The sequence below is a fragment of the Bubalus kerabau genome, chromosome 2 (genome assembly GCF_029407905.1).
Source record: "Bubalus kerabau isolate K-KA32 ecotype Philippines breed swamp buffalo chromosome 2, PCC_UOA_SB_1v2, whole genome shotgun sequence".
In the NCBI taxonomy this organism is placed as follows: domain Eukaryota; kingdom Metazoa; phylum Chordata; class Mammalia; order Artiodactyla; family Bovidae; genus Bubalus; species Bubalus kerabau.
Window position 1 is genome coordinate 146322887 of NC_073625.1, and position 288358 is coordinate 146611244.

Sequence of the window (288358 nt, forward strand, 5' to 3'; positions counted from 1 at the left end):
CTCTAAAGCTTGGCTATCCTTGACAATTTGAAAAATCCCATACATATGTAATGGGATGTTATATCCACTGTCTGCCTGGGCATGAGGAAAGTAGATGTTCCATTTCAAAGTAAGGCTAAATTTCAGGACTTGTAAAAAGGAGATGATAGAAAATCTGTTTTATAATCCGGATTTGATTATCAACTTCTGCCTGTTAAAAACTTTGGGGAACCAAGAGTGGAGTGGATATTGAAAGAGTACTTTTGATAAGTTTCTGCTCTGTCATGTGTCCCAGCTCCCTTCAGAAGAGAAAAGCTTGGTACCCACCATCAAAATATAATTCCAGAAATTAAGAACATGATGGTCTATAAATATATTAATAGAATTTACATGTTTATTTAATTCATAAAGGAAGGAACCACCAGGATGGTTAAATTGGTTCAAAAACCTAATGCAAATGATGTGAAAATTGTAGACCGGAAAAAACCTACCAGTTAATATATTACTTCACAGAATCAGAACTTTATGACTAGTAAACGATAATCACACAAAGGAACATTTTCCTAGAGGATAAGATAACCTTTGAGTGGGCTTTTAGAGTGTATCTGAAATAACATGTAGTTATTCCTTTAAATGATTTCCAAGCTTCAGACAGTGTCTATTAACTGTCCCTGATCATCATTTCAAGCCTGGTAAGATGTACATCAGTGGGTCCGTGCAGTTGGGGACACAGTGGGCTGGTTTTGTATTCCATCTGAGGAGTCAGAAATACAATTGCTAGGCCGGCAGGTTGCTGGTGTTTGAGGCAAAGAGAGATGACCATGCTGGCTGTCCTGCATTCTCACAGTGTGGCAGGGAAAGTATGAAAGAGCATTTTCTGTAGGTCTGACATGGAACATGTAAAAATGTAAGAGAAAGTAGGTCATTTAAAATTTTATCCAGGAGAACCACTGAGACCCTGCAGAGAGAAAGAAGAATGATCAGTTGATGCTTAGGGGTTCAGGAGGCAAAGGTCTAAGAATGCATGGCGTGCATCCAGAGCAAGGCAGGTAAGAGGTCCTCAGTGGAATGATATACTTTCAACACCTGTGAGGTTCACACCAGGCAAGGCAGGACATTTTCGTTTTAACCCTTACCCTTTCCTGTGATCCTAATGTAGGCAATCAGTTAGACTAAAACATGGATGGATGATGCAGAATGGAAACCCAAGCTTTTCTTAAAGGTTCTGTGACTTCAGGCTTTCCTGCATTCAGGAGGTCCAACCACTGTGAAAAAGAAAAGCCTTAGTGCTAAGTCACATGTGGAGTTTTGACAATTATGTGGGGTTGAACCTTTTTATTACTCATCTAAGAGTTTCCTCAGCGATCAATGTAAAGAAATAGAGGAAAACAACAGATTGGGAAAGACTAGAGATCTCTTCATGAAAATTAGAGATACCAAGGGAATATTTCAGGCAAAGATGGGCTCGATAAAGGACAGAAATGGTATGGACCTAACAGAAGCAGAAGATATTAAGAAGAGGTGGCAAGAATACACAGAAGAACTGTACAAAAAAGATCTTCACGACCAAGATAATCAGGATGGTGTGATCACTCACCTAGAGCCAGACATCCTGGAATGTGAAGTCAAGTGGGCCTTAGAAAGCATCACTACGAACAAAGCTTGTGGAGGTGTTGGAATTCCAGTTGAGCTATTTCAAATCCTGAAAGATGACGTTGTGAAAGCGCTGCACTCAATATGCCAGCAAATTTGGAAAACTCAGCTGTGGCCACAGGACTGGAAAAGGTCAGTTTTCCTTCCAATCCCAAAGAAAGGCAATGCCAAAGAATGCTCAAACTACACACAATTGCACTCATCTCACACACTAGTAAAGTAATGCTCAAAATTCTCCAAGCCAAGCTTCAGCAATACGTGAACCGCGAACTTCCAGATGTTCAAGCTGGTTTTAGAAAAGGCAGAGGAACCAGAGATCAAACATCCTCTGGATCATGGAAAAAGCAAGAGAGTTCCAGAAAAACATCTATTTCTGCTTTATTGACTATGCCAAAGCCTTTGACTGTGTGGATCCCAAGAAACTGTGGAAAATTCTGAAAGAGATGGGAATACCAGACCACCTGACCTGCCTCTTAAGAAACCTATATGCAGGTCAGGAAGCAACAGTTAGAACTGGACATGGAACAACAGACTGGTTCCAAATAGGAAAAGGAGTATGTCAAGGCTGTATATTGTCACCCTGCTTATTTAACTTCTATGCAGAGTACATCCTGAGAAACGCTAGGCTGGAAGAAGCACAAGCTGGAATCAAGATTGTCGGGAGATATATCAATAACCTCAGATATGCAGATGACACCACCCTTATGGCAGAAAGTGAAGAGGAACTCAAAAGCCTCTTGATGAAAGTGAAAGAGGAGAGTGAAAAAGTTGGCTTAAAGCTCAACATTCAGAATACGAAGATCATGGCATCTGGTCCCATCACTTCATGGGAAATAGATGGGGAAACAGTGGAAACAGTGTCAGACTATTTTTTGGGGCTCCAAAATCACTGCAGATGGTGACTGCAACCATGAAATTAAAAGACGCTTACTCCTTGGATGAAAAGTTATGACCAACCTAGATAGCATATTGAAAAGCAGAGACATTCCTTTGCCAACAAAGGTCTGTCTAGTCAAGGCTATGGTTTTTCCTGTGGTCATGTATGGATGTGAGAGTTGGACTGTGAAGAAAGCTGAGCACTGAAGAATTGATGCTGTTGAACTGTGGTGTTGGAGAAGACTCTTGAGAGTCCCTTGGACTGCAAGGAGATCCAACCAGTCCATCCTTAAGGAGATCAGCCCTGGGATTTCTTTGGAAGGAATGATGCTAAAGTTGAAACTCCAGTACTTTGGCCACATCATGCGAAGTGTTGATTCACTGGAAAAGATTCCGATGCTGGGAGGGATTGGGGGCAGGAGGAGAAGGGGACGACAGAGGATGAGATGGCTGGATGGCATCACCAACTCGATGGACATGAGTGTGAGTGATCTCCGGGAGTTGTTGATGGACAGGGAGGCCTGGCGTGCTGCGATTCATGGGGTCGCAAAGAGTCGGACACGACTGAGTGACTGAAGTGAACTGAAGAGCTTTTATTACCTGTGAGGGACTAGGAAGTCCTGAGAACCACCACAGCTTTCTCCAGATAGTGCCAACCCAGTGCAAAATAAGGTTACTTGATGAGTTGGGCTTGCTTAACGAAAGTTAAGTGTTTGTGTGGTTTGTGTGTGTGTGTGTGTGTGTGTGTGTGAGAGAGAGAGAGAGAGAATGAATGTGTCTTTTTGAGCACGACCTTGCAGTTATTTTTTGAAATCAGTTAAGTCTGTGCTGTCAATTTCTTCACAGTTAATTTTTATCTTTTTAAATTGACTATTTCCAGTTCAGAAAACTTGCATTCAGATCTTGTCTTCAGATTAGCACAATAAAGCATGGATTTGCCAAAATCCTCAGGAATACCATTCCCTCCCTTGATATAGACGTGGCAACCTATTTGCAGAATAGTGTGTCAGTTTTGCTGGTATGTCAGTTAAATGTACTCTGCTTCAGCAGAAAAGATTCTCTCTCTAGAGGTGTTACTCCTTTTACATGTTCAGTTTGTCACGAATCATGTTTTGAAAGACAAGCACATCCTTTTTTTCACTTTACTATGTAACTTGGCATGGGATTGTTTTTTGGCTCTGTTTTGTTTTGCATAAGTGTGCATGAACTAAGATATTTTCCTAAATATAAGTATGATAATGTCCATCTAAAGTTTTTGAAAAGTGCCAGGATAATTTATATGATATTTTTATGAGTTTAATTTTCTATTGCTCCAGTCAATATGTTGCAAAAACTCATTTTTGAAGTAAAATCAGTGCTGTACAGAAGTGATTAGCGTTTTTACACAACAGACTGCTCTACATTGAGTTGGAATTGAAGTTTGTTTACTGCCCTCTCTGTCTGGAATGCTTCTTGCCTTGGCTGCCGCATGTCTTCCTCTATTATTCAGAGACTTCTCTGATAATCTAATCTAATTTGAACTCTTAATTATTTCCTATTTCTTGATACTTATTCTTAAAAGCCCCTGACCACTAATTATATGTTTATTTATTGTCAAATAAAATATACATTTGACAACAGGAGGGGCTATGTTTTCTTCACAGCAGTATTTTCAGAACATGGAACAATGTTTTCAGGACCTGGAACTCAAGAAATATTTGTTGAATAAATAAATGAATGAATGGATGAATGAATGAAGAGAAGAATGCTGTAAATAACTTCCTGGCAATTCAAAGAGCACAGCTGCCTGAAAAATACAGTCCTGCACAAGAAACTTCTAGTAGTATTACACATTCACTTGAAATTTGTCATTGCACTAGATTTAAAGGAAGGACTTGGTGAATTTATACCATGAGCACTAAGATAACAACCATAGCTGCAAAATCACCACTATTTTTCAACCATTTAGTATTTACTGTGGTTTAGTGCTAAAAACTTAACATACATTGTTTCATTTAATCTTTCATGTTACATGATATGTGGGCTAAACCAATGATTACCTTATGTAACCAGTTAAACTGGGCCTTACAACTCACTCAAGGTCCCACAGCAGTTGAGTTATGGCAGGACCAGGACTCAAACTCAGCTCTGCCCTTATTTCTAAGTCCAGTCATAGCCGCATGGCTATCATTGTCCTTTCTCATCTATGCTGGTTATAATCTTATACAGTTGAATCTACCAGGTGAAAACATTTGATGTGTTCTTAAATAGGTATTGACAGGCACATTAATGTGGAAAGCAGTGGTGCAAGAGTTAGTATCTCAGGTATTGCTTAGCAGTTGAGATTATTAGTCCAGTAATAAGATTCAGTGTGGAATCTTAGCTTAGACATTTTTTAGACTGACTGCAGAACAAACCCCTGATGGTTCAGACAAAAGAGTTTGCCTGCAATGCAGGAGACCTGGGTTCAATCCCTGGATTGGGAAGATCCCCGGAGGAGGGCATGGCAACTCACTCCAGTATTCTTGTCAGGAGAATCCCCATAGACAGAGGAGCCTGGGGAGTTAAATCGTCCATGGGGTCGCAAAGAGTCGGACATGACTGAGAGACTACGCCCAGCTCAGCAGAACAAACCAGACATCCTATTTGCAGCGTAAGTAAAAACAGAGATTAAAAACTACAGCATAGGAAGCCAAAAATAAGTTCACCACAGGTGACTCTCTGGAAGGGAAAAGTTGAGAAGTGTGAGTTGATTGTGAGAGAAATGTCTCTCTCAACTCTTACACCCCCGCCCCCCATGTGTCGTATATTTGATATAAGGAAAAGAGAGTTTTAGGCTTGTCAAAGACTCAGATTCTAGTTCTGACTTTGCCTATTGTGACCTTTGGTAAGCCACTGAACAGTATGTATGTGAGAGTTCTGAACTGCTTGGGTTAATTCTTCGTGGGTCTGCCATTTGCTAGCTCTGTAATTTTGTGTTGTTATTCAAACTTTGTAGAATATAGCAGGGGCTCAGTAAGTGTTAGCCAACTGTTACCCACTCGGGCACAAAGCTTCCAGCACTCGCCCTTTCCCTTTTCTCTTTCTCTTCCGCTCTCTCCTTCTTCCTCCTGTTCTAAAGGGCTCCCTTGCTCCCTCTGCGGGCCGACGGCCACAGTACCAAGCCTTCTGGTTGCTATGGGTACCGAGGTAACGCGGTAACCAAGGAGACCAAGGCGGAAGCTCTGGGCTGCTGGCTGCGGCTTGCTAAGGTGACGCCGACGTCTGGGGGCTCCAGGTGGGTCGGCTGGTTGCGGTGGCGGCGGGCGGTGGGCTTCGCAGTCGGCTTAGCGGGCAGCGCGCTGGGTGTGGGTGGTGCAGGAGCGGGTGGGACAGCAGGAAAGGAGACTGGACTGCGGGGGAAGCTGGGGGTGCAGGTCCAGGAGGTGTTAGTTGAACACCTGCCGTGTGTCTTACACTGGGCCAGGCACGCGGGCTGCAGGAAGTGGCTTGACTTCCGGAGTTGAGCGTCTTTTCTCCAAACAAAAGACTTTACAGGCAGTGATGCTCTTGGATTCATGAACGAGGGTGAACCCCAGATAGTGAAACGTGGAGCTTCTTCACGTCACTTGTACCCTTTCTATAACGCAGACTTCTGGAATGAAGTCTTTTGAATCTTGAAAAATTTGGTGCCCTGACAAATCATTTTCACGCCTCTTTTGTAACCTTCCTTCTTCCCGGGCAGCCACATGCAGGCACTTCATTCTTAGAAGTCAACTCTTCCCAAGTAAAGATCTTGGTGAGGGGTGCCAGATTCCTGAGAAATCTGAAGCTGTGGAAGTTTTTTCTTTCTTGTCAGCGTTAGAGGAGCTCAGATATATACGTTCACTTACACATGTTTATATATGCAGAGATAGCAAGGCATTAAAAAAGTATAAAGTTAGCTACCCAGGATTAGAACTATGCTAATTGTATGTTTATGGAAGATGAAACACACACACACACACACACACACACACACACACACACACACACTCCTACCTCTGCTTCCCTCTAGCACCTTGCCTAGAGTCTGCGAGAGGTCTGTCCTGACTTCCCATAGTATTGCCAGTTGTGTCATAAATTAATTATTTGAAAGAATCTCGGTCATTTCCTTCAAATCACTTAATACTTCCCACAATTACTTGCTTTTACATTTTTTCCTACCTCCATCAGAGTGTAAGTTTAATCAGGGTTAGTACTATCCTTGCCTGGTTCACTTTGTTCCTCAGTGCTTTACCTGGTATATGACACATGGAAAAAAGAAAACAAAATGATCTGTTGAAGTAGAAAAGAGGGTGTGTTTGTTTTAATTTTTTTTTCCACTGGGTAGATTATTCATTGAATTTAAAGCAGTGGGAAAAAATCAAATACTAAAAACTAGCACATTATTGGAGAAGGCAATGGCACCCCACTCCAGTACTCTTGCCTGGAGATCCCACGGACGGGGGAGCCTGGTAGGCTGCAGTTCATGGGGTCGCTAGGAGTTGGACACGACTGAACGACTTCATTTTCACTTTCATACATTGGAGAAGGAAATGGCAACCCACTCCAGTGTTCTTGCCTGGAGAATCCCAGGGACAGGGGAGCCTGGTGGGCTGCCGTCTATGGGGTCGAACAGAGTCGGACAGTGACTGAAGCGACTTAGCAGCAGCAGCAGCAGCAGCAGTACTTTATTACTGATAGTACACTGTGTGTGGGCACTGTACTAATTGCTGGGGATTCAAAGTTCAATGGTAGGTCTGCCTTCAAATATTTGGGATACCTGGGGAAATAACCTTTATATAAACAAAGCAGCAAATAAATAAATAACACATGACAGCATATAGTAGCAAATGATGTAATACACATTATTACACATGTTCTTACAGGAGAGAATCTCACTTCTAATGGAAGAAACCTTCATGATAGAGGTGGCCTTTGAACTGGGCACTGACAAAATAAAAGCTAGTAGCTGAAAAAGTGGAAAATAAGGCATAAGGCTTAGGAAGATTGGAGTGCATAATGCAGGATCTTAACTACTAAGCAGAGTAGCTAGGTATTTTTTCCCTGTGTTTAGGGAGAACTATTTAGAGACTAAATACATGGGAGTAATTTGTCATGCACTAGGGTTTCAGTGGTGTCTAAATAAATTGCTGTAAAATTTAGAAAATAGTTTTCATCAAACAGTTCTTTTTATGACAGGTTAAGTGTACAACAGTGGGAAAAATCTGAATGATATAGATTAGTTATTTTAAGTTGTAGATTTTAAATCCAAAGAGGATCTAACAGGACTGAGAATAAAATCATAATTTCTGGTTTGTCACCAATATTTGATGGGTGCCTTAATTTTTCCAGGCCTGAAAGATATTCACAAGAGAACACCTTGGATAACAGTGGCATGTATAAGAATGGATGGGAGAAATAGACTATCAATATATAAAAGGACTTAAGTTTCTAAAAGGTATGGTTTATAAATTTAGAACTTATTATATGTAATCACATAAAGTATTAGTTGATATAGAGGTAATAATAATTATATATTACTTTATTATTATGCCTTTCAAATGACTTTTTAAGCTCCAGAAGAGTTTAAGTCTGACCCAGAGGCTCATTATGTTAAAAATAGACTTGAAATCAGAGCAGCTATGAATAAAGCAGAGCCTTGCTGCTCCCCTCACTTACTTCTCAAGGTAGTTTCTAAGACTACCCCTTTCCCTGAACCCTGAACTCTCTGAAGCCCTTTAGGAGCTCACAGCTTTATACCCACGAATCAAAGACCTTTTGTTTGATATTCTGCAAATTAGGGAGGAGGAGGCCCACAGCATCTTACAATGGATAAACAAAAAGGCTCAGACCCCTCTCACACAAAGGTCTTTTGAGTGTAAACTCAGTATCTTTTAATATTATCATTTTTATTTTATTTAAGAAATATATTAACATGTAGTTCATTTACTGTGTTGTGTTGGTTTTCAGGTGTACAGCAAAATAATTTATATATATATATATGCTCTTTTTTAGATTCTTTCCATTACAGGTTATTACAAGATATTGAGTATAGTTCTCTGTGCTATGCAGTAGGTCCTTGTTGGTAATTTATTTTGTATATAGTAGTCTGTATATTTTATCCTTTCTTCTACCCTTTCCCTTTTGGTAACCATAAGTTTGTTTTCTATGTTTGTGGGTCTCTTTCTGTTTTGTAAGTAAGTTCATTTGTATAATTTTTTTAGATTCCACATATAAGTGATATCATATGATATTTGTCTTTTTTTTTCCCCTGGTGGCTCAGACAGTAAAAATTCTGCCTGCAAAGCAAGAGATCCAGATTCGTTCCCTGGGTCAGGAAGATTACCCCAGAGAAGGGAATTGCTACCCACTCCAGTATTCTTGCCTGAAGAATTCTATGGACAGAGGAGCCTGGTGGGCTACAGTCCATGGGGTCGCAGAGTTACACAATACTGAGCAACTAACACTTTCAGTACTTCATTTAGTATTATAACCTCTAGGTCCATTTCATTCCTTTTTTATGGGTAGTAACATACCATTGTCATTTTCACAGGACTACTTTTCAGTTTTAGTTAGAAATTATTTTAAAAGGATATCTTACCCCTTGATGTAAAGCTGAACTTTTTCAGTTTTTTGTAAATGAAACTGCACATAGAAGGTAAAAAGTGGGTGACCTGGGTGCCATTTAGTGCTGTGAGGGAGTGCTTAATTATTTTAATTGGCTTAAATATTGAATGCAGCCATTATATTAATCCCTGGTTTACTTTCAGGGCCCATGGTAGGAAAAAATGACATGTACTTATTTAGTAGGCCACTCACAAGCACAAGATGTTATGCTATGGATCGTGTGTTTATAGTCCTTTCTTTAGCTTTTAAAAAAGATATTAGTTGGAGATCAGCCCTAGGATTTCTTTGGAAGGAATGATGCTAAAGCTGAAACTCCTCATGTACTCCTCAAGTACTTTGGCCATCTCATGCGAAGAGTTGACTCATTGGAAAAGACTCTGATGCTGGGAGGGATTGGGGGCAGGAGGAGGGGATGACAGAAGATGAGATGGCTGGATGGCATCACTGACTCGATGGACATGAGTCTGAGTGAACTCTGGGAGTTGGTGATGGACAGGGAGGCCTGGTGTGCTGCGATGCATGGGGTCTCAAAGAGTCGGACACGACTGAGCGACTGAACTGAACTGAATATTATATTTTAATATTAAAATATATTGCATATGTAATACATATGTATTTAAAATAAGGATCATATCAGATAAAATATTATCATTTTTTATATATTTAAGCAGTTTTAATTCAATTCATTTTCATTTAACATTTCTTGCTTGGGTCTTTAATTTCTTAGTACTATGGTAAACATTTTAATCTATTCAAAACAGCTTGCTTATTAGACCCCTTTGAAAGTGAAAGTGAAAGTCACTCAGTCGTGTCAGACTCTCTGTGACCCCATGGACTATACAGTCCATGGAATTCCCCAGGCCAGAATACTGGAGTGGGTAGCCTTTCCCTTCTCCAGGGGATCTTCCCAAACCAGGGATCGAACCCGGGTCTCCGACATTGCAGCCAGATTCTTTACCAGCTGAGCCACAAGAGAAGCCCCTTAGACCCCTTTTAGTGTGTACTAAAGTAAGGAAAAATCCTTATTTATTGACTTTTAAATCTTCAGGTCTAAGATTATCTGGATGGTTAGAAGAATCAACTAACCTTAGAAAAGATAAGTTTTCCATTACATGAAAACAGTGGTTTCCCAAATAGCCCATTCTGCCAATAGTGTGATGTAAATTGTCTTAGCTGAGGGCAACTTTTGAATACTTTGAGTTTCCATTAGTAAATTTCTTGTTTCTATTTTGTGGTGGCAGGCCTAGATCTTTGGATTGCTTTCCCAAAGTGGGAACTTATGAAAAAGGATCATTTAGAACATCATAGGCTGGAGGGTTCCCTTTTCTCCACATCCTCTCCAGAATACATTGTTTGTAGATTATTTTGATGATGCCCATTCTGACTGGTGTAGGTGATACCTTCACCATTGTAGCTTTGATTTGCAGCGCTGCACTCAATATGCCACCAAATTTGGAAAACTCAGCAGTGGCCACAGGACTGGAAAAGGTCAGTTTTCATTCCAATCCCAAAGAAAGGCAATGCCAAAGAATGCTCAAACTACCGCACAATTGCACTCATCTCACATGCTAGTAAAGTAATACTCAAAAATTTCCAAGCCAGGCTTCAACAGTATGTGAACCGTGAACTTCCAGATGTTCAAGCTGGTTTTAGAAAAGGCAGAGGAACCAGAGATCAAATTGCCAACATCTGCAACATAGAAAAAGCAAGAGAGTTCCAGAAAAACATCTATTTCTGCTTTATTGACTATGCCAAAGCTTTTGACTGTGTGGATCCCAATAAACTGTGGAAAATTCTGAAGCAGATGGGAATACCAGACCACCTGACCTGCCTCTTGAGAAACCTATATGCAGGTCAGGAAGCAACAGTTAGAACTGGACATGGAACAACAGACTGGTTCCAAATAGGAAAAGGAGTACGTCAAGGCTGTATATTGTCACCCTGCTTATTTAACTTCTATGCAGAGTACATCATGAGAAAAGCTGGGCTGGAAGAAGCACAAACTGGAATCAAGATTGCCGGGAGAAATATCAATAACCTCAGATATGCAGATGACACCATCCTTATGGCAGAAAGTGAAGAGGAACTCAAAAGCTTCTTGATGAAAATGAAAGAGGAGAGTGAAAAAGTTGGCTTAAAGCTCAACATTCAGAAAACGAAGATCATGGCATCTGATCCCATCACTTCATGGGAAATAGATGGGGAAACAGTGGAAACAGTGTCAGACTTTATTTTTGGGGGCTCCAAAATCACTACAGTTGGTGACTGCAGCCATGAAATTAAAGGACGCTTACTCCTTGAAAGGAAAGTTATGACCAACCTAGATAGTATATTGAAAAGCAGAGATATTACTTTGCCAACAAAGGTTCATCTAGTCAAGGCTATGGTTTTTCCAGTGGTCATATATGGATGTGAGAGTTGGACTGTGAAAAAAGCTGAGTGCTGAAGAATTGATGCTTTTGAACTGTGGTGTTGGAGAAGACTCTTGAGAGTCCCTTGGACTGCAAGGAGATCCAGCCAGTCCATCCTAAAAGAGATTAGTCCTGGGTGTTCTTTGGAAGGACTGATGCTGAAGCTGAAACTCCAATACTTTGGCCACCTTGTGCAAAGAGTTGATTCATTGGAAAAGACTCTGATGCTGGGAGGGATTGGGGGCAGGAGGAGAAGGGGATGACAGAGGATGAGATGGCTGGATGGCATCACTGACTTGATGGACATGAGTTTGAGTGATCTCTGGGAGTTGGTGATGGAGAGGGAGGCCTGGCGTGCTGCGATTTATGGGGTCACAAAGAGTCAGACACAACTGAGGGACTGAACTGAACTGAACTGAATAATGAGCAATATTAATCATCTTTTCATGTGTTTTTTGGTCATCTGTCTATTGGTGGGGATCCAAACTGATGCAGTCATTATGGAAAACAGTATGGAGATTCCATAAAAAACTAGGAATATATCTACCATGAGCCAGGAATCCCTCTACTGGGCATATACCCTGAAAAAACCACAATTCTAAAAGACACATGTACCCCAGTGTTCACTGGAGCAGTATTTACAATAGTCAGCACATAGAAGCAGCCTAGATGTCTAAGGGAGATGAATGGATAAAGAAGTTATGATGCTTTTATACAATGGAATGTTAGCCTTAGAAAGGAAAGAGTTTGAGGCAATTGTAGTGAGGTAGATGAACTTAGAGCCTCTTATACAGAGTGAAGTCAGAAAAACAAGTATCATATGATAACACATATATATGGAATCTAGAAAAATGGTACTGATGAACCTAGCAGAGAACAGACTTGTGGACACAACAGGGAAGGTGAGGGTGGGATGAACTAAGAAAGTAGTGTTGAGATATATACACTATCATGTGTGAAATAGTGCTGCTGCTGCCGCCGAGTCACTTCAGTCGTGTCCGACTCTGTGCGACCCCATAGACGACAGCCCACCAGGCTCCCCCGTCCCCGGGATTCTCCAGGCAAGAACACTGGAGTGGGTTGCTATTTCCTTCTCCAATGCATGAAAGTGAAAAGTGAAAGTGAAGTCGCTCAGTCATGTCCGACCCTCAGAGACCCCATGGACTGCAGCCTTTCCGGCTCCTCCATCCATGGGATTTTCCAGGCAAGAGTACTGGAGTGGGGTGCCATTGCTTTCTCTGGTGAAATAGTGGGAAGTTGCTAAATAGCACAGGGAGCCCAGCCTGGTGCTCTGTGATGACCTAGAGGGGTAGAATGGGGAGAGGGGATGGAGGCTCGGGAGGGAAGGGACATATATATATAATTATGACTAATTTGCATTGTTGGATGACCCAAATCAACACAACACTATAAATTGACTTTTCACCAATTAAAAAATAAATAAAATGAGAAACAAAAAAACAAAATACATGAGCCATTCTGGGTCATATTGTGTATATGTATCTGGGGGAGAACAAAGTTGAGGACAGAAAAATGATGCAGTCTAGTAAGTCAGGTAACAAGAAAACCTTCCAAGCAACTATTGAACTTTTGCTATTCAGTTACAAGAAAAAAAATTGATCAAAGGACATATGGAATTATGAGGTTTGCTTAATAGTTTATGTGTATTTCCCTGGTTCCATTAGGAGACTCAAGTTTTGTGTTTTGCTATTCTTCCTACTCGCGTTGTTATATCCTTGTTGTCCCAAGAAAGGTGACTAATTCTCTGTTGGTTTTAGGAAAGGAAATAGGCAGAACAGCATGACTCACAATTTTAATTTTCCTTTTTTCTTCATTCAAGAAATTGACTCATGTGTGTGACTTGATAAAACCTTTAATTGAGAAGAAGCCTTACTAATTGCATTCAGTGAAGCAAAATGCCCACTGAATAAGACTATTTATTGGTTAAGTAACATTATCAGCAGAGCTGTAAATCTGAATTATCTCACCCTAATGAAATTTACAGATTTTTCTTTCATTCATTTCAGTCTTCATGTATCCATTCAGCTTTATGCATAATGTACATACACATATAAAATTGTATTGTATATATCAATGCATAAATGAAACTAAGTCAATTTAAGTTATTGTAATTAATCAGACATTAATTTGGGGCATTCTTTTTTTTAATGATAATGATTACATTATGTAACTTTTCATGGAAAACTTACTGACAGTAGACTGAGGATCTGGCAGTTGGATTTCTGATAAAAATCAAAAAGGGATATACAGACTATGTTACTCTATGTTCTAGAATTTTTTAAAAGGTATCTTTTGTAGCCTCTGTTTGATAGAAATGAGACAAAAGTTTTACCTACAAAGAAAGGATAGGAGCAAACCAAATTTGGTTTTTCATTCCTGTGATTTCTTAGTTCTCTTTGACACTGATTTCAGCTTTGAAAGACAGGATTGGGTGGTGGAGAAATGAGTCTGAGTTTGTGTCTCTCCTAGTACTTTCTCCTTTCAGAATGTCCCACGGTATTGTCTTTATTTGTGTGATATTTCCCTTTGATTGTGAGTTCTTTGAGGGAAGAAACCATGTCTTATTTACCATTGTGACTTCAGGACTCGCAATATGCATCAGAAAGGAGCAGCTGAATAACTGTTGATTGAAGACACAAATAAACCTAGCCTTATTATATAGCCATTATGTTACTTACAATGTAAAATTATTTTGTATAATTCCATTTTTGAATTCTCTTCAAAGAATAAATTCCTTCAGAATTTTTCCAAAGTAGTAAAAATCTACCCTTCTAGGCTCGATTTGATTTCTGAAGGCAAGTAACTTGAAACTAGATTTGAGTGAACAGAACAGTTGCTCCTGCCGGACAGTATCATTTTTAGTTTTGAATGAGGAATAGCAAAGTAGATTTGTGTGTTTGTGGACTCAGCAGACAGTCTCAAAAGAGACATTCCAAAAATGTTTTATCAGTGGTTGCATCATTGAAATTATAAAATAATCCCCCAGAGATTTGATTCATTCGATGTGTGGACAATAGATTTACACTTAATTATTCCTATTTTGTTATACTTGATAGTGTATTTACTCAGGGTTGGGAAGATCCCCTGGAGAAGGGAAAGGCAACCCACTCCAGTATTCTGGCTTGGGAAATTCCATGGACTGTATAGTCCATGGGTCGCAAAGAGTCGGACGTGACTGAGTGACTTTCACTTCACTCACTCTTATTCTGATGTCGTCTCTCCTGAGTCTTTGAGCAAAGCTTCCAGATTTATTTCCTGTTCTTCCTTATAAAATTTTCATACTGAATTAAGTAAGTCAGACAAAGAAGGAGAAATATCATATAACATCCTTTATACGTGGAATCTAAAAAGAAATGATACAAATGAACTTACTTACGAAACGGAAAGAGACCTACAGACTTGGAGAACTAACTTATGGTTTCAGCGCTGGGGAATGGATGGGAGAAAGGGATAGTTGGGAAGTTTGAGATGGATATATATACACTGCTGTGTTTAAAATTGATAACCAACAAGGATCTACTGTATAGCACATGGAGCTCTGTTCCATGTTGTGTGGTGGCCTGGGTGGGATGGGAGTTTTGGGGGAGAATGATACACGTATATATGCGGCTGGGTTCCTTCGCTGTTCACCTGAGAGTGTCACAACATTGTTTGTTAATCGGCTATTGAAGGAAGTGAAGGAAGTGAAGTCGCTCAGTCGTGTCCGACTCTTTGCGACCCTGTGTACTGTAGCCTACCAGGCTTCTACGTCCATGGGATTCTCCAGGCAAGACTACTGGAGTGGGTTGCCATTTCCTTCTCCAGAGGATCTTCCCGACCCAGGATTGAACCCAGGTCTCCCGCATTGGATGCAGATGCTTTACTTCAGTACAAAATAGAAAGTTAAAAAAAAAAAGTTTTATAAGGAACTCTCATTAGCTACATTCTGTATTCTGCATTCCAAATGCTTTAACTAGTCACTTAAGTCACCCATATTGGGCCTTAGCCTACGTTTCCAAATTTACACCTACTTTCCCCTCTCCATTCAAGAGCTGCTTTCCCCCGGCAGTGAGGAAAGTTCATCCAATCCACATGTTCATATATTAGCCTCCTTTCACATTAAAGCCCCAGGTTAAATGCTAGCCAGCTTGAATTCTCTTCTTTGGCTCCCTTCTTATATCTGTAAATTTTATAGCCTTTGTAATTCCTACCTTGTTTTATGGTGTTTATATATAGATCTTTTGTGCCCTGTTTGACTCTACACTATGTGAGCCAGAAAGCAGATCTTCTCCTTGAGTCCTTCATATCTCTCAGTTTAGTGCTGTGTGTATAATAGAGCCTTAATTAATATTTGTAGGGGTTATGAGCACATATATAAAATGGTATCAGATAGTTTGAGTCTTTATACTATGGACTCTATGATATTGCCTCTTATATTTAAAAGTGTCTGAACTTTGAAAGTTTTTATTCATATAAAAATCTAATAATTGTGCATATGCTGTGCTTAGTTGCTCAGTTGTGTCCAACTCTTTTGCGACCCCATGGACTGCAGCCCGCCAGGTGCCTCTGTCCTTGGGGATTCTCCAGGCAAGAATACTGGAGTGGATTGCCATGCCCTCTTCCAGGGGATCTTCCCAACCCAGGGATCGAACCCAGGTCTCCCGCATTGTGGGCGGATTCTTTACCAACTGAGCCACCAACTGAGCGATTCAGTGATTCAGCGTTACAGAGTAAATGATTCTAGAACCTTGAATAACTTGGATACTCAGGAAATAGGGTGTTCTGAATAACTTAATTTTCTGGTTAACTTGGAGTTAGGCAAAAAATCTTTTTTTGTTTCATTTCTTGTTGAAAAATTCTTTCTCAATATGCTAGTTTCTGATGGTAGCAAAGTATTGTTACAGTTTTTTGATAAATGAGATTATTAGGCTGCCTTAGGGTAATTACTGCATACCTTAATTCTTATTTTACATTATTATATATATATATATAAAGTTTTTGAGCTTGAATTGTGTTTTAAGGTTCTTTTCACTATATTTAGCTCTGGATTTTATTTTTGGCTGGGAACAAATATCTGATATATATATTTGTAATCTTAATCATAGAAAGAGTCAGAATATGTGCTTTTTTTGTTTTAATGATTTTAGTCTTCACTTTCAGTTGAATGTTTCCATAGTCTTGTGCTATGTAATTATTGGTAAAATTTTTGTTCCATCAGATATGTTATAGCTATAGCTATATTAGTATGTAGTTATTTGTATAACTTATATATAGCATATATAATAATTTCTTGTTGCTTAGCCTTTGATTTGACATCTTCTCTCAAAATTATTTCTGGTTTAAAATTTTTCCTGAATTATATGTAGTTTCAAATTTTTAATGTAATCATTTTACCTCTGAAGTAATTTGTTCCTTTTTCAGAAGTTTTCACAAATCACAATAATTTTTAAGTAATACTAAGAAATCATGAACACCAAAGATTTTGTGGTTCTTCCATGGGGAAAACCTGGAAATTCTGTAAAGCTAAAATATAAGTAAGTGCATATATGTTTATTACTTAAGTAGAAGAAGTTGCTAAAGTTTCTATGTATTATAATTTAAATACTTTTCACGTGAAGCTGTTAGAGTTGAAGTAAAATTTTGTGAATTCTCATCTCCATTTTCTTCACATTGCTGTATTTTTATAAGAGAGTAGGTTTGAAAGATTATAAATCTATCATGGTTTAAAATGAGAACTAAAAATATTTATGGCACAAGAATCTATGAGAATTGGGACCATCAACTATTGAAGCAATTTAACAGAAAGTTACTAATTTTACTAACACTTATTCAAAATTATAAAAGAATCACCCTGAAGAACTGAAAGCAATTGAAATTGAGAGAGACTGTCAAGGTGAGAAACCTTTAAACGGGGAAAAGAAATCACTAACTAAGCTGAGTTCCCTGCACTCTACAGCAACTTCCCTCCCATTAGCTATTTTACACATGGTTCAGTTCAGTTCAGTTCAATCGCTCAGTCGTGTCTGACTCTTTGCGACCCCATGAATCGAAGCACGCCAGGCCTCCCTGTCCATCACTAACTCCTGGAGTTCACTCAAACTCATGTCCATCAAGTCAGTGATGCCATCCAGCCATCTCATCCTCTGTCGTCCCCTTCTCCTCCTGCCCCCAATCCCTTCCAGATTCAGAGTCTTTTCCAATGAGTCAACTCTTCGCATGAGGTGGCCAAAGTACTGGAGTTTCAGCTTTAGCATCAGTCCTTCCAAAGAACACCCAGGGCTGATCTCTTTTAGAATGGACTGGTTGGATTTCCTTGCAGTCCAAGGGACTCTCAAGAGTCTTCTCCAACACCACAGTTCAAAAGCATCAATTTTTCAGCACTCAGCTTTCTTTACAGTCCAACTCTCACATCCATACATGACCACTGGAAAAACCATAGCCTTGACTAGACGGACCTTTGTTGGCAAAGTAATATTTCTGCTTTTGAATATGGTATCTAGGTTGGTCATAACTTTCCTTCCAAGGAGTAAGCGTCTTTTAATTTCATGGCTGCAGTCACCATCTGTAGTGATTTTGGAGCCCCCAAAAATAAAGTCTGACACTGTTTCCACTGTTTCCCCATCTATTTCCCATGAAGTGATGGGACCAGATGCCATGATCTTCGTTTTCTGAATGTTGAGCTTTAAGCCAACTTTTTCACTCTCCTCTTTCACTTTCATCAAGAGGCTTTTGAGTTCCTCTTCACTTTCTGCCATAAGGGTGGTGTCATCTGCATATCTGAGGTTATTGATATTTCTCCCGGCAGTCTTGATTCCAGTTTGTGCTTCTTCCAGCCCAGCGTTTCTCATGATGTACTCTGCATAGAAGTTAAATAAGCAGGGTGACAATATACAGCCTTGATGTACTCCTTTTCCTATTTGGAACCAGTCTGCTGTTCCATGTCCAGTTCTAACTGTTGCTTCCTTACCTGGATATAGGTTTCTCAAGAGGCAGATCAGGTAACGTAATGTATCTATTTCAGTGCTACTCTCTCAGTGAGTATACCTATGGCTGATTCATGTTGATGTATGGCAGAAACCAACATAACATTGTAAAGCAATTATCCTCTCATTAAAAAGAAATAAATTTTAAAAAATTATAAAAAAATATATCAATGCCTACCCTTGCACTTTTCAATGTTAAAGGACATTACCTTGAGTCAGTTCTCCTAGGAAGGGTACCTTCTGTCCTAGATTGCCTGGAAGATGCATTCAGCCTGAACCAAGCCATTCTGGGTATTGTGGGAATTTCAGGACTTGTAGGGGTACCAAAAGGTTCAATGCACTCTTTCCCTTTGAGGTCATCTAGAATCACTGGAAATTTCCAAGGCCTTTGTCTCAAATATTATTCAGAACCAGCCAGCATGGGCTAGGGGCAGAGTATTGATTTTTTAATTTTAGTTTCTGAGTTCCTTGATCCAGATCAATAGTACTGTGGTTACTTAGTGTCTTTAGAGCTTTCCTAACTGTCACTTCACCTTTGAGATATTGTGTGTAAAAGCGTTGTGTCAACTGGAAGATGTTATATGGCATTATCATTATTAGGTTTATTAGCTTTTGGTAGGGAATGGAGCTATCTAATTGCTAGTATTACCAATTTTCCTTTTTTTAATGCAAAAGAAATGGACCGTGCATTTTGGTGAGGTGTTTTAAGTCTGTGTGTATTTACCTTTAAACATTCATTCAGCGTTTGTTAAGTACACATATTCTACACACTGTGCTAAGGAATGATGGATACAAAAGAAGGAAGTCCCAGTCTTTGCCCTCAGGTAGCTTGTGGAGGATGCGAATATATAAAATTGTATCTACAGAGTCATATGAAACATGGTGTGATATTAAAGCACAGACAGTTATGAGAATATAGCCCAAACTGCTAGGGCAGAGGTGAGGAGGTCTTCAAGGTTTGTCTGAAAGATGCAGTTACTTGGGCGGTTACTGGGTGAAATGTGTGCAAAGGCACGCAGACACGTAGTCTGGGGACTTTCAGGCATAGCCAGTTCGCTAAGATTTATAGAACAAAATTGGAGAGAATTGCAAGTCGCCTAGTTAATAAATTAATTTGTATGCCACACTAAGGAGTTTAGGATTTGTCTTGGAGATGAGGGGGAGTCACTGTTCCCTGGCCTGTATGTCTCCTTGATTCACCCATGATTCACAACCTATAGAGACTAGGCTTGGATCCCCCATTCTAAGGTCATTGCTCTGGAGTTTCTTTTCTTGCCCTTTCCTTGTTCCAAGTTTTTTTTTTTTTTTTTATGTTTGACATTGTCTTCACAGGTGTCTTAATATTGTCTGACATGTTAGAGTTCTCCAACTCCTGTCTCTGTTTCCTAGCCTCCACACAGTTTTAGTGGGTTGTTTCTGCCTCTCAGATTTGCATGTTGACATGGTCTCTGTAGGATCAACTTCAGCTGCCCTTCTGGGTCTGCTGTCTCCAGGAGGAATCTTCTATCTTGTTCCAGATCCACAGAAGCCCACAGAATCAATTTGACCACTTGGTCAGGAGGCTAGTTCCTTTTTTACCACAGTGAGAATTTCCAAAACATTAAAATTTTGTAAGCAAATAAGTGACACAGTCACATTTGTGCTTTTTGAACTCTTTGTCTGGAGGCCATGTGGAAAGTGTTGTAAGCCACTGAGACTTTGGGCCAATAATTCTGAACTGTGCCCACAGCCCACCCCAGAGTGACCTCGTTCAGGAAACAGCTCCTAGGGTTAGCTCAGGTTTCTTCCTTTTCCCTTCCCTGATCAGTCTTTAAGTCCAGTTAATTTTGTTTCCTTATAGTTCTCGAATGTTGCCATTTTTGTCCCCACTGTCTCCATCTAGTCAGACCAGCACAATATTAATAGTCTCCTAACTGGCTTCCTTACTCAGCTTTGCACCCTCTAATTAATATTCCATGTGAAGAAGGCTGAGCGCCAAAGACTTGATGCTTCTGAACTGTGGTGTTGGAGAAGACTCTTGAGAGCCCCTTGGACTCCAAGGAGATCCAACCAGTCCATTCTGAAGGAGATCAGCCCTGGGATTTCTTTGGAAGGAATGATGCTAAAGCTGAAACTCCAGTACTTTGGCCACCTCATGCAAAGGGTTGACTCATTGGAAAAGACTCTGATGCTGGGAGGGATTGGGGGCAGGAGAGGAAGGGGACAACAGAGGATGAGATGGCTGGATGGCATCACTGACTCGATGGACGTGAGTCTGAGTGAACTCTGGGAGTTGGTGATGGACAGGGAGGCCTGGCGTGCTGCAGTTCATGGGGTCACAAAGAGACGGACACGACTTTGCGACTGAACTGAACTGAACTTTCCATTTATCTCCCTGGACTTGGGGTCATATCTTTGACTCACTTACTCTTTGGTGACTGATCACTACCTCTGAATTATTTCCCTTTCTTATCTTCTTTATTTTTATTTTGGTTCCTTGCCATAGCACACATACCCAAGTAGCCCACATTGCTTAATTATAATAAAGCACCAATGAAATAATGAAGAGATTTAAACTCATGACAGATAATGAAAGCTAGAGAACTAGGTTGCTTTACTTTTACAAAACAGAGAGAGTGAGTGACTAATGCTGACAAGAGAACAGAGTTGTAAGACAAAGGAAATCAAGCTGTCAAAAGCTTAATGAGACTCAGACATTATTACAGAATCTTTTGTACAGGAATCTGTTAGGGGGGCTCTGCTCTATCCTCAGAAAGTTTTCTTTTTGTTGCTTTCCTTTGTGGAAACAATCAGTGGTGCTTGCCTCAGTTTCCATTTATCCCTTTGATGGCTCCTCAACCAAAACTCTTAACAGGTCCTTTTTTCCTAATAGGCTCCAAGCAAACTCTTCTCTCTTTCTTTCTTTCGTATTGTACATGCATGGCATAAAGGTAGAAATTTATTGAAGTTTTCCAAGATGATTTATTTAGCAAAAATATGTATTCTGCCTATACAGAATAGTTATTTTAAACACTGTGATTCAAACTACTTGAATCCTTTGAAGGCAGTATGAAAATTAGAAAATGATTTTGAGTTTATTTTCTATTTGTGTGTCATGGATATTTGTGCATATATAAAGACATAGCTCATGCATAAAGTGAATATTATTTGGAACTTCTAGCAATGTATTATGAAAAACAAAAGTCCAAGATTTGAAGTTGTACCTTGCTTGAGGAGAATATTAATTGATGGCAAATGCTAGCTTTAGAAACTGTATTTCAAAGACAAAAAAGGAAGTAGTTAAAATATGCTATCACATATTTATTACTCCTAATTTTAATTACATTTTTTATTAAGGACAAATAGGACTATAAAATTATTTTGCCTTTTTTCTTTTTTTTGGAAGGGTTTGTTTGTTTACCTCAAATGAAATTTTACATTTAAATCATCTGCACTTAAATCTTGTTCAGAAATGCTCAAGAACTGAGAATGGAGAAAGTACAACTAGAGTTGGAGAACCAAGAGATGGAAAAAAAACTACAAGAGTTCCAATCAACAAGGAACAAAGAAAAGGAAGAACGAGGGTAGGTGACACTTTTAAAGAATTTTAGAGAAATAAACTGATTTCCTTATTATAAGCTGAGGTCCTTATGTCAAGAACTGTTTTATGTTTATGTCAAGAACTTCCAATTCTTCCCTGGTGACTCAGACAGTAAAAAATCTACCTGTAATGCAGAAAAGCCGGTTTCAATCCCTGGGTCAGGAAGATCCCCTGGAGAAGGGAATGGCAACCGACTCCAATATTCTTGCCTGGAGAATTTCTTGGAGAGGAGCCTGGCAAGCTCCAGTCCCTGGGGCAGCAAAGAGTCAAACATGACTGAGCGACTAACAAGTTCACTTTTTTTTCCTTCCAAAGATGATCTGTTCTGAATGAATCCTTTTAGGTTTTACTGATGAACAAGCAATATTAAATTGCCCCTCATTTTTCTAATTTTGTTCCCTTCCTCTAAACCTTATTTGGTCTTGCACGCATGTCTGCTAAGTCGCTTCAGTTGTGTCCGACTCTTTGCGACTCTGGATTATAGCTCGTCAGGCTCCTCTGTCCATAGGATTCTCCAGGCAAGAATGCTGGAGTGGGTTGCCATGCCCTCCTCCAGGGACCTTCCCGACCAAGGGATCAAACCCACGTCTTTCATGTCTCCTGCATTGACAGGCGATTTCTTTACCACTACTGCTGCCTAGGAAGCCCACACTTTCTTATTTCTCTTCTTACAGTACTCTTCTTAACCATTTATAGTTTGGAATGTTGGGGCTTCCCAGGTGGCTCAAAGAATCTGTCTGCCAATGCAGGAGACATAAAAGACGTAGGTTTGATCCCTGGATTGGGAAGATCCCCTGAAGTAGGAAATGGCAACCTGCTCAAGTATTCTTTCTTGGAAAATTCCATGGACAGAGTAGCCTGGTGGGCAGGCTACAGTCCATGGGGTCACAAACAGTTGGAAACAACTGAGTGACTGAGCACCCACATATTGAGAACAGCAGTGCAAAGTTTCTCTTTGCTTGCAAGCCAGAAAGAAAAACACCAATACAGTATACTAACACATATATATGGAATTTAGAAAGATGGTAACAATAACCCTGTATATGAGACAGCAAAAGAGACACTGATGTATAGAACAGTCTTATGGACTCTGTGGGAGAGGGAGAGGGTGGGAAGATTTGGGAGAATGGCATTGAAACATGTATACTATCATGTATGAAACGAGTCACCAGTCCAGGTTTGATGCACGATGCTGGATGCTTGGGGCTGGTGCAATGGGACGACCCAGAGGGATGGTATGGGGAGGGAAGAGGGAGGAGGGTTCAGGATGGGGAGCACGTGTATGCCTGTGGCGGATTCATTTCGATGTTTGGCAAAACCAATACAATATTGTAAAGTTTAAAAATAAAATAAAATTTAAAAAAATAATTAAAAAAAGAAAAAAAAAAGAAATATTCTGAAACACTAAAAAAAAAAAAAAAAAGTGCCATCAACAGGTGATTGCTGGTTTATGAGCAGCATATTTTTATTTATTAAAAGACTTTTGGGATAGGGATTTACATCCACACAGATAAGAGTTTTCAGACCCTCAAGTATGTTTGAAATATTGTTAGCAAATATGCTTTAGCTGAAATTTTATTAATGAGAACTTTCTAATAATTATGCTTGCATACCTGTACTAACTTTATGGAGAATTTTGCTTTGTTGTAAAAAATAATAAATATAATTAAAATCAAGTATAACTGATAGTTATATAATGAAAGTGATCTCTTCTTCTCTCCAGGCTGACTCCCAGCCCATTTTGCAGTACCACTTTTAACAATTAAAATGTTTGTCCCCACAAATGTCTTGTACAAGCCTGTATATGTGTGTGTGTGTGTATGTGTATGTATGTGTGTAGGTTTGTATTTGACATGTCTTTTACATTTTTACAAGTGAGGTCATCTATATAAATATGTGAATGGATTCACATTCTACTTTTCTCCTTGCTATTTTTGCCACTCTTGCCACATCAGCACACGGTGATCTCATTGTTTTAATGAGTGCATAATATTTCTTTGTGTGGATATAATAGCACTTATTTTTCAGATCTTTATTAAGTTTTTAGTATTTAGTGATTATATATGCTGTCATGAATATGCTTCCACATATATTTTTGCCTAAACATGTAAGAGTATCTATGGGACAAGTTCCTACACTTGTAATTTTAGATCAGAGTATATGGCAGCTTACCTTTTGGTAGATACTGGAGAACTTTTCTTTCCAATAGACTGCAAAAGTGTCTAACTTTTTTCCTGTAGAGAATGAGGGTGCATTCATGTACTTTTGGTGTTACTAAAAGTCTGGTAGCCAGACTCTGTGTATTCAGTTTGCTTTGTTTAGTACTCAGGTGATGATCATCAAATATCTGTGAAGTACCTTCTGAACCATTAAAGAAAATTCAAAAGTTTATTATAGTTTCAGTAGTATTTATCTTTAGAGACTAAGTCTTTGAAAAAATGTTTATGACAGAGCTAAGTCACTTGAATTGTGTCTGATTTTTTGCAACCCTATGGACTGTAGCACCCACTAAGCTCCTCTGTCCATGGGGATTCTCCAGGCAAGAATACTGGAGTGGGTTGCCATGCCCTCCTCCAGGGGATCTTTCCAACCCAGGGATCAAACCAACGCCTCTTATGTCTCTTGCATTGGCAGGCAGGTTCTTGACCACTAGTGCCACCTGGAAGCCTTCATGACACATACACACATCTAATAAGCAAAGCATTGGCTTTTTTTTTTTTAAGAAAAACTAATTTTATATTGGAGAGCATTGGTTTAATCAAAGATGTTTCAATGAGGTACATCATCCCAGGTGACAAAGTTTATTGTGTGTCTTGGTGTTCTTATCCTAATGATCCAGTGGCCAGTTCTCTCTTTTTTATTGTTGTTTTGGGGGTTTTGTTTTCTTTTTATTGTTTTGTAAACTTCACTGCTTTGGACTTAGTTTGGGCTCCTCAGCGGACTATGAATATATCTGTGAAATGGAGTTCCTGAAATTAGCCCCCAAGAGTGGTTTCCATTAGTGGAGGAACCTTTTCTAGATGTTTTCAAAAATGTTCTAAAGCTTGACTGGGTTTTCAGAATACTAAAATGCTTTTCTAAGGTCACATAGATAGTAAATGTCGTAGTCCGAATGAGAACCTGCCACTCACTGGTCAGGAAGATGGAAGTTTGGTTTTCCAGTCTTGGTTTTATTTATTATCTTTGTGATCTTGGGCAACATTTTTCTCATTATTGTTTAAAATGGGACTTGGGCTACCTGCTCTGTTGACTTCAGAGGATTTTGTGAGGCTCAAATGAAAGTGCTTTGAAACTATAAAATGAAACCTTTTGCCTTCTTAGCAATCTCTGTTACCTTTCACTGTGGGAACTAATTTGAAGTCTTAATAAGGCATTCATCACGTAGTCGATCTGCTGAATTTGGGTCATATTGCTTTGTTTCGTTTTTCTCTTTACATTTGTGAATACTTAGCTTTTAAAACTACATGGCAATCTGTAAAATTTCTTATAAATCAGTAAAACTATCTTTAGTCACTGTAAATGTCTTTAAAAATGAAATTCTTCATCTGTGTTTGGACATTTCACTTTTATTCATTTCTTTTCAAATCTTCCAAATATAGTAGAGTTATATTTTTAGAATTATGTAATTTTAGAATTACGGAGGGTATTGTGGCATTATTGATATTTCATTTTCATTTTGTGGTGGTCTGTTACATGTTAACAACTGAATTTCCATTTCCTGAAACAGGGAAAATATATTTGTTTTCATTAAAAGGAGAAATGTATTTAGTAATTACATTTTGTCTTCCGTTGATATATATTGAAGGTCAAGTGGATACCATTGGAAATCTGGACAAGTGGGCAAATTGGGTAATCAATCATACACAATGTCACAAAATAAAGGAAATGTTATTAAGGTAAGAAAACACTATTTGATTCTCAAGCAGTTTGCTAAGAATATATAAATTATTTTTTAAGATCTTGCCTTCCCTTCCATACTTAAGAACCTACAATTCTTATTTTTAAAAGCTTTACATATTATTGGATTTTGATTAAATTTTATGGGTTAATATGCAACTTTCACTGTTTAGATATGTTTTTGGTTTTCATCTGCACATTGAATTTTAAAAATTCACCTTCAGTTGAATTTTTCTAAATTCGGTTTCTCCTTTCGGTTCAGTTCTGGTTTTCAAGTATGGGAAGCAGAACTACATAGTTCTGTATTAAAGTTAAAGTGAGGATATTTGATATAACAAATGACAGACTTTTTCTGCCTTTTTATTGTATCACATTTATTTAATATGTTCATGTTCTGCTTGAATAATAATTATTCTTAAGTTGTTGATTCCATGTGTGAAGATACCCAAGGGAAAACTGCTTTAAAATTTCCCAGCTATAGAATTTCTTTATCTTTACTGTGTATTGTAAAATATAACATTATATTTAAGGTTAAAAGAATAGGAGTATCCTTATGTAGTGAAAACTGTTTTGCTTCTGTATTCTTTAGTACAAGATCCGTGACTTTGTAAGTTTTAACTTATATAGCTTTTTCCTTTTTATATACCTATCATTAAACTTTCATTGGACCAGTTGGCATCTACAAATATCTTATTCGGCACTTTTAGCCTTTTTGGCTTTGAAAAAGCATTTTATTCTTTACTGTCTTTCTCTTACTGAGATATGTGACTTTAATTTTTGAATTAAAAGTTTTATAATCCACTTTGCATTTTTCATTATCTTTCTGAGACATTGTTCCAGGCTTTAGATGTTGTTGTAAATATATTAAAAGTGCTGACTCTTTGTGATTATTGATTTATTTATTCAATAGCATTTATAAGTTCCTTCTTTGTCTCATAGTGAATTGTCCTTGTTCTCAAGGAGATCCTTATGTAATGTAGAAGACAAGGCACATATGAAAATATCTACAGGAAAAGTCACTATGTAATTTTTGCCATTTAGTGTATGAATCCTTTGTGCTTGGGAAATGATAGTTTACCTCTGAAATATTTGAGAGTGTGCTAGATATATTTGTTAGGAAAATTGATGAATAAGTCATAATGCCAGTTCCCATAAACCTCATAATTGAGTAGGAGGGTGAAAGCCTGGGGTAGGGTGGGGAGGCACAGAAGGTGGGAGATAAAGGAAGATTGGACAGGATAGGAGGAGGACTGAAAACCAGACTCTGAGTCTTGACTTTTTTCACTGGGTGAATGGAATTCCCTAAGAGTTTTGAAGGGAAGTTTAAGGTAATGATGTGTATTGGCTGATCTTCTCAACATCCAGTGCATTTGGAGTTTGTAAGTAGAGTAGAGAGCAAGTGATATTCACATTCTTTTGATCATGTACCATATCAATAAAGAATTCATTTTGAGCATGAACTTTCTATTCACAATTTTTTATTTGCTTATAGATATAATTTATTTATATGCATACTAATTTACTAATATGTCATGTGCATTGTAAAACAAAATATGGAAATTAATCAAGGATGATATAAATATGAAGAGATGTTTCTTTTTCTGTCTTTGGTCTTCTCCTGAGCTCCCTCAGGCATGCATGTATGCTACTTTTGCCACTGGTACAGAAACAGAGAGACTACTTACAAGACTATTAAAAGGTCAGATGAGAAGAGTTTGAATTAGAATGTAGTGAAAGAAATATAAAGGAAACATGGAACCAAACATGGTGAGAAAGGAAAGGAGAAGTAAAATATGTAAGTGATATTCCAGAATGAATTGCCTAGGAGATAGAACAAATAATGGAGCTGGAGAAAAATTTCTGGTGTTTAGATTTAGGCTTCTTCCTTCCTTTCCTCTTTTTCTTTTCCCAGACCTATTGAGGTATGGTTGGCTAATAAAATTATATTTAAAGAGTACAACACGATGGTTTAATATACATATACATTGTGAATGGATTAGCCCCATTGAGTTAATTAACATATCCACATTTGCTTTATTTTTTATAAGCACATTTAAGTTCTACTTGTAAAAATTTCAAAGACTTAGAGTTTTGTTTACACTCTAATGTGCTGGCTGAAGCTGAGAGAGTAAATATGCCGCCTAAGAATTTATAAAAAAGGAGAAGAAAGGTGTGAAGGATAAAGGGCAGGTATGAAGGATAAAGCTCAGAAAATATGGAGGCAAAGAAAACTTTAATATTTGCTCACTACCTGTTTTTTACCAACCAACAGTGCTTTTCCTGTTTTATCTCTTTGAGTGCTTGTATCACTCTTAAGAGACAGTTGCTCTTTTTCACAGTTCCACAGATGAAGTCGTTTAACACCAAAAAAGTTGAATGACTTGCTCATGTCAAAGGTCAAGGCCAAGATTTGGAATGCAGGTTTTCAGGCGGCTAGTTTGGCACCCCACTCCAGTACTCTTGCCTGGAAAATCCCATGGACGGAGGAGCCTGGTAGGCTGCAGTCCATGGGGTCACTAGGAGTTGGACATGACTGAGCGACTTCACTTTGACTTCTCACTTTCATGCATTGGAGGAGGAAATGGCAACCCACTCCAGTGTTCTTGCTTGGAGAATCCCATGGACAGAGGAGCCTGGTGGGCTGCCGTCTATGGGGTCGCACAGAGTCAGACACGACTGAAGCAACTGAGCAGCAGCAGCAGCAGCTCTAAGATAATTTGCCAGCCCTCTAGCGAAAGGAGCCTGAGAGGAGAAAGCATGGGAGAAATAGAGTCAAAGTAATGTAATTTCATAGGAGTAAAAGTCAAAGAGAACATCTTTAGAAAAAAATGGAGAAGTCAACTTTGACTGATGTATTTGTAAAGAAAAAAGTTGAGTATAGTTTTATTCCGATGTTTTTCAGCTGGGGGCAATTTTGTCCCCCAGGAGACACTTGGCAATGTCTGGACATATATTTTGCTATCACCACTGAGAGGGATATTTTTGGCTAATGTGTAGTGGCTACAAGTCAGGGGTACTGCTGAACATTAGACAATGAGCTGGGCAGCCCTCATAACAGAGAATTATTTGGCCTAAAATAGTGGTACCAAGGTCACAGAATCCAGTGCTAGACAATTAAGATTAAAGTCCTGACTCATGTAATTAGTTTTGTGATTTTAGACAAAAATTTAATCTTTTTAGACAAAAATCTAACCTGTAACCTTTCTTGGTCTTATGTTACCATGTTTGTAAACATGTGTAACAGTACTTGCTGACTACTTCACAGAATTTTGAGCAGTGCATGAGATAATATGTGTGAAACCAATTGTAACATGAACTGAAAATCATGTTAAAATGGTTATTTATGGAGAATGAGAATTTTTAAAAACAATACATTTGATTTGATGGTTGGGTTGTCATCAGATGTAAGACTTTATTTCAAGTTGTTGAAAAAGAAAGACAGGTGGCAATGAGTAAGGGCTAACATTTCAGTGAACATGAGAGCAGAGGGTGACCTGTCAAGGGTTTAAGAGGCTCAAGGAAATACTTTATTATGTGGGAGATGATGGAGCCAGTTTGTAGCTGAGGGATAGGTTGACTAGTGGAGGAAACACTGAAGATTAAATGAGAGAGGTGCCAGTTGCTTGGGGCTTTGAAAAGATGGCTCCTTGAGGAGGGCTTGACCGAAGGAAAGAAGGCATATTTCCTTGAGACAGGAAAGATGGAAAACAGGTGACAGTAATGGTACATTTTTTAGAGGTTGCTTTTGACAGGCAGTCAGAGAAGGCAATGGCACCCCGCTCCAGTACTCTTGCCTGGAAAATCCCATGGATGGAGGAGCCTGGTGGGCTACATTCCATGGGGTCACTAAGAGTCAGGCACGACTTCACTTTCACTTTCACTTTTCACTTTCATGCGTTGGAGAGGGAAATGGCAACCCACTCCAGTGTTCTTGCCTGGACAATCCCAGGGACGGCGGAGCCTGGTGGGCTGCCGTCTATGGGGTCGCACAGGGTCAGACACGACTGAAATGACCTTAGCAGCAGCAGCAGCAGTTTGACAGGCAGTGAGGCAGGAAGCTTCGGAAAAAGTCTTTTATAGGAAAACCTCAACCTTCTTAGTAAATTTGAAGGCAAGATCAACTGTTCATATTAAGGAAGGGAAATGGGGTTGAATTTGAGTTATTGGGAATGGAGAAGATCTGGAGTTGCCACTGTGGGAATTACGTTTGAGGTTTAGTAACAAATGAGCAAATGGGTTGCTGAAGGGCCATAGGAGCCCAGTAGGCTTGTTCAGCCTGGATTTGTAGAGGACCCAGTAACTAATGGGGCTGCCCTGGTGGCTAACATAGTAAAGAATCTGCCACCTGTGTGGGAGATCCAGGTTCAATCCCTGGGTCAGGACGATCCCCTGGAGAAGTGAATGGCAACCCACTCCAGTATTCTTGCCTAGAGAATTCCATGGACAGAGGAACCTGACAGGCTAAGGTCTAAGGGGTCACAAAGAGTCAGATACAACTGAGCAACTCACACTTTCAGTTGCTATTATTTCATCACAGTGATAGGAAATTATGGGATGTTTAAAAGGGAGGAGGTAAGGAGATTGTGGTTAGCGCTCAAAGAAACTCTGGGATTTTGAAGGTGTGGCCATTCAGCTTGCTGCTTAGGTCCAAGGTTTGGTCATAATGGTCAGGGGGCTGAAGAGGCACTTTAGAAATGCATAGCAGTCAGCGTGTAGGAGGGTTTTCAGCATCAGAATGTCAGGTGAACACAGACATTGAGTCTCCAAGACCATCACCTTAGAGAAGTGATGGAGAGAAATACTGAGCAGACTGCTGAGGTTCAGGTGGAAGAGGATTCTGGGTACTGGTGAAGACAGTGAGTGGATGGTGGGAACTTTAGTAGAGGCAACTTGGCTGAACGATGAGAGCAGAACAGTGTTCTGGAAGCAGCACTGAGGAGCAAACAGGTAGAACATTTTCCTTCTCTCTGGGTGAGTGCAAGGGAATAGAAATGTAGCTAGTCCCTCTGGAGAGTCCTGTGGAGAAGGTTGTGTGTGAGAAAGGTGGGTCCAGTTACTGTGACCCATTGGAAGAGATATGTTAAGGAAAGGTTTAAGGCATAATACAGTTAAATGACTATTTAATAAGGGTTTCATGGAAGGGTGGGGCATCCTGGATGGAAGGAAAAGTAGTGGAGAATGGCAAAGGTTAAGTAGCTAATTGGATTAAGAATGAGACTTTTGGAAAAAGTGGCTTGTGGAAGGTGCGTGGGCCCAGCATGGCAGTTTTAGGACATTAGTGGCAGTTTGCAGGCATTTGTGAATGCTAGGGAGGCCGATGAAGACAGCATAGTCTGACCCCAATGGCCCAGAGGATATGTCTGAGCTGCTCAGCTGTCCTGGCCCCTGATGGGACCCCTTTAGCATCTCCTGGTGAAGGCATAAGTTGGCTAATGAGGTATATAGCTTCAGTATATTGAATTCCTGATGTTTTATGTATACACACATATATATCCTGGATGTATACATAAAACATCAGGAATTCAGGATATATCCATATATATATATATGGATATATGTATATGTGTGTGTATGTGTTCTCAGTCATGTGAGCATTGAGTCCTGTGAGCATATAGTACATGGGGATCATTGTTTGTGACCCCCATGGACTGTAGTCCACCAGGCTCCTCTCTCCATGGAATTTTCCAAGCAAGAATTCTGAAGTGGGTTGCCATTTGCTACTCCAGGGGATCTTCCTGACCCGGGGACTAACCCATGTCTCTTGTACCTCCTGCAATTGGCAGGCAGATTTCCACTTTGCTACCTGGTAAGCTTTTGGAGTAGGGTTGGACCAGGGATACATACCCACACACGCATGAACAACATGTGTTTATGTGTGTGTGTGTGTGTGTGTGTGTATCCCTGGTCCAACCCTACTCCACCCTCATCTTTTTCCCCGATAGATAAAAATCAGACTTAGGAGGAAATTCTCTTTACCTAAAAATAGCAAGCTAGCAGTTTGTTTATTGAAATATTGTATGCAGTTTGATTCATTTGAAGGAAATATGGCTGTATTCACAGAGCTGAAAAATATTCACAATAACAAGAACAAGTTACAATATGTCCCTAATAATGGGTTCATTCAGTTTTAGTATGTCCATTCTGCCCAGGTAGCCTATAACCACATGTTTCAGTATATCATTAAGGTAATAATATTGCAGAATTTGGTTATGAAAAATGGGATTAAATTATCTGTAACTTGTATAACACTGCCAGTTTACAACTAAAAGTGTTATTCACATTAAAAATGATTATTTCAATTCTATTTTCTAGTCTGCTGTGTTTGGTACATAGCATCTGAGCAGCTCTTTAAAGAATGTGAGAAAACAAATGCTCTTTTGAAGCAAAACCACTGGATTTACTGAGAATAATTAGGCCTAAATTTTCAAAGATAACTGCAGTGGTACAAGCTGTAGACATAGAGGCAACCATTGTTCTCATATTCTCATGTGCGAATTGGGCAATTGAGCATGGAAATTGAAAATTGAAAATAAGGCATGAATCGACAGTGTGTGTGTAAGTGTGCACCATGCTCTGTGAATGTCTTTGTACTTCAGGTGTTGGTTTTAATAAGACCGAAACAGGTACTTGCAATCGGCAAGTCTGTTTCATTTCTTAAAATCTGAAGATCCAAGGATTTTAGGCAATTATTTATTTGAAATACCTAGCCATAATTCTTATGTACTCAATTTTTTCGGCTACACCTTGGGAAAGTCTGGGATAACAAATAATATATTTGAAAAAGGCTATGTCTATGATGCTTAAATGCATAGTTTTCTAAATTGGGCAAATACAGATAATAATGTTAGCTTTTTACAGTTTTGTGAGCAGAATAGCTCAGTCAGAATTCAGTTTAGATTCAGTCTACACAAATATTAGACTTTGTGTGTTTCAGAAAGATCAGAGATGGAAAAGGCATACTGAGCCTTTATAATATTTAAAAGCTAGTGCTTTCCTAAAATCATTTCATAGATATGTGTAACTTTTGTTTAAAGATAATTTATGACTTTTTTTCTGAAAATTGGCTTATATATGTTTCAAAAATATATTTTCCTTTTGTGAATTTTCTCTTGATTTAATATATATTTGCAGTAAAGATGATCTATTATATTATTCTTTGAAAATGTTTGTTTTGTTCAAGATGCAGCAAAATGTTATGGCTTTATAGTATTTTTGTTAGTCACTTAAGCTTTGAATTATACCTGAAAAATAGTATCTATTTTGTTAATACAGTTTTCTGCTGGAAAAGTGAAATTAAAATTACTGAAGGAGCAGCTTCAAGGTAAACAGTTTACACTGTGTTATTAGGTATTATAGATATAATTATTTTTTAACCTTTGACTTACATAGAAAGTTGAAGTTCTAAGACTATTCATGCAGTATAATGACTCTAAACCTCAAAATGTTGACTCTTTATCTGTGATATTCAAAATATATTTTATCTGTGTTTTGGGGAAGGACACTTATTTTATATCAAAAATCAACTTATGATATGACTATAATAATAGTATTTTTGAAAGATGAGGACTTACATAGCATTGCTCCTTAAACTTTATTAATATAATATCTTAAACAGGAAGAAAATCCTAGCAGTATAAAATTATAAACTGAAATTTTACTCTAGGAAATTAAAAGAACATTGAAAATTGCTTTTTAAAGGAATTTAAAAATAGTAAAAACAAATTTTGAATTTATGGTAATTCTAAAAGAAATGAGATTTCTAATATAGAGGATAAACATTTAATTTGAATAATTAAGATAATTTGATAGAATATGTTCTAGAAATACATATAACATTTATTGTAAAAGTTGTTCTGTATTGGCTTCAGTTTCATCCAGAAATGGGACAGAACGCTATAGGAATTCTATCCAAAGCACAGTTTTTAGCATTCTGTAATTTTATGTGTCTAGTTTGATTGAGCTTACAGCAGAATGTGTATGGGTGGCTGTTTGTGGCCCCTGGTCACAGAGGGTGGGAGGGAGACTGTGGGCACGCCAGTCTACTGGGGAAATTAAACTTGGCTACATGCCATTCTTATTGGGCACCTGATATGTATACACTATTTGAGAATATAGAAATGTGCATAATTTCCTTACTTTATCAATCAGAAAACTGAACATTGTATTTTAATGTGATTGGTCTTTGTTTATTTTTCCTTTCAGGACCAGTGAAACAACCACTAAATTATAAAATGGCAAATTCTTCTGAAAGTGACAAACCCAAGATAAAAGGGAAGGCTTGCGGGCAGTGTGAGAACAAAGCTGCTCTGCTAGTACGTACACTGGGATAAAATCTTGGAGCAGAACTCTCACATGGGCTCATACACTTGTCCCGGCTTAAGCGGCTTTGGTAGCCACGCACTTTTCCTTCATGACCCTTGCTAAGAGTGAATTGTGCAGGCTGCTGGGAAAGGCCAGTGCTAAATGATGCGCTGAATCTCAGCTTCTCATTCCTGTTTAAGAACATGACCTAATTCTTGTCTCTCTCCCTTGATCATGCCTATCAGCACACAAATATGCTGCATTATTTTCCAAACCAAAGAAGAAATTCTTCTTTGATCCCCAGATCTGCTCTTGCATCCCTTTCAGTAACACTTCTGAAGAGTTGTCTGCACTTACTATCATTGTATTCTCTCCTCCCATTCTTTTTTTTTTTTTAAATTGAGTTATAATTTACCTACTGTGAAATGGGCAGATCATAAATGTGTATGTCCCCATCAAGAAAATATAATACCTCAGAAGGTTCCTTTGTACCTTTGCCAATTAATTCCCTTTACAAAACCAACTACAATTTTGATTTTTAGCAGCATACCTTTAGTGGTGCTAAACTTATTCTTGGAATTTATATAAATGGAATGATATGGTATATTTTTTCTGTGTAAGGCTTTGTTAGGTTTTTTTGTATTCTTGACGCCTGAGTTTTGGAGTGCCACAGGGCTTAGTCCACAACCTCTTTTGTAGTCTATTTATGTGGTTCTTTAGTCATTCAGTCATGTCTGACTCTTTAGCAACCTAGTCCATGGGACTTTGCAAGCTAGAATATTACAGTGGGTTGCCATTTCCTTCTCCAGGGGATCTTCCTGACTCAGAGATCGAACTTGTGTCTCCTGCATGACAGCCAGATTCTTTACTACTGAGCCAGCAGGGAAGCCAGTCTATTTGTACTTACTGTTTGAATAGTTTCATCTACTCTCTTGGCTTTAAAGACCATCTCTATTTTGATGGTTCCCAAACTTATTAACACATTTCTAATTAATATTTCCCCCCCCTGAACTTTCAACTCAGATACTTGGATGGCCAACAAAAATCACTAATTTAACATGTTCAAAATTCAACTCTTCAGATCTCCCCAACAAATTTTTTCCTTACCAAGGTCTCATATCAATTAAGGTCAATTCAAACTACAGCCTTTTATAAAACAGAAACAGCTGAGTTGTACTGTCTAGTTCTGTGAAGCTGCTTCATTCATCAATGCAACATTTATCACTCTTTCAGTTCAGTTCAGTCTCAGTCGTGTCCTACTCTTTGCGACCCCTTGAATCGCTGCACGCCAGGCCTCCCTGTCCATCACCAACTCCCGGAGTTCACTTAGACTCACGTCCATCAAGTCAGTGATGCCATCCAGCCATCTCATCCTCTGTCATCCCCTTCTCCTCCTGCCCCCAGTCCCTCCCAGCATCAGAGTCTTTTCCAATGAGTCAACTCTTCGCATGAGGTGGCCAAAGTACTGGAGTAGTGTATGTTTATTTTCTGTTTACCTACGATGTAAACTTCATGAGCGCATGGACTTTAGTTTTCTTCACTGCTCCACCACCTAGAATTATGCCTGCAATTTATTAGGTACTCAGCCCATACTTGTTGAATGTGTTTGTTCCTTTAGGGCTTCCCCAATGGCTCAAAGGGTAAAGAATATGCTTGTAATTCAGAAGACATAGGAGACGTGGGTTCAGTCCCTGGTTGGAAAGATCCCCGGAGGAGGAAATGGCAATACATTCCAGTATTTTTGCCTGAAAAATTCCATGGACAGAGGAGCCTGGCAGGCTCCACAAAGAGCCATGGGCCCACAAAGAGTTGGACACGTTGAGTGACTAAGCACAACACACAAGCATACACATTTCTTTAAAACGTTTCTATTATTGAAAACATTGTTATCATTGAAGCTAACTGAAAGAAAGATATCCAATATCTTTTGCAATTAAAATATCACACACACTTTGGAAGCAGTTTTTTCTCCAAAGAATGTAATGTTATAACTAATATTTGTGGGTTACTATAACTAATATTTATTATATTTTCAGAGAATTTAGCTGTAATCACTTCTGATTTAAGATTGTATTACTGGCCTTATTTCATGGTAATTTTAACTGAACTCAGAATTCTTTCTAGTAAAGAGCTAATAATACTAAATGTAAAACCCTGGCTCTTGGTATAATGCTGTTACAATTATATAATACTTCTTTTCTTCTTACTGATGTAATGGTGGACAACAATATGAGGAATTTTAGAAAGTTATACCTACCCTGAAATGTTTAGAAAATATAAGCAAGTGCTAATATTCCTGAAGCTTGAGATATGAAAACTAAAAGGGACTTAAGGGCAGAACTGAATTGTTTGAATCCACTGTTCATGATCTGAAAATCATTTGGCATAGGAGCTATGAGTCAATATTTCTTATGACTCCTTTTCTATGTTGAACAGTGTATAAATACCATGGAATTTGAAAAAAAAAGGCACATGTAGATAAGACTTGACTTGGAAATAAAAAATCTGTTTTTCCAGGGAGAAGGAAAAGCAAGCAAAGGACATTCCAGACAGTATAAATGGCACCTGCTTTGGCTGGAAAGCAGAGAGTGACAGTATACAGTGATTACAAAACTGATCTGCCTGAAAACTGTTGTAAATAGAAGCCAGGATTTAGGCTCTAACTTAAGAAAGGATATTGTTTGATTTTAAATGAAAATAACATCCCACCATGCTTTTTAAAGCACAATGCTATTTTTTTAAAAAAATTTCAAGCTTGGCAAATGTAATGAGCTCTGTAGTGTTGAATTCTAAGGTTACCTTGTGTTCTTAGCTTCCATCATTCTAGATGGTCATGCTGATTAGATAATCAGAGTCAACCTCTCTATATCTTATGGCATGACCTTCATCAGGGAAGATTGTATAGGGATAGGAGGTAGGGATTAAGAGCTTGCCTTTTGGAGGTTGGCATTTCAACTTTACCTGTTGTTAGCTCTGTGACCTTTAGCAAATGACTTAATTCTTTTATATTTCTGTTTTCTCATTTGTAAAATGGGATAAAACGGATAACAGTAGTCTAGACCTCAGAGTTATTGAAGATAATGGTTGATGCATGTGAAGTATTTAGCATTGTGCCTAGCACATTAAGAGAAGGTAGTAAATTGTATGCCTTTTTTTGGGCACATTTTATATATGTTGTCTTCATATATATTGGTAGTAAAAATAAGCTCCTCAATTTGCAGATTTCTTATTTTGAAAATAAATTCCAGAGGCTTTTGGCTGTTTCTTTATGGCAAAAGGGAAATGGATAGTTGAAGATTACTTATTTGGCAAATGTGGATAATTTAATTAAACTTGGATTCTGAAGTCATAGCATAACTGACCCAGCCTTGATCAAATTAAAAAGTGATATGCTAGAACTGCACTTGGGTATTCCATCATTGACGAATCATCTGTGGTGGAATGAAGTCCTTATCTGTGTTTTTGCCAGCTATACAAACTGCCTAAAAAGATTTTCCAGTTGTTGGTCATTTTCCCCCATTTTTAAATCCATTGTGGATTTAAATTCATTATTTTAAATCCATTAAATCCATTTTTTAAAATCCAAATATGCTTGTATAACAAAATATATAAGCTTGCTATGTGACTCCAGCTTTGATCTTCCAGTACAATATCCCTTTGGTTACTTTCATTAAAAATCTATTGTTCGCAAATATTTGGCCTAGAATTTTATGCTCAAGGCTTCCCTTGTGGCTCAGATGGTAAAGAGTCTGCCTGAAATGTAGGAGACCCAGGTTTGATCCCTGAGTTCAGAAGATCCCTGGAGAAGGAAATGGCAACCCACTCCAGTACTCTTTCCTGGAAAATCCCACGGATGGAGGAGCCTGGCAGACTATAGTCCATGGGGTCGCAAAGAGTTGGACATGACTGAGCAACTTCACTTTCACTATATGCTTAGACTGACATTCAGTCATCTATTGTAAAAATGGTGCCCAATATTTATAAGACATTCATTAAAATAACAGCTGGTATGTTGTAGAATATATTTTGAAACCATTAATACAATACTACTTCCATATGTGTATGTGAAATTACGGCTTTTAATTTGGTACTTAAAAATTATGGATTTAGTTGTATCTTCATTTACTTGAGACTATAGCTCTTGAAACAAGAATTGACAGGCTATAACCATTTCCTGTACTGGGATAGTACTTATTTTTCTTCCACTAAAATTATAAATCCAATTTTGTGTAGCTATAATCACACTGTTGTACCGTGGTGACGTGGTTCCCAAAGATGTCAATGCTGCCATTGCCACCATCAAGACCAAGCGTAGCATCCAGTTTGTGGACTGGTGCCCCACTGGCTTCAAGGTTGGCATTAACTACCAGCCTCCCACTGTGGTACCTGGTGGAGACCTGGCCAAAGTACAGCGAGCTGTGTGCATGCTGAGCAACACCACAGCCATTGCTGAGGCCTGGGCTCGCCTGGACCACAAGTTTGACCTGATGTATGCCAAGCGTGCCTTTGTTCACTGGTACATGGGTGAGGGCATGGAGGAAGGAGAGTTTTCTGAGGCCCGTGAGGACATGGCTGCCCTTGAGAAGGATTATGAGGAGGTTGGTGTGGATTCTGTGGAAGGAGAGGGAGAGGAAGAAGGAGAGGAATACTAATTAACATTCCTTTGAGCCTTGCAGCATGTCATACTCAACTTCAGCATAGACCATGCCATCATTTGACATATTGGATTTATTTTATTGCAGATTTTATCAAGGTTTCCCATAAATGATTAGTACTGCAATCAATGGTCAATGATTAATCATTAGTAATGTGGGTATGGGTAAGAGTTTAAGTTTTGAGTCAGACCCTGGGGTTGAAATCCTGGCTCCATTAGCTGTATGATTGGACAAATTCTCAATCATTATGTTCCTTTGTTGCCTCATCTTCACAATGGAGGTACAATGGTCATGCCAACCTTATGGGGTTCTTGTTAGAATTAAATGAGATGGAACACATGAAGCCCTTAGAACAATGAGTTAGTGCTCCCTGAATGCTGTGAATATTGTTATTTGATTCGACTCTTCCTTTTTAGTTTGATTTTAGTTACATAAAATTACTCTTTTAACATTTTTTGAGTAGTTTTCCTAACCATTTCATGTTTAATAAACATGGCTACATTATTGTAGATAACTGCATCATCATATGGGAATTTGCAATACAATTAAAAAAAATTAATGGACTCCTTTTGAGTTTTATTTTATTTATTTTTCATTGAGGTATAGTTGATTTACAATGTTGTGTTAGTTTCAGGTACACAGCAAAGTGATTTAGTTAAATATATATATATATATATATATATATATATATATATATATACACACACACTTAGTTATATATATTTTTCAGATTCTTTCCCTTTATAGGTTATTAAAAATACTGAGTATAATTTTCTGTCTATACAATAGGTCCTTCTTGGTTATCTATTTTATATATGGCAGTGTGTATCTGTTGGAGAAGGCAATGGCACCCCACTCCAGTACTCTTGCCTGGAAAATCCCATGGATGGAGGAGCCTGGTAGGCTGCAGTCCATGAGGTCGCTAGGAGTCAGACACAACTGAGCAATTTCACTTTCACTTTTCACTTTCATGCATTGGAGAAGGAAATGGCAACCCACTCTAGTGTTCTTGCCTGGAGAATCCCAGGGACAGGGGAGCCTGGTGGGCTGCCATCTATGGGGTCACGCAGAGTTGGACACGACTGAAGTGACTTAGTAGCAGTAGCAGTAGCAGCAGTGTGTATCTGTTAGTACCAAGCTCCTAATTTAACCTCACACCTTCTAAGTTCAGTCTACTTTTTTTCATCCATACACTCCAACCCCTTTTTACTCACTATGTGGTCTGCATCCAACAGCTGGTGGACATCACCTGGGAGCTTGTTAGAATGCAGGATCTCAATCCCGTTCAGACTTCCCAAACCAGAGTGTGTACTGTAGCTAATTCCCAGGAAATTCACATACATGGTGCAGTTTGAGAAGCGCCACTGCTGAATTGCACATCAGGCTACCACTGAACCGAACGAGGCAGAAGACCCTGATCTGTCACTCCCCAGTCTGCTCCAGCTGCTTTATGCTTATTGTACCCTAATACAATGAGAGAAGAAGGAGGGGAGAAGATTGGTGGGCATCCTAAAGGGGGAGGAAATGAAAGAAAGCTGAAGGCAGTGTGAGCTTCTTGACACAGGCTTCCTGACTATCTCCAAGTCTCGTGCTGTCAGTTATTCTCAACCTAGGCCAAACTCAAGGAAATGAGGGCTATTAGCCATTTGCACTATTTTTTTTATCATACTGTAAGAGGTGTTGGGGTGCCTGTACATCTACACAGTAGTAATTACTCTTGCAGTAAAAATTTCATTTTCTTTCTTCACTTTCACCCTTGCTCAGCACCATCGTAAGTAGAAGTATATCACATTTTCCAACTTCTCCACAAATTGAAAAAATTACATTTTAACAGCATATAGCATTTGCTAGGCAAATACACATTTGTGCATAATCATTTCGTCAGGCATAAGCATTGCTGACATGTTTTTTCTTATACTTTTTTTTTCCTTTGAGGAATCTTCTAAGTATGCTTTTAAAAATCACATTTTGAGAATCACCAGTGAAGCAGTGCCATTCAAAGAAGTCTGTGGGGATTTTTGGAGACGAATTATATATGCATCCTTTGAAACAAATTATGTCATGTAAATCCATACAGAAAGATAAAAGAACTCATAATGAAGTAGTTTTGACTCAGAGATAACACTTAATTTTTACCAGGTTAAGAAATTTGATCTGAGGTTGCTGGGTTTTAAAAATTGTACATATGTACATGCAACTAGCACTGAAGCCTACTTGCAGCTGTTATATTTATTTTGTCATGAGAATAGTTAAAGTTTTCAAGCTAATTTTTCTCAGTTACATCTTAACTGGCACAAATGTTGTCCTATTTCCTTGGGATTCTCAATTTCTTGGTGTGTAACTGGAGAAATAAAGATGAGAGCAATGAGTTCTTCACACATATGTTTTCTCAAAGTCATATTTTATGAGACTGTATGATTTTTCAATATCTTTTAAGGTATGCCTTGAATGTGGAGAAGATTATTGTTCAGGATGCTTTGCTAAAATCCACCAGAAGGGGGCACTAAAACTTCATAGAACAACTCTTTTGCAGGTATGACATCTTAAAATGCTCTACTTGTAGTGTGTTTATAAAATGTTTCACCAGGAAGACATTTAAGACCTGTTTAATTATCTAGAATTTAGGATGATTTGCATTAATTTCTAAAATTCTATTATGTACAGTCTTTACATGTAACTTAAAATTACTTGACAACGGTAATCTGGATTTTATTTTGCTGTTTAAACTGTTCTTTAATATAGCTCCTGAAACACTTAGCTTGATTAGAATTTTTGCATTAGGCATTCTAACTGTGAACTTGACATTTAAAACTTAGACAATATTTTTTTCTATTGTGGTTTCAAATGAACACATGATTTAAGTATTATTTCTATCTAGTTTTTAAATAGAAATCTCTTGCTTTCTTCTCATGTTTATTTAAAAAAAATAGTCTTTTATTTGTCTTCCCTCATTGTTGTTTAAGTAAGCTTATTTCTCATGTTTCTACTTTTCCTCCTACACATCACCAGCATTTATTATCCTCATGTAATTTTTTTTTTAAATACTTAAACTCAAACCCTGTCAGATGGCTTTAAGTTTCTAGTGCTTAAACAATAAATATGGCTAAATATAGACTTAACATTTTATGCCAGATACATTTGATGATGCCCTGGTTTGTCATAGATTTCACTTATAGTAAAGAGTTAGTGCTAGGCAGTGACCCTACACAGATCAGTACCACTAGGATCCTGCTCCTAAGGACCTGGAGGTAAGAGTGAGAACCCAGGACCTTGGGGTTAAGGGATTTAATATTATCTTGTGTATTTTATGATTGTCTATATTTGGAAAGATCACTGGTAGACTTCAATCATTACGTGTTGTTCAACATATATAAATATCAGTAGCTCTCACAGAGGCTGAAGACCTGAGTCATAACGGGCACAAAGCATAACACTGACCTTCCTTTTATCAGTATTTATCAAAGTCAGTTACTTATTTACTTTTGAGTTTAGAGCCTTCTGGCAGAAGTGATGGAGGGAAAACAAAAAGCCACTGTCTATTCCCCTGCCTCAGGAAGTATCGTACAACTGGACAGTTATAGGAAATTAAAATGAATGTACATAAAAGTGAGTGTAATAGTTAATAGATAAATCGTAAGAATTTAACTAAAGGCACTCCACTGTGAGGGTAAGGAGTATAATCACCCCACTGTGAATTCACATTAGAATTTTCCATTCAGCGATTTATTCAGCATATTTTCCTAATTGTCGGTCAGCAAATGTAGGCACTGTGCTAGCTGTACGGAGTATCAGTTCGCTTCAGTTCAGTCCTCAGTGTCCAGCTCTTTGTGACCCTATGGACTGAAACCCACCAGGCTCCTCTCTGTCCATGGGATTTTTCAGGCAAGAATACTGGACTGAGTTGCATTTTTCTCCTCCAGGGAATCTTCCTGACCCAGGAATCAAACCCCCATCTTGTCTCTTGTGTCTCCTGCATTGGGAGGCAGATTCTTTACCCCTAGTGCCACCCGGGAAGCCCTTCTTACCTTTAATCAATTGTCCCATTGACTATCTGTCATTTTCTTACTATTTCTGTGCACTGTTTAGTCCTTTGATTTTTTTTCCCCATCATTCTTCCCTGTGCATTAAGGTAATGTTTTTGATGCTGTTATATGTTGACCTGATGGTCATTGTTAAGCAGTGAGTATATATCTCTTTCTGCTTGGTGGTTTAGTCATATTAATCAGCCATAGTATTTTTAGTTCTTTACCATCTTTGGTGAAAGTCATGAGACTCTTTTTGGTCATCTGTAATTCACATGCTATTGTACATCAACTGTATCTTAATTTAAAAATATACATATTGTGGAAACAAAGAAAAAGAAGTAATGAGATTTTTTTCATTGACTGTTGAATTCATACTTAATCTGAGAATATATCGGAATATTAAGCAATACTATATAAAAAGCAAGCATTCTAGGCTAATGGCTGCTGTACTTTATATTATTTAACCTATGTTGGCATTTAAGAATGACCTGTTTTGAGTGTTGTAAACCATTTCAACCCCAGCCTACAGATCAGTGAGTCTTTACAAAGTTCACAGTCAGTAGTAACCATTTTGTTCTGGCCTATCTTGTTTCATTTAAGAGATAAATCCCTAAAAAATATCGAAGGCAAACTATTACCATTTCCATGTTGAATAAAATAATTTCAAAGGGTCTGTCTTTTGATTTATGATTGATTTATACTTAGAAGTGATTTAGTTAATAGTTAATTAACTATTAACTAAATAGTGAAATAGTTAATTATCTGCAAAATAATGTGTAAATGCATAGAGTTACTGAGGATGAAAATTCTACTTCTATATTTAGAATAAATTTTCAACAATAAAGGTTGAAATTAAAGATTTTCTCCACTGGGAAAGCCTCACATTGGTGAAAAATAAGGTCTTAATATATCAGGAATTTGTATTTCCTTTTAACAACAAAAGATCAAGCAGAAGAGATTTGGCAAAACTAATACAATTATGTAAAGTTTAAAAATAAAATAAAATTAAAAAAAAAAAGAAGAGAACAGGGTTAATTAGAAATAAAGGAAAATAGGGGGCAAAACAGATGAAAGGCATTCCATTTTGAAGTATGACATGCACAGAGGGAGGCTGGATTGAGTAAATCATTACTATACTCTGGTATGTATATTTTAAAAATTGGAATGGAGATTTTCTTAACTGGAGGAGAAACCTTGGGAAGAGAGTTGGTTAGTAATGAGACAAGAGATAATTGAAGTAGAATTTCCATGTTTTCTAGTATGAAGCATTTATGTTCATCCTTTTTATCTACAAGATAAGGTATGCCTATATAAATATGGATTATAAGTGGGAATATTTGTTTGTTTGAACATACTTACAGGAGAATAATTACCAGGCAGAACCTCAGTTATCATCAGAATACTATATGTTTTCTGACTTAGTGGTGGTAGAGTGTTTTCTTCGTTTGACAATGACCAGTACCAGCTTTTAGATTCACACTATCATTATTTGTTAATGTTTAGAATAATACAGTATTTTTCGACCATAGCTAGTCATTTAGATAATAACATGGTTACTTGATGATCTTAAGGTACCAATTTTAAATGCTATGTGCAGACATACTGTAGATGCTGTGTTGTGACACCCAGATCCTCCTCTTTAGAACTGAGAAACTCACTTCCCTAACCTCCTGGAATGCTGTCTACAGGTAGATCATAGCAGAGTTTCTTCCCATGAATTGCCTTTGCCTAAAGAGAACTGCTGAGCTTCTCTTGTGGCTCAACTTGTAAAGAATCCACCTTCGATGAGGGAGACCTGGGTTTGATCCCTGGGTTGGGAAGATCCTCTGGAGAAGGGAAAGGCTACCCACTCCAGTGTTCTGGCCTGAAGAATTCCATAGACTATATAGTCCTTGGGGTCTCTAAGAGTTGGACACGACTGAGCGACTTTCACACAAAGAGAACCGCCACCTCCAAGTTTACACTCCATTTCTGGAGGCAGCCCATCCTCTGGTCAAATATCTGGTCTAGGTTAGGGCACAAATTCTCAGAAACCCATTGCCTCAATTGAGGACAACTCAGATGGACTATTACAGCTCCTCTTTGGGGGTTGACAAGTGCATATAATTCAGCTTTCCTCTTTGCCCAGTTCTGCTGTCTTCACTCTCCCACAGCCCACAGGTATTATTCTCAGAGCACACCCCAGTAGAAGTCAGGCAGGCAAATCACAGAATTTGTTTCTTGGTGAACTGGAAATGTGACAGTATGTAATATAGAGTAAGATTATAGATGTTTGTTGGCCAATTTTAGAATGTATTGAAATTTTTGAAGGGCAATATATCACATCTCCTTCACTTTCCAGATTCTAAACCAATTGAGAAATAGGTATTAGAGTCAGAACATATAAATCAAAATATCAGTTCTATTATTGATACAATCAGAATTAGTGGTTTGTAGCACAGGTGTTGGGATAAATTCAGCTTACTGATGCTTCCTGAAATTTAACTTTTTGTCCCTTTTCCCAGCCCTCATATTTTAGACATTTCCCTTTGGAAGGGCAGGCTCAGTCTCTAAGTTCTACTCTTTGTGACTCCATGGACTGTAGCCCACCTGGCTCTTGTGTCCATGGGACTCTTCAGGCAACTTACTGGAGTGGGTTGCCATTTCCTCCTCCAGGGGATCTTCTCCACCCAGGGATGGAACCTAGTCTCTATTGGCAGGCGGATTCTTTACCACTGTGACACCAGGGAAGGTGGCACCGCAGGATTCACCCAGAAAAAGCCCTTAGTGGAGATCTAGATTGGAAAACATCTTTCTCAGGGCAGGCAGCCCTTGGAGAAACCAGGATAGGCAGAGGTGAGCATGCTCTCTTTTTCTTCCCAAAGTCTCACAGACAAGAATAGAAATAGAAGGATGGGGAGTACATGTTCCCTCAAATTAAAGTCCAGGTAATGTCAATATCTTAACATTATATAGCAATATATACATTTGTTATTTATGACTATAGTTAGCACTATACAAAAGAAAAAATAAAATATTGAGAACATGTATATATAAACAACTATTGGCTCAGTTTTTCTTTTCTTTCTTAAATATGAATAATTCCATATAATTCTGAACTGTCAAAGGATTTTTTAAACTGTTTTCTTATTGAACATTTTCTCCTCTATATCTTCTGTTAAATTTCAGATCTTCTAAGGAGAGGAACTATTTCTGTCTTGTTCATCATTATATTCTTAGTGCTTAACATCATAGCTGGCATGTAAAAATCACATTTTTGAATGAATGAAAGAAAACATGAATAAATTCTGACAGATACAATCAAGCTCATGAAATAATTTAAGACTACATTTTAAGTGGCACAGTTTCTTTTTCTCTGAATTTTGAAAACCAAAAATTGCATAATTAATTACATGGTACGTTAGTAAGTTATGTTGGTGAAGGGTTAAGAAAAGCCTTTCCTCTTGTGTCTGAGATTTGACCTTTAGTTACCTTTCTAGCTCTTCTCCCCACCCCACCCCCCGGGAAACAGATAAAATTCTTAATATCAACTATGTTTCTAGATCATATATTCATAGAATGACTCTGGGTTGGCAGATTGCCTCTAACATGAGGGCTGTAGTTATTAATACCTGGGGTAAGCCATAGCTTTCCCAGTGCAGTGTGGGGAGCTATGTAACCAAAGCCCCTGTGGGGCTTCAGAACCGTCAGAATGGGAGGTCTGTCCCTCACCTCTCTGAGTGGTACTTCTGTGTGAGTTATTGCAAGACTCTCACCAAAAAATAACAGCTGATGCCATCTCATGGGCAAACTGTTGTTCCTGTCCTTAACCTTCTGAGCAGACTGTTGCCAAGAGTGGTTTGATGACAACCTGGTGAGTCTGAAAGTTTAATTTACTCAGGTAGACTCCAGGAAGGATGGTCAATTAAGTCTTTGATTAACTGAAATTTCAGAAAACGGAATGATGTTATACCCAAAAGATAAATAAAGGACACATATATAGACATCACTGACAAGAATTTTTTTAAAAAGTTTTTATTAAGATGTAACTTACATACTCTACAACTCCATGTGAAGTTTGCAATTCAATGGATTTTAGTATATTCATGGATGTGTGGTCTTTGATGACTAGCTGCTTTTTAGGTTCTATCTATGTTGTGGCATGTATTAGTGCTTCCCTTATTTATGGCCAAATAACATTCCATTGTATGGATATACCACATTTTGTTTATCCATTCGTCATTTGATGGACATGTAGCTATTTCTACCTTTTGGCCATTGTGAATAATGCTGCTGTGAATATTTATGTACAGGTTTTTGTGGGGATATGTTTTAATTTCTCATTGCTATATCTCTAGTATGGAATTTCTGGGTTGTAAGATAACTCTAATCTTTAATTGAGGAATGGCCAGAGAGTGACTGCTCCATTTCATACTCCTATCAACAGAGTATGGAGATTCTGATTTCTCTATGCCCTAGCCAACACTTACATCTGACTTTTTGATTCTAGTAGCCTAATGGGCATGAAGTAGTATCTCACTGTGATTTTCATTTGCATTTCCCCCAATCAATTATGTTGAACATCTTTTCATGTGCGATGGCACCCCACTCCAGTACTCTTGCCTGGAAAACCCCATGGACGGAGGAACCTGGTAGGTTGTAGTCCATGGGGTCGCGAAGAGTCGGATGCGGCTAAGCGACTTCACTTTCACTTTTCCCTTTCATGCATTGGAGAAGGAAATGGCAACCCACTCCAGTGTTCTTCCCTGGAGAATCCCAGGGATGGGGGAGCCTGGTGGGCGGCCGTCTATGGGGTCGCACATGGTCGGACACGACTGAAGCGATAGCAGCAGCAGCAGCAGCATGGCCATTTTATATCTTCCTTGGAGAAATGTTGATAAGGATTTTGTGAAGACAGTTTCAGAATTCAGGGCGTGTTTTAAATATGGGTACATTTTAATACCCTCTACCTCAGTGAAGTTGTATCTGTGATGATGATATTTTTAGATGCCATACTAAGAAAAGCAAGGGAAAGGGAAGAGACTAAATTTGAAAGGGGTGTGAAAAGTGAGAGTAAGACTTCTGCTATCACCAGTGAAGAATTGGAAGAACATGAGTGGTTTAGAGAGTATATTACAGAATAAAGTGACAGAGTAACAGATGCAGTGGAGAACAAAGAAGCAGTGCAAGGGTTTAATGCAGTGATGGCCCAAAGCCATCTCAAAGGGAAATGAGGGTGTTTCTATAATATTTAGGCTAAAAGAATCTGTAAGATAAAACTCATATATGCAAGCTCAGGAACTTACAAAAATATTGGAAGGATCAGATTAAATGACAACAAATATGAAAGTATCCTGTTCATAGGAGGTACTCCATACATTCGGTTTTATTAGTCAGGATATAGTATTTAAAGAAATTTAATGTTAATTGTTAGACCATCCAAATTTAGAACCTAGGAAACAAGGTATATTAATGCTAATGAGTCAAAAGAGGGATAGTTTGAGGGACATTTTCAAAAGTATTGGAGTAATATATATCTTGGAAGACTTTTGTGGGAATACAGTGAGGTAAAATTTTAGAGAAATACAGACTTCCTCCATATCCAAACAGAGAATAATTAATCTCAATAATTAGAGGGGGCAGTAAAGATCATTAATCTGAGAACCCATGACTTACCAATAGAATATGACAAAGGTGGAGGGGTTTTGCAAACATAATTATGGTTCCAGATAAGTTGATGTTGAGTTAGAAAAAGAGAGCTGATTTTGGATGGACCTGACTTGGTCAGATGAAAGCCCTTAAAAGGGAAACTAAGGCCCTTCCTAAGTCAGAGAGATCCTCTTGTTGGCCTTGAAGAGTAACTTGCCCTGGACTGAGAGGGTCTGGGAGAGGCCTCTCCTAGTGACAAAGTATGAGCAGCCTCTAGGAGCTGACTGTAGCCAGCCAGAAAATGGAACTTCAGTTCTGTAGCCTCAGGAACTGAATTCTGCCAACAACCTTGTAAGCTCAGAAGAGAACCCTAGACTCAGGAAGGAACGTGTCCTGGCCCACACCTTGACTGTTCTCTTCTGAGACCCTGAGCAGAGCATCCAGTTAAGCTGGACTTAGACTCTGACCCATGGAACCCATGAGATAATAAATGTGTGTTGTTTTTAAAAAATCATTAGTCTAATCATATGTCTGAACCTTTAGCCAATCACAATGATGCTGATTATTTGAGGAATCTTTATAATTTGCAAGTACTACTTACATTGTCTTAGGTTTTTCATGGAGTCTGATAAATTTTACAATAATTTTTTTTTTACTCTTTTTATGTTCATTTGTATTTATGAGATAAAAATCATCAGTTGTGAGGTAACAGTATTACTATGTATAATAAAATAAGTGGGCAATTATTGATTGTTATTTATTGGTGAGTTTATTCTGATATGCCTAAGTGTGTTAGTTGCTCAGTCATGTCTGACTCCTTGTGACCCCATGGACTGTAGTATGCCTAAAAATCTGTTTTTCAAAGTATTGCATATTAAATCACTTTTTCTTCATGTATCTCAAATATGCATAATTGCTGAAAGCAGCTAACTCATCTGGATGCATTGTACATGTAATATTAGTTGAAAACAATAGTACTTGCTAAGATAATTAATATAGTACATAATTATATGGCATTGAAACTGCAAATAGAAAGCAGATTGCAGGTGTGACTTTCCTACTTTGTTTTCTTGTTGCTATTCTGGCTCTTTTAAGATTGCTCTCTAAATAGAATTTTTAATGTTGCAATAAAATTTGAAAGGCTGAGATCACATTTTGTTATTTTTTTTAAGTGTCAAGTGATTTAAAATTTTTGAAAATATATTATTTTTTGTGCTATTACATTTATATGCTATATTGTCTTATTTTTAAATAGTTTAATTGCATTTAGTATTTTATTTCATTATTCTCAATTATTTTTAAATAGTTTAATTGCATTTAGTATTTTATTTCATTATTCTCACACTTTATTATAGTACTAAATATTGAGTCCAGATTACTTTTATTTGACATTTACTGTCTATTGAATAGTAAATTGCATTTATAATCAGAGGCATGTATCCAGGTGCTTGCTTATTTTTTATTATGTCTTTATGTGTCAAGGAGGAATAATAATACATAAATCTTTGATTAATAAAACCTATAGTTTCCATTAGACCTTTAGAGGAAAGGAAAATCTAAGGGTTCTTTAAGTTCTACTTAAAGTTATACTGAAAGAGTGCTAGAATAAGCAATAAACTTCAGTCACATGAATGTCACACTTTCAGGATTTGATTCCTATCTAGCTTGCACTAAGTAGTTCTTTATACCACTGACATTTTTGTACTACTCATGCAGATTCCATATCTGTTTTTAGAAATATGATGAGCAGTGGATTTGAAACATGATTCTGTTGTGAGTCCCTCTGCTGCAGTTTTCTTTCATCCTGCAAATAATTTAGTTTTCTCCTACATATATTTCTACATATATTTATATGGGGACTTTTATTCAAACTCTGTTCTTCTTTCTGGTGTCTGCTAAATGGAAATTCCTTTCCTTGTTTCTTTACCTTTTAGCTGGCCTGCAGTTGACCTTTTTCTCTCTTTCTTTTGATCCTAACAGTAGATGAAAACTTTGCTCAAGCCATTTATTTAGGTATCTTTTATTTCAAGTTTCATAGAAAATTCAGTATTGACCCTATGGCAAAGCCTATTTTTAGGAGAAGGCTCTTGAGAGTCCCTTGGACTGCAAGGAGATCCAACCAGTCCATTCTGAAGGAGATCAGCCCTGGGATTTCTTTGGAAGGAATGATGCTAAAGCTGAAACTCCAGTACTTTGGCCACCTCATACGAAGAGTTGACTCATTGGAAAAGACTCTGATGCTGGGAGGGATTGGGGGCAGGAGGAGAAGGGGACGACAGAGGATGAGATGGCTGGATGGCATCACTGACTTGATGGATGTGAGTCCGAGTGAACTCCGGGAGTTGGTGATGGAGAGGGAGGCCTGGTGTGCTGCGATTCATGGGGTCGCAAAGAGTAGGACACGACTGAGCGACTGATCTGAACTAAACTGAAGACTACCTGTAAAGATGGATTCATTAAAAGTAAAATAACAGTTTTCCCTAAGAAAAGAGTATATATTTTAATAATGTGAAAAAACTGGGAGATAAATTTCATCTTAATCTTGGAAAAACAGCAACAGGGTCTTTGTTCCCTGCCCAGGAATTGAATCTGGGTAACCTGAATGAACACTCGGAATCTTGGCCACTAGACCACGAAGGGCTAGAGGCTAGAAGCAAAGTTCCCCTGGCTCTTCTTGCCCTGTTTGAAAAATGAATTTCTCAAGGAGGCAAAAACTGTAAAAATAGGCACAAAGTTTATTACTAGAGACACAGCACAACATGGGGGGACCTCACAGAGAAAGACTGTTTATTTAGGACAGAAGCAAGGCAGAAATATACCTCAGGAGAGAAAGGGTGTGGGCATCTTTCCTAATGAGGAGGAGTGTAGTAAAGAAGCAGTTAAATCACTGATACAGGGCAGTTCTTCTGGGTCTTTGCTTACCTTTGGCCAGTTATCTGGATTCTCTTCTCACATCCGACCTGCTCTAGGACATGCCCCAACATGAAAAAGTGGAAGTGAAAATTTAATCACTCAGTTGTGTCTGACTCTTTGTGATCCCATGGACTGTAACCTACCAGGCTCCTCTGTCCCACAGGATTCTCCAGGCACGAATACTGGAGTGGGTTGCCATTCCCTTCTCCAGGGATCTTACCAACTCAGGGATCAAACCTGGGTCTCCTGCATTGCAGGAAGATTCTTAAGACACTCCCCAACATGAGTGCGTGTCTTTTTGCCAACATGGATTCCAGCATAGAGGGTAGTGGAGGTTTGACAGCACCTATTATGGGTTGGTGCCTCCACCCTTTTGACCCCCAAGGAACCTTTCTGCACAGATGCAGTCCAGGAGGTCTCTTTGACCTCAGGAGTGGTTGTCTTATCTCTTTACTTCAGTAGCACTCAGCTCCTGTCAGTAACTTGGTCCTTAAAGTGTCTAGCAAAATCAAAGCTCCAATTTTCCTCTGCTTGACAAACAGCAGCTGTCCAGCCCAGGGGCCCATTTACCATCTACCTCAAACTTTTTCATTCCTGTTTAATGGTTAGGATGTTCATAATTATGCATTTTTTATAAATAATTTTTACTTTGCAAAGATATTTTTACTAGGTGGAAATTTAATGGGCTTGTTGCATCTTATTATTGATACATGATAATTTGAGAAAATTTATCTGCTTGATGTGGTTAGTAGTCCTTCTTTTTTACATAGCTCCTGACTCAGAGAGGTTTAGTCTGGTTTGATAGTGTTGATTTTAGATAACAGAATCCTTATACTATCATCATGCACTGTATTTAATGTAATATATAAATATAAATATGCTAGCCACATTAATCTGTGGAGGAGATTTCTTTGGGTAAATATACCTTGAGCAAATATTTTGATGATTTTTAATAAAAAGTATATTTTACTCTAAAGCATAATTCTTCAGTGTACATGTATTACTGCCATAATACAATATATGGTTTCTAAAAACTTGCCATTCTGGATAATCCCCTACCTAACAGGGCTCCACATATAATTAGAGTTAGGGAAAGGCCATTCAAATTCTATGAGACTTTGTAATCAAAGCCCTAACAAAAACAGTAAACTCTCCATATAAAACCATTGATGCATGGACCTTGAGGACTTTTGCTTCTTTTTCTGTGATACAGGTCCTGGTAGCAATTCACATCTAATGTCATCATTTTGCTTAAATGGAAACTCTGAATCAAACTGCTGTCTCCTTTATTAATCCATTATTTAAAATCAGAGAGAGTATCTTTATAACATCTTTACCTGATCAATTGTGTCTGACTCTTTGCTAAGCCATGGACTGTAGCCTGCATGGAATTCTCCAGGCAAGAATACCAGAGTAGGTTGCCATTCCTTCTTCAGCGAATCTTCCCGACCCAGGGATCAAACCCAGGTCTTCCTGCATTGCGGGCAGATTCTTTAATGTCTGAAAATGAAAGTGAAATGAAAGTCACTCAGTCTTGTCTGACTCTTTGCGACCCCATGGTCCATACAGTCCATGGAATTCTCCAGGCCGGAATACTAGAGTGGGGAGCCTTTCCCTTCTCCAGGGGATCTTCCCAACCCAACGATCGAACCCAGGTCTCCCGACTGCAGGTGGATTCTTTGCCAGTTGAGCCACAAGGGAAGCTCATTTCAGAAGATACTGTCTGAAAGTATCTTTATAACTTCTTTATCTGCACTCACATTCTTTCCAGATAGCTTAACTTAGTGGAATGCATGGTCATTAAAGTCATTAAAATAGTCTGTATTCCCACTGTGGGGGGAGGTATTTTTATAGATTTTCAGCTTTTTCCTAGGGTCTTTATATATTGTTTAGATTTTGGCTTTAATTGTGAGACAGCTTGCCCCTGATTACTTCAAAACAGTAATGTTGCTGGAAAGGAAAACTTAAGAATCAATACAACTCCACAGTTATATTGACATCATTCCCCTATTTACCAATTGCATATGAGGTAATTCACATCAAAGAAACCAGAACAAACTGTACTTTTGAAAAATATTCTCGATGTGGGAGAAACGTGTTTTCTCAAAAAGTAAGGCCAATAAAACCTATATGCATACACATATTCCCTTAAAAAATTCCATTAGTGCTTAATTGGATCTTCCTGAAGTGATTTTTATAATTAAAAGCTATCTGAATTCCAACTGTGTTCAACAATCCTTGTAACCAGTGAATCCATAATGTTTTATTGGGTTCTGTGCATTTGGAACACATGTTTTCCCCCTGTGTTTCTGCATATGTGTATACTTCTGTCTCTACCTCTATTATTTGCCTCTATTGCGCTGTACTCAGTTGCTCATCCGTGTCTGACTTTTCTGACCCCCTGAACTGTAGCCTGCCAGACTTTTCTGTCCATGGAATTTTCCAGGCAAGAATACTGGAGTGGGTTGCCATTTCCTTCTCCAGGGGATCTTCCCGATCCAGGGATCGAACCTGCCTCTCTTGCATCTCCTGCATTGGCAGGCAGATTCTTTACCTCTGCGCCACCTAGAATACAAATGACATGACATCTCTTCTGCAACTATTAGAGTTTTCATTTTTAATACAAGGCTGTGGTTGCGGTAAATCTCTTCTAAAATTGTGGAACTGGAAAATCAATGAAAGTTAGCACCATGAAAAGAGAAATTTGAACATTTTTTTTCAAACTTAGAAAGTAACATAGATCTAAACCATGTGTGAAATTCATTGACCTGGAACTTCTGGATCATATAAAGAGGCCTGGCTATGTCAACATGATCATTAATATTTATTGCTGGTGAGCCAGTGTTGGGGATGATGCTGGTAGAGTTCTGAAGCACTGACACTACATAAAGTATATCATTTTTCTAACTAAACTAAAACTTTTACTCTTGTACCTTAACTTCTATAAGGTGCCATCCATTCTAAAATGCTATAAAATATCAGCCCTCTTTACTTTGATTAATGATACATTGTCAGAGTGATGAATTCTTCTAGAGTGTAATTTGAAAGATAATATCATTCTCGGGATAAAAAAAAAGTTCAAGTAAGAATTTAGAACAGTTACCAGATGAAATCCTTACCATCATGGAGTGTAGCGAAGGATGTGGGGGAATCTGGAAATGCTGGCAGTAAATCACATTCTTTGGCTTTAGTTTAAGCTTCCATCTTACAGTGAGATATATGATTTACTATGTGTCCTGAAGGCTGTTTTAATTTGATTTTTTAAACATTTTTAGTATGTGGAGAAGTTGCACAGATAAATTTATTCAATTTCAGTCTCCTCTGCCTCCTGTTTCTACCTATTAGTACTACTGTAGGTAAATTTTCATATTTAAAAGATGGAAATGCAATTATCTTTGAGTTTTAAAATTTGAAAAGATCTTAATAGATATCTGATAGCATTATGACACTTGATATTATAGTTATCTATTTTAAATATTTTATAATATTAACCTTTACATTCTTGTTCATTGGTTACTTATTACATAAAATGATAGTTGTCATATTGTTAAATGGAAGATAATGTGTTTTGTGTTGCAAATCTAGATATATCCTTGTAAGCAGAGACAAAAGGCTGCAGGATATATGTGTGTTCTCAGTTGCTCAGTTGTGTCCGACTCTTTGAGGCCCTATGGGTTGTAGCCCGCCAGGTTCCTCTGACCATGGGTTTCTCCAGCCAAAAATACTGGAGTGGGTTGTCATTTCCTTCTCTAGCAGATCTTCTCAACCCAGGGATCAAACCCAGATCTCCTACATTGCAGGTGGATTCTTTACCACTGAGGCACTCAGTGATGCTCTCAGTGATTGCAAAAACCCAAAACACCTCCCATGTTTCCAAATCTCCTTGCCTCAGTTGGGAAGCACTGGTCTTTGTATTAGTTAGGTCTCTTTACACCAGCTTGGGCAGAAAAGAATTTTTTCTTGTTGCTAATGACCTCACAGATGTCTTATTATGTGGGAGTAGGGGTGATGTAGCTGAGTCATGATAAGAACCAAAGCTGATATTTTAAATTGCTGAACGCTCAGGCAAACTCCTTCTTCCACCTTTATTATTTTTTCTTGTGTGTCTTCTCTAACTTTTTCTTGTAATTAGCAAATTACAAAGATACATAATTGAGGATCAGTGACAGGGAGAACAATGTTGCTTTCTTGATTTTTAGATCTAAATCTTGATGAGCTCAACCTGGTGCTCATTTCTTGTCCAATGAACGATGGCCCAGAGGGCAGAAATATGTTGAGTAATTGTAACCTCCTTGCTGGGACTGGTGATGATGAGCACTGCTATGGATCAGGAAGAAATTGTGATAGAAGGGGACATGACAAGAGATTGAGCATTCACCCTAATGCAAATCTCTGATGTAGTCAGCCTAGTGAAAAAAGAAGCTTCCTGTCTGTTGATTTCTTTTTTAGTCCAAATTCCTTTTATTGAAATTTAATTTAAGTGCTATGAAATTCACATTGTAATGCACAGTTTAATGATTTTTAAAGTAAATTTACAGGTCCGTGTAATAATCACCACAATTGAGTTTTAGAAAATTTCCATCACACCAAAAATTTCCTGGTCTTTTTTTTGCAACCAACTCTTGCTACCACTTCTTGTCCCTGGCAACCACTGGTCTGTTTTTTGTTGCTTTAGATTTGTCTTTACTAGAAATTTCATAGAAATGGAATCATTCCTATTCAGTCTTTTGTGTCTGATTTCTTTCACTTAGCATAAGATTTCTGAGGTTCTTTTGCAGGGTAACATGTTCATTGTAATGGTTTATTGCATTCTGACTCTGAATGATATTCCATTGTATGGATGTATCATATTTTCTTACTGCCGTCATCAATTGAGGGGCATAGATATTTTAAAGACTTTTGGCTGTTAGAATAATGATGCTAGGGATATTTGTGTACAGGTCTTTGCACAGACTTATATTTTTATTGCTCTTGTATAGATACCTAGGAGTGGAATAGTTGAGTTCCAAGGTTAGTATTTGTTGACTTTTCAAGAAACTACCAAAAGAACAGAATACAGGTATTTCCTTCTCTGTTTTCTAAAAGTGTTTTTTATTGGATTGGTTTAATTTCTTAACTGTTGGATAGAATTTGCAGGGCAAGCAACCTGAGTCTGGGATTTTTTAAATGGGAAAATTTAAATTGCTAATTCAATTTCTTTACCATATTATTCTATTTTTTTTCCTTGAGTCAGTTTTGGTAATTTATTTCTTTCATTGAATTTGTCCATTCAATGTAAGTTGTCCATTTGTTGGCCTAAATATTTCAAATTCTACTATAATCTGGAAATTAGTGTAGGTCTATAGGAATGTTTCTTATATCATTATAGATTTGTTAATTGATATTTCACTCTGCCCCCCACCCCACCCCTTGGTCAGTTTAATAAAGGTTTACAAATTTTTATAAATTTATATTCAACATTGATGTTGGAGAAGATAAATTTATCTCCAACTGTGGTGTTGGAGAAGACCCTTGGACTGCAAGGAGATCCAACCAGTCAATCCTAAAGGAATTCAGTCCCGAATATTCATTGGAAGGACTGATGCTGAAGCTGAAGCTTCAGTACTTTGGTCATCTGATGTGAAGAACTGACTCATTGGAAAAGACCCTGATGCTAGAAAAGATTGAAGGCAGGAGGAGAAGGGGATGACAGAGGATGAAATGATTGGATGGTATCACCAACTTTATGGACATGAGTTTGAGCAATCTCTGAGAATTGGCGGTGGACAGGAAAGCCTGGCATGCTGCAGTCTATGGGATTGCAAAGAGTTGGACACGACTGAGTGACTGAATTGAACTGATAAAATTTTAAGTCTTTCCAATTTTAGTTGCATTGATTTTTTGCAATTGTTCTTATTTCATCGATTCTGCTCTGATCCTTATTTTCTGAATTCTACCTCCTTTTGGACTTTTTTCTTTTCTTTTTCAACCTTCTTGAAGTGAAGCTTAGATTGTTGATTTTAGATCTTTCTTGCTTTCCCAGAAAGCTATAACTTTCACTCTAAGCACTGCTTTTCCTGCATACCATACATTCTGATATGTTGTGCTTTTATTTCTAGTCAATTTTCTAGTTTTCCTTGTGATTTATTTTTCATCCAGAGTTTATTTAGAAATAGGTTGTTCAGCTTCTAAATATTTTATGATTTCCCCAAGTTATTTATTCCTGATTTATATTTGTTTATTGAGATCAGTGAACATACTTTCTATTTCAATTCTTAATGAATTATTAATACTTATTTTATGTGGAGCATATGTCTGTCTTGGAAAATGTGTCACATGATCTTGAAAAGAATTTGTGATCTGATGTTGTAAGGTTGAGGGTTCTTTAAATGTCACTTAGGTCCAGTTACTTGAGATTATTAAAGTTTCTAAGTACTGATTCTCTGCCTAGCTGTTTCATAAATTTATGAAAAGGAGGTATTGAAATTTCTAATGAAACAGCTCGGCAGAAAATCAGAAAGTCCGTAGTGTTAATTACAGTGTTAATAATGTTGCTATATATGATTTTATGCTTTCAAAAGAAAGACAATAAAGGACAAAAAAATTAATACATCTTTTCCATTTACTCATATATTTATGCTTCTGGGTTGCTGTCTTTCTTCTGGTAGATTTAATATCTTTCAGTCTTAAAACCTTTCTTTAGTATTTCTTGTCAGGCCGATATGCTAGAAATGAATGATCCTTTTACTTTATCTATTGAGAAATGTCTTTATTTTTGCCTTCATTTTTAAATGATAGTTTTCTGAATGTAAAATTATCTTTGGCAGTTTTTCCTTTCAGGACTTCATATCATTCTACTACCTTCTGGGTCTCCATTTTTTCAGATATGAAATCAGCTTGTTATTCATATTGATGCACCCTTATATGTATTGAGTCCCTTTTCTCTTGTTCCTTTCAAGTTTTTCTGTTTGTCCTTGGCTTTCATAATTTGATTATGGTATGTCTTGGTGTAGATCTCTTTATGTTTGGCTTTCTTGAAGCTTGTTGAGCTTTGTAGATTTTTGCAGTAATAGTTTTTCATCAAATAAGAGAAGTTTGGGGCCCTCATTTCTTCTTATTTTTTAATGCTCATTTCTTTTCCTCTGATACTTCCACTAAATGTATGTTGGATGCTTGATGCTGTCCCATAAGTCTCCAAAGCTGTGTTTATTTTCTTTTCAATTTAGGTGATTGATCTTGGTTGGTCTTCAATTTAATTGAATTTTTCATTTCAAATCTATTGTTAGTTTATATTGGTCATACTCAAGAATTTTCTTTTTGTGTGTGATTTCCATTTTTAAATCAGCCCTTGTATAGCTCTCATTTCCAGGTTTATCCCATGTAATGTTTACCTGGTCCACTCCTCATCCCAACTGGGACCAAAACCTCAGGTTGGTGGATCCATAGGTTTTCCTCATTCATTTATAACCAAATGTTCTAGTTCACTGATAATGCCAATGTAACTTTAAGACTCTCTCCTCCACTGGAATCAGGTACACTCCCTGTTCGCAAGGCCAGTCTTGACTTAGGAATTGAGAAACCTGGGAAGGAACATTTAAGATAGGAGCAAACCCACGCAAGTAAGCCTTATACTTCAGAAAATTCAGAGTAGTTTTTTAATTTTTTTAAATAAATATCAGTTTGTTCACTTTTGGTTGATTTCAAGAGTTCTGAAATAGTTTTTTTAAACAAATTTATCCAGTTTAGTATTTGTTTTATGGTTGTAGAATTATGTACTGACCTCTTCTTTGTTCCATAGCCAGAGATCTATTGAATTTGGCAGGAATTCTATTCTCTGGATATTTAAATTATATTTCTTATTTACAGAAAAATAGTTTGCTATTGTAATCTATAAAAAGACAGCAGTCATTTGAATGTCCTGTTTTATGCCATCCTTTCTGCTAAGTGTTTTTCATATAAGATATGTATTCATAACAGCTATCCTAGGTAGAGACTGTCTTCATTTTACAGGTGCAAACATTTAGGCTTAGAGAGGTAAATAATTTGCCCTTTTCTGGTGTTATTAAAAGTGCCATTGATTTTACCTGTATTGACTTTGACTCAGGTCGCTTGGGTATAGAAATGAATGTTCAAATGGAATTTTCAGTCATTTTTATCTCAGTAAGTCAGTTAAATTAGACTCAACCACCATTTCTCAAGTACTTGTCAGCATCAAATGATGTCCTAGTTGCAAAGCATGAAGGACAGGGCAGCAGAGATATTACATGGCCCCCTCTCTCAAGGAATCAAGGGATTCATCATCACAAAAGAGAAGATAGATATTTTCAAATAACTGTAACACAATTGACTGATAAGTGTTCTGACACAGTGATTCTCAAACCTAATGTATGTTCAAATTACAGATTAAACTGTAGATTTTGATTCAGTGAGTCTGAGTAGGGCCTGAGATCTCATATTTTTAGCAGGTTTTCAGATGATAGTGATACTGCTGATATATAGATCACACAGTAAACAGCAAAACTCTAGCATAGATGTAAGCTGGGAGTTATTAGAGCACACAGAATTCATGGGTTTTTTAAAAAATTTGCTGTGGTTAGTTGAGGAAGAAAACTTCATCTCCGAATGATAAATAGTTTGCTCTTGGAGTGATGTCAGCATCATGGTAGCAAAAATCCACAACAAAGTATTAGCAAACCAAATATAATGCATTAAAAGGATCATGTAAAATGATGAGCTGGGATTTATTCCAGGCTTGCAAAAATGATTCAACATTTTCAAATCAACCAACATGATACAACACAGTAACAAAATGAAGGATAAAAATCAAATAATCATCTCAGTAGACACAGATAAAGCACCCAACAATATTCAGCATCCATTTATGTTAAAAAAAATTTAATAAAAAGGTGAAGTGGGAAATGGGTACCCACTCCAGTGTTCTTGCCTGGGAAAATCCCATGGACAGAGGAACCTGGCAAGCTATAGTCCACAGAGTCTCAAAGAGTGGGACGTGACTTAGTGACTAAACAACAACAAGTAATATACCTCAACATAATAAAGGCCATATATGACACATCCACAGCTAACACCATATTCAATGTTGTTGTTCGATCACTCAGTTGTGTCCAACTCTTTGCGACCCCATGGACTGTGGCATGCCAAGCTTCCCTGTCCTTCACCATCTCCCGGAGCTTCCTCGAACTCATGTCCATTGAGTCAGTGATGCCATCCAGCCATCTCATCCTCTGTTTTTCCCTTCTCCTTTTGCCGTCAATCTTTTCCAGCATCAGGGTCTTTTGCAGTGAGTTGGCTCTTAACATCAGGGGGGTGTGTGTGTGTGTGTGTGTGTTAAATTGCTTCAGTCATGCCAGACTCTTTGTGACTCTATGGACTGTAAGCCTACCTATGGGGCTCCTCTGTCCATGGGATTCTTCAGGGAAGAATACTGGACTGGGTTGCCTTGCCCTCCTCCAGGGGATCTCCCTGACCCAAGGATTGAACTCGGGTCTCTTAACGTCTCCTGAATTGGCAGGCAGGTTCTTTACCACTACTGCCACCTGTAAAGCCCTTTTCACATCAGGTAGCCAAAGTATTGGAGCTTCAGCAGCAGTCCTTCCAATGATATTTAGTGTTGATTTCCTTTAGGATTTACTGGTTTGATTTACTTGATGCCAAGGGACTCTCAAGAGTCTTCTCCAACACCACGTTTTGAAAGCATCAATTCTTTGGCGCTCAGCCGAAGAATTTCATACTCAATGATAAAAACCTAAAAGCGACCCCTCTAAGATCAGAAACAAGACAAGGATGGCCACTCTTACTACTCTTATTTAATACAGTATTGGAAGTCCTAGTCAGAGCAATTAGGTAAGAAGAAGAAATAAAATACATCTAAATTGGAAAGAAAGACATTAAGCTGTCACTATTTGAGGATGTCATGATTTTATTGAGAGGAAACCCTAAAGACCTCACTGAAAAGCTCTTAGAATAGTAAATAGGAAACATGCAGTAAATTTGCTATCAGTATAAAAAAGTTGTGTTTCTATACACTAACAACAAAATTTAAGAGAGAAATTAAGGAAACAATTCATTTACCATTGCAAAAACAGCAAGAAATACCTGTTGCTGTGAAGTTGCTCAGTCGTGTCCGACTCTTTGTGACCCCAGGGACTGTAGCCTGCCAGACTCCTCTTTCCGTTGGATTTTCCATGCAAGAATACTGGAGTGGGTTGCCATTTCCTTCTCCAGTTTAACCAAGGAAATGAAAAACCTGTGCATGAAAATTATGAAGATCTTGTTGAAAAAAATTGAAGACACACACACAAAAAAGGAAAGGTATTCTGCACTCATTGGAAGAATTAACATTGTTAAAAATAACATACATATGATATATTTTTCACATATCTAGGAACTTTGAAGTATTATGGTGAATTTCCAAACTTAATGATTCTGTTAAATTTTTCACCTCTTTAGGAGATAGATAGTTTAGGTTTGTTCTATAATTCTGCTTTTATAGAATATTTTTAACTTTGTTGCTAAAAATCTTGTGATTTTTTCCAAAGTCCACATTACCTTTCAACTCCCCTCTCCCCTGCAATATGTAGGTGAAATGAGTGAAAGGAGTATGTCTATTCCTCTCTTCATTATGCTTGTACTTGGTCAAACATGGAAATAAATAAGTACAATAAAGTAAAAACAAAAACTCAATCTCACACCTCCCACTCCATCCCACCCCTCTAGTTTGTCACAGAGCACCGGTTTGAGCTCCCTGAGTCAATTATCCAAATAAATTAATTAAAACACACACACACACACACACACACACACATTGAGTTCTAACCACTGGGATGCTAGGGGATTCATCAGTTTTTGTAAATAAAATTTTATTGTAACACAGCCACAAGATAAAAAAAAAAGTCCAAACTTTAACCTAATCTCCACACAAGTGATTGTATATATGTATATTATATATGAAAATTGTTAAGAGAGTAAATTCTAGGAGTTTTCATCACAAAGAAATTTTTTTCCTATTTCTTTAATTTTATATCTACATGACATGATGGATGTTCACCAAACTTATTGTGGTAATCGTTTCATGATGTGTGTAGTTTTGTTTAATGGAAGGAACAATGTTCCTATCTATTATTAAAGATACAATTTAATAATTTAAGTTTCAGGAAACCAAAAATAAAGCACGTTTTCTGTGTAAGGTGGTCTCCCCTGATAGCTCAGCTGATAAGGAATCTGCCTATAATGCAGGAGACCCTGGTTCATTTCCTGGGTCGAGAAGATCTGCTGGAGAAGGGATAGACTACCCATTCCAGTATTCTTAGGCTTCTCTGGTGGCTCAGCTGGTAAAGAATCCGTCTGCAATGTGGGAGACCTGGGTTGGGAAGATCTCTGGGCTGGGAAGATCCCTGGGTTGGGAAGATCCCCTGGAGAAGGGAAGGGCCCCATGTACAGTCCATGGGGTTGGAAAGAGTAGGACACAACTAAGCAACTTTCACTTTCACTTTTTTCTGTGTAAGGTAAGACATTGTGGGAAAGAAAATTCACATTGGCATTCTGTTTATATTGAATTAACAGAATTTTAAGATGTTTAGATATAGGGTTCCAATGTTTCAGCTATTCATGACTTTTACTTTATCTTTTAGCAGTAAATTTAACTGAAAAATAAAATTATTTTTTGGCCATTTCGTGATCTCTTAATATGTTACCTAAAAATGTTATAAGGATTGTTGAATTATTGTTAGCAAGATTCATTTTAAGACAGGAATAATCTTTGTTCTGTTACTTAAATATATATGCTCAAATGATAATTGTGTCTTGATAATTTTATATAAAATTAATACTATTGCTTTCTGATATTTTTCAAAATATAAGGTATAAACTATAAGTTTTAACCACCTTTGAAATAAATAATATTTTGTTGTAGGGAATTTAAAATTAGGTTAAGTTGGATTACTTTGCTTAAAAAGATATTTGTTAGAGTACAGGTATTTCTGGAAAAATGAAACATCGCCATTGGCTTAATTTCCTTTTTCTTTTTCTTGATAAATCAGTTTTATTCAGGTTTAATTTATGAACCACAAAATGCACCCATTACTTCTGTGTTCGCATTGTTTAAAAATTGTAACATACAAACAATATAAAATGTTACCATCTTAACCATTTTTAAGTGTACAGTTCAGCAGTGATCAGTATGTTCATATCATTATGTAAAATGCACTCTTTTGAAGTATGGAGTTTAATTAGTTCTATGTTTGTCAATACACTTGTGTAACCTCCAGTATAAATTAATACACAGTCTTTCTATCACTCCCCCCAAATTTTCCTTTGTGACTGTTTATGATCTTCACTAACTGCAAACCAAGTAATAGCATCAAGAAGGCAACAGGTCCTGGCAGGGATTTGGTGTAAATGGAACCCTTGTACACTGCTAGTGGAAATGTAGATTGGTTCAACCACTATGGAAAATAATATGAGTTTTTCTCAAAATATTAAAAATAGATCTACCGTTCAATTAGACAGTTCTACCCCTGAATATATACCCAAAGAAAATTAAAAGAGGGTTTTTAAGAAGTAGGTACAAGCCTATGTGGCATCACTCACAATAAGGAAACAACCTAAATGCCAGTCAATGGGTGAATGGATAAAAATGTTGTGATTTATAGACACAATGAAGTATCATGCAGCCATGAGAAAGGGGGATTATCCTTTGGCCACTGTGACAACATGGATGGACCTTGAACAGTTTACGCTGATATATGTCAGACAGAGACAGAAAAATACTGTATGATATCCTCTATATGTAGAATCACAAAAGTCAAACTCATAAAAAACAGTGAGTAAGGTACTGTTTACGAGGGTATAGTGGAGTGGGAGGATGAGTAGTGTTGTTTAAGGATACAAGCTCATAACAAGTGGTGAATAAGCCATGGAGATCTAATGCACAGTATAGTCAATATAGACAACAATTGTGTATTATAAATATGAATTTCTTTTAAAAAATGAGGACTGCCTAAGTCTATAAAGGCTTTTTGATAATCCTTGGGAAAATTTAGAGCTGATGTCATAGGTCTGTATATGGCCAGTAATATGTGTGCATAGGTCATATTAGTCATTTTTTATAGATAAATTTATTAATTCAGTGTGAAATAACACTGGTTAATTTGATGTTCACTGATTTATTCCAAAGCCAGATTGCAATGAATCTTAATAGATTTACAAAAGGTCATAACTGGAAAGTGTCAATGTAGTCTTAGCTATTTAAATAGGTAACTAGATGAAAATTTTAGAATAGGGATATTTCCATGGGAGAGTGTAAAATAACCATTTCTGATCTCTGCTGAGGTTTGCTTCTGTTTTGAGAACATTTGTTTAAGAAGCAAAACCTATTCCTTGTGTACCTAATACCAGGTTTTCAGCAAGTCTCTGAAGGGTTTGCATCTTCCCTCGAGAGTTTATCTGATTCAAGCTCAGATGGGATCCAGACTCCTGCAGTGTCCTTGGGCAAATCAGGGTTATTGCAGCTAGAAAGCCCTTCAGAAAATAGGACCTTCCTGGGATTTGCCTGTTTTATTCTTCCAGCCATGTGAAGGCATTTGACAAGGTCTTTGAATTCTTTTTTCCCCCCTTATTATTTATTTTAATTCTGTAGCTCTCTCTGTCCCCTACAACACCTTATTTTTATGTTATTTTGCTATATTACTATTTGCCAGGCACTGTAGTAACTGTACAGAGACTTAAGAAGACATGATGTTTTTTCTTCTGTGAAGTTTTATGGTATAGATAGACATCAAAAAATGATTCAAAATCAATAGTTGTGTGGGGTTGTAAAGATCTCAGAATAAGAAGAGGATACAAAGAATGGACACCTCATGCAGCTAGGGGAGGAAGGAAAAGAAGGGTTCCTGAAGCTGTGGGAGTAACTTGGGGTGAATCTAGAAGGGAAGGTAGGGGTCTGCCAGGCAAAGGAGGAAATAAAGGAGGGAGGGCCTTCCTGGTATCTTATGAGCAAAGGCATGACAAAAAGAACTTGGAATTTAATAGGGCACTTCCTGATGTGCACTTTGAGTAGTTAATACTTGCTAAAGATGTTTTATCACCAAGAAAATACTCATTACTGCTTATTCAGACTCCCTCTACATCAACTATATTTAGTTCTTTAGCCATGATGTGCACAAAATAGCTCTTCTATCTATTTGGGGTCGATATAGTGGAAAGGCTATGAGTTATTAGAATTATACACACCTGGGGTCACTTCCCAGCTCTGCCACCCACTCACCATGTAACCACAATCAAGTTATTTAAACCCTCAAAACTTTATCACTAAAACAATGATAAAAATAGTTAACACTTTAGAGTTGACTTGAGGATTAAAAGATATGTTTTTAAGATACTTAAGATAATGTGAGCTCAAACTAGGCATTCAGTAGATGGCAACTAGTCACTATTATATGGCTGATATAAATGGCAATTTATATTTTTAAATATTGAACAAAATGCATTTAATTTTGCTAGTCATAGAATAATGAAAACATGATTTAATATATATAAATTACTTAGGCTGACATTGGGCTTTTTATTCCTATCTTTTTTTTTTTATAGGCAAAATCCCAATTATTATCCAATGTATTGGATGCTGCCCATCAGTTTATAAAGGAAGTTAATCCAGATGAACCCAAATGGGAGAATTGTTCTACAAAAGAGATTAGTAAAAGCCAGCAGAAAACCAAGTCTCCTGTTCTGCAGGGGAGCAGCTCTCAGGTAAATGGAGAAAAATACAGTAGACATTTTCTGTCGTACATGATCATGGAGACTGTCATTCACATACTAGAGGTTTAGAGTTTTAAAGATGATTTGATCACATTATTGTTTAGTATGAATTTGTTTTCTTATTAATCAAAAACATTTTTACTGTAAAAATCCTTTTGAGGAGATTGCTTTGATTTCACTGGCTGCTGGTTTTTTGAGGAATGATCTTTTGACTATATTGCTTTCCAGGCATTTTCACCACATCTGGAAATGAATATTTGAGAGAAACATAAGAAAATAACACAATGCAATATGGCAATTTTATTTTAATCAGAATCTCAGGGAGACTAAAAGTACAAAACCTTTCCAAGTGTTTTAAGTGACAGGCAATTTCACAGTTATTTAAAATCAGATTTATAACAAATTTTATGGTTATTCAAATTGATTACTGATCCTAGATAAGCTTATATCTACTCATGTCGGTATTTTAATAATAGACTTGTATTCATTCTTTGGCAGGAAACAAATTTCCTCAAATTCTGATCCTTGTAATAATCCTCATTCTTTTAGATGTCACTCACCTTTTCACATGGGCTTTCCTGATAGCTCAGATGGTAAGGAATCTGCCTGCAATGCAGGAGACCCAGGGTTCAATCCCTGGGTCAGGAAGATACCAGGGGAAGGTAATGGCAACCCACTCCAGTATTCTTGCCTGAAAAATTCCACGGACAGAGAAGCCTGGCAGCCTAGAGTCCATGGGAACACAGAGTCAGACATGACTGAGCGAATAACACTTTCACTTTCACCTTTTCAGTGTAGTTCAGAAATAGTGACTTGGCAGAACTCACACACACACAGCTTGTTACTTTATGACAGAGTCAGGCTTGAACTTCAGTCTGTTGAGTTTTAAACCCTTGCTCAGAGAACATAAAAGAAAACTATCTTTATTAGTAGGATCCCTTTACAGCAGAGAAACTATGCTTGAGTTGTCTAGAAAGAGTAGCATTCTGGTGGGGATTTTGCTAGTAGACCTGCCAAGAGTGCTTGTGAAGAATCATTGAATGAGTTGCAGCCTTATGATTAGAATAATAATATGCTGAGGACCAACCATGTGCCAAACACGGTTCTATGTATTTTATGTGTATTATCTCTTTTTTATCCTTTTTTAATTGTTTCTTTTTTTCAAATGAGAAAATAATGTCAAAATATAGTTTTTTAAATTGCCCAAGATATCATTGATTGTGGAACTTCAGTTTCAACTCAGACCTTATAACTCCAAATTACCTGTTTTTAATCACTACCCAGAGGCTGAGATTTTAAGGGTTTTGCCTTCATGCTTGTCATTTTATCTAACTTCTCCTACCAATAAAAATAGTAATAAATCAATATCCTCACATTTATTAAATATTATATGCTAGGCATTGAGCTTAATCCTTTAGTTTCTTTATCTTATTCAATAATGACAATAACCCTATAAGTTTTGCATTATTATTATCTCATTTAACAGATGAGAAAGTCAGAGAGGATTTAAGTTACTAGCTGTACTAGAAAGCTATAGGGCTTACTCCTTGGCCTGAGCTTTTAATCCCTAAATTAAATGCTGCCTCTTGTTCCCATCAGTAACTGTGTCTGCTCTATAGACCCGCCACCTCTGGTCTTAACCTAGAAACTATTAATTCAGTGGTTTCATCCAGGAGTGCACAGTAGAATCAACTGGAGAAACATTGGGGAAACACCTGTGACTGAGTTCAGCATCTCTGTTGGTGGTCCAGTCATGTGCTTTTAACACCTGCTCATCCTGTTGAGTGCTCCTGGTTGGGCATTATTGCTGCTGTCAACCTGTATACAGTGCACACATTAAGAAGTACCCCTGTCATATGCTTGGTACTCCTCTGTGCTGAAGAGCAGAGTTTTTCCAACTGCAATAAACATCACAAGTACTGTGTGAGCTTTTTGAAAATGTGTACTCCTGGCTTGCCACTCAAATTTGGATTTTTTTACATTTAGGTTAGGGCCCAGGAATCTGATTTTTTATTTATTTACTTTTTAGGACTAAATGTTTTAATTTTTTTTTAAACTTTAAAGTTTTTATTTTGTATTTGAGATATAGGCAGTTAATAATGTTGTGGTAGTTTCTGGTGAACAGTGAAGGGACTCAGCCATCCATATACACATATCCATTCTCCCCCAAACTCCCCTGGCATCCAGGCTGGCACATAACATTGAGCAGAGTTCCATGTGCTATAAAAAAAGGTCCTTGCTGGTTAACCATCTTGAATATAAGTGTATTCATGACCTTACTAAAGTCCCTAAGTATCCCTTCCCCCTGCCCCGGGCAACCATAAGTTCATTTCCTAAGTCTATGAGTCTCTTTCTGTTTTGTAAGTAAGTTCATTTGTATCACTTCTTTTTAGATTCCACATATGAGGGATGTCATATGATATTTCTCCTTCTCTGTCTGACTTATTTCACTCAGTATGACACTCTCTAAGTCCATCCATGTTGTTGCAAATGGCATTATTTCACTCTTTGTAATGGCTAATAAGGAATCTGATTTTTAATCAGCCTACCCAGCAACTTGAATGCCTGGAAGAATCAAAATAGTGGATTCAAGCCAGTGGATATCCTTGGAAGGGAGTGCAGTTCATGAAAGCTTTCATTTTAGACTGAAACCTGAGCTTGAAGTACTGACTCTGGTTTTCTTACAGTTTATAGTTTTGGAACATTGGGTGATTTACTTAGCTTCCCTTTCCTTTTCTGGAAAGTGGGGATATTAAAGCATATTTTGCAGGGGTATATTTGGCCTAGAGGGGCCACATATGACAGCTGAAACATTTAAGAGTGAATATACCATCCTCTGGCTTTTTCCTATCCTGTCACTGCTGTGTGGAAACCAAGTATTCCATAGGCATAGCTGTAAAATGCAAATGTCTTATGTCTCTTATTCACTGCTTGAAAGGGAGCTGCCCTGGAGAGCTTCTGTAATCACTGGAACACTCAATTCATTTTGCATAAAGCACTGAGTTTTTAGTGCTTCTTCATGAGTGTAGTGCGCACACACACACACTGCTTACTACTGAATACGTGTAAATACCTTCTCACATACTTCTAAGACTCAGTATTTCCAAGCTAAATTCATCACCTCTTCTCCCAACCTGTAGATAATTACTGTTGGTGACAGCTCTCTTCAAGCTTTTCAAACTGGCAAGAACAGTTGTTTTCTATAATCATTTATCTTCTTCCTTTGTACTTCCAATCAGTTACCATATCTTAAAACCATCTGAAAACCCTTGAGTATTTGGTTACTTCTATTCTTACTGCTCTTCCAGATAGTAAAATTAACGATTTCTTAAAGAGCAAAAGGTTTATAAAGTGAAAAGGGCATTTAGTTCTCTCCCCTTCTGGAAGTTAATAATAATTTCAATTTTGTAGGTATGCATTAACAGAAATACTAATATGTTGTATGCTGCTATGCAAACAGACTTTTTACTCTTAACAATATACTATTGTTATTCATATAAGTATATCCCACAGCCTTCTCATTCTATATGAAAGTGAAAGTTGCTCAGTCCTGTCCGACTCTTTGTGAGACATTTTGCAAAGCCCTGGATTGTGGCTTTCCAGGCTCTTCTGTTCATGGAATTCTCCAGGCAAGAATATTGGAGTAGGTAGCCATTCCCTTCTCCAGGAAATCTTTCCAACCCAGGGATTGAACCCAGGTCTCCTACATTGCAGGCAGATTCTTTACTGTCTGAGCCACCATGGAAGCCCAAGAATACTGGAGTGAGTAGCCTATCCCTTCTTGAGGGGATCTTCCCAACCCAGGAATAGAACCGGGGTCTCCTGCATTGCAGGTGGATTCTTTACCAGCTGAAATACTCCATTTATTATATATGAAATAACTTTTTAAGCTATGTTTTCTGTTCCTCAGTATTTACACTATTTCAATCTTTTGCAAGTATGAAATATAGTATAAAGAATAATTTTGAAAAATACTGTTTTGTATATGTATGTGTGTGTGTGATAAAATCCTAAAATTCCTAGGTGAAGAGGGTTATGTGTTTGTAATGCTGATATTGACAAATGGATGTGGATTTTAATTGGTTTCCTTGCATTTGAACTCACTATTCTCCAATTTCTTTCTCTCCCACACTACTGTGTGGGATTCTACAGTAGCTTTGCATTTCCAGTATACTTAAGTGTAATTTTCTCTGGATGGTGGGGGGATCCTTCACAATCTGCCTCTGTTCATCTTTCTACCCTTAATATTTTCTCAAATCTCACTTTTTGCTCTGTGAATTTCCCTGGTGGCCGAGATGGTAAAGAATCTGCCTGCAATGCAGGGGACCCAAGTTCAATCCATGGGTTGGGAGCATCCCCTGGAGAAGGGAATGGCTACCCACTCTAATAGTCTACCCACTCTATCATTCTTTTGCTCTAGAATACTGCCCTTGCCACTTTTTGCCCATGGGATTCTTGTTTCTCTGAGTTAAATTTTTGTTCTTTGCTTCCGTTTCTATTGTGGATTTAGTAACCTGTGTTTCATGGCAATGACTAGCATAGTGTTTGTAGGTTCCAGACGGTTTTTGTTTATGTTGAATTTTATATATGCACATATTTAACAATCTTCTCTCAATTGTTCTCTAACAATGTGCCTATTTATTTTGCAATTAAGTGCTGAACATAGTGGATTATACTGTTGTATCTAGAAGGTACACACGGAGCTTTAGCCATATGATCAGTGTAGGTAATCCACACTTTATAATTCAGAACTGTTGCGGAACTTATTTTGCTTTAGTTCTCCAATTTTGCTGTTTTCTCTGATTCACTGGATAACTGCCAAGCCGTACCTTCATTTTCTTTTGTGTATTCACAGTAAATCTATATTTTGTACTGCATTCTCCTTTCTCTCCAGCATTATACTGAAAAGCAGGCAATGTTTCATATACATTAATTGATATGTCCATTCATTCAACTGACTTTTAATGAGCACCTGCTTTGTGCCAGTTACTGCTCTTGGCCCTGAAGAAACAGTCAACGTTCTTGATCCCATTACATTCTAATGGGGAGAGATCAGCAGTAAACACACATGTAGAGTAAATTCACATGGATGTAAATTACTGGGAGAAAAATAAAACAGATAAGGGATCTGAAAGTGGGGGAAATGACTTTGTTTTTATGTCATCAGTAAGGTCATTGCTTATTCTCTGAGCAGGTGACATTTGAGCCAAGACTGAATGAAATGAGTGGAATGACTGTATAAAAATATGGAGAAGGATCATTTCAGGCATTAGCTACAGCTAGTACGAGGCCCTCGAGTGGATATGCTTGATGGGTTCATAGAATTGCAAGAAGAGAAGTTTGGCTGGAACATGGTGAATGAAGGGGAGAACTGGAGGAAGTGGAGTGAAAGGCAGGGGAAGACAAGCTTGTGTACAACCTTCTAAGTCCTGGTAGGAACTGAGGGTTTCACAGTCTTGGAGGGTTTGGAGCAGAGGAACCATCTCAGATTTACATGGTAATGAAACTGCTCTTTCTGCTGTGGGGAGGTTGCAGGGAGCAGGAGATTGGAGAAGTAGGGTTAAATACAAGGCTGTCACTGCTTTCCAGAGAAAACCCTCATGAATAACATAGTGACAAATCCTCAGTCCTGTAGGCTTTAGCTTTAATATTTTCCAAAGATACCATATATAACTGTCTGTAGAGTTTTAAAGAAATCAGAAAAGCACATAAATAAGTACAAATAAAAAAACATTTGAAGTAAAAAAAAAATGTGTGATTTCACAATGCTCAATAATCAGTGTTACCTGTATTTTAAGATACAGAACATTTGGTAAAGCACACTTAGATATACTTTTAATTGGTTTAGGTAGAAGATCCAACAACAAAAAAAGAAGAATGTGCGAATCCAAGAGACAAGCCCTTGTGTGAAGTGCCTTTCAATGAAGAAGCTTCTGCCCAATCCTTTCAGAAAGTTTTAAGTCAGTGGAGAACTGGACATCATGATGACAATGAGACACAGAGCTTACATGCAGCAAAATCAGGTACAGTTTTTTTTTTAAATAAAGTGAATGCTGTGATGTATGTTGGAGAGTGTTTTGCCTATGTTCTCCTCTAGGAGTTTTATAGTTTCTGGTCTTACGTTGAGATCTTTAATCCATTTTGAGTTTATTTTTGTGTATGGTGTTAGAAAGTGTTCTAGTTTCATTCTTTTACAAGTGGTTGACCAGTTTTCCCAGCACCACTTGTTAAAGAGATTGTCTTTAATCCATTGTATATTCTTGCCTCCTTTGTCAAAGATAAGGTGTCCATAGGTGCGTGGATTTATCTCTGGGCTTTCTATTTTGTTCCATTGATCTATATTTCTGTCTTTGTGCCAGTACCATACTATCTTGATGACTGTGGCTTTGTAGTAGAGCCTAAAGTCAGGCAGGTTGATTCCTCCAGTTCCATTCTTCTTTCTCAAGATTGTTTTGGCTATTCAAGGTTTTTTGTATTTCCGTACAAATTGTGAAATTATTTGTTCTAGCTCTGTGAAGAATACCGTTGGTAGCTTAATAGGGATTGCATTGAATCTATAAATTGCTTTGGGTAGTATACTCATTTTCACTATATTGATTCTTCCAATCATGAACATGGTATATTTCTCCATCTATTAGTGTCCTCTTTGATTTCTTTCACCAGTGTTTTATAGTTTTCTATATATAGGTCTTTAGTTTCTTTAGGTAGATATATTCCTAAGTATTTTATTCTTTTCGTTGCAATGGTGAATGAATTGTTTCCTTAATTTCTCTTTCTATTTTCTCATTATTAATGTATAGGAATGCAAGGGATTTCGGTGTGTTGATTTTGTATCCTGCAACTTTACTATATTCATTGATTAGCTCTAGTAATACATCACAGCAGGATTATCTATGACCCACCTCCCAGAATATTGGAAATAAAAGCAAAAATAAACAAATACGACCTAATTAAACTTAAAAGCTTCTGCACAGCAAAGGAAACTCTAAGCAAGGTGAAAAGACAGCCTTCAGAATGGGAGAAAATAATAGCAAATGAAGCAACTGAGAAACAACTAATCTCAAAAATATACAAGCAACTCCTGCAGCTCAATTCCAGAAAAATAAACGACCCAATCAAAAAATGAGCCAAAGAACTAAATAGACATTTCTCCAAAGAAGACATACAGATGGCTAACAAACACATGAAAAGATGCTCAACATCACTCATTATCAGAGAAATGCAAATCAAAACCACTATGAGGTACCATTTCATGCCAGTCAGAATGGCTGCGATCCAAAAGTCTACAAGCAATAAATGCTGGAGAGGGTGTGGAGAAAAGGGAACCCTCTTACACTGTTGGTGGGAATGCAAACTAGTACAGCCACTATGGAGAACAGTGCAGAGATTCCTTAAAAAACTGGAAATAGAACTGCCTTATGACCCAGCAATCCCACTGCTGGGCATACACACCGAGGAAACCAGAATTGAAAGAGACACATGTAACCCAATGCTCATTGCAGCACTGTTTATAATAGCCAGGACATGGAAGCAACCTAGATGTCCATCAGCAGATGAATGGATAAGAAAGCAGTGGTACATATACACAATGGAGTATTCCTCAGCCATTAAAAAGAATACATTTGAATCAGTTCTAATGAGGTGGATGAAACTGGAGCCTATTATACAGAGTGAAGTAAGCCAGAAAGAAAAACACCAATACAGTATACTAACGCATATATATGGAATTTAGAAAGATGGTAACAATAACCCTGTATACGAAACAGCAAAAGAGACACTGATGCACAGAACAGTCTTGTGGACTTTGTGGGAGAGGGAGAGGGTGGGATGATTTGGGACAATGGCATTGAAACATGAATAATATCATATATGAAACGAGTCGCCAGTCCAGGTTCGATGAACGATACTGGATGCTTGGGGCTGGTGCGCTGGGATGACTCAGAAGGATGGTACGGGGAGGGAGGAGGGAGGGAGGGTTCAGGATGGGGAACATGTATATACCTGTGGCGGATTCATGTTGATATATGGCAAAACCAATACAATATTGTAAAGTTAAAAAAAAAATCACATCTGCAAAAAAAAAAAAAATAAAGTGAATGCTTTAAAATAAAACTGATTTTATGTCCATTCTCTGTGAATATAAATGCAGTGTTCAGAAGCTATTAACATTTGGATAATAGTTTGATATAACTCTTCAAATAGTCACACAGTAGTCACTGTGTGACCATTGGTTTAGTGGTTTAATATTTATAGAACCCTGAGTGGGCTTCTTTGCCTTTTCATAAGTGTTTTTGACTTATGGCAGAAATCCAAGAACAAAAGAGCCTCTTGATGAAAGTGAAGGAGGGGAGTGAAAAAGTTGGCTTAAAACTCAAAAAACTAAAACATTCAGAAAACTATGATCATGGCATCTGGTCCCATCACTTCATGGCAAATAGGGGAACAATGGAAACAGTGGCAGACTTTATTTTTCTGGGCTCCAAAATCACTGCAGATGTTGACTGCAGCCATGAAATTAAAAGACGCTTGCTTCTTGGGAAAAAAAGCTATGACCAACTTAGACAGCAAATTAAAAAGCAGAGACATTACTTTGCCAACAAAGTTCTGTCTAATCAAAGCTTTGGTCTTTCCAGTAGTCATGTATGGATGTGAGAGTTGGACTATAAAGAAAGCTGAGCGCCAAAGAATTGATGTTTTTGAACTGTGGAGTTGGAGAAGACTCTTGAGAGTCACTTGGACTGCAGGGAGATCCAATCAGTCAATCCCAAAGGAAATTAGTCCTGAATATTCATTGGAAGGACTGATGCTGAAGCTGAAACTCCAATACTTTGGCCACCTGATGCGAAGAACTGACTCACTGGAAAAGACCCTGATGCTGGGAAAGATTGAAGGCAGGAGGAGAAGGGGATGACAGAGGATGAGATGGTTGGATGGCATCACAGACTAGATGGACATGAGTTTGAGGAAGCTCTGGGAGTTGGTGATGGGCAGGGAGGCCTGGTGTGCTGCAGTTCATGGGTTCTCCAAGAGTCGGACATGACTGAGTGACTGAACGGAACTGAATTGAATGGGCCTTAGGGATATATTTGCCTTTGTTTCCTGCATAAATTCAGACTATCAAACGAATAGAGAATTGGAATCTTTCAGCTCCTCCTGTTGTAGCAGAAAGTTTTTGTTAGAACAACTGTTCCTTTATTGAACTGTAATTACAACATATAAAACAAGAGGATCTATGAGACAGTAAAGTAAATAATTTTTTTTTATATGTGTCTTGAGAAATATATTTCAAGGACTGCTGTGAAGTTCAGGGGGATAATTAATTTTTCTTGTTTTTCTTTCCTTTTGAAGAAATATTTCTTGTTTTTATTTTTCCTTGGTGATTTTTACAACCATATTCTAGACATTGAAGACCTGGATGACTGAAGTGTGCAGAGTCTTTGCTTTGTTTCCCAGGTTCTTTTGAGGGAAATCATACTTTTAGAAGTATTTAATTTATTAATTTTATTACTCAGAATCTTTTTGAGCTTTCCAACTGCTTTTCATTAAAGACAAAATGCTAGATAATAAATTTAAATCATGTAGCTTAGTTGAAAGTGTTCAATTTTGTGGTTTCTATTTTCATTCTTTTTTCCAATGAGGGAACTCTCCTGTTTACTGCTCTTTTGAAACATAGTTTAATTCCTAATGTCAAATATCATGCACCTTCTTCACAATTAGAATTTGATTTTCTTCTTAATAATGTTCTTTCTTTCAAATATATTCCCTATATTTGTTCATGATACATCAATTTTGTTAATATTTCCAAGATTTTGTTTGAATACCCTGTTTTAGTATGTACCTCGTATTATTCTCAATGACTCTTATTTTATGTGCCCTTTTTTTGTGTTTTCACATTTTTATTTATTTTTTTACTCTTCTACTTTGAAAGGGACTAAGTCTTCTATAGAAATACCTTTATGATTGGTGCACTCTGAAGACATAGTATTTAAAAATGATAGAAGAACTGATGTGTTGTAGCTTTCCTCTATAGGCTAAAGATTGTGGACGGAGATACTTAGATGGAATTGACTGCCTAGTTTCAAAGGAATCATAGCAACCTGGAATGGTAGAGGCCAGAAGTTGGTATATAATTATCAAAGTTTTAGTGAAAAAATTACCAAAATAAGGGATAAGGAAGACTAGTAATTGATTGTTTCAGTTCACAGAGATCTGTGATACTAATTGGGGTACATAAGAATGAAAAAATCTTGTATACTCTCCTGTTTTTTTCTGAGTAGAAAATTTCTATCTGATGCAGAGACCCATCTTAAGCTACTGTATTGGGAATTCAGAGTTTTTATAAAGTTCCCAGCCCTAAGCCAGGCCACAGATCTGAGGCCCCTTGAGATAGTTGCTGGGTCCTTTTGCAAAGTTTTGTAGTGTAGCCACAGGGTATACTATGCATCTTCCTCTATAACTTCACTACAGAATTTACAGCTATTTACCAGGAAAGTAAAAGTGTGAAAGTGAAAGTGTTAGTTGCTCAGTTATGTTTGAATCTTTGGACTGTAGCCTGCCAGGCTCCTCTATCCATGGAGTTCTCCAGGCAAGAATACTGGAATGGGTAGCCATTACCTTCCTCAGGGGATCTTCCTGACCCAGGGATTGAACCCTGGTCTCCTGCATTGCAGGCAGATTCTTTACTGTCTGAGCCACCAGGGACATCACCAGAATAAACATGCAGTGAGGAAAGACAATGCCCAAACTTCCCTGGGTCTGAACTGACGGTTATCTCTGGAGACCCTTAGTACCATCATAATCCACCAGTCATTGTTAGAGATTTATAGAAGTAGAGTGATAGATGGAGTCTTGTCTTTATTGTGTCTTGTCTATGGGCCAGTGGGACCATTATGTGGTTATTTTCCCAGTTTTGATTATATAATGGAAATGGATATACTTAGTAACATTAATAATGCCTATATTGATGGTCTGACCTGTGGCATGGCGATTGTTATGGTTGTAACATAAGTAGAAGACCCTAGAACTGTCTTCCTTCTTTGTCAGTGTGCATGCTAAAATACCATGCTGGAAGCAAAACCAGGGTTTGCAGTTTCTGGGAACTGCAAAGATTAATGGCAACATCAAAGACTTGAAAGATGCAGGAATACTGCTTTTTATTATGATGGTTTAGTCGCCAAGTTGTGTCTGACTCTTGGCGACCCCATGGACTGTAGCCTGCCAGGCTTCTCTGTCCAGAAGAATTTCCAGGCAAGGATACTGGAGTGGGTTGCCACATCCTTCTCCAGGGGATTTTCCCACCCAGGGATTGAACCTGGGTCTCTTGCATTGTAGGCAGATTGTTTACCAGCTGAGCTACCAGGGAAGCACATTTCCATTTAACTTGTGTATTTGGTACAAAAGCCAATGATCTTAGAAAATGACTGCAAGTTAGAGTAAACTTGATCAGATGATGATGATACAGGTCATAGTTGCTTTACTGGATGTAGCATCTTTACTGGAGAAAACCAACACATTCTCTATGGTTGGAGGAGAGACAACTACTAACCTAACCCAGGGGCTAATTTTTTTATAGTTTTCTATATCTATCACTTTAAATATTTTAAGCTTTGAGGTCCACTCATAAGGGTCATACAACTCTGCCATTGTAACATGAAAGACAATATATTAAGAAATGAGTGTGACTGTTTTCGAATAGAATCTTGTCTTTGAATGTAAATTTGAATTTTATGTAATTTTCATGTGTTGCAATATATTATCTTTGCTTTGATTTTTTCCAACCATTAAAATATGTAGAAACTACTCTTACCTTGAAAGCCATACAGAAATGGTGGGCCACATGTGGTGCAAAGGTTATAGTTTGCTGCTCCAATATCAAATATTATTCTTTTCTATTTATATCAATGAATATAATCAGAAATAGTTTAATATCATATGGCAGATATCATGGTATACATTCACAATCTTGCTCCAGACCTCCATTAACTCTCCAGCTTTCTAGCATTATATAGTCCCAAAGAACCTTGATTGTCTTGCTATTGCACAGAAGATAATGCTTGATTATTAGATTGATGTCATGATGCTAAGTGGATTTGGTGAACAGAGAGTATCTGTTACAGAATGATTATATTGGACCCTTTCCATCATGGGCAGTAATTTGTTCTCACAGAAAGAAGCTACGTATTTCAGAAAAAGATTTGCCTTCTCTTCCTTTAGTGTGTCTGCCAGCAGAAGCTTTATTTGTCACCATGGTATCTCACACAATGAGTGTCAGAGAGCAAGACACTCATTTTTTTATGAAAGAGGTATAGAAATAGGCTCATACCCATGAAATTCACTCGTCTTACCATGTGCAGCACTATCCAGCAGGCTTTATAGTTTTATAGAACGGCCTGTATGGGTTCAGTATGGGTTCCAGTTGAGAAACATCATCTTGTGAGTTTGGGGTGCTTTTCCTTCAGGGTACTGTATATTACATGAAACTCCAGCAGAACCTCCATTAAACAGGAAGCTGAGACTACCCCTTGCCATTGGGGGCTCATCACACTGAATTAATAGTCAGCAAGTGTCACTGTACTGACCATGTTGTTTCAGCACAAGCATGAAGGAACGCTTGGATTGTTATCATACAGTCAAGAAAAGATAGACTTTATTTGCAAACAAATTAGCAGCAAACAATAGTTTTCCTGTGTTCAGTAATAATGTTCATTGGAAAAAAATATGGTAGCCCAGTGAAAAGAAGGGTATGGTCTTGAATCTTTGGCAATGAAGATTTGAGACAGTCTACCAGCTAAAAGGTATCAGCAGATAGTAAGGTGAACATCGAATAGGTGGTGAAAGAAGGAAGCTATGGTAATCAAATGAAGGTAGGATTCAGTTGTTATTGTTTAGTTGCTAAGTCATGTCTGCCTCTTTTATGACCCCATGGATTGTAGCCTGCCAGGCTACTCTGTCCATGGGATTTCCCAGACAAGAACACTGGAGCGAGTGCCATGTCCTTCTTCATGGGATCTTCCCAACACAGGGATTGAACCTGAGTCTCCTGCATTGCAGGTTGATTCTTTACAACTGAGCCAAAACCAGCTACAAAATGAAGAATGATGGCAGCTATGTTTTATGTTGAGTAATTCTTTTTTCCCCCTGTTTTTCCTCCATACTAATATGACACATACTGCTGGTATCTAACATTTAAATTTAGTTGGAATTATCACTACATTGAAATCTGGTGGCTCAGCTGGTAAAGAATCCGCCTGCAATGTGGTAGACCTGGGTTCAATCCCTGCATTGTGAAGATCCCCTGCACAAGGGAACAGCTACCCACTTCAGTATTCTTCCATGGAGAAGTCCATGAACTGTATAGTCCATGGGCTCATAAAGAGTCAGACATGACTTAAGCGGCTTTCACGATGATACCCAGTGAAAACTTTGTATTTTCTATGTGCTTCATACTATAGAACTTTGTGTTTTCTATGTGCTTCAGACACGACTCAGGTTTTTTGTTGTTTTGTTTGCTTTTTTTGCTGGTGGTAAAGAATCCACCTACTGATGCTGGAGACACAAGAGACACAGGTTCTATTCCTGGAGTAAGAGGTGGCAACCCACTCCAGTATTCTTGATTGAAAAATACCACGGACAGAGGAGGCTGGTGGGCTACAGTCCATGGGGTCTTAAAGAGTCAGACATGACTGGGCACACTACTGCTACTGCTTGCTTTTTGCAGAGAAATGCACATACAAATGGAGGTTTAGATGCAAACTAAGTAGACTGTCTCTCTGGATTCATTTTCTCTTATTTTTACCTGATTCTATGCCTCTTAAATTGAAGAAAGTAGGGAAAACCACTAGACCATTCAGGTATGACCTAAATCAAATCCCTTATGATTTATACAGTGGAAGTGAGAAATAAATTTAAGGGACTAGATCTGATAGAGTGCCTGATGAACTATGGACTGAGGTTCGTGACATAGTACAGGAGACAGGGATCAAGACCATCCCCATGGAAAAGAAATGCAAAAAAGCAAAATGGCTGTCTGGGGAGACCTAACAAATAGCTGTGAAAAGAAGAGAAGCAAAAAGCAAAGGAGAATAGGAAAGATAAAAACATCTGAATGCAGAGTTCCAAAGAATAGCAAGAAGAGATAAGAAAGCCTTCCTCAGCAATCAATGCAAAGAAATAGAGGAAAACAACAGAATGGGAAAGACTAGAGATCTCTTCAAGAAAATTAGAGATACCAAGGGAACATTTCATGCAAAGATGGGCTTGATAAAGGACAGAAATGGTATGGACCTAACAGCAGCAGAAGATACTAAGAAGAGGTGGCAAGAATACACAGAAGAACTGTACAAAAAAGATCTTCATGACCCAGATAATCACGATGGCATGATCACTCATCTAGAGCCAGACATCCTGGAATGTGAAGTCAAGTGGGCCTTAGAAAGCATCACTATGAACAAAGCTAGTGGAGGTGATGGAATTCCAGTTGAGCTATTTCAAATCCTGAAAGATGATGCTGTGAAAGTGCTGCACTCAGTATGCCAGCAAATTTGGAAAACTCAGCAGTGGCCACAGGACTGGAAAAGGCCAGTTTTCCTTCCAATTCCAAAGAAAGGCAATGCCAAAGAATGCTCAAACTGCCACACAATTGCACTCATCTCACACGCTAGTAAAGTAATGTTCAAAATTCTCCAAGCCAGGCTTCAGCAATACATAAACCGTGAACTTCCAAATGTTCAAGCTGGTTTTAGAAAAGGCAGAGGAACCAGAGATCAAATTGCCAACATCTGCTGGATCATCGAAAAAGCAAGAGAGTTCCAGAAAAATGTCTATTTCTGCTTTATTGACTATGCCAAAGCCTTTGACTGTGTGGATCACAACAAACTGTGGAAAATTCTGAAAGAGATGGGAATACCAGACCACCTGACCTGCCTCTTGAGAAACCTATATGCAGGTCAGGAAGCAACAGTTAGAACTGGACATGGAACAACAGACTGGTTCCAAATAGGGAAAGGAGTACGTCAAGGCTGTATATTGTCACCGTGCTTATTTAACTTATATGCAGAGTACATCATGAGAAATGCTGGGCTGGAAGAAGCACAAGCTAGAATCAAGATTGCCAGGAGAAATATCAATAACCTCAGATATGCAGATGACACCACCCTTATGGCAGAAAGTGAAGAGGAACTCAAAAGCCTCTTGATGAAAGTGAAAAAGGAGACTGAAAAAGTTGACTTAAAGCTCAACATTCAGAAAGCTAAGGTCATGGCATCTGGTCCCATCATTTCATGGGAAATAGATGGGGAAACAGTGGAAACAGTATCAGACTTTATTTTTTGGGGCTCCAAAATCACTGTAGATGGTGACTGCAGCCATGAAATTAAAAGACGCTTACTGCTTGGAAGGAAAGTTATGACCAACCTAGATAGCATATTCAAAAACAGAGGCATTACTTTGCCAACAAAAGTCCGTCTAGTCAAGGCTATGGTTTTTCCAGTGGTCATGTATGGATGTGAGAGTTGGACTGTGAAGAAAGCTGAGCACCGAAGAATTGATGCTTTTGAATTGTGGTGTTGGAGAAGACTCTTGAGAGTCCCTTGAACTACAAGGAGATCCAACCAGTCCATCTGGGAAGAGATCAGCCCTGGGATTTCTTTGGAAGGAATGATGCTGAAGCTGAAACTCCAGTACTTTGGCCACCTCATGTGAAGAGTTGACTCATTGGAAAAGACTCTGATGCTAGGAGGTATTGGGGGCAGGAGGAGAAGGGGACGACAGAGGATGAGATGGCTGGATAGCATCACTGACTCGGACGTGAGTCTGAGTGAACTCCGGGAGTTGGTGATGGACAGGGAGGCCTGGCGTGCTACGATTCATGGGGTTGCAAAGAGTTGGACACGACTTTGCAACTGAACTGATCTGAACTGAACTGATGCCTCTATAGGCTGACTCTAGAGACTGCATCACATAGCTTCCTTGTTCTCTGGCTTCTAGTTGGGTTTGGCTAATTGGAGACACTAGTAAAACATTGAAGGTGAGAAGAAAAGGGTGAGGTATCACTCTCCCTCTATTTGTTGATGTACTCAGATTTTGCAGTCACTGCATTGTCCGCCTATGTTATTAGCAACACTCAGATTACTTTTTGTTCACAATTATTGCCTTCCATAACTACTTACAACGCTTTGTCCTCTCAAGCCTAAAGTTGGTAACAGCTTTCCACTATTTTTGGTCTCTGAGTGCTTCAACATTGCTTGTTTCCTCAGCTCTACTCCCTGATTATAAGTTAGTTCCTTCATTTGGCCTTCTTCAAATTAACCCTTTGAGTTTTCTCTTTCCTGTTAGGACTTTGACTTATACTAATGATCAAAAACAGGATTTCTAAGAAGCCAAGGTTCAAGTTGAGGTCTAGAAAATGAGTTGAAACGTAGAGACAGATTAACATGTGCAAAGCACTCCATGATGGAGAGTTCCATATTGTGTTAATGGAACTGAAGGGAGATGTGTGTGGCTGGATCTTAGAGAACAAGGGAAACTGTTGTAGCACAATTAGTTAGAGGGGAATCACAGTGTGGTTGTTGTGGAGAAATCATCAAGATGAGAACTTCTGTTGATAAAATATGTGATTATTTTGCCTCAAAGTATTATAAATATTACTGTTTTTGTGTATGTATATGTTTATAAATATTTCCCTTTTTCTAAGATAGTAGGTAAAAAGAATATTTATAAAATTTATATAGTTTATGGAGAAAAACAATGCAGTAAGAACCTCTTCTCACCCTCTTCCCTCCCTCTAAGTGATTATCACTAGCTTGGATTTTGTATTTTCTCATTCCCTTAATTTCCTGTGGTTTATTGTATGTATGCTTCTCTAAACAATATATTATTAAACTAGCATGTATTTAGCATGGTGGCAGAAAGTGAAGAGGAACTAAAGAGCCTCTTGATAAAAGTGAAAGAGGAGAGTGAAAAAGTTGGCTTAAAGCTCAACATTCAGAAAACTAAGATCATGACATCCGGTCCCATCACTTCATGGCAAATAGATGGGAAACAGTGGAAACAGTGTCAGACTTTATTTTTTGGGGCTCCCAAATCACTGTAGATGGTGACTGCAGCCATGAAATTAAAAAATTAACTACTCCTTGGAAGGAAAGTTATGACCAACCTAGATAGCATATTCAAAAGCAGAGACATTACTTTGTCAACAAAGGTCCATCTAGTCAAGGCTGTGGTTTTTCTGGTGGTCATGTATGGATATGAGAGTTGGACTGTGAAGAAAGCTGAGCACTGAAGAATTGATGCTTTTGAACTGTGGTGTTGGAGAAGACTCTTGAGAGTTCCTTGGACTGCAAGGAGATCCAACCAGTCCATCCTGAAGGAGATCAGTCCTGGGTGTTCATTGGAAGGACTGATGCTGAAGCTGAAACTCCAGTACTTTGGTCACCTGATGCGAAGAGTTGACTCATTGGAAAAGACTCTGATGCTGGGAGGGATTGGGGGCAGGAGGAGAAGGGGATGACAGAGGATGAGATGGTTGGATGGCATCACTGACTCGATGGACATGAGTCTGAGTGAACTCCGGGAGTTGGTGATGGACAGGGAGGCCTGGCGTGCTGTGATTCATGGGGTTGCAAAGAGTCGGACACGACTGAGTGACTGAACAGAATTGAACTGATGGGCTTCCCTAGTGACTCAGCAGGAAGGAATCTGCTTGCAGTGCAGGAGACAAAGGAGACATGGGTTCAGTTCCTGGGTCTGGAAGATACTGATGAGGAGGAAATGGCAACCCACTCCAGTATTCTTGCCTGAAATATTCCATGGACAGAGGAGCCTGGTTGGGCTACAGTACAAAGGGATGCAAAGAGCCAGACACGGCTGAGTGACTGAGCACACACACAAACACTGTGTAAATGGAAAGCTAGTATATTATTCTTTTACAACTGGTTTAATATTTTCAAGATTATTTACTGAGATTTACCCATAAAGATGTGCATAGCTGTATTTCATTCATGTCACTGCTTAACAGTTCTCTGCTTATACCACTGTTTACCTGTTTAAACATTGACGATTGTCTGGGTTGATTCCCATTTGGTAGAGGAAAGAGGTTGAAGTATTTACTCTCCTTCTTCTTCATGTGCTGAGATTTTTGCAGTGACTGTATTCTCTGCTTATGTTACAAAGCAACAGTCAGATGACCTTTCATCTACAGCCATTGCTTTCAATGATTCTTACAAAGTTTTCCTACATTGTTCTCTCAAGTCTAGGGTTGGTAACAGCTTTTCATAATTTTTACTTTCTGAATGCTTCAATATCACTTGTTCCCTTAACCCTACCCAGCAAACACTGCTGTTAAGAATATTCTTGCCCAGGTCTCCTAGCTCTCATATGCACACTTTTCTGGGTTCTATTCCTAGGAGTAAAATAGCTGGGTTATGGGTTATCCGTGTCTTCACCTCTACTAGGTAAACTTGAATTATTTACCAATGTATTAGTACTCCCTCTTGCAGTGTATAAATAGTCTGGCTGCTTCCCATTATCACCAACACAAATTGGCAGCTTAAATAAAAATTGCTGGCCTGATACAGATGAAATTGTATATATAATTTGTGTACCTCACTACACATGACATTGTGTTTTCCTATGTATCTTGGCCATTAGCTTTGAATTTTCAAGTTTCCTAGTTATTTGTGTTATTGATTATGTTTTAGTGAACTCCAAAATCTCATTTCCTTCAGTGTGAAAGGCAAGTACTTACAATGACCTAGAAGGTTCACTAATATTACGGCTTCCCTGATGACTCAGTGGGTACAGAATCTGTCTGCAGTGCAGAAAACCCAGGTTTGATCCTTGAGTTGGGAAGATCCCCTGGAGAAGGGAATGGCTACCCACTCAAGTATTCTTGCCCAAAGAATTCCATGGACAGAGAAGTCTAGCAGGCTACAGTCCAAAGGATCGCAAAGAGTTGGACACAACCGAACGAATAAACACACACACAACTGGCCTGTTGGTTGTTCCTTAAACACTTTGGGCAAATTTGTATCTTAAGGCTTTTAAAAGCGTTGTCTATTAAGCAAAGTACCTATCATTCCTTCAGTATAAACAATGGAACATCTTACACTAAAGGTAGCCAGGGAACCATTAAACAAGGGAGCAAACCAAAACCTAAGCTATAGAGCTTGCATGGCATTGCTCAGGGAGGCATGCCTCATAAATCCATGTGTTCTAGATTTGTTTTCTATAAACAACTTCAAACAAAGATTATCCTGCTTAATGCATTACATAGCTAAAGACTCTTTCTAGAAAATATCATTAATCCATTTGCCAGAAGGTCTGCTGCTACTGCTAAGTCACTTCAGTAGTGTCCGACTCCGTGCGACCCCATAGACGGCAGCCCACCAGGCTCCCCCGTCCCTGAGATTCTCCAGGCAAGAACACTGGAGTGGGTTGCCATTTCCTTCTCCAATGCATGAAAGTAAAAAGTGCCAGAAGGTTTAGTTAGCATATTCACAATCAAGTTAACCCAGGCCACCTGTCATCTTATTTCCTGGGAATGTGCCATTGTTGATGGGAGGAGAGTGGGGCACAGGCCAGCTGCTTCATCTCCTTCCTCCTCATCACCCTCCTAAACTTGGGGATTATTGGTCAAGTCAGTGGCTTGACTTGGCCAGAAAAAAAAAAAAAAAAAGTCCTCATTGTTTTACTTTCAGCTTTCCTGTTGGGATTTTTTTTTTCCCCCTCACGAAAAGGAGGACTTACAGTGGAGGGCTTTTCTTTCTCCTATGACTTGGTCTCCTTGACTCCTGCTCTTTTAGTTCATGTATCCTAGTGGTGGTTCTCAGTTGTTCAGTCGTGTCTGACTATTTGCATGCCAGGCTTCCCTGTCTTTCACTATCTCCTGGAGTTTGCTCACATTCATGTCCATTGAATCGGTGATGCCATCCAATCATCTTATCCTCTGTCATCCCCTTCTCCTCCTGCCTTCAATGTTTCCCAGCATCAGGGTCTTTTCCAATGAGTCATCTGTTCGTATAAGGTGGCCTAAGTATTGGAGCTTTAGCTTCAGCATCAATCCTTCCAATGAATATTCAGGACTGATCTTTAGCATTGACTGGTTTGATCTTGCAGTCCAAGGGACTCTCGCGTCTTTTCCAACACCACAGTTCAAAAGCATCAATTCTTTGGTGCTCAGCCTTCTTTATCAGACAGGGCTGAGTGACTTTCACTTTTCAGTGACTTCCACTTTCTCAGCCTTTATGGTCCAACTCTCACATCTGTACATAACTACAGGAAAAAGCATAGCATTGACTATACAGAGCTTTGTTGGCAAAGTACACCTTCTAATTGCTTTATTCAGCACTCTTCTATACTGTGGAAAGAACAGGAGTAAATGACACATTCTTTTGGTTTATTTTCATTGTTGGCATTTGGCCACTTCTAAAAGCTATTTATTAAAACCTGCAGTATGCACTTGGGATTATTCTCTAGTTTCAGTCTATAAAAAAATAATTGTTTCCCTCTTTACTGCTTCTCTATTTTCTCCAAGATTTTTCCTGCTATTATGGTCAGTTTGGAGAAGGGTCTAATATTTAGGAGGGTGGAGAGATGAGAAAATCTGGATTTACACTGCTCTTGTTTTTTTTTTTTCCCAGAAATCTCCACCAGTTTTAAATATGTCTGAATGGTGCTTTTAATTTAGTAGTACTTCAGAAACATCTTAAGCATCTGGAAGTAAATTGCCATGTAGATATAAATTCATGAGGACAGTTGTCTCCTCCAGGTGCCATTCTGAGTTATTTATTTTCTATTTCCCATAATGTGTAAATATTATTGTCAGTGGCTGTAATACATGCCTTTCTGTGTGTATGCCTTTATAGAATATATAATGAATCTATGTTTTTTTGTCTTTGTTGTGTAAAATAATTAGCTGCTTTAAAAACATTCTGAATCATAAGATTTCTTTCCCAAGAAATGATTGAATAAAACTATAAAAATATAATACATCACCAATATTTGGCATTTTTACAGCTTTTAAGCCTAAAACTTTTGATTGTATAGACAAATATCAAGGCACCTTTGCCTCAAAAATGATGAGCTCTGTATCTTGAGAGATATGGTAATTTGTATCCTAGGTTATATTAATTATGCATATTATGTTTTTTTTTTTTTTAAGATTCGTTGGAAGAATGTGAAGTACAAACTAATCTGAAAATTTGGACAGAACCACTTACTATTGAATTTAAGGAAGATAGTCTATCCTACATGGAAAAATTATGGCTTAAAAAACATAGAAGGTATTTTCTAATTTTTTTTTGCATTATCAATAAGAAATGTAAAAGCTATTTCTGTTTCTTTCTTGTGTGACATGCTTTTTTTTGTAGCAGTGTTATTTATGTACTTCACATCTGTGTAAATAATTTTAAAGCAATATTAAGTCCCTGTGAAGCTTCTACCATACTGATAAGAATTTTAATTCAATTTATGTACATAATGCATGATTGATTTAGGGTCTGTCTAAATGAAAATATGTATGTGGGGAAAAAAAGGCACAACTACAGTACATAATTTTTTAAAAATAGCAAAAATAATGCAATAAATGAAAGCTTACTTTTAAAGGTGGTTTTTGAGGCTATACTCTTCAGAAACTTTGAAGGTACTTTTAAGTTAACCAGACTTTTAATTTTATAGTTTTATTAATAGTATTCAAATGTATTTTATTCAAAAACTGTATCATTAACTGCACCATTTCATAAATTGTTCAAAAGTTAAACTATTAAATATCAAACCAAAACGATTGGGTACATGTTGGAGTTGTTCATAATTTTACCATGATATAAGAACCATAGCGGGAGGTACCTTTAAAGGCCAGGAGCTTGGTTTGCCCTGTAGCAGTGAGACTCACACTTGCCTGTGAGTCAGCTAGAGACTATGGCAAAATATAGATTCTTCTTCAGTAGGTATGGGCCAAGCCTGAGATCTTGCATTTCGGAATTTCTAATAGCTCCAATGTGATATTATGGATAATGCTAGTCTCTGAACCACATTTTGGCATGTGAGGTGTTAGAAAACATGTCTAGAATATACCAGAAGAGTGGTTTTCAAACTCTTGTTTCACTTCCAGTAATGCAAAACCATCTCCTGAGATGGCTCACTCCATCTTTGGAACATTCTGCCTGCTATAGTATCTCCTAGTGAACTGTCACTTTTTTTCTGATTAGTTGCTAAACTTGGGCCCAATTCTACCAGTTAAACAAGTTCAGTTCAGTTCAATTCAGTCGCTCATTCGTATCCAACTCTTTGTGACCCCATGAATTGTAGCACGCCAGGCCTCCCTGTCCATCACCAACTCCCAGAGTTCACTCAAACTCACGTCCATTGAGTTGGTGATGCCATCCAGCCATTTCATCCTCTGTTGTCCCCTTCTCCTCCTGCCCCCAATCCCTCCCAGCATCAGAGTCTTTTCCAATAAGTCAACTCTTCACATGAGGTGGCCAAAGTACTGGAGTTTCAGCTTTAGCATCAGTCCTTCCAAAGAAATCCCAGGGCTGATCTCTTCAGAATGGACTGGTTGGATCTCCTTGCAGTCCAAGGGACTCTCAAGAGTCTTCTCCAACACCGCAGTTCACAAGCATCAATTCTTCAGTGCTCAGCTTTCTTCGAAGTCCAACTCTCACATCCATACATGACCACAGGAAAAACCATAGCCTTGACCTTTGTTGGCAAAGTAATGTCTCTGCTTTTGAATATGCTATCTTGGTTGGTCATAACTTTTCTTCCAAGGAGTAAGCGTCTTTTAATTTCATGGCTGCAATTACCATCTGCCATGATTTTGGAGCCCCCAAAAATAAAGTCTGACACTGTTTCTGCTGTTTCCCCATCTATTTCCAATGAAGTGATGGGACCAGATGCCATGATCTTTGTTTTCTGAATGTTGAGCTTTAAGCCAACTTTTTCACTTTCCTGTTTCATTTTCATCAATAGGCTTTTGAGTTCCTCTTCACTTTCTGCCATAAGGGTGGTGTCATCTGCATATCTGAGGTTATTGATATTTCTCCCCGCACTCTTGATTCCAGCTTGTGCTTTTTCCAGCCCAGCGTTTCTCATGATGTACTCCGCATAGAAGTTAAATAAGCAGGGTGACAATATACAGTACAGACCAAATTGACTTTCTCCTCTTCATGATATCCTTTCCTATTTTAAAATCATATTTAAAATTCACATCATATTTCAAATCATATTTAAATTCATATTTTAAAAATCAGTCTTCATGCCTTTTTTGAAGCTTTTATTTAACAGATTACCATATCCCTTCAACTGTTTTTCATGGATGTATTCCTTTTCTTTCAATTTTCTTATTTTGAAATAAGGCATGCAGTTAAGAGTTACAAAGCAGTATGAAGAATTTCTACATATCATTCATTCAGCATTCCCTAATGGCAACATCTTATATAATCATAGCATATATCAACACCAAAATATTAACACTGGTACAATATGAATGACTAAACTACACACTTTATTTGAATTTCAGCAGTTTTTCACTAACATCCTTATTCTGTTTCAGGAGTCAATTTAGGGTCTCACAGTGCGGTTTTGTCCTATCTCCTTCTCCACTGCAACTCCTTGCTCTTTCCTTGTCTTGCATGACATGGACATGAGTACTTGCCAGGTGTTTCATAGAATATACTCAGTGTGGGTCTAGCTCCTGTTTTTTTATGATAAGATTGAGGTTATACATTTTGAGGAAGAATGCCACAGATAGGAGGTGCCTTTCTTAGTGCATGATATCACATGCTTGTACTGTCGGTAGATCTCATCACCAGGTTGTTAACCTTGAACACATAGTTGATGTGGTGCTCACCAATATTCTCTGCTATAAAATCACTCTTGCCTTAATAATGAATGTCGTGGTCTGTTTGTGCTATTAGAATACCATAGACTGGGTGGTTTATAAAGATGTTTGTTTTTCACAGTTCTTAAGGCTGGGAAGTCCAAGATCAAAGTGCCAGCAGACTTGGTGACTGGGTTGTCTTCTCACTGTGTCCTCAAAGGGCAGAAGGGGTGAGAGGTATCTCTTGGGTTTCTTTTATAAGGGCACTAATCCCATTCATGAGGAGTCTACTGTCTTGAAGAAATCGCCTCCCAAATGCTCACCACCTAGTACCATCACCTTGGAGGTTAGAGTTTCAATGTACAAATTTTGTGGGGACACAGACATTCAGAACAGAGCTTTATGCTCTTGGCCTTCCACAGTTTATGACCTTCCCATTTAAAGAATATTTTCATTCTGTCCCAATAGACTCCAACGTCTTAAGTCGTCCCACTGTCACCTCAAACTTCTAGTCTTAATTCTAAAATCTTATCTAAATATCATCTAAATCAGATGTGGGTGAGATTCAATGCATGATTCATTCTGAGACAGATTTCTCTCTAACTGTGAATCTGTGTAATCAAATATGTTCTGTGCTTCTGAGATACAAAGGTGGGACAAGCATAGGATAGATATTCCTATTCCAAAAGGGAGAAATTGGGAATGAAAAAGGAACGAGTCCTGAGCACGTCTGAAACCTAACAAGACAATGCTGTTAGACCCTCACTCTTGAGAATTTTCCTATGTCAGTGCTCTGCTGTGCAGGCCCACTGGGTGGAGAGCCCTCTTCTGGACGCACTGAGGCAGTGGTGCTGCCTTGAGCCTTGTGTGGCAAGGGCTGGCCCCCAAGGTTCTGGGTGGCTCTACCTGTTTTGCCATCCCCATGACTTTGGGTGGCCCCATTCCTCTGATGACTCTGAGATGGGTCACATGGTTGTGATTCCCCTGACCTGGAATTATGACTGTTCTAGTCTGGGATCATAAGGGCAGCCTTACCCTCAGGGTTTACTAGACATTACTGTATTGGAGATTCTGTGTTATGGGAAGGATTTTTTATTATTTAGTTGCTAAGTTGTGTCTAATTCTGTTGTGACCCCATGGACTGTAGCCCACCAGGCTCCCCTGTTTATGGGATTTCCCAGGCAAGAACGCTGGAGTGAGTTGCTATTTCCTTCTCCAGGGGATTTTCCTGACCCAGGGATTGGATCGAGCCCACATCTCCTGCATTGGTAGTTGAATTATCTGCTGGTGAGCCACCTGGGAAACCCAATGGGAGGGATAGCCTTGATAATTTCTGAAATAGCTTCAGGACCACTCTTCCATTTTCTTGGGTAATAGCTCAAGTCTTCTGTTTAGATGAATGAGTGATCTCCGTTAGATGATCCTTTGGACATATACTGGTACTTTCTGTTATACGTTTTAAAATTAATATTTTCATTTCCTTCAAATAAATATCCAGAAGTGGAATAAGTAAATCATATGGTAGTTCTATTCTGTTTTCCATAGCAGGTGCACCATTTTTCATTCCCACCAACAGGGTATAAGTTTCTTATTTCTCCTTATCTTCTCCAGCATTTGTTGTTTTCTAGTCTTTTTTTTTAAATTTTATTTTATTTTTAAACTTTACATAATTGTATTAGTTTTGCCAAATATCAAAATGAATCCGCCACAGGTATACATTCTTAATGACAATAGCCATTCTAGCAGGTGATATCTCATTGAGGTGGTGTCTCATTGTGGTTTCAATTTGTGTTTCCCTGATGATCAGTGATGTTGAGCAACTTTTCATATATCTGTTGGCCATCAGTGTGTCTTGTTTGGAAAAATGTCTATTCAGATTCTCTGCCTATTTTAAATTGGGTTGTTTGGGGTTTTTTTGGTTATTGAGTTGTATGAGTCATTTGTGTACTTTCAATGTCAATTCCTTATTAAATATATGATTTACAAATATCTTTTTTCATTTGATAGGTTGTCTTTTCATTTTCATTTTGTCAATGTTTCCTTTGCTGTGCAGAAATTTTTAGCTTGATGAAGTCCCACTGGTGTAGTTTTCCTTTTTTTCTAGTGGATCTTTTAAATGCTAGGAAAGTTTCATAAAAGGGATTATGCAATTTGTATTTACAGTATTTTAAGGATGGATATTATCAATTAGTTGGTATTTCTACTCCAATCCCCCTATTTTAATTATATCTGCTTCTCAGGTCTAGCTGATCATCAGAAGTATGGGGGCAAGTGAAAATGCTGATTTCTCTACCCAACCTCAGACAAATCAGTGTTTTTAAGGATCGTCTGAGGCAAACCTAAAAATCAATGTTTTTAAGGATTGTCTGAGGCTTTGCATTAAAAAAAAGATTTTCTCTGGTGATTCTGAGGCTAACAGGCCTGTAGTGATTCACAGAATAAATTTAGAACACTCATTTCAAGAATGATTTGGTCAGGTTAGTTTCCCCAATGAACTGGTCAATGCTGGGTATATATTTGTTTAAATTTTAAAAAAAGGAAAATCTGGTGAGGTAATCCTATTTTAAAGCATATGTCGTCTTTTATTTATGTGGCATGATCTTTTAACAAAGCAATGGTGCTAGGGTCTTAATATCCAGAATGCAGACTTAGTTTGTTCACTAGCTAGTTGTTTGTTCATGGGCAAATCACTGTAATTCTCTTGGTCCACATTTTCTCACCTGCAAAACACTAAGTTTGAAATAGATCTAAGGGGCCCCTTCAGCTCCAATACTCTATTATCTGGACTCTACAAGGCTTTGGTTCAGAGTTTTGCCCCTAAAGTTTGATGTTTTAACTTCATGAAGGAGTATATAGATTTGAGTACATGTATGTGTATCAATAATTGAATTTTTATAAAGTATTTTCACATCAAACTGGAAAGAGTTTTCCAGTGGCCAGATGCCAGTTTGTCTTTGACCTTTACTCTCTAATATTTTCCATCATTTAATTAAATTGTGGATGTAACATGACATGCTCTTCAAAGCTGGATAATATATAAATATTTTGGAGTGTACTGACATATACATTGCATATATTGGGAAAACTCACAGTCACAATTTGCCAGGAGATCATTAAATTTTTGGTGTCTTTACAAATTGTGAGAGAGGCAATATAGCAAAATGATTAAGAACATGGGCTTGGGGAGGCAGACTGCTTGGATTCAAATTCTCTTTGCTGCATTTACTCACTGAATTACTTTGAACACGTTGGTTAACTTCTTTGTGCTTCAGTTTTCTCACCAAATTAAGATAATAATAATGCCTATTTAGTATTCCTATTAAGATTCAGTACCTCAAATGGTTTAGAACATAGCTTGGAACATTTATTTAAAAAATATTGATGTTACCTGTGGATATTATTAAGAAAGCCCTGACTTTTATATGTGGAACTCCACAAGCATTATATAATCTAGAAGGGATGTGCAGCTACTTACTTTCTCAGTTAAAATGTGACTCCCTTCCCCACTGCTTTGGAATATCTTTTGGGATCAAATGCCCAAGACCTCTAAAGATTCCCATGCTTCATTGCCTTGTATGTGAGACAGGCCACATCAGACCTCATTGTTAATTAGGTGAAAGATGCTTCAGCCACAGCACCTCATGTTCATAGAGTGGAAACCTGTTTTATCACCCTGTCGGCTTGGTGGACGTTTAGAAAAATATCTTCAGTTCCCTTAGAACTTTTCAACATATTTCCAAAGCTGTGAGATGCAACACACCTTTGTAAATTAGCTTTTTTAACAGCGTGATGTTTCATGGACTCCATGTGTTTTTTGCAAGAACATTGGATTGTATCATAACTTTGATTTTCATCCTAAACAGAAAAACAGTAGGATATGCAATTAAAAATCTTGTGTGATGTTAATTTGATTTACAAAATTGTTTTAGTAGATTATGTTATGCAGTTGTACATTTCTTCTGTAAATTAGAGGTATAGCTATGATTTTCCTTATTAATTTTGTAGACTCATTTGTTTGTGAAATAAATTAAGATCTCATCCAAAGAAATTTTAGATAATGTACTTTAGGCTTTTAATTGCTTCTTGTTTTGTAGAACTCCACTGGAGCAACTTCAAAACATGCTACCAGACACCTTCATACCTCAGTGTAAAACCACGAGTGAGGCACAATGTTCTCAGAATGAAAATGATGAAGATAGTGATGGTAAGTTCAGCCTTGATTAGATATTTTTGAATTTACTATTTCAACTTATATACACTGAGCATTAATCAGCATCTTCTTTTGGTTTCCTTTACTGTATCATTCTCACTACACTGTACACTATTTCTAGATCAGAATGACACACACTCTCCTTCCTATTCTCTAGATGTAGCTTCTTTTATTTTAAATAGCTTCATTTAAAAATTGAATGCTAAATAATTTACTTGAGCTGGGAAAATTGAGAGTATTTATACCTTTGAGTGGCTGCACAGAAGAACATTCTTCCATTGTTGTCTGTGTTATTTGAAGATGAATTATCAGGTAAGGTATACTCTGGATGATATTATTTTTAATCTTATTTTCTAGTTGAGGATATCAAGATACAACCCCCAGCTCTTTTTCTGCCAATAGAAGAATTAAACATAGAGAGACCTGAACCATCTCTAAAAATAGTCGAACTGGATGATGTAAGTGCATAATGACCACTCATATTACTTAACAGAGAGGAAACTCATAACACATAAATAATATGTACTTACCAACTACATATTATTGTCAGCAAGATAATCTTTCATAATTAAGCATAGTTTAATAGTATAAATTTACAAGTGTTTTAACTTAAATATGCTGGTAGGAATACAACAGACTATTATTTTAATGTAGACAGTAAATTTGTGAGCTAAATTGATATTGTGTCATAGTATGGGAGATAAGAAGATATTTCAATCTTTTAACTTGTAGAGATGGTGTTTAGTGTTTATTTTATTGAGTGGCCAAAAGGTTCGTTCCCAGATGAACTTTTTGACCAACCCAGTATTTAGTTTTCTACGTTATCATGCTTTTAAACAAAGATTATTCTCATTATATGATATTTATTTAATAAAATTTTTATGCATTTAGTTTGTTGAATGTCATTTAATAATTTTTATTTAAAGGGAAAAGAGTTTTAAGATTTAATGGATTTAGTATAATAATAACTTGAATATAAGCCTCTGGAAAATACCAAGTAAAATTAGCTGGAGCCAGAGTAAGTCAGAGCTACAGCTCCCAGATGAATGCATTTCTGACTTTCTCATCCTCTCGTAACTGAATATACCCACTGTCCTCAATATTGCTCTTTCTATGGTTGTCATAGTGAAGGAATACAATAGAGGAAGTACTTTTTGACATACTACTTTCTTCTTTAGGTTAATAGCTTCTGCAGTGTGCATGTGTGTGTGTGTGTATGCATAGCAACATATTTATTTCTGCTTTGGATAAATGGAAGTTTCTGAACAAATTAACACATACATGCATGTATATTTGTGGCTGCTCTTCATTAAATTGTTGCGGCATAGAGTAAGCTTATGACATGCTGGTCAGAAAACTGAAAACATCTACTTGGCACTGAGGGCTTCCCTGGTGGCTCAGTGGTAAAGAATCTGTCTGCAATGCAGGAGGCCTGTGTTTGATCCCTGGTTGGAAAGATTCCCTGGAGAAGGAAATGGCAACCCACTCCAGTATTCTTGCCTGGGAAATCCCATGGACAGAGGACCTTGAACTCCATGAGGTGGCAAAGAGTTGGACACAACTGAATGACTAACATTCACACTTCACTTGGCACTTTGTAGTTACAAAATAAAATCTAAGTTGTTATGTTTGGCTCTGGGTGTGATAGTGGTGATAAGATGAACTATACAGCAAAAGCCCTCAGCAATTATCTGTTGAATTTGTTTAGTTCTCTTGGAATTCATGTTCTATGGCCTATAGTCAGCGAGTTTATGACATTTTTTGTGAAAAGAAAAATTCTCTAAATGCTGTGAATAAGTTAGCTGGTTAATGTATCATAAATTAGCTAAACATACTAATATTATACAACATCCGTTTAAGAAGACCTATGAAGTGGAATTTGAAGAACCAGGAAATGCCGTGCCTTATAAAGTTGAGTTAGCAGATGCAGACAGTTCACAAAGGTAAGATATTTCTAATTCACTTTTGATGCTTGTTAAACACTCACAAAAAAATTAACTATCTTTTGAGAAGTTCACAACATAAAAAGCATATGAATTTAATGTTAGAATATATTTTACTTAAGCCATCTTTAAATTTGGGTACAGTATTACTGGGCTTTCCTGGTGGCTCAGTGGTAAAGAATCTGCCTGCAGTGCAGGAGATGCAGGAGACGCAGGTTCAAGCCCTGGGTCGGGAAGATCTCCTGCAGAAGGAAATGGCAACCCACTCCACTATTGTTGCTTGGGAAATTCCATGGACAGAAGAGCCTGGAGGGCTGTAGTTCATGGGGTTGCAGAGAGTCAGACGTGACTGAGCATAGCACACAATATTACTAATATTTATCAGCATTCAATAATTAGAAAATTATCTATAATCATATGTTTATGCTTTACCTAACATCTGGATTATTTAATAGATGCTTCAGAATTTAGGAATTGTCATTATTTGAAGTGACTGACCAAGTCTTATATATTTCATATAAACTTTCTTACTTTCTGCAAAGATACTCTTTGGATTTTGCTTACTTCAGTTTGTTATGAACCCTAAATAAAAATGTATACTAATGATTAGGTTGAGAGACAAAAAAAAGCCTCCAAACTATAGATTACTTCTTAGGTAGATTTTACTGTGTGATAAATAAATGAATTATAATGATTCAGGTTGTAACTTTAAAAAAAATTTTGTCATTTTGAATGAAAAACAACATCTTGCTGTATCTACTAGTAATATATAAATTATTCCAAGTCCTCTCTGCTGTTGAAACCTTGGCTAGGATTTCAGGTGTTTTGACTGCAAAGTATTAAGTTGGGTAAACAGCAGAATGAAGCTTCTATTAGGTAGCCCCTACACCGATTCTTTGTTTATATGTTCAGATCACCTTAGGCCCCTGTCAGTATTTTGGAACAGCAGTGGGCCTAAGTGATGCCCTTGGACCTGAAAGTATTCTGGCCTGGAGAATTTCATGGACAGAGGAGCCTGGCAGGCTACAGTCCATGGGGTCGCAAAGAGTTGAACAGGACTGAGCAACTTTCACTTTCACTTTGGACACATAGACCCAGATATCTAGCAGCAAATGTGCTTTTGGCAGGAGACAACCAGATTCTGGTCAGTAGGTAAGAGGTTTATACTTATACGCACTACTGTAAACCAAGGAAGTACAGCATGTCTACTCTCTAATTTGATTCTTTTATATATTTTATCACAAGCCTTTCCCTTGACCTCCATGTTAGACAAGGCAGAGAGTTACTGATTATGGTTTGGCAGTAGTTTTGCATATTAGGTTTGGAGGTGCCCATAGAGCTTCTTTTCTAGAAAAGTCATAAAGGGTCATATGTGACACAAAAGAACCTTTTTGGTCAAGCATAATCCATGAGTTTTTATGGTGGTACTATGTAGAGCTTGCAGCTTCCCTGGTGGGCGCAGCAGTAATGAATCAGACTGCAATGCAGGAGATCACCTGCTAAATAGGAAATGCAGCTTCCTTCTCTGGGTGGGGTAGATCCCCTCGTGAAGGAAATGGCAACCCACTCCAGTATTCTCACCTGGAAAATCCAATGGACAGAGGAGCCTGGCAGTTACATTCCATGGGGTCACAAAGAGTCAGACACGGATTAGTGACTAACCCACCCACTACCATGTAGAGCTTACATAATATCAAGTATTATTAAATTTAACTCATAGAAAGTGTTATTCAATTTTAACTATGCTTATATATGGTAATCATCATTAAAACTGAGATATAAATACCACATAAAGCTTTTGAACCCATATAGTCATGATGAACAAATAAAAAGTTTATTTAAGCAATAAAATCTTATTTTCATCAGCTTGATGAGATTGAAAGATATCTCTTCATTTTTAGAAGAAAGACCATAAGAAATTAAACTTTAGACTATTTTTCACTTTAGACTATTTTTTAAAAAAGAAACTTTCAATGAAAAATTTGCAATTAAATCAGGTTTGTTCCAGTTGCCTATTTCTTTTAAATTCATAATACTGTTAAGATACTTGCTGTTTCAGAATGCGTCTACAGTATGTTGAAACAAGTATTAAATTAATGTGGATAACCCTATTTCCTTAAGGTTTTACTATATTTTACTATATTTAGTTTTACTATATTTTAAGGTTTTACTATATTTTACTATATTTAGTTTAATAAGTTTTACTATATTTAGTTTAATAAGCTGAGTTTTAAAATTTATTTATAGTTTATTTTTATTTATTTATAATTTAATTTATTAATTTATAATAATAAGTAAGTTACTATATTTATTTCAATAAGCTGAGTATTTTAACATTTTTATGTATAATTTCTTTCAACTATATTCTCTTGTTTGTCCCTAAACATTAAAGTCACACATTTCGTGATTATCAGAATGCTTTTCTGTATGAAAATGACATCCATCAACATCATGTATTTACCAACAGAAAATCTGACCTCTTCCACCTTCATCTGAGTAACAACTCTTTTTTTTGTAAAGATAACTCAAAAGGTAACTTTTTTTCATTTTTGCTTAATATTATTAACAGTGAATATTAGTAATTTAATATAATCAATAGGTATTGCAGGTTATATAAAGCTTTGCCTATTTTGCTGTTCTTGTTAAACCCAGAAAATTTGATACTCAGAACATTGGTTGAAAATATGTAATTTTCTATCAAATATTCTTTTTAGTTAATGGATAATGGTATTTGTATTCAGAGAAAAAAACAGCTAATATAAAACTACTCTGAAAGTTATACCTGAGCTATCATTTAAAAGTTTACATGGTTGGGCTCTTAGGGACAGAAGTCTGATTGGCATGCTTTACTTTGTTCTCCCTTGCACTATTTCTTTTCCTAAAATATTTAAGTTGTAAAGTTTCACATAAGTGATAAAACCAAACCAATACAAATCATCTCTTTATATAGCTACATTGTTATTACTAGTTGTACCCTGGGGATCTATAGATTATAATACTGTGTACTAATGTCTGGTTTTAATTTCCAGATGCTGAGATCATTTTAAAGACAGTCATAGCAAAGTATCCTGGCCCGGGAGTCAGATTTTGTTTTCATTTCTGCCTTAAATCATTGTGTGACCTTGAACATATCACTTCCTTTCTTAAGTCTCATTTACCAAAACTAAAATATAGGAATTAGATGATTTCTAATCTGCTTTTATCTATTTAGGATTTTATTTTATCCACTTAGATTTTCAGAAAAACCAATAAATATTACTTATGTGAAGAATTTGAGAGACCAGAGATCATTACTTAAAGTAACTCACAGTAAAACTGATGATTACCTTTTCATTGGGTAGCAGATGGTAGAGAACAGTGATTTAAGGTAATCCTGCTGATTTTAACATATTTGGCTACTAAGCTTCTAAATCATATGACCATGAACTATTTCCATATGGGAATTTAGGCCTTTGCAGGGCTCCAAGTCTAGGCCATAAGCTATTTTTAACCTTCCTGAAGCATGGTGTTACAACTGTGTTTGGGAAAATGATAAATACAAATGCCCATTATGTGTTACTTTAAAGATTCTTGATTTATTTAAATAGACTTTATTTTTTAAAGCTGTTTCAGGTTCATAGGAAAATTTAGCAGGAAGTACAGAGTCTCCATTTACTCTCAGCCTCCACAAATTCATAGCTTCTTCCACTACCAGCATCTCAAACCAGAGTAGTACATTTGTTATGTATCATTTTTACTGAGAGTCTTTTTACTGAGAGTGGTTACGTTAAGATTCTCTCTTGGTGGTGTACATTCTGTGGGTTTGGACAAATGTATAATGACTTGTAACCAACATTATGGAATAATACAAAGTTTATAAAAACTATGTGTAAAATTTGTATAAACTTTGCCATAAAAATCCTCTGTGCTCTGCCTTTTCACACAACACTCCTTCCTAATCCTTGGCAACTACAGATGTCTTTACTCTCCAGTTTTGCCTTTTCCAGATGGTTATAGCTGAAATCATACAAGTCTTTTCAGATTGACTTCTTTTACTTAATAAAATGCATTTAAAGGTATCCTCATGTATTTTTGTGGCTTGATGACTCACTTATTTTTATTGCTGAAATGGCAACCCACTCCAGCGTTCTTGCCTGGAGAATCCCAGGGACGGGGGAGCCTGGTGGGCTGCCATCTATGGGGTCGCACAGAGTCGGACACGACTGAAGCGACTTAGCAGCAGTAGCAGCAGGATTCCATTGTCTGGATGTACCACGACTTATTTATATGTTAACTTATTAAAGGACATCTTGGTTGTGTTCAAGTTTTGGTGATTGTGAATAAAGCTGCTACAAAAATCCATATGTGAGTTTTTGTTTAGACATAAGTTTTTAACTGATTCAGGTAAATAACAAGGAGCACAGTTGTTGGATCATGTGGTAAGAAATATATTTAATTTTGTAGGAGACCACCAAACTGTCTTTCAAATTGACTTTACCACTTTTAATTAATGAGTCTTACTGTTCTTCACATTCAGTCTCAATGTTCTTCACCATTCAGTATTTGAAATGGTCAGAGTTTTGGATTTTTGTGATCCTAATAATTATATGGTTCTTTTCAGTCTGTCTACCCTCTGATGGAGAAGGATAAGAGGCATATGGAAGCTTCCTGATGGGAGAGACTGACTGAGGGGGAAACGGTCTTGCTCTGATGGGCAGGGCCATGCTCAGTTCAGTTGGTCAGTCATGTCTAACTCTTTGTGACCCCATGGACTGCAGCACTCCAGGCCTCCCTGTCCATCAACAACTCCTGGAGTTTAGTCAAACTCATGTCAATTGAGTCGGTAATGCCATCCAACCTCTCAGCCTCTGTAGTTCCCTTCTCCTCCTGCCTTTATATCTTTCCCAGCATCAGGGTCTCTTCAAATGAGTCAGTTCTTCACATCAGGTGGCAAAAGTATTGAAGTTTCAGCTTCAGCATCTGTACTTCCAATGAATATTCAGGACTGATTTCCTTTAGGATGGACTGGTTGGATCTCCTTGCAGTCCAAGGGACTCTCAAGAGTCTTCTCCAACACCACAGTTCAAAGGCATCAATTCTTCAGTGCTCAGCTTTCTTTATACTTCAACTATCACATCCACACAGGACTACTGGGAAAACCATGCCTTTGACTAGATAGATCTTTGTTGGCAAAGTAATGTCTCTGCTTTTTAATATGCTGTCTAGGTTGGTCATAACTTTTCTTCCAAGGAGTAAGTGTCTTTTAATGTTTTGGGAGCCCCCCCCAAATAAAGTCTGTCACTGTTTCCACTGTTTCCCTATCTATTTGCCATGAAGTGATGGGCCCAGATGCCATGATCTTAGTTTTCTGAATGTTGAGCTTTAAGCCAACTTTTTCACTCTCCTCTTTCATTTTCATCAAGAGGCTCTTTAGTTCTTTTTCACTTTCTGCCATAAGGAGGATGTCATCAGCATATCTGAGGTTATTGACATTTCTCCTGGCAATCTTGATTCCAGATTGTGCTTCATCTAGCCCAGCATTTCTCATGATGTACTCTGCATAGAAGTTAAATACGCAGGGTGACAATATACAGCCTTGACCTACTCCTTTCCCTATTTGGAACCAGTCTGTTGTTCCATGTCCAGTTCTAACTGTTGCTTCCTGATTTGCATACAGATTTCTCAAGAGGCAGGTCAGATACTCTGGTATTCCCATCTCTTTCATAATTTTCCAGTTTGTTGTGATCCACACAGTCAAAGGCTTTGGCATAGTCAATAAAGCAGAAATAGATATTTTTCTGGAACTCTCTTGCTTTTTTGATGATCCAACAGATGTTGGCAATTTGATCTCTGGTTCCTCTGCCTTTTCTAAATCCAGCTTGAACATCTGGAAGTTCATGGTTCATGTGTGGTTGAAGCCTGGCTTGGGGAATTTTGAGCATTACTTTACTGGCATGTGAGATGAGTGCAATTGTGCAGTAGTTTGAGCATTCTTTGACATTGCCTTTCTTTGGGATTAGAATGAAAACTGACCCTGTGGCCACTGCTGAGTTTTCCAAATTTGCTGGCATATTGAGTGCAGCACTTTCACAGCATCATCTTTCAGGATTTGCAATAGCTCAACTGGAATTCCATCATCTTCACTAGCTTTGTTCATAGTGGTGCTTCCTAAGGCCCACTTGGCTTCACATTACAGGATGTCTGGCTCTAGGTGAGTAAGATGATATCACCCTTATGTCAGAAAGTGAAGAAGAACTAAAGAGCCTCTTGATGAAAGTGAAAGAGGAGAGTGAAAAAGTTGGCTTAAAACTCAACATTCAGAAAACGAAGATCATGGCATCTGGTTCCATCACTTCATGGCAAATAGATGGGGAAACAGTGAAAATAGTGACAGACTTTATTTTTTTGGACTCCAAAATCACTGCAGATGGGGACTGCAGCCGTGAAATTAAAAGACACTCCTTGGAAGAAAAGTCATGACCAAACTAGGCAGCATATTAAAAAGCAGAGACATTACTTTGCCAACAATGGTCCATCTAGTCAAAGCTATATTTTTCCAGTAGTCATGTATGGATGTGAGAGTTGGACTATAAAGAAAGCTGAGCACTGAAGAATTGTTGCTTTTGAACTGTGGTGTTAGAGAAGACTCTTGAGAGTCCTTTGGACTCCAAGGAGGTCCAACTAGTCCATCCTAAAGGAAATCAGTCCTGAATATTCATTGGAAGTACAGATGCTGAAGCTGAAACTTCAATACTTTTGCTACCTGATGCTAAGAACTGACTCATTTGAAAAGACCCTGAGGCTGGAAAAGATTGAAGGGAGAAGGGGATGACAGAGGATGAGATGGTTAGATGGCATCACCAACCTATTGGACATGAGTTTGAGTAAACTCTGGGAGTTGTTGATGGACAGGGAGGTCTGGCATACTACAGTCCATGGGGTCACAAAGAGTCGGACATGACTGAGACACTGAACAGAACTTAACTGAATAACTGTGTAGTGGTATCTCATTTTAATTTGAAATTCTCTAGTGACATATATTGTTGAACATCTTTTCATATGCTTATTTGCCAAATATGTTATCTGTGTTGAGTTATCTTTTAAGAGTTTTGGCCCATTTTTTAATCGGGTTGTCTATTCTGTTACTTTGAAATTTTAGAGTTCTTTTGCATATTTTAGATTGCAGTATTTTATGTATGTGTTTTGCAAAAATTTTCTCCAAGTATGTGGATTATCTCCTCACTCTCATAGCAGTATCTTTCATAGAACAGAAAATTTTCATTTAATGAAATTGAGCTTATCAATTATTTCTTTCATGCATCCTGTCTTTTGTGTTGTATCTTAAAATGTCATTAGAATAGCCAAGATCATCTGAATTTTCCCCTATCACCTAGGAGTTTTATAGTTTTGCGTTCTACATTAGTTTTATTATTTCTTTGTGTTAACTTTTTTCAAGAGAATGATCTGTGTCCGGATTTATTCTGGGGCATGTGCATATTCACATGTTCCAACACCACTTGTTGGAAAGACTATCTTTTCTCCATTGTATTGCCTTTACTCTTTTGTTAAAGATCAGTTGATTATATTTATGTGGATCTATTTATGGATTCTCCTTTTCGTTCCACTAATCTGTTTTTATACTTTTGCTCATATCACTTTGTCTTGATTACTGTGTTGTTTATTTGCTAAGTCGTGTCTGACTCTTTTTTAACCCCATGGTCTGTAGCCTGCCAGGCTCCTCTGTCCATGGGATTTCCCAGGCAAGAATACTTTAGTGGGTTGCCATTTCCTTTCTGGAGTATCATCCTGATCCAGATATCAAAACTGCATCTCCTGCATTGGCAGGCAGATTCTTTACCACTGAGTCACTAGTGAAGCCCCTTGCTTAGTATAACTGTATGATAATTTTCTCAGTTGTGTAGTGTCAGTCCTTTGACTTTGTTCTTTTCCTATATTTTGTTGCCTGTTCTGGGTCTTTTGCCTCTGCATATAAACTTTAAAACCAATTTGTCAATATATACAAAATAGCTTGTTGCGACTTTGATTGGGATTATATTGAATCGGTAGATGAAATTGGGAAGAAGTGACATCTTGACAAATTGAGTCTTCTTATCTATGAATGTGAACTAGTGTGAAAAAAAACACTTATTTAATTTTTTTTATTTCTTTCATCCAGTTTATTTTTTTCATCCAGTTTTCCTTATATAGGTCTTGTTTGTATTTTTTTTTTAGATTTATACCTGAGTATTTCAATTTCATGTGCTAATGTAAATGGTACTGTGTTATTAATTTTTAATTTCACTTGTTCATGTTAGTGTGTAGGAAAGCAAATGACTTTTGTAAGCTCAACTTGTATCTTCAACCTTGCAATAAGCACTTATTAATTCCAGGAGTTTTTTTTGTTGTTGTCAGTTCTTTTGGATTTTGTACCTAGACATTCTTGTAATCTATGAACAAAATCAGATTTATTTCTTCCTTTTTGGTCTGCATACCTTTTATTTCCTTTTCTTATCTTATTGAATTAGCTATAACTTCCAGTACAGTGTTGAAAAGGAGTGGTAAGAATGGAGATCTTTGTTTTGTTCCTGATATTTGAGATAAAGTTTTTAGTTTCTTATTATTAAGTATTTTGTTAACTGTAGTTTTTTGTAGGTAGTCTTTATTAAGTTGAGAAAGTTTCCCTTTATTTCTAGTTTGCTGAGGATTTTTATCATGAATGAGTGTTGGATTTTGTTGAATGCTTTTTCTGCATCTGTTGATATGATCCTCTGATTTTTCTGCTTTAGCCTCTTGATATGACAGGTTAGAATAATTGATTTTTGAATGTTGAACCCAGACAACTATTTTTTATGACTTAACAGGGCTTCTAACGAATAGACTAAATTAAATCATATCTGTACTTTCTGCATCACATAGTATGCATTATTAAAATGTTGTGTTCTCACTTTTCCAGCAGCAATAAATCCCTATAATGGAATTTTACAATCTAGCAAAAATACTGTAGAGGTTAGTTGTAGACATTTACACTTAGGAAATGACATCTCCTTCCACACACACAAAAAGAAAAAAACCTAGATTCATATAATTTATTTTCAAGCTTATTAGGAAAGTACAGCATTTTCATAAAAGTTTTATTACATTGAATAGGTTTCATAAAGGTTTTCTATAAAATATTTTTCTGACATACAACTTATTACATTTCTCACAGTACTTATGCAATTTAGAGGTGATAATTGAAAATGGAAGTTCTAAATAGTATGTGCAATTGCTGAGTTATATAAACATTTGATTGCAGCAATGGGCTGTAAGACAGAGTTTATTTCATGGAAGACTATTTTAGTTTATAGCTTCTACTATTTTACACAGTCTATTTATACAGATAAGATATGCATATTGGAAAGAGAATATGGACTAATCAGAGGAAGCTATATTTAGTTTGGATGAATATGTGTATGTGGTAATGAAAACAATATGGTGTAAATTTTTTTTTTTTAAGAATTTTATTCTTAAGAAAATCTAGACTCAAGTTTCATAATCCTAGTTTCACATTATAATCACCTGGAGAGCTTGGTGGGGGAGGGGGGAAACAAACAAACAAACAAAATGCTTGATTCCCACACTCAGTGTTTGATTTAACTGGTTTGGGGTCAGGCCCATACACTGACAGTTTTAAAGAGTAACTTCAGACGACTCCATTGTGCATCCAGGTTGAAAACCAGTGATCTACCCCAAGTGATTTATTTAAAGCAGACATAATGAGGTGGGTGACTAATATAATCTAGCTCATCTTGTAGCTTTCCAGAGGCAGGTGTCTCAGCACAAACGTTGTCTGTGCCCCTAACTGCTGCAGTTCTTTCATCTGGCAGACTTCCCATGGCCCTCTCCTCATCACTAGTTATGCTAAGCAAAAGAGGTAAAATGTGGAAAGTAAGGTTTTCTCTGCATTGTTTCTCCTAAATTATTGATATAAAACTTGAGTGGGAGAGAGGGTAGAAAAGTAGAAACTGAACCTCAGGCTGAAATGGAAACGTGTCAATTTCAAGATTGCATCATAAAGTAAAACCTTGTCTCCCTCCGTTAGTCTAAATCATTTAAGTCTGAATATATAGGTAAATTAGGATTGTCATTTATGAACATAAGCTATATAAAAGTCTTTAAAACTGAGGACTCAGTAAAGAAAATTGATTTTAAAAATAGTGTTTAATGATAAATATTTATACCACAGAAGTTTTGGTGAACAGTTTAATCCATTTATTTATTTATAATTATTTACTTAACTTTTGTAAATATGTGTTTTCAACAGCAGGAACTTCACACACAGATTTTGATATCTTTGTGGATCCTGACACATACTCTCCTGCTATTGAAAAATTAGAGGAAAACATTTTTTTTGAGAGAAATTTGAAAGAGGAAAGCATAGATATAGAAAGTAATAAAAAGCATGAAGATTCCCACATACCTCTTGAGAGCAAGGATTCTTTGCCAAGTACAGATTTAGAAAAACCCTGCATTAAGGAGAAATTATCTGAAGAGGACAAGAAATCCTTGGAATTCAGCAACCTGCATGAGAGGCCAAACTTTGAAGATTCTAAAACTACAGAGTCACCACTGGTAAATATCTATTATCTTTATTGTATTAAAATTTTATAATTATCATCATAAAAAATTTATATTGACACAGAATATTCTTAAATGTTACTTCCTATTGAATTTAAAATGTACAACCTTATAGTTGAAGAGTAACTCGTATGGGAAAGAATGTAAATGATTTACAGAAGAAATTCTAATATGGTAAATGCCATTATAACAAATGACTTTCTATGACAAATAATTTAAGGCCCACCTCATGCACCATAGTATGAGTGCTGTTACTTTCCTAAATGAAATTCATTATTATGAATAATTTAGTATAATAAATCCTCTCTAGCTTTCTACTCTATAGTCACTGGTTAAAATGAAAAAAAAAATTGCAGTTTTGTAGATAAAACTAGTTTTGTGGCTTAATGTAAACATAACATTTAAAAGGTAATTCTTCAGGAATATAGCTAATAAAGAAATAGGATATAGTTTTGTTTCTTCTTAGAGGAAAAAGATAAAGTAGTTTATTATTGCATTACTGCCAAATTTAAAAACTATATTTGAATCTCTGTTCTATGTACTAAAATCTTAAGTGATTATAATTATTAATAATAAGTTATTTAAAATTTGGACAAATTCAATGTTAAATTCTTTGGAAATTGGGCAAGTCAAATATTTTAACAAGATTTTAAAGTCATTTGCAATGAATTGCCATGGTACTTAAACTGAAGATAGGACCAAAGAGTTACAGAATGAGTATTAAGCTGCTGCTACTTCTGCTCAGGGGATTGAATTTCTGTACCTACTTAGTGATAGGTCTTGTTCCTTCTCAAAGTGAGAAATTAGAACTGAGACCTCTGCAGAAACCTTAGATCCCTAAAAATCTGCTCTGTCTCTGAAGGAATACACAAGGAGACATACTCACAGGTGCAGGATGAAAGGAAACTACTTTCCGCAGGGCATCAGGCCTAAGTCAGTAAATACCTTATCTGAAAAAATGGAAACCTTAGGCTTTCATCTAGTTTCAGTTTAGAGTTTGACTATACATTTCTTGGAATCTGAAAGTTCCAAGTAAGAAATGTTGGAATCTGCAACACTAATGTTGACCTGTGTCTACTGATGCCCTGATATATCTGACAAAAGTAAACCTCAGCCCCTGGTAGAAAGACATTCCCACAATGTAGCCCATAATAAATTCCCCCAAATCAACCTCCACTTCAGCTGAACTTCTCCCCTTTCCAACAAAGAAAACAATTGATCATGGAATGAATTTCAGCAAATAGAACAAACAAGAACTCTGATTTTCCAGTTTCCAAAGGGCATCATGCCTAGAGCTAAGTGATACACACACTGTGTGCTGTGTTATCCAGAGGAATTTTGGATACACTCAGATGTAATTATAGTAAATAACTTACATTGTAATAGTGTATGTCAACTTCAACACAATAATACAATTAATTCATTGAAGGCAAAAGGAGAAGGGAGGTGGCAGAGGATAAGATGGTTAGATGACATCCCTGACTCAATGGACAGGAATTTGAGCAGATATCAGGAGATGGTGAAGGACAGGGAAGCCTGCCATGCTGTAGTCCATGGGGTCACAAAGAGTCAAACACTACTTAGTGACTGAACAACAACAGCAATTAATGTTACATATAAAGACTAACATATATACTGTAGTATAGATACCTGAAGCAAGTCTTTTAAATTACTACTATTGTGTGATAGTTATATTATCTGTTGTACATATCTATATAAAACATTTCATTATTAAAATGGAAATGTTAAAAAACTACTAATAATTTTGAAATCTTATACTACTGTTGTAAAAAGAAAAGTGGTAAATGATTGCATCATAGAGCACACTGCTTTACACTTAGTTGTAGAATCTACTTTCCTTTCATCCCAAATGACTATGCATGAACTTTTTACTTTCCTCCTGCCCTAGGAGAAACAATTCCCTGAGCAGAAACTGTTTAGAAATCTGCTGTGATCCTGTAGAAAATTCATTAGTGAGCAGTAGGGGCAGATGTTAGCAGTGGCATCCCTTCAGAGTTTGAGACAGTACATTTAGCACTTCAGTCTCCAGAAATTGAGTTCTTCATAAAAGTATGGAATTGTAGTTAGTTGTAGAGCAGCAGCAGTGAGGTGGAGGCACTTGCAAGGAAGAGTATGAACTAGTCAGGACCTCTTGGTTTTAAATGTGGAACCATCAGTTGTTAACTAGATGAGATTGGGCAAACAAACAAATTCACTCTCATTGTTCTCTGTTAACCTAAGCTTTAAAAAAAATTTCCATATTTTCAAATGCCTGATCCAGATATGAGCTCCATCAGAACGGCTTCTGTGGATTGGCGATCAGTGTCTGGGAGAGCCAGTGAAGATGTCATGAGTAGGGACTTGGACTTGCCTTTGAAGGAAGTGCTCTATTGGTCCCTAGCTTCAATTTGTAATGGTTTATCATTTGTATGACTTATCCATTTGAATGGAGTTATAATAATTTTAATTGTGTGATTAGCACCTTGAAACAGACTGCGTTTGGGCATTATTTAGATACATGAAGGAACTGTTAAATACTGATGGCAACTCTAATGGCATTTTAAGCCTATCTAGAGCTCTCACTGGGCTTCCCCAGTTGCTTAGTGGTGGAGTCCACCTGCAATACAGGAGATGCAGGAACACAGGTTCAATGCCTGGGTCCGGAAGATCCTCTGGAGGAGGCCGTGGCAACCCACTCCAATATTCTTGCTGGGAAAATCCCATGGACAGAGGAGCCTGGAAGGCTACAGTCTGTGGGATTGCAAAGCATAGGACACAACTTAGTAACAGCACAGCACAGCAGCACAGCCTTCTCACTGGTACATCTCTAATGTTTTCTACCAGATTCGTGTACTTGATAGGCTTCCCTGGTGGCTCAGAGGGTAAAGCATCTGCCTGCAATGCGGGAGACGGGGGTTCGATCCCTGGGTCGGGAAGATCCCCTGGAGAAGGAAATGGCACCCCACTCCAGTACTCTTGCCTGGAAAATCCCATAGACTGAGAAGCCTGGTAGGCTACAGTCCATGGTGTCGCAAAGAGTCGGACACAACTGAGCGACTTCACTTCATGTACTTTATAAATCTCATTTGTATTCTTCCCTAGGATGAAAGCATATCAAAATAAGAGTTCACACAGTAGTAGGGGAAGCCTAGGCTTTAAATCAGCGACATCTATATATAGAATCTAGGTCTGCTAGTTTTTTAGCTGTATAAAGTTCACAAATTACTTAGCTCACTCTTGACTCAGTTTCCCCTTGTATATTTTCTTCACAGTGAATGTTTTGTTAACTTGGATTTTCTCTGTGACCAAGATCAGATCAGATTTGTTTCCATCCAGTATTTTGCTTTCATCTTTGAATTTATTTTACATATAGTCAAAGACACTAATCAAAAGCGTAACATATGAGAAGGAGTCTATTTTCCAGAGTAATTTATGTGCAAAGACACTGAGGGAAGAAAATAAGGAAAGAAAAGATAAAACTTAATTTTTCTTTTAAATGAACTTCAATCCTCCTTAGATTTAATGGCAACTTTCAGATCATTACCGTATTTGTGGTTTATACATTTTTCCAAGCTTACTTTGTATAAATGTTGTGTAACAGTTTATGTCTCCACAACTAGAACCTAAACTTTATGTGGGCAAAATCCATGCTAAAAACATAGTGGGTGCTCAATGAATGAATTGCTACTTTGTGTGGATAAGATAAAATAAACTTAATTTTGTTGAATATTTTGTTTCCTAGTTGTTACAAGAAATAGCCCTCAGGAGTAAGCCCATAACTGAACAATATCAAGGACTTGAAAGATTCTTTGTTTTTGATAAAAATGAAAGACTCAACTTACTTCCTTCTCATAGCTTAGAATTCAGCTCCTCCAATACTAGGATTACAATTGCAGGTAAATTCAGACATAAAATCAGATGGCCTGTGGACCAAGCTAACAACTTTCTGACATATTTTAAAAAACAGTCTGTCAACATCTTAGGTAATACTGAGTAATTCCGTTTACCAAATGAAATGGTTTTCTTCTTTTCTAGCTGGAATTATTGACCCTATGAGAGTTACCAAATATTAATATTTATATTTAAGGCAACTGTCAGAAAACATGGCTATAATGAGACTAAGAGAGATTATTTTTAGATATTAGAAGTGTGACCCTTAATCAACTAATAGTACATCTTCAAATCACTTGATTAACTGTTAAGTGTTACAATTCTTAGATGCCATCTTAAAAGCAAATCTTAAAATCTTAGGATTGTGGAAATGCACAGACATAGCCATCATGATTTCCTTTAAAACTCAGGTCTGGGTATCACGTGCAGTCTTAGATTTCTTATGTATTCAAATATATTTTTTCACATGCATACTATTATATTTTATGTTATATTGCATGTATATTTTTAAAAATATTTATTTCCGTTCACACTTGTACGTGTGTATTTGTGCAACCTCCTTGCTGTTTATAATTCACTCCTTTTATTGTATAATTATGAGATTTTTATCTTTCATAATATACACCTCACTGTCATAAATGTTTTCTCTTTAGCTAAATATTATCCAGTAAGACAATATATAATGAATCAACAACATGAATGTCTCCTCTTTTTCAACTTTATGTAATTTTTGCCATTTTACAATTTTAGGAGACAGAGAATGGATCCCAGAGCATAGTGTAGGTGCATATGCTGATAACACAGTTGCCTTAGGTGTTCTGAAGTTTGCCCAGAAACCGTCAGCAAGGAGAACACAGCAAAAGACTGGTAAGATTGACTGTAAGGCTGCTGTGCCATATTGTAGCTCAGTATGTTTATTAGTTTATCTCTTAGTACTTTACTAGGCACCCGAAGATTCATTTTGTCAGTTATTTAATTTAAATTTATTCATTTAAACTGTCCTGGACTTTTCTTCCAAAGCCAAAAAACCAAGAATAGTCATTACTCCTCTCAAAAACATAAATTTTACTGTCTTAGCTATTTTCTGCCACAATGTACTAGAGAATGATATTTTTAAAATGTAGCTCAGGATAAGGCATATATGTTTTGAACAACCCTTATAAAATACACACCGAGTTTCATTACACTTTCAAGAAACAGTATATTTATACTAGATTTTGTTTCCTCCTCTACTTGATTCAAATTATGATCGCACTGGGACGACCCAGAGGGATGGTATGGGGAGGGAGGAGGGAGGAGGGTTCAGGATGGGGAACACATGTATACTTGTGGCGGATTCATTTTGATATTTGGCAAAACTAATACAATTATGTAAAATTTAAAAATAAAATGAAATTAAAAAAAAAATTATGATCACGCAAAGCCATGAGATTGCTGTTTGCTGCTGTGGTTAAGACACTGCTGGTTTAAATCTAATGCTTAATGTGTTGGCCCTGAAATCTTGATTTCAGTCTATTAATTCTATTTTCTAGCCAAAATAATTTTGAGATTTTCTATACGATAACTTTTGACATATTGAATGCTCATTGCAGTATTTTTCTAGTAAGTGCACGCAGAGAATTTTGACATCATTAAAATCAGTAGTGTTACTGGTTATTGTTATCTGAAAGTACCTGATAAAGTAGGTTTGCTTTGTGCTCAATTTCATATGAAGTTGCAGTTGATGACTAATGAATTAAGACAATTCAACATGCATGGTGAGTATGACGACACTGTGCTGGGTCCTGGGGAAAAGAGTTGCCTGAGTCATGTTCCTTGATCTTGGGAGCTCATGATTCAGGAGAAACATTTGACAGAGGGGACTGTTTGACTTCATCTGAAGGCCAACTTCAAGCCAGAAATTTAATTACGTATGATTTGTCCATATATGTAAGATTTATATTTCTCTCTTGCCTTAAATCCTATGATTAAAACAACTTGGCCAGCTTAGATTCTTTCCATATGCGTTTATGTTGAGAAACTGTCAGATTTTAATAGGCTTTTTTTTTTTTTAGTGGAAAATCCATTCATGTATGATAAATGTTTTTTGGCTCTATAATTAGATATATCAAAGGCTGGGGCAGCTTTGAAAATTCTGGCTGCTTCCTTCTGAGGCAGTCAAAGGAACTTTTTAAAGTCACCATAGATAAAAACAAATTCTCATGTATGCCATGAGAATTTGTTACTTGGGCAAATCTTTATAAGTAAGTAGCCAAATGCCTTGAAGTATCCATTTGCCGTGATCTGTTGAAGTCAATAATTTGCTATAAAAAACATTAGAAGGAGCACCTGCTTGAGGCATGGTGATATAACATAAGCCACCTTCCCAGAAGCCTGAGAGCTTAGAGTCCAGTTCAGAGGCTCTCAATGTCAGCGTGAGTGTAATCGCCTGGGAAACTGTTGTGGCATTCCTAGATCTTACCGTTAGAAATTTGGGGTCGTTAAGCTGAGATAAGGTTCAGGGATTTGCATTTATTTTATCAATGATTCCACTTCATGCCAACGTATAGTCCAAAAATCATACTTTGAGAAAACTGCTGTATAGATATGTTGACTATGTTGACTGACATAGTCAGTCACTATGTCGCATCTGACTCTTTGCCACCCCATGATCTGTAGCACGCCAGGCTCCCCTGTCCTTCACTTTCTCCCAGAGTTTGCTCAAACTCATGTCCAACCATCTCATCCTCTGTTGCCCTCTTCTCCTCTTGCCTTCAATCCTTTCCAGCATCAGAGCCTTTTCCAATGAGTCTGCTCTTTGCATTGGGTGGCTAAAGCATTGAAGCTTCAGCTTCAGTCCTTCCAATGAATATTCAGAACTGATTTCCTTTGGGATTGACTGGTTGGATCTCCTTGCAGTCCAAGGGACTCTCGAGTCTTCGAGAGAGTTCAAAGACTTCAAACTCGAAGAATTCGAAAGCATCAATTCTTTGACACTCAGCCTTCTTTTTGGTCCAACTCTCACATCTATACATGACTACTGGAAAAGCCATAGTCTTGTAAATACATAAATTATACCATATGTAATAAAAGGTCTATAAAAACATGAATAACATGCTTCTGGAGACTGATAGGTAGCTAATAATAGTACATATGATCAGTTATAATAGAGGTTGATGCATGTGCAGTTTTTAGGAATGGAAGTGGTAAAATAATTGCTTTGCCATTGAAACCTATCTATATGCATGATTTTAGATGGTAGGTGAGATTTCAGCCAAATCTTAAAGAATTGTTAAGACTTCCCAGTTAGAGGTAGAAGGAGATAACTACAGAGATAGTGACCTGAAATAAAAATGAAAATTTCCTGACTATGCCACAAGTTACAGAAATCTTATATTCTGAGTTGGTGCCAGTATATAAATGAATTACTCTTTCTGTAAGACTTTAAATTTGTGAATGTAAAAACATGGTAGCTATGAAATACATGTGTGTTTTGCAGCAAGTCCATTGATTCTGTCCACCCACTGCCAAACCTATGTTTCCCCACCCCAGCTTCCTCTCTCTGTAATCTGAGGAAATTATAGATTAACCCTGATCACAGTTATACTATAAATATAACAAAATAAATTGTCCTTGGCATTAGTTCAAGAATAATATGCTATAATTACTAATAAGACCAGCAAAATATTGGGATGATAATGTAAAATAGTGGTTTGGATTATATTAATGGGTATAAGAATGTCAATAAAGATATAAAAAATATTAATCACTCACTGAATAGACTTTAATACAATAGTAATTATTACTGTTCTAAATAAAACATTAGAATTGGATGAAATATAAGCAGAGTAACCTGCTTTTTGCAGAGTGTTTCAATAATAAATAACATTCTGACCAGAGGACTTAATATATTTTCCCCTGGATAAAGGTCACAAAATATATTTGTCTTATAATATTCTTGCTCCACTGTGTAAATTACTGAGAATTCATACATTAGAAAATGTATTTTCTAAGTGCTCCTGAAACATTTATGGAAATATTATTTACATTGCCAGTGATGGCGTAAGTTATTTCCAAAAGGTTACTTCCAAAAGATTATGTTTATAATCTACAAACTTGGTTTATAAAAAAGAAAAAAATATAGGATGATCCCTTAAGTCATGACATTTTTCATTTGTGCCTGTCTTAACCATGTCTCTAATCTTAACCCTAACAATAATATTAATAATCTTATACAGAAACATTAAAGGAAATGACATATTCATCTAAATGAACAAAATAAATAAAACCAAGGACCAAACTGAAGCCTCTCTGTCTTTCTATGGTTTATGTGCATTAAATTACACTTTTGAGTAAGAAAAATAGTCTCTCTCTTTGCTGTAGATGGGTTTGATAAAGGACAGAAATGGTATGGACCTAACAGCAGCAGAAGATATTAAGAAGAGGTGGCAAGAATACACAGAAGAACTGTACAAAAAAGATCTTCACAACCCAGATAATCACAATGGTGTGATCACTCACCTAGAGCCAGACATCCTGGAATGTGAAGTCAAGTGGGCATTAGAAAGCACCACTACGAACAAAGCTAGTGGAGGTGATGGAATTCCAATTGAGCTATTTCAAATCCTGAAAGATGATGCTGTGAAAGTGCTGCACTCAATATGCCAGCAAATCTGGAAAACTCAGCAGTGGCCACAGGACTGGAAAAGGTCAGTTTTCATTCCAATCCCAAAGAAAGGCAATGCCAAAGAATGCTCTAACTACCGCACAATTGCACTCATCTCACACGCTAGTAAAGTAATGTTCAAAATTCTCCAAGCCAGGCTTCAGCAATACGTGAACCGTGAACTTCCTGATGTTCAAGCTGGATTTAGAAAAGGCAGAGGAACCAGAGATCAAATTGCCAACATCCACTGGATCATGGAAAAGCAAGAGAGTTCCAGAAAAACATCTATTTCTACTTTATTGACTATGCCAAAGCCTTTGACTGTGTGGATCACAATAAACTGTGGAAAATTCTGAAAGAGATGGGAATACCAGATCACCTGACCTGCCTCTTGAGAAATTTGTATGCAGGTCAGGAAGCAACAGAACTGGACATGAAACAACAGACTGGTTCCAAATAGGACAAGGAGTACGTCAAGGCTGTATATTGTCACCCTGCTTATTTAACTTCTATGCAGAGTACATCATGAGAAATGCTGGGCTGGAAGAAACACAAGCTGGAATCAAGATTGCCAGGAGAAATATCAATAACCTCAGATATGCAGATGACACCACCCTTATGGCAGAAAGTGAAGAGGAACTCAAAAGCCTCTTGATGAAAGTGAAAGTGGAGAGTGAAAAAGTTGGCTGAAAGCTCAACATTCAGAAGACGAAGATCATGGCATCCGGTCCCATCACTTCATGGGAGATAGATGGGGAAACAGTTGGAACAGTGTCAGACTTTATTTTTTTGGGCTCCAAAATCACTGCAGATGGTGATTGCAGCCATGAAATTAAAAGATGCTTACTCCTTGGAAGGAAAGTTATGACCAACCTAGATAGCATATTCAAAAGCAGAGACATTACTTTGCCAACAAAGGTCCATCTAGTTAAGGCTATGGTTTTTCCTGTGGTCATGTATGGATGTGAGTTGGACTTTGAAGAAGGCTGAGCGCTGAAGAATTGATGCTTTTGAACTGTGGTGTTGGAGAAGACTCTTGAGAGTCCCTTGGACTGCAAGGAGATCCAACCAGTCCATCCTAAAAGAGATCAGTCCTGGGTGTTCTTTGGAAGGAATGATGCTAAACCTGAAACTCCAGTACTTTGGCCACCTCATGTGAAGAGTTGACTCATTGGAAAAGACTCTTGATGTTGGGAGGGATTGGGGGCAGGAGGAGAAGGGGATGATAGAGGATGAGATGGCTGGATGGCATCACTGACTCGTTGGATGTGAGTCTGGGTGAAGTCTGGGAGTTGGTGATGGACAGGGAAGCCTGGCATGCTGCGATTCATGGGGTCGCAAAGAGTAGGACACGACTGAGCGACTGAACTGAACTGAACTGAAGCATATCTGACCCACAGCTGTGTACTTTTTTTTTCTCAGTTGGGATCTTAACCTCTAATACGGTGGCAGCCAGATGTTGTTATAAGAGTTCAGCAAATGTTCGTAATCTCCTGAATTTTCTGAAGGGCATATATATATTATGTTAAAATTTTTTCATCTCATATTTCTCTGTGTTGGCAGAAGTCCAGTTCTTCTTAATAACATCTTTCATTTATTTTAACGAGATCTAAATTCCTTTAAATTGTGATTGAGATGTGGCACAGTAAGATAGAAGGTGTGGTTTTCTCCATAGATCTAGAAGTTTCTATTTTTTTAGCTGAATTACTGTATTACTGTTTATAGCTTAATTATATACTCTCTCTCCTGTACTTCTACCATTACTGTTTCTACTGCTGGTTCACTTATAAAAATGGCAGATTTGTTATTCTTGATGGCTTTAAATAAAATATTGATTCCTTACAAGTAAAATAATTCCGACTTCTAGTCATTAAAATAAATCTTAGGGATATTTACTTTTTTAAAAATACATAGGCACATTTTTTTAGTTGTTTTTCTTTACAATTATCTCTGAGTGCAAATAGATGCAAAAAGGTTAGACTCTTAATTTATTTACAATTTCATTCCAACAAAAATTGTTTTCAAACTTGATTTCTGAGACATGTATTAAAATTGGTACCCTTTGGGACTTACCTTAGTCAGATTTAATTGCTTAAATAATTACATACTGCATTAGGATTCTTCTTAGGGTACTAGCTACCTTCAAAGTAGATCTTAAAAAAAAAAGACAAACTCAGTAATCATTGACTGTTTATTACATAACAATTGCCTGTAGCCACTCTTCTGAATTTTACATTTTTCTAGAAGTCAATAGAGTGGGCATAATGTTGTATGACATATATTCAGTCAAATAATAATTTTAATGATAATGGCCATAGCACTTCTTTAAAGAATCCAACATTTTACACAAAGGCAATTTGTATTAAGGGAATACAAGATTATCTTATAAATTATTTATATTTAATATACATGTATTTATCTAAATCAAAACAATGATTCACTATATTAAAAATACACCTGTGCTATGAATATATAAATTTGTGCCTTTAATATTCCCCTCAGTTCAGTTCAGTTGCTCAGTCATGTCCGACTCCTTGCGACCCCATGAATTGCAGCACGCCAGGCCTCCCTGTCCATCACCAACTCCAGGAGTTCACTCAAATTCATGTCCATCGAGTCGGTGATGCCATCCAGCCATCTCATCCCCTGTCATCCCCTTTTCCTCCTGCCCCCAATCCCTCCCAGCATCAGAGTCTTTTCCAATGAGTCAACTCTTCGCATGAGGTGGCCAAAGTATTGGAGTTTCAGCTTTAGCATCATTCCTTCCAAAGAACACCCAGGACTGATCTCTCTTAGGATGGACTGGTTGGATCTCCTTGCAGTCCAAGGGACTCTCAAGAGTCTTCTCCAACACCACAGTTCAAAAGCATCAATTCTTTGGCGCTCAGCTTTCTTCACAGTCATTCCCTTGGCCTTTATTAAAGAATCTTGTGAGCAATACCAAATGATATATATAGTTATGTTTTGCTAGTATAAATTTTGAAGGGAGTTTTTTTTATCCTACTATGAAAGAACCACACATATTGAAGAAACCAACTAAGTCAGCCTTTGAAATAGATCAAGACAAAATGGTGACTGCCCTGGTGGAACAAAGTACTAACCTGACTCAGATCTCTGCTTCTGGAATTTTTCCACTGAAGTGCCCTATAAAGCAGCTGAGAGTGAACTCATATTTAGGAAAATTAGAAATGTACTCTCAATTTTCTTTAAATCCTTTGTTTTTCCAAGAGATTTTGCATACTGGTCTCTTTTGTTTCCATATCTGCTTTAATAGATGAATGTACACACCATCAAATAAAATGGGATCGTTAGGAAGTGGTACCATGTTTATCCTGTGGGGTTTTTTCTCTTACAAGGCGCAGTGCAATATTGTCCTAGAATTTAAGAAACATAGCACAGTGGTTGGCCATGGAGTAGATGATAAGATTGGCATGTTGAATTGTTCTAGAATTGACTGGGCTTACAGATTTTTGTTTTACTTAATATTGAAATTAGCTTACCTTTCTGTGAATGTAGACAAAATGAGGGAAGAATAACCCAAAGTGTTCTTTATAACACAAAGAAGGTAATTTAGGATTCACAAATGGAGGTAAAGCAAAATACATGATAATCTAAAGTTCATTTTCTCATAAATTCTGTTGCATGAATTTAACTGAGTTCAGGAGGCTAATATTCTGTATCTTTTAAAACATTCATTCAGAATTTTAAAAATGGTTGATTAATCTATTTTTTATTTTAGGCCAGATATCACAGAGACCTTCAACAGCAAATTTACCACTTTCCAACTCTGTGAAAAGACGTTCCAGCTGCTTTTCTTCTTCTCATCCCCGGTCTAGAAGTGCAGTTGCTCAGTCATTCTCTAAAGCTGCTTCTGAAATTTCAGAAATTGAATATATTGACGATACTGACTATGATGAGCCTTCCTTAGATGACACTGATGATCAGCAGACCTTAGACAGTTTGGAAAAAGAATTAAATGAGCTGAGAAATCTTGCAGGTAATGCTATTTTTTTTTTTCACCATAAACAGTATTAACTTTGCCTTATACCTGATTCTCCATGTCATGCTCCAAGCAAACAAACTTTTCCCTTTTCCTCTTTAAACCATCAACCTTTGTGTTTGTTTTCTTCACTATCCTCTGATGTCACTCTGAAAATGTTATAGAACTTGTGTGTGCCCAGCCATATCAGAGATTATCCCCTTAGCTCATATAATTCACAGTTAAGTGGTCTTAAGGTCCTTCATGTGGACAGAAAAAAAATTTTTTTTCTCCTTCCTACAAGCTCACTGAGTGACTAATCTCTTATAAGAGCCACTGCCCAATATTGTTGGAGACAAGAGCTATTCCATCTGATCTTTTGAAGCAGTATTTCTCAAGTTTCAGTGTGTACATAAATCCCCCAGGGGTGTTGTTATAATGCAGGTGTATGTCTGGGGTGGGATGCAAGATTCTGCATTTTTACTAAGACGTCCCAATTTTGAGCTTTCTAGAAATTTTGATTGTGGCATTCTTGTCTATTTTATCTTTAGAGTTCATTGGCAAGTTAGATTAATTTAGCAATTTTTTCCCTCTGCACTTAGGAGGCATTTCTCCATTGTCTTCCGTCCCTGGATAATGTGCTAGTTAGTACTTTGGCACAGTTTCTCCATTTAACTTTTGTTCGGTTGAATTTAATTGTCAATTTTTTTTCCCACTTGGTAGAGCTTGTGGTAGCTCTATTAACTGAATCCTGTTATGTTGGAGAATGCCTGCTACCTTTGTATTTGAATGTCAAATTTGACTGTGGGTATTCTCCTTGTGTCTGGGCTTCCCAGGTGGCTCAGTGGTAAAGAATCTGCCTACCAATCAAGAGATATGGGTTTGATCCTTGGGTCAGGAAGATCCCTTGGAGAAGGAAATGGCAACCCATTCCAGTTTCTTGCCTGGGAAATCCCAAGGACAGAGGAGCCTGACAGGCTACAGTCCATGGGGTCACAAAAGAGTTGGACATGACTTAGCGATTAAACAACAATAAAATCTCCTTGGGTCATTTTTCTCTTAAACCTTGTACGCACTGATTCATCCTTTCCTGGATCTGAATTCTGCTGTAAAGTAGTTCGAGGTTTCTCATTTTTACTTCACTCTCTTTTGCATGTGACATGCTTCTTTCTTGATTGGATGTTTGGAGAATTTTTTTTCTTAATATTTGAAATTATTGGGCCAGGATTGTATTTCAGTATCAGTAATTCAGCATTTCTTAAAGCATAGAAGTTCCTCTTTGTTTTCAGAGAAATTTTCTTCTGTCATATATTTGAGTTGCTATTCTGTTCCATTTGGCTTTTTGCTGCTGAGAAACCTGTTTTGTTTATGTCGGATCTCTTTACGATGTTTACTTATGTTTCTTCAACTGTTTTAAGCTGCTTTTATTTTGCTTTTTATTTACTGTGATTATCTCAAGTTTGTCTCTTATATCAGCATTTCAATTTTTAGCTGGTTATAGGCCATTCTTTATGGATTGACCCAATAAATTATCTCTTTACAGGCATTTTTTTTTTTTTTGGCAATTTTTACTTTGATATAATTTAAACTTAGAGAACTGCAAGAATGCAAGAATAGTACAAGGAACTTCCATATACATTTCACCCATTTCATGACCTGTTTGTCTTACCTCATTTGAATGTATGTACACACACACACACAAATACAACTCTTTTTCTGAACCATTTGAGAGAATGTTACAAGAATCATGCCCCTTTTCCAAAAATATATTTTAGTGTATTTCCTACAAGCAACAGCTTTTTCTTGTGTAACCATAGTACAGTGATCAAAATCAAGAAATTAAACATTCATACATTGTAATTCTCTAACCTTCAGTACATATCTAAGTTTTTTAAATTGTCTCAGTGATGTTCCTTATAGCATGTTTTTTTCTGGTGCAAGGTCCAATCCAGGAACAAGTTTGCTTTTCCTTTTTGACGTCTGACATGTTGCTGTTTGATCTTTTAGGTTAGCTTTATTCTTTTTAAAAATGTCATTCTTATTATTTATTCTGTAACCAAAGGACTTATGAGGGAATTTTCGTAGGGTCTTGATCTGTTATCTACCAGCTTGCTCTTTCACGTAATTGTTTTTTGTGTGCAGTGGATTCTTGGATTCCAGTTTGTTTGCTGTCATTTCCTCACGTCTTACTTGTTCACATGTGTTGTGAGTGGCTTTGCTCATATCTTCTGTCTTTTCTGATACAGTGAGACTGCATTCCTCTAAAATCTACTCTCTCCTCTCTGCTTGTGCTAGATGTGTCAGTCTTCTCTATGGAGCTACTGTTTGTGAGTTGGCTGTTGACTCTTTTCTGTATCCCGCTGGCTCAAAGGCACAGGGAGAATAGATGAAGGATTGAAGAGTTCAGCTTCCTTTATTGGAGGATCTGGGCTCTCTTGTCTTTTTCTGGATTTTATTGAATGCCAAACTTCACTGGACCTGATTTGAAGTGTGTTTTGTCTCTGTTGGGACACCTGCGGGTGTGTGATTTTCTTGCCTCCACTAAGATATTATGGTGGATGTTCAGGGCTTAAAAATATTTTCAACATTTTCTCCTTGCTTTCCCCTTACCCACTGCTTTTCCCAATTTCTTGTGGTACTGGTAAGACTTGTGAGCACTTTAGATGCCTCTACTTTTCCTGTCACTAGTTTGTGTGCACACTGAGTGGGAAGGAGAAAGGGTGTGGACAGCGTAGGCCCCCAACTGTACCTTAATGAATCTTCTGTTTATTCCTTTGGTTGTCCCTTGTCAAGGTTTATGTGAATTTGTATCTCTTCCTTTGGTTCCATTTATGATTTTATTTTATTTTTAATTTTTCTCCCTTTCCTATTCACTTCATTAGGGATTGGGGAAGAAGAAATTGTGATTCATCTTTACCTAGTACTCACTTGCCTGACTCTGCTTTACTAAAAATCAAATATAAATATGCTTGGAGGTAATTCTCATGTCAAAAGTCATTTCTAGGGACTTCCCTGGAGGTTCAGTGGTTAAAACTTTGCCTTCCAATGCAGAGGGTAGAGGGTTCAATCCTGGCTGGGGAGCTAAGATCCAACATGCCTAGTGGCCAAAAAACAAAACAAAACCAGAAGTGATATTGTAACGAATCTAATAAAGGCTTTAAAAAAATGCGTCACATAAAAATACCTTTAAAAAATTAATTCTAAAATGAAGCATATCAGATCTGAACTAGATCAAAAGGATAGTAATACAATTTTTAATCAGAAGATGAAGGTTGTCTTATTTGGTAAATTGGTCAATTTCATTATTTACAAATGAAATACTTTACAAACATACTTGTTTGTCTCTAACCTCTCAGCTTTTTTATTTCGTTTATCAGGTTTTCCTTATGTGCTTCACCTTTCCCCTGTCACTCATTTCCTCATACACCCACACCAGTATTTTCACCAAAACACATACCTTTTCATACATTAAAAGCAAGTACACACTACAGAGCCTGTGAACTACCAGAGCTTTTTGATGGGTCAGGAGCAGAATGTAATCACTTCCACACAGTCCCCTGAGGAATGGCTCTCTTTCTATTTGGGAAGATTGGCCTTGGATGAATGCACAGCTTTGGAGACATTCACCTGGAGCTGAGGAAAGAAGAGGACTGCACATCAGCTAAATTGTCCCAACAGTCAGGGAGGTGACAGCTGCGGTGGTGCAATCAGGCTTTATTCTAGAAAATTCATTGATTCTGCACAGACTTTTATATTCTGTTCAGCATCAACGGGTAGAAAAATTCCACCTACATGTCACTACTCATGGTGAGTTCTGAAACAACTCTCAAGGAAGTCTGGTCTCACACAGATACAGCTATACAACTGTACTCATACAAATGTAAATGGGTGTGCATTCCCATGAAAGCTGCCTTTTTTGTAAGCAACAAACGTTATGACTAATTTTATGTCAGCTCTAGGATACCTCCACTTCCTCCAAGGTCTAGGAAAAGAGCCCTGCCAAAGAGTCTGGAGAAGAGGACAGGAAATAATTACATTGAGTAGTGTTTCTCCTTTGACTCCAATTGCTGAAGCTGACAATAGAGTCATTTCGTAAGGAAACAGGCCAATGGGAGCTGAGGATATGTGTGTGTGTGTATGCAGGCTGAATCAGGAAACAAAGAGCAGCAAAGCAGGGTGGTTGAGAGCCAGGCTCTAGGACCAGGGATTTGGCTATGAAATGTGGAGCTACGAATTCCCAGCTTTGTGACAACAGACAAATTATTATACTTTCTTAATCTCTCTCTGTATCAGTTTCCATGTATGAAAGACGAGTATGAGAATAGGCCCTATCATAAATTGTTCAGTGATTGGATTTGAGTATATATTAAATACTATATTTATAAAAATTTTGCACACACACACACATCTGCACTTTAACATTGAAGTGCTTAGCACATAGTCTGTGCTGAAAACACTGTTAAATTATATAAGAAACCAGTGGGCAGTGCTTTTGACATACAGTAAGCTAAGGTGCTCTTGGCAAGTCCAATTTTTAGTCAAAAGCTGCTCTTAGCAAGTCCAACTTTTAGTCAAAAGCATATAAAATCTATTTCTATTCTAGAACCATGTTTTCTTCTGATCCACTTTGAGAATTATAGTTAGCTCTAGTTCATGCTGTATAATTATTCCTCCACAAGTACCTTTGTAAATAACACTAAATTCTACTTATGCTCTAGTATCTCAGTCATGTCCGACCCTTTGTGACCCTTTGGACTGTGGTCTGCCAGGCTCCTCTGTCCATGGTATTCTCCAGGCAAGAATACTGGAGTGGTTGCCATTTCCTCTTCCAGGGGACCTTTCAGACCCAGGTATCAAACCTGTGTCTCCTGTGTCTTCTGCATTGCAAGTGGATTCTTTACCATTGAGCCATTACCAAGGCATTTTTGTCAGTTTTTGGATATTGTTATAGCCTGAATGGAGAAGACAATGGCAACCCACTCCAGTACTCTTGCCTGGAGAATCCCATGGACGGAGGACCCTGGTGGGCTACAGTCCATGGGGTCGTGAAGAGTCAGACACGACTGAGCGACTTCACTTTCACTTTTTATTTTCATGCACTGGAGAAGGAAATGGCAACCCACTCCAGTATTCTTGCCTAGAGAATTCCAGGGATGGAGGAGCCTGGTGGGCTGCCGTCTATGGGGTCACACAGAGTTGGACACGACTGAAGCGACTTCACAGCAGCAGCAGCATAGCCTGAATAATTTGGATATATCAGAAGATTTGCATTATGAGAAAATATCAGTAATCAAATGCAATAAAGCATTCACTTCTTCAGTGATTAAAAATTATTGTTTGGGGCCTTCTCTGGTGGTTCAGTGGCTAAGGCTGTGTTCCCAGTGCAGGGGGCACAGCTTAAGTCCTTGCTCAGGGAACTGAAATCCCACATGCCACACGATGTGGCCAAAAAGAAAAGCCTTATTTGTTTTAAACTCATTCTTACTTGTTTGAGTTTTTGTGGTCCTTAAATTCCTTTGGCAATCCTATGCTTGTACGAGTCTGCAGGTACTCAGCTGAGTAATTAAAGACAGAAAACTTTTCCTTAAATAAGAAAGAATAAAAATCTACCTGATACTAGTACAAACTACAGTATGAAGTAAAATAGTGAGGCAGTGGTTTCCTGAGTAATTAGAAGGTTGACCATCAAGCAAGATATTAAACTGTAAAATGGCTAGTCAGAATTATAGTCAGCTAATTAACTAGATAACCCTTGTAAAGACAGTCAGGTGAAATTGAATTAGAATGGCAATTTTTTTGCTTTAGAGTATCTTGGAATTTTAGGGGAAAAAATTGGGTGACATAAAAAAGTGAAAGTCAACATATTAAAAACATTCTGATGTGGGAATATGAAGCCATTCAATGAGTCGTAATAATCATTGTTTGTTCTTACATTAACTGTTGCTCCATTTGATCTTCATAGCTATCCTGTTGGTAGATGGGTGAGGAAGTGGTGCTTTTGGTCTCCCCTGTGTGGCTACAGTAACTGAGACTCTGGATGGTGCAGTGACTGCCTCCCCTGGGTGCCCAGAGGCACCCACGCACAAACCCAGTCAGGTCTGCCCCACGTTCCTTTGTCTGACCCCCAGACCTGTGTGCCACTTAAATAATTTGACATTCTTCCTTCAGATCACTACTGTGATCACTTGAGAGGCAGAAGGTGTTGGGCAGAGTGAAGGCAAAGGAAAGAAGGGTTGAAGGATAAATGAGGCAAGACAGTGGAGGAGGGGAAACAGGCTGGCGGGTTGGGCATGGGCTCACAGGTTACAGGGGGAGGCTCCTGATGGTCGTATCTCCCGAATATTGGGATGTCTTTTGTATGTGTATCTAATCCTTTAGAAGTGGTGCTTGTTTTTGTTGTTGTTGGTGAATTATTTACTGGGAAATTGTCTGTGTACTTTGTTTCTGTTCCTTGAAAGGGATTAACCTGTCATTTGGTCCTTCCTTTCCTCTTTACTTCATTTCTTTATTCATGTGTATTTATTTCCCTGTAGAATAAAGTTTTATGTATGTGTTTTAAGTGACCTGAGTTTTAGAAATACACTGTGGAACTTTGTATATAGTCAATTTTCCCTCTTTGCCATTCTTTATTATTGCATTTAAGAGATTCTTTAGTGATCAAAGAACATACACATACCCCGTTTATTCCAGGGATAGGAAAGATTTAACCTCAATCCACTCTCAACAATCAGCTGGTTTGACAGTTATAAAGTAAAATCTCCAATGGAAATATCAATGCAATCTTCCCTGGTCCCATATGAGAAAAATCAGAACACTTGGGTTTTTGTATGGTTAACCTTTTAGATTTTAACACTAACCTGCAGTAGGGTTTTTGTTAAAGTTTTATTTTTTTCTGCCTTGAAAGTCAAATGATGTCACCTCTGTTCCTGTTAACTGCAATTAAATAACTCCTCCTATTAATTCTGAAATAAAATTTGAGACTGAATAATTATACAAAAATAGTCCCATTCTGTTTGTATAATTTGAATTAGCTCAGTATTCATTCAGTTAGGACTTGAAAGACTAATAGAGACTTGAAAGACTAACCTCTCCTGGTGGGATTCCTTAGATCTAAGCATCAGTATTGGGTTAGCACTGTGGTTCTGCCAGTTCCAAATCCTGAGCTGACTACTTTCCCACGGGTAACATTCTTTTTCGTGTGGTATGTAAAGGGACCTTGTATACCTGTTTTCATTCACCTTGTTGGGGAAAAAAAACACCTCCTTGTGGAGAAGATAATAGCCTAATGCTAAATAATTAGATTCTGGAACATAGTGATTTATGAATGTGGTGAGCTGAAAGAGCTTAGGTTGAGTTCCAGTTCTTCTACTTGTAGTTGTGTGAACAAGTTATCAGTCCCTAGTGGGCCCTCGATTTCCTAATCTCCAATAAGTGGGATGGGACAAAAATTTTCACTAAGGAATCTTTTGTTTTTCTCAAAAGTAATCTTATAAAGAATTCCCAAACATAAACGAGACCAATGAAAGCTGTCTTGCTTGCTTTGGGGTGGTGGGAGCAGAAGCCTCAACCCTCAGCCTGCCGGATTTCTCTACGTATTGTCATTGTGAATGTTCTGGACTTTGAAGGACACTTACAGTTGTAAATGTATGGATGTCTATCTTCAGTTCAGTCACTCAGTCATGTCCGACTCTTTGCGACCCCTTGGACTGCAGCACGCCAGACCTCCCTGTCCATCGCCAACTCCCAGAGCTCACTCAAACTCATGTCCATTGAGTTGGTGATGCCATCCAACCATCTTATCCTATGTGGTCTCCTTCTCTTTCTGCCTTCAATCTTTCCCAGCATCAGGGTCTTTTCAAATGAGTTCTTCGCTTCAGGTGGCCAAAGTATTGGAGCTTCAGCTTCAGCATCAATCCTTCCAGGACTGACTTCCTTTAGGATGGACTGGTTGGATCTCCTTGCAGTCTAAGGGACTCTCAAGAGTCTTCTCCAACACCACAGTTCAAAAGCAGCAATTCTTCAGTGCTCAGCTTTCTTTATAGTCCAACTCTCACATCCATACATGACTACTGGAAAAACCACAGCTTTGACTAGATGGACCATTGTTAGCAAAGTAATGTCTCTGCTTTTTAATATGCTGTCTAGGTTGGTCATAACTTTTCTTCCAAGGAGTAAGCGTCTTTTTATTTCATGGCTGCAGTCATGTGATTTTGGAGCCCAAGAAAATAAAGTCTGTCACTGTTCCGACTGTTTCCCTATCTATTTGCCATAAAGTGATGGGACCAGATGCCATGATCTTAGTTATCTTGCAGGAGGGATATTCTAAGTTCATTTTTGTAGGGGAATCTCTGCTTGCTCACAAACTTCACGTTAATACTAACCACCCCCAATTATCTTCAGTCAGGGATTTAATACATGCAGTCTGGTGTTTGGTCCTTCTGATCCTGTCACTTTCATTAAAGTGAAGGGAGGAATGTGTGCTAAGTCACTTCAATCGTGTCTGACTCTGAGACCCTGTGGACCGTAGCTGGCCAGGCTCTTCTGTCCAAAGGTTTCTCTAGGCAAGAGTACTGGAGTGGGTTGCCATGCCCTCCTCTAGGAGATCTTCCCCACCTTGGGATTGAACTCCCCTCTCTTACATCTCCTGCATTGGCAGGTGGGTTCTTTCCCACTCGCACTACCTGGGTAACCCCAGGAATAACAGCCAGTAATTTTAATAGTTTTAAAAGTCACCATATCTTGGGGCTGGTACACTGGGACGACCCAGAGTGATGGTACAGGAAGGGAGGACGGAGGAGGGTTCAGGATGGGGAACACGTGTATACCTGTGGCGGATTCATGTTGATATATTGCAAAACCAATACAATATTGTAAAGTTAAAAAAGAAAAAAAAAAGAAAAAAAAAAAGTCACCATAGCATAACCTCATGTAGAAGTTAGATGTCTCTGACAACATTATGTCTAATGTAGTCATCATATTTACTTCTATACTTGATATTTTGGTAGTTCATGTAAGGAAGGTATTGCTTACACATTTGCTTATTGAACTTGCACTATTTGTCCTTACTCAGGCTGAATTGGGAGAAGGCAATGGCACCCCACTCCAGTACTCTTGCCTGGAAAATCCCATGGTCGGAGGAGCCTGGTAGGCTGCGGTCCATGGGGTCACTAAGAGTTGGACACGATTGAGTGCCTTCACTTTCACTTTTCACTTTCATGCATTGGAGAAGGAAATGGCAACCCACTCCAGTGTTCTCACCTGGAGAATCCTAGGGACGGAGGTGCCTGGTGGGCTGCTGTCTATGGGGTCGTACAGATTCAGACACGACTGAAGCGACTTAGCAGCAGCAGCAGAAGGCTGAATCACAGGCCAACTTCAGGAAAAAGAAGATTTAAGGCTTTTCCCCTTTCACATACACATGGTTATTATCTACCCAAATAAAGCAAGGCAGTCTAAAAGAAAGAGTAGCTTTTCCAAAACTAACCTTTGCCTCAGACTGCATGGGGGCAAACCTTTTATTTCTTAGAAGACAAAAAGATATAATAAAGTGTTCAATATTCAGGCAAGTTGAGGAGTTGCACAATATTGTGAGTTTAAAAAAAGATTGCTTGTATTTCCTTGGAACTTTGTAAATTTTCAGAGCATTTGTCACTTAAGTATAGTATATGTTAAAAATCAATGTGGCTAGGCAAAAGAAGTCAGACTGCTGTTTAGTTGCTAAGTCGTGTCCAACTCCTTTGAGACCACATGTACTGTAGCCCACCAGGCTCCTCTGTCCATGGAATTTTCCAGGCAAGAATACTGGAGTGTGTTGTCATTTCCTACTCCAGGGATTGAACCCCAGTCTCTTGCGTCTCCTGCATTGCAGGCAGATTCTTTACCACTGAGCCACCTGGGAAGCCCCTATCCTTGTACTGCTTGAAGTTTACTGAGTAAACTTTCAGCACCATATGCTCTGTATTTGTTTCTTGAATTTACGTGTTGACAATGCATGAAATAAAATATTTCAGATCCTTCAGAAAAACTTTACAGCCTAACCTCAGAAGAGTTACCAGCCTTCAACAACCATTTGCTGAATATAAGTCAGACTACCCTAGATTTCCTTAAGACCTCATGTGCGAGGGGTCTCTGTGGATTTGAGGAACAAAGGTAGGTTAAATATGGTGCTTATATGTACAAAGAGTGCATCGTAAAATTTTTGACAACCCCCAACTAGTTACCTTTACTACATAAATAAAGATTGTCCTCATGTGTGTACTTATATGGTTATTCTTTATAAAATGTTTAAGTGCTTTGCTAACCTAATATCAGGATTTAGTGAAAGGCTTATGAAGTTGTTGCTTTAATGTGAAGAGATAATTCTCTGCTGCACAATGTGTGTCAGGAAAATGAAAAGACGTTTGGAATTTAATAATCCTTCACTATTTCTTCTTATATTGAAAAACAGTTGCCTTACTTGCCTTCATTAACTTACTGAATTTCAATATTTTACATTCATAGACTCTTACTCAATGTGAATAAAGTTTTTAGAATAGAATATTGAGAAGTCTCCTTCTTGAAATCAAGTCTAGATTGTTAATGATATCATTTTAATCTATATGACTTCATTCTTCCCTTACACAGGATAAGAGCATTTAGAGATGGTGATCAGTTTATAAGGAACATTGGTAAAACTAATAAATCTTCAGAAAAGTAGTCTATCATGTCAAGGTGTTATGGTCATATTAGAATTCCCTGAAAAAGGAAGAGTGATTCTTCTAAACAGACTGAGAAAAAAGTAAAATAAAATCCCCTTGAATTGTAAATTCTTTTGACTTGTTGAAGTCTACTATTGTAGTAAAAAGGAATCAAGAGTTCATATTCTGTCTTTCTAAAGGAGAAAATCATTTATCTGTGGTCCAAGGATTTTTCCATTTCTAACACCACTTACATTTCTTTTTTTAAAGGGATCAGAATAAAGTTGCTATTTTTTTCCCTAAAAATAAACCAAAGTTACTAAACCAACTTCATAAAAAGAAGGACGTTTAAGACTAAATATAAGGGGATTATATTAATAGAATAAAGCACAGTTATTTAAAATTAAAAATTTCATGAAAAAGTTATTACCTTTGTCCTTCTTTTCTCTATTTACACCAGTGAAAGGTTTTTTTTACTTTTGTTTTTAATCACATTTAAGATCTGAACTGGACCACAGACAAGAGTTTACAAAATGCTGGTTTAGCCTGTTTGGGGCATAAACTCCAAAGATGAGTTCTATCCATCACAGGGTGAAATATTTTATATTATTTAATAGTGTACCTGGGCTGAAATTTTTAATAACTTGGACCAAAATATATGAACTATGCGGACTCCTCTCTGTGCCCCCATACTACTACTTACCCCAAGCCTCAGACGGCAACACGCTAGAGTTTCCATGAGTTCCTTTTCACCATAAGATGCAACAAAGTAAAAGAACTACATAGTTGCTGTCATTAATTTTGGCTTTGGCATATCTAGACTGGCTATCCACATGGTCCTAAGTGATTTATCTGGCAGCTTATTCATTGGGATTCAATATAATGATAAATGTTCTTAACAAGAACCTGGGGGCTCTACAAGTTTCTGAAGTATTCTTCTGAGGTATCATCAATGAAAGATGCAACCAGAGACCATGAAATCTTCTCTCCTTGGTTCCACCGTGGCTTTATCTCTTGAGAGAGGAAGAATGATGAGAATCACAGAGGCTTGCTTTATTGGGCACATTGAGAATTATGGTCTCAGTCTGAAACAGCACCAACCCCCTGCCCAATGTCTGCCTGCCTCCAATTACTTCAGTGTGTGTAGTATTGATCAGAAGATAAATGAAGAGTTGAAACCTGGTTCTGTATATTGTGTATTGACCTTTTAATGTATTTCCAGCTCTTCTGAAAAGGATACTGGAATCCAGTCTTTGCTGACAGTTTCTGAAAGCAGTACGGACGAGGAGGAAGAAGATTTTCTTGACAAGCAACATGTCATTACACTCCCCTGGTCAAAGAGTACCTAGTGGTCATTCATTACTTTTTCCATTTTGTACCCAGAGTAAAGCAAACCTGATAAAAGTTATCAAGTGATTACCTGTCCGGGTGATAGAGATTTTTGATTATTGTCTCTGATATTTCAAGGTTTACAGACTAATAAAAATTAGTGAAATTATAAGTTTAAGGGCTTTTTCTTCCAAATTGCAGATTACATTAGTAACATTCAATGAAATTTTTAAAATAAGTTGTAACTGTGTCTCTAAGAACTTATCAGAAGGTAGTACTGTTGCATGTAGGGGGACCCCTTCCAGGGACCGAAACTGGGCTCTTGTCTAACACTCGGAAATGAATTGTCCGAGGAGACACATGTGCTGACAAAGCAAGAGATTTTATTGGGAAAGGGCACCCAGATGGAGAGTAGTAGGGTAAGGGAACCCAAGAGAACTGATCTGCCACGTGACTTGCAGTCTCAGGTTTTATGGTGATGGGATTAGTTTCTGGGTGGTCTTTGGCCAATCATTCTAATTCAGAGTCTTTCCTGGTCACATGCATTGCTCAGCCAAGATGGATGCTAACGAGAGGGATTCTGGAAAGTGGATGGACACGTGGTGTCTCCTTTCAACCTTTCCCGAACCCTTCCAGTTGGTGGTGGCTTATTAGTTCTGTATTCCTTATCAGAATCTCCTGTCATAGAACAACTCATGCAAATAGTTACTATGGTGCCTGGTCAGGGTGGGCGGTTTCAATCCGGGTGCTTCCCCTAAGAGTACATGATTATCTTTTTAAAATTAATTTATTTTTATTGAAGTATAGTTGATGTACAATATTATATAAGCTAGTACATGCTTCGGAGAAGGCGATGGCACCCCACTCCAGTACTCTTGCCTGGAAAATCCCATGGACGGAGGAGCCTGGTAGGCTGCAGTCCATGGGGTCACGAAGAGTTGGACACGACTGAGCGACTTCCCTTTCACTTTTTACTTTCATGCCTTGGAGAAGGAAATGGCAACCCACTCCAGTGTTCTTGCCTGGAGAATCCCAGGGATGGGGGAGCCTGGTGGGCTGCCATCTATGGGGTCGCACAGAGTCGAACACGACTGAAGCGACTTAGCAGCAGCAGCAGTAGCAGTACATGCTTATCTTTAAAATAATGTTTAATTGTTAAATTATATTTTAAATAATTGTGTCACCAATGTACATTTGATGGCCTAGTTATACTTGGCAGTATCACTGAGACTGGAATCCATTTTTTACTTTGATTAGCTTTTTTCTTCTTCTTGGGGTTTTTGACATTTACAGGTGTTTTGGTAGCATCAAAAGTTGTTGCTAGAAGAGAAAAAGAGGACCTGAAATAAAATGAACATGATATTTGCCATTTTCTGTTATGTTAAATAGTGGAAATATCCCTTAATTATCTAATTTTGGGATGGCCAGTGTGATGGTTCATTTTATGTAGCAACTTGGCCAGGCTAAAGTACTCAGATATTGGTTACACTTTATTTTAGATATTTCTATAAAGGTATTTTTCAGGTGAGATTAACATTTAAATCAACAGACTTTGAGTAAAGCAGATTACTGTCCATAGTAGACTGAGGTCCTCTAAGGAAGAGAGAATTCTGTTTCAGACTACTTTCAGGTGAAGCTAAAACATCAACCCTTCCCTGGTCCCAAGCCTGTAGATTTTGAATTTGGTAGCCATCACAACTGGTTCTGTTCCTATGGAGAAGTACAAACTGTGTTTCTCTGACTAGTACAAACACAGTCAGTATGGAGGATTGTTGTGGTAGGTTAAAAAAAAACCCCAAAACTACATTTCAAAGTGTTTTGCTAGTCCTGAGTGGTAGTGGACCCTGGGGTTGGTTTGTATTCAACGTTTCACATAATTTTATAATGCAAGAGCTTCAAAAGGGACAGAAGATGAAAGGAGAATAGTTTTGTGGATGTCACTTTGCAATGTCTTTGGACAATTTCTCCTTAAGGCATTTGTTGACTTACCAGAGAAACATCCCTTCAGCTTGGCATAAGCCTTATGTCATCACCACAGCATAGACGTATCTCAGGATTCAAACTCTTTTTAATCTGGGTAGTATTCTAAGATTCTAAATTCTGAGATTCTGGGTAGACCCCATATAGACTGATGGTTGCTTAGTGTAAATCTATCTTTAATACTTTTTTCATGGCATCAATAAATTGTACTGGCATTCGCACACACCATCTACTTACAGGGTAGAAAAGGACGATACAGAGATCTATCAGCATTTCTATGTCTTTTAGCATACAAATGCCACTTATAAAAAGTGACTTACATAAGTGGACACGAAGTAACCAGGAAAGCCAATCATACTATCAGAATATAATTTTTCAAAAGAAATAACTTTAAGAATGTGAGTCCTCAGCATTGCTATTTTTCTCTTAGCACTTCTTCCATCACAATCCCAGAGAGAGACAACAGCAAGTCAGACTTGAATCTTTTATCATTTGTGTCAAAAGCCCTTGTGGTGTCTTACCCTGAGGCTGATTTTTAGTATCTGTAGTTTAGTATCTGTAGAGGATTTCCTCTTCACCTGTTCAGATAGGAAGAGCTGCTATTTTTCTTTTCAGTGTGTCTGCTCAGGTTTAAAGTTTCTTGGCTTTTCCTCTCCTCCTTTGCTCTAAGACATCTTCCTTTCCCTTTTAATGAAAAAGAAAATTGTTTCTCTGGGTGCAATTTGTAAAACTCTATTTTTTTTTTTTTTTTCTCGGACAAAATGGCAGGAGATGTTATCCTATTCTCATTAGGAAAGTAGGCCCACTACTTTTCCTTCTGTGCATTCAGTCATGGCTTGAATCTTTTATTAACTAGCTCAGAAGGAGATTTTATAATATTCTATTACTTTTTATAATGTAAGAATTTTGAAGTAAAAATTAAGATGATAATTAGTTGTCATTGGTGCGTTTCTGGCCAGAATTTGAAATAAGGAATGAACCATTGATTTTGTCATTTGACTTTCAATATAACATTGAAATTAAAAATGAGGGTCCTCTGGGGCTGAGCAGACCCCATACTGCCTTTATTTGCTTCCCATAACCACACATTTAGAAAAGTTCCTAATTCATTCGTCATTAGTCTAATGAGGAAATAAAAAACTAAATAAGATTAGAACCGTTGCCTGAAGCAACTTCAGTGTGTTCTCTCATCTGGGAGATCAAGCTTAAAATCATTGTTAAAGGCATGAGCCTAGTTCTCACTGTGGAATTGAGAGAGTTACAGACATTCTAGAAGAATCACAACCATATTCCCAATTCTGGAATTAGTACAGTGTGCCTTTAGAAACTCCTGGACAAGTGATAACATGATTTTACATGCATATTGGGATTTAGCAATTTATATTCAGACTTGCCTCTGGTGTACAGCCAGAGTAAATCCTGTAATTTTACAATTCTGGCAATACACATGATGGAAACAAAATTAAATTATAGTTTATAATTTAATATGTCTTTTGATACTTGTTGAAGTCATCCATATTTGGTGCACTCTGAATGTGTCACACAATGCAGGCCAGTGGCACACCCCACGCTTAAGACCACTTCATTCTGTCTTATACAGGAGGGGCAAGAAAATTTTTTCTTGAACAGATGAAATACACAATGGCTCCATCTCTATAATAAGGCACTGAAATATTTTAAATAATGCCTTGATTCAGAAAAACCAGTCCTCTTTGTCCCTATGATTCAGTTGTTGGAAAGATCTTGAGCAATGCTTATCTCATCTTGACTTTGGGCACATGCCATTTTCTCAACTCCAAGGTCTCAAAATGTACCTTCTCAAGAGACTCTTAACTTCTATCTAAATTAATTCCTATTATTCATTTTATTCCTTCTCATAGTGTCCTACTTTTTCCTCTGTAGCACTGATAATTTTTAATCTGTTTGTGTGTCTTTTTAATGTATATCTCTCAACTAGATGATACAGTTCAACAGAGCATGGAGTGTACCTATTTTGTTCACCACTCTAAGTTTAGCCCCTATCTTATGCCTGGCTGAGATTGAGTGGTCATTAGTAATGAATGAATGAATTAAAGAAAAAATGTGCAGGGTCCAATTGATAAGCTGCCTCAATCCCTAACTTTTCCCAAGGAAAGACAGCATAGTGTATATAGTGGGAGAAACACAGCTTATCAGGTTACACTGTTTACTAGCTGGCAGATCACTTGGTTGAATGTGATCCTTTTCTGAATTGGAGAAAAAGATACTGACTGGCTTGGCTTAGCTCAAAAGATGGTGTGAGTATAAAATGTATTGAGTGCAGAAACCCTTTGGGAACTAGAAAGTGCTGTGCCATGCTAATTATCATAATTTCTCATGTGTTTACCCTACGGTCATTGAATATACAGACAAATTAACGGGTGGATTAATTAGTGAATTTAGGACCAAGTTGACATAAATGATCTATGAAAATCACTCAGTATCAAAAATGAAGACTGCATGAGTGAGTTGGACAATTAGATTGAATATTGTATAAAGCTGGCATTGAAATCTAAATATCTAAATTTAATTAAAAATATTTCGGAAACATTATTTTCTGTTTATAGATTTCTTCTATCATGTGTAAATTCAGAGTTTTTAAATATTAAAATTGCACTGGTACTTATAAACACTGTGCATCATACTTCCAGAAAGGAGAAATTTTGAAAACACACTATTTATACCTCCCCAAATTTGTTTTTATAGAGCATTCTGTTTCATCATAATTTTCATCCATGGTTATTTATTACTAGCCACATTTGCATGAAAACAGTCTTTATTTCCTCAGAGTTCATCTGTGCCTGTAGTTTATCCCCCACCTAAAGTCATAATTCTTTGTTAGTGACACCCTGATTGTTTGCTGGGTAAATGATTATGATGTTGCAAACAGGATTATGGCTTTAGCTGGGGAATAACCAGCAGGCATAGACGAACTTTAAGGAAATAAAGATCCTCCTCTTTTAATGCAAATGTCTTTCATAGTTAAGGAAAAGGAGAGAATGTTCTTAATGTTCTCCATGAGGTGACAGTTATGTTTAAAATGAAAAGATTTAATTGATTGATGGGATTATCTTCTGTTTCTTTTTTTCTTTTCAGATACATATACAGTACAATAACATTTATGGAAATGTAGGTGTGAAAGGGCTCTTTTTATGCCCTTATTTCTGCCAGAAGGAAGCAATAGGTGAATCGTTTTCTATTCAGAAACAAATACACATTATTCTACATATAAATGCTTAGCAAAGTTTCTAGGAGGGAAATGTATTTCATCCCTATTTATTATTAACTGAACCGTATATATTCTAAATAACTCTGAAAGAGATGTTTTAAGGTAAGTTTTGATATAATTTCACGTTATTTAGGTAATCGTCATACTTTTATCGGATAAGGTTTTGTCCTTGTTTATTCAAATGACCGGAGTTCTTTGACAGCTTCTATACTAAAAAAATGAAAACTGCAAGTGGAAGCATGAGACAAACAGATACACATTTTAGTTTTCAAAAGTAATCATCACATCTTTCTCCTCTGACCTCTGTGCCATAGCTCTGGAAGAATATCTTGTAAGGTAGACTACTGAATCTGTTAGGATTTTGTTTAACTTTATACTACAGGAAACATCAAAGAACAGTGGAATAACATGGTGTTTACTTCCTTGTATGTAAAGTCTGGGATTAGGCAGTCAATAGTTGACTGGGTTGTTTCTATCCTCAAGGTCCTCTCATCCTAGGAGATGCAATTTTTAGCCATCACCAGCTGAGTTTGAGGCAACTAGAAGTAGGGCAGTGGGAGAGCAAAATAGGCGCTTCCTCAATGAGGCAGCTTCCTTGAAACTAGTCTCTCTGGAAATCTCACACAATACTTCTGCTTATATCTCATTGGCCAGAACTTAGCCATATCTAGATGCAAGGGAGCTTAGAAATGTAGCTGCTTAAGTGGTTGTGTTGCTGCTCAGAATAAAACTGGGGTCGTGTCACTGGGGAAGATGGGGAGAGCAGATACTGAGGCAACTGGCCTCTCTGTCACAGAATGCTATTCTCATCCTTGATCCACAGCTTCACGCTCTCAGAATATATGGATTTTGACATTAATGTGATTTGAAAATACATGATAGAAACCAACCTTTTGAGATTTAAATCACTCAAATTTAAGAGACACAGACTTAAATCATTCAATTTCTTATAGAAACCATACTTCTTTTTTTAGTCTGAAAGACATAGTGGAGTTACACAAACAGACACGTCATCATTATTCAGCTTCAAGTTTTCACCTTAGGACTTCTTGAAACACATTCTACATCTCTTTAAAGTTCAGTCCTTGGGCTGGTGCCCAAATCCAATCTGCTTTGGCAAAGACTCAGTGCACTCTGTTAAAAATACTGTGATAGGAAATATTTGTCTCAAATGAATGTTCCAATAGTAGGCTATTTTGAAACCTATGATGGAAATTTTCATAAGAATACACAGAGAACAAATATAAAATAATTTCTTCTTATAGGACTGTTGAATATTTGTACAGTAGAGCCAGAGATTACAGATGCTCTCAGAGATAAAGCCTCAAGGTTATGTTCCCATAGGGCATTGCTGAAATCCTTTAGAATACATATAAAATGAGAGATTAATTGCTTTCAAACTGAGTTCTGGGGACTCTTAGTGTTTCTTGATCTGGTTGGGGAATATAAGTGGGATTGAGTTGCCCAACAAAAGCATCTGTAGTTGGATATTTTTTATATGAAGGGGTTCTTTGTAAGACTAAAGAAAGAATTCTGTGAGAAAATTTAGAGATCATTGGTCTAGTGTCTGGGAAGATCTCTGAAGACCCTTTCAGGCTGGTATTCTGGGATTTATGTTGTCACGGAATATTAGATGTTAAGACCCATGACTGGATTTATATGTCTTTGGTTTAAGACTAGACTCTAGAGAACTATGGAGGGAAGACAGTTTCTCCTGCTCAATTTACTGGAAGGTATGCAAACATTGGAGAAGGAAATGGCAACCCACTCCAATATTCTTGCCTGGAGAATTCCATGGACAAGAGGACCTGGCAGACTCCAGTCTGTGGGGTCGCCAAAGAGTTGGACACAACTTAGTGACTAAACAACAATCCAAACATTATCCACCCTTAGTCAGCTGCCTGTATTGCTAACTGACTTCTAGTTAAAATTTTTTTCTTCATACACAAAAGCCCACTCAAAATACTGAAAGTAAAATGGGCTTATTTAATAAGAAGTGGAATTGTGTGGAAATCCAAGAACAGGAACTGTAGAGGAGTTGACCTCACAGGGACTTAGACTTGAACTTGAGACAGTTTTCTTTCCACATAGTTGTGGACACTCATGGGTCCCTGATTTGAGGCGGGAGGTGGGGGGGGGTGGGGAGGGTGGTGGGGGGGTGGTGGGGGGGTGGTGGGAGGGGGGCAGTGGGAGGGGTGTGCTCATTATCTTTGTTTCTCCCTACTGATTGGCTTCTTACTTTCATTTGTCCTTTCTGCTTATGCCCAAGGATTTACTTTATTAATTACAGACCTCTCACTCTTCTCACAGCCTCCCTCAGCCCTATTCAGACAGCTAACACTTTCAGTCTTTTGAGTTGGATTTTCAGTTCTAAATCTAGAGAGAGAAGCTAGATTGGTCTGGTTTATATTTTCAAACCAGGTAATGTGATAGCCTAAGGAGGGCCCTGGGCTGGGTCAGGCTCAAATAATTATTTCCAGACCTTGGAGAGGGAGTGGAGAAAGGGAAGGGCAACTTGTTATAAAACAAGGCCTCTGCACTCAACAGGCCCAGGGCAATGGTTTAAGGCTGTTTTGAAAAGGGAAGTGAGTCTGGTATGCCACAGACCTCCCTGAAAGGCCCTCAGGGAAGGAACGCAAAGTCAAAGAGAGGAGGTTTGTAGGACACTTGTAAAAATATTGGAGTGGGTGTGAGGAGAGGGACGGTAAAGGGGGGAAAGGGGGGGCTGGTGGCAGGTCAGGACCCTGATGTATGGGAACAGTGCAGGTGGTACCTGGTCTCAGACAGCAGCAACCTGCCGTTCAGGGGCTCTTCCTAGACCTCCTCCAGGGCATGTTCCCAAACATGACCAGAGTATAAATATTACTCTATTCTCAAAGAACCATTGCTGAAAATGAGTAACCTGAACCTTTGGTCTAAGTTTTTTTCCCTGATGTCCTCATCACAACACTTTTTCGTTTCCAGGACTGATCTACTTGACATCTATGAAGTGAAATTTCACACCGAATCCTCCTTGGGGCACAGTATTCTCTGGAGGCCCCAGTGGACTCTCAGCAGCAATGTTACAAATGTGGCAGGTACCTCTCCTTGGCTTGCCTGCCATCCAGAGCCAGATGAGTCTGACAGCCTGTCTCACACAGAGTCCCCTTTATTGGTTTTTGAAATAGTCCCATTTTGTTCTTTATAGAGGAGGAATGAAACCTCAACCAGATGCTTGTGATTGAAATAAGGGATAATGATGATAGAACTTTTACTAAGGTTATGTCTCCTCCTGTTATCAGATAAATACCAAGGTGAAAATGAGCCGTTTAGCCACAAACAAACATTGCACTAGGGGTAAATGGTTTATTTTCCAAGTTTGAAACAATCATACTTTGACAGCATCACTCTCAAGATTTTAGGTTTATTATAACATCATTAAAAACACATTTATTTGGTATTAGTGAAACCTAGTTCATTGCACTGTTACATAAAAGATAGATTTGACATTAAGCTAGTTAAAAGGTCTCAATTTAATTTTTCATATTTCTAAAAATATTTTCTGACTCACTGAGACTTCTTTAAATGAATAAAATTTTATTTTTCTATAAATAAGATTGATAGATTATAATTGTACCAAATGGTCAATTTTTTTTGTGTATGGTATCTTCTGTTCTAGAAATAGAAATGCGTCAGTTTCTCAACTAGATTTAGAGAAATTATTCAGCTTGATTCTACAACACCAGTGAAGGTAAATGGCACTTCAGGAGAAGTGTTTTTGCATTTTCTTAATGGAATCCCAACTGTACAAAATTTAAATTGAGCTTAAGCTATTCCCCCCTCCCCCCCCCGAAATGAATACCCATTTCAATACTCACCACAGATTTAGTAGGAGATTTGTTAATAAAGGGGCTTCCCTGATAGCTCAGTTGGTAAAGAAACCAACTGCAATGCAGGAGACCCCGTTCAATTCCTGTGTCAGGAAGATCTGCTGGAGAAGGGATAGGCTACCCACTCCAGTATTCTTGGGCTTCCCTGTGGCTCAGCTGGTAAGAAATCTGCCCGCAATTCGGGAGACCTGAGTTGATCCCTGGGTTGGGAAGATACCCTGGAGAAGGGAAAGGCTACCCACTCCAGTATTTTGGCTTGTGAGATTGCAAAGAGTCGGATGACTCCGCGACTTTCACTTTGTTAATAATGGAGATAGAATTCCTATCTCTTGTTCAATTCAAAAAGTTCCTTTTAGAGAGGGGACAGTATATTGTTATGACTTCCATTGAAAAAGAGACTTCTTTGAACCCATATCCTCATGAGCCATTCCCCTCATAATCACTTTTGCTCCCTCTATAGTAAAATTTCTCAAAAGCGGTATCAATGCCTCACCTCCTGCGTTCTCTTTGACCTATGAAATTAGGCTTTTGTTCTCGCCACCTAATCATAATGTTCTTGTCAATAACAACCTTCATTTCTCTCAGAGCTCGCCTTAGCCTCTCAGCATCATTTGATGTGGTTGACTCCTCCATCCTCTTTGAAACTGTTCTTTACATTATCATTGGGGACACCACAGTCTCATGAGTTTTTTTTTTAATCTTAGTGACTGTACCTTTATAGTGTTGTCTGAAATTCCTTTTACTTTTCTCAGCATCTGAATATCATGGATATTCCCTGAAATATCAGGGAAAAATCTGTGGCCTCCTAGATCTATATTTTTTAAAAGTGATCCTTTCCATTCTGAAATACATAATTTCACCTTAAAAATCATCCCTTAACTCCGAATTAGGATATTGGCAGGTCCAAAAGAGAACTGTTGATTTTTCGCGGCAAACTGGCTCCCTCTTCACTCTTATTTTTCAGTGACAGCACTGTTCACCTCATTGCTCAAGCTAAAGGCGCCAGGAGTCACCTTTGAATCTTCCTTCTCTTTTCAGGCGTTAACCCATTCTACAGTAACTTCTGTTAATTCTGTCTTGAAACATGCCCTCAAAATTTCCCATCCAACTACCTCCTCCATCACTCCCACCCAATCCACTCCTCTCGCACTGGACCCAATAGCTTGACTTCATAAAACAGCCAGCATTATCTTTCAAAAATGAAAATTAGATCACATTGTCTCCTCAGCTCAAGCCCCTCCTTGCACTACAGTTAGAACTAAAGTCAAAGATTCACAATGTCCACCAAAGCTTCATAAGATCAGGCACATGCCTCACTCTACAGCCTCATGGCCTACCCTTCCTTGAGCTCCCTGTGCTCTGAGCTGTTATTTGAACTCAAGAAGGTTCTAGCTTTAGGACCACTATACTTACTCTTCCATCTGTGACACCGACCCCCCACCTCCCCTAGATCCTTGCAAAGTTTCCCCTTTCAGTTCAGATCTCATCTCAATTATCAGTCAGAGTAGTTAGTTTCTGCTGCTGCTGCTTAGTCCCTCAGTCTTGTCTGACTCTCTATGGCCCCATGGACTGTAGCCCACTAGGCTTCTCCATCCATGGAGTTTTCCAGGCAAGAATACTGGAGTGGGTTGTCATTTCCTACTCTAGAGGATCTTCCCAACCCAGAAACTGAACCTGTATTTCATATCTCCTGGATTGGCAGGTGATTTCTTTACCACTAGTGCCTCCTGGGAAGCCCAGAGAAATTTCACTGGTTTCTTTATATAAAGGAGCCACATATGTCTTCACTCTACCCTCTTATATACTAAACATTTTTCCTACTATTTTACAGAAAGCATTGATTCACCTTTTTATCGACATTCTCAGAATGTAAGTTCCCTGAAAGCTGTCTCATTCATAACTGTGTCACCAGTGTGTGTCTGGCACAGAGAACATTAATTGGTTAATATCATCATTAGTGAATACTGATTGAATTAAAGATTTTTTTTTCTTGGCAAAGATCTGTAGATAGGTGTTGAGAAGAAATTTTCTATGGCAACTTTCTAACATACATTGAGCATCATAATGTAAACATTTTCATTGCCTTACAACAAGGATACCTGGTAAGTACTACCAATATTCCCTATTTTGCATATGAAAAAATAGACTCTCAGGATGATTAAATAATGTGCCCTAGGCTACTGAGCTAGTAAGTGAGGATGTTGGATTGGAAATATAGGTCTTCCCATTCTTGGAGTCTATACTTGCCAATGTGTACAATACTTCCTTTCTACTTTTTTTCCACTTTGCTGCTGCTAAGTCACTTCAGTCGTGTCCCACTCTGTGCAATCCCATAGACAGCTTTTTCCACTTTAGTGAACTTTAAAAAGAGAGTTTACTGTTGATTTATGGAACAGACCTTAATTTCAGGTGCTGGGATTGGATTTTTTCATAGTAAAATATTTGAATGTAGCTTTGTTATAGTTTAATTCTTTAAAATGTGTGTTCTTGAAAAACAACAACAACAACAAAATCTCTTCAATTGCCTTCAATAGATCTTGGCTGAATAAAATATCAACAGCAAAATTTAGATGTTTGGAAATATTTATACTCTTGGGATCACAGCGGTCATTTTTCTCCTAAAGGTTGTGTATGTAGTTTTGTCAGTGGTAAAAGGTGGTTGGCAGGGGAGCTAAAGCTAGTGTCTGGCTTTTTTTGTCCTTGGCTGTAGGCTCAGGTACCACTTGCATCATCAGATTTCCTAGTATTCCTGACCACAAAACAATTCTGTGAGGCACCTCATTTATATCAGTAGTCAGTATTAGCCCCTTAATAAACATTTTTGACAATCCATTATGTGCTAGGCCCTGAAGTAGGCTCTGGGGCTAAATGAATAAAGTATGAATCCTGCCTCAAGGAATTTGTGGTCTGATCCAGAGGATAGACACATGAATAATTGCACTAATGAATGTAGATTGACCTCACCTCTCTGAGATTTGTGTTAAGGACGTCTTCACAGATGAAGTGATCTTCAATTTGGGTCTTGAGAATGATTTAGATGTTGTCATCTCAGCCAAGACAGTTGGGTGGAGGTTGAAAACTTTCTTGGTAAAATTTATGCGACAGAAATATTCCTCCTAGAGAGGGCATCAGTTGCCTTTTGGGGTTTCTCATTAATAAGTTCAGTAATTATCATTTAGTTATGTATTCAGATAATTTATAGCTTGAAGATGGAAGATTCTGCATTTCCATGTACTAAGTTTATCTTAAGTTTTGACATCAGGTGTCAGTATATTCTCTAAGCCCTAGGGATTTGATATTCTGCCCTAAAGGAACAGGAAACAATAGAATCTATTTTCCAATTTATACATTAAGTACTGATGACAGTATGGAAAAAGAACAAGGGGGATCTCCACTTATACACAGGGACAAGATGAAGGCAGTCATACATGGCAGCATGGCTAGAATATGTCACATAGCAGAACAGCAAGGCACTGAATTGTCTTCTTGAATTACCAGAAAAACAGATATCACCAGGGAACTCTAGCAATCCTGAGCTGTATTCCTTTTTTTTTTTTTTTTTAATTTTATGGAGGATGGGAAGCAGCATCTGTACTATTTGTTGTGATATTTATTCCCTGCACTGTCATATACAACTTAGATTCAACACAGATGAAAATATTTTATGTCGATATGTTTGCAACTCTGCTCCATGGAGCACTGGTAGTTCTAAGAAGACCTCTCAGGGTGGAGGACGTATGGGCAGGGTTGCAACCCTTACCTGAGTTTCAGTGCAAATACTCGACTTCTGTCTTTTCCCTATCACTAACAAAGTATAAGATTTTTCTCCACTGAAGATTTCTCATCTAAAATACTTAAACAACACTGTTCTAAGTGCTCTCTGATGAGAAAGGAGCCCTTATGACTGCTGTTCTAATTGAGTGGAATAGTACCCTGTACATGCTTAGAGTAGCATAATGCACAAATCCCTAAGATGGACTGCTGAGCACCTTGTTTTGGAAAAACTCACTTTGACTCAGAAGCTGAGTCATTGTTCTAATGATGTACTTTTATCAATTGAAGAAGCACTTTAACTCTGTAGCCTCTGGTTCTATTGAAAGGAGTTTAAGCAATAACCTCTTAATGTGTAAAGTGACTCTACAGCCTATTTTTATTCACTTCTAGTTGTAAGAAGCTGAAGAAATAAGAGAGATTTTTAAAAGTCTTTTCATTTAAGTGATATCCAAAATCAGAGGGGTTTTTTTTCTTTTCTACTTTTAGAGTCTTTGAAAGCGTTTTGGAAATACACCTGGAGATATTGGAAGGGTCCAGGACCTAGACCAAAATCATATTTCCTCTGTGGGACAGGCACTGGAGCTCAGGGAAGGTACCTTATCCATCTATAGGCAAAAAGAATGAGCCAGTCTTACACAGACACATGGGAAATAAAAGGGAGAACAAATAGCTGAGCTCCTGCCGACCCCTGGTATTTAGGACAGTAAATGGAGTAAGATAAAGGCAGAATGACAGCAAGAGAAGATCCAGGATGTTGAACAGATCATCAGAACACAGAGCTCAGCAGCAATGGGATACATGGAGGCTTGATCAGGGAATTAGATGGAGTGCATTTCTTACCTTGAGGTCTCTGGAATATGGTAGAAGCCATCCCTGAAGAAGCTCCAGGGAGTCTGTGAATCCTATGAAATTGTAAACTTGCATATGTTTGTACTCTGGAAAGAGTCCATGGTGTTCTTCAGAGTTTTAAAGTAATCTATAGTGTCCTCTTTGATTTCTTTCACCAGTGTTTTATAGTTTTCTATATATAGGTCTTTAGTTTCTTTAGGTAGATATATTCCTAAGTATTTTATTATTTTCATTGCAATGGTGAATGGAATTGTTTCCTTAATTTCTCTTTCTATTTTCTCATTATTAGTGTATAGGAATGCAAGGGATTTCTGTGTGTTGATTTTATATCCTGCAACTTTACTATATTCATTGATTAGCTCTAGGAATTTTCTGGTGGAGTCTTCAGAATGGCTGCGATCCAAAAGTCTACAAGTAATAAATGCTGGAGAGGGTGTGGAGAAAAGGGAACCCTCTTACACTGTTGGTGGGAATGCAAACTAGTACAGCCACTATGGAAAACAGTGTGGAGATTCCTTAAAAAACTGGAAATAGAACTGCCATAAGATCCAGCAATCCCATTGCTGGGCATACACACCGAGGAAACTAGAATTGAGAGAGACACGTGTACCCCAATGTTCATTGCAGTACTGTTTATAATAGCCAGGACATGGAAGCCACCTAGATGTCCATCAGCAGATGAATGGATAAGAAAGCAGTGGTACATATACACAATGGAGTATTACTCAGCCATTAAAGAGAATACATTTGAATCAGTTCTAATGAGGTGGATGAAACTGGAGCTTATTACACAGAGTGAAGTAAGCCAGAAAGAAAAACACCAATACAGTATACTAACGCAAATATATCAAACTTAGAAGATGGTAACGATAACCCTGTATGCGAGAGAGCAAAAGAGACACAGGTGTATAGAACTGTCTTTTGGACTCTGTGGGAGAGGGAGTAGGGGGATGATTTGGGAGAATGGCATTAAAACATGTATACTATCATATAAGAAACGAATTGCCAGTCCAGGTTTGATGCACGATACAGGAAGCTTGGGGCTGTTGCACTGGGATGACCCAGAGGGATGGTATAGGGACGGAGGTGTGAGGGGGGTTCAGGATTGGGAACACGTGTACACCCGTGGTGGATTCATGTTGATGTATGGCAAAACCAATACAATATTGTAAAGTAAAAAAAATGGAAAAAAATAAAATAAAGTAATTTATATATGAAAAAGTTTCACAATTTCTGGATGGTCCCCAAGGGTAGATTGGATTAAGGTAAAGGTAGACTTTGATGATGAGGTGTCTGAATAACAATCTGCTTCTCAAAGAAGGATGGAGAAGGACTTATAATGTGTGTAGAAGTCAGCCTACCAAAAAGGTTAGCTGGCCCCTGCTTTGAGAGAGATAGAGGAAATTAGGTGAAGTATAACTGTCTTTCCTGAAGGTTCTCCCTCTAGCCAGAGTTAGGGAAATTAACAAAGAGTACCACTCCCAGCTCATCAGGGGAGATCTGAACTGTTCCTCCTTTCCAGTATGTAGCATCTACAGTAACACAGGACTTAAGTTCTCTCCTGTGGTCATCAAATGCTTATTTAGTGCCTACAATATATTTGACCCTGTGTAGGCATATAATGGATTTTAGCTCTCGTGAAACTTATATTCTAGTAGAATAGATAAGATAATAAGTAATTATATAGATTGTTGTTAGAGATATAAAAGAAATAAGCAGAGTGCTGAGACTGTTAATTTGGACAGACTGAGTTAAGCAGACTGACTGCTGCTGCTGCTGCTGCTGCTGCTGCTGCTAAGTCACTTCAGTCGTGTCTGACTCTGTGCGACCCCATAGATGGCAGCCAACCAGGCTCCCCGTCCCTGGGATTCTCCAGGCAAGAACACTGGAGTGGGTCGCCATTTCCTTCTCCAATGCATGAAAGTGAAAAGTGAAAGTGAAGTTGCTCAGTCGAGTCCGACTCTTCGCGACCCCATGGACTGCAGCCCACCAGGCTCCTCCATCCATGGGATTTTCCAGGCAGGAGTACTGGAGTGGGGTGCCATTGCCTTCTCTGCAGCAATAGCAAACAAACATCCAAAATGAGTGGCTAGTTCACTGAAGCTTTACACTGTCATTTGAAGAGCAGGCTGATGATATTGCTTCCATCTGGGACATTATCAGTTAATATAGCATAGGGAAAGAGAATGAGGTAACCAGACCCTGCTTCTTTAAACTTTTAATCAGAAGTGAAACGTCACCTCCATACATATTTCTTTGGTTGAAGAAAGATAAAGAGTGAATCATCATTCATCATCATCTGGTCACTCAGTCATGTCGGACTCTTTGCAGTCCTCCAGGCTTCTCTGTCCATGGGATTTCCTAGGCAAGAATCCTAGAGTGGGTTGCCATTTCCTTCTTCAGGGGATCTTCCCAACCCAGGAATTGAACCTGGGTCTCTCATACTGCAGGCAGATTCTTTACCATCTGAGCCACTAGGGAAGCCCCCTATAATTATATATTTATGTATTTGATCTATTATATGTTTAATCTATACTATAAAATTTCTCAAATATATATTTTTGGTTGGGGTTAAAACTATCTAGCTACCTACTGTGATTTTTAACTTTTATAGACTATGAAATTAGACTGATTTGAAATTCACACCATTTTGTGGCTTGATATCATTCTGTGGTTTGATATTACTCAGAAGTGATGCCCATCATATCTGCAGAACAGCAAGGCCTTTAAGTATGCCAGTTGATACAAAATATATTGAATTAAACAAACATAAATTAATTTGCTTATGAGAAATCTGAAAATAATATAGTGAATGTCTTCAATTGATTTGCATTGGAATGTGATAGTTGGTTAATTCAGAGGCTTACTGGGTGACCAATCTAGCCCTGAGGTGGAGATAATGGACTGCTAATTGCATGCATTTGAGTCTGTTAATTTCCTGTTTCCCACCCGCTTTGTTCCCTCCCGTTGGCATGTCTGCCAAAGCAGATCAACCTGAGTTGCTGGATAAGGGTAAAGAGCTTAAGGCATTAAAATCTCCAGCCATTTCCCTCTCATATACTGCTAAATTTTTTTTTTTTTAGTTCTTCATAAAAGAAACATTGGAACAATTAGCTATCATAGCAAAATCTTTCTCTTTTAATGCCACATAGTTTACATGGAGCCCTTAGTAATGAGGACATACAAATTGGATCATGGGAATAACTAAGAACACATTTAGCAAGAAAAACAGAAGTTATGAAGTCTCAAGGGCTGTAAATACTTGAACTTGGACCAAGAAAAACATAAAATAATGATTTAAAGGCAGACATCTTGCCTGAATTTTCAAGTTGACCAATAGGTTATAAGGGGCATTTGATCATTAATCATACTTCTGACAGAGGAGAAAGTGTTAATAGAAAGTTAAGAGCAAGGATTGACCTGAAAGATCAACTTAACCCAAACCAACGATTTTATAATGGAAACTTGAAGACCAGAAAGATTAAGTAACTTGCCCAAAGTCATAGAACAAGTTAGAATCAGAGCTGGAACTAAATTTTAACTCTGGATTCTTATACAAAATCTCTTTCAGAATTTATGATTTCCTAGCATATTTCTCCCAGGAAAAATCCATTTGGTTTTTACTCCTTTACTGAAAAAAACTTTTTTATTGAGGACCTACTGTGTTTGGAAGTATGAATCAATATGCTCCTGACTTCAAGAGGCTTACATACAAGGAAGGTTGGGAGGATAGTATAGAGTAATGGTGAACTCAAGCAGAATGCCAGGTATGAGTGTGGAGTGAGAAGTCTAAGAGGAAGGCCATATTAGGGGTGGAGAGTTAGTCTAACGATAAGTAGATGATTGTTAGGTTAAGGAAAAAGAAGGTGGGACCTACTCTGGATGACAAGCACCTTCGTGTAAGATTTCAAAAGGTGTCCTCTTTGAGAAGTTACAGCCCAGTGGGCACATAGCTTGAATAATGGATAGAGGACTGGGTTTCAGCCCCAATTACTCCCTGTGCCTAACTTCTTATGTCAGGCACAGTCACCACAGCATAAGCTGAAGGATGTTCCATGCCCAGAGATCATACTAGGAAAAACTATATGACCTTTCATCTGTAAGGGCATTATTAATTTAAAAGAAATGGAACAAATCCTACTCCTTTCTCCTAGTCTTTCTCTTCCTAACTCTAACTCTCTGATCTGTCTAAATGCCAGAGAATGATATTTTGTATTGCTTATAATATACCTTAATTTACATAAATTAATATTCTGGGCTGTAAAAGTGTACTTATTACAAGTTTTGAATCTTGGCTCTACCAATTACTTATTAGCTATGTGAAATAGGGCAAGTTCAGTTCAGTTCAGTCTCTCAGTCATGTTCGAAATTTTGTGAACTCATGGACTGCAGCACGCCAGGCTTCCCTGTCCATCACCACTTCTAGAGCTTGCTCAAACTCATGTCTGTTGAGTCAGTGATACCATCCAACCATCTCATCCTCTGTCATCCCCTTCTCCTCCCACCTTCAATCTTTCCCAGGATCAGGGTCTTTTCCAATGAGTCAGTTCTTCCAATCAGGTGGCCAAACTATTGGAGCAAGTTATTTTTGTCCCATAAAATGCAGACAAAGCATGCAGTAAGATTCTTCTGCAATTTTTGTGAGTGTGTAAAGAATAATAATATCTAGTGTGTGCATTTTCAGTCATGTCCGACTCTTTGTGATCCCCTCAGACTGTAGCCCACCAGGCTTTTCTGTCCATGGAATTTTCTAGGCAAGAATACTGGAGTGGGTTGCCATTTTCTTTTCCAGGGGATCTTCCCAACCCAGGGATGGAACCCACATCTCCTACATCTCCTGCATTGGCAAGTGGATTCTTTACTACTGAGTCACCTGGGAATCCCAATAATATCCAGAGTGCTCCTCAAAGTGCTTGGTATAGAGGATGTGTGCTAAGACACTTCAATTGTGTGTGACTTTTTGTGACTCTATGGACTGTAGCCCACCAGGGTCTTCTTTCCGTGGAATTTTCCAGGCAGGAATACTGGAGTCAATTACCATGCCTTCCTCCACAGGATCTTCCTGACCCAGGGATCCAACCCACATTTCTTAGGTCTCTTGCATTTGGACAGGTGGATTCTTTATTACTAGCACCACCTGGCATATAGTAAATTGTGCATAATGTTAAGTATTAACATCACATTTGATTGATATAATGATTCTATAAAGTCAGCAGAAGTACATGAATATTGCATTTAACACATGATCCACATATCACTCAAGCTCTCACACCCAGTTAATATCTTTATGAGATCGATCATGGGTTATAGAAGCTCAGCACCCTTCTAACAAGTTGTTTGTGGTCCTCATGGCTTGCACTGTCATGGTTGCCTTGGCTCCTCCCTCTGCTCTTGAAGAGGGCTCCCTCTCACTGAGTCACCCCTTTTTCCTCTGCATCCATTACTATTTACCATCAACTATCAGTATAATGTAACTATATTACTTTTTAGTGTAATAGAACTTCCTCTGAAATTCGAAAAATTTGGTGAATGATCAAATTGGACCTTATACTACTGCACAATTGTACTCATCTCACATGCTAGCAAAGTAATGCTCAAAATTCTCCAAGCTAGGCTTCAGCAATACGTGAACCATGAACTTCCAGATGTTCAAGCTGGATTTAGAAAAGGCAGAGGAACCAGAGATCAAATTGCCAGCATCTGCTGGATCATCAAAAAAGCAAGAGAGTTCCAGAAAAACATCTATTTCTGCTTTATTGACTATGCCAAAGCCTTTGTGTGGATCACAATAAACTGTGGAAAATTATGAAAGAGATGGGAATACCAGACCACATGACCTGCCTCTTGAGAAACCTGTATGCAGTTCAGGAAGCAACAGTTAGAACTGGATATGGAACAACAGACTGGTTCAAAATAGGGAAAGGAGTATGTCAAGGCTGTATATTGTCACCCTGCTTATTTAACTTATATGCATAGAACATCATGAGAAACGCTGGGCTGGAGGAAGCACAAGCGGGAATCAAGATTGCCGGGAGAAATATCAATAACCTGAGATATCAGATGACACCACCCTTATGGCAGAAAGTGAAGAAGACTAAAGAGCCTCTTGATGAAAGTGAAAGAGGAGAGTGAGAAAGTTGGTTTAAAGCTCAACATTCAGAAAACTAAGATCATGGCATCTGATCCCACAACTTCATGGCAAATAGACGGGGAAACAGTGGAAACAGTGTCAGACTTTGTTTTTCTGGGTTCCAAAATCATTGCAGATGGTGATTGCAGCCATGAAATTAAAAGAAACTTACTCCTTGGAAGGAAAGCTATGACCAACCTTTTTAATATGCTATTAAAACGCATATTAAAAAGCAGAGACATTACTTTGCCAACACAGGTCCATCTAGTCAAAGCTATGGTTTTTCCAGTGGTCATGTATGGATGTGAGAGTTGGAGTGTAAAGAAAGCTGAGCACCAAAGAATTGATGCTTTTGAAGTTTGGTGTTGGAGAAGACTCTTGAGAGTCCCTTGGACTGCAAGGAGATCCAACCAGTCCATCCTAAAGGAGATCAGTCCTGGGTGTTCACTGTAAGGACTGATGTTGAAGCTGAAACCCCCATACTTTTGCCACCTGATGCGAAGAACCGACTCATTGGAAAAGACCCTGATGTTGGGAAAGATTGAAAGCAGAAGGAGAAGAGGATGACAGAGGATGACATGGTTGGATGGCATCACTGACTCAATGGACATGAGTTTGGGTAAACTCTGGGAGTTGGTGATGGGCCTAGTGTGCTGCAGTCCGTGGGGTCGCAAAGTGTTTGACATGACTGAGCTACTGAACTGAACTGACTAAACAGCCCTTCTCCCTCTGCATCCCCTACTATTTACCATCAACTATCAGTATACTATAACTATATTACTCTTTAGTATGATAGAACTTCCTCTGAAATTCAAAAACTTTGATAAGTGATCAACTTGGACCTTTAAGCTAACAGCTTAAAATTTATATTAACCCCTTCTCCTGCCTCACTGCAGAAATTTCCAGCGCTGTGACATCATATATTATGTCCCAGACTCTTACTCTTGCCATCTTGCTGTCATATCTCTTTTCTTTCCTTCTATTTCCTCCTTGATTTTTATTCCTCTTTGCACTCTCCCTTCAAAATTAAGAATGAAATTTTCATTTTCTCATGTGAAGAAACAACTAAGACTTATTTATTTATTTTGGTCTTGGCTCCTATTCTCAGGACCTTATCTCTATCCCAAGTATCTTATCATAGACCTTTTCTAAATAAAGACAATTCTCTTTCTGGACCTAGACCAGCTGTTAAGAAAATTGATTTTTTCTTTTGTGCTACCACCACACGAGGAGACTGAAGCACAAAAAATTATGTGGATTGATGAAAGTTACCTGTATGCCATTTAGCAGAAGAAGGACTTGAGCTGAATTGCTTTGACTTAAATCCAGTACATTTTCTGTTGTCTTCTTATTTAAGAAATATCTGTGAGATACTTCAGTGTCTTGTCTTTTGACATATTTATTGAGTATGTGTTCAGTTGAAGGCAGTATGCTAGGTATTAAAAGTTTTAAAGATGAATAAGATTTAGTCTGTGCTCTCAAAGTACTTAAAAATTTACTGTGGGCAACAGAATTCTTTACAGGTTACAAAGAAAATGGCCTTGCATTAACTAGACTAGTTTTGCTCTTTCCAAAATTACTTCTTGGGTGACTAAGACTTTTGCTGAAGCAATAGTTTATAGTTTTAAAAAAAGAAAAGGAAAAGAAATAAAAGAAAAAAAAGATAATCATATATATAGACAGATTAGTGCAGAAGTTCTTTGGCTTACCATTATAATACTTTCTTAAGCAGATGCTCTGATATTTCATGACTAATAATTTGATTCCTTTCTTTTTAAATTACCATGTATTGTTTTAAAGTTTAGAAGAATGTAAGGTGAAAATAAAATTAACCTCATTTACCCTACTCATTAATTTCTGTTAATTTTGGTCATATTTCCATTTAGTTTTTGTCATAACATATACCTATACATATAGCCAGAGGAGAGTCTTTTTGCATATAATTGGTGTAATAGACTAAATTATGTCCCTTCAAAATTCACATGCTGAAGTCACAAACCCCAGTATCTCAGTATGTGACCTTATTTGGAGACAAAGTCTTTAAAGAGGTGATTAAGGTAAAATGAGGCTCTTAGGATGGGGCCCTATGACTGTGTCCTTAAAAGCAGAAGAAGACACAGGAGCAAGCATAGGTAGAAGAAAGCCCATGTTGGGAGGTAGCCATCTGAGAGCCCAGGAGAGTGGCCTCAGGAGAAACCAAGTGCCAATATCTTTATCTTGGACTTCTAGTCTCTAAAGCAGTGAGAAAATTAATTTCTGTTGTTTTTCATGGCAGCCCTCACAGATGAATTCAATTGGTATCATGTCTTTTCCACAACTAATATTAGATCATGGGTGTTTTGCCATGTCAATAGAAATTCATGATGAGCTAATATGCCACTGAAGGGAAACATCATAATATAGTTAACTGTTCCCTATTGTTGGATAGTCAGCTTTTGTTCCTGTTTGCTAAGGAACTCTCAAAGTTCAGAATTAATGAAACTACGGGTCCCTTAAGGTGATCCAAATGGGACATTATTTGGGTGATTTTCTGTCAGTTTATTTAAACTAAGAATGGCAAAATAGGCATTCCACTTTCTACTACAAACAATGTTGTTTGATTATAGAGCCACCTCATTATTGCTGAAACAGTTCAAGGCCTGTCATGTGAACCTCCATACTCAGGGTTTTAATGACTCTTAAGACTTGATATGAAATGAAATTTTGCAGAATCAGTTTTTGTATTTTCTTTTTAAACCCTTCATTTCTAAGCTTTTATTGTGATTTGAATTTCCTCAAAATGATAAAGAGGATTACCAACAGCTTACATTTTCAGATTTTATCTTTGGATTTTTTAATCTAACAGCTTTGCTTTCAAATAGAATTTCGTAGACTGTTACTTGATCATATTGATTAGTTTAGCTTACTGCTGCTGCTGCTGCTGCTAAGTTGCTTCAGTCGTGTCCAACTCTGTGCAACCCCATAGACGGCAGCCCACCAGGCCCCGCCGTCCCTGGGATTCTCTAGGCAAGAACACTGGAGTGGGTTGCCATTTCCTCCTCTAATGCATGAAAGTGAAAAGTGAAAGTGAAGTTGCTCAGTCGTGTCCGACTCTTCGCGACCCCATGGACTGCAGCCCACCAGGCTCCTCCATCCAGGGGATTTTCCAGGCAAGAGTACTGGAGTGGGGTGCCATTGCCTTCTCCTGTTCAGCTTACTAAGTTGTTTTAAAACCAAACCACAGAGATATTACATCCTAATAAAGGTTGCATATCTCCAATAGCTGCTTCTCAGCTATTTACCCCACATCCTGAAAATACTTCTCACAAATCAGAATCGAAGAGAACAATTGCCCATTCTCTGCCCTGTTGCAGTATTTCATGCGGATAAGCCTTTCCTGAAAAGTTTGAAACGTCATAGCATGATAGGAAGACCACTAGACTGTTAGTCACAGTTGTGCATTAAGTTCAACCCTGCTTCTCTCACTAAGAAGCTGTGTGGCCTTGTATATCTCTAGGGACATCCTTAAAGCACATACTGATTACCTGGATGGTAAAGGTAGTGCTTACAGTAGGCTCGGTCTCTCCCCTCCCATCACAACTGTTAGTGACCAAATGCGACTGAGGAAGCACAGGTGCTTCACAAATCACAAATGTTAGTTATCCTTATTTCCTCGTATGTTGATGACCTACATTGACCTTTACAAAGAGAGAATACAGTGTTCGTGTGTGCATACTAAGTCCTTTCTTACAAAGAGAGAATACGGTGTGCGTGCATGCCTACTAAGTCATGTCCACTCTATGCGACCCTAGGGATTGTAGCCCACCATGCTCCTCTGTCCATGGGGACTCTCCAGGCAAGAATACTGGAGTGGGTTGCCATGCCCTTCTCCAGGGGATCATCCCAACGAAGGAATCAAACCTGCTTCTCTTCTGACTCCTCTACTGGCAGGGAGTTCTTTACCGTTAGCACCACCTGGGAAGCCCAGCACAATGTGCTTGATGTTTAAAATTGGAGGCCTTCCTAAAATAAAGAGAACAAAACCTTTCCTTGTTAAGGACTGTAAGCATTTTTCATGCTATCAGGGAACAACTGTCTGGAAGTTCATGTTCCTATCTGGAGAGTTGCATATTTTTCCTGTTTTGATGAGTTTTTTTTTTTTTTTTTTTAATTATAAACTATTTGAAATGCAGAGACACAACAAGCAACAGATTGCATTTCTTAGAGTTTGACTCACACTGTTATTTTTAGTTATTTAAACTTATTTTTAGACAATTTTGTTGGTGGTCAGTATGAAAACTTAGCTATACCCTTTATTTTAGTGCAATTTTTGCCTCAGGAGCTCCTGACTCATTTATATTGGTAATCTAAAATAAATTATCAATCAGTATAGGTTTAGTACATCATGAGAAACGCTGGACTGGAAGAAACACAAACTGGAATCAAGATTGCCGGGAGAAATATCAATAACCTCAGATATGCAGATGACACCACCCTTATGGCAGAAAGTGAAGAGGAACTCAAAAGCCTCTTGATGAAAGTGAAAGTAGAGAGTGAAAAAGTAGGCTTAAAGCTCAACATTCAGAAAACGAAGATCATGGCATCCGGTCCCACCACTTCATGGGAAATAGATGGGGAAAAGGTGGAAACAGTGTCAGACTTTATTTTTCTGGGCTCCAAAATCACTGCAGATGGTGACTGCAGCCAAGAAATTAAAAGACGCTTACTCCTTGGAAGGAAAGTTATGACCAACCTAGATAGCATATTCAAAAGCAGAGACATTACTTTGCCAACAAAGGTTCGTCTAGTCAAGGCTGTGGTTTTTCCTGTGGTCATGTATGGATGTGAGAGTTGGACTGTGAAGAAGGCTGAGTGCCGAAGAATTGATGCTTTTGAACTGTGGTGTTGGAGAAGACTCTTGAGAGTCCCTTGGACTGCAAGGAGATCCAACCAGTCCATTCTGAAGGAGATCAGCCCTGGGATTTCTTTGGAAGGAATGATGCTAAAGCTGAAACTCCAATACTTTGGCCACCTCATGCGAAGAGTTGACTCATTGGAAAAGACTCTGATGCTGGGAGGGATTGGGGGCAGGAGGAGAAGGGGACGACAGAGGATGAGATAGCTGGATGGCATCACTGACTCGATGGACGTGAGTCTGAGTGAACTCCGGGAGTTGGTGATGGACAGGGAGGCCTGGCATGCTGCGATTCATGGGGTCGCAAAGAGTCGGACATGACTGAGCAAATGATCTGATCTGATCTGATCTGATCTGATAGGTTTGTTCCTGTTTAGAACTGAGGATGTCCAGTCTTCATTTAATGTCACTAATTGGAAACCATTTGTAATGGAGTACTTACAAATTATTTCAGAATGAAAATATTTTTTGACTTTTCAACTGTTTAATGAGAAATAAGTAACATTTTTTACTCATGAGAAGATTTTTTTTCTTTTTAGTATTTGTCAAAGGAAGAAAAAGGGACTTGTATTAATGAAAAATGTTCCTGGCAATAAAATTCTCTATTGAGACCACTGAGTAGATCTAAAAATAACTTCTGCTTTGGAAATACACAATGGTGTTCCCATTTCAATCTACTTTTACCAAACCCAACCCTATTCTACCATAGTGACCTTGAATGGATATGAGAACCAAATATAAATTTAGATTGTGTTTGAGTTATTGCACAGTAGGGTCTAAATTGTACACTGTGATTCTTGTGGAGGTTTTTAAAAAATTAAACCATTCTTGGCCTGCTAAATCAGCACCCTTTGGTATGAACTATAGACATTCAGAACATGGGACTCCTGATAGACAGTAAAGTTAGAAACCACTGAATTAGGTAACTCATCCTTAAATGGGCTAATGATGCCTTCCTTTGGTCAAGTTCTTCTTTCTACCTAGAACATATCATCCTTTCCATCTTCTAAGGCCCAATTCAAAAGCCACCTTTCCATGAAATCAGACCTGAACCTTCCAGAATGGGAGGAATACCAATGAGTTCATATTCCTTCCACTTTGTTCATACATCTTTGGTGGTACATATTCTGTCTTGCAGCAGTTACAGGAGAGGTGTCTTTCTCATCACTCTAACTAATGTAGGTTCTCTGGGGCAGGGAGCACACCTTACTTCTCTTCTTCTAGCATCTGACTGAAGGTCCATACTCATTTTTCACGTTATCCTTATATATTGTGAATAATTCAATAAATATTCATTAAGACAAATTCATCAATACTTCAGACTTCAGGAGAAATTGGGGCAAAAGAGGAAGAAGGTTACTTATGCAATTATTTAGATAAAGTAGATTATAATTAAAGTAAAATTGAGTTTTTTTCAAAAGGACTGTGGAAATGAGGTGATAATGAAGATCCTGAGTAGCCTCTAGGAATAATTTTTCCAGATAAAAATTAGAGCAGCCAATTAAATTTTAATTTCAAGTAGGCAGGTGATTTTTAGTATGAGTATTCTCCTTGTAATATTTTGGGCAATACTCATTGTTCATCTGAAAGTCAAATTTAACTGGGCCTTCCCAAGTGGTGCTAGTGGTAAAGAACCCACCTGCCAATGCAGAAGATGTAAGATGTTTGGGTTTGACCCCTGAATTGGGAAGATCCCTCAACTGGGAAGATCACTTGGAGGAGGGCATGGCAGCCCACACCAGTATTCATGCCTGGAGAATCCCATGGACAGAGGAGCCTGGCAGGCTACAGTCCATTGGGTTGCAGAGTTGGACATGACTGAAGTGACTTAGCACACATGCACTGAGTTAAATTGTGAGTCCCCAAAATGTGTGCCACCCGGAACCTGTGAGTGTGATCTTGTTTGTAAATAGGGTCTTTGCATTGTAATCAAGTTAAGATGAAGTTCTATTGGATGATGGTGGACCTTAAATTCAATCACAAGTGTTTTTATAAGGAAACACAGACATACAGACACAGAGGGAAGAAGGCCAAGTGTAGATGGAGGCAGAGATGGGAATGATGATATTTCTACAAGCTAAGTAACACTGAAGAGTACTGGCAACCACTAGGAGCTGAAGAGTCAAGAAAGGATCCTTCCCCTGCAGAGCCTGCAGAGAGCGCCTGGCCCTGCTGACATGGTGATTATAAACTTCTAGTCTCCTAACTGGGAAACAATAAATTTTTGTTGTTTGAAGGTGCCCAGTTTGCGGCACTTTGTTATGACTCTTGAGAAAATGAATACACTGTGTGTCCAGCATTTTTATTTGCCAAATCTGGTAACCCTGTGGAGGATCTCTTCAGCCTCCTAAGAATATTCATTAATCATATTACCAGGTACCTCACAATAGCAGGGTGTGTTGTGACTATAGCCCTATATTCACAAAACATCCCTCATAGGCCATAGTTTCAGTGGAAATTTGATTATTGGAAAAGATGAATTTTTGAAGGATTCTAACACTAAACAAAAATCCACTGGTTTTGTCCATAATTATGTGCATATAACAAAATCTTTTAGAAATTTTACTGTTAGCACTCCTCAACTCACTGTATGATGAATAGAGTATGAGAGGCATGATGAAAGAATATGTTTCTACGTGTGATTCCCTAGGTCAAAGGGCACAGCAGAGGGCGTTAGTGGCCCACCTTTCAATCTCTTTGCCTACCCAGAAAGTCATCTGCAAACAATTCCCATACAGCCTGATGGTTTCCTGAGTTCTTCTGCCTCAAAATATTCTCTGAATGCTATAGTTAGCCTACTTGGCAACATAAGGCCAGATGCAAGGAAGTTCATGCCCACGAAGTGAACTTCTATCAGTAAAACGTGAGAGTTGATGGGTAAATCTTCCAGCTTCATCAGTTCTCAGTGGTACAACCATGAAACCTGTCTTATAGTCTCTCAAATGGTCCCCAATGTATTTGCAGCCAAGTTGCCCACAGAGGTAAACTGCTTATCAGCTCACACTTCATTGGCTTCCCCTGTTTCCCTGTCCTACTTCTCTCGAAATTACATACTAATTTGTGTCTAAAACTTTACTTCTGTTTTGTTTTGTTTTTTTGGTTGGTTGTTTTCTTTCTCTTTCTGCTTTTAGAAAACTTCAAATAAAAACTAAGTGACTGCTCATTTTAAAAGTTTTATGTTTAAAAATAGATACTGTTAAATTGCATTCCAGAAAGATTAAATCTGCATGCACTCCTACTATATGGCCTTTACTTTCATTTAAAAAAAAACAAAACAAATTAAAGGCTTGCCCAAACTTCTCAATCCTGTGTGACAAAGATAACCCTTGGCTGCCTGACAAGTGTGGGGTTCTTTTGCAGGTACATTATGCCATTAATGAGTCCAGAAGCTAAATTTTAATGAATTGCTCAAAAAGCCTAAGTCAAAAACTGGTTAGCTTTTGCCCAGTGGTTTTTAAAGCTTTGTGTCTCCATTCTGATCTGATAAGTATTTCCTCTATCATTTGGCTGGAAACCTGACACAATTTTAAATGGGACCTTTTAGACAAGACCCTTTCCATTTAATCTTTCAACTCTTAAAACATAACCTCACTATTTTATGGCTTCCATTTTAAGCTTTTCTCTTTAGAAATAGTCACAAGATCTATGCTAACAAAATTTTAATTGACCTTTAAAAGAGCTATGCCACCTTCAAATATAAATAGGTGAAAGTACTGTTAATTTTCTTGTCATAACCATACTAATACATTTCAAGGGTGTTATAAATAAATAACTTTTACATTTTAATTTTAGATACTCATGTGCTGCGATGATAAAATAGGAAAGGAAAAGGAGGTTTCCTTTTAACCTAAAGGTTATTATTAACCTAAAGGTTAACTTTAGGTTAATAATCCCCTTATATGAACTCTACCCACTTTTATTGCCATATGTAAAAAATACAGCAAACAAAAAGAGGACAGTATAGGAATGATTCTAAGAAATTATTTCAGTAAGTGGAGATAGACAATCCACACATTCCTATTCAAATAACTAAGATGTCTAGAAAAGGGTTATTATATTTCTTTCTCTCTTGGGTCTTGGATAATTCTCAAACAAAATGATAGAAAAATAAATGTCAATCTTCTAGAAGAGATCCTTCAAATGACTCTTTTTTTTTTTATCAAGCAATGAATCCTGGAAATAATTCCTTCAAGGTTGATTAATGAGATTTTTCTAAAATAGCCCATAGGTACCTATACACACTGAGCTACAAGACTGGTGTCATGAACACAGACATTTACCTTGGTCCAGCTCCAGCAGTTCTGGAGAATGAGAAAAGATTAAGTGTTAGTCTCAGTTATGCCCGACTCTTTGCGACCCCATGGACTGTAGCCCACCAGGCTCCTCTGTCCATGAGATTTTCCAGGCAAGAATACTGGATTGGATTGCCATTTCCTTCTCCAGGAGAATGAGAAAAGATTAACTCTCATAAAAAAGACAATGACAAGGAGTAAAGAGATAAACATCTAAATGTTTATGTTTGTGTTTTTGTGTGATATGCACAACTGCCTTTATTTATATATATGCTATAAAGCCAGTTCAGTCTAGATAAAGATGATTGAGGAAAACATTGAGATATCATTGGACTAGTTATTCCGTTGGACCAATTAGGGTAACTGAACAAAGAATGATATGTTGCGAGATGGAGAGATGATCATTTTTATTGTTTATTTCATCCAACAGTGTACCTTGCCTTTGTAGACTGCTTTAGATAAATGAGCCTTGATGGTGATAGCTTAGGTAAGATTTCTTATGTTAAAAATGTCTTTATTTTAATTGTGGTAAAAGCAGTTCTATTAGAAATAATGTGTAGAAAACCATAGCATGTTTATAAGAATCAAGAATTATTTTTGTTTGTTTTAAGATATCAGATTTGTGGTTACCAGAAGTGGGGATGGGGGAATTGGATGAAGGTGGTCAAAGACGGGAACTTCCAGTTATAATATTAGTACATACTGGAGATAGAATGTACAACATGATGACTACAGTTAACATTCAGTTCGGTTCAGTCACTCAGTCCTATCTGACTCTTTGCAACTGCATGAACTGCAGCACGTCAGGCCTCCCTATCCATCACCAACTCCCGGAGTCCACCCAAACCCATTACCATTGAGTCAATGATGCTGTCCAACCATCTCATCCTCTGTCATCCCCTTCTCTTCCTGCCCTCAATCTTTCCCAGTATCAGGGTCTTTTCCAATGAGTCAGCCCTTCGCATCAGGTGGCCAAAGTATTGGAGTTTCAGCTTCAACATCAGTCCTTCCAATGAACACCCAAGACTGATCTCCCTTAGGATGCACTGGTTGGATCTCCTTGCAGTCCAAGGGACGCTCATGAGTCTTCTCCAACACCACAGTTCAAAAGCATCAATTCTTTGGCACTCAGCTTTCTTCACAGTCCAACTCTCACATCCATACATGACCACTGGAAAAACCATAGCCTTGACTAGAAGGACATTTGTTGGCAAAGTAATGTCTCTGCTTTTGAATATGCTATCTAGGTTAGTCATAACTTTCCTTCCAAGGAGTAAGCGTCTTTTAATTTCATGGCTGAAATCACCATCTGCAGTGATTTTGGAGCCCAGAAAAATAAAGTCTGACACTGTTTCCACTGTTTTCCCATCTATTTGCCAGGAAGTGATGGGACAAGATGCCATGATCTTCATTTTCTGAATGTTGAACTTTGAGCCAACTTTTTCACTCTCCTCTTTCACTTTCATCAGGAGGTTCTTTAGTTCTTATTCACTTTCTGCCATAAGGGTGGTGTCATCTGCATATCTGAGGTTATTGATATTTCTCCTGGCAATCTTGATTCTAGCTTGTGCTTCCTCCAGCCCAGCATTTCTCATGATGTACTCTGCATAAAAGTTACATAAGCAGGGTGACAATATACAGCCTTGACGTACTCCTTTTCCTATTTGGAACCAGTCTGTTGTTCCATGTCCAGTTCTAACTGTTGCTTCCTGACTTGCATACAGGTTCTCAAGAGGCAGGCCAGGTGGTCTGGTATTCCCATCTCTTTCAGAATTTTCCACAGTTTATTGTGATTCACACAGTCAAAGGCTTTGTCATAGTCAATAAAGCAGAAATAGATGTTTTTCTGGAATTTTCTTGCTTTTTCCATGATCCATTGGATGTTGGCAATTTGATCTCTGGTTCCTCTACCTTTTCTAAAACCAGCTTGAACATCAGGAAGTTCACAGTTCACATATTGCTGAAGCCTGGCTTGGAGAATTTTAAGCATTACTTTACTAACGTGTGAGATGAGTGCAGTTGTGCAGTAGTTTGAGCATTCTTTGGCATTGCCTTTCTTTGGGATTGGAATGAAAACTGACCTTCTCCAGTCCTGTGGCCACTGCTGAGTTTTCCATATTTGCTTGCATATTGAGTGCAACACTTTCACAGCATCATCTTTTCAGGATTTGAAATAGCTCAACTGGAATTCCATCACCTCCACTAGTTTTGTTTATAGTGATACTTCCTCAGGCCCACTTGACTTCACATTCCAGGACGTCTGGCTCTAGGTGAGTGATCACACCATTATGATTATCTGAGTCATGAAGATCTTTTTCGTGCAGTTCTTCTGTGAATTCTTGCCAGCTCTTCTTAATATCTTCTGCTTCTGTTAGGTCCCCACCATTTCTGTCCTTTATTGAGCCCATCTTTGCATGAAATGTTCCCTTTTAACATTAGATGTTAATGTAGTTAACATTACTGTATGATATATTTGAAAGTTGCTAAGCGAGTAGGTCCTAAAATTCCTCATCAAAAGGAAAATCTTTCTTTTTTTTAATCTACATAAGATGATGGATGTTAACTAAACTTATTGTGTTAATCATTTTATGGTATATATATCAGTCATTATGCTGTCCTTAAATGAGCTTGCAAAAAGTTGGACATGACTGAGCAACTAATGGGGTTAGGGTAAATGTAGAGTGCTATATGTCAATTATTAATGCATCTCAATAAAAGCCAAAAGAAAAAATTCAAGTAAAAATGAGGTGAAAACTAAATTTAAAGAAAGGTGGAAAACAAATTTAAGCTAGCTAGAATGTTTCTAAAATGAAAAAATGTAATTAATCATAATTAAATATATTAATATTTCCCTATCCATATATTTAAAAATTAACCATTTCATAGATATGGCTGAGATAAACTAGAAAATAGCAGTTCATATAAAAACAGCAAAAGCTCAAGTGATATTACTTGACTCCCCTGTTTAACATGTGACTGTGGAAGAAAACAATGCCATAAAAAAGGAGATTTTTGGAGAGGTCTAAGGTGGCAGCAAAAGAAGATCCTGTACTCACTTCCTTCCACAGACACACTGAATCTACACGTATACACAGAGTAGTTTTTCCTAAAGGAGACCTGAGGACTGATTGAACAGCTTCTGAACATAGAGGGACTCCAAAGAAATGTGCAGGAAAGATGGAGACGTGGTATCCACAGGAAGCCCACCCCTGACATAGTGTCCTGCAGTAAGTAGAAAGAGAATCACTGAGGAGTCTAAGTGCAAACTTGCCTGCTCTGGGACACAGTGAAAAAACATCAGTTGTTAGGGCACCTAGACTAAATGGAAAGGAAATTCAATTAACAAAATGCTTGGGCAACTCCTGGGACTCTCTCCAAGGTTGGAGGCACTAGGCAAGCACCATTGTTTGTGTACCCTTAGGATGGACTCCATCCTGTGCCCAACCCAGGTCCTGCCAGCCGGCCAAACTGACATAGGTGTAGCAGTCCTTGGACTTCCTCTGGTCACACACACTCTAGCTCAAGTCATCTGGTACACGCAGTCTACACAAGGGATGCTTACAAGTAAGGGCACACCTTTAAGCCTGGGAGAGGTAGCTGTTTCACCCAATTCATAGAAACTATTCAGAAAGTGTAACAAAATGAAAAAATAAAAGAATGCGTTCCAAACAAAAGAACAAAATAAAACTCCAAGAAAAAAAATCCAAATGAAATAGAGATAAGTAATTTACTTAATAAGGAGCTCATAGCAATGGTCAGAAAGAGGCTCAGCAAACTTGGCAGAAGAACGAATGAACTCCATTTCTTCAGCAGAGTTAGAAACTGTAAGAAAGAGCCAATTAGAGCTGAAGAGTACAATAATGACATGATGGAGGTCATTGAGAAGAATGTATAGCAGCCATAGTAACTTTAACGACAAGTGGGCGGGAAATGATTGAAAAGGGGCTTTTGTGGTTTCAGACATATCACAGGCTTTCTGGTGTACATGTATCCTTTTTTACTGATTGCATACACTGTGGAAATCCAAACGATTTAGAGAGAGTGAAACTCCTGAACTTCAATGTTAAGTGAAGTCTTGGGTTTATGTGATGCCAGATGGTGTACACTCCTGTGACAACTCTTGATTAGTTTATATTGGAAACCGCTGCTTTAAATTCTTTGGAATGTAGAGATAGCTTGAGGCTTTCTGTAGGCCATTATAAACATCAGAATTGATGCATTTTAAGGATGCCATTGCAGCTTCAATTTTTACAGCACACATGACTATTTTTTCTCTAAGAAACGCCCAAAATATTATTGTCACAGCAGATGGTGTGACTCTACAATGTAAGAATTACTACGTATACCAGGAAGAAAATTAGTTTTATTAAATTTCAGTCTGATTAATACTGATGGTGATTAAATGTATACTTTCAACAGGGCCAGGCAACTTGAATTTCTATGTAAAATATTACTTGGCAAAAGATTAGTTTGGCCTGTGTTTTGTTTTCACATTATTAAGAACATTCATGATTATTTTGAGGATTCTTCATATTATTTTATGCTAGATAAGAAGGAAGGCTCTCAGTTTATAATTACTCAAAAGCAGATTGACTAACACCAATCTCTTGTTGCCAAGTTCTGTATCAATTTGAATGATTAACCTAAGAGTTAATAATGAATTTGCAATCAGTGACATGGATCAACTGTATTCCTAATAGAATTCTTTTCTCATTGGGAAAATTGTGCTATATTAGGAGAAATAAATACTAGGGGGAAACGAGTTGTCAAATTGTTCTGAAGCTTAGGAAAATATTCTCTAGTTCCTCCCAAGATTACACAATTTCAGGCAGAATCAATGACAAAAGAGGAAAACCATCTACCTAAGAATCATTGGCCTCACATAACAATCACTATCTGGGACTTTAATGGTAAATTTTGGGATCTGGTACTGCGTATCCTTGTGAGATAGATTAGAAATAGGTGCAAACTGTTTGTCACAAAAACTTTCCATTGAGTGATTGACTACATTTCCCCTTAGAATATGGCAGAAATGGTGGTGTGCTAGTTCTAGGTCAAGACTTTATGAAGACTGGACATTTCTGTTTCTTAATCTTAGAATTTCACTCTTTAGACACTCCTTAGGCTCTGAACCCCACCCTGAGAACTCAGCTTATGGAAAGAAGCTCTGGTTAATAGGCCAGGTGAGCTGTGAGTTGATGACCATGGGATGAGCCATCTCAACAGTCCAGTCTAAGCAAGCTTTCCTAGGACTAGAAACCAGCTCACGCTGCCTGGCATAGAAGAATCACTCAGTTAAGCAGAGTTAACCCACAGAAATGTGAAAGATAAAATGGTTATTGTTCTAAGCCATGAAAAAAGAAAAAAAAGGAAGCTATACAATTTAAAAAGCTGAGAGAATCACGACTGTCACCAATCCAGTAAAAGAACATATTTAGTCACTACTTGGTAATCTCCAAAATTTATTTTTTTACACTGTTTGGCATATACTATAATTGCCTCTTCATCTAACAGTGCTTTTTTAAAAATAAGGTTTTCAATATTGAGAAGTAAATTTATTATAGCTTAGTTAATCAAAATGTGTTTATTATCACTTTCACATCTCATTATTGGTAGTCCTACATTCGTAACTTCTATAATTGCTTGCACTAGGGTTTCTTGTCCAGGAAAAACCCTCAGGGAACTTCAGGCCTTCACTTTTCCCTAGAATGACCTCTGATTCTACAATTGGCCCAGCTCAACTAGTTCCTTGGAGCTGATAACTCTCTGTACACCATCACCGCCCCATCTTGGGTCATCCTTTAGGGGGAACGCTGCCATGGGACAAACAGCATCTAATTTCATGTTCTATTCTTTGGGGCCAAAGTTTGAATATAGTTACTTAAAAGGTCACAGGGGCAGGTTGTTGCTGGGGACTGTTACCTTTAAGGATTTGTCACTTTTGAGCCACCATATTTATCTTGGCAGCCACTGTTTTCAGGACAATTCTGGGAGCTGTCTGATACTTAAAGTCTCTTACTCTGCTTTCAAGCTGAGCCAAGCCTTCATGAAGACCTGTAGCTAATCCAGAAAGCCCCAGTAGACTCTTTGCATTGGGATGTTCTGAAGTTCACTTCAAAGGCTGACCAGCTCACGGGCATTTTCCTTTCAGTGTTCTGCACACCCACCCCCAGATCTTTATAGTGTGAATTTCAGTGAATATTTCTGTTTCAGAGAAGTGATAACAACTGACAAGTTGATAATCTCACAGCTGCACAAAACCTGTAGCAATAAAACCATGTACACTATTTGCAGTTTTTAAAATAAACTATATGATTTACCTCATTCTATCTTCAGAATCCTGTGAGAAGGTTATTACTAACTCCAATTTATTGATAATGAAACTGTGGTTTCAATTGGTCAGAATTGCTTAAATTTCAAATGATACAACTGTAATTAAAAGAAAAATGTTTATGGTTCCAAAGACAATGAAATTTTTCCCTGTACTATCTAGACATCATGCATACTATCCCAGAAATTTGTACATGAAATGGCAAGGTAAATGAGTAAGAATATTCATTGTATACATTTTATGGTAAAAAATAGTAGACTAGAAAATTAAACATCTATCAATAAGGTTTTTTAATTAAATTAAAGCACATGCTCATGAGATTCTATAATATTATCAAAATGTAAGGTGGGTCTCTATGGACCTAATCAGATATTTAGTGAAAAAGGCAATTACAGATTATTGTGCAAAATAAGGAAATATCTGCTAATGGTATACATCTGCTATAATGGACACATGTCATTATACATTTGTCTAAATTCTTAGCATATACTAGAATGAAATCTAATGTAAATCATGGACTCTGGGGTACAAGGGAACTCTCTGTACCTTCTACAATTTTTCTGTGAACCTAAAACTGCTCTAAAATATAAAGTCTTTGCTTAAAAGTATTTTAAATATCTATATATATCTTCATATATTTATATCTTTATATATATGTATAAAATGGATAATATGCTGGAAAGATTTGTACCTGTTTGTTGGTATTTCTCTGGGATATAGAGGGGGATTTGGTATGACATTTGCTTATTCAGTTCAGTTCAATCGCTCAGTCGTGTCCGACTCTTTGCGACCCCATGAATTGCAGCACACCAGGCCTCCCTGTCCATCACCAACTCCCAGATTCACTCAAACTCACGTTGTCTATTAGTGTATATTAAAACTGTGGTCAAATAATAGTTGATTTTTATGTTTTTTTTTAATGTTTTATTGTTTTGAAACTTTTGAAGAGTATGGCCCATTCCTCCTGGGCTTGTTGACATCTTTCAATTTGGAAAGTTGAACTAGGGTGAGCATAAAGAAGTCTCTAGGTGTCAACATGGAGAGAATTTTTTTTAAAGTGGCTGCATTGTGTTCAGATCACAAGAATCTGTTTTCTCTTCTAAAGCCTGAAGCCTTTCTCTGACTTCCAGTCTTCTGGAATAATGTAATCAGAGACTGTACGGGACAGGAATTTTGCCATGGCACAAATTGACATCTTAATTGGATTCACAACATGACATTGGCCTATCAGATTATGAGATGTGGAGGGGTTAGTCACTCAGTCGAGTCTGACTCTTTGTGATACTATGGACTGTAGCCTGCCAGGCTTCTCTGTTCATGGGATTCTCCAGGCAAGAATACAGGAGTGGGTTGCCGTGCCCTTCTCCAGGGGATCTTTCGGAACAAGAAATTGAACCCAGGCCTCCACATTGCAGGCAGATTCTTTATTGTATGAATCACAAGAGTATCCTAGATCAAACTTAATTCTAAGAAACAGACATTTAAAATATCTTATAATCTCCCCAATTGTAATATTCCAAGTTTGCTCCCATTCTTCAACACATCTCTCAATCCAAAAATGTAACAAACACCATCATAAGATTGAGAGAATCACATTTGTCCAGCAGATCCTTAATTTGTCCCTTCAAATTTCAAGGGGTTCCTCAACAACTTTTTTGGGGGTCTTTTGTCAAAAATCAGCTGCCCTGACCTTATATGCCGGATAGGAAGAAGCACACTCACGTCACCCTTTCCAGTACTGCCTTGTCTAACTTGGAGACACTAATGTGGGCCGTGGCAGTGAAGGCACCAAGTCCTAACCACTGGCCTGCCAGAGAATTCCCAAGAATCACTCTTGTTTATACAGGGATTCTAACGCAAACAGCCAGACAGTAAATGAGTAAAGGAAAGCCTTCCTGTAGATGAAAGGGTAAAGCCATCAGGTCTTCCATCAGCTGAAGGATGAGGAAATATTTTGTATTCTTAATATCTCATTGTAAATAGTAGATGTATGTCTGACTCTCAGTATCATAATAATGAACATTTAAAATTACTTTATGGATCTTTTTTTCTTGTGCTGATCACATTTATAACATTTATTCATCCTTTAAGATTTTGACGTACTCACACTGCCATGTGTAAAACAGATAGCTAGTGGGAACCTACTGCGTAGCACAGGGAGCTCAACCTAGTGCTCTGTGGTGACCTAGATGCATGGGATGAGGAGGCGGGGGGAGGTCCTAGAGGGAGGGATATAGGTATCCATACAGCTGATTCACTTCATGGAGCAGCAGAGACGAACACAACATTATAAAGCAACTATACTTCAATTAAAACAAAACAAAAGGGTTTAGTTTAGGCATCACAGTTAACCAAAGAGGTTAGTGGTGCTCTTAATAACAATTTCCTTGTACATAATTCCCTTTCAGGACGTTCACACTGTTTTACTCCTTCTCTCTCTCCATGCTGTCTTCTCCAATGACTTATGAAATCTTTTAAAAATACATATTTTATAATATTTACCTGTTTATTTCTAGCTCTCAGATGGATCAGAAGCATTAGATACTCAATAAGTGTTTTGATAAATGAACAAACTAAATCTTCCTCAATACCACCGTACTTTCTTGTGTCAAAAAGCTTTTTGCTCTCTTCCCACATGTTTTTCCTCCAAATAACTGATTTTAAGGTAGGTAGTTTCACTTATCCCAAAGAGTTTAACCATACTGTCTTTAACCTCATGCATATTTTTTTTTCTTTACTATAATCCCAAATTCTCTTCTTTATATTTGAGGTAATATATGGAACATATGTCATTCTGGAGATCCCTGGGATTCTCTCATGCTAGTTTTCTATTTTGAGACAATCTACCAGTTATTATAATATTGAAATATATTATTGATATTAACTGTTTTTTTAATAAGTTCCTGTTTTGTTATTCAATGCAAGAAATGGAAATCATAAATCATTTGCAAATTTTCATAAATACTGGTAAGTGAAATACTAGGCAGTTTTATGCAGAATTCCAATATTCATTTGTATCCTTTGCCACCTCAGATGGTAATATCATTTAGTATATATTTTTCAATATTAGTCTGCTGCAGACTTAGTGTTTGTTGGGCTCATTTCAATTTATTATTCAAATGCAAATTGGAACTGCCGAATTTTACATGACTTATAGCTAATATTCCAAATAATGTTTGCTTTCATTTTACTAAGCAGCAGCACAAGGGGATTTAGTGTGACAATGGAACGCAAAGCTTCATCATTCACAGTCAAAGAGAGATGTTTGATTCTGGCATCTCTGAAAACCTTCACTGCCAGTCACCAATTATCATTTTCCAACTTGTCAGGATTATTCCAGCTTTGCTCTGATGCATACACCATTCTCCTGCATTTAGCAGAATTGGCTCTGAGTACTCCAGATGGGCCACCCAATATCCAGGAACTATTCATTCTTCTGGGTTTGGGGTGGGAGAAGGTGTTTTCATGTAGTATAATCCTCACATGGGACCAGCAATCTGAATGAAATTTTGCTACTCCTTTTCAAAGACAGCTTTCTCACTCTTGCCATGATTCTGCCATAAATGTACTTTTTTTACATTTGCCATCTCACTTGGCAAACAAAAGTGTCTTTCTGAATAAGAGTGGTATCGTATATAGTATTGTGACAAGAAAGGGGCAGTTACAAAACAAAACTGCATTTTTTGTCTGGTAGAAAACCTCCCCTACTTTAGCTCCTTTTCACTTCTACAAAATAAACAATCAAAACCCCAAAAGACCAATACCTTGAGAGAGGTAACTTTTTGCTGAACAGAAATGTAGTATTCTAGTTAGAAGATAATACTTCATCCTCATGCTACAATAAAAAATACATTTTAAGTTTAAGTAGGTAAATATTTCAAAGGTGGTGGGGGGTGGGGGGATGTGGCATCCCAATTCCTGTAATAAAAAGAAAACTCAAATCAGCAACATATGATAAGCTAGAGGAAGTTTTGTGACTATGGCAACTTTGTCAATGGGACTTTACTCCTCTATCTGTATCAGTGATATATTTGAAGGTAGGTACCCTTTTTGATTCTTCAGTTCCAAATTGTTTGATTCATTTTATTGATATTGTTGGCTGAGAAAGCCTTTTGTATGTATTTCACTGTTAGAATGAAAATTTACCGGGATCAGTAATTTAGATTACGTCTATGCTTCTGCTTGTAACTATTCCTCTGCAGCAGAGGAAAGTAGCAATATAGTTGTAGCTATGTAATAGAAACATGGCATTCAAGGCAAGAGGACTCAAGAAGAGAGAACAAGGGCCACATAACTTTCCCAGGTGGCTCAGTTGTAAAGAATCCACCTACTAAAGCAGGAGATGCAAGAGAGGAAGGTTCAATCCCTGAATTGGGAAGATTCCTTGGAGTAGGAAATGGCAAGCCACTGCAGTATTCTTGCCTGGAAAATTCCATGGACAGAGGAGTCTGGCAGGCTACAGTGCATGGGGTCGCAAAAGTCAAGACATGACTGAGCTCACACACGTACAACTTTAAGTGTTAGGGATAATCTCAGAAAGACTTCTCCCAGGCCTGCCTGCAAGATGATTGGTTCTTGTTTATAACTTTATTTCCTTCCTTTCAACAAATATTTTTTGAGCATCCAGTATATGACAGCGTTATGCAGGTAACTGATGACCCCTATCTTCATTTTATTTAGTAGAATTTCCCAGTGTAATTTGGCAAGAATCCAGAAGTGAACATTTAGGGAAAGACTACTGATTCATGGCAAAACTGCTATGCTTATATATTAAAAATGTATATGAACAAAAGACATGGATAGATTATACCTCAAATAGATAAAAATTTGAAACAACTTTTGAAATAATGTAATCAGTAGTACACAAGAAAAATGAAAATTAAAGCAAAATACTCCATTTCATATATATTAAGTTAAAAATGCTATATATAAATAGATGCTATATAAAAGTTTTATGTAATATGTAATGTTATCTATACATAGAAAACATTTATATATACCAATTAGTATGAGCAATTCTAAAATTGTTCCAGTTTCCATTGTGAAGGAGAAAATAAGTAAAAATCTTTTTATGAGAAACGAGCAACATTCATGAAGAAAAATTAAGGGCACATTGATATAATTCCATGCACTGAAATTTACCCTGTGTGGAAAAATCAAAAGAAAAGTTGGTTATGTGCATCAAGATGTTCAATGGATTTTTGCTTATAATACTAAAAAAAAATTTAATGCAGCCCAAATGTCTACTACTAAGGGAAGGTTAAGTCAATTATATTTTAACTAGATAGAACAATGTACAGATGGAAAATGATGATTGCAAATATGTTTGACTTGAAAAATGCTTATTTCTATGTAGGAAAAGCAGAATAAATGTTGAATTCAGTTAAAGAATTCTAGTATACATAGATGATACATGGAAAAATGAAAGAATGTGACACCCTGGGATGGCAATATTTTGGATGATCTTAAAGAATGTTCTGATTGTAATTTTAATGTTTTTACAGACTTCATAATGGGATCAAACTTTATGATCACAACCAATATTGAGTATTCAAGGAAAATTAGTGTGGCTTCTTTTGTTTGCTCCATTTTCTTTACTGAACATAAAGTTTACATATAACAAAATCTACCCTTACAGAAAACAGCTCAGAAAATTAAAAAAAAAAAAAATGAGTTGTGTAACCACAATCACAGTGAAGATAGGAAATAAAGTACAGAAAAAATTCTATACCCCCAAATTCTATCCTGTCCCGAGAATCAACCCCTGCTCCCATGCTGAGCTTTGGTTTGTTATTTCCCATAGTTTTGCTTCTAAAAGGATGAAATGTAGGTAGAATTATAGAATCTGTAGTTTTTTTGAGTCTGGCTTATTTTACTCAGCATAACACATAAGTGACTTTAAAATGGTATTGTGTGTATTGGTAGCTTTTCCTTCTTGCTGCTTATTGATTTCTCATTGTATAAATGTACCACTGTAATTTTATCCATTCCTTAGGGGAGGGACATTTGAGTTGGATGTAATTTAAGGGCAATCACACATAAAGTTGCTATATAAACATGTATTTATAGGTTTCCTTTCTGTATTCTAATTATTTTGACATATTATTAAATTCACATGTATTTATAAGAAATAATACAGATAAATCTTGAGTTGCTAATAATGACATTTGCAAAACTATAATATAACAGTACGACCAGTATATTAACAATGACTTGGGGTCCTATTGAAAACTTCTGTTTTAATAGGTAATTAACCTGTTGTGTTTAGCATATAAGTCCTGGCCTGTTGCCATTAAAAGCATCATTAAAAGTGCTTATTTCACATCTTTATATCTTTTTTGGTGAAATTTCTATTCGAATCTTTTACCCATTTTGTTTTTTATTATTGACTTTTAAGAGTTCTTAATCTATTTTGGATATAAGCCCTTTATCAGTTTTTATCAGTGGTTTACAAATATTTTCTCTGGTTTATGGCTTGTCTTTTTATTTGTTTAATCTTGTCTCGAAAACCAAACATTTTAAAGTTAGAGGAAGTTAAATTTATCAATCTATTCTTTAATGAGTCATTCTATAATCAATTTTTATCTAATTTTCATATAAGGTAAGTTGCTTTTGAATTGTGGTGCTAGAGAAGACTTTTAACACTTTCTTGGACTACAAGAAGATCAAACTAGTTAATCCTAAAGGAATTCAACCCTGAATATTCATTGGAAGTACTGATGCTGAAGCTCCAATATTTGGATTTCCTGAGACGAAGAGCAGACTCATTATAACAGACTCTGATGCTGGGAAAGATTAAGGGCAGAAGGAGAAGGTGGTGACAGAGGATGAGATGGTTAGATAGCTTCACTGACTCAATGGACATGAATTTAAGTGAGCTCCAGGGATAATGGAGGACAGGGAAGCCTAGTGTGCTGCAGTAATGGGGTCACAAAGAGTCGGACACAACTTAGCAACTTAATTACAACAACAAAGTTGCTTAAAATGAAGACTCTTCATTGTTTCACTTATGGGTACGCAATTTTTCCAGTTCCATTTATTGAAAAAAATGATTCTTTCTCCATTGAATTTTCTTGCATGTTTACTGATAATTGAACATATATGTATAAATCTATTTCTATTTCTGAAATCTCCTGTTCCATTGGTCTATAGGCTTATCTTTATTTTTAAACTTTTTATTTTGTACTGGGGTACAGCCAATTAACAAACAATGTTGTAATAATTTCAGGTGAAAAGTGAAAGGACTCGGCCATACATATACATGTGTCTATTCTCCCCCAGACTCCCCTCCCATCCAGGCTGCCACACAACACTGAGCAGTTTCATGTGCTATACAGTCCTTCTTGGTTATCCATTTTAAATATAGCAGTGTGTACATACCCAAACTCCCTAATTATCCCTTCCCCATTCTTGTTTCCAGCAACCATAGGTCATTCTCAAAGTCTGTGAGTCTGTTTCTATTTTGTAAGTAAGTTTATTTGTATCATTTCTTTTTAGATTCCACATAGGAGAGATGTCATATGATATTTATCCTCTGTCTGACTTCACTCAGTATGACTCTCTGTAGGTCCATCCATGTTGTTGCAAATAGCATTATTTCATTTTTTATGGCTGAGTAATATTTCACTGTATAAATGTACCCCATCTTTTTTTTAATCATAGGTTTACCTTTATTCCAAAACTATCCAAAACTAACCAAAACTATCCTGGAAGTTGTTACACATTTTTCAATAATTGAAATGTCAAACTTTGTTTTGTTTGTTTGTTTTAAATCATCTTGTCAGTTTCTAAAAAAAAAAAAAAAAGCCTATTGAGATATGAGATATCTAATGGTATTGTCCAAGGACACAGCCCTAGTGTTATAAGATTATTTTTTTGTTCCCTTTCCCAACTGTAGTGGTTCTTAACAGTACTTTAAAGGCAACATGCTTTACTATCCTAAACCCAGGTGTCTAAGTCTTTTCCATAGGAGAGATAGATGAGTCTGTTCTTTTTCTACAACACTCTCTAACACCTTCACCTGGAAGGAGGTTTGCTCAGGTCTTTATCATTCCTACATAGTCTTTCTTGTGAGCAAATTTTGTCTTTGAAGAATCTTCATGAGCTGATGTGAATTCACCTTGTATCTGTGGCTTCAGGGATTCTGTATTCTCATTCCTGTCCATAATTGGCCTTTAGCTATTTTACCTGAATTCTTTTTACCATTCTCATTGGCAACAGACAGATTCTCCCCTGGGTAAACAAGTGCTCTATCCCCCCAAATTCTACCCTGCCCCTGAGAATCAATCACTGCTCCCATGCTCAGATTTTAATTTTATTATTCTTGGAGGCAACTTTTCTCCTTGGATTTCAGGTCAGTGTTTTGTTCTGAGACCTCAGCTCTCTGATGGGTTCAAGAAAATTGTATATTTGTTGATTATCTGGTATTTTTGTTTATTTTTGTTATAATAGAGGAAGCAATACTCTTTAGCTTTCTGTATTTTAAGCACAAGTTGTAAATCTCTTTGATTTGTTCAAATAGGAAAAGGAGTATGTCAAGGCTGTGTTTGTCACCCTGCTTATTTAACTTATATGCAGAGTACATCATGAGAAATGCTGGGCTGGAAGAAGCACAAGCTGGAATCAAGATTGCCGGGAGAAATATCAATAACCTCAGATATGCAGATGACACCACCCTTATGGCAGAAAGTGAAGAGGAACACAAAAGCCTCTTGATGAAAGTGAAAGAAGAGAGTGAAAAAGTTGGCTTAAAGCTCAACATTCAGAAAACGAAGATCATGGCATCTGGTCCCATCACTGCATGGGAAATAGATGGGGAAACAGTGTCAGACTTTATTTTTTTGGGCTCCAAAATGCAGATGGTGACTACAGCCATGAAATTAAGAGACACTTACTCCTTGGAAGAAAAGTTATGACCAACCTAGATAGCATATTCAAAAGCAGAGACATTACTTTGCCAACAAAGGTCCGTCTAGTCAAGGCTATGGTTTTTCCAGTGGTCATGTATGGATGTGAGAGTTGGACTGTGAAGAAAGCTGAGTGCCAAAGAATTGATGCTTTTGAACTGTGGTGTTGGAGAAGACTCTTGAGAGTCCCTTGGACTGCAAGGAGATCCAACCAGTCCATTCTAAAGGAGATCAGCCCTGGGATTTCTTTGGAAGGAATGATGCTAAAGCTGAAGCTCCAGTACTTTGGCCACCTCATGTGAAGAGTTGACTCATTGGAAAAGACTCTGATGCTGGGAGGGATTGGGGGCAGGAGGAGAAGGGGATGACAGAGGATGAGATAGCTGGATGGCATCACTGACTCGATGGACGTGAGTCTGTGTGAACTCCGGGAGTTGGTGATGGACAGGGAGGCCTGACGTGCTGCGATTCATGGGGTCGTAAAGAGTCGGACACGACTGAGTGACTGAACTGAACTGATGGCAAAATATTTGAGTAGAATTTCAACTCAGTTGAATATGATTTTTGGATTAACCTGTCTAGCCAAACTGACTTGAATCATGGACAAAGTCGTGTTGTTGTTTAGTCTCCAAGTCCTGTCTGACTCTTTTGCGACCTCACAGACCGCATGCCAGGTTCCTCTGTCCATTGGATTTCCCAGGCAAGAATATTGGAGTGGATTGCCATTTTCTTCTCCAGGGAATCTTCTTGACCCAGGGATTGAACTCATATTTCCTGAACTGGCAGGTGGATTCTTTACTGCTGAGCCACCAGGGAAGTCTGGACAAAGTCATAACCATGCACAATTTATCCATATCTTTATAATACTCATGGCAAGAATGAGTCATATCTTTAGTTGCTTTGGTTGCTTGTACATAAACATATGGTCAAAGTGAAACTACCTATAGATAGGGTTAGAGGATGCCACCACAGACAATTACTGGTTGAGAAAATACTGTTTACTTTATATCCTATATGCTAACATTTTGCATACATTAGGTTTAATTGTTCGCAATACCACTTTCAGGTAAAGGTTATGGTCCACTGTCTAAAGGTGAGCAAATTCAATCTAAGGAAGGTTAAATTTTTATTACTGTTATTTTTTGGCCACACTGTGAAGCATTAGAGATCTTAGTTCCCTGACCAGGGATCGAACCATGGGCCCTACAGTGGAAACTCAAGAGTTTTGACCACTGGGCGACCAGGGAAGTCCCTAAGGAAGATTAAATTATAGCCTCAGGTACCAGAGGCAGTAAGAAGCAGGGTCCTAATTTGACTGTAAGTTTAGCTCCAAAACAAGTCTTTATCTTTTTCTTTCTCTTTAACATTCATGTAACCTCAGATTTCACTGTATGATCATACATTTTTGACACTTGGAAGGGCCTTTGGATTTTAATATCCTTGGTGAGATTTAAAACAAAACAAACAACAACAAATAAACAAAGTTGTGATTTGGTCTTCCCTAATCTAAGGATTCCAAAAGTGAGCAGTGACGGTTAGAGTGCTGATTATTTTTTGTTCATAATAAGGTTTTATTTTTCAGCATAATATTTACCTCAGGCAGCTCTTGACCTATTTTCCAGATTGAAATTGATTTTAATCCTTAATTTTCAATCTGTTGAAATGTGATAGAAGATTTAATGTAGATTTGGTGATTTTATCAGTTTAAAGTAAGTACATAGGCATGCTTTTAGTGAATCAGAGTGAGTTTGCCATGAACTTAATAAATATTAAGTTGGTTAATATTTGTTCGAACTGTATAGTTCTTTACTAGTTCATTCCTTGGCTTAATTTGTTGTTGTAAATTGTATTTTTTAGAGCCCCACTTCACCCTAATTATATATTTTAGGTTCTATAAAACTGATTTCTTCTTCCTTGGGCACAATTTTTAATATCTCAAAGTTTTAAGTATTTGCTACAGTTTGGCTGAGAAAGGTTTGAGATATAGTTTTATTTTGCTTCTGCTAATTATAAAGTCTCACAGGAATCAGACTCCTCTTTAATTAAAAGGAGATAGTATTCCAACAGGCTATCATTTGCAACAACAAAGCCCTTCTGAAAAATGACTTTTGGCAAGTAAATGCAAATATATCTTTTGGGTAATTACCTATCTTGTTCCATATTGAAAGCTTTGTGTTGCAAAAATTAAGTAAAACATCAAGAAATGTTCAGGTATATTGCTTCAGAGATAATATAGGAAATGAGGTCAGGAAAATCATCTGAATATAGAGGAATAAAAAACATAAATGAGCATGTTTTTAAGATTCTGAGTAAATGTGAATGCAATAAACTATTTTCTAGATTTCATCTTTGCTAAAGGCTTTTCTTTATGATTGACACTTTTTGGAAAATATGCTGTACAATTGATCAAACCTAATGTAAAGGTAATTGTTGCACATTACTTTGGTAATTCTCAAGAAGTGCATTTCTGACTATTTAAAAGAGAGTTATGATGTACAAGACTTTAATATACAACCTTGTTTGCAAGTATAATTCATTTTTAATACAAATTAAAATTATCCTAATTGTTTTAGATGAAAATCACCAACTTCAATTTTATATGCTGAATGAAATGTGTCTTTTTGAAAGTCAAATAACTTTACTCACTGTGCATTTTGAATGGTGAGTTTTCTCCACCTGAAAGATATTTGGTTCTATAATTTTAAAGATGTTGACCATATTTAGATGATTTTTGTGAAATTTATTGAGCATACCATTCCAGCTATTTATACTGATAAATCATCATACTATTCATTACATTCTTGGGCTTCAGGAAGAAAAAAACAACAAAAAGTAAAGAGTCCATAAAGCAAAAACATTCTGAATTTAAAGGTATATTGATATTATTATTTACCACCAATAGGTCTATTCAGTTTTCATTCCAATCCCAAAGAAAGGCAATGCCAAAGAATGCTCAAACTACCGCACAATTGCACTCATCTCACATGCTAGTAAAGTAATGCTCAAAATTCTCCAAGCCAGGCTTCAGCAATATGTGAACTGTGAACTTCCTGATGTTCAAGCTGGTTTTAGAAAAGGCAGAGGAACCAGAGATCAAATTGCCAACATCCACTGGATCATGGAAAAAGCAAGAGAGTTCCAGAAAAGCATCTATTTCTGCTTTATTGACTATGCCAAAGCCTTTGACTGTGTGGATCACAATAAACTGTGGAAAATTCTGAAAGAGATGGGAATACCAGACCACCTGATCTGCCTCTTGAGAAATTTGTATGCAGGTCAGGAAGCAACAGTTAGAACTGGACATGGAACAACAGACTGGTTCCAAATAGGAAAAGGAGTTCATCAAGGCTGTATATTGTCACCCTGTTTATTTAACTTATATGCAGAGTACATCATGAGAAACGCTGGACTGGAAGAACACAAGCTGGAATCAAGATTGCCGGAAGAAATTTCAATAACCTCAGATATGCAGATGACACCACCCTTATGGCAGAAAGTGAAGAGGAACACAAAAGCCTCTTGATGAAAGTGAAAGTGGAGAGTGAAAAAGTTTGCTGAAAGCTCAACATTCAGAAAATGAAGATCATGGCATCCGGTCCCATCACTTCATGGGAAATAGATGGGGTAACAGTGGAAACAGTGTCAGACTTTATTTTTCTGGGCTCCAAAATCACTACAGATGGTGACTGCAGCCATGAAATTAAAAGACGCTTACTCCTTGGAAGGAAAGTTATGACCAACCTAGATAGCATATTCAAAAGCAGAGACATTACTTTGCTAACAAAGGTTCATCTAGTCAAGGCTATGGTTTTTCCTGTGGTCATGTATGGATGTGAGAGTTGGACTGTGAAGAAGGCTGAGCACCGAAGAATTGATGCTTTTGAACTGTGGTGTTGGAGAAGACTCTTGAGAGTCCCTTGGACTGCAAGGAGATCCAACCAGTCCATTCTGAAGGAGATCAGCCCTGGGATTTCTTTGGAAGGAATGATGCTAAAGCTGAAACTCCAGTACTTTGGCCACCTCATGCGAAGAGTTGACTCATTGGAAAAGACTCTGATGCTGGGAGGGATTGGGGGCAGGAGGAGAAGGGGACGACAGAGGATGAGATGGCTGGATGGCATCACTGACTCGATGGACGTGAGTCTGTGTGAACTCCGGGAGTTGGTGATGGACAGGGAGGCCTGGCGTGCTGTATTCATGGGGTCGCAAAGAGTCAGACATGACTGAGCGACTGATCTGATCTGATCTGATCTGAATGAGAGTAATCACCCTCAAAGGAGAAGTTGGAGGATTATTCTAGTTTGGGATTTTATCCAAAACATATGACTTTATTCAGAATTGATTTTATTGAAAAACAGAGAGACTTCTCTTGTGGTCCAGTGGTTAAGACTCTGTCTTCCAATGCAGGGGACACACGTTTAATCCCTGTCAGGGAACTAAGATCCAATATTCCACAGGGAAACTATGCCCATGTGCCACAACTAGAGAGAAGTCCAAAACCTGATGCAGTCAAAAACAAATAAATATTTAAAAATTAAAAATTGAATAAATAAGATTATATTATGCATTTTAAGTGACATTGTAAATGATAATGACTAGGGGGTTCTTGATGATGACTATAAGATGGCAATTTAAAAAACCACATTAAAGCATTTCCACTTGGTTGATAAAGGCATAAGAATGTGTGGGTACTTGTGTGTGTATGTGTCTGTGTGAGTCATGTGTTTCAGTCACTCTGATAACAGTCTGTCTGCTGACTCTTTCAAGAGCTGGGTTTCATTTTTTAAGAAAAAAGCATGCAGATTTGTGCATACTTCCCTTAATTAAGTGACTGCATTTCAATAGGGAAGTTAAGCATACCTGATTTCACACACTCTTTTTTATAGGTGGTTTAACATAGGAGTTATATAAACCTCCACAAGATTTGGTTGATTTCAAAATATGGCTATTCTAACGAAAAAACATATAGACTTTTTGATGACTTTGTGTCCTCTATTTCTGAAATTGTAGACAGTAACACTCTTGTTAGCTCGCCCAGCTCAAAATTATCTGGCTAAATAAGTCTGTTTCCAGTATTTCCAGTATCTGGATCTCAGCTTTATTGAAAGCTCTCTCCAAAATGTAAGATGTACTTTTAGTGAACATCACTCTGCATGCAGAATCCCATGATGACTTTTAAAAAATGGCAATATATATCCATTTTTTATGAAGTTATGCATTTTCTATTTGGAGATTTCATTTTTCCTAGTTATGTTGATGGTGATTTTTTTTTAATTAGATTTTTACTATGTCATGTCTTATATTTTGGTTTTAAACAAATTTGAACTTATTTTTGCATATGATGTGAGAAAGTATTCTAATTTATTGATTTACAGTTAGCTGACCAGCTTTCCCTGGACTGCTTGCTCAAGAGACTGCCTTTTTGTGTATTCTTGCCTCCTTTATCATAGATTAATTGACCATAGGTGTGTGGGTATATTTCTGGACCCTCTATTCTGGTCCAGTGATCTATATGTCTGTTTCTGTGCCAATATCATGCTGCTTTGATCCTGCAGCTTTATAGTACTCTGAAGTCTGGAAGGGTTATGGTTTCAGTTTTGCTCTTTTTCCTCAGAATTGCTTTGGCAATTTTGGGTCTTTTGTAATTTCATATAATTAAGATTCATTTATTCTAGTTCTGTGAAAAATGTCATGGATATTTTGATAGGGATCATACTAAACCTGTAGATTGGCTTAAGAAGATGTGGTATATCCATGCAAAGAAATATAACTCAGCCATAAAAAGAATAAAATATTGCCATTTGTAACAACTTGGATAATCTGACATGGATTATCATACTAAGTGAAGTAAATCAGAGAAATACAACTACCATATTATATCACTTGTATATAGAATATAAAAAATGTTACAAATTAACATATATACAAAATGGAAATAGGAGGTGAGGAATGATAAATTAGGAGTATAGGATTAACAGAAGCAAACTACTGAACATAAAATAGACAAGCAACAAAGATTTATCATATAGCATAGGGAACTCTATTCAATATCTTGTAACAAACTATAATGGAAAATAATCTGAAAATATATGGATATAAACATATATATATATACATATATATATATAACTAAAAAAAAAACTACTAATGTAATTAAAGAGTATTAATCCTTAAAACCTGGGATTTTGGGGCTCCAAAATCACTGCAGATGGTGACTGCAGCCATGAAATGAAAAGACGCTTGCTTCTTGGAAGAAAAGCTATGACCACCTAGATAGCATATTAAAAAGCAGAAGCATTACTTTGCCAACAAATGTCCATCTATTCAAAGCTATGGTTTTTCTGGCGGTCGTGTATGGATGAGAGGTGGACTATAAAGAAAATTGAGAGCCGAAGAATTGATGCTTTTGAACTGTAGTGTTGGAGAAGACTCTTGAGAATCCCTTGGACTGCAAGGAGATCCAACCAGTCCATCCTTAAGGAAATCAGTCCAGAATATTCACTGGAAGGACTGATGCTGAAGCTGAAACTCTAATACTTTGGCCACTCGATGCGAAGAGCTGACTAATGAGAAAGGACTCTGATGCTGGGAAAGACTGAAGGCGGGAGGCTAAGGGGATGACAGAGGATGAGATGTTTGGATGGCATCACTGACTCGATGGACATTGGTTTGAGTAAACTCCGGGAGTTGGTGATGGACAGGGAAGCCTGGTGTGCTGTAATCCATGGGTTCACAAAGACTCTGTCATGACTAAGTGACTGAACCGAACTGAACTGAATCCTTAAAAAACTCAAGCCCATTGTCATTGGCTAGGTGTTGATTACTGTTAATGTCTGAGAGACAGATATATTCTCTTTTAGCAGAAAGCTGGTCAAATGTCATAACGTATATATAAGAAATCAAATGACAATTTACAGCTGATAGATAAGGCATATAACAATATTATCTTATCTAATTTTAGAGATGATAAAAGGTATAAACATAATATTTTAGATTAGATGATAGTGCAGCATGAAGAAACTATTCAGTAGTCTTAGGAGTTTGATAAAGTGAAAGAAAGTGAGTCAACATAATGGCCTGTGCTTACTGCTTAGTAAATAAGCTAGATGTTGAGGTTTTATAAATAAGTCTCTCCATCTGCCTTTCTATTGTCACAAAGGCTGGAACCCTATGAAGCATCTCTGCAGGTTTAGTTATAGTGGATAATGTAAAACTTGGTGGGCTGGTCATTAGTACATGTAAAATGGACCAATTTTAAAAAGACCTTTATAAATTACTATGGTATAATCACTATCTAGCTCCTAAATCCATCTTCCCAGGGATGTGAATTGGAAATAATGATGAGTTTCACATAGTGAGGAGCCTTAGTAGATAATGGTGACGGGAAAGAATTGGCTGAGCATGTGGAGAAATAACAGAATCTGGGAATATGGTACTGAATCTTAAAGATGAGACTCTAAAATAATAATTAAAAATGTTCCTGTGAGGATGTGCTTGACATCTCAGGGCATAATAATAGAACATTTTGATTGGTTTATTTAGAAATTTACATAGGAAGACTTAATAAATTTCTTATTTCTAAATGACATTTATAACTGTGAAAAATGATTTTTTTCTCTACCCTGAATGTGACATTACTGCTATTCTGGGTGGCTTAGTAAACAAGGTATAAAATTTTGTTCCATGACTGCATATAAGTGAAAGTCATTCAGTCATGTCCGACTCTTTGCAACCCCAAGGACTATATTGTCCATGGAATTCTCCAGGCCAGAATACTGGAGTGGGTAGCTGGTCCCTTCACCATATAACATGCTGTTTTGTTTTGTTTTTTTTTTTTTTTAAATGCTAGATAACCTGTTTTCAAGTTTTGGATTTTGGTTCTTTAAAAATAAGTAATCAGAAATAGACCCACAGACACAGAAAACAACCTTTATGATTACCAAAGGGTAAAGGAAGGAAGGATAATTTAGAAGTTTGGAATTATCAGATACACACTGTGCATGCGTGCATATGCTAAGTCACTTCAGTCGTTTCTGATTCTTTGTGACTCTGTGGACTGTACATCCTCTGTCCAAGGGATTCTCCAGGCAAGAATATTGAAACAGGTTGCCCTGCCCTCCTCCAGGGGATCTTCCTGACCCAGGTATCTAACCCTCATCCCCCGTGTCTCCTGCATTGCGGGCGTATTCTTTACTGCTGAGCCACCAGGCAAGCCCTAGATATATACTGCTGCTGCTAAGTCGCTTCAGTTGTGTCCGACTCTGTGCGACCCCATGAACTGCAGCCTACCAGGCTTCTCCGTCCTTGGGATTCTCCAGGCAAGAACACTGGAGTGGGTTGCCATTTCCTTCTCCAATGCATGAAAGTGGAAAGTGAAAGTGAAAGTGAACTCGCTCAGTCGTGTCTGACTCTTAGCGACCCCATGGACTGTAGCCTACCAGGCTCCTCCATCCATGGGATTTTCCAGGCAACAGTACTGGAGTGGGGTGCCATTGCCTTCTCCCAGATATATACTACTATATATAAAATAGGTAACCAACAAGGACCTACTGTGTAGCACAGGGAACTATACTTAATGTTTTGTAATAATCTATGAGGGAAAAGAATCTGAAAAAGAATTTATTTATATACATTATATATATATCCATATAAAAATGCATATATATGTATGTATTTGGATCACTTTATTGTATGCTGAAACTAACACAATGCTATAAATCAAGTATACTTCAATTTTAAAAATTGAAAAAAAAAAAAAGAAAACAAAATTGCACTTTTCTAATAGTGCTAAATGACTGCTTCTCCTATGTGGATTAGTGGATTTATGGAGATACTTGGACAATCTAGAATGGCATAAATTCTAGAGGCTTTCAGTTCACATGGTGTCATCACAGGGCCATTTTATCCTGTGTGGCTGACACGTGAAGAGGTGGAGGTTCTGCTTGATGTTACTAACCCAGTTAATGTGGAAAAATGACCTCTCCCTCTCTTCTGCTTGGCCTTCAGTACTTCCATGAAAGCATATGATTCTTGGGGTCATTTTGCAGCTATGAGTGGAAAATTTAAAATAATCATAGAGATCTGGTGAAGTTCCCCATCCTGAAAGTGCCTACCATGGGCTATCTTGTTATACTGGAATTTGTTTATGCAAGCAGTCTGTGGCTTTCTAGCTAAATACATCTTAAATGATAGAATCTTTTTTGTTCACTATAAACATTCTCTGTACTTAAAGCTTTTAATATCCCATGGGTCCTATATCCTCACTATATTAGGGTTCTCTACAGATAAAGACCAATAAGATATATAAGTAGAGATATATGGAAAGATATTTATTCTGAGGAATGGGTTTCCCAGATGGTGCTAGTGGTAAAGAACCTGCCTGGCAGTGCAGGAGAGTCTTGGGTTTGACCCTTGGGTTGGGAAGATTACCTGGAGGAGAGCATGGCAACCCACTTCAGCATTCTTGCCTGGAGAATCCCATGGACAGAGGAGCCTGGTGGGCTACAGTCCATAAGGTAGTAAAAAGTTGGACATGACTGTTGTGACTTAGCACACACACAGTTGTGGAGGCTGAGAAGTCCCACCATCTGCTGTCTGCAGGCTCCAGGAAAACTGGCATTGTAGCTCTAGTCCAGACCTGAGGGCCTGAGAACCAAGGAACCCAATGGTGTACATTCCATCTGAGTCCAATGGCCTGGGAACGAAGAACACTGATATCTGAGAGCAGGATGTTCTAGCTCAAGCAGAGTGCAAAATTGCCCTTTCTCTGCTTGTTCTTTCTATTCAGACCTTAGATGGATGAGATGAAGCCCAAATGCACTGGTGAATAGGATCTTTTCTACTTAGTCTAATAATTCAAATGCTGAGTTCTTTTGGAAACACCCTCACAGATACACCCAGAAATATCAATAATATTTTACCACCTCTCTGGACAACCCTTAGCCCAGTAAAATTGACATGCAAAATTAACTTTCACATTGATTATTCTACTTTAGAGTCACACTGGTTATTAATTTTGCTAATGAAATGTGGAACCCCAAATTGAAGATTATATCCTAAACAGGATGACCAGTGCTGCTTGACAGAATCTTTCTGTTTTTGCCAGTGCTCTAAAAAATTAAATTAGCATTCTAGGTAATTCCAATAAGCTGTTTGCTTTGATGTGGTTATTAGTAACAAATAAACAAACATAAAAATTACATTCCATAAAAACAAAATAAAACAACAAAACATTTTGCATCCACTGTAAGGCCAGACATTTGCCTTCTTACATATTGTTTAAAATAAAAGCACAACACTTGAATAATTCTTTCTGAAATAATTCAAACAAATAATTCAAATAAAGGTAAACTGAATACAAAAGAAAGGGTCTTTTTATTCCCATTGTTCAAACATGCATCGCACTCAAGAAATAACTATGGCAAATTCTTTTGGAATTTTTTCAAAGCATTTATTTTTATTAAGTATTATTTACATGGTATGTATTTTTTGCAACTTTTTATTTTTTACTTTCAATATATATTGATAAATTTTTCCTATTGATGATTGCCACTTACAGATCTAGACATATTTTTAACTGCTGCCAACATTCCATGGCAGAAGAATGTTTCAAAATACATTTAACTACTTCATTATTAATAGGTATTTCAACATTTTCTAATTTTTGTTATTACAGTGAAATACTGAACAATGCTATCCATTTTCTTTATGTACCTGGATGGGTATTTTTTGTAATAGATAAATTTAAAAATAATTGAGTCAAAGAATTTGTGCTTTTAAATGTTGAATATTGTATCAGTCATAGTTCAGTAAGGAAAACACAAATACCACAAGCATTATGAAAATAAAGGGTTCATTATAGTGATTATAGCTTATATAAATGTAGGCTGGAATTTTTGTTATTCAGGAAAATGAATTTTGTTAGCAATGTGTACAGTTAATGTGATGGATGACATATATAGGAGTAATTAAATGACCTTGCAAAATGGAACTAGGACTTTGATATTTTAAATTTGGAAAATTTATGAAGAATATATATCTATATATCACAATGGCTAACTATGGCTCAAAGATTGATTTTGAACAAAAAATTATATAAAAATATATTGGATGGATTAATCATGAACAAAGGCATGGAACCTGGAATGTAGTGGCTGTAACGAGGAATTCAAAATTATTCCACTTTGGATGAATCATTGATCATTTGGATGCAAACAGTAGAATATAAAGCCGAAGATGAGCTCATATCATGAAAAACAAGGTAGAAGGCTAGTTGTGTTTTCAGGCATAAGAAACAGAGGTGGAGAAATGTAGCAGTAATGGAAATGAAAAGACTAGAGCCAATTTGAGATTGTAGAGGTCAAAGCTCCACAGTTTAGCATGTGAAAGGAGTCAGAATGTGAAAGAAGAATCACATTTTTCTGTACATCTGTTGATGCAAATCTGCCTTAGCCAATAGTGGTTAGCCCATAAGTGAGCATCTTAAAACATTACAAACCATTGCCTTCTGTTTATAAGTCTGCAGGCGCTATTGAAATAGTTGAGCAGAAACCAAATGAGAAATAAGGGTTAAGAACTTTATCTGTTGTCCAGACATCTGTACCCTCAGCAAGCTGTCAGAGGAAATGCTGCTTTGGAAGCCAAAGTCACCCAGAGGGCTAATCAGCTTAAACACATGACAAAAGTCATAGACAATTCCAAAGTGCTAACGACGTTAACTAATAGTGCTGCCTGCCAAGGAGTTGCACATCACTGCCAAAAGAAAAGACATGCTTCCCTCTGCTGAGCTCTTGGAATTTTTTTTTTTTTTAATTCCCTGCCCCCCATGCCCCCCACCCCACTCCCCCCGCCTTTTCAATTATACTTGGAGAAGATAGTAGTAGAGAGGAACTTATGAACACTCCATCTGGTGAGAAAACTGAGATCACAAAGTTTGGCTGGTTTGGGTGCCAAAGAAAGGTAGTTTAAATGCAAGTCAATGAGTGTTTGGGGATAGAGTGCTGCTTCACTAATGTTTTTGCAGCCCCAGCTCACTTCTTAGGTTCGCCTTCTTTTCCATGGCTGGCAGTGTGAGGAATTAATGATCGCTCAGAATTATTTAAGGATCACTCTGCTCTCTGACTTTCAGTCTCTCTGATCATATGACAATAAAGGTCTTGTGTGGCTGGATTTTCCTCTTACTTTTCTCTATCAGGTTCCAGTGTGAAACTGCTAAAGAGCAAGCATGAATTGAAGTGTGTGTGAGTCATTACTGTGGAACTGTTATTCCCTTGTCTTCTTGTCAGTCTGTTCACCAGAGTCCCTGGTTAAATTTTACTTCATTTCCTACAATTGACAGGAACAATGAAGTAATGGCACTATAATCTTGATTTTTCTGAACGTGACATTTCGTGTTGGTAACTTTATTAGTTACTCTGTTTGAGACACTTTCTATTTGGGGTATCTGTGTGGTTCATCTTATATCTTTGTTCTTTTGTGAACTCTCAGGGTGGCCATTTGAAAACTTTAAAATGTGGTCTTGAGAGATCATTCTATCCTCTTTAATTTAAACTCAACTTAAGGTTAGTCTTTATTTGTACATAGATTTGTAGATCATATTTCTGGTTTATAGTTCAAATATGTATTTTTCCACTTGCTAATAGAACATAGTCAAGAATGGTATTATAATGTGCATTGTGGTCTTGTACACACCACTCATTTATTCTCTTCTGTTTATTTAACAAGTATTCATTGAGTAACATGTGTTGTGCACTGTTCTAAGCACTGGAGATTCAATGACAAACAAAACAGACCCCAAATGGGCCTATCTTTCAGGGATCCTAGTTTCTATGGAAAGAGAGATGGTTAGTGAAATATAATACTGGTTGTAAGTGCTGTGAAAAGGGTGCAGTGAAAGCCAAGAGAAGTTAGAGAGGGAGGGTGATTTTAAACAGGTGATCAGAGAAGGTCTCACTTAGAAAATTGTATTTGAGCAAAAACCTTAAGAATTGAAAGATCAAACCATGTGATCACCATCTAAGAACATTTCAATCTGTAGAAACAGAAAATTTGAGGGTCCTGAGGAGGGACAGTGTGTTTAGAGGACCACAGAAAGCTGACTGTAGCTCTGTGAAAGGAAGGAGGGAAGGAGAAGATGAAATTGGGGGTGGGGAGTAGAAGGTGTGGAGAAGACAGGATAGAGCTTCAGAGAACATGGTAAGGACTTCGGTTTTTATTCTGAAGGAGAAGTCTTTGGAGATATTTGTGCCAGAGAAGTGATATGATCAGAGTTATGTTTCAAAGGGTCATTTTGGCTGCTCAGATTTGCAATGGTGAAGCAGGAAGAACAATTAGAATCTCTGTGCTCTCATTCTAACATGAGACCTCCTCTGAATTCACAACTTTCAGATCAGATCAGATCAGTTGCTCAGTCGTGTCCGACTCTTTGTGACCCCATGAATTGCAGCACGCCAGGCTTCCCTGTCCATCACCAACTCCTGGAGTTCACCCAAACTCATGTCCATCGAGTCAGAGATGCCATCCACCCATTTTATCCTCTGTCCTCCCCTTCCCTCCTGTCCCCAGTCCCTCCCAGCATCAGGGTCTTTTCCAATGAGTCAACTCTTCGCATGAGGTGGCCAAAGTACTGGAGTTTCAGCTTTAGCATCAGTCCTTCCAAAGAAATCCCAGGGCTGATCTCCTTCACAATGGACTGGTTGGATCTCCTTGCAGTCCAAGTGACTCTCAAGAGTCTTCGCCAACATCACAGTTCAAAGGCATCAATTCTTCGGCGCTCAGCTTTCTTCACAGTCCAACTCTCACATCCATACATGACCACAGGAAAAACCATAGCCTTGACTAGACGAACCTTTGTTGGCAAAGTAATGTCTCTGCTTTTGAATATGCTATCTAGGTTGGTCATAACTTTCCTTCCAAGGAGTAAGTGTCTTTTAATTTCATGGCTGCAGTCACCATCTGTAGTGATTTTGGAGCCCCAAAAAATAAAGTCTGACACTGTTTCCACTGTTTCCCCATCTATTTCCCATGAAGTGATGGGACCGGATGCCATGATCTTCATTTTCTGAATGTTGATCTTTAAGCCAACTTTTTCACTCTCCTCACTTTCATCAAGAGGCTTTTGTGTTCCTCTTCACTTTCTGCCATAAGGGTGGAGTCATCTGCATATCTGAGGTTACTGATATTTCTCCCAGCAATCTTGATTCCAGCTTGTGTTTCTTCCAGTCCAGCATTTCTCATGATGTACTCTGCTTATAAGTTAAATAAACAGGGTGACAATATACAGCCTTGACGAACTCCTTTTCCTATTTGGAACCAGTCTGTTGTTTCATGTCCAGTTCTAACTGTTACTTCCTGAACTGCATACAGGTTTCTCAAGAGGCAGATCAGGTGGTCTGGTATTCCCATCTCTTTCAGAATTTTCCACAGTTTATTGTGATCCACACAGTCAAAGGCTTTGGCATAGTTAATAAAGCAGAAGTAGATGCTTTTCTGGAACTCTCTTGCTTTTTCAATGATCCAGCAGATGTTGGCAATTTGATCTCTGGTTCCTCTGCCTTTTCTAAAACCAGCTTGAACATCAGGAATTTCACGGTTCACATATTGCTGAAGCCTGGCTTGGAGAATTTTGAGCATTACTTTACTAGCATGTGAGATGAGTGCAATTGTGCGGTAGTTTGAGCATTCTTTGGCATTGCCTTTCTTTGGGATTGGAATGAAAACTGACCTTTTCCAGTCCTGTGGCCACTGCTGAGTTTTCCAAATTTGCTGGCATATTGAGTGCAGCACTTTCACAGCATCATCTTTCAGGATTTGGAATAGCTCAACTGGAATTCATCACCTCCACTAGCTTTGTTCGTAGTGATGCTTTCTAACTTTAGTCTGGCTCTAGTATTTTTGAAAGTGTCATAGAATTTGCATGTATGTTTTACTCAAAAGAGAGTAGAGAAGAGCAATTGAGGACTTGAAATCAGAAAGCCAGTTTTGATCATAATTCCACCTTGGGCAAGTATCTAACTTCTCTGAGTCTGCATTCCTCTGGTAGCATTTCCTTTGTACATTATGGAGATGAATGGCACTAGTGGTAAAGAACCTACCTGCCAACGCAGGAGACTTTAGAGATGTGGGTTCAGTCCCTGGGTTGGGAAGATCCTCCAGAGGAGGGCATGGCAACCCACTCCAGTATTCTTGCCTGGAGAACTCCATGGACAGAGAAGCCTGGCAGGCGACAATCCATAGCATCACAAATAGACAGACATGACTGAAGTGACTTAGCACAAATGTGACAACACATGTAGTTATCTGTATGGTGCATGCAAATAATAGGCATTCATTAAATGTTGTCTACTATTAGTACCTGTTATTTTATTATTACATTTTCATACAATTGAGAAAAGAATGCATAATATTACATCCTTGATCGTTATTGAAGAAGTAAGCATGAGCCCCCATTTCAACCAATTATGTAAATAGTGCATTGTTCCCTTAAGGACACAAAGGAATCTTCTTGGAAATTTCAAGAGTAGGATAGATACATATCTGTCAGCTGGTGGCCCTACGTCATTCTTAAAGCTCTGATTCTGCTTGAAAACAGACTGACACCCCAGATTAGCCTTACAAAGCCATTTTACTTTCTCACTGAGAGTGGATAATAAGCTGAGTAAAGTGCCTCAGAACATCAGTTTCACTCATCCTGCTCTCTAAGCTTGGGGATGCATGCAGAAAAGCATGCACTTAGGGAGAAAAATGGTCATAGCACTGGTCATAGCAAACACCCTCTTTCAACAACAAAAGAGAAGACTCTACACATGGACATCACCTGATGGTCAACACTGAAATCAGATTGATTATATTCTTTGCAGCCAAAGATGGAGAAGCTCTATACAGTCAGCAAAAACAAGACTGGGAGCTGACTGTGGCTCAGATCATGAACTCCTTATTGCCAAATTCAGACTTAAATTGAAGAAATTTAATGGGGAAATTTAGTGGGGAAAACCACTAGACCATTCAGATATGACCTAAATCAAATCCCTTATGATTATACAGTGGAAGTGAGAAATAGATTTAAGGAACTAGATCTAATAGACAGAGTGCCTGATGAACTATGGCTGGAGGTTAGTGACATTGTACAGGACACAGGCATCAAGACCATCCCCAAGAAAAAAAAAATGCAAGAAAGCAAAATGGTTGTCTGAGGAGGCCTTACAAATAGCTGTGAAAAGAAGGGAAGTGAAAAGCAAAGGAGAAAAGGAAAGCTATACCCATTTGAATGCAGAGTTCCAAAGAATAGCAAAGAGAGGTAAGAAAGCCTTCCTCAATGATCAGTGCAAAGAAATAGAAGAAAACAATAGATTAGGTAAGACTAGAGATCTTGTTAAGAAAATTAGAGATACCAAGGGAACATTTCATGCAAAGATGGGCTCAATAAAGGACAGAAATGGTATGGAACTAACAGAAGCTGAAGATATTAAGAAGAGGTGGCAACAATACACAGAAGAACTATACAAAAAGACTCTTCATGACTCAGATAATCACGATGGTATGATTACTCACTGAGAGCCAGACATCCTGAAATGTGAAGTCGAGTGGGCTTTAGGAAGTATCACTATGAACAAAGCTAGTGGAGGTGATGAATTCCAGTTGAGCTATTCCAAATCCTGAAAGATGATGCTGTGAAAGTGCTGCACTCAATATGCCAGCAAATTTGGAAAACTCAGCAGTGGCCACAGGACTGGAAAAGGTCAGTTTTCATTCCAATCCCAAAGAAAGGCAATGCCAAAGAATGCTCAAACTACCGCACAATTGCACTCATCTCACATGCTAGTAAAGTAATGCTTAAAATTCTCCAAGCCAGGCTTCAGCAATACGAGAACGGTGAACTTCCAGATGTTCAAGCTGGTTTTAGAAAAGGCAGAGGAACCAGAGATCAAATTGCCAACATCCACTGGATCATTGAAAAAGCAGGAGAGTTCCAGAAAAACATCTATTTCTGTTTTATTGACTATGCCAAAGCCTTTGACTGTGTGGATCACAATAAACTGTGGAAAATTCTGAAAGAGATGGGAATACCAGACCACATGACCTGCCTCTTGAGAAACCTGTATGCAGTTCAGGAAGCAACAGTTAGAACTGGATATGGAACAACAGACTGGTTCAAAATAGGGAAAGGAGTACGTCAAGGCTGTATATTGTCACCCTGCTTATTTAACTTATATGCAGAGTACATCATGAGAAATGCTGGGCTGGAGGAAGCACAAGCTGGAATCAATATTGCTGGGAGAAATCTCAATAACCTCAGATATGCATATGACACCACCCTCAGATATGCAGAAAGTGAAGAGGAACTAAAGAGCCTCTTGATGAAAGTGAAAGAGGAGAGTGAAAAAGTTGGCTTAAAGCTCAACATTCAGAAAATGGCATGTGGTCCCATTGCTTCATGGCAGATATGGGGAAACAGTGGAAACAGTGGCTGACTTTATTTTTGGGGGCTCCAAAATCACTGCAGATGGTGATTGCAGCCATGAAATTAAAAGACACTTACTCCTTGGAAGGAAAGTTATGACCAACCTAGACAGCATATTCAAAAGCAGAGACATTACTTTGTCAACAAAGTTCCATCTAGTCAAGGCTGTGGTTTTTCCAGTGGTCATGTATTGATGTGAGATTTGGACTATAAAGGAAGCTGAGCGCTGAAGAATTGATGCTTTTGAACTGTGGTATTGGAGAAGACTCTTGAGAGTTGGTTGGCCTGCAAGGAGATCCAACCAGTCCATCCTAAAGGAAATCAATCCTGGGTGTTCATTGGAAAGACTGATGTTGAAGCTGGACTCCAATACTTTGGCCACCTGATGGGAAGAGCTGACTCATTGGAAAAGACCCTGATGCTGGGAAGGGTTGAGGGCAGGAGGAGAAGGGGATGACAGAGGATTTGATGGTTAGATGGCATCACCGACTCAACAGACATGAATCTGAGTCAACTCCCGGGGTTGTTGATGGACAGGGAGGCCTGGCGTGCTGCAGTTCATGGGGTTGCAAAAAGTCAGACATGATTAAGCGACTGAACTGAACTCAACTGAACTGAGGGAGAAAGCATTTTTGTATATGTTGACATGCCTTAAATGTTTGACTATTTAAGATCCATTCCAGCCTGAGAACATTTGGGAGAAATAATGCTTAAATTCAAATGCTACAATTTTAAAGCAAGATGAAAGAGATAAATGAATCTATCAGAATAATACAGACACAATTTTAAAGGCCTGGAACTATTAGGTAATATGATTCTGCCATTCCAATGTGTGGATTTAGAGGAGCTAGACAGACAATAGATTCTTTGGAAAAGGAAGAAGAAGCTCATAGTGTTTAGATCTAGTGCATGCTCCAGATAGTGCTAGTGGTAAAGAATCTGCCTGCCAATGCAGGAGATGTAAGAGACTCAGGTTTGATCCTCGGGCATTGAAGATCCCCTGGAGGAAGGCATGGCAGCACTTCAGTATTCTTGCCTAGCAAATCCCCATAGACAGAGGAGCCTAGCAGGCTTCAGTCTATAGGGTCTCAAAGAGTTGGATGTGACTGAAGTGACTTAGCATGCACTTATGCACTAGCTTGATATACTTATGTTAAAGGGCTTCCCTGATGGCTCAGTTGGTAAAGAAACTGTCCACAATGCAGAGACCCAGGTTTGATCCCTGAGTTGGAAAGATCCCCTGGAGAAGGAAATGGCAACCACTCCAGTATTGCCTAGGGAATCCTATGGACAGAGGAAACTGGTGGGCTATAGTCCATGGAGTTACAAAAGAGTTGGACACGACTTAGCGACTAAAGCAAACCAAACAGCTACTAGAAACATCCAGGGCTTTTAAAATCTTTGTGAGAATTATTTTCATGAGGTCTTTAGAGCTCATTTGGTTGAGAGCAGTAATTTGTGGGATGCCCAGTTGGAGAACTAGGACTGCATTCTCTTTCAGAGTTGGGTTTGGCACTAGAAAGTTAAAAGGCTAAAGTCTTAGAAAAAGAGCAGGGGACCATTTTTCTTTTTACAAGGCTTGCTTAGGTCAGAGGCTCTGTGGGAGAAAGATTTGAGCATACAAACTTATGTCTTTAATTATTCTGAGCCTTTTCAAAAGGTTTTTTATTTTTATTTATTTATGGATGCTCTGTGCTGGCACATGGGATCTTACTTCCTGGAACAGGGTTGGAACCTGCACCCCCTGCAGTAGAATGCACAGTCTTTAACCAGGAGAATCCTGAAACTATTTAGATTTTATTCTCTCCTAACATTACTTTCAGTTGCATAATAGTACTTACACCCATTTTATAGATGTTGAACAGGTCTCAAGGCGCTAAAGATTCTGCTGAGATCTGAGTGAGGTAGTAATAAAACTGGGTCTTAAACTTGGACCCTCTTCCAACAAGATTCTGTAGTTTCTTCTTTTGTGAAGGATATATTTGCTGGTCATTTTTTAGTGGTAGATTATATATTGCAGTCTTTCAAACAGGATGTTTACTTACCAAAAAAAGCCATGTTGCTGAATATTAAAACTGCTAACTTGGATATGTGGTGTGGCAGATGCTCTAAAATGATGATTATCATGACTGCAATCCTTAGTCAAAAGTGAAACTTTATGAGTGGCAGGGCTGCAGTCATCCATATTTAAAAATAGAATTAGTAAAACAATATCTATGTAGAAAGAAGTCTCATGGTCCACTGCTTGTAAGGAGAATTCTTGGACTTTATTACTGGACCAGACTCTATCTTGATATAAGAACTTTGACTTCACGTTTGACTGACTTGTACCTCTGTCAATCCAGATGGAAAAATGGGGAAAAAGCCAGAACTCACCTGAGCTGTGATTTCCTAAGTAAATGAATTACAAAACATTGCAGAAAAAAAGTATGCTTTTGAAATATCTTGGTGAGACTCAGTCTTGTCCCATATTTAAAAAATTAAATTTAAATTAAAACAGATACACACACACACACACACACACATATATATATATATGTATATATGAGAGAGGTTATAAATCTTATATGGCAATAATTTGAACATAATGGCATTGCAACTCAGAAATGAAGTGATTTTTTCATTGTTCATGAGCTCCTTAGTGAGACAAGTGTTTAACATTTGCTTTTGAGGAGAAGGGTTAATCTGTACTGCCTGAAATTGCCTTTGTGGAGATATTTAGCATGTGCTAAAATATATAGAGGGCTTCCCTGGTGGCTTAGAAGGTAAAGAATCCTCCTGCAATGAGAGATTCTTGGGTTTGATCCCTGAGTTGGGAAGATCCCCTGGAGGAGGGCATGGCAACCCACTCCAGTATTCTTGCCTGGAGAATTCCCATGGATAGAGGAGCCTGGCGGGCTACAGTCCATGAGGTTGCAAAGAGTTGGACATGACTGAGCAACTAAGTACAAATGTATATAGAAAATAATAATTAAGGTAATAATAAAACAATAATTAAGGTACTTAACATGAATTAATCATTAAGAAGTGTATTTCCTAATAAGGAAAAAATGAGCCAATCAAGTTCAGAGGAAAAAGGAAACCTATTATTTCCAACAATAGAACTTTAAGAGAATTTTGCACTTTCAGGTCACACAGAGGATAAGGACAAATACAACTCCAGAGCAGAAAAGTCTGTCATCAACGTGTGACCTTAAAATCCAGCTGCTCTTATCATTCTCATAACTACAATGTGAACACTGGAATGTCTAGTAGGTGGAATTAGAAGAAAATTGTTGGATGCGATGGACATTCAATCCACTTGAGTTCCAGGCCTAGAAGTGTGCTGACCGTGAAAGGCCAGATTGGACAAAAATAGTAATGCCACCTACAGTTTGAATTACATGATGCCAACCAGAGATTCTGTGAGGAAAAAAGCAGGAGAAAATTTTGTCCTCAGGGCAGCCACATTTGGCTGAGTTCCAGTGGGAACTGATGTGGAAATGGGAAGCTGATAAGGGCTCAGGAATATTTTCAGAGTTCCTGAGAGATCATAATATACTAGTTTATAGTAACATGCTATAGAAATTCTAAAATCACAAAACACAATTCTTTTTGACTTGTATTCTCTTTTTGTGTGAACTAATCTCCTTAAAGACACAGTTCTCCCTGCATCTACCCTGTCTGATATCTAAGTTATACTCTTCAAGTTAAATTTTGAAAATGAAAATCTGATATGTCATTCCCCTGCTTGCCATAGGGTAAGTTGAACTCCATTACCATGGCTTTTGAAGCCTGATCTGGTCTCCTCTTACCTTCTCCATTCTCATCTATGATTAGACTGTCCCAGCTGCTTCCTCTTACCTTTTCAACCACTCTGAGTTCCCCATCCATCTTCCTCAATTTCCCTCAGCCTCTTTCCTTCACTGGCAGCACTTTATTCTCTGCTCTTGCACAGCACAAGGTGAAGGCTTCTTCTGGCCTCTTGAAAAGGGTCAATCTCTTTTCACAAAATCTCTTGCAACACTTGGAAGTACTTGTCATAAATGTAAACTGAAATATATTTGCCTGATTTAAGTAATAGATTTAGATTTAAGCCTCCTCTAGATTCTGTTTCTTTGAGAATTCTGTCTTTGCTACCTACTCAATGTTAGTCAAAAAATGCATGAATATAACCATATGTAATATGATATGCTTGAATAAAATGCAAATAGGTAATAGAACTGTAATTATACAGGTAAGTCAATAAACATGATTTGGGGAGAATCTCTTTCTGAATAATTCTATTTTCCAGTTGATATATGGTGAATTACCTAGCACAAAGGAGGAAGCTAAATTGTTTGCTTATCAGTCAAAATCTATAGGCAGTGTTAGAGCAGTGCTTTAGAAAACCCCTTTCTCCCTTCAAGTGCTTTATGTATGTGTAGTGATAAGATTGCAGCCCATTTTCATCTTCTTTCCAGACTGTGTTATATAGTAAAAATAGAAAATGCTTTATGCTTGCTGTTATGTCTTGTGGGAATTGTATTACATCTAAAACATACATGACAGTTCAGACACCAACTGTGCCAGACATATAATATACCTTCTCTCAATGGAAGATGTTGTTTGTTGCTTGAATGTATATATATCCCTCCATTCTTAGTAGTGTAGTCCCTTGGCTGTGTTCGATTCTTTGAGACCCCACAGACTGTAGCCCACCAGGCTCCTCTGTCGACGGAATTCTTTAGGCAAGAATACTGGAGTGGATTGCCATTTCCTTCCCCAACGGATCTTCCTGAACCAGGGTCTCCCGCATTGCTGGTAAATTCTTCACTGTCTGAGCCACAGGCTAAATGAAATGTGGGGTCCCTTGGTTACAGAGAGCAGATGACACTGACTTCCTTCCTGTCCCTTGCCTTACTTTCAAAGCAAAAACGTCACCAGTGGTAACCAGAGTCCTGACCTCCTTGGAAAGCTAGAAGTTATTTGGAAGGCTCTTTTACCTCAGCTTGTGTGATACTAAACCCTTGTAGCCAACCTAGTCTGAAGAATGAATGGATACTAAACTTACCTAATAATTATTTTTCTCCTGCCTTTTAAAGAGGAGTGTATCTGTTGAGAAAACTCTTGGGATCCTGACAGCCATAATGAAATTCATTTTCAAAGGATGCACTGCCCTTCTTACCCAAGAACTTCTCTCTTCAATGGTCATTATCAAAGAACCCATCAGCCAGCTGTCCTGTTCCAAGAAGTCTTCCTTGTCAATAAGCCTGTCCTTTGCTTTATATATGATCTTTACATAAGTGGGTCTCCTAGACAAATCCTTAGGTCTTGCACATGTTCCTGCTCTATTAAATTCTAAGTGTGTACCTCACAATGGTGGTTAATGGTGGAGAGAGGAGCATGGTGTGGTAGTAAGACCACTGAGTTGACCATCAGAAATCCTGGGTTCCAGTTCTGGCTGTGGGAAATTCACCAGGTAAAGGACTTATTTTGGTTCCTGACACACAGTAAGAGATGAATTATCATCAGCTAACATAAGTATCACATTATTGGTCTATAAAATTGCCAACTTTGTTTCAATGACTAAAATGCTGTGCTGTTCAGTTGCTAAGTCGTGTCAGACTCTTTTGCAACCCCATGGACTGTAGCACACCCTGTGGAGAGTAAGTGAATTGTGCCAGCTACTGACAGCTAGAGAATTTGTAGATTACTATCACATGGAAAACAGAAGGGAACATCCTTCAGTCAGTTCAAGGTGACTTTGAAAATCAATGACATGAATAAGAGAAAATTATTTTGCCCATGCTGCTGCTGCTAAGTCGCTTTAGTCTTGCCATTTTGCCCATAGACAAATTAAATTAGGTGACATAATTTAATCTGGGGTTAAGTATCAGCATAAGAGAGCTATAAACAAATTTAGTAACTATATATAGTTACTAGTTGTATACAACCTGTGCATCTTCTGTCACAGGTTTTTATAGCCACAGTGACCAGGCATTTGTATTCCTTATGCTTGGGTCTTGGAGAAGGCAATGGCACCCCACTCCAGTACACTTGCCTGGAAAATCACATGGATGGAGGAGCCTGGTGGGCTGCAGTCCATGGGGTCACTAGGAGTCGGACATGACTGAGTGACTTCACTTTCTCTTTTCACTTTCATGCATTGGAGAAGGAAATGGCAACCCACTCCAGTGTTCTTGCCTGGAGAATCCCAGGGACGGTGGAGCCTGGTGGGCTGCCATCTCTGGGGTCACACAGAGTCGGACACGACTGAAGTGACTTAGCATAGCATAGCATATGCTTGGGTCTTCAACACTGGGGCTGCAGACTGGTACCTCTGTCAGATCAGTGGCAGCATTAGATTAGAAATAAAGTGCACAATAAATGTAATGCACTTGAACCTTCGCCCCCCGCCCCCCGCAATCCCAGTTCATAGATAAATTGTCTTTTATGAAATCAGTGCCTGAGTGCTAAGTCGCTTTAGTTGTGTCTGACTCTGCAACCAAATTTACTATAGTCCACCAGGCTCCTCTGTCCATGTGATCCTGCAGACAAGAATACTAGCATTGCCATGCCCTCTCCAGGAGATCTTCCCAACCCAGGGATCGAACCTGCATCTCCTGTGGCTCCTGCATTGCAGGCAGATTCTTTACCCTTGAGCCACAGGGGAAGCCCCCCATGAAATCAGTCCCTGGTGCCAAAAAGGCTGGGGGTAGCTTCCTTATGAGACAGCCTAATCCCCTTGCATGTTCCAGGCACCCTGGTCATCTTTAAATTACTCAAAGGTATAGATTCCCTTTTATGCCTTTCCACAAACAAATCTCCCCTGCCAGGAAAGTCTCTCTTCTACTCACAATCGTTCTCCCTACCTAATTAAACCCTACTTACCTTTCAAATCTCAGCAAAAAATGTCACTTTCCCTAGAAAGCCTTCTCAAATGACCTCAGACAAAATCAGGTCCTCTCCCTCTGGGTTTACGGCTCCATATAATTTTCCTTCACAGCAATTACTTTAAAATGGACACCTGATGATCAGTTTATCACAGTCTATTTTCTATTCCTCTGGGCAAGACAGAGAGTTCCATTAAGGCAGGGCCCCTGTTTATCACACTCATCTGTTCATCCAGGGATGCCTACCACACAGGGCTGGTGGATAAATTGCACTGCATATGTATGTGCGGGGTGAATGAGTTTCAGAATTCAAGCTAATAATATTTGAGTAACTTAATATACGGTCCAATCACTTCATGGCAAATAGATAGGGAAACAGTGGCAGACTTTATTTTTTGGGGCTCCAAAATCACTGCAGATGGTGACTGCAGCCATGAAATGAAGAGACACTTGCTCCTTGGAAGAAAACCTATGACCAACCTAGACAGCGTATTAAAAAGCAGAGACATTACTTTGCCAACAAAGGTCTGTCTAGTCAAAGTAGTCAGGTATGGATGTGTGAGTTGGACTATAAAGAAAGCTAAGCACTGAAAAATTGATGCTTTTGAACTGTGGTGTTGGAGAAGACTCTTGAGAGTCCCTTGGACTGCAAGGAGATCCAACCAGTCCATCCTAAAAGAGATCAGTCCTGGGTGTTCATTGGAAGGACTGGTGTTGAAGCTGAAACTCCAATACTTTGGCCACCTGATGTGAAGAGCTGACTCCTTAGAAAAGCCCCTGATGCTGGGAAAGATTGAAGGCAGGAGGAGAAGGGGACGACAGAGGATAAGACGGCTGGATGGCATCACCGACTCAGTGGACATGAGTTTAAGTAAGCTCCAGAATTTGGTGATGGACAGGGAGGCCTGGCGTGCTACAGTCCATGGGGTCGCATGAGCAACTGAACTGAACTGAACTTAATACACTAGTGTTTTTGTATAACTACACACTGTCACATAGTACTTTCATATTTTAAATCTCAAATTGAAAAACAGCTAAGTGAAGTCAGAGGCCACAACCATTCCATAAACCAAATAGGGATGCTCTAGAAGTTCAGCAGGGCTTCCCAGGTGGTGCTAGCAGTAAAGAACCCAACCTGCCAATACAGGTAGACCTAAGAGAGTTGATGCTTTTGAACTGTGGTGTTGGAGAAGACTCTTGAGATTCCCTTGGACTGCAAGGAGATCCAACCAGTCCATTCTGAAGGAGATCAGCCCTGGGATTTCTTTGGAAGGAATGATGCTAAAGCTGAAACTGCAGTACTTTGGCCACCTCACGTGAAGAGTTGACTCATTGGAATAGACTCTGATGCTGGGAGGGATTGGGGGCAGGAGGAGAAGGGGACGACAGAGGATGAGGTGGCTGGATGGCATCACTGACTTGATGGACGTGAGTCTGGGTGAACTCTGGGAGTTGGTGATGGACAGGGAGGTCTGGCGTGCTGTGATTCATGGGATCGCAAAGAGTCGGACACGACTAAGCGACTGAACTGAACTGAACTGAAGAGACATGGGTTTGATCCCTGGGTGGGGAAGATCCCCTGAAGGAGAGCACGGCAATCCACTCCAGTATTTTTGCCTAGAGAATCCCATGGGCAGAGGAGACTGGTGGTCTATAGTCCATGGGGTCTCACAGAATCTGGCATGACTAAAATGACTTTGCATGCACTCATGTACAGGAATTTAGCAATGGATTTCCATACAATGTGTATTACTGGTAACTTGCATTGGTTTTTATGTCATTCAAAACTCTTGTGTTTTGAATATCTATGAAATATCAAAAAAATGGATTTTAGGATCATAAATGAGGAGCTCACAGAGGGATTTGCTGACTTTGTCTGATGAAACAACAATGTACAGGGCAGAGGTGAGAGGACACTCCGATCCCCCCAAGTCATTTCATATTGCTGACTTAGGCAGCCCCAGCAGAGAGAAGCCTGCTTGTCAGAGCCCGACTGCTGTGGCCCAAACCAGGATTGGGGTAGAGCTCACAAAACAGGCCTCTGACTGGAGAAATGCAAGGGGAGGCAGTTCAGAGAAGAGAGCCCCCAAGACTTCCTGAGGAAGCAAAATCTAAGTAAGAGCCAGGAGGCAGGATTGGTCATAAACTACAAAGAGGAGGTTCAAGTATCTCGAACCAGGGTGCCAGAGGCGATAGAAATGAGAAAATAAGGGGTCTAAATAGACAGTGTGGAAAAGGCAGGCACAAGTAGGTTTTGGAGTTTGTAAATTTAAAATGTTGATTTCATTTGTTTCCTTGGGTCATATCTGTTGGATTTGCCTAGCTCCTGACCTGTCACACACTTGTGCCAAGCGTGGGCTCAGAGGATCCTAGTCTTGTCATGTCCTAGAGCCCATTTTCTGAGTTATATGTGATGGCCACTGAAAAAAGAGAAGTTGAATAACACAGATAATTCCTAATTTCTGCATGATTTACCAGATCCTATCTCATAGGTATAAACCTTGCTTAGAATCTCAGATCCTATCTCACAGGTATAAACCTTGCTTAGAATCTCAGATTGGATTTATTATCTAGTGCTCTTTGAAAAAGAAGTTATATAAAGTCACTCCAAACAGGTTTTAAATTTTATAGTGAATAGGGAAGTAGATCAATTGTCATAGAATCAGAATCTTAGTAACTGATGTGAAGTTAATGTTCCTTTAGTAAACATTAGGTAGTGAAATACATACTGTTACGTAACAGGTCCAATATAACAGTCTCCTCTTGAATCTGTCTGAAACATCAACATTTATCATAAATGATAAATTTGTGCTTCATTCTCATTAACAATTTATCTGGGACTGCACTGGGATCTTTGCTATGACCAGTGCTAAATGTGAGAGAAGCAGCCCAATAAAAGATTACTTCTGTATCATGCAGAATGCTCCCGAAGAGTTATGGGAATGAGCACAGTGCCTCTTAGATGAAGGGAGGATTAAGGGATTTCTTAAAAGAAGGAGTCTCTCACATATTGAATCCTGTACTTTCGAAACGTGTGATGCCAGGGGCAGAAAAGGAAGGGTGTTGCTTTTGATGAAGCAATATCCTCTCTAATAAACATCAATTCTGTGCATGTAAAATAATAAAACAGTAGGAATCATACCTGTTTCTAAGAATTAAAGCTGTTCCTGCAAAGCTAAACACAAAATACAAAACTAATGCCTATTGTGGAGGGAAAAGGTTTCTTCTGCCTACTTATCAACTATATATCATCTATCCAATCAAGCATTCTCTCTCTCTCTCTAGTCATTTATGTCTAGCTATCTTTCAAACAGGCTTGCCAGGTGGCTCAGTAGTAAAGAATCCACCTGCCAAGCAGAAGACTCAGGTTCGATCCCTGGGTCAGGAGGATCCCCTGGAAAAGGGGATGGCAACCCACTCCAGTATTCTTGCCTGGGAAATCCCATGGACAGAGGAGCCTGGAGAGCTACAGTCCATGAGGTTGCAAGAGTCAGACATGGCTTAGATACTAAGCAAAAATATCTTTCAGAGAAATCTCTATTGAACATCACCGTTCCAAGGATTAATTTCCATGTTTGTGAATATCTCATTTCTACTTTTCTTTGTACCTTTTCCTGTGAACACAGAGCATGGTACATAGCAGGTGTTTGGTAAGTGTTGTTTGTAATACTTAATTTGTTTTCTTGAACTGAAATTATTTTCTTTCTCAAATGACCCCTCAACACTAGTCAGACTCCTTACTACTTCATCAATCACTACCATACCACGCACTTACATTCTCTCCCAAACAAAACATCGTGATGATGATAATGGTTGTGATGATGATGATGACAATGGCAATGTCACAATACCCTTTCCTCTTGATCTGATTTGTAAGGGAAGTACAGTTAGTGAGAAAGTATTCATGACACAGGATCTCTGAAAGAGTCTTTCCCACTAATACAAAGCTTCTGCTGTATTGCTTTGCATAACTTTACCACCTCTTAGAAGTTACACCGAGATCTGTCACTGTGGGCCATGTTGAGGCTCTGTAGGAAAGGGAACTGTTTCAATAGGCTCCACTCAAAGTGACATTTTTCTCTTGAACATCGCTGCTGTAGTAGTGACCCTGGCAAAAAAAAGAGAATTATTTTCTTTTGTATTCTTTTTAATGAGGTGTAGGTGGAATACCTTATGGAGACTAGAACACAGGAATTAATATCTTTTTCCTCTCGATCAGTCTTTGTAGTCAGAGAAGGTAGATATTTGGTGAATGAGAAATTTAAGAAGTTCTCACCAATAATTTATTTGATATGAGATTGATACTTCTATTGTCCCTGCTCTCACCCTACATCTAAGTGCAAAAACTTGTTCAAATTATTTTTAAGTGGACATGAAATTAAAAAAGAATTATGTAGTAATGGATTGCAAAATGTATGATGAAGCATTGTGAAAGAAGCTCTGAAGACAAGTGATTATTTATACATGTGTGTGTGTGTGTGTGTGTATGTGTGTGTGTGTGTTGCTTAGTCATGTTGGACTCTTTGTGACCCCCATGGACTGTAGCCTGCCAAAATCCTCTGTCCCTGGAATTTTCCCAGCATAAATACTGGAATAGGTTGTCATTTCCTCCTCCAAGGGATTTTCCCCACTTAGATATTGAACCAGTGTCTCCTGCATTGCCAGGAGGATTCTTTACCACTGAGCCACCTGGAATCTGTGGTTATTTACACTTGACTATAAATGTTGATCTTCTAAAAATTCAAGTATCCACTGATCCTCAAGAAGGAAATAATTACTTTTATTTGGAATTAACATGACTAACTTTGCTTGGAAAATTCTATTCCCTAGATTTTTCAAGAAGCACAAGTTGTAAGCTTCTATAAATTAGGCCTTCTGAGATTTTTAGGGTCTTTATAAAAAAGATTTTTGTGTTGAAACCATTAAATTTGTTTCTTAAAGCTGGGAGTTTTAATGTACTTTATGTTAGAGTACTTAAAAAAAAAACACGAAAGCACTCTCCTTTCAATTTTTCTTTATTCCTTTCTGTAGATGTCACTGTAGTATAGGAAAAAGAAATAGCACTTTTCTTCTGAAAATATATGAATTCTATATGCAAATAAAAGAAAGTAATGATTTGATTTATTATGCTAGGGTTGTCATATCAACAATAAGGTTTCCAAGCAACTAGCAGAATAAATTATTTTATGGATTTATTTGCTTAGCCTCATAAAATGGACCAAATGGAAGATACTTTTTTTTCCACCTGTGATTATATGGTAATTAAAAAATGTCATTATAAAGAAATTATGCATTAAATTCACATTATTAAGGAGAATTCAAAATGAATCATGTGAATGCAATCAATGCCAAAAGACTTAATGAAGATTTGCTGCTTACAAGGAAGCATTGTTGGCTTATGTTTATCCATTTTCAATAATTGGTTTCTAGTGTCTGTAACCATGATTTGTATAAAGTTGTTCTGAATTTACTCTTCAAAGAGTCTAACACGTGCAGCCTTGACTCATTCAGTGTGCCCTTTAAACACCCCTTAGAATGACCTTCTCACAGAACCCTGAGCTCCTTCTACTAGACAGAGTTAGAATCCTGTAAATATGCAAACAGCCTGTGTCAGTTCTTTGAAAGACTTCCAAAAAGTTACTTGAACATACTAGAAAATGAACCATCACCCTGGGGAATGTTAGAAACTTGTTAGACATTCACGATCTGTATTCCCCAAACATCTTTGTGTAGTTTAAACATTTTCATTGCTATTTTTGAATTTGCTTAGGGATCTGCTTGAGAAAAGCTTGGCCTCTATGTGATAGATCTCGTCTTCCTCCAACCTCTTAACTTTTATTAAAATTTTATCCAAAATTTTTGATTTGTTCAAATTGCTGATGTTATTGGGCTTCCCAGCCGGCACTAGTGGTAAAAAATCTGCCTGCCAATGCAGGTGATGCCAGAGATGCAGGTTTGATCCCTGGGTCAGGAATATTCCCTGGAGAAGGAAATGTCAACCCACTCCAGTATTCTTCCCTGGAGAATCCCAAGGACAAAGGAGCCTGGTGGGCTACAGTCTATGGGGTCTGAAATGAGTCATATATGACTGAGCATGCCTACACACACACCATCCATGGGAAAACAAACAAAAAAAGACATACCAAACTTCTCAGCTTAGGCAAGGGAAGCAAAAATCTACCATGCTATCAGTCCCAGGATATGGTATTTTGTATTTGTATCCACCTACTGCAGATACTTACTCCTTGGAAGCTGAGTGCCGAAGAACTGGTGCTTTTGAACTGTGGTATTGGAGAAGATTCTTGAGAGTCCCTTGCACTGCAAGGAGATCCTACCAGTCCATTCTGAAGGAGATCAGCCCTGGGATTTCTTTGGAAGGAATGATGCTAAAGCTGAAACTCCAGTACTTTGGTCACCTCATGCGAAGAGTTGACTCATTGGAAAAGACTCTGATGCTGGGAGGGACTGGGGGCAGGAAGAGAAGGGGAGGACAGAGGATGAGATGGCTGGATGGCATCACCGACTCAATGGACATGAGTTTGGGTGAACTCCGGGAGTTGGTGATGGACAGGGAGGCCTGGTGTGCTGCGATTCATGGGGTCGTAAAGAGTCGGACACAACTGAGCGACTGAACTGAACAGCAGATGTGTTTGTTGATAGAGAAAATTATTACTGCTCATAGAAAGCACCCCATATCCTTTGATTTACCAAGAATGGGTTTCCTTTCCCTTTGTTTGGATTCCTTGGGAAATATTATTCTTTTAAAACCTCATAGGCTATATATAGCCAAAGAATTGGGAGGGAAAAGAAAAAACTTATACTGAAAAATTACTAAGTAACTGGATTTTTTTATTTGAAACGTTTGAGAAAAATATAGCTCTAATTCAGATGCATCTACTCCATTATTACCCACATCTTTCATACTCTTATAGACATTTCAGAGACTCAGCAAGTGGAAGGAAAATATTTCTCCCTTCAAATGACATTGTCCTAATATTATTAAGCTTGCAACATGGTTGCCAAGTAGTGCTGCTTCAGCCCAACTTTAGACTACGGGTGTTTTCTTCCTTTTTATTTTGCTGTACTCAAGACACCATTGCTTCAGAAGAAAGGAAAATCAATTTTGAGATTCAAGACAGTGTTACATATACCCAGACATTACAATAAACAGCCTTCTGTACTGTGCTTGTTTTCTTGTTACCTGTCAATGCTCTGCTTCATTGCATCTGTATCTTCTTTTCAATAGCATGCTCTTAGGCAAATTTTCCCTATTATCTTTCTGGAGAAGTCAATCTATGTTCATCTTCTCCTGTCACAAAAAACAAACGGACAAATTTTCAAAGAAACTTACTCAGTCTAGTCCTTTTTTTCCCTTTACTTTTTCTATAAAATTTTTGTTTGTAAAACCATGCCTTTGATTTCTTAATTGAACTCACAAGTGGCTGCATGTGCTTTCCCAGAAACAGACAACCTGGGGCTATAATTATTTCTGTGAAATAGGTGAGAGATTGTAAAGTGCAGAGGGAAAGTTTCCCTCTTTTTCTTTTTTTTTTTTTTTCCGGTACGATTTCCTTTGAGTCTTGGGGAAAAGCCATCATGATCAATGCTTGTCAAACTTGAGTGTAAGGAACAGTCACCTGGGGACCTTATTACAAGGTAAGCTCTGGTTCTGAGAGTCTCTGGAGGGTGGGGGCCTGAGTGTCTCTGCTTCTAAACAGCTTCCGGGTAATGCCCATGGTGCCGATTTACAGACTGCACATCGTGTAGCTGCATCGTGGAATATTCCTGTCCTTCAGGTGAAGAAGCTGAAGCCTAACAGCTGAACAGATGCACCAAATGTCATTTCTTGGTTTGTTACTTGATCTGCTTAGAATTTTAGTGTCCCCAAACAAAAAAAGATGTATTTTCCTAAGCAGGTTACATGAGGAAATGGATGCCAACTTCCCTGTCCTGGGAACCCTTTCTTTTTCCCTTCTCTGTATCTGTGGTTTAGGATTCTTTCCTCAGCATGAATGTTTCCATGTTTAGTCATCAATAGAATTGACATAGAAGAAAATCAAATTATAATATATTTGGAACTCAGTGCTATCATTTCTTTTAATCTGAGAGACAGAGGTTTGGGAAAAATAAGCAAATTTATCTTCAAGTAATCAAGAACCACTTGATAGCAAAGGCAGAAATATTTTAACACTAAGACTTTATCATTATGTTTTAGTATAAGATTTTTTATTTTTAATATAAGCTTTCCAATAGTAAAATAAGTGCAATAAAATAGTTGAAATAAAACACTGATGGTGAAGCAATTAATTTTCTTTGATGATTCATTCTTTTATCAAGGAAAAAACAGTAATTTAAAGGCATGGATATTGCTCTGGGTGTCAATTAAAAGAAACCTTGCTTTTTGAAAAAATAAACTGAACTGAAAAGAATCTGCTCTTGACCCCTCCTTCCATCTCTAATATTTTCTGCTCTGATTACTTAGGCAAAGCTTTTTTATTCTTATGTTCTTCAATGAGTATCCCCTTCAGAATGTTATGGTTGGTCAATAGGACAGTTTTTTCAGATGAAGTGAAAATTCCCATTTTGGCTCTGTTTCATTGGTTACATTGGAACTTTGCACCCAGGGAAATTTGGTAGTCTGCGTATGTCCATTTATCAGTTATTAACATACAATTGCAGTTCTAAAAATGGAAAATAATAAGATATTACCATTGCCAAGGTGAATAATTTGTCATAGTGAATAAAAATTCATGCACCTAGATCCTGTGGGACCGTGAGCAAAGATGGAAGAAAAAGAGGATTTTGGTCAGTGGAAACCAAGACCTAAAGATAAATACTATGAATGGAGTGCAATTCAAAGTTGAGTTGACAGCCTAGCAACAGTGCTAAAGCAGGGAAGTAGGGAACAGGATAACAGAGAAAACTCAAAAATAGGGCCTGTTTGAGCCTCCAACAGATTATGTTGAAACCTGCTTATTTAGCATTACAAATGAATGGCTTCCCAAGGTGGAGCTCAGGTCTTGACTTGAATATCAACTAGATCAGAAAGTGTCCCCTAACTGTATAAAAATTGTGTATATATGTGTGGTTTGCCTTGGAGAAATCTATAATTTTCAATAGATCCTTAAAGGGACTCATGACTACCAGAAATCAAGTTCTAGAGCTTTATAGTAAAATATATTAACTCATAGCACGTGGTGAAGAAACTCTCCTTGGCCTCAGATGCATTTAAACTCCATGTTTTATATTATTCATCTATGCAAAGAATGCAGACAGACATATCTTCTTTTACAAAGGTAAGTTTTACTTTGTGTCTGAGGCCTTGGGCCTTTTCTATTTAACTTAAGATAAGCCAGGCCAACTTTTAAGAAACTTTATTTTAAAATGTTTTCTGCAGAAACTGTGGAAGTGTGAATTTTAGAAATGTAGAGACAATTAATTACTATTATGACCAAGTTCTATGAATATGACACATTTTACTTGTTGTCCTTGTAAATTTACTGCAGTCAAGAAGGAAAGCTTTTTTTATTCATATACAGTATTAACATAGAAAAGTTAAAGCAGAGTAAAATATGATTTTGAATAGTCTTTTCTAATTATAATTAATTATCTTGATTTACTTGAATAATTTAATTGCAAAAATATAGAGCTCTTTCTCAATCGTAATAGTTCTTTTTCTGGACAGTCTGCTCCATGGTTTCTGTTTCTTTTCGCCTGGTTCAACCCAGTACAGTCCATTTATAGACAATAGACAAAGAAAAAGTGCCCATCTGGCCTAAGAAATCCTTTTGTACACTGGTGAATAAATGTCAACATGAAATGTATTTACTCTTTCTGAAAAATGTCAATGCACGTTATGTTAATTATCTTTATGTTTGATTGGATGTTTTTTGTAGACTCAGGTCATGGTTGCTGTGTAGAGTGTTTGCCTACTGATAAAACATGATTTTTGGTGCCTATTGTTTCATTGCAGTGGATTTTATAGTAATCATTGACAAATTACACCATGTCTGACAGGACAGATGATCTTCAAGACACTCAAGAGGACACTACTATGTCTTTTTGTAATATCAGAAGTTTTCTACTTGTGGAAGTTGGACAGAAAGAAACAGAAGATTATGGAAAGTCACATATTGAAATCTTTGCACAGAATAATGGAAAGATACAATGACTGCTAGATTACCCAGATTTTATGGATAACAATATTTCTAAGGGATTAAGGAATATGTAACATTTATATTTAAAACATGACTTTGCATTATGTACTCAATTTGTGCTAGATTTTTTTGGTTGAGCCATAGGGATTCAAGGAAATTGATTTTTCTTTTTCTCGAAAGCAACAGAACAATGAACAGTTATACATAATTACTTTATCTCTATTCATCCCACCAAAGTATTTAATACTAGTCAGCTTAGAGTCAGTAATCAGAAATATAAGTTTATTCTTGGAAAAATCTAACTAGCTATCATTTCTAGGATCATGTTTAGTGTTTGTGTTAAATGTTTTTTCTAAAGAGACAAAATAAAATGTCATAGTTAATAACAGCTTTTCTGGAAACACACGCAGTAGTACTAGATACAAAGGTATCCCTCTGTATGTTTTCATAGATAACAATGGGAGAGACATGTTACTCACAACAACAGAAGTGAAGACACCTTTAGAACATTCCTGCTATGTTTCATCAGATATAACACCATTTTATCATTTTATCATTTAAAAGTGAATCCCTATTTAATGGACAAATATGGCCACAGGATCAAGTCTATTTTGATCATTTCACTAAGACAATTCTTTATTTTAGGGGCAGTAAAAATTGAATATCTTCATTTGAACATTTCATCGGGACAATAAAGGGTTTTTGTTTCTTTAGGAATTCTCTGTAGATTAAAATACCACACCAAATTCTGCTTATATAGTAGAGTGCTTCTAATCTGTTGTTGAACACCTCTGAGATCCAAGGTTCTTTTTTTTTTCTATTTTAAAATAAGAAGATTAAATTCCTTTATTACCCCAAAGTGCTACAAAACTGTAAATGTCAACTGAAAGTAATGGTAATTTTTAGAAATATTACCAAGGAAAAATTTAAAATCAATATTTTTAAAATGCCTATATTCCCTTATAAACTCATTGAAAGATGCAGAAAATAAAACATTGGAGAAATTGTTGTCTTTCCAAAAATATTTTTTTCTAGGTAGAAAGAATTTTCTATGAGGTAATTGTGATGTTTATTTTAAGTTATTCTAAAATTCTTTGTATGATCTTGACTTATTTAAAAGTCCGATTTAAAATTTTGGTAGGATATATAATGTCATGGCTGTTTGAACCAGAAGTGTTCCTCACACATATTCTGTTGTAGCAATAGTTCTGAGAGGAATTCATGTCCTGATATTGCTAGTAGGTTATCAAAGCTCAGAGAGGTTAAGGGACTGCCCATGGTCATTTAAGGGGCTTCCCTGGTGGCTCTGATGGTAAAGATTCTACCTGCCATGCAGGAGACCTGAGTTTGATCCCTAAGTTGGGAATATCCCCTGGAGAAGGGAATGGCTATCCACTCCAGTCCTCTTGCCTGGAGAATCCCATGGAGAGAGGAGTCTGGTAGCCTACAGTCCATGGAGTTGCAAAGAGTCAGACATGACTTAGTAACTAAACAACAACAACATGGTCACTTTAAATGAAGGTGAGGAAAGAGAGAATTTTGGCTGCCTAATTTGATGTTCCACCTGTCAGGCAGACTGTTTCTCATAATGAATAATTTATTCCCATTAAGAAGTAAGAGCAGATAGTTTGTATAAATGCTGAGAAAAGGAACTGAAGAACCCAATAATAACATTCTTAATTCAAATACTTAAGTTACATGTATTTGATAAGAACATGATTGAGCAGCAGCTCTGTTTGGAGAGGAAGGCTATCCTTAACTGACTGAAGAGGAGTGCAACTATAAATGTTGTTACTTTCTGCAACTGAATATGTAGTCCTGGTTTGGTAGTAAACAGTCAATCTTTGAGAAGATGTATGCAAACATTACAGAGACATAACAGTCAGGTACAAAGACTTTAAAATTATGATAGAACTGATATACGCCAAATTGTACACATTTGAATTACGGAATTTAAGATGTTTTGAATTATGTATACCTCATAAAACCATGATGATAATAAGGGTAGTAAACACATTGATCATCACCAAAAGTTTCCCATGCTCCTTTATAATCCTTGCCTCCTCCTGCTCTGTCAACTAGGCAGCTGCTGGTCTGCTCTCTATCATTAAAAAGTAGCTTGCACTTTCTAGAATATCAAATAAATGGAATAATAGAGTATGTGTTCTTTTTTCCCTTTTAAAAATTTAGCATAGTTATATGAGATTCATTTACATTGGAGGTATGGATAGTTCATCACTTTTTATTTTTGAGTAGTATTTCTTTGTATGCTGCTAAGTCACTTCAGTCGTGTCCGACTCTGTGTGACCCCATAGACGGCAGCCCACCAGGCTCCCCTGTCCCTGGGATTCTCCCGGCAAGAACACTGGAGTGGGTTGCCATTTCCTTCTCCAGTGCATGAAAATGAAAAGTGAAAGTCAAGTCGCTCAGTCATATCCGACTCTTCGCGACCCCATGGACTGCAGCCTACCAGGCTCCTCTGTCCATGGGATTTTCCAGGCAAGAGTACTGGAGTGGGGTGATTCCATTGTATAGATACACCACAATTTATTTATTCATTCATCTATTAATATTAATGGGCATTTAGGTCATTTCCAGTTTGGGATGTTTTACTAATAAAGTTTCTGTAAACATTTGTGTATAAGTCTATGTATGAACATATGATTGCCTTTCTCTTAGGTAAATAAATACCCTAGAAGAGAGCCAGCTGGGTCATGAAGTTTAATTTTGTTAAGAAAGTGCCAAGCAGTTGTGTCAAGGTACATTCTCAGGAGCAACAGTGCATGAGTATTTCATTTGCTTCCCAAGCTAGCCAGTGTTGTATGTATATTTAACTTTATTTATTTTTGGCTGTGCTGGGTCTAAGCTGTGCGGGCTTTTCTCTAGTTGCGATGGGTAGGGGCTACTTTCTAGTTGTGATGTGTGGTCTTCTCATTGCAGAGGTTCATCTTGCTGGGAAGCACAGGCTCTAAGAGTGGGGGCCCGGTAGTTACAGCTCCCAGCCTCTAGAACACAGCCTCAATAGTTGTGGTGCACGGGCTTAGTTGCTCTGAGGTGTGTGGGATCTTGTCAGATCAGGGATAGAACCAGTGTCTCCTGCATCGGCAGGCAGATTCTTGACCTCTGAGCCAACAGGGAAGCCCATCAGAGTTTTTAATGGAAACATGTAGAGAAATCCATAATAGGTATATAGTGATGTTTCAATATGGTTTTAATTTGCCTTTCCCTAATAACTAATGATTTTGAACATTTTTTATATGCATATTTGTCATCAGTATATGATGACTCAGATGGTAAAGAATCTTCCTGCAGTGCTGGAGACCCAGGGCCAATCCCTGGGTTGGGAAGATCCTCTGGAGAAGGGAATGGCAACCTAGTCCAGTATTCTCGCTTGGAGAATCCCATGGACAGAGAAACATCCAAGGGGTTGCAAAGAGCTGGAAATGACTAAGTGACTCACACACACACACACACACACACCTTCTTTGGTGAGTTGTTTAACTTTTTGGGGGTCATTTTTTGTTGTTGTTGTTAAATTAGTTTGTCTTTTGTTAGTATTGAGTTCTAAAACTTCTTTATATACTCTAGAAACAAACCAACTTTTAGATACACAGGTTTTGAAAATATTGTTTCCCTTTCTGTGAGAATCAAGAGTCTCTTACTAGTGTCTTTTGAAGAGCAGAAATTTAAAAATTTTTTGGTAGTACTATTTAACAATTATTTTCTTTTAGGGATTGTGTTTGTTGTATCTAACCCAAACTCACAAGAGTTTTATCTTATATTTCCCTTGGAAGTTATGCAATTTTGTTTCTTATTTTGGATTATGGTCAGTTTTAAGTTAAATTTTTTTAATGTGAGGTGAGAAATGACTCAAAGTAATTTTTTAGCATGTGTAGATACAATTATTCCAGCACCATTTGTTAAAAAGGAAAAAAAGAGATCTATCCTTCACTGAATTGTCTTTATTGGTCAGAAACTGGTTGATTGCACATGTTCAAGTCTATTTAGACACTTTTCCTTTGATATATTGGATGCCAAACATCTATCTTTATGCCAGTATGGTACTTCTTGATTTTTTATTGGGATTATAATAATATAGTTGACTTGGGAAAAATTGACTCTAATATTGATTATATTAATGTAATTAATCTTGACATTGACATTGAGATATACCCTCAGAACAGGTATATCTCTCCATTTACTTAGGTTTTTAATTTCTCTCAGAAATATTTTGTAGTTTTTACTATACAGATCTTTATCCCTAAGTATTTCATATTTTTGGTGCTATTTTTAATGGAACTATTTTTGCTTTTAACTTCAATTTCCAATTGCTCATTTTTAGTATATAGAAATGCAGGTCAATTTTGTATATTGATCTTGCATCTGGAAGCAAGAAGCCCAGTGACACTTGCTAAATAAGTATTACTGAACCCACTTACTAGTTTGAGTAGCATTTTGGGGTCTTTCTGCGTGTATGAGTACTCAGTGACTTCAGTCATTTACGACTGTTTGTGACCCCACGGGCTGTAGCCCACCAGTCTCCTCTGTCCCTGGGATTCTCCGGGCAAGAATATTGGAGTGGGTTGCCATGCTCTCCTCCAGAGGATCTTCCTGACCCAGGGAGTGAACCTTCCTCTCCTGTGTCTCCTGCATTGCAGGCAGATTATTTACCACTGAGTCGCTGGGGAAGCTCTGCATATTGTGGTAGTTTTAATCAAATTTTCCACATACATAATCATGTTGCATATGAATAAAGACATTTTGAATTCTGTCTTTATTACATAATAGGGTCTTATATTTTTATTTCTTCCCCTATTATACTGACTAGACCCCCTAGTACAATGTTGACTAGAAGTGTGATAGCAAGAATCTTTACTTCCTAATCTTAGGGGGAAAGTTTTCAGTCTGTCATCAAGGGTAATGTCAGTATTAGGTTGATCACAGATGCCTTTTAAATATCAGACTGAGAAAGTTTTCTTCTATTCCTAGCTTTCTGACTGTTTTTAACAGGAATGGATGTTAGGTTTTGTCAAGCACGCTTTCTAGTGGTAGGTTTCGGATTTATGGAATACGTCTTTAACCAATCACAAACTACCTTGGAGTGATATACCATTTCACACGTAATGTAAGAACTGTATTTTGCTTCCTAGGGTTGTTGTAATAGTGCCATAAACTGTGTGACTTTAAACAAGAGAAATTTCTTCTTTCACAGTTCTAGAGGTTATAAGTTCAAAATCAAGTTGTTGGCAGGGCCATGCTCCTTCTGAGACTCTGGGTACAATTTTTCCTTGCCTGTCCTTGGCTTCTGGTGGTGGTTGCCAATCTTTCGTGTTCCTTGCTTATAGCTGTCTCACTCCAATTTCTGCTTCTGTTGTCACATGTGTCTCTTCTGTTTGCTTATCTGTGAGGCCCTTCTCTTCTTGTGAAGGCAAAAGTCATATTAGATTAAGATCCCACTTACCTGACTTATTTCAGTATGATCTCATCCTAACTAATTAAATGTGTAACCACCTTATTTCCAAACATGTTCATATTCTGATCCAGGAAGAACATGAAAATTTGAAGGACACTATCCAATCCAATACAAGAAACTATGAAGAGGGTACTGTCATTTCTTTCCTCTAGAACTATATAGGGCTATTGTTTATATACTGGTAGCTCTCAGTACATAAAGATAGCAACTGTCTTACTCTTGGTACCTGCCCTGCTGACCAGTCCCTGCCTTGCCCACAGCCTACTCACCCTACTGATATTTCCTCTTAATCACAGAACCTAATAGGTAAAAGCTTACATACTTGCCCCAAGCTCCAGCTGGTGATTGTTCTAATCTTTACACCAGAACTATTTCTACTGTGATAGTGTATCAAAGAGGTGTGCCTATCTGCTGGTTTTCCTGGTAATTGATGAGCCAACCTGATGTTAACTCCCTCTGTAACTAGTAACCTTCCCTCCTCATCATACTGTCACATCCTGCCAGTCATCTGCATTGTGGGGTGTATTAGAAAAGATCCTGATGCTGGAAAAGATTGAGGACAGGAGGAGAAGGGAGTGACAGGGGATAAGACAGTTGGATGGCATCATCAATTCAAATGGACATGAGTTTGAGTAAACTCCAGGAGATAGTGAAGGACAGGGAAGCCTGGCATGCTGCAGTATATGGGATCACAAAGAGTTGGACATGACTTAGCAACTGAAAAACAACAACAATATACATACACATAGGTACTATATATAAGCTCTTTGTTACTTATATGCATTGCAAATGTTTTCTCCACTCTGTGGTTTAACATTTTCTCTTTCTTAAAAATAGTGCTTTTAGATGAACAGATATTCTGACAAGGTAATTTAATTATCAGTTTTTCCTATTATAGTTAATGATAATGAAAAAAGATATTCTTACCTATTTTGAGTTCATGAAAATATTCTTCTCTGCTACTTTCTGGAAGATTTAATGTTTGTTAGAGTAAAAATCCACCTGGAATTAATTTTTGAGCATGTATGACAGTAGGAATCAATTTTATTTTTTTCCTTTTATAAATGGATGTATAGCATTTTTTAAAAAAGATCATTTTTTTGTCATTTCCTTTTCAGTCAAGCCTTTTCTTTGTCATTTATCAACCATCTATATATGGGAAGGGAGAAAGGGAAAGATATACCTAACTAAATGCAGAGTTCCAGAGAATAGCAAAGAGAGATAAGAAGGCCTTCTTAAATGAACAATGCAAAGAAATAGAGGAAAACAATGGAATGGGAAAGATGAGAAATCTCTTCAAGTAAATTGGAGATATCAAGAAAATATTTCATGCAAGGATGGGCACAATAAAGGAAAGAAAATGTAACAATCTAACAGAAACAGAAGGAGAAGGCAATGGCAACCCACTCCATTACTCTTGCCTGTAAAGTCCCAGGGATGGAGGAGCCTGGTAGGCTGCAGTCCATGGGGTCTCAAAGAGTCAGACATGACTGAGCAGCTTCACTTTCACTTTTCACTTTAATGCATTGGAGAAGGAAATGGCAACCCACTCCAGTGTTCTTGCCTGGAGAATCCCAGGGATGGGGGAGCCTGGTGGGCTGCTGTCTATGGGGTCGCACAGAGTCGGACACGACTGAAGTGACTTAGCAGCAGCAGCAACAACAGAAACAGAAAATATTAAGGAGACGTGACAAGAATACACAGAAGAACTACACAGAAAAAAGGTCTTAACTACCTGGATAACCACAACCATGTGATCACACACTTAGAGACAGACATCCTGGAGTGTGAAGTCGAGTGGGCCTTAGGAAGCATTATGACAAACAGAGCTAGTGGAAGTGAGGGAATTCCAGCTGAGCTATTTCAAATATTAAAATATGATGCTGTTAAAGTGCTGCACTCAATATGCCAGCAAATTTGGAAAATACAGCAGTGGCCACAAGACTAGACTAGGTCAGTTTTCATTCTAATCCCAAAGAAGGGCAATGCTACAGAATGATCAAACTATGGTACCATTGTTCTCATTTCACATGCTAGAAAGACTATGATCAAAATTCTTCAACAGGTTTTTGCAGTACATGGAATGAGAATGTCCAGATTTACAAGCTGAGTTTAGAAAAGGCAGAGGAAACAGAGATCAAATTACCAACATTCATTGAGTCATGGAGAAAACAAAGGAATTCCAGAAAAACTTCTACCTCTGCTTCATTGTCTGTGCTAAAGCCTTTGTCTGTGTGAATCACAACAAATTGTAGAAAATTCTTAAAGAGATAGGTGTACTAGACCATCTTACCTGCCTTCTGAGAAACCTGTATGCAGGTCAGGAAGAACAGTTAGAACTGGACATGGAACAATGGGCTGGTTCAAAATTGGGAAAAGAGTACATCAAGGCTGTATATTGTTACCCAGTTTATTGAACTTGTATGCAGAGTATATCATGTGAAATGCTGGGCTGGATGAATCTCAAACTGGAATCAAGATTACCAGAAGAAATATCAGCAACCTCAGATATGTTGATGATATCACCCTTATGGCAGAAAATGAAGAGGAACTATGGAATCTCTTGATGAGGGTGAAAGAAGAGATTGAAAGAGCTGGCTTGAAAACACTCAGTAAACTAAGATAATTGCATCTGGTCCCATCACTTCATGGCAAATAGAAGGGGAAAAAGTAGAAACAGTGAAGATTTTTTTGGGGGGAGGTCTCCAAAATCCCTGCAGACAATGACAACAGCCTTGAAATTAAAAGATGCTTGTTCCTTATAAGGAAAGCTATGACAAAACTAAACATCACTTTAAAAAACAAAGATATTACATTTTCTGCAAAGGTCCATATAGTCAAAGCCATGGTTTTTCCAGTAGTCATGTATAGATGTGAGAATTGGACCATAAAGAATTCTGAGCACAAAAGAACTGATGCTTTTGAACTGTGGTGTTGAAGAAGACTCTTGAGAGTCCCTTGGACAGCAAGGAGATCAAACAAGTCAATCCTAAAGAATATCAATCCTGAATATTCATTGGAAGGACTGATGCTGAAACTGAAGCTCCTCTACCTTGGCCACCTGATCCCAAGAGCCGACTTATTGGAAAAGATCCTGATGCTGGGAAAGATTGAGGACAGGAGAAGTGGTTGACAGAACATGAGATTGGTGGATGGCATCACAGACTAAATCAATGTGAGTCTGAGCAAATGCCAGGAGATAGTGAAGGACAGGGAAGCCTGGTGTGCTGCAGTCCTCTGGGTTGCAAAGAGTTGGACACAACTTGGCAAGTGAACAACAACAAATATATGTGTCAGTCGTTGAACCTACTTTTTGTTTCACAGGCTTATTTATCTATTTTGCAACAATGCCACACATATTGCTTTAGATTTATAATCAATCTTGATATCTGTAAAGTCCTCTGTTTCTTCTTAATGTTAATGGCTTACAACCAAATCGTTACTTTTTGCAGAAGCATCACATTGATTGTATAGCACTTGTTGAAACTAAGCAATAGCATTTAAACTCATATTGAAAATGTTTTTTTCTTCTTAAAATATTTTTCTAAACTTCTAAAGGTTAATCTTTGCTTCTTTTCTCACCAAGAATATATCAATAAAATTCTTGAACATTGAAAAATTATCTATTTTTGTCCCATGTTGCTCATGGCATATTATAAGTAATTAATCTTCTCAACAATTTTTACTTTAGCAATTGCTATTAGCATAATTTCTTATTAGAATATTCATAAGAAATATCTATTTATTCAAGTACCTTTTGTGGATTTAAAAATCCATTATTTCAAAAGTAAATGGACTCTAAATTCTTAATCTTTGGCAATAAGTTATGTATTAGGAAGATAATTACATCTTTTAGATGACTGCCAATTAGCATAAGAGTAGTAACAATAGCGATCTGTGCACCCTCATGCAAACAAGGCCATACACAGGTTTATAAGTTCACATTAATATATGGAAGTTGCTTAGAGACAAGCTTTGGTGACTGTTTTCTCAGTCTCTGACATATTCCAGTGGACTCATAATAAATCCTAGTTATGAGGAAAAGGAGTGCCACATGTCTGAGAAAAATAAATGGAGGTGATGCCAAGTCATCATACATCCTCAAACTCTGCCTCATAGTCTCTGCTCACTGTCTTGTGGGTGAATTCACATATAGAAAGAGGAAAAATTGAATAAGGATGTATCTGCGAAGTTCCAAAACAGAACTGTCTAAAAGATAAGAAAGTCTGGAATGTATGTGGTTTAGTGGCCAAGTCATGTCCAACTCTTTTCTCCTGCATTTCAGGAGAATTCTTTACCACAGAGACACCAGGGAAGCCCTCTGGAATGTGTGTTTGCAGGTGTGCATACAAGCATGTGTGCTAAGTTGCTTCAGTTGTGTCCAACTTTTTGCGACCCCATGGACTGTAGCCTGCCAGGCTTCCCTGTCCATGGGATTCTCCAGGCAAGAATACTGGAGTGGGTTGCCATTTCCTACTCTAGGAGAATCCTCCTGACCCAGGCATAGAACCTGGGTCTCATGTTTCCTGCATTGGCAAGCGGATTCTTTACCACTAGTGCCAATACTAAATAGTAAATCAAGACTATTGTCCATGAATGAAAAGATTTTAAGTATGTCTCTTTACAAAAATGGAGCTGCCTGTTAAGACATTCCCAAGCTATAAACTGCCCTGTGGTGGTTTTCTTATTCCTTCAAGATTTTGTGTGTATGTGTGTGTGTGTGTCACAAAGAGTCAGACACGACTGAGCAACTGAACTGAACTGAACCACACTTAAAGAATTTCCCCAGGAAAATAAAGGGAACATATAGGCATTGAAAGGGAAAAATAGAATGCCATTTGTTCTCACTATAATTTCATAAGAAAAATGATATTTTAATAGCAAAAACACAGGACAGAGATAATTTCAAATAATTCTTGAACCCAATTTTTATAAAACTTACACAAATATGAAATTATCAATTATTCTTCTTCTGCCACATATTAATAAAAACTTAGTTGTAGACCAGCTTTCATCTATATAACAACATCTGGGAACTGATGCCTTAGGGAAAAATCTTTGCATTTGGTGGCAGCCTTTGTACAAAACTCTTCTCCCTTTTGGTAAATTTAGACTGTCTGCTAAGTCAGTGATATATTCAAAATGCTTGAGTATTCTTAACTCAAACAAATGATAACATATTTATTCAATGTTAGTTCTGTGCTACCTGGTAGAAATAAAGAACAAGATATGGATTCTGCTCACAAGGAATGCCACCATTTAGTTGGGAGTTTGCAGCAGAGTCCCACACATATGTTCTTGGCACCACCATTCTGTTCTCTGCAGGCTCAACTTCCAATGGAAGCTACTGAAACCTGCCCGATTTGCATGACTAGCAGAAAAGGCCAACTAATAAAAGTCTTCAACCTATCACCCATTACCAGGGGCATTTGTGTTTAGGAGCTCAGTCCTATCCGACTCTTTGTGACCCCATGGACTGTAGCCCACCAGGCTCCTCTGTCCTTGGAATTCTCCAGGCAAGAATACTGGAGTGGATTGCCATGCCCTTCTCCAAGGGATCTTCCCAACCCAGGGATTGAACCTGGGTCTCCCACATTGCAGGCAGACTCTTTACCGTCTGAGCCACCAGGAAAGACCACCAGGGGCATTTAGTAATTAAATATTTGGACTTCTTTGCTCACTGATGATGGCACCCCACTCCAGTACTCTTGCCTAGAAAATCCCATGGATGGAGGAGCCTGGTAGGCTGCAGTCCATGGGGTTGCTAAGAGTTGGACAGGACTGAGAGACTTCACTTTCACTTTTCACTTTCATGCATTGGAGAAGGAAATGGCAACCCACTCCAGTGTTCTTGCCTGGAGAATCCCAGGGACGGGGGAACCTGGTGGGCTGCCGTCTGTGGGGCACAGAGTCGGACATGACTGAAGCGACTTAGCAGCAGCAGCAGCAGCAGCTCACTGATGAAGTGAACTCTACGGTTTGTATTTTACACCTTTTCCTGGGTCCCCCAAGGACCCATTTCAGTTTTCTGTGGTGGCAACTTTCTGATTTACACATCTTTTACTTTTCTGGATTCTTTCCCCTGTCTCAGCACTGCTCCTGAGGACTACTGTTTTCTGATATTTCCTGTCTAAGAAACTACTTCTGCTTGAAACCTTGTCTTAGAATCTGATTTTGGGAGAATTTGAATAAGACAAAGTTGCTACGAATTATGCTGTAAATTAGAAACAAAACAGTAGAAACAATAAAATAACTCATTTAAATGGTACTTGGTTAGATTAATATTAAAATTGCAAAAAATAATTGACAACAAGAGACTTCAGCATTATCATTTAAGAGCTGTGTGACTGGGCAAGTCAATGATATATATTTTTTTCTGAACCTTTTTTTCCCATGTCTTTGTTTTCCTTTGTAATTATTGTTATTATATTGTGTTTGTTAAGAATAAAACATGAGATTTACCCCCTTAACAAATTTATACATAATGATACAGTATTGTTAACTATAGGCACAATGTTGTACAGCAGATTTCTGGAATTCATTCATCTTGCATGACTGAAACTATATTTTTTGAATAGCAACTGTCCTTTCCCCTTCCTTACAGCTCTCACTAACTGCCACTCTATTCTCTATTCCTGTTTTACTATTTTAAATTTCTTATACAAGTAGGATCATGCATTTTTTGTTCTTCTGTATCTGACTTATTTCACTTAGCATGATGTCCTATGGATTCATCCATGTTGTTGTATATAGCAGGGTTTTTTTTTAAGCTGAATAATATTCCATTGTGATTATGCACCACATTTTCTTTAACCGTTCACTCCAAGGTGAACACTTAAATTTCCATGCCTTGACTACTGTGAGTAATGCTGCTGTGAACCAGAGAGTGCATATATATCTCTTTGAGATGCTTATCTTAGTTCATTTGAATGTATGCCCAGGAATGAGATTGCTGGATCTCACAGTTGCATCATTTTACATTCTCATCAACAGTCTACAAGCATTCCAATTTTGCCATATCTTCATCAACAATTGTTATTTTTTTTCCTCACTTGTACATAAGAATAACAACTTTTTCTTGACATTGTGATTTATAATGTTATATACCTTATTATCATGCGAAGCACCAACGCATTAGAAAAGACCCTGATGCTGGGAAAGACTGAAGGCAAAAAGAGAAGAAGGTGGCTGAGGATGAGATGGTTAGATATCATCACTGATTCAATGGACATGAATTTGAGCACACTCCTGGGGATAGTGAGGGACAGGGAAGCCTAGCATGCTACAGTCTGTGGGACTGCAAAGAGTTGGACACAATTTAGTGACTGAACAACAATATATGTATATTTGGTTATTGTCTCTGTTTCTGGTGCAGAGCTCCTAAAAGGCTTAGGACTTCCTGTGTTAAGAGCAATAAAGTTGACTTTTGTTATGTTAATGAATTGACCAGGAAAGCACCTAAGGAAGCAAGCTGGTTGCCAGTGGAAACACCCTTGAATAGAATGTTGGAACTTTCAGTGCCTGGTTACTCCTCCTCAGGGGTAAAGAACAAGCCTGCAATGCAGGAGACGCAGGAGATGCAGGAAACATGAGTTTGATCCCTGAGTTGGGAAGACCCTCTGGAGGAGGAAATGACAACCCATTCCAGTATTCTTGCCTGGGAAAATCCCATGGACAGAGAACACAGGTTCACAGAGTCAGACTTGACTGAATGACTGAGCCTGCAATGGCAAGCCACTCCAGCACTCTTGCCTAGAAAATCCCATGGACGGAGGAGCCGATAGGCTGCAGTCCATGGGGTTGCTACTAGTCGGACACGACTGAGCGACTTCACTTTCACTTTTCACTTTCTGAGTGACTTCACTTTCACTTTTCACTTTCATGCATTGGAGAAGGAAATGGCAACCCACTCCAGTGTTCTTGCCTGGAGAATCGCAGGGACCGGGGAGCCTGGTGGGCTGCCGTCTATGGGGTCGCACAGAGTCAGACACGACTGAAGCAACTTAGCAGCAGCAGCAGCAGCACATGGATACAGGAAGACTTGGAGATTGAATCATTGGCCAATTATTTCATCAGTTGTCCCTGTGTATAAAGAAGTTTCTGGAAAAACCCAAGAGGAGGACATTTAGAGAGCTTCCAAACCACAATGCTTCCTTGTGTCACTGTGCCAGGCCCCAAACCCTAGGAGCACAGACACACCTTTGTTCAGAACCTCACCTTCTGTATTGCTATCTCTGCATCTGGCTGTTGATTTATACTTTCTACAATAAACAGTGAATATAATGAGTAAACTGGTTTCCTGAATTCTAGGAGCTGTTTTAGCAAATGAATTAAACCAAGGACAGGGTCATTGAGACTTTCAATCTATAGCTACACAAGTGAACACTGGACTTGCAATTGGTGGCTAAAGTGTGTGTGTGTGGTGGTGGTGGTGGTGGTGGGGGCAGTCTTACAGGACTGAGCCCTAAACTGAGATATCTGATGTTATCCCTGAGTACACAGTGTCAGAATTGAGTAAAATTGTAAGATACCCAACTTGATGTTAGAAAATTGCTTTGTGATGTAGGGAAAACCCACACACACTGGAATTGGTGACAAAAATTTTACTTTCTTAATAATTGTTAGGCACAGATAGGACAATACATATGAATATATTTGTATAAGTAATTGACCAATATAAGCTATTAATATTTTCCATGTCACTTTACACTTATTTTATAACAAGGTATTCATGAAAAATATTATGAAATAAGGTATGTTAAAGAAATATCAAATGATATAAAAGTGTATAAATTATTAATTAAAATTTTTTCTTTGCTGTGCCCTGCATGGGATCTTAGTTTCCAGGTCAGGGGCTGCATCCATGACCCCTGCAGTCGAAGCTCGGAGTCTTAACTACTGAACATCCAGGGAAGTTCCTAGAAGTGTATGAATTAAAATGATCTCACTCTCCACTTTCCCACTCAAGTCCTTTTCCCCAGTGCCCAGAGCAACCGTTGAGGATTTCTAAATTTGGTTTTTCTAATGATTATCGTTAATTTGACACTATGTGTTGTGCTCAGTTGCTTCAGTTGTGTACGACTCCTTGTGACCCTGTGGACTGTAGCCTGCCAGGCTCCTCTGTCCATGAGATTTCCCAGGCAAGAATGCCATGCTTGCCTCCAGGGGATCTTCTTGACCCCAGGAATCAAACCTGAGTCTCCCGCATTAACCAACTGTGATCAATTCTATTGACTCCTCACCCTGATGTATAAGAAATTTGGTATCATTATTATATCCTGCCATTGTTGCTCAGTTACTCAGTCGTGTCTGACTCTTGGGACTCCATGGATTGCAGCACACCAGGCTTTCCTGTCCTTCACTACATAATTTTTAACAGTTATATTTTTATTTAGGTTTTTTTTTTTTTTGATGGTTGTTTACCTGAACTTTCTTAGATCTGTGCTTCTTGACTTAGCAAATTTAGGCAGTATTTATTGACTTTTGTTTTGAAACAAGGAAATTAGCACATCTGCCTTTCTTTCTGCCTCTTCTGCTTCCCATTTTTGTTTCTGTTATTTTATTAATTTTACAAGGTCAGAGTTGAAGACAGTACATTCTGTTCTGTAACTCTAATTCATTATCCTATCCTTTGTCAATTTGTAGGTTCTAAAAACAGAAAACCCCAATATCTTGTTTGCAATTTATGATTACATAAATACAACACTGTAGTAGAACAGTCAGAACAACACCTAAGAAAATAAATTCTTGTGTTACTAATTCTTTTTCTTCAAAATTATATTCTAAGCGTTTTTCTTTTTTTATGATTTCACTTTATGCATTTGTTTCTTTTTGGCTGTGCTGGGTCTTGTTGTTCCATGGGCTTTTCTCTAGTTGTGGCGAGCAGGGGCTGCTCTTCATGGCCCCGTGAGGGCTTCTTATTGCAGTGGCTTCTCACGTTGCACAGCATGGCTCTAGGGCTCACAAGCTTCAGTAGTTGTAGTTCCTGGGCTCTAGAGTACAGGCTCAATAGTTGTGGCACACAGGCTGAGTTGTTCTGAGTCATGGGAAATCTTCCCAAACCAAGGATCAAACCTGTGTCTCCTGCATTGGCAGGTGGATTCTTTACCACTGAGCCACCAAGGAAGCCCTCTAAACTTTTTTCCAATAGAATCTGTTGATCAGGAAAAGCATTTCAAAGAAATGAAACTTTCTGCAGTTCTTCAAGGTCATACTGCCACTGATTTTTATGCCTTATATTGTACCTATTTCTAGATTCCTTATTCTTATCTTGGAACATCTCTTTGAATAATTTATTGCTATAGGGGATTTTAGGATTATTTTACATGCCTGTAAACACACCTTTGTATGTATCTGATAATTTCCCTGGTATAGATTTCTAGTGATATAAGATGATTTATGTATCATTTTGAATGTTATTTTGGGGATATACAATAAAGTCAGTTAAATTTTTTTTTTTTAATTTTTTTGTACTTTGAATTGTGAAATTTTACCTGAAAATTTCCTGGTATGATTTTGTTCTTACTGTTGTTTTCCTCATTTAGTCTGCCTGGTACTAGGCAAGCTAATCAGGAGAAGGAAATGGCAACCCACTCCAGTATTCTTGCCTGGAGAATCCCTTGGACCAAGGAGCCTGGTGGGCTGCCATCTATGGGGTCACACAGAGTTGGACACGACTGAAGCAACTTAGCAGCAGCAGCAGCAGGTAAGCTAATAAATCTGAATACTTGAGCCATTTTTTGGCTCTGGACATTTAAAAAAATTATTTAATTAACATTATTAAATATTTACTTATTTCTCATTATAGATTAAACTTTTGCTGCATGCTGGGGTTAGAGACAGAAGCTGAGGTAAAATGATACCTCGAAAAACATCCCTGGACTTTGATACCAAGTAAGGATTTAAGATACGTATACCAAATTTTCAAATAGGTAAAAAAGTAATAGTTTGGGGAGTAGGGAGATGGAATAAAGTAATTCTCTTCTTTAATAATTTTTTAATTTTATATATAATGTCCTTTTGAAAACGTTATGCTTTTGTGAATAGAACATTATCTCTAATATCTTTAAGTCCATTAAACTAAGATTCATGAGAATCTTCTTGAATCTTCTTCTGCTCCCTAAATTAGCATTGCTTCCTTCAGTATCATGAATTGTATTGTTTATTCATCTTGATCTTTGACTAACCTGATACAGATTTTTTTAAAAGTCCAATGATCTCTTTTGGCTCTGTTATGATGAATTAGTTTGAGATTTTCCTGTGGACCATGATGATTTGTTTCTCTGTTGGGTCTTTCCACCAAATATGAGGGGAATTGTAGGCTTGGTGTGAGTTAATGGGTAGATTTTTCTGAAGGATGCATGGAAGAAGAGCGGACTGGTAGCTGTTGTTTATTCTCAGGTGGTAAAATAGCTAGACTTTTTTTGGTCTTGTTTACTCCTAGAAACATCATCTGTTTCTGCTGCATCAGTTTTTTCACTGCTTGTATTTTGGATACAGAAAGAGCTTCAGTGAAATTTCCTTATTTTACAGGTCAGGAAAAAGTGCTAGAAATTGAATGACTTGCATAAACTCAGAGGATAAATGGTGGCAAAGATGAGTTAAATTAAATAATTTAGAATTCCTGATTATAAATCCTAATATTTCCCATAATCTCAAGACTTCCACTCCATTTGGGAAGTATATGTTTTCATTCATATATAATCTTCTAGGGAAGCTTGACAATAGCAGAATTATTACTCCAATGTCAGTTAGGTGTTCAAAGCTATTTAAGAAGTGAAACTGTCTGTATAGGATAAGGAGATGTTAAAATGTATTTGACCTAAGAGGCTGAATGTCTATCTTGTTCTTGAACAATTTTTTATCGGTCTGAGAAGTCCCAGATAGAAACATATAGACAGAGTATAAGTCTATTTTGAACAGTTATTCAAAAATAAAACATTTGGTAAGGATAGTAACCTTCTGAAAGGCATTGTATATCAGCATCCTCAAAATCTGAAGAAAATTGGGAAGAGAGAGCTCAGAAAAGCAAAAATATCTATATGAACACTGAATAGATATATAAACTGAATAGATAGAAGAGGGAATTTCTACTATGTGTTAAATGCATTTTATACCTTATGCCAAGTTATACCATCTTCAGGCAGCCTTATGTAATCTTCACCTCAAAGAACTTCAAAGAGAACAATCTAATGACCTTTCCACTGCTCATCCCGTCTTCTTACATGCAGGTGATATTAATTTGCTATTTGGTATGCTGAAGTTTTAAAAGGAGTTTGGGGAATAAGGAAATTTCTGTTTGTCTTTGAAAATAAATCTAATTCAGGGTAGTCCTGCAAATTGTAAAATGATGCTCTTTGTAGACATTGTGAAAAATGCCTCTAATACCATGAGAGAATAAAATCTACTAGTTTTCAAGAAATTTAATTCACTTCTCAAGTTAATTCTTTATCTATATTTAACTTAAAAGTAAGGAAGGTAGTTAAATTAAAATTAACTTTTAGCATGCTAGAAGTAGTTCCTGCTAATAAGATGTATACAGAAAGAGTCAGAGACTTTTGGTGAGCCAATTGGGTCTGAAAAGTGTCTCCCAAAGTAACAGGATAAAACAAACAAACAAACAAACAAACAAAAAACTATTTTGTTTAAGTATTCTAAAGGGACTGATTTATAAACTAGAATGTGAAATTATTATTGTAATGAGAGATACAGCTTAGAAGATTACCAACATTTGGCATTTGCAAAGAAAATCTCCCTTCTGTTGGGGCAGTATACTCAGGACTCCTTGAGTCTGTGAGTTCAGATGGACAAATTTCAAGTTAGGATTTTTTGAAAGGAATATTTCTCTCAAACTACAGTACCTGAAAAATTATTCTTTATGCTAGCAGTATTATAGTTAATAACAATTTTTTTTTTTTGCAATCAGCTCCCTTTTTTACATGGAGAAAGTAACAAGAAGGAACTTCTTAAATGTTTAATAATTACACTAAGTGAAGGAAAGAAATTTAAAAAGCTCAAATCTTTTCTTTCTGTTTTTTTGTTGCCTCTAAACTCTTTGGCTGTGATTACCCAATTGTTTCACAATGTTATGATACGCTTGAGCAGAATAGAACTTTATTTCCTTTAGTTACTTTCCAGTCACCTTTTTGTTGTGTTGTTTTTGTTTCTGGTTTGAGACTACAGAGACAGTCTGATCCCAGAAGCAATGTGTTGAGCTTGGATTCAGAGCGCTTGGATTCAAATCCCCTTTGGATTTCTTGCTAATTGCCTATGTCTCATTTTTTCCTCATCTGCAAACCAGAGATAAGGCAAAGGAGCCTGTGGTGAAATGGGATAACATATGTAAAAACAAGTGGCATTACTCCTGGCACATAATGGGCATTCAGCAAAGTGCTGATTGAATCCGAGTTCATGCTGATCACCTTTACAGGATGTGGGAAACATCCTATTTCATTTTGAATGTATTTAAGAAAACTTCATCAATTCACTATCTCAAATGGAACACACATTCATAACTTCTCAGTTCCTTAGACAGTGTTACCTATGTAGATGTCTAAGTTAAAGTTTATGTTGAATATTTTTTACTTCAATTTTATAGCACAATATTTTCTGCCTCTGTCCCTAAATTATAGGTATGTCTTCTTTTAGAGCTTATTGTGTGTTCTAGACACGTTGTATACTGGTTAAGAGTTCGTTCTGCTCATGTCTTCCTATGTCACCATTCAGTAACTTCATGTTAAGAATAACTTCATGCTGAGAATATTCACAACATGGCAGTTAGCAAACACAAGTCAAGATTTCAGGCTGCTGAAAGTTTTGTCATCTTGTATCTGCTTCGTGGTACCTTAATCATGGCAGAGAAAGAACAACCGGGAGGTTGTGTGTTACTTTTCTATGCATTGACTTCCATTCACAGCCATTGTCCAGAATTAAGTAAATGGCTGAGCTTAAATGCAAGACAGCAAGGGGATAATGAGGATTACATGATATGTTTTGTGAGCACCATAGTTTATGCCATGGATACTGGTTAAATTTAATAACTGTTAATTCTCAGTTATAGATTCTGTTACTTTTGAGAAAATAATTTTGCTAATAATCAATAATGCTTATCCTGATGCAGTAAAATTATCTTTATTCCAACTTATAGCTATTCTTGGATGAAGTTGGCTGGTCAAACACCCAAAACTGATGAGGTAGCTCTACTGGGATGATGTTTTTCAGAGGACCTGGGAGCCCTGTGAGAAAGAACTTATCCTATGGGAAGAAGAAATGAATCTACAAGTCTGGCCAAATATAGAAATCTTTGATCCCAAATAAGTAACTTTCAGAGGAAGAACATGGAGCTTGTTCCTCAGGTATGATTGTCATCTCAGGTCTACCTGTACTTATGTTTATATTTGCAGGAAGGAGGAAGAAGAATAAATAAAAGCCAATAAATGCTATTTTGTATCTAAAATGTATAAGATATTGGAGCACAAACTATGATGCCTTAGATTACTGATAAGGGAGTACAATGAAGAACAAGAGAAGAGAATTTTACCCACTTTCCCACATACATCTGCAATAATTCTTAACCTTTGGTAAAAGTAATATACTGATGTTAGAATAATATACATACAGATATATTTAGAAACACATTCAGCATATGAATTCTAGCAGTCCATGTGGTCCCATGTGATATGTCCCTGCTAACATTCTCATGGAGTGAGCAGTGACAACACAGGGGCACTGGTGCCTGGTAGAGGTGATAATCTTAGTGGAATTAACTGTAAGCAGGAGATAAGTAGAACATGACTGGAGAGTGATGCACAGGAAGTGAGAGTATTACCAGTGGAGTGAACCATTAGCTAGTAGGAAGTAGCACTACCCAAGATAGAGTGATACCTTTTTAAAACTGCAGAGCCAGTTGAAGTCTCTACTGTAGGCATTGCTTTGAGTAGTGAGTTTGTAGAAGAAATAGAACCTGTATTGTTGTAGGGCTTCCCAGGTGGTACAGTGGTAAAGAATCTGCCTGCCACAAATGGATAAGGAAGTTGTGGTACATATAAACAATGGAATATTACTCAGCTATATAAAAAGAACACATTTGAGTCAGTTTCAATGAGGTGGACAAAACTGGAGCCTATTATACACAGTGAAGTAAGTCAGAAAGAGAAACACCAATATACTATATTAACGCATATATATGGAATTTAGAAAGAAACATTAAAAGACGCTTGCTCTTTGAAAGGAAAGTTATGTCCAACCTAGATAGCATATTCAAAAGCAGAGACATTACTTTGCCAACAAATGTCCGGCTAGTCAAGGCTATGGTTTTTCCTGTAGTCATGTATGGATGTGAGAGTTGGACTGTGAAGAAGGCTGAGCGCTGAAGAATTGATGCTTTTGAACTGTGGTGTTGGAGAAGACTCTTACGAGTTCCTTGGACTGCAAGGAGATCCAGCCAGTCCATTCTGAAGGAGATCAGCCCTGGGATTTCTTTGGAAGGAATGATGCTAAAGCTGAAACTCCAGTACTTTGGCCACCTCATGCGAAGAGTTGACTCATTGGAAAAGACTCTGATGATGGGAGGGATTGGGGGCAGGAGGAGAAGGAGATGACAGAGGATGGGATGGCTGGATGGCATCACCAACTCGATGGACGTGAGTCTGAGTGAACTCCGGGAGTTGGTGATGGACAGGGAGGCCTGGCGTGCTGTATTCATGGGGTCGCAAAGAGTCGGACATGACTGAGCGACTGAACTGACTGATGGAATTTAGAAAGATGGTAACGATGACCCTATATGTAAGACAGCAAGAAACACAGATGTAAAGAACAGACTTTTGGACTATGTGGGAGAAGGCAAGGGTGGGACTATATAAGAGAATAGCATTGAAACATGTATATTACCATATATAAAATAGATGACCAGTGCAAGTTGGATTCATGAAGCAGGGCACTCAAAGCTGATACTCTGGGACAACCCAGAGGAATGGGGTGGGGAGGGAGAGTGGAGGGAGTTTCAGGATAGGGGGACACATATACACCTGTGACTGATTTATGTCAACGTATGGCAAACACCACCACAATACTGTAAAGTAATTAGCCTCCAATTAAAATAAATAAATGAAGTTTAAAAAAAAGCAGATACACAATACTGGATGCTTGGGGCTGGTGCACTGGGACGACCCAGAGGGATGGAATGGGGAGGGAGGAGGGAGGAGGGTTCAGGATGGGGAACACATGTATACCTGTGGTGGATTCATTTTGATATTTGGCAAAACTAATACAATTATGTAAAGTTTAAAAATAATATAAAATTAAAAAAAGCAGATAAAGCACATATTATTAATACAAACTGCAATGATAAAATGAGCACAAAGTTGCTAAGATGTAAAGCACAGGAATTTGATAATGTCAAATGAGCCACTTAGTAGAACAACAATGCCTATATATGATTTAGATATGTAGATGATTAATCATCTCTTTTCCTTTATAAAATTGCTAAATCTTCTTCTGTGACATTTGATTAAAATAAATTATTTTTGTCTGCACACACACACACACACACACAAAGAATCTGCCTGCCAATGCAAGAGATGCAGGAGATGTGGGTTCAGTCCCTGGGTTGGGAAGATCCCGTGGAGTAGGAAATCACAATCTATTCCACTATTCTTGTCTGGAAAATCTCATGTGTTGGGAGCCACATTAAGCATTACTGACAAAATGGAGGCATGGCCCCAGACCCCTCTCCTCATTCCGCAGGCACGGCCCTGGGATGAATGAGTTAGGCCTTGTAATTCTGACTTGTCTTTTCCTCTCCTCGGCTAAGTTGACTGAAAAGGAATATTAAAGTGCTTATTGTTCTTGAGAGGAGCATGAGAAGGCACAAAGCCTTCTGCAGCTGTGCTCAGAAAATAATTCATAAAGTTAATCATTGTCATTTGTTCAAGGACTTTTACGAAAGAGTGTTCCAGGATGAGCACATAGGCCGTAGCTTGAGGCCATGGGAGGGATTGCTGTCTGAAGCCTATTTGTGAGGAGAATGTTTATGGCAAAGGAGTTTACTGAATTTAGGGCTTAGAAATAATTAAAACAGTTATAAGTTAAAGATTTAAGGAATGTTGTAAAGTTAGCATATTTTACTATAGCTTATAGAAGTTAGGAATTTTTAGAGATACTATAGCTAGAAGCCTTTTTAAGAGATAGTGAGCTCAGGATGTTAGGGGCAAACAGGATTTAGGAAGATAAGTAGTAAACTGAGGAATGCAGCATGAGTTACAACGTAATCACAAGTTAACTATAGGACACATTAGAGGAGGTAGGTAATAGATGATAAGGCTGATTTCGAGAGAATCACTGAAACAGGAACTCTGTTTGAAGAGCAACAATGATTTGTGGAGATAATAAATCTGGGACAGGGGGAACTGAAAATGTCAAACCTCTGGCCTAATGTTTTTGTAAAAGTATAAAAGAGAATCTTAAACTTGAAATAAACAGGCAGTCCAAAAGAAAACTGAGAGGCTGCCTCATTGCGGACACCGTTCATCTCTTCAGGTTGAATCCCTGGCTGCTGGAGCTGGACTCCGGCACTCATGGACAGAGGGGCCTGGTGGGCTACAGTCCATGGGGTTGCAGAGAGTTGGAGATGACTGAGCAGAAAAACAGACAGACAGATATTATTATGAGTTTTCAACTGTTTCACCAAAAATGAAATTTGAATGGGAAACTCTAGAAGATCTGTAGTACCAACCTTATAGAGATAAATGAGTTAATAGATATGTAAAAGGCTTATATAAATGCCTGGCACATAGTCAATACTACATAAGTGTTAGTTGCTATATTATTACTGTTATATTTCCTGTACCAAAATCATCTTATTCCTATGTATTTTAAAATTAAACAGCATTCTGTTTAGAAGTAAAATAAAAACAGAATGAATAAGGTTTTGGAGTTTAGGGCACCATGGATGTTCATGAATGATTACTAGTAATAAGGAAATTAGTGTAGAGAAGTAATGCTAAGTTCATTTTTTCTGCATGGAAGTGTACAGTAGAAAATAAGGATATACATTTTACATTTCAGTTCTTTAAGTCTAACTTTACACCTTATCTATATGAGAGTTAGATTCCTATAAAATTTCAAGGTGTAATTAATTTATACATTGGAGAAGAATTTAGAAAATACAGACATTACCCTTCCCCATAATGATGAGGTGGAAGACAGTACAAGGCACATGCCATTAGATACTGAGCATGGAATGATGCATGGGAGCTTATGTCAACCATCTTGAATAAATAATGCTATTAAATATAGTGCCTACTTTCTCCACAGATGTTACTAGAACAAGGAAATTTTGAAAGCAGTTGCCTTTAAGTAAGGCATTTCTGCTTCTTTGGAATATATTTCTAATATTAAGTCATTAATGGTGCACCATGATGCAATTGCATTTTCATACACTTTGCAATGTATGAAAGGTGGTGTGACCATAAAAACAAAAGAAAATATCATCTAGGTCTTTTTTTGTGTGTGTGGTAATAAGCATGTCCCATCATGTCTGAAGGATAAAACTGGCTTTTGACTATAATGCTTACCCACCGCAGAATGCCATGATTTATAAATTTTAAAGCAATCTTGGAAAGAGAGCGTATTGAAAATAGAAAATTAAAAGCAGAAATTTAAACTCATAAGAGATAAAAAAGTAGGAAAAACTTGGAAATGTAATAAGAATACAAAGGTAAGTGGTAAAATAACAGAAAATCAAGTAATATCATCCTGCCATTGAATGTTAATTTGCCAGATTTATTCACATTATACAAGTTCAAAGTAAAGATGAAATGGGTAATGAAGAGGGGTTGTTCCCTTTTCTTGTCTTTCCCATAATGTCCCTGGGGATGATATGAACATTCTCATATATTAAGCTAGGAACTTAAAGTACAAAACTAATGAGGAATGACTTTTCTTTCATATTTCAATTTGATATGAAATAAAATCATGCATTAGTATGCATGGACTTTCATGGAGTATATTTACAACAGTTTTTTTTTAAGGTGTTATTCAATTGTATATCCACATTCCTAATTCTAGAATAGTTTATCTAGTTGGAATTATTTACTTGGAGAGGAGGAAGAAGGTGAGAAATCTTGCATGTATGATCTAACATTTTTTTTTTTTTTTAAATGACCTAGTCCTTTGTTTTGGTCTTTTGTATTGATACACACAGAGATGACTCTTATAGCTGGCTGCTTATAACAGAGACTGTGGAGGGAGTCTTTCACTGTCTGCTGAGTTCAGCTATTCTGGGTAATTGGAGGGAGCTGTGGCTGTCTCATCCTCACCCTTTAGAATCACCGAACCAGAATAAATGCCAATATGTCACTTCCAGTGGGAAAGGAAGGAATAACTCTGAGATCTTCTGTTATACATACAGGGAGCAGATAGGCACACAGGAGACTGAGGTGGCTGACTTCTGGTTAATTTTCTCTCATTGGCCTAGAAAGGGAGCACTCAGTTGTATCTCCTGAGAAATGCCGGCCCAAATCAGACTGGTGCCAACCCAATTAAGGAAACTGGTGTTTTCCCCTGAGGAAGAGATGTAGGGGAAAATGAGAAGCAGGTCCCTTGAATTTATTTGGTGGTTATAGTGTTTTGATTTCAAATGCCTTGGCTTGCTAATTTGCATACCCTGTCTTCAGGAGTTCACACTCTTGTTTCTTCCCTCTTTGCCTTCCTTTCTCCCTCTAACCATGCAAAAAATTTAGCTGCATCTATGGTAGAAATGGAGGAGGAAATGGCAACTCAATCCAGTGTTCTTGCCTGGAGAATCCCAGGGACGGGGCCTGGTGGGCTGCCGTCTATGGGATTGCACAGAGTCGGACACGACTGAAGTGACTTCGCAGCAGCAGCAGCAGCATGGTAGAAAGGGCAAACCAACTACATAAACACAGAAAAGCAAAGGGAGTGATTCCCTCCAGAAGTTCAGTCTTTCCAAGAAGATACAGGTTGGTTAGAAATATGCTGGTTAAACTCCTTGGGGGGTTGTGTAGGTTGAGAATTATAGGTCAAGGGAGCACCCTGTGCAAAGGCACAGAGACACATGCTTCCTTGTTATATCACATGTATTTAACATCAGTTCAGTTCAGTTCAGTCACTCAGTCATGTCCAACTCTTTGCGACCCCATGAATCACAGCACGCCAGGCCTCCCTGTCCATCACCAACTCCTGGAGTTCACCCAAACTCATGTCCATCGAGTCAGAGATGCCATCCAGCCATCTCATCCTCTGTTGTCCCCTTCTCCTCCTGCCCCCAATCCCTCCCAGCATCAGGGTCTTTTCCAATGAGTCAACTCTTTGCCTGAGGTGGCCAAAGTTTTGGAGTTTCAGCTTTAGCATCAGTTCTTCCAATGAACACCCAGGACTGATCTCCTTTAGAATGGACTGGTTGGATCTCCTTGCAGTCCAAGGGACTCTCAAGAGTCTTCTCCAGCACCACAGTTCAAAAGCATCAATTCTTCGGCGCTCAGCTTTCTTCACGGTCCAACTCTCACATCCATACATGACCTCTGGAAAAACCATAGCCTTGACTAGACGGACCTTTGTTGGCAAAGTAATGTCTCTGCTTTTGAATATTCTATCTAGGTTGGTAGATAGATTCTCCTTCCAAGGAATAAGCGTCTTTTAATTTCATGGCTGCAATCACGATCTGCAGTGATTTTTGGAGCCCCCCAAAATAAAGTCTGACACTTTCCACTGTTTTCCCCATCTATTTCCCATGAAGTGATGGGACCAGATGTCATATCTTCGTTTTCTGAATGCTGAGCTTTAAGCCAACTTTTTCACTCTCCTCTTTCACTTTCATCAAGAGGCTCTTTAGTTCTTCTTCACTTTCTGCCATAAGGGTGGTGCCATCTGCATATCTGAGGTTATTGATATTTCTCCCGGCAATCTTGATTCCAGCTTGTGCTTCTTCCAGCCCAGTGTTTCTCATGATGTACTCTGCATAGAGGTTAAATAAACAGGGTGACAATATATAGCCTTGACGTTCTCCTTTTCCTATTTGGACCCAGTCTGTTGTTCCATGTCCAGTTCTAACTGTTGCTTCCTGTTCTGCATATAGGTTTCTCAAGAGGCAGGTTAGGTGGTCTGGTATGCCCATCTCTTTCAGAATTTTCCACAGTTTATTGTGATCCACACTGTCAAAGGCTTGGGCATAGTCAATAAAGCAGAAATAGATGTTTTTCTGGAACTCTCTTGCTTTTTCCATGATCCAGTGGATGTTGGCAATTTGATCTCTGGTTCCTCTGCCTTTTCCAAAACCAGCTTAAACATCAGGAAGTTCACAGTTCACATATTGCTGAAGCCTGGCTTGGAGAATTTTAAGCATTACTTTACTAACGTGTGAGATGAGTGCAGTTGTGCAGTAGTTTGAGCATTCTTTGGCATTGCCTTTCTTTGGGATCAGAATGAAAACTGACCTTTTCCAGTCCTGTGGCCACTGCTGAGTTTTCCAACTTTGCTGGCATATTGAGTGCAGCACTTTCACAGCATCATCTTCCAGGATTTGAAATAGCTCAACTGGAATTTCATCACCTCCACTAGCTTTGTTCATAGTGATGCTTTCTAAGGCCCACTTGACTTCACATTCCAGGATGTCTGGCTCTAAGTGAGTGATCACACCATCATGGTTATCTTGGTCGTGAAGATCTTTTTTGTATGGTTCTTCTGTGTATTCTTGCCACCTCTTCTTAATATCTTCAGCTTCTGTTAGGTCCATACCATTTCTGTCCTTTATCGAGCCCATCTTTGCATGAAATGTTCCCATGGTATCTCTAATTTTCTTGAAGAGATCTCTAGTCTTTCCCATTCTGTTGTTTTCCCCTATTTCTTTACATTGATCGCTGAAGAAGGTTTTCTTATCTCTTCTTGCTATTCTTTGGAACTCTGCATTCAGATGCTTATATATTTCCTTTTCTCCTTTGCTTTTTGCTTCTCTTCTTTTCACAGCTATTTGTAGGGCCTCCCCAAAAAGCCATTTTGCTTTTTTGCATTTCTTTTCCATGGGGATGGTCTTGATCCCTGTCTCCTGTATAATGTCATGAATCTCCATCCATAGTTCATCAGGCACTCTATCTATCAGATCTAGGCCCTTAAATCTATTTCTCACTTCCACTGTATAATCATAAGGAATTTGATTTAGGTCATACCTGAATGGTCTAGTGGTTTTCCCTACTGTCTTCAGTTTAAGTCTGAATTTGGCAATAATGAGTTCATGATCTGAGCCACAGTCAGCTCCCAGTCTTGTTTTTGCTGACTATATAGAGCTTCTCTATCTTTGGCTGCAAAGAATATAATCAGTCTGATTTTGGTGTTGACCATCTGGTGATGTTCATGTGTAGAGTCTTCTCTTGTGTTGTTGGAAAACAGTGTTTGCTATGGCCAGTGTGTTCTCTTGGCAAAACTCTATTAGTCTTTGACTTGCTTCTTTCTGTATTCCAAGGCCAAATTTGCCTGTTACTCCAGGTGTTTCTTGACTTCTTACTTTGCATGCTAAAAGTTGAGATTTTATCTGATTTCATCTCCCTACAAGAAGGAGTAAGTTATACTTCTAAAGTGGAACATTGAGAAGTATATCGATTCCAAGGGTGAGTTCAAATTCTAGATGGCTCCATAGATTAAAAATAACAATAATAAAATCTCATGGTGAATCTGGATGTGCATGGGGCCAAAAGTGAAGTCCAACCAGGAGTCCTAGACCTGGATATCATGTAGGCAGAGACTGAGAGAAGAAGAGAAGAGATAAAGGGAGAACATCTGGGATTTCTGAACCTCTCCCTGTCCAGTTGCCATCTTCTACCCTTCTCAGACTGTCCTCTGCTGCGTCTACTGCCCAGAATGTTTTTCCCCCTAATCTCTGTTAACTCTTACTTGCTTTTTTATGTTTTTTAATTTTATTATTGGAGTATAATAGCTTTACAACGCTCTGTTGTTTTCTGCTATACAACAACATGAATCAGCTACATTGTTGTTCAGTTGCTCAGTCATGTCTGACTCTTGTGACCCCATGGACTTCAGCACACCAGGCTTCCCTGTCCTTTACCATCACCTGGAGCTTGGTCAAACTCATCTCCATTGAATCAGAAATGCCATCCTACCATCTCATCTTCTGTCGTTCCCTTCTCCTCCTGCCTTCAATCTTTGCCAGCATCAGGGTCTTTTCTAATGAGTCGGCTCTTTGCATCAGATGATCAAAGTATTGGAGCCTCAGCTTCAGCATCAGTCCTTCCAATGAATATTCAGGACTGATTTCCTTTAGGATTGACTGGTTTGATCTCCTTGCAGTCCAAGGGATTCACAGGAGTCTTCTCCAACACCACAGTTCAAAAGCATCAATTCTTCAGTGCTCCACTTTTCTTATGGTCCAAATCTCACATCCATATTGACTACTGGAAAAGCCATAGCTTTGACTAGATGGACCTTTATTGGCAAAGTAAAGTCTCTGATTTTTAATATGCTGTCTAGGTTTTTTATAACTTTTCTTCCAAGGAACAAACATCTTTTAATTTCATGGCTGCAGTCACCATCTGTAGTGATTTGGGAGCCCAAGAAAATAAAGTCTGTCACTGTTTCCATTGTCTTCCCATTTATTTGTGATGAAGTGATGGGACTGGATGCCATGATCTTCATTTTTTGAATATTGAGTTTCAAGCAAGCTTTTTCACTCTCCTCTTTCACCTTCATCAAGAAGCTATTCAGTTCTTCTTCACTTTCTGCCATAAGGGTGGTGTCACCTGCATATCTGAGGTTATTGATATTTCTCCCAGAAATCTTGATTCCAGCTCATGCTTCATCCAGCCCAATATTTCACATGATGTACTCCGCATATAAGTTAAATAAGCAGGGTGACAATATATAGGCTTGACGTTCTTCTTTCCCAGTTTGGTACCAGTTCATTGTTCCATGTCCAGTTCTAACTGTTGCTTCTTGACCTGCACACAGATTTCTCAGGAGGCAGGTAAGGTGGTCTGGTATTCCCATCTCTTTAAGAATTTTTTACAGTTTGTTGTGATCCACATGGTCAAAGGCTTAAGCATAGTCAATAAAGCAGAAGTAGATATTTTTCTGGAATTCTCTTGCTTTTTCTATGATCCAGTGTGTGTTGGCAATTTGATCTCTGGTTCCTCTACCTTTTCTAAATCCAGCTTGAATATGTGGAATTTCTTGGGTCACGTACTGTTATAGTCTGGCTTAGTTAATTTTGAGCATTTCTTTGCTAGCATGTGAAATGAGGGCAATTGTGCAGCAGTTAAATATTCTTTAGTACTGCCTTTCTTTGGGACTGAGATGAAAACTGATCTTTTTCAGTCCCATGGCCACCGGTGAGTTTTCTATATTTGCTGGCATACTGAGTATAGCACTTTAACAGTATCATCTTTTAGGATTTTAAATTGCCCAGCTGGAATTCTGTCACCTCCATTAGCTTTGTTCATAGTGATGCTTCTTAAGGGCCACTTGACTTTGTACTCCAGGATGTCTGGCTCTAGGTAAGTGATCACACCATTATGATTATCTGGGTCATAAAGATCTTTTTTGTATAGTTCTTCTGTGTATTCTTGTCATCTCTTCTTAATATCTTCTGCTTCTGTTAGGTCCATACCATTTCTATCCTTTATTGTGCCCTTCTTTGCATGAAATGTTCCCTTGGTATCTCTAATTTTCTTGAAAAGATCTCTAGTCTTTCCCATTCCACTGTTTACCTCTATTTCTTTGCATTGTTACCTTAGGAAGGCTTTCTTTTTTTTATTTTATTTATTTATTATTATTATTATTTTACTTTACAATATTGTATTGGTTTTGCCATACATCAACATGCATCTGCCACGGGTGTACCCATGTTCCCCATCCTGAACCCCCCTCCCACCTCCCTCTTTCTTATCTCTCCCTTGCTCTTCTTTGGAACTCTGCATTCAGATGGGTATATCTTTCCTTTTCTCCTTTGCCTTTAGTTTCTCTTTTTTTCCTCAGCTAATTGTAAGGTCTCCTCAGACAACCATTTTGTTTTTTTGCATTTCTTTTTCTTGGGGATGGTCTTGATCACTGCCTCTTGTACAGTGTCATGAACCTTCCTCCGTAGTTCTTCAGGCAGTCTGTCTATCAGGTCTAATCACTTGAATCTATATGTATACATATATCCCTTCTCTCTTGAGCCTCCCTTCCATTTCCCCACCCTCCAATCCCACCCGTCTATGTCATCACAGAATGCTGAGCTGAACACCCTGTGTTATACAGCAACTTCTCACTAGCTATCTATTTCACACATAGTAAGGTATATATGTCAATCCTACTCTCCCAATTTGTTTCACCCTTCCCTTTCCCCACTGTGTCCACATATCTATTCTCTACATCTGCATCTCTATTCATGTCTTGCAAATAAGTTCTTGTGTACCAGTTTTCCAGATTGTATATATATGTGTGTTAATGTATGATATTTGCTTATCTCTTTCTGACTTTTTTCACTCTGTATGACACTCTCTGTTCACATCTAAGGAGATGCTTTCCCTCAAATCCTTCTCACAGTGAGGCCCCTGAGTTAGGATGCTGAAGGCCTGAACCATGAAATTTGGATAAAGAACTGGTAGGTTTTTAGGTTAGCTTAGGAGGTAGAATGGACAAAATCGTGACTACTTTCACTTGATGAATGAAAGGCCAGGCTGGCTAAGTAATTTGTGGGGCCCAGTGCTAAATAGAATAACAGGCTTCTTTGTTTACAAATGATGAAGTTCTAAAGGTGAGACTGAAGCATTTGATCAGATGTGAGGCCCTTCCGTGAACCTGTGTACCTGCACAGATCACATACTCCTGAAGCTAGCCCTGAGGAAGGAAGGGAGAAAGTGGAGAGGAGGGTTATTTTTTGCACACGGGGTGAGTTGTGATAGTTGTTTATGACACTTTGATCAGATGATGTCCACTGGGCATATCTGCCTGTAAAATAATCTGTTTTTATTTTCTTCATTACCTATCTGCTCCCTCTTAGGTCCAACAATCCACATTCCCTAGAAACTTTTATAATTTAGGATGGAACAAAATTTTAAACCAAAAGAATAATTGAATCTGCTTAAAAGTAAAAAAAGAGAAAGCTTTGTCTCCACCTGGATTATACGGTATATTGTGCTAAACACCGGGAAGGAAAGAATCCAGTTGACTATTTAAGTGCACTGAAAATAGTGACTGATTTCCCAAGCTGAATCCTGGAGACTTGAAAGCAATAATAATCTTCCAAAGGTACCTTATTTATTGACCTTCCCACCTCAGAGATTTTTATTTATTTTTTACTTTATATTCCTTGTGGTTGACTTCCTTTTAGTAAGCCATTTATTTCCCTAACAGTCTTAATGATGTTTGTTTCTGGAATTACATGAAAGTCAATTATGAGGGCTACAATTTAAAACCATCCCACGCAACCCAGCTTGCTAGTTTTTGACATGGGTCTTTGTGGAAAAAAAGGTGACTGGTTTTTAGCTATTGTGTTAAGTCTGTTGAAAGATGACACGGATGATGGTGCTGCTGACTGCTCTCCCATGACTCATAGATGGAGTTGCCTAGTAACTAACCCAAAATAACATCGCTGATGCACATCAAACCTGAGAAGCATGGGCTGCTGTGAATCAGGACAAAGGTGTCTCAGTCAGTAGCTAACTTTACTTCTCATTCATGGTTTTAATTTGGAAATTCTGTGGCCTTTGGTCAGTGATCCATAGAGTGAATAAGAACTTCTGGGTATATAACATCAAATCTAGTGGCTTTCTCTTTTTTTCTTTACTGACAGTGGTATATAGGCTTCTTTGAACGTTTATTCCAATCATGAAAGATATGGGGGTCAGTTCAAACTAAACAGAGTGATAAACCAGCTCAGTCTTCAAAGTAGATCACACTTTTCTCGGATTTGTAATCTGTTTGAGTTGCTTTCTATTTTTATTTTTTAAATATGAGAATTAGGATATACTCCTGCTTCACAATTTAAATTTAAAAGCCCCCTTGTTAAATGTTCTTCCAAAAACATATGCATATATTTTAGTGCAATTAATTTTAATTGTTAAATTCAGTCATTTTTACCTTGCATAACTAAAGGCTTGAATGTCAACTATAAAAAGAATGATAACAAAAATGCAGATATGTGTGTATATATATATATTTACATATACGTTCACATTGTGGAATTCAGTAAAGGGTAAAACGAGATGAAGATGGAGAAAAGTTCATTGGATTTGCAACTTAGGTCAGCATTGGTGATGTCTGTCTAAATAGTCTCAATGAGCTTTGTCTGTACAGGCTCTGATGGGGACTGAGGGATAGAAGCTATGTATTGTTAAGGAAATATAGGTGTTATTGTGGATGCTATTTTTAGAATAGGTTGAAAAATAAAAGAAGTATCTCTTGTCCTGACTGAAAAATTTCAGAATATCATGTCAACTCTTATCTCAGTGCTTTTCAAAATCTGCGCACTCATTTTGCTTCTCTAAACTTGCTTGCTGCAGTTTATTGCACTTCTTATCATTAGTACCTATCTTTATGCAGAGACTAAGGGTGTCTCTTTCTCCTAAAGCACTTACTGACTTCATTTCTTATTTGTGGAGAAATGTGTGTTTGTTGGGGAGGGGACTTTCTTCATTCACATTGTCTTTCACACAGTCAGTTAGAGACAATTCTCTGTCTTTGGGGTTTGTAGGTATGCTTGGCTTAAGATATGTGAATGGTAGTGCATGCTCATGTATCTGCAGCCCCATGGACTGTGGCCCGCCAGACTCCTCTGTCCCTGGGACTTCCCCAGGCAACAATACTGGGGTAGGTTGTCATTTCCTTCTTCAGGGGATCTTTCCGACCCAAGGATGGAACCTGCGTCTCTTGCATTGGCAGGTAAATTCCGTACCGTTGAGCTACTAGGGAAGCCCTATGAATGGTAGTGAAAGTAGTGAAGTCGCTTAGTCGTGTCCAGCTCTTTGAGACTCCATGAACTGTAGCCTGCCAGGCTCCTCCATCCATGGGATTTTCCAGGCAAGAGTACTGGGGTGGGTTGCCATTTCCTTCTCCAGGGGGTCTTCCCGACCCAGGGATCGAACCTGGGCCTCCCACATTGCAGGCAGACTTTTTACCGTCTGAGCCACAAAGGAAGCCAAAATAAATTAGACCTCATACTGCTGTTCGTGTGCTTCCAGCAGCGTGGAGCCTTTCACCTACAACATAAAGAGCCAGGTTGGAGAACAATTCAGCTTCTCTCTTTAAGGTAACCCCTGCTGCTGCTAAGTCGCTTCAGTCGTGTCCGACTCTGTGCGACTTCTTTCCCAACTGGCTATGTCTCAATAGAGAAGGGTGTTGTAGTTGGCAGGATGGTAGTAATTCTATCTAAACCCTAACTGCATTTTTTACAATGGTGTAAAAATAAATAAGTATCAAAATATCACAGTTATTTATACATTTTCAGACAGTATTTCAGCATGGAAAATAAATTAAGAAGAAACTAAATTTTAATCTATTTCTGTAATTTAAATGTAATATCAACTATTGTAGAAAATTTCTATAGACAGCAATAATGAGATATGTGATCTTAATGGGATTAACCAAAAGGGACAAAGACAGCTGACTTTCTCAAGCACTCTTTGAAAGTTCGAGTTTCCTTTCTACATTACAGAAATCCTGAGAAATGAGGAAATCTGAAAATATATGTTGTTAAAAATCTACCTCCTGAAGCCAGCACAACTGGTTATGAACAAACTGTTTCTTCAATTTTCACTATAATTTTCTTAATGTTTGTGTTGGAAATTGTGATCAGGCTGTACAGGACTTCAGAATGATCATCTTTAGCATTTATCCCCATTTTCAATTTAGAGTTTGGCTCTCATTAATATCATGCTAGGAACACTTTTAAATCACAGTAACTATTAAAGTAAGGATGTTCTACCTCTTACGAGGTTGTAGCTGCTGGAATGCTCTACCCAGAAGATACTTGGGCACCTAGGTGTCCATTCTTTCATCTGCTGCTAGTATTGACAGCTGGTGACTCAAAGCTAAGTGCTTTACTAGGAATTGCGTTACTAGAAGGAAGCTGCTTCGCCCAGGTCATGTGTCTCCCCAGGGGCAGTCAATATTCAATGACTTGACCATGTTGAGGCACAAAAACTTGACCCCTCACCTCCATTATGGAAAACTTCGAAGGCAATTTTAGCTTCAAAGCTTACTGTAAAGGATTGGCCACGATTCTGATGCAACAGCTTCACAGTCTGACCTCTTGCTCTGCCTGATTCATCCTTCACAGGTATTATTTCCCCATTCCTGGTGACTTCTGCATGAAAATCTTAGTGTCACAATATATTGTCAACTCTTTTCACACTATTCATTTGAAGAATCTGCCTGCAAATCAGGAGACCAAGGTTTGAATCTTGTGTTGGGAAGATACCCCAGAGAAGGAAATGGCAACTCACTCCAGTATTCTTGCCTGGGAAATCCCATGGACAGAGAAGTCTGGCAGGCTACAGCCCATGTGGTTGCAAGAGTCAAACACGACTCAGCTAAACCACCACCACCACCACCAGCCAATTAAGAGTGACATTTCCCTCAAGCCACGGGGCCCAGAAGAGTTCTCTGACACTTCTGAAATATTTTAAAGAGGAAGTAACAGAATATGATTTTAGAAAAATTATTGTGGCCACTAAAGGAATGAGGGATAAGGGAAATACAGAGGTATCAGTTCAGAGGCTGCTTTTGCTCAGTGAGAAATGGTGGCGGTAGAAAGACAGTGGGTGTAGTAGAGCCTAGCCACTTTCCCGAGCCATGTGGGAGAGACAACCATGGCACTTAGCTGGTGGTGGGATGTGACATGTGAAGGAGAGAGGAATTAGAGAGGAATGAGAGAATTCCAAATGTGTTGGCTGGCTGAGCGAATGGCTATGTTTTTCACCGGATTAGGATAACTAGAGGGGAAGGGAAGTAGGCTATAAAGGAAAGATAAATCAAGTTTTAGACCAACTGAATTTCAACAAAAGGTACTTAGAATAGAGTGATTTCAGATAAGGGAGAGAGGCTACTTTGACTTGGATATTAGAAACAGCAAAGTGTTTTGTATATTTTCTTTTGGTAAAAAATAAGTAGTATTAGTCAGACTTAATATAGTCAGATACCTTTCCTACCTTTATCTTTCTTTGTCCCCACTGTCTATGGTTCCCAAACTTGTTCTCTTCACACTAGACAACTCAGATGGGAGCTTTATTTGAGCACGTGCATCAATTTACCACAGCAAAAATGATTCTGGTCTGAGATGGGTTCCCCAAAAAGCACTGGGAAGACTGGTTATCTGGTTGCTGACAGTCACTTTCAATAGCATAACAAATTTCAGTTCCAAATAGAAAATGAAGCAGCAAGAAAGTTAGGGTATATTGACTGTCCTGCCTCAAAAAAAATATTATTCAGTCATGCCTTAAATTCTCTTTATTTTACTAAGGGAAACACTGAACAAGATTCTTTTTCTGTCATTTAAATTATAAATCTCTATATAATGCTTTTATAGTATATTATATTACATGTATATTATAAATTCATATATATATATATATGTATTTTATAACTTCACTTCTGAGAAGCCCCAGTAGATCAAGAGATAAAGAATTTGCTTGCAATTCAGGAGATGTAGGAGACACAGGTTTGATCCCTGAGTCAGGAAGATCCCCTTGGAGAAGGAAATGACAACCCACTCCAGTATTCTTGTCTGGAAAATCCCATGGACAGAAGAGCTTGGTGGACTACAGTCCATAGGGTGCAAAGTCAGACACAATTGAGCTTGCACAGGCACACCAGTAACAACTTCATATCTATCCACTTGACAAATATGGGCAATGTAATCATTCCTTCCTCATTTTGTAACCTGGCATATAAGTACAGAATAAATTACAAGAAAAAAATTTTGGGGGGGCAGATATCATACTTTAAAGGCATATACAAAGGGAAAGTTTATAGAATATGGATTACACAAGTAGAGACTTGTGTATCTGCCCTAATTGTGCTCTACTCAACTTCTGAAACTCAGAAGGACTTCCTTCCTTATTTCAAAAAAGCAAGTCCTACGCACCCTGATAATGAAATGAGTCGGTTACTTTGGTATTTATAAATGAACTGTCAGCATGTGAGTGCATCCCTTCATTGGTATGGACTCAGGAATTCCTCTCTTGACAACTTTTCACACTAGAAAGATCATACAAATAATTAAAACAGTTCGCTTTGGATGAGACAACCTGCACATCACTATTAGTGCATGCAAAGACAATAATAATATAGTCAAAATAATCAGTTTTACCATATTAGATACATTTCTCCAAAAGAGCTTAGACCAGATCATCCAGACGTTATGTATTTTGATCATTTCTGCTTTGGATCATCTGTCATTTGTGTATGTTGACTTGTGATTTTTCTTTGTCTTTTTAAAAGTACAAATAGACTCTGTGCTGCTGCTGCTGCTGCTAAGTCGCTTCAGTCGTGTCTGACTCTGTGTGACCCCATAGATGGCAGCCCACCAGGCCCCACCGTCCCTGGGATTCTCCAGGCAAGAACACTGGAGTGGGTTGCCATTTCCTTCTCCAATGCATGAAAGTGAAAAGTGAAAGTGAAGTCACCCAGTCGTGTCTGACTCTTAGCCGACCCCATGGACTGCAGCCTACCAGGCTCCTCCATCCATGGGATTTTCCAGGCAAGAGTACTGGAGTGGGGTGCTTTTGCCTTCTCCGAGACTCTGTAAGTGCTGGAAAATATTAAAAAATCAAGGAGTAACAAAAAAATAGTCTTCGTTTCTCTATGAGTCATATACTTTAAGTGTAATGATGAAAACGTGGCCTGAATAAGCTTGCTATAGACTGATGCCATCTGCTCACCTGTGGCTGTCTGTTTCATGGCACAATGCCTACTTGCAGAGGCATGCTGGAGATGTAGAACATGACATACTCCTACCTGCACCTACTCCTCCACTGCCCTTCTGTTCCCAGAAATATTTATTTATGCAGAATTAGGAGTAACTGGCAATAACATCAAAAGAAAAAAAAAAAAAACTCTGTTACTTGTAATTATTCATCGTCTCAGCCTCTCTAGAATTCATTTTTCTGCAGAAGCGTTATAAATCCCACTGGATCATATGTCAGAAAAGAAGAAAAATTTCTACCTATGGAGCGCTGAAGTATCACTTTAGTTTTAGATGAAGAAACATGAAGTAATTTCACTCCAACCCTTTCAAAAGTTTCATGTATGACTTCTTTCAATTTTGACCTACTACCAGGGTAAAACCCATATCCATTTCATTAAAAGTCATGAGGTTTATTTACTTTGAGTTTTTGATGAAAAGTAAAATAAATGTCAAAGTGTAATTAAAAGTGACTTTTTCAAGAGTGGGTGCTGAGTGCCATCAAAGGAACTTCTGTTAGATGGAGAACTGTTTCATCTTCCTGAGTCCTGGACCCTACTGCTGGACATCGAAGACAGCAGTCCCCAGCTGTTTTGACACCGAGGACTGATTTTGTTGAAGGTAATTTTTTCCACGGACTGGGTCGGGAGATGGTTTTGGGATGATCCAAGTGCATTACATTTATTATGTCACTGCTGATCTGACAGCAGGCGGAGCTCAGGTGGTAATGCAAGAGATAGAGAGTGGCTGTAAATATAGATGAAGTTCTGCTCTCTTGCTTGCCACTCACTTTCTGCTGTGCTGCCAGTATGGGTCTGTGGCCAGTTGGGGACTCCTGATCTAAGCAAAGGCAATGAAGTTAATTGTTGAACATATGATGTTTAAGGCTGTAAAACCTAGAAAATATTGTTTTCTAATACATTTGGGATTTCATGTGAGTTTCTAAAGTAGAGAACTGGCTCTTAAATTCAACCCATGAAAAGGGTAGTCAGAGATTTAACCTCCTCCTAGGGGGCTTCCCAGGTGGCTCAGTGGTAAAGAATCTGCCTGCAATGCAGGATATGCAGGAGACAGGAGTTCAATCCCCGGGTCAGGAAGATCCCCTGGAGAAGGAAACGGTAATCCACTCCAGTATTCTTGCCTAGAAAATCCCATGGACAGAGGAACCCGGCAGGCTACAGTCCATAGGGTCACAAAGACTCAGACATGACTTAGTGACTATGCAACAGCAAGGAGACAGCAGTAAGTAGAGAAGAGTCGGATCCAGTTGGAACTCCAGGTTCCTGACTTAGTAGCTGGGAATGAGTGACGTTAAAAAAAAAATTTCTTTGTGTCTTGTTAATTTGATAAAAAAGTTGGGAGTGATTTTACTTACCTCATGGGGTATGTAGTATAGGGAAATAAAATAGGGAAAGCTCCTGGCACATGGGAAGTCAATGTTTACTTTGCCTGGTGTTTTTCAGTTCAGTCGCTCAGTCATGTCCGACTCTTTGCGACCCCATGAATTGCAGCACGCCAGGCCTCCCTGTCCATCACCAACTCCCAGAGTTCACCCAAACTCATGTGCATTGAGTAGATGATGCCATCCAGCCATCTCATCCTCTGTTGTCCCCTTCTCCTCCTGCCCCAAATCCCTCCCAGCATCAGGGTCTTTTCCAATGAGTCAACTCTTTGCATGAAGTGACTAAAGTATTGGAGTTTCAGCCTCAGCATCAGTCCTTCCAATGAACACCCAGGACTGGTCTCCTTTAGAATGGACTGGTTGGATCTCCTAGCAGTCCAAGGGACTCTCAAGAGTCTTCTCCAACACCACAGTTCAAAAGCATCAATTCTTCGGTGCTCAGCTTTCTTCACTGTCCAACTCTCACATCCATACATGACCACAGGAAAAACCATAGCCTTGACTAGACGGACCTTTGTTGGCAAAGTAATATCAAATCACACCTATTATTTGGAGAAATGTATTGTTAAGTGATCAATTGCTAAGTCCTTTCCAACTCTTTATGTCTCTATGGACTGTAGCCTGCCAGGCTCCTCTGTTTATGGGATTTTGCAGGCAAGAATGTTGGAGTGGGTTGCCATTTCCTTCTCCAGGGGATCTTCCTGACCGAGGGATTGAACCCTCATCTCTTGCATCTCTTGCATTGGCAGATGGATGCTTTACCACCAGTGCCACTTGTTAACTACATATTTTTTTTCTGCTAGCATTTTTAACCCTCTTTTTGAGCTAACACAAAGGATTGAATTTTCAAATCTAACTCACGTGAACCAAAAGTATTGCCTGTTATTAATCTTAAAAGTATTTGGGAGGCTCAGACAAAGTAGGGAGAAGTCTGGGATGTGAAGGGCAACTTCTGGGTCCTTTTTTTCCTCCATAATACATGTGCTTTCTGGCCATAGTAGATGTGGTTTTTCAGTGAGATTATCTCCTCAAACAGGAGGAGAATTTTAGTTCTCACCATTGTATACCATGGTTTATGTAATAATGTCCAAGTTTCATAAATCTACAGATTCTGGGTTTATTAACTGCAAGCAATCCTAAGCCATAGGAATGAATGATATGGCAACCCATTGAGTATTCTTGCCTGGGAAATCTCATGGACAGGGGAGCCTGGTGGATTACAGCCTGTGGGGTCACAAAGAATTGGACACAACTTAGCAACTAAAGAACAACAACAATTCTAAACAATGGGCACCCTTTAAAGAATATCCCATGAGTAAGGATCCTCCTTTTACTAAATATTATTATTCTATTTGCCTAGAGGTCTAGAAAATTGTTGGCAAGGATATTAGAGTAGATGTCCTGACTTCTATTATTTCCCACAGCAGTATCCCACTGGTTAAGGGAGTCAATGGGTCACAGGTACTTTGCTGCCTTCCCTAGATCTCTCTGTTTAACAAAAGGTTAACACAGCAGCTGGCACAGGGACACGTCAGCTTCCTCTGTTCTTCTCACTGTACCTTCATGTAAACTTCTGATAAACTGATCCTTGTGAAATAATGGAAAAAAGTATTGGACAAGCATTCAGGAACAGGAGCCCATGTGCTTGCCCTGATCTTGTGCATGTTACTAAAAGCCTTGAAGGGTTTTTTCAGGATTACACTAAGCAAGACAGTGTAATCTAAATATTTCTGAGTCATTTTTTTATCTTTTACATTAAGATTATATTTGTCCTGGATATTCAGAAAGATTTGGGGAGTTATATAGTACAGATAAATGAAAAGTAATAGAAGGTAAGAGTGTAATATATTGTGCATTTATCATCTCCTTTACTGTTCAATTTTCAGAGAGGTGTATACTCGATAAAAATCTACCTTTTTCACAATGAAAAATTTTGGGACGTATATGAACCATGCTTGTTGTAAAGGAATTAAACAATTATGAAAAGAATATATAAAAATGTTTAATTCTATTCCCAGAGATAGCCAGTTGAAATCTATAGCATATCACTTTAGACAGAATATATAATATATATGCAGGCATGCAACATATCTTACTCTTTATATAATTATCTATATGTATATAAATATTATTATATTATCATTAAAATTTGCAACTTGTTTTTCTCCTCCAATATTTTGTCATGTCAATATAAATTGATCTACATCATAATTTTTCATTCTCAGGTAGTCTACATTTATATTCATATATAAACTTGTTAAAGTGTTAGTCACTCAGTTGTCCAACTCTTTGTGATCCCATGGACTGTGCCCTGCCAGGCTCCTCTGTCCATGGAATTCTTCAGGCAAGAATACTGGACTAGGTCACTATTTCCTCCTTACCAGGGGAGAAGTATTAATTACTTAATACTTAACTATTAGTGAAGTGTCTGCACTAAAGTTTTGGAGTTTATAGTTATACTAACCTTATGCATCATGATAGTTTGTGATATAAACTGCATTTTTACTATAGTAGTGGTGCTCGTCCTCAGTTGCTCAGTCATGTCACACTCTTTGTGACCCCATGGACTGTCGCCTGCCAGGCTCCACTGTCCATGGCATTTTCCAGGCAAGAATACTGGAGTGGGTTGCCATTTCCTGCTCCAGGGGATATTCCTGACCCAGGGATCAAACACTCATCTGCTCTATCTCCTGATTTAGCAGGTGGATTCTTTATCACTGTGCCACCTGGGAAGCCCATAGCAGTGGTAGGGGGACAATGTTTACTATCATTATCGATGGCAAAATGGTTATGATGGTATATTCAAAACACATTTTATATACATGATAACAACTGATGGTGATTGAGAACAAATAAGGGCCTTGTATTAAAGTACACTATCACATTTAATCTTCACAATATTCCTAGAAAATAGGTACTATTAGTGTTTCTAGGTCACAATGAGGAAAAGTGATATTTATAAGGATTTAAGATTGAGATCAAACAGCTAGTTAATGATCTGATGGAGTCCAAAGCACAAACTTAAGTACTATGTTAGACAACAAGAAAATCTAGCTTTCTCCATATATTGTGATGGGAAGTTAAGTTTTCATTTTTCCCTTTGCCAAAGTTCCTAAGCAAATGTGAATGGGTACTTAGAGTCTCTGGTTCCTCTTAGGTAAAGAGACTTCAATAATTATCTTCTTAAAATAATTGAACTTGGGTTAGAGGGTGAGAGAGGGAGAGAGTGGCCATAACCAGTAAGCAAGTCATATTTTCATTTTATTTCCAGCAGTGCTGTTCTTCACAGCTCAACCAAACAAACTGCCAATATTTTCAGTTTACTCATAGCTCTATCTGGGCAGCAAGGTCATTATTACTTTAGGGACCCTTTGACTCAGCAGCCAAAGGCACATTGCTTTCTGGCTGGGGATCTGGGCTTTGTTTTCACCCTTGGCTGTTGGGTTTGATTGGCACAGTGGTTCTTTTCTTTTTAAAGAAGTCCAGTCCACCATAAAATTTGAGACATTTTCATTTTATCATCATGAGAACATGTCTTCAGTTATTGCCTAGTCTTTACATAAGGGTAACCTAAGATTTTCAGAGCGGTGAGATTGACAGCAAAATTATATTGGGCTTCTTTTAGTCAGTTTTTCATTCTCTAGTGGGTCACCTTCATCTGCAGTTAAACTCAATCCAGAGCAGTAAGAGCTTGAATAGTATTCAGTGCCTCATCTACTGTTTACCATAGGGGTCTTTCTCAGGGAAATCTGAGGTTCAAAGGTTTCTTAAAACTGCCAATATCTACTGCAAAAGTGTTGGAGAAATTTTGCTAACTTCTACAAGTGGATTGAAGATTAAGATGATAGACTGCAAAAGGGACTGAATCCTAAAGTACCCTAGCCATTGCCTTCTTTGTATTACGCATTTCACTCCTTCATTTTCCAAGCAAACCAACCAAAGTTCTAATGATTCACCTGGCTTCAGCCAGTCATGGTCATTGATTTTCCTTCTTGCACTCTTGGTTTAGGTGTGTTTCTCTGTAACTATTTTCTGAAGGGCATCAGAAACTTCTACCCCCTCACCCCTAGGACAATCTTAGTATTACTATTTACAATGTCTTGAGACTGACCACCATATTGATTAGGAAGTCTGCTGTCTGAAGGAGAGTTACAATAACAAGGTCAGCTGTCTTTGAACCCATTTATTTATATTGATTTATAATCACCACCCTTATTCTTATTAACAAACAATGAGTTGGAAAAATAGTTATTGTCTGGTGACAGTATGATTTGGCCAGTGTATTTGTTACCAATTCCCATGAGTTTGCCTCTAATCCCATTTATTAAGTTGAAAGACCCTCATTTTCCTTTTCTAGGAAGCCATACCTCTATCATCAACATCTCATCCTTGCTGATAAAACCCTTTAGAACTGGGAAGTGTCAGAAATATACTCTAGTTGCAAGCAAACTCTAGTTTGCTCATGGAAGTGGGCAGAAGACATGAGATTCTTGTGTCAAACACAAAGGCCTTATTTCCACAACAATATTGATCCTTTGAATATTAGTGTTTTCTTCTTTTAGTCCCTCAGTGATGGGAAGACGAACAGATGATACCTGCTCAAACAGTATCTGAGCTTGCTGCTGCTGCTGCTGCTGCTAAGTCACTTCAGCCGTGTCCGACCCTGTGTGACCCATAGACGGCAGCCTACCAGGCTCCCCAGTCCCTGGGATTCTCTAGGCAAGAACACTGGAGTGGGCTGCCATTTCCTTCTCTAGTGCATGAAAGGGAAAAGGGAAAGTGAAGTCGCTCAGTCATGCCCGACTCTTAACAACCCCACGGACTGCAGCGTACCAGACTCCTCCGTCCATGGGATTTTCCAGGCAAGAGTACTGGAGTGGGTTGCCAGTGCCTTCTCCTTAGGGAACCCAAATCATTCATGGCAGCAAACCAGATAACCGTTTGTTCTAGCAAGAGACATTAACTTTATCATTTGTTGTTGTTTAGTCACTAAGCCGTGTCCAACTCTTTGAGATTTCATAGACTGTAGCCTGCTAGGTTACTCTGTCCATGGGATTTCGCAGGCAAGAATACTGGAGTGGGTTGCCATGTCTTTCTCCAGGGGATCTTTCTGACCCAAGGATCAAACCTGGGTCTCCTGCATTATAGATATATACTTTACTGTGGAGCCACCTGGGAAGTCCAACTTTATCATATCAGATAGTAAGTATCCTTCCTTTTTCTCCCGAAGGAAAAACATCATCTCTGTCTTCCGAAATTTTTCACTATCAGATATCTATGGGAAAATAGTCTAGAACAAAAGCATTCAGTGTCTCTCCTCACAAGACATGTGCAAATGCAAGAGAATGATGGAAATTGTCTCCTGACAGGGTGGTCGGTTATACCTCAACTGGCAAGGAACTTGCAAGATTTAGAATTTTGAAGTTTTCAGCCTTGTCTATGACTGTCCATATGTTTTTATCCATGTCTCAGCATTTCATTCATTCCCTACCAGTGCCTTAGCTGGCTGGATTGGCCATTTAATTGACACAGCAATTCTAACTGTTATGATCAGGTGTTGGGCTTGGATCTCAGCCATGTCTGCTTCTAGCTAGAAGAGACGAAAACTCTACAAAGCTCCCAAAGAAGCTTTCTAATTGTCCACTTGCATGTCCTGTTGAGTCACACATCTCAGTTTCTCCTTTACTTCTTGTACACTCTCCAGGACTTCAAAGTTAAATTATGCCACCATCTTTTATAATCCATATTTGGTTATTATTTTTGCAACTGCATTTGTTATATCAGTGCCACAGTTATTTGATTGCTTTTTGCTGTCACTCTGCATTTCACTAAGTGTTATGGACTAAATATTTATTAAAAAGGAAACTCAATTTTCCTCCTTCTCTGGAGGAAAACCCAGCTCTTCCCTACTTTGTGTTTCTTACTTGTGAATGTCTTTGCTACTGATGCAAAACAGTTCACTCTGGCCAAATGTGTGGAGAATATTCTCCACACCAACCAATTTTCTGTGAAAACCAGTTGGGTCTTTAATTCATAATCTAACTCAGTTCTGACACTACCTGGAAAAAGAGTAAGAGCCCACTGGGTAAGGGCTCAGTCCCACAAAATTCCACCCCTTCACTGTCCATCATTGTTCCCCACTCTAGACACAAGCCCAGATTATCACTTCTGCTTCTTACCAACTGGCTATAAGTCAGAGATTCCAATGAGCTCTTCCTGAGTGTCAATTAATTTCCTCGAGTGGCTCAAAGAACTCAGGGAAGTACATACATTTATCAGTTTATTAAATGATATAATAAAGGATACTGATGGACAGTCAGGTGAAGAGAGACATAGGGTGAAGTCCAGGAAGGTCCTGAGTGTAGAGTTTTGTCCAATGGGTTTGGGTTTGTCACTCTCCTAGGGTATGACTTTTTGCCAAGCTATAAGCTCTCAGAACTCTGTACTTCTGTGATTTTATGGAGGCTTCCTCAGGTAGGCATGATCAATTATTTCCAGCTCCTCTCACATCTCTGGAGGATGGACGGTAGGGCTGAAAATTTCAAGCTTCTAATCATGGTCTTTCTGGTGATCAGCCCTCATGTAGGAGCCCACCCAGTCTCCTCAATAAAACAAAAGATGCTCCTAGTGTTCTTATCGATTAGGAAATTATGAATATTTTAGGAGCTCTGTACTGGAAACCAGGGCGATATATATATAATATATATATATAATTATATATAATACAAATATATATATATATATATATTTGTATTATCTCACAGTTGTGTTACCAAAATCCATATGTTGATGCCATAACCCTCCAATGTGAGTATATTTGGATATAGGGCCTGTGAGGAAGCAATAAACACTATATGAAATCATAAACTCTCATTCTATAGACTAGTGCTCTTATAAGAAGAGGAGAAAACACCAAAACTCTCTCTCTTTCCACATGTATCCACTAAGGAAAGGCCATGAGAACACACAGTGAGAAGGTGGCTTCTACAAGACAGAAGAGAACTCTTACCAGAAATCAACTATGCTGGCACCTTGATCATGGACATCCAGTTTCCAGAAGTGAGAAGATACATTTTTTGTTGTTTAAAGCTTAACATCCAGACTGTGGTATATGCAGCCAAGCACACAAGATCCTAAGCCACAAGCAATGGTAATTTGAATTATTGTAATATTACCACCTGCTACAGATTACCCATTCTTTATTTCTTTCTGCCAAATTGATTATCCCTGTACTCATCAAATACAAAAGCAACTCAACCCCAGAGTTTCATTTTTGACAATATCTTTCCTGAAGCCACTGCTGGATATATATATATATATATATATTTTTTTTTTTTTCATCAGTCAGTACTAGAAAATACATACCATAAACTCCAACTGGGTAACTTGAGAAGAGTTTAATAAAAGGCCTGTTTACTGTCATCTGAGCAGGGTGTTTGGAGATCCACTACACATCATCACTAGGGCTGAGGAGATAAGAAGAAACAACGGTTACTGGAAGCTGGGAACCAAGACAGGACCCCAGGGCCTCAGGAGGAAAGGCTGGCCGTCCCACTCCAGTCCTCATGGGAGGATCAGGGAACTCCCTCCTCTCCTTCCTCAAGACCCTTATCACTTATTTTCAGGCTGTGTTTTCTTTTCTTTTAAACTGTGAGTGCTTTGATTGTACTGAACCTTTCTATCATTTCAGGACTGGGTACATACTTCAGGTATGGAATCATCTTTTCTGTATGCGAGGTTTCTTCCAGTTTAAACATTTACACCTTTTAAGAGTAACTTATCCGTCACTTTGGATCTCAAACAATGAATCTCATGTAGATAAAGCAGTTGATGGGATTGTATATGATCCCTCTGCTGGGGATACACATTTTCATCAGTTGAAGGATGAAAGTGGATGCAAAAGAGCAAAGAAGATGAACTGTAGAATAACTTCCATCTGCTTCCACCCTAGGATCCTTTTTGCTTTTCTTGATCTTTCTTCCCGCTCTGGAAGCAGCCCTATATGGCTGTATGGATGGAAGGAACAGAGTGCTCCAGGGGTATTGGTTTCTTTGCCATTGGGTTGCCATGGTCTGGTTGCCATGTTTGGCAGAAGGGCAAAGTTGCTGGGAATCCACAGAGATGTCTCTGTTTCTGCAGTTTATAAGCTGCACTCTCATATCTAGGAGAAATACTTGTGTCCTGATTTTTACTAGTCCTGCATTATTCTAGTTTCTTTTGTGTTTTCCTATACCCTTGCCACATTTTGGTAAATAGTTCTTATATCAAATTACCCAGTTTGAAAGTGCCATCTGTTTCCTGTTAGGACCCTGAATATATGTCCACTTTGGACCATATTGCTTCCTTGGCTCCTTTAGTTCTCTGAGCAGTCTGATGAAATAGGTTATGATAACACTTTAAAAGTAAGTATACTGAGGTTATTCAAGAGGTCGGTACATTTCTTTCCAGGGCTTCCCAGGTGGCTCAGTGATTAAAGAATGTGAATGCAGGAGACACAGGAACTTTAGGTTCGATCCCTGTGTCAGGAAGATCCACTGGAGGAAGACATGGCAACCCACTCCAGTATTCTTGCCTGGAAAATCCAATGGACAGAGGAGCCTGGCAGGCTGCAGTCCATGAGGTCGGAAAGAGTCAGACATGATTGAGTACTCAAGCACATTTCTTTTCAGCTTTCTATGAATTGCACTTCAAAAAAGTTGAAATCAGCTTGTACAAATTGTATTTGCTTTTTTTTCCTCTTGTCATTTTCTCTTTGCTTGTGTCATGAAGTTTTCTTCATAAATATAATTTTAAGCACTGTATGACAATCTACTTTGTGGATATGACATGATTTATCAAACTCATTCTCTTATGCTGAACATTTGGATCATTTTATGTTTTTCACTACTCTGAATAAAACCATGATGAACATTTCTGAGAGTGGCACTATCTAATCTTATTTTCTCATCAGATACATACACAGAAATATATATTATATGTATAAATATACATATAATATGTAAATATATACAATACATACTTGATAAAATACATAATCTATAATATGTGCATAGATTCACTTAGAAATATCTTTCTCTCTCTCTATACACACACGCACACACACACACACATATATATGTATATATATACATATATATATAATATAGTCAGTTCCAAGAATAATTTATTCTAGGAGTGAACTCACTGCATGACCCAGAATAAGAAACCCTCTGCACAACAAAACACACACACACACACACACACACACACACATACACACATATGTAATATTCATTATAAACAAACATCTATATCTTTAGGTATTTATATGTCTATATATAGGTCTATTTATTCATTTATTTGGAACATGCATAAATGTATATGTGTGTATGTGTGTGTGTGTGTCTGTATGTGTGTGTTTTGTTGTACAGTGAGTTTCTTATTCTAGTTTTTTTTGGTTCAATTTTTTTCTCTATTAATCTTGCCAAAGGTACAGGATAAATAGTAGTGTTTCCAAGCAATGAGTTAAATCCCAGAATAAACTGTTCTTAGAGCTGACTATTTACTTTGAGCAGGTTAGAAACAGTGGTAATGGTAATGTCTTATATTTGAACAGTACAGTAGAACTTACAAGGCAAATCTCACATGGCCAACCTAACTTCTCTGTATGCTAGACTGGACACATGGAGAAGAAACAAACCACAAGGTCTAAGATTTGCCATAATGTAAATTTGGTCACTTGTATATTGACACTGAGTCTGAAAAATTCTGAAAGCTCCAGAGTGATTCTAATGAACACTAGCATCCCATTAACTGTATTTATCACGACTGAGAAGGAGTTGAATAGTCTAAGCTTGGGATCTGCACACTTAGCCCCTGCTCTGCTATTTACCAGCTGTACAAAAGATTTTATTTTTCTCAACTTCAGATTTTTCATCTGTAAATGGGGCTAAGAATACCTTCCTAACATAGCTATTGTTAAAATGAAATGTGCATTCATATTTCAAAATCATTTGATAAAATATTGTTGAATATCAGTGGGCTAGAGACATACTTACTGGATATAGCAAGGGGCTCTATTTTTGGATATTACTAGGTTGTTCATTATTTTTCATTGATCATTATATAATCTAGAATAAAGGGAAACATATGTTGCAGCTGCATTACATATTTAGTACTGAACCAACTGTCATATAGAAAGTTCTTTGTGTTTATTTTTTATGATCCTAGGTGTTATTGCTTGACCTTGTCTCTGCTCTTACCTGGAGTGGGCTGTTGCCTCTTGGTGAGTCTTGAAATTTCACAGTTGTAATTACTTATTTGCACTAAAATCACTCTTACTTGCAAGAACAACATGGCATGGGATCTTTTAACACAGAAGAGTTGCCCTAGAAAGAATGTGAGGAAATATCCTATCCTTGTATTATAAATTCAAATTCCCAAGGAGGCATGAATGAATAATGATGAATATAGAGTCCTGTGGCCCCTTACCTTTAATATTCTCATGTGTGATAGAGACTTGAGTATGGAGATCTATAACTAAGTATATAACTATGAGAAAAATAAATATTACTATGAGGAAATGATAATGGAGAGTGTTGATAAATAGAAATGGAACTTTAGTTTCTATAAATCTAGGAAAACTTAGTGTGGGATGGTAATTTGGGCAAATTGGAGATGTACACCTTATATTGGATCTCTGGAAACAGACTCTGAGGAACAGCATGACCTGTAGGCTTGCAGGGATGTGCTCTTAAGAGATGCATTTGGAAGAAAGTAAGGAAGGCAGTTGAACAAAGATCTCATCGGACTTCATGGAGAGCTCTAGAGCTGGAACGGCCCTTCAGAGTTGTCCTCAACTAATGGAGAGGAGCCACTCAATGGCTAAGGGCCCTCATTGGGAGAGAAAACAGTCTTGAGTTAGATAGTTTCTTGCAGCTGGTCAAGGTCCATCTTAATGTGGAACATAGCTATGATCTGTCAGCAGTTGACATTTCCTGTAGAGACTGAATGAAGGGCGAAGGGATATGATGGTTATGTCAGCTCTGAAGAGAGAATTGGAGCAACACAGATCATCATAACCTTTCTATGCTGCTACCCAATTTCAGCTGTTGGTTGTCACATGGAGAAAGGAAGCTGATAAAGACAAATCTTTCAGTGTTTCAAGGAAATCATCTAATTTATCTTACTGAGTTAAATCTACCAATTTAAAATCCTTGTCAAATGTAAAATATTATAAGACACTCATGTAATCTCTGGGATCCTGGTTTGCTCCCAGTTTAATATTTAATTCAATCCTGTCATTTTACAGATGAGAACATTGAATCTTTGAGAAGAAAATAAAAAGTTCAAAGTCAAAAAATTAGTCTGAGAACTTTGATTTCCTAGTTCCTAAGTACAAAGTTTCTTGGTCCTTTCTCTAAATCAAGCAAATGGATATTAGTGAAAATGTGCTTTTTCTTAAACAAACAGTTCTCATCAGGTCTTCATAGGGCACTACAGATAATATCTTGTTCATTAAAATTTATTTGTAGACAGCCCCAAGGGAAACACTTGGTACTAAACACTTGCTCAGGGAAGACACTTCATAAAATCAAGCAGCACGTGGCTGACCTCCTAATTAGAAGATTAGGACAGATCTGTAAGTCTCTGGGGATCCATAAAAGATTATAAATAGTTGAGAAAGTCAGATTGTAAAGTACATTCTATAAGGGAGTTCCAGTGGAATGGATGTCTTTTTAATGCTCTTCTTAATGCTAACTAGGTGCCATCAGAGCTGGAAAATATTTTTTATTGAACTCTTAATTTCTTATAGAGACACTTGTTCAGTGTCTTCATTTTTAGGACAGTGTGCATGCATATGTGCTCAGTCACTCAAGCATGTCTAACTCTTTGTGACCTTATGGACTGTAGCCCACCAGGCTCCTCTGTCCATGGGATTCTCCAGGCAAGAATCCTGGAGTGGGTTTCCATGTCTGCCTCCAGAGGATCTTCCTGACCAAGGGATGGAACAGGCAGCTCCTGAGCCTTCCAAGCCTCCTGCATTGGCAGGTGGATTCTTTTATCACTAAGCTGCCTGGGAAGTCTCTTAAGTGAAAGAGAAGTAGAAGTTTCAGGGAGTTTAGAGAAGACCTTTGATGGCCAAGGCCAGTAGAGTTGGTGAATCCTCCTTACCCTCAGATTGCCTACTTCCTGCACATGACAAAGCCCCAGAGAAAATTCTGGGCTTGGGATAATCTATGCCTTTTTTAAAAATAATCTTTTAAGTTTAGAACAATTTTAGGCTTATAGAACTATTATAAAAATAGTACCAAGAGTTCTTTAAACTCCATGCCCAATTTTCCCTGTTATTAATTCTTATATTAATATAATACATTTGTCACAATTAACAAATATTACTACATTAACTAAAGTCTATATTTCATTCAACTTTCTTCAGCTTTGCCATATTATTTTCTGTTTTAGGATTCTATCCAGTATGCAATATTACATTTATTCTTTGTGTCTCCTTGACCTCATTTTGGTTGTGATAATTTTTCAGAATGTTTTTTGTTTTTGATGACCTTGACGGTTTTGAGGATTACTAGTTAGAAATTTTGTAGAGTATCCCTCAGTTGGAAATGTTCTAATGTTTTTCTCAAAATATGACTAGAGTATATGGTTTTGGAAGGGAGGCTGCAAAGATGAAGTGCCATCTCATCCCATCCCATCACATCAAAGTGACCCCATGTCAATATGACCATTGATATCAACCTTAATCAGTTGGCTAGACACATTTGACAGTTTCTCTACTATAAAGTTATTCCCCTCTTTCCATACTGTACTATTTGGGAGACAGTCACTATGCATCATCCACGTTTAGAGTAGGGAGTTATATTCTTTCTCTAAGGATCGAGTATCTGCATACATTATTTGCAATTTTTCTCCACGGGAGACTTAAAGTGTTTTTGCTGTGAATGAGAAGAGTAAGTTCATCTACCCCTGACTTATCTTACAGGCATATCAACATTTTAAAATTATTATTTACTTCATTATTAAAGTTCTGCTATGACAGAAGAAATGAAAATTACAGGCTTTGATATCCTGCTGTGGTTGTGACATGGATTAACTAAAAGGAATATTATTTTTCACAACTGTGGAAGGAAATTGAGATAAGGATAATTACTGAGTTTTTATGGGCACTATGTTTTATTCTCTGATGGTACTGATTTTAAATACATTAAATTACTTTTTTGGCTTCTTTATTTTTTAAATTCTGAAAATATGATAACACTTTTATAGGAGACTTGGACAATACAGAACAAGTTTACATACAGTTCAACCATATATTACAATTATTTTTATGTAGATAAATTAAGATTTTTAGTTGGAGTTTCAATATCAAACTCTCAAAAGTTAACAGAATAAATATACAGGGAAGTAGAAGGATATAGTAGACCCAAAAAGCACTATGAAACAATTCAATGTAATTATGATTTATACAATTTCACACAACAGTAGGATAATAAAATTACTTTTTAAAAAAGCACTATTACTTTTGACGTTCAGACCAAGAGAAGGACCAATTCAATCATATCTGCAATGTTTTCCTCACATTTTTTTCCTTCTAGCTATTGTTGAACATGTGATTTCTGGAGGAATAAATATGGTGTGGATTCTATCCTATTGTGACGATCACACTTCCTGCTTCAAAAAGGACTGTCGAGCAAAGCAAAGGACTCTCCTGATTGACTCTGGCTACTTCTGTACAGAATATACCATTTTGATTATTACAAAATGTCATGCAGATCATTTCAGGCAAAACTCATCGACAGTATTCTGTGTTTAACATACAGGCACAGCAATTATTAAAAAAATGGTTTGTGTGGTAGATGTGGCTCAGTGCAGGGGGTCTAGGCACAGAACACTTGAATTCAGCTAGGTTCAGTTCTCATCAAGGTGGCACATTGCAGACACTGCATCATTTTTTCCTTTGAAATGTTCTATTTTTAAGGGAAATTTTAAGGAAGAATAGTGATTTTATTACCATAACAAAACAGGATTATAACATCTGTTTCACAGTGTAGCTCATATCTTTTTTGACAGTTCTTACACATTTCTGAATATAACATTTCTTTCCATTCTGATGACACACTTGTGGTTAACATCACTAGATATAGAATTGCATATATTTTAAGAAAAACTGCCCGGCTAGCCCAGTTAGTAGAGCTTGAGACTCTTAAGTATATATTTTCTTTCCTTCCTTTCTTTCTCTATTCTTTCCTTCCTTCTGGGAATATCCAGAGAAGATGATAATGATATAAGGGATTTGTCTGTGAATTCCAGGGAATGCATTGGAAAGTTCTGGAAATAGGAAGTAAGGGCAATGGGATCAGAAAAGAGGATTTTCAGAATTTTGTTAGGGTAAGATCCTGCATAGTGGTAACTTTGCTTGTTGACATAAACAGCAATAGAAATACTTCATCTCCCATCATTCTGAAATAATTTCTACTTGAAATGCATTTTCCCATTTTGCCCCTAGACAAATACTGTTTGTGTGTCTTATCTTCTCATGTAATATTTTTTACTCAACTCAACTATCTCCTTTTTTCTTTCTTTGTAGAACAAACATGATCAACCACACTCTTTTTGTAATGACATTTGTATAATTTACTCATTCAAATCCTTACTATTTACTATGCGTCAGTGCCCATGTAAGGAAATATTGAACAGAAAGACATAGTCCCTGCAGCTGACATGAGTAAATGTGTCTGTTTGTATATGTTCGCTACATCTCTTGTATACTCTCAAATGGTAAAGGTCATATTTTGTAATTATGCAATATCCCACTTAGCCCCTATATGACACAGTCCTATAAAACTACTAAGTGTTTTGTAGCTATATCACAAAAAAGATTGAATGAATAGTTTTTGGCTCTCTCTTGAAATGGATGTGTAGCAAACATAATATGCTTAGATAAAGAATATGACCATATGTTTAGATAGATATATGTTTAATGCTTTGCAAATCAGCCTTTTATCATCTGTTAGCATTTCCAAATTATCTTACTGCTAATAAGGGAAAATGCTTTATATACTACTTATTTTTTATTAATTTTTAAAATGGTTATTGCCATCTTGAATAAAAGACCTCAGGAAAATGATAATAATAGAAGCGGTGGAATCAATTTAAAAAGCTCTTGATTCAGGAAAAGTGTTTAGTAGGAAGAAATTTGAGGCAGGAAAAAAAGAGATTAAAGAGACACACTGTTAGGGAACAATAAAATGTAATTCAAAAGATTATCTGATTAATTGTTAATATCAATGTTCTCTAACTTCTTAAACAATTAGTTGGTGAACTCATTCAGAGAAAGCTTGAACAGGGAAAAATTAAAAAAAAAAAAAAAAAAAACCAACACTAAGATCTTAATGTTTGAGTTAGAACTCACTTTCTATTTTCTCAACCAAAGGATGAAAAAGAGAAAATTGCTCAAAGCCACATGGTAAGTAAATATAATGTCAACCAACTGTCATTTAATACTGTTGGTAAATTCCATTGAAATTATTTTTCTTTTAAGCAGAAGGAGAGAGACAAATAATGAGTGGAATGTCTTCAGGATTTATGAATGCCTTAACTTTTCCCTCAGGATTAACTTAAGCACAGACCTATATAAAGAACAATGACAATAAAAGAGGAACTTCCATCAGCAGTAGAGGAGAGTAGAAAAAGACAAACAAATGGTGAGTCACAGCTGGGTTGTAAATCTCAGTTTTTAAGTATACTTGTTATTTCCTTGATCGGATGCTAGGGAATATATTACAGGGAGAAGCTCAGGGAGCACCACCCAACTCTCAGAACTGAAGTTTTGGGGTAGGATCACTATTTTGGAACCATCGAAGTTAACTCACTTATCATCTCTCTGACAAGTACTATAAAGACAGACCAGCAATGTGTGAACAGAAGATAAATAGCAGCAGATCTGTGGATGGGGAAATTCAATTCCCAATGAACTGAATAGAGTAGAGATGACCTTGGCTGTCCTTTCTGGAATATGTGGCATATGATTACTCTCCAGTGATCCATAAAAATGTGGTAACAACACAGCATTAGTATTAATAACTTGCATTTTTTCCATGTGCTTGAAATATAAAATACTTTAATATAAATTATCCTATTTGAGTGCCATATTTTTACTGTGATATAGGGAAGAATGTATTTTCTAAGAAGGAAACTGATGCTCCTGACTGTGGAACGATTGTTCAAGGTGATCCAGCAATTAAGTGGCAAAGCTGGCACTAGAGCCAAGGTATGCAGCCCTTCCTCTTGTGCCTTCTCTGAGAATTGCCATCAGGACCCAGGCCTGATGTATGCTGCTGATCTGTCTTCGGATCAGAATCTAAAATACAGAATCTAGTTTATCGTAATCATGCCCTCACAAATTCAGCAAATTATTTAAAAAAATGAATCAATCTTAAACAAATATGGGCTTCCCTGTTAGCTCAGATGGTAAAGAATCTGCCTTCAATTGCAGGAGACCTGAGTTTGATCCCTGTGTCAGAAAGATCCCCTGGAGAAGGGAATGGCAACCCACTCCAGTATTATTGCATGGAGAATTCCTTGGACAAAGGAGCCCGGTGGGCTACAGCCCATGGGATAGCAGAGTCGAACATGACTGAGTGACTAACGCTAAACAAATATATACATAAATTGATGGTTTGTAACTTGTGTTCTTGTTTCTTTAAGTTTTAGAAAAACTTTAATATTATCTATGTGTATTTTGTGCATTGGTCTTCCAGTCACTAGCTGCTGAATGGACATATCAGGTGAGCATAACCAGGCATTATGACATGAATAACATATCCAAGAAGACATCTTTTAAGAACAAGATAACAGGTCCCACACATTTATTTCCATAGGTAATGTAAAAATATTCTGTGGTAAATAAGACTTTCACATTTTTATAAAAATGAAGTTAGTTGTATCCATTGACTCTTCAGTTCAGTTCAGTAGCTCAGTTGTGTCTGACTCTTTGCGACCCCATGGACTGCAGCACGCCAGGCTTCCCTGTCCATCACCAACTCCCAGAGCTTACTCAAACTCATGTCCATAGAGCCAGTGATGCCATCCAACTATCTCATCCTCTGTTGTCCCCTTCTCCTCCTCCACTGACTGTTGGCTCTTTTTAAATGTTACCTCACAGAATGTCATATGTAACCAATGACCCTTTGAAAACGTAAGTTTGTCCTATAAGTGGCAAGTATTGCAATTAAAATTCATATTCACTCTCAAGCTCATTTGATGTCCTTCAGAAATGATGAGATTGGCAACCAATCTGAATCAGTGTGTATAGATCTTAATGTTTGCATGAATGGCTCCCCTCTAATTATTTAAAACCCACAACAAGCAACTTAGTAAGTGCCCAGGCAGTGTTATATCAATACAAGTGACTTTGTGACCCATGGTTTGTGTGCAAAATAAGCAACTTAGGTAGTTATAAAAAAGTTTACTGAAAATCTCCCAAAGCAACTGGTATGTAAACCTTTAAAATGTTAGAGGAGTTCAGGGAAGCAAAGTTGGTATTTTTATGGAATGTTTAAAGCCAGACATAAATATTTTAGTGAACTGAACTGCTCACTCATCTGGAGTTTACGACTTGGTTCAAAACCATTTATCTAGTCAGAAGCTAGTCCTAAACTATAGTTTAATATTTCTGTTATACAATTGCAGCAATGAAGTATTACTGATTCTCCATTTAAAGAGTTCTGTATAGCTAAAGGAGTTAAGGAATGCAGAAATTGTTGGGTATGATTAGTAAAACCAGTAAAAAACAATAAAAATTATGCATTTTATGGAAGAATAATCATTTACTTTTTAGCAACCTCAGGATTATATGCCTTGAAATATTTTTTCCCATGACCAAAATAAGGACCTTTGCTGAAACCTCATGAAACAAAGAAAGAAGGCAATAAATATTAATAGAGCTGTTTACATGGTTCTGTAGCTGAATTTATGCTTGCAATAATACAGGTACACTCTCCAAATTGCTAGCAAGGGGAAGAAATGGGCTTTATTAATGTCTACAATTTCAAAGTGCTGCTCCAGATTTTACTCAGGAAATTATTGCTTAAAATCAGTGGAATGTGTAAGATTGTTTTCCCTTAGTTTCTATACTGCATCTTATTTGTATTACCCTTTCATTTTGAAAATTTCAAGGTTAAACAACAAGCTCCTTCATGGTATGACACAATAAAATGAAATTACATTAAAAAAGTAAAAAAAAAATTTGAGCTAAGATATTGGATAATGCAAAGGTATCAATGCAATTACCATGCTACCATAACCATGAGGAATTCTGTACAATGAAGTTATCTTCTTCAGGTTCTAGAAGAGAGCTAAATGTGTTTTTATTAGAATGAATCTTTTTGAGGACAAAGACACTGCTGTATCCCAAAGGCCTCAAATGATGTCTGGAATGAAGTAGGCATTTAAGAAAAAATTTTAAATTAATTAGTGATAATTACAATACATCAACTACAAACTAAGTTTACAACATGCAGAAGACTGTGATATTTGCTTTCTATTTTCACCAAGATACTAATCTAGCACACCAAACTCAACATCTCTAAAATCAAGCAATATTTTCTTCCACAATAGCTTTATAACTGATCATTCTCTGTTCTAATGAATGTCATGATATATTTCCTGACATTCCAGGTAAAGTCTCAGTCATGTATTACCCTATATGTATCCATATCATCATCTTAGCCCCTTCTAAGGCTGATGTTCTGCCTGCCTACTCTACCTTGGCAATATTTTTCACTTAGCCACAAAGTCTCCAATCTGATCGCAACTGTTCTGATTTGTTTGTTTAGGATATTTTGTCCTGACAAGTATAAGAATCTACAGCTTCTTTGCCTTCAATTTCTGTTCTTTTAAAATCACTCAGAGATGATGGGACTTGTAAATTGAATTATCTTGCACCAGATTGTGCTGAATGTACAGGGACAAAAATTATCTTCTATAAAAAAGTCATCATCTTTACCTCTCAAACACACTCTATAAAGTTGTGTTAGTAGCCTGCTGCTGCTGCTGCTGCTAAGTCGCTTCAGTCGTGTCCGACTCTGTGTGACCCCAGAGACAGCAGCCCACCAGGCTCCCCCATCCCTGGGATTCTCCAGGCAAGAACACTGGAGTGGGTTGCCATTTCCTTCTCCAATGCATGAGAGTGAAAAGTGAAAGTGAAGAGCTCAGTCGTGTCAGACTCCTAGAGACTCCATGGACTGCAGCCTACCAGGCTTCTCCATCCATGGGATTTTCCAGGCAAGAGTACTGGAGTGGGGTGCCATTGCCTTCTCCGTTAGTAGCCTAAAGAAGATGAAATAAACACCCATGGAGAGGTTAAATAACTGCATAACTTCATTGTTCTCAGCCTGCATTTGATGCTTTCTGTTACTTTATGCCTCCTTTTGCACATATGTTGCTTCTTCTGTCAAGGACTGGTTTGTAAGCTTTTAAGATGTTCAGTAAAATGTTGATAAATAGATGAATCATTGGTCAAGCTTGAAGGGGGAGAGTTTAATTGTATTTGAGAATCTCATAGCTCCAGTCTAGCACCAGGAAATAGCCAGTTTTCAGAAAGAATATGTATCTATTCATTTATACATCATTATCATGAAAGGAACACATCTAATACCCCAAATATTTCAATTGCCAAGTCAGAAACCAAAAGATATACAGTATAGGAAGATGCTAAGGAAGAAAGGATTGTTGGTATAAAACATAATCTCCAATGAAAAAGCTATATATTAAACCTCTTTCCTTGATCAATTTTGATCTTTGATCAGCTCCTCAGTTTGTGCTATTAAGAAAGGGAGAAATCATTAAAAAGCATATGAAAAGATGCTCAACATCACTGATTATTGGAGAAATGCAAATCAAAACTACAATGAAGTATGACTTCACACAGGTCAGATGCTGCTACTGCTAAGTCACTTCAGTCGTGTCCGACTCTGTGTGACCCCGTAGACGGCAGCCCACCAGGCTCCTTCGTCCCTGGGATTCTCCAGGCATCAAAAAAATCTACAAACAATAATTTCTGGAGAGGGTTTGGAGGAAAGGGAACCCTCCTCTGCTATAGGTGGGAATGTAAATTGGTACTGCCACTTTGGAGAACAGTTTGGAATTCCCTAAAAAACTAAAAATAGAACTACCATATGACCCAGCAATCCCACTCCTGGGAATATATTTTGAGAAAACCATAATTTGAAAAGATTCATACACTCCGATGTTCACTGCAGAACAATTTACAATAGCTTGGACATGGAAGCAACCTAAATGTCCATCAACAGAAAGATGGGTAAAGAAAATGTGGTACATATATACAATAGAATATTACTCAGCCATAAAAAAGAACAAAACAATGTCATTTGCAGAACAAGGATGGACCTGGAGATTGTCATACTGAGTGAAGTAAGTCAGACACAGAAAGACATATATCATGTGATATCACTTACATGTGGAATCTAAAAAAATGGTGCAAGTGAACATATTTACAAAACATAACTGGAGACACAAATGTGGGAAACAAATTTATTTATGATTATCAAGGGGGAAAGGCAGGGGGAGGGATAAATTGGGGGATTGGAATTGATATAAACAATTACTATAGATAACAAATAGGGACCTACCATATAGCACAGTGATTTTATACCCAGTATTCTGTAATGGCCTTCATGGGAAAAGTATCTAAAAAAGAGTAGATATATTTTATTTATATATATATATTTCACATTGTTGTACAATGTGAAACTATTTCACATTGTTGTACATTTGAAACTAACACAACATTGTAAATCAACTATACTCCAATAAAAATTTTTTTAAAAAGCTAGGTGTGAAGAAGTCCAACATTCGCAAAATAGAAGAGTAGCTGAGTAAGTAAGCATCGCTGAAGAGATCTCATGGTTCAGATACGTTAGTCACCTGGAACAATCAGAGCATTAGTATTTCTGTTTGATGACTAATTATAGTATCATCGAAAACTTGGAAGGAAGGATATTCAGTTGTAGCAAAAAAATCATATAAATAAATTACATTTAGTTAAGTATTTTTTAGTTTCCTTCACCATTTACCTCCTGCCAAAGAATATGATAGCCTACCTTGTGATGAGTTGATTTGTGAAAGTTACTAGTTCAAGGGCCTTTTTACCTAAAATTACTTATGTTTCCAGCATTCTTGTCTGGGAAATCCCATGGGCAGAGAAGCCTGGTGGGCTACATACAGTCCATGAGGTTGCAAAGAGTCGGACGCGACTTAGTGGCTAAAGAGTAACAGCAACTTATTTCTCAGTCTGTGCTCTAGATGCTCCTGAAGCCATTTACTCATCCAAAAGGAAGCAGTTTCATCTTCTTCACTAATTCACTGCTCACTTTTTTTGTCCAGAAGGAGTGACACTACAGGCATATTTTTTCATATATAGGAGATAGATAATTGGTAACACTTTAAGGACACAAGAAATTAAACAGCAGGGTTGAATACCCAAGTTGCTTAATTTACCAGGAATCATTAATGTATAGCATTGCTTTAATTGGTTATATTTCAAAATTATAAAATTGTGGCATTTAAAGTAATTGTTCCTGGGTTTTGTGATTATTCATTCCACTGTGTACTTGACTTTATATTTAATGGGCAGTACGATAGTTTGTTCTTTTTAGTCAGATAATCAACTTACATTTGTGTATTTCATGAACTTATTATTTCATGCTATTAATTTGTTCAACAAATAGTTTATTGGTGAGAGAAGAGTTCTGTTTTATTTTTCAGCTATCTTCTGCAAGACATCATTTTAGATAGATTCAGAAAATGAATAAGGCAAGTTTTCTGTCCATAACTGGAGAGTTGGGGAAAGACATAGACATAATTAAGTAGGTACAACCTGATAAGTAGAATTAAAGGGATTTTAACAAATTGCTCATGGAACACTGAGAAATAATGAACTTCTCCTGACAGTTCCTAAAACAATTTCATCAAACAGACAAAATTTGATTTGGCATTGATGATGAGTAAATGTTTATTAAGTGGGGGATTTCTTTTAACATTCTATTCAGAGATTGCTTAAAATGAACCTGTGATTCATTAGATACACAGAGGAGAGGTCAATAACGGTCAGACTGCAGGCTATGTGACAGAATAGACTTTAGACTCTAAAATAGCTCACTTTTTTTTTTTTTTTAAATCGTATCTTGTGATCTCCCCTGGCCATCAATCAGAACTACCAAATGCTGTTATATCACAAATGCTGTTGCTTTATATCAGTCAATATTGTTACTGTTACAGAAAAATGCCCTGATCCATTTGCTTTGCAGTAGTCCTGCAACGGCTTTTCCACAGCCATTATTGTTCTGAACTGATGTCCCAGTTCAGCCTCTGGCTTCCAAGTCCTCGATCCCAGATTTGAAATGACATGCCCCTCCTCTCTTAATTAATTGAGCTTTTTTTGACCGACTACAGAAAATCTGGTCTCTAAGTAATTGGAGAAATCCCTTAAACATTAGATTAATTCTCTCTATAATCTTTTGTAGCAGAACATGAATATATGACTTGAAATGAATTTGCCTGAGGTAGTCAGTATTAAAATCAAAATTACTTCTTCAAATTGATTCAAATAAGTGTCCCCAAATAGGACATGCCCTTTTGACTTTAAGTGTGTTCCTTGAATTTTCAGACTTCCATTCTCACAATCTTCAACTGGTACATCTTGCTTTCTCTGAACTTGGTATATATATTTACTGTCAAAGAAGCAAACCTTTTCATCAATATTTCTTTTATCCCTATTTAGTTCTATGGCATCATTTACAAAGCATATAGCCCTTTTGTCTTTCTTCTAATGGTGTCTTCCTTGGGAAGGAGAATGATATAATTTGGAATCAGGTAGAAGTGGACTTTAGTGTTAACCCTTCCACTTACTCACTTAGTGATTTCATGCAAATTATTTAAATCTGTGACTCTGTTTCCTCACTTGAGAAGTAGAGATAGTGATCCTACTTTGAAGCATTATTGTGAAGATTTAATAAACAAACTCTTAGCCCAATGTCAGCCATCAGTAGACATGTAACAGTAGAATAGCTCTTGTTTTGAAATTATGATTATTACTATATGCCTCCTGCTCTACTTTCAAAAAATCTACCATTGTCTTGTTATTTTCCACCAATAATCTCTTTACAACCTCAATTTAAAGTCTAGCCTCTCCTTTACATCAGCCAGGTTCCGACAGGAAAATAAAAACCACACTGGACATTTCAACAAAGGTCTTTGATAGAAGGAACTATACAGGCATAGGTATGGAAAGCTGAAAGAATAAAAGAAAGTGTGGCATTAATAGCAGGAAGCAACTGTTACCTCAGAGGACAGATTAAATTGCACAGAACCTGGAAGCTGGGGGGAAGGCCCAATGAAGCTAGTTTTTGGACCTTTTAGAAAGGGTGTTGCCTTTGCTGCTGTTGCTATGTTCTAGGATAAGCAGTGAGACTGGTTCTGAAAGTATAAAAGAAGCTGGAAGATGTAGTCAGATGCTCTTATTGCCTTCTCATTTCTCTCCAGTGCCCTTGGTTGTAGGAATGCTGTAGGAACCTGATGGAAAATGAGCAGTCCAAAGAAAAATATAGTCGGCAGAGTCCTAGCACCAGCCTAATACAGCCCAGTCTAGATGAATGGATTTAGAGCTGAGAGATAATGGATTAATGGCCACTGTGGTCCAACTCTGCTACTGAGCATCTTTAAATACCCCACTACATATATTTGAACTTTAACAGGAATTATAATACAAAGCTCTTGCCTGATAGGACATAACCTATCCAATGGCAAATGAAGATTCTTTAACTTACCCTTTAAAGGGAGATACAAATTCCCAGAGGTCATGAATCTCCATGGTATTTAATAAGAGGTAATTTAGTAAAACAAAATAAAGTGGATCCTGAATCACGACAACGTGTATGAAGCCTATATAATAAAATGTGAAAAGTTCATAGACAAGAGCAGATTTCTTTGAAGGATATCAATAGGAGCAGAAGGTGTCCTGGGGAATGAGATAGAGTAATTTTCCTGTGAAGTGAAGTGAAGTCGCTCAGTCGTGTCTGACTCTTTACGACCCCATGGATTGTAGTCTATCAGGCTCTTCCATCCATGGGATTTTCCAGGCAAGAGTGCTGGAGTGGATTGCCATTGCCTTCTCCAGGGGATCTTCCCAACCCAGGAATTGAACTCAGGTCTCCCGCACTGCAGGCAGACGCTTTACGTCTGAGCCACCAGGGAACCCAGATCCAAATGAAGGGGAGTTCAGACAGAAAACACTTCTCTTCTAAATTCCAGTTCATACCCACTCTTTATTACTATCAGAAGCTTTATCTTTGGAGTACTGGGATTTTTTTCTAGTCAAATTTGACTATCAAACAAAAATTACAATATTGAAGAATCTGACAAGCTTTGCAATTTTAAAAAGTATCCTTAAAATAAGTAGGATTTGTGATATCATCAGCAGCATACAATGCACTAAGCCAGGGAGTGGTGAGATTGGGAGAAATCAGTAGTTCCAATTTATTACCCACTACAGGAACCACCTGATCTGCCTCTTGAGAAATCTGTATGCAGGTCAGGAAGCAACAGTTAGAACTGGACATGGAACAACAGACTGGTTCCAAACAGGAAAAGGAGTACGTCAAGGTTGTATATTGTCACCCTGCTTATTTAACTTGTATGCAGAGTACATCATGAGAAATGCTGGACTGGAAGAAGCACAAGCTGGAATCAAGATTGCCGGGAGAAATATCAATAACCTCAGATATGCAGATGACACCACCCTTATGGCAGAAAGTGAAGAGGAACTCAAAAGCCTCTTGATGAAAGTGAAAGTGGAGAGTGAAAAAGTTGGCTTAAAGCTCAACATTCAGAAAACCAAGATCATGGCATCCAGTCCCATCACTTCATGGGAAATAGATGGGGAAACAGTGGAAACAGTGTCAGACTTTATTTTTTGGGGCTCCAAAATCACTGCAGATGGTGACTGCAGCCATGAAATTAAAGATGCTTACTCCTTGGAAGGAAAGTTATCACCAACCTAGATAGCATATGAAAAGCAGAGACATTACTTTGCCAACAAAGGTTCGTCTAGTCAAGGCTATGGTTTTTCCAGTGGTCGTGTATGGATGTGAGAGTTGGACTGTGAAGAAGGCTGAGCGCGGAAGAATTGATGCTTTTGAACTGTGGTGTTGGAGAAGACTCTTGAGAGTCCCTTGGACTGCAAGGAGATCCAACCAGTCCATTCTGAAGGAGATCAGCCCTGGGATTTCTTTGGAAGGAATGATGCTAAAGCTGAAACTCCAGTACTTTGGCCACCTCATGCGAAGAGTTGCCTCACTGGAAAAGACTCTGATGCTGGGAGAGATTGGGGGCAGGAGGAGAAGGGGACGACAGAGGATGAGATAGCTGGATGGCATCACTGACTCAATGGACGTGAGTCTGGGTGAACTCCAGGAGTTGGTGATGGACAGGGAGGCCTGGCATGCTGCGATTCATGGGGTCGCAAAGAGTCGGACAGACTGAGCGACTGAACTGAACTGAACTGACAGGAAAATTGTAGAGTTGCCAGCTTCCTAGACAATTTGCTTCAAAGTTGTAGAAGAAACTTTAGAGATATTTAAGTGGATGGCATTATAGAGCAACATGGTTGCATCTTTCTTCCTCTGCTCAAAACTACAAATGAGTTCAACCTTTTCCATGGTATATAATTTAACAATGACTGCTATTTATTTTGCTTAATAATAGAATGAGCAATGTAATAGGATGCTGTAATGAGGCTGCTTTTATTTTTGGATAAATCAAAGGTAAATCAAATGAAAGGGTAAAGTTCAAGGCTGTTTAATGTGAATTTTATAGTATAGGTTTCACAATAGCTGATGCATGGATGTAAAGTGGTTCTTCATTTTCTTTTCTTCTTTTTTTTATATTCCTGTTTTGTTAGAAAGGGCTTGCCTGGTGGCTCAGCTGGTAAAGAATCTGCCTGCAATTTTGGAGACCTGGGTTCCATCCCTGGGTTGGGAAGATCCCCTGGAGAAGGGAAAGGCTACCCACTCCAGTATTCTGGTTGGAGAATAGTCCATGGGGTTGCAAAAGGTCAGACATGGCTCAGTGGCTTTCACTTTCATTGGAAAGGGACTTCACACTCAAGAAGCAGTTATAAAAATAAGGGAAACACAAAAAGAAGGAACAACAAGAAAAGTGTAAAATATTTTATCACTTGAAGGAAATAGATTAATTGTTATACTAAAGGCAAATAGTTTGAAATTCTGTATTGAAAGGCAGAGACTGTCAGGTTGGGTTGAAAAATAAAACCTACGTATATAGTGCATGCAAGAACACACTTAGATAAAATTTAAAAAGTAAAATACCTAAAACAAAAAATCAGGGGCTTTCCTGGTGGTCTAGTGATAAAAAATGCAGAAGGCACAAGTTTGATCCCTAATCTGGGAAGATCCCACATGTTGCAGAGCAACTAAGCTTATGACTACTGACCCTACAACCTGTGCACTAGAGCCCAGGAGCCACAACTACTGAAGCCCACATGCCCCAGAGCCCGTGATCCGAAGCAGGAGAAGCCACAGCAATGAAAGCAGCCCCCAGTCACTGCAACTAGGGAAAAGCCCATGCAGCAACAGAGATCCAGTATATTCAAAAATAAATAAATAAAATAAAAAAAACAACCAAAAATCTCAAGCAATCAGGTTTCTGTGCCCTTTTAACTTTATTGATTAAAGAAAAGCTAGTAATGGACAAGCTTTGTCGTGCTTTTTTCTTCTGTATTTGTAGTTATTTTTGTTGTTAATTTAATGTTTTCTAACCAAATCTAGATACAACGTAAGGGTATTTCTAAAAATTAATTTCTGGAGAGCAGAAAGTCTTTCAAGTGGTATAAATTCATGCAAATATGATTGCACATTATTTTACCATGTATATGGCCAGGCATTTGTTTGGAATAAAATAATAATGTTAATAACTTAATTTTACATAACATTTAAAGCCAGTTTTCTTAAAGCAACTTAAAGGAAAAATTTTTAAGAAAAATATTTTTATGATGACTTCTGAATGATATCCAGGAGACTCATCAAGTCCTATTGCTGATATTTTGTTAGCTCATCTATGCACACAGTATATTTTTATAGATGTTAAATTTTGAATAAATGGAAAATACTAGAATCTTTTACTTGGAAAAATTTTTTTTTCTTATCTATGGGAAACTAGCCTTGTATTTAGAACAGAGTAAGAATTCAATATATTGTTTTAACTGATAAATTTGATTTAAAGATGAAAAGCTAATTCACTGAATAGTTGCACTAGATTTCTATATATTTTTATAAACATGAAATGTCACCTATAATATATGAAGCTTTTTAACAATAAATTTTTAAGGTAATTTTAGTCTTTCAGAGAAATTGTAAAAATAATACAGAGAATTCTCATATACTTTTACCCAACCTGTCCTTATGCTAACATCTTACCATAACAATAAAAAATGATGAAAATAAAAAATTAACCTTGCACAATACTATTGACTGTAGTACAGCACTTATTCAGATTTCACCAGTCTTTCTATTACTGTCTCTTTTTGCGGTTTCAGGATCCAATTCAGAATCTCACACTTTCGTCGCCTTGTCTCATTACTCCTCAAATCTATGATTTTTTCCTTGGTTTTATTGTCTTTCAAGACCTTTACGGTTTTGAAAAGTACTGGTCAGTTCTTTGTAGAATGTTCCTCAATTTGGACTTGTTTAGTGTTTTCTTATAGTTAGAATGAGATTCTGCATTATCAAGAAAGACATTACAGGAGCGAGGTGTCTTTCTTGGTGCATCATATCAGAAGACATCTGATGTCAGACTGTCTTCATACTCCTGATACTATACTTCATCCTTTGGCTAAGAGGGTGTCTGCCAGGATTTTATGCCACAAGTTTATCAATTTTCCCTTTATAACTACTAAGTATATTGAGAGAGTTACTTTGAGACTATGTTAATGCCTTATTTCTGCTTAAACTTTTGCCAGCTTGTTCAGCATTTATCAGTATATATTGATGGCAACAATTATTACTGTGGTATTCTAATGGATATTTTCTATTTCCCTCATTTCTTCTGTATTTATTAATTGGAATTCTTCTGCAGGGAAAAGTTGCCACGTATCTTCTATTTATTTGTCTATTATTCATTTATATCAAAATGGGCTCATTTTTAAGAAACTTTTTGCATTATAGTCAATACTATAGGTACCTATTTTGTTGCTCAGATTTAAACTTTGATCATTGTGGTAAGTTCTTTCAGGTCTTCTTAATGCTTCTTTTTTCCTTTCTTTCATTTTAGAACTTTCTTAGTTTCTGGTACTATAAAATGTTCCCAAACCTGAAACCAACCATTTTTCATAAGAATTGATTTCTTTTTATTGGCAAATGGTATTTTGAAACAAAGATCTAGTTGTAAGATATAATTTTTGAACTTTTGAAATTAACTCTGTTGAAATATGGCTTATATACACGAAGACGATCCCATTTAAAATATCAAGTTCAATGAATTTTGACCAATAACATTTTTGTAACCATGACTCAAATCAATATTTAGAACATCTCCATCATCTCCTCCCAAATACATCTGCCGTTTTAATGCCCATCTCCCCACTTCCAGTCCCTAGACAACTACTTACTTGCTTCTGTCACTATAGATTAGTTTGCATGTTCTGGACTTGCATTTAATTATGCAGTATGTACTCCTTTACATCTGAATGTTATCACTCAACTCATGGGTTTTAGAATTCATAATTTTAGAAGAATGTATCAGTAAGCTGTTCTTTTTTTTTTTTTTTTCCTGGGTAGTGTTATATTGTATAAATAGTCCACAATTTGTTTAATCATTCATTTATCAGTGGGTATTTGGATTGTTCTTTATTACAAATAAAGATGCTATGAATATTGGTTTATAAATCTAAGTGTGCACAGATAACTTTATTTCTCTGGGGTAAATTTTAGGGCTAAAATTGCTTGGTCTTCTGACAGATAATTTGTTTGACTCTTTAAAAACCTGTTAAAGTATTGTCCAACATGATTGTGCCATTTTATGCTTCATCCAAAAATATACAAGAGTTCTGAAACAGTTTTTGTTTTTATACAAAGTATAGCCAGTCACTTTTTATCCTGAAGTTGAGCTAACTTTGAGCACTTGGTGAAAACCAAGTGCTCAAAGTTAGCTCAAGAAAAGCAATAAACAAAAGCAATAAACAAGTAGATTGCTTACTTATTATAATGTAATTATTTATTGCACTATATTCAGGAGATTTAATATATGGATAGGTACCTGAAAAGAATGATTAGAGAGGGTTTTGTAAATTGTGGTTTTGTTTTTTTAACCAACTGACTCACATTCATATTCAGGTCTTTTTATCTTCACTCAAAATTAAGATGTTGTATCCTATGGCCATGGGTGAAAATATGAACAAAACGCAAAAATTAAAATGACATATGACACATGTAATAGTATCTGATACTAACAAAGAACATTAGATTTTCTACTTTTAAGAAACCTCTCATTACTATTTTCATTTATATCATAAAACGTACAACTTATGGGGTACAGTCCTATGGGATTGACAAACACATATAGTTAGACATCCATCACTGTCATGATGCAGAATAGTTCTGTTTCCCCCCGAATTGCCTAATGCTGCCTTCTTGTAGTCAACCCTCATTCCACTCCTGATCCCTGGCAACTATTGCTTTGCTTCCCACTCCTGTATTTTTTTTTCTTTTTTGGGGGGGGGTGGGTACACATTTCTTTTCCATGAAATTCCCTCTATATCCAGATGTAATAATTTAGACGTGATCATGTGCTCAGTCCTGTCCAACTCTTTGTGACTCCAAGGACTGTAGCCCACCAAGCTCCTCTGTCTGTGGGACTTTCCAGGCAAGAATACTGGAGTGGGTTACTATTTCCTTCTCCAGTGGATCTTCTCGATCCAGGTTTCAAATCTGCATCTCTTGCATTGCAGGCAGATTCTTTACCACTGCACCACCTGGGAAGCCCCTAATTATTCATACAAGCATTGGTAAATGTTTTATTTCCTAGGCTTTGGTTTTGAAACATTTAAAAATCATCATTTCTTAATACTTGACAAACTTCACTGAAATCATTTACAATGATTTACAATGTAAATTTTCATTTACATTGTAAATTTGTAAATTGTAAAATGTACATTGTAAATTGTAAATTTATATTTACAATGATTACAATCATTTAATTTGTAATTTGTAAAATTTGTACATTGTAAAATGTAAATTTTCATTTACAATGATTCCAATCATTTACAATTTACAAGAACTCATTTGGAGAGTTATTTAAATTTTTTTTCCTTTTATTATGTATGTATTCACTGTTCTGATAGTGCCTCTTGGCACAAATGTGCTTTAAAGTATTTATTGAGTCCCATGAAACATGCCTACAGAGGCTTGACTTACCACATTTGTGAAGAACTGAAACTTTGACCGTAAAGGTCCATACAGTGATCATTTTCAGATAGATCCGAAGAGATGTGAAGAGCTTGCCTGGTGGCTCCATTGGTAAAGAATTCCCCTTCAATTCAGGAGATTGCCTGCAATGCAAGAAACCTGGATTTGAACCCTGGGTCAGAAAGATCCCCTAGAGAAGGAAATGGCACCCCACTCCAGTATTCCTGCTTGGAGAATCCCATGGGCAGAGGATAGAGGATCCTGGTGGGCTACAGTCGGGTTGAAAAAGTCAGATACGACTTAGTGACTAAGCCACCACTGCCACCAAGGAGATCTGAACTTTACTTTCCATGTGAAAAAAATAAAATAAAGGTCTCACAATAAGTGTGCCAAATAATTCTGGATTTTAAAAGAAATGTCCCTGGCATTATAAACTCTATAATTTTGGTAGTAGAGGAGAATCAAAGTTATAAGAAATGATGACTTTTCATTGGTATGCTTTTAGATGAAGGTGCCCCAGAAATGCAAAAATACAAGCAGATCTCATGGAAGTATTTTGGAAATTGTATATAAAGATAAAATAAAACAAAACTAACTAATACCAAATGTTAATTACTAGTACTGAGGCATTCACTATGATCAATCTAATTATATATTTTGAACTTAACGTAATAGACAGTATTTTAAAATAAAGACATTTAAATTTGATCAGTTCAGCAAAACTGATTTTTAAATTTAATATGATGTATAGCCCTTTAAGATGACTCATATAACAGAGATTCTGTTCTAAGAAATTATGCATATTAACTTAAGCTTATAATTTACTTCTTTAATAGACAGCAAAGCATGTTCAAGAGTCAATGTTTTTACCTATAAACATATTGGGAAATATTAAAATACATGTGTAAGAGATGTTATTAAAATAACACAAGTTCTTTGGAAAAATAATAAAGTACATGAAGGAAAAAGAAAGCTATGCTCAGATTATGAATGCATTGTCCTTATGGGAGTTTCAACATTCTGTACTATAGGATTGTAACAGAGGTCAATACCAGATTTGTGTACATTTGAATTTCCAATACTTAAGTATTGGGAATCCTGGTATCCCGTGATTCAAAATACCAATTATTTGGAACTTAAGAAAACGAGTTCCTTTCTTGAAAAGAATGTCAATCAAGTGTCCAAGAGGAAGAGCCAAAGGAAAAGTGAGCTTTGAAACATTTAGGTGTGTAAAACTATAAAATAAAATTGCTGCTCTAGTGTTTTATTTACAATGAAGTATGAACAGGAGTAAAATTGTTAATTGCTTGATGAAATGATAGACAGAATTATTAATGCAATTGTACAGAAATAAATTTCTGAGACTACAGGGAAAAAAAAATCTCAGTTGAGAAACAATTGATTCAATCACTATTTAGAGAGGTGGCCTACATTTTTTCCCCATCTGTAGCCTCCATTTTCATGAGCAACACAATCCTACTGAATCTGTGAGTGTTTCATGAAAAAGAAGAAACAAGTTGAAGATTTGCTGAAAATTGTTGAAGTTAGTAATGACAGTGAAGGCTTTTTATTTTTAAGCTTTTTCTTCTGTCCATTTTTGCTTTAAATTTCCTAAAAACCCATTCACCTCAAAGAATGACTTTGGTTGTTTAAAAGTGTATAGCCAGATATTTTCACGTCTAATTTGTTTTATCATTCACTCTATCTCTACTGCTACCATCTTACATTGTTGTCTGTTGCTAAGTAGTTGTAATTACTTATAATTTTAAAAAATTTCTACTTCCTTGTTTCTTTTGGCTCTTGTATAAATCCAGTATTGCACAAGCCTTGACTCAAATTAAAATTCTTGACACTGTCCTGGATGACCTTAGCCTGAAGTGATAATTCCTTTCAATAATTTTTTAGAGCAATCTTTATCCATGCATTTCATGACATCTTTCCTACAGTTGCTTTGAATGGGTAAGTATTTTCTTGCTCAATTCTTATGTTCCATGGTGTCCTAGTGATGGATCCTGTCTATATCTCAATGATACCTGGAACATTGCGTTGGTATGGTAAATGCTCTGCATATATTTTCCAGGTTCACTTACTATTTTCTTGAGTATACTTTATTGTGAATTTAAAAATATGTTTGTCTACTTCATTGGATATTTAAATTGAAAATATTATACATGTCCATTTAAAATAATATTGTTTTATTTATAGCTCTCTAATTACTTCCCCAGTGAAGAAAAAAATTGGTATAATAGTATTTACCTTCTTGTCAAGAATGAGGAATACTTGCCTACTTTTCTGGAGAACATAATATTTCTTATATCATGACCACATCTCCTTTTTCTTTTTTTTTTTTTTTAAATGAAGAAAAATTTTAGATGCTTGGGTTTGTTAACATTAATTAAATTATGGGTAAGATGTATGTCCAAAAGATATGAATATTAGGGATGTCCTGAAAGTATTTTTAATGTTAAGAAAATTAAACTCCTGTAGGGATTACAAAAGTATACATAAAATAAAAGGAAAACTGAAATGAGGAAATTGAAGGTGATATGCTATTTTCAGTATATTTTGGATAAAAATTTAAAAGGGAAACACCTTAGATTTAGAACATGAAAAAAACAAAACAAAACATTAAACTCCATGTTAGATCTTTAAAACAAATGCTTGCCAGCAAAATAAGCTGTACCTGGGGCTGTATCTACTCAGATCAAACTTTTACAATGAAGAGTTGGTAGAAGTGTGAAGGATGTTTAAACTTATTGATGCAGTGAAAGTGAAGTGGCAGTGAAAGTTGCTCAGTCGAGTATGACTCTTTGTGACCCCATGGACTATACAGTTCATGAAATTTTCTATGCCAGAATACTGGAGTGGGTAGCCTTTTTTGTCTCCAGGGGGTCTTCCCAACCCAGGTTTCGAACCCAGGTCTCCTGGATTGTAGGCAGATTCTTTACCAGCTGAGCCACAAGGGAAGTCCCTGGTGCAGTAAAGAGGAAAGGAGAAACAAAAACCAATCATATATTTAAAAATCCAAGTCTAAGTTGTAGATATTCATGACTTTCATGAGCATGGAAATAAAACGATAAGTATCCAAATAGAAAATAACTACTCCTACATACCTATCATGTGTTAGGGTCCAATGACTTTATCCTACCTCCATAGCTGCTGCCCTGGTCTCTTGCCTACAGAGGTGCTCAAGAGATGTTCATGGAATAAGTAGAACTCTGTGACTTAAATGGGTTATCGGTTGAGCCAATTCTATGCTCTTAATTAAGATAGGATGACAAAAGAAGTAAATCTCATAAAGATAGTGAATTCTTTTTTTGAATATGTAAAATCTGATGCTCATAATGTGTTCAACCAACAGTTCAAAGTATGTGTCTGAAATTTTATACAGAGTACTAGTAATCCAAAGATATCAACCCTGAATATTCATTGGAAGTTCTGATGCTGAAGCTGAAGCTCCAATACTTTGGCCACCTGATGCAAAGAGTTGACTCATTGGAAAAGACCCTGATTCCAGGAAAGATGGAAGGCAAAAGGAGAAAGGGGCAAGAGAAGATGAGATGGTTGGATAACATCACTAACTCAATGGACAGGAGTTTCAGCAAACTCTGGGAGCTAGGGAAGGACAGGGGAGCCTGGTGTCCTACAGTCCATAGGGTTGCAAAGAGTCAGATATGACTTAGCGACTGAAGAAGAACAATAACAGGTACATATATATTCTACTTTTCTTGTTGGTTTGTAAATAGCATCTTTATTTCATACTTGGTGGAAGTGGAGAAAAAACTTTTGAATCAAAATCATTTGATTTCTCTCTTCTATGTAAAAAATCATTTCTATATTCATAGTGTCTAGCTTTGTTTCAAGATGATCTTATGTCAATCTTAAAGTTGATTTAATCTCTTCCCAGTGTGTAATATGATGCATTTTAATGAAAACTAGAGAATATTGAAATCCTAATGAAATATATAATATAATTATTTTGTTTTTATATTATAAATCATCAGAATAAAATAACCATATTTAGATAGAAACTCTACATTTAACATTTTGAGGAACAGCTAAATTGTGTTTCAACATGTCTGAACCATTTTACAGTCAAACCAGCGATGCATGAGGGCTTCAATTTTTTCATATCTTTATTGTCTTTTTGTTTTTAGACATTCTAATGGATGTGAAATGTTATCATTGTTTTGTTTTTCTCTGGTAACTAAGGTTATTTGAGAAGGCAATGGCACCCCACTCCAGTACTCTTGCCTGGAAAATCCCATGGACGGAGGAGCCTGGAAGGCTGCAGTCCATGGGGTTGCTGAGGGTCAGACATGACTGAGCGACTTCACTTTCACTTTTCACTTTAATGCATTGGAGAAGGATATGGCAACCCACGCCAGTGTTCTTGCCTGGAGAATCCCAGGGACGGGGGAGCCTGGTGGGCTGCCGTCTATGGGGTTGCACAGAATTGGACACAACTGAAGTGACTTAGCAGCAAGGATATTTGATATATTTCATATATTTATTCATTCATATATAATTCCTGGAAAAATGTCTATACAGCTTGTTTGCCTATTGACCATCTTCTCAACTGTGTCTTCCTCACATAGTGGAAACAGGATGAGAGAGTTTCTCTGGTGTTCCTTTTATGAAAACACTAATCCTGTTCACCCTCATGACCTAATTACATTCCAAATCCCCTACCATGGTGGTTAGGATTTCAACATATATATTTTGGGTAGGACAAATTCAGTCCATTGAACTATTTTTGCAATCCACTCATTGAATGTCTTGCACATTGGATTATTTTGTAGATACTTAGGAAATTTGTCTATTCTCACCTATTCATTCATTTATATCTGTATGGACTCTTGGAATAGTTTTTGATATTTGGGTTATAATCCAATATTACTTTATTTATTAATATTTTGTGGCTTGAATTCTTTCAGATTTGGTTGTTGGAAACTATTTTAGTTGAGCCCTATATCCCTTTGATATATAACTCCATCATTGTAGGAATCTTTTAAGCACTTCCTTACTTTTTGGTATTATAAGATACTTCTGGCTCATCCTTCATATCTTGTGCCTGGTTTTAGAATCAGTCATTTATCTAAAGAATCCTAGTTCCTCGTATTCAAAAATGATACTAGAAACAAAGATATGGGCACTAGGAATACTCTTTGTTTCTGGGATGTAATTATTGATACTTTCAGGATCTCTTCACTGACAGAGCAAGGAAATATATGTCTATTCTAACCCAATATCTATAAATATTTCTATCTTACTACTAAGGTAAATGTGATTTCAGATTGATTTGTTCAACTCTAATCCATTACTGCTTAGATCATTATAACCTCCATCTGTTGCTTATCTATAAATTTCCACTCTAGCAATGAGAAGCGATCCCTTTACTTAATTTAATTCAGCCCTGAAGGTATAGAGATTTTTGCATTGTTACCTTGTACCTATGGAAGACAAATTTATTAACTAAGTGTAAAGCTTACGTACATTCCTTTAGCCTTTAGTCTTTTAGACTATTAATTTCCTTAGTTAATTACACTAACATCCTATTTCCCATCCTGTTCAGTGAAGTTATGTTACACATTTTTAATACTATTAGATTGTGTCTTTAGCTTCTGCATTCCATTGATGGATTTACCTAACCACTGAAATAATTTTTAAAATTTGTATATATTAAAATTGATTTCTCATGCTATACAGTTAAATGGGTTTTGACAAATGCATAGTGTTTTGTATTCACAATTAAAGTATCATGTTTATCCAATCATGTATTGATGCACATACATGGCTGCTCTAATTTGGGGTGATTATGAGTAAAACTGATATGAACTTTCACATTAAGTGAAAATGTCACATTTTCACCAATAGACACCAATGTCACATTGGTGTGCACATCAGTTTTCAAACGAATTGGGTAAATATTTAGTAATGTGATTGCTTGATTGTATGACAAGACTATGCTTAGTTTCATAAGAAAATGCCCAAATACCTTCCCAAGTTGCTGTACCACCTTGCATTCCCAGCAGTAGTGAATGAGTGCTCCTAATGTTCAATATGCATACCTTTGCTTTCTTTTTCCGCCAAGTAGGACTCAATAAATTGAGTAAAAAAGGTCTGCCCTCATCATTGTGTGTGGGCACCATCCAGTTTGTTGAGATCCTGAATAGGACAAGCAGGAGATGGAAGGGTACATTTTCACTCTCTCTTCATGAACCGGGATGTTCAGATTCTTCTGCCTTTGGACATCAAAACTCTTGGTTCTCAGGCTGTTGGACTCAGGACTTACACCAGCAGGCCCCTGGTTCCCAGACCTTACATCTTAGAATGAATTATGCATCTAGATTTTCTGGTTCCTCAACTTGCAGATGCCACATCCTGGCATATCTCAACCTCCATAATCACCATGAGTCAATTTCCATAATAAATCTCCCTCTCTCTCTCTCTCCTCTCTCTCTCTTGTTGGTTCTGTTTCTCTGAAGAACCCTGACTAGTATACATAGTGTTTCTTGTCAGAAAACTAAAACCTGCCAACTCTTCTAATACATACACAACTAGTGAATCATTTCTGGGAACATCTGGAAAGTTTTTCTTAGAGAATTAAGATTAGTGCCTAAAATATACTCTATATCTTTACCTCTATTTATCTATCTAGTTAACTGTAAACTTATAACAGTAGAAATCTGATGACAAAAATCGATGATTACTGCTGTTCTTTCTTTCATCAATGCCGGTTGGTGATAGTGGTGGGGACCTGACCTCATACTCACAAATGTACACAAGAGGCAAGAATACAGATATTTGGTGTAGGTAGATTAATTTATGCTTTGGAAGGTTTGGAATTATTTCCTGGTGAACAATGAGTTGGGACACAATTTCAAGGAAGAGCCCAAATCTCTATATTTGGCAGTTCCTTTAACAGCTGAAGTAAACACCTCTGATCTCAGGTCTTTTCTTATTCAGTGTGGGAGATGTGCCAGGGTAGTTCATGTCCACAGAAGGGAAATTAAGAGACTTGCTTCAGCAAAAGCCTATTTTGGTCTGTTTCTGGAAAAAAAAAAAATGTACCTACACATTTCAAACTGCTATAGCCAAAGGATTTGCTGACTCCTTTCTGGTCAGGCTTCACAGCAAACCAATCACCCGGAATGTGACACCCAAGGTACCTCCAGTGCAATAGACGAAGACTGCCTGATAGGAGGCATTTTTATTGACCTCTCTAAGGCATTTGCTTTAGCAGGCCATAAATTACCCCTGCAAAACTTCAAAAATGTGGGGCCTTGTAGAGACTGCATAAAGTGCTTTGCATTAACTTGAAGAATTGTACAGGAAAGAAAGCCCCATGAGCACAGATTCAAGGGAATTACAAATGGGATGCCTGAGGGCATATTTTATTTTCTCTGCTTGACGATTATCTTACAGTCTAATGTGTTTTCTCCCTTGCGCACATGTATGCTGATGATATAGTATGGTTTTCCAGAACAACACAGATGCCCTGGGGTAGCCCCCACAGCTTGCACTCCAACTTACTGAGTTGTTTTTCCTCCAGAAAGTTGATTCAAATGAAACTTGATGCCAAAATCTCAGTCTTCCCTTTCACTTCAAGGTTTCATAAATTTAGCATCTCATTAATGATTAACAACTAGGTAACATTTCAGAATAGGCTGAGTAAGCTTCATTTCTGGATTGTGACTTAGCCTTGCTTTGGGTTTTTAAAAAGCACACTTTTCTGTCTTTCAGTGCCTGTAAAAATGGCTAGATGGGAAAGGGTGCTCTCAATTAACTGTGATCACAATAGCTTTTTGGGGGGCGGGGGTGGGTGGGTAGAGAAGGAATTGGCTTTATGCCAGCCTAGATATTTCTTGGGCAATTGCTGTCCCAGTGCACCTGGCTTGACAGGTGTCTAAGCATCTCTTGGAGACTCTTAGGAGCTTGCATTATCCAGCAGCTGCGCAAGCTGATAAAGCCATCGTGAAGTGAAAATCTAGGATCCTCACAGGCAGAACACGTTTCTAAGCTCAATGGCTGGCAAGAGCCTGCTGGTGCATCCTCCTAAGCCAGAAGGTGAGGATTGAGAAATGTATTCAGACCAAAATGTGCACTTGCGAATTTTGTCTGTGATCATTACTTTAATTGTCATAAAGTATAAATGGTGCAATCTGGTACTCAAAGGGGCAGCTGAGATTGTCATATTTCATAGAAGGAAGGTAAAACCTAGCAATTCAGAATCATGGAATGATGCATGGAATGGTTCATTAAGATAGTGTAACTTTATTTTTTTAAGTAGGAAAGCTGAGGCTCAAAAAACTTACATAACTTCTTGAGGTCATAGGGCTATTTTTAAATAACAAATTTGGTTTCAGGGAGATGGGATTATAATATAAGAATACAAACTATCTAATAGAAAATATATCTAATAAAATAAAAGATAAGGTAAGAAATGAGATAAAATTTAAACCTATTTGGAAAAGTAACAGTGCTTTGTCAATTGGCAATTTTTTGGTTCTCTTTTGAAAATTGAGTTGACTGTTAACATAAAAACAAGCCATCTTTATCATACTGATTTAAATGTCCTATAGTAAATAAATGTGATTTTTTTAATTGAAATTCAGAACTGCCTGCTGATTTGTGTCAAATTTATCAAGCCCTACTCAATCTTAAGGCTAAAATTAATGGTAATAGAGATATTGTGTGTGTGTGTTTTAAAAATCTGAATTGCTCATTGATAGTACTTTCTGCAACTAAGGCCAACCTCACTTGAAAAACAAGAGAAAATGCCAAGAGTTAGAATGAAAGATCCCTGTGGGAGATGTATCTTTGCCTCTCTTTACTTCACCCACCTCTGGTCTTTTGCCTTCTCTCTTGGTTTTCCATCCTATGATGCTGGCTCTCCTTTCCTTCTAATCCAACCATAATTCTGGCTGTTTCTCAAATATTTCTTGTACTTTATTCTCTCTATGTATTGTTGAAAATATTCCATTTGTCAGG

The 288358-nt window shown here is 37.8% G+C and overlaps 1 protein-coding gene across 1 annotated transcript; it reads left to right on the top strand.

The window, feature by feature from the left end:
* Window positions 1–5678: 5678 nt before the first annotated feature.
* ZBBX (zinc finger B-box domain containing) lies at window positions 5679–131491 on the top strand. The gene is made up of 21 exons (XM_055570337.1): window positions 5679–5764; window positions 7843–7948; window positions 16950–17062; window positions 21961–22074; window positions 25897–25987; window positions 33261–33309; window positions 34191–34300; window positions 41382–41477; window positions 66097–66255; window positions 72113–72287; window positions 87422–87542; window positions 94174–94283; window positions 94647–94747; window positions 96150–96232; window positions 98625–98764; window positions 106515–106822; window positions 110571–110724; window positions 111470–111586; window positions 119104–119361; window positions 129354–129492; window positions 131242–131491. Exons 3-21 carry the CDS (start codon window positions 16995–16997, stop codon window positions 131366–131368), a joined length of 2520 nt encoding a protein of 839 aa, XP_055426312.1. The 5' UTR covers window positions 5679–5764; window positions 7843–7948; window positions 16950–16994; the 3' UTR covers window positions 131369–131491.
* The last annotated feature ends 156867 nt before the right edge of the window (window positions 131492–288358 follow it).

What these genes read in the sequence shown, in the direction of transcription:
- ZBBX (XM_055570337.1), top strand. Translation starts at nt 16,995, where the DNA reads ATGAACACCAAAGATTTTGTGGTTCTTCCATGGGGAAAACCTGGAAAT. An exon ending in CTTACATGCAGCAAAATCAG is followed by an intron (nt 72,288 to 87,421) that starts GTACAGTTTTTT and finishes TTTTTTTTTAAG; the next exon opens with ATTCGTTGGAAGAATGTGAA. An exon ending in TGAGCTGAGAAATCTTGCAG is followed by an intron (nt 119,362 to 129,353) that starts GTAATGCTATTT and finishes AAAATATTTCAG; the next exon opens with ATCCTTCAGAAAAACTTTAC.